The sequence below is a fragment of the Copadichromis virginalis genome, linkage group LG20 (genome assembly GCF_057382275.1).
Source record: "Copadichromis virginalis isolate Kocher_CV1m ecotype Utaka linkage group LG20, C_Virginalis_male_GT1.1, whole genome shotgun sequence".
NCBI classification, from domain to species: domain Eukaryota; kingdom Metazoa; phylum Chordata; class Actinopteri; order Cichliformes; family Cichlidae; genus Copadichromis; species Copadichromis virginalis.
The window spans coordinates 3,231,856-3,517,670 of NC_140637.1; the positions used below are offsets into that span (position 1 = coordinate 3,231,856).

At 41.4% G+C, this 285,815-nt stretch overlaps 15 protein-coding genes and 4 non-coding genes across 31 annotated transcripts; 8 read left to right on the forward strand and 11 right to left on the reverse strand.

Annotated features, from left to right (window-relative positions):
* Positions 1–16,008: 16,008 nt before the first annotated feature.
* avpr2aa (arginine vasopressin receptor 2a, duplicate a) lies at positions 16,009–35,344 on the forward strand. Of its 2 annotated transcripts, XM_085443027.1 has the most exons (8): positions 16,009–17,793; positions 18,650–18,719; positions 22,035–22,133; positions 25,063–25,442; positions 28,145–28,390; positions 28,532–28,678; positions 29,674–30,229; positions 31,267–35,344. In XM_085443027.1, exons 4-8 carry the CDS (start codon positions 25,065–25,067, stop codon positions 31,464–31,466), a joined length of 1,527 nt encoding a protein of 508 aa, XP_085299153.1. In that variant the 5' UTR covers positions 16,009–17,793; positions 18,650–18,719; positions 22,035–22,133; positions 25,063–25,064; the 3' UTR covers positions 31,467–35,344. The 2 variants fall into 2 exon arrangements, with proteins under 2 accessions (XP_085299153.1, XP_085299152.1); XM_085443026.1 differs by lacking the exon at positions 22,035–22,133 and having other exon boundaries at positions 16,010–17,793.
* Positions 26,943–27,014, reverse strand: trnac-gca (transfer RNA cysteine (anticodon GCA)). The gene has a single exon. It is a non-coding gene; the product is annotated as a tRNA-Cys (tRNA).
* Positions 35,345–41,040: 5,696 nt separating the features above from the next.
* On the reverse strand, positions 41,041–45,035 carry ssr4 (signal sequence receptor, delta). Its single transcript, XM_085442798.1, has 6 exons — positions 44,848–45,035; positions 44,522–44,640; positions 44,362–44,436; positions 42,749–42,838; positions 42,552–42,617; positions 41,041–41,683 (listed from the first exon to the last, which is right to left on the reverse strand). Exons 1-6 carry the CDS (start codon positions 44,894–44,896, stop codon positions 41,579–41,581), a joined length of 504 nt encoding a protein of 167 aa, XP_085298924.1. The 5' UTR covers positions 44,897–45,035; the 3' UTR covers positions 41,041–41,578.
* Positions 45,036–46,403: 1,368 nt separating this feature from the next.
* Positions 46,404–55,163, reverse strand: LOC146684014 (rho GTPase-activating protein 4-like). 2 transcript variants are annotated; one of them, XM_085442794.1, is made up of 23 exons: positions 54,961–55,163; positions 54,367–54,509; positions 52,452–52,541; positions 52,148–52,319; positions 51,876–52,038; positions 51,601–51,663; positions 51,389–51,517; positions 51,188–51,316; positions 50,794–51,015; positions 50,525–50,626; positions 49,987–50,148; positions 49,805–49,889; positions 49,635–49,662; positions 49,428–49,527; positions 49,268–49,328; positions 49,036–49,113; positions 48,807–48,935; positions 48,607–48,712; positions 48,175–48,402; positions 48,036–48,088; positions 47,706–47,937; positions 47,584–47,629; positions 46,404–47,078 (listed from the first exon to the last, which is right to left on the reverse strand). In XM_085442794.1, the coding sequence occupies exons 3-23, from the start codon at positions 52,516–52,518 to the stop codon at positions 46,902–46,904; spliced, it is 2,532 nt and encodes an 843-aa protein (XP_085298920.1). In that variant the 5' UTR covers positions 52,519–52,541; positions 54,367–54,509; positions 54,961–55,163; the 3' UTR covers positions 46,404–46,901. The 2 variants fall into 2 exon arrangements, with proteins under 2 accessions (XP_085298920.1, XP_085298919.1); XM_085442793.1 differs by lacking the exons at positions 54,367–54,509; positions 54,961–55,163 and adding an exon at positions 54,096–54,220.
* Positions 55,164–55,364: 201 nt separating this feature from the next.
* On the reverse strand, positions 55,365–58,646 carry naa10 (N-alpha-acetyltransferase 10, NatA catalytic subuni). Of its 2 annotated transcripts, none has more exons than XM_085442795.1 (8): positions 58,458–58,646; positions 58,229–58,327; positions 58,050–58,108; positions 57,919–57,964; positions 57,428–57,543; positions 57,233–57,277; positions 56,651–56,736; positions 55,365–56,513 (listed from the first exon to the last, which is right to left on the reverse strand). In XM_085442795.1, exons 1-8 carry the CDS (start codon positions 58,476–58,478, stop codon positions 56,311–56,313), a joined length of 675 nt encoding a protein of 224 aa, XP_085298921.1. In that variant the 5' UTR covers positions 58,479–58,646; the 3' UTR covers positions 55,365–56,310. The 2 variants fall into 2 exon arrangements, with proteins under 2 accessions (XP_085298921.1, XP_085298922.1); XM_085442796.1 differs by having other exon boundaries at positions 55,365–56,493; positions 56,652–56,736; positions 58,458–58,645.
* A 2,195-nt stretch (positions 58,647–60,841) lies between these two features.
* On the forward strand, positions 60,842–67,547 carry LOC146684016 (ceramide kinase). Its single transcript, XM_085443369.1, has 13 exons — positions 60,842–61,205; positions 62,205–62,300; positions 62,494–62,631; positions 62,783–62,911; positions 63,000–63,063; positions 63,157–63,302; positions 63,388–63,462; positions 64,329–64,481; positions 64,765–64,870; positions 65,397–65,500; positions 66,235–66,431; positions 66,511–66,827; positions 66,986–67,547. The coding sequence occupies exons 1-13, from the start codon at positions 61,082–61,084 to the stop codon at positions 67,098–67,100; spliced, it is 1,764 nt and encodes a 587-aa protein (XP_085299495.1). The 5' UTR covers positions 60,842–61,081; the 3' UTR covers positions 67,101–67,547.
* Positions 67,548–68,270: 723 nt separating this feature from the next.
* Positions 68,271–72,421, reverse strand: LOC146684017 (glucose-6-phosphate 1-dehydrogenase-like). Its single transcript, XM_085443370.1, has 12 exons — positions 72,029–72,421; positions 71,412–71,449; positions 71,164–71,272; positions 70,868–71,085; positions 70,629–70,787; positions 70,343–70,468; positions 70,160–70,253; positions 69,873–70,059; positions 69,503–69,738; positions 68,943–69,019; positions 68,664–68,756; positions 68,271–68,572 (listed from the first exon to the last, which is right to left on the reverse strand). The coding sequence occupies exons 1-12, from the start codon at positions 72,227–72,229 to the stop codon at positions 68,482–68,484; spliced, it is 1,629 nt and encodes a 542-aa protein (XP_085299496.1). The 5' UTR covers positions 72,230–72,421; the 3' UTR covers positions 68,271–68,481.
* A 432-nt stretch (positions 72,422–72,853) lies between these two features.
* galnt6 (UDP-N-acetyl-alpha-D-galactosamine:polypeptide N-acetylgalactosaminyltransferase 6 (GalNAc-T6)) lies at positions 72,854–81,393 on the reverse strand. 3 transcript variants are annotated; one of them, XM_085443904.1, is made up of 11 exons: positions 81,017–81,393; positions 79,305–79,793; positions 78,638–78,810; positions 76,685–76,834; positions 75,275–75,509; positions 75,069–75,186; positions 74,779–74,979; positions 74,496–74,627; positions 74,301–74,402; positions 74,057–74,215; positions 72,854–73,587 (listed from the first exon to the last, which is right to left on the reverse strand). In XM_085443904.1, exons 2-11 carry the CDS (start codon positions 79,781–79,783, stop codon positions 73,477–73,479), a joined length of 1,860 nt encoding a protein of 619 aa, XP_085300030.1. In that variant the 5' UTR covers positions 79,784–79,793; positions 81,017–81,393; the 3' UTR covers positions 72,854–73,476. The 3 variants fall into 3 exon arrangements, with proteins under 3 accessions (XP_085300030.1, XP_085300032.1, XP_085300031.1); XM_085443906.1 differs by lacking the exon at positions 81,017–81,393 and adding an exon at positions 79,903–80,490; XM_085443905.1 differs by lacking the exon at positions 81,017–81,393 and having other exon boundaries at positions 79,305–80,490.
* A 213-nt stretch (positions 81,394–81,606) lies between these two features.
* LOC146684019 (adenylate cyclase type 6-like) lies at positions 81,607–121,668 on the reverse strand. Of its 2 annotated transcripts, XM_085444784.1 has the most exons (23): positions 117,216–117,273; positions 114,706–115,131; positions 112,457–112,654; positions 111,450–112,356; positions 95,501–95,650; positions 94,997–95,118; positions 92,977–93,088; positions 92,578–92,705; positions 91,880–92,038; positions 91,638–91,779; positions 91,318–91,446; positions 90,136–90,164; positions 89,482–89,629; positions 89,277–89,374; positions 89,055–89,142; positions 88,808–88,924; positions 87,576–87,716; positions 86,614–86,789; positions 86,083–86,215; positions 85,464–85,727; positions 85,102–85,306; positions 84,802–84,926; positions 81,607–83,833 (listed from the first exon to the last, which is right to left on the reverse strand). In XM_085444784.1, the coding sequence occupies exons 4-23, from the start codon at positions 112,353–112,355 to the stop codon at positions 83,705–83,707; spliced, it is 3,501 nt and encodes a 1,166-aa protein (XP_085300910.1). In that variant the 5' UTR covers position 112,356; positions 112,457–112,654; positions 114,706–115,131; positions 117,216–117,273; the 3' UTR covers positions 81,607–83,704. The 2 variants fall into 2 exon arrangements, 1 of the variants encoding a protein (XP_085300910.1); XR_014917318.1 differs by lacking the exons at positions 81,607–83,833; positions 84,802–84,926; positions 85,102–85,306; ... (15 more) ...; positions 95,501–95,650; positions 111,450–112,356 and having other exon boundaries at positions 112,462–112,654; positions 117,216–121,668.
* trnac-gca (transfer RNA cysteine (anticodon GCA)) lies at positions 106,401–106,472 on the forward strand. The gene has a single exon. It is a non-coding gene; the product is annotated as a tRNA-Cys (tRNA).
* trnac-gca (transfer RNA cysteine (anticodon GCA)) lies at positions 109,970–110,041 on the forward strand. The gene has a single exon. It is a non-coding gene; the product is annotated as a tRNA-Cys (tRNA).
* A 4,432-nt stretch (positions 121,669–126,100) lies between the features above and the next one.
* Positions 126,101–126,172, reverse strand: trnac-gca (transfer RNA cysteine (anticodon GCA)). The gene has a single exon. It is a non-coding gene; the product is annotated as a tRNA-Cys (tRNA).
* Positions 126,173–127,527: 1,355 nt separating this feature from the next.
* LOC146684023 (voltage-dependent L-type calcium channel subunit beta-4-like) lies at positions 127,528–155,629 on the forward strand. 3 transcript variants are annotated; one of them, XM_085443491.1, is made up of 14 exons: positions 127,528–127,794; positions 144,799–144,918; positions 145,169–145,291; positions 145,412–145,533; positions 145,739–145,791; positions 146,353–146,372; positions 146,541–146,621; positions 148,537–148,595; positions 148,827–148,927; positions 149,100–149,251; positions 150,245–150,340; positions 150,441–150,611; positions 150,707–150,754; positions 150,828–155,629. In XM_085443491.1, the coding sequence occupies exons 1-13, from the start codon at positions 127,756–127,758 to the stop codon at positions 150,734–150,736; spliced, it is 1,167 nt and encodes a 388-aa protein (XP_085299617.1). In that variant the 5' UTR covers positions 127,528–127,755; the 3' UTR covers positions 150,737–150,754; positions 150,828–155,629. The 3 variants fall into 3 exon arrangements, with proteins under 3 accessions (XP_085299617.1, XP_085299616.1, XP_085299615.1); XM_085443490.1 differs by lacking the exon at positions 127,528–127,794 and adding an exon at positions 135,489–135,592 and having other exon boundaries at positions 150,707–150,750; XM_085443489.1 differs by lacking the exon at positions 127,528–127,794 and adding an exon at positions 135,490–135,592.
* Positions 155,630–157,572: 1,943 nt separating this feature from the next.
* rnd1b (Rho family GTPase 1b) lies at positions 157,573–167,841 on the forward strand. Its single transcript, XM_085443753.1, has 5 exons — positions 157,573–157,838; positions 158,345–158,432; positions 164,212–164,321; positions 164,445–164,579; positions 164,758–167,841. Exons 1-5 carry the CDS (start codon positions 157,719–157,721, stop codon positions 165,001–165,003), a joined length of 699 nt encoding a protein of 232 aa, XP_085299879.1. The 5' UTR covers positions 157,573–157,718; the 3' UTR covers positions 165,004–167,841.
* A 14,133-nt stretch (positions 167,842–181,974) lies between these two features.
* On the reverse strand, positions 181,975–187,132 carry dtx3 (deltex E3 ubiquitin ligase 3). Of its 2 annotated transcripts, XM_085444217.1 has the most exons (5): positions 186,661–187,132; positions 186,408–186,448; positions 185,154–185,956; positions 184,070–184,287; positions 181,975–183,923 (listed from the first exon to the last, which is right to left on the reverse strand). In XM_085444217.1, the coding sequence occupies exons 2-5, from the start codon at positions 186,418–186,420 to the stop codon at positions 183,848–183,850; spliced, it is 1,110 nt and encodes a 369-aa protein (XP_085300343.1). In that variant the 5' UTR covers positions 186,421–186,448; positions 186,661–187,132; the 3' UTR covers positions 181,975–183,847. The 2 variants fall into 2 exon arrangements, with proteins under 2 accessions (XP_085300343.1, XP_085300344.1); XM_085444218.1 differs by lacking the exon at positions 186,408–186,448.
* An 8,134-nt stretch (positions 187,133–195,266) lies between these two features.
* On the forward strand, positions 195,267–199,196 carry ptges3a (prostaglandin E synthase 3a (cytosolic)). Of its 2 annotated transcripts, none has more exons than XM_085444012.1 (8): positions 195,267–195,460; positions 196,286–196,399; positions 196,494–196,563; positions 196,653–196,751; positions 197,314–197,403; positions 197,494–197,550; positions 197,662–197,689; positions 198,242–199,196. In XM_085444012.1, coding segments are annotated over exons 1-8 (480 nt in total). In that variant the 5' UTR covers positions 195,267–195,458; the 3' UTR covers positions 198,262–199,196. The 2 variants fall into 2 exon arrangements, with proteins under 2 accessions (XP_085300138.1, XP_085300137.1); XM_085444011.1 differs by lacking the exon at positions 195,267–195,460 and adding an exon at positions 195,881–195,936.
* Positions 199,197–200,708: 1,512 nt separating this feature from the next.
* Positions 200,709–205,348, forward strand: mipa (major intrinsic protein of lens fiber a). Its single transcript, XM_085444916.1, has 4 exons — positions 200,709–202,230; positions 202,429–202,593; positions 202,713–202,793; positions 202,897–205,348. The coding sequence occupies exons 1-4, from the start codon at positions 201,871–201,873 to the stop codon at positions 203,080–203,082; spliced, it is 792 nt and encodes a 263-aa protein (XP_085301042.1). The 5' UTR covers positions 200,709–201,870; the 3' UTR covers positions 203,083–205,348.
* Positions 205,349–205,670: 322 nt separating this feature from the next.
* stat6 (signal transducer and activator of transcription 6, interleukin-4 induced) lies at positions 205,671–229,945 on the reverse strand. Of its 2 annotated transcripts, none has more exons than XM_085444914.1 (22): positions 229,597–229,945; positions 219,672–219,817; positions 219,397–219,541; positions 218,998–219,078; positions 217,802–217,970; positions 216,102–216,202; positions 215,689–215,837; positions 214,925–215,041; positions 214,643–214,810; positions 213,680–213,767; positions 213,472–213,594; positions 213,209–213,301; positions 211,573–211,776; positions 211,404–211,498; positions 211,190–211,323; positions 209,551–209,700; positions 209,394–209,457; positions 209,270–209,314; positions 208,637–208,672; positions 208,392–208,454; positions 207,790–207,876; positions 205,671–207,688 (listed from the first exon to the last, which is right to left on the reverse strand). In XM_085444914.1, the coding sequence occupies exons 2-22, from the start codon at positions 219,803–219,805 to the stop codon at positions 207,661–207,663; spliced, it is 2,274 nt and encodes a 757-aa protein (XP_085301040.1). In that variant the 5' UTR covers positions 219,806–219,817; positions 229,597–229,945; the 3' UTR covers positions 205,671–207,660. The 2 variants fall into 2 exon arrangements, with proteins under 2 accessions (XP_085301040.1, XP_085301041.1); XM_085444915.1 differs by having other exon boundaries at positions 209,394–209,454; positions 229,597–229,944.
* An 11,403-nt stretch (positions 229,946–241,348) lies between these two features.
* On the reverse strand, positions 241,349–256,347 carry fignl2 (fidgetin like 2). 2 transcript variants are annotated; one of them, XM_085444398.1, is made up of 3 exons: positions 256,258–256,347; positions 254,744–254,884; positions 241,349–245,748 (listed from the first exon to the last, which is right to left on the reverse strand). In XM_085444398.1, exons 2-3 carry the CDS (start codon positions 254,766–254,768, stop codon positions 243,707–243,709), a joined length of 2,067 nt encoding a protein of 688 aa, XP_085300524.1. In that variant the 5' UTR covers positions 254,769–254,884; positions 256,258–256,347; the 3' UTR covers positions 241,349–243,706. The 2 variants fall into 2 exon arrangements, with proteins under 2 accessions (XP_085300524.1, XP_085300525.1); XM_085444399.1 differs by lacking the exon at positions 254,744–254,884.
* Between the last annotated feature and the right edge of the window lie 29,468 nt (positions 256,348–285,815).

A 285,815-nucleotide genomic window follows, 5' to 3' on the forward strand; every position in this document is an offset into this window, starting at 1 on the left:
TGTTCTAATAACTGGGATTTGTTTTGAGTAGCTGTGTCTCATAAATGGACAACTGAGTGTACAGATATGTGCTCAAGAGGAAGCCTCATTGTTACTTTGACTCTGTGCTTCTGAAGCTTTGTGTTCTGGCCTCTTGCTGGGGATAAAGATTAGTAAGTAAGAAAAGCTCGCTGATCTTTCTGTTTGTTTTACAATTTCATGCTCCATCAACTTCTTAACCTTCAAAATTAGATGGTAGGTTGCTGTTTTACATGTTGCCACCAGGTGGCAACACAACTCTCTATAGCTGCCACTCAAAAAACTCACAGCTGCTTGGATGTGTGCTTCATTACATACACTGTCTTGACAATATGCAGAACACACAGTGTGATCTTTGTCTGCATTGCGTAAACACAGTAGGGGAATCATGGATGCAAAAATATCTGGCAGGAAGATTGTTGGATAAAAATGGGAATATTAAGATAATTCTTGTGCTTTTTTATGTAATTTCTAGGAAGCAGGTTCTTGGGCTTAGGCCACGTGTTTCTTAGAAAAATGTGAAGGATTTTGGCTTTACTATCATCACTGCCTGAAAATGTTAGAAACCAATTTATTATAGTTTCATGTGGTCGAACCAAACCCTTTGCCACTGATTGATCCAGTTATTTAAAATTCTCTGCTCACACAGCTTTGCGATACACTGTCCGGTCCTGTGAGGCAGCAGATCTAGCACAGCACCGGCCTGCTGCTTACAGAATACAAACAATCGTGGTTTAGCTCACTATCGTCAGCAAGGCCTCCAGTCATAGGCGCACATCCCAGTGTAGTGATAGTAGACAATTTATCATCTGTGCAGTTCTGTGGGAAACTTACAAGCTGTTCTCCCTGTGTGCACATTTGCATACTGAGGAGAAAAATCCTTTGTGATGAGGCACATCCTTTTTTAGATTTACTTGTCACAGGGAATCAAGATGTGTAGTGTGTGAAATGTGCTGCATGTAGTTTAACTCCTGCCAGTTGGCTCTTTAAATCTCTTGCTTCGTCTTTATTTTTGTCTGTTCCACGGACACAACTGATGGACAGACCTTTACATGTGCTCCGTTTTACTTGGATTCACTCTTAAATGTTGTAGTTTTTGTGCGAGGTTTCCTACCTTGAACTAGTTTTTTTGTTTTTGTTTTTTTGAATGGTCTTGTTCCTCTCAGGGGAACAGGCTTTTTACCTCACTACATCTCCCGTCACTCCTCATCACTGTCGATATACTAGACACTGTCCGTCTTATTACCTCTCCTGAGCTGCTCCTCTCTGCGCCTCCACTGGAGCCAAAGCCATTAAGCAAATGATCTGGTGTTGTGAGGGGTGAGAGAGATGTTGAAATAAACCACCAGACATTTGACCTTTATGGGCTACTATTCAGACCTTGTAGGAACTCTGTATAAAATCTACACTGTAGGTTTTTTTGCTGCAAACGCTGCACGTAAAAGGCTGGTGCAACCATATTACATAAAGTATCATCTTGCCATCAAAATGGTTACTTTTTAATGCCCAGATTTATGGTGATCAGTGTCTGAGGTGCGTGGAATTTAATTTTCAATAATCGCCTTTGGAAAATTCAACACAATCTTTTCTGTGCTGAAACGTTGTCTTTGGTTAGAAATAATCTACAGATCTCAAAATAGTTTCAGTGAGAACATTGAAATGAAATTATCCACTTCATGGCAACACACCTTAGTTGTTCACACAAAGCATAAAGGTAAAAAACAATATATGCAGTCTTCATTTTAGATGTCACAAAGTATTTGCGGCTCCCAGTGTTTTCTTTTGCATGGGAACCGGCTCCAAATGGCTCTTTGGTTGCCGACCCCTGGTTTAGGCTGACGTACAAATATCTCAAAACTCTGCTGGAAATATTTCTGTGTACAACCAGAAGCACATGCAAGGTAAGATTTCAATTAATTTCAAATCATTTTTCATACTTAACATGTTCCACATGTATGCTTGTGCTTGTTTATTGGTTAAAACATCTGTTTCAGTGTAACTCAAAAAAGTTTTTGTTTTTAAAACTATTTTTTAAAAGTGCTAAATTAACTTGAGGGGCATGGAGTTTCTGGTGCTTTTGAACAGCATAGCTTTGTGCAGAGCAGTGTTACTGTGAAGTGGCTCATGGTAACCTTTGTTGTAATCTAACTCGCGTTCATATCAGTTTTCCTGCTAAGCTAGGAAACGAAATGAGAGTGCACACCATCCATTTCTAGATCGCCGGCCACACTAATGCGAGAAATTTTGCTAATTTGCTAATACAGGCATGTTTAATCTTGATATCATTCACTAAACCTCCTGCTGCTGCCCGGTTAACCAACTTATAATTATCTTCGTCCTCCCCCCTCATTTCCTTTTCATCTGTGTTTGAAATCCTTGTTTAATATCTTTCATCCACCTCTCTAAGATGCATGTTAATCTGAAAATTTTAGTTAAACCATGTGATATGACGTTGGCTCTAAAACATGTGAGCTCATTAGCCTGTGGCCCATGATAGTGCCCTAGTTTGCTTCAGATCATTTCCACAGTCCTTAATGTGCCCCCATCACTGTCCACACATATACACAGCTTGCACACTGACTTACAGTAATTCTCTGGCATCTTAATTTAACCATATTAATACCTACCTAACGTATCCCATTATCTTACTTAGGTTATCGTTTCCAGAAGCAAAGGTACGGTGCAGGTGATCATAATCATTCATCTTGCCTCGGATCAGCCACTGCTGAGCACAGCTGCATCTAGTCTAGTCTGTTCTCTGTTAATGGGACTTTTTTCCCCCGCTCATCAGCTATGGCTTAGCTACATTAAGCTATGTCAGAGGTCAGCTATTCTCTGTTTCTTTGGCCTGGCTTTTTGTGTGTTTTGGTCGCTCTTGGATTTCTCGTCACAGGGACTTCCACTGTGATTTTTATTAGCCACATCTGTAATCAAAGGAAAATGAAGAATAGGTAGTTGGGGTGATGCCTGCTGGGCAGGAATACAGTTTGATAATCAGGGAGTTTGCTGGTTAATTTCATCTTTTATCTTTCAGAATGAAAGGAGCCAGATAAATCACTAGAGTCGGTCTTATCTTTTTATCAGGAGCTTAAAATTGATATATTCGTTTTGCACAGTTGGTTTTAACACCAGCAGAATGCCACCGAGTGAGCTCATATGACTCTTATCGCTGCAGCTCTGATAAGGTGTTTTCCACTGACTGTGGTTTCTCCTCCTTATCCTATTTAAGCCTACCTGATGAATTTGCATCTGTACAAAGTTTGATGACTCTTTGTTCAAGCACAATGTTGACCTCATAGTTCCCGGAGTTTTGACTATGGTGGCCACCCTGACTCCCCTTGAAACACAACAGATACTACGCTGAGCTCAAAGTCAAACCATAGTTACTTACAGTATTTGAAGAAAAGCACACATGCTTTTGTTATGAAACCGCAGGGCTTTCTAATTTGTAAGCCATAATGTTTTTTGTTTCATCCCCTGGGAGGAAATCAAGGCTCCAGGCATAGCCGTGTCCTAGTGGATGTGCATACCGATATGATCAGTATCTGATTTTATGTATGTGATTATGTGTGCACATCTGCATATGTTTTTATTACCGCTGTAACCTTTGGTCCAGCCAGAGAAAGTAATTCCACCCGTGCTACACTATCTTAGTCCTTTGCACTGCCCTTCTCTCAGTTTTGTGACCTGACCTCAGAGGCACACTGTGGTTACATTTTGCATGAAGAAGTGTCAGCATGGGGCACTTTCTGCATTGTTTCTGAATAGAATCCTGATGTCTTGAGCACTTTTCCTGTACCTCACGCATTGCTTTCCCCACTCCCACTGAGAAACTTGGCAAAACGTGAGCACAGAGAGCCTGGGAGCCATTTCTGCTTGGCTTTATGTTCATAATAAATTTGCTGGCTTATTTTCCTTGCTGTTTAAAAAAAAAAATACATTTTTTTGACAAGATTGATTTGTTGTCTTGTATCAGAGAAAAAAACAGCCAGATGAGGAGCAAGAAAGAGACGAGAAGCAGTAATTGATTGTTTACTGGTGTGCGATTTGTTCCATATGAAACATACATGGCATTCTTGCCAGCGTTTCCTGTTCGCTCCCTTTCTAGTCTCTTTCACTCTGTTGATTACTCTACTAATCTCTGATGCTATTAAATGTTTTACCGTCTGTGCCCTTGCTCAGGGTTCAGGGGGTGTTGCTAGAGTTGCATTATATCAAGGCAAGCATGCTGCATGCTTGACAACCCACATTACACTTCTCTTATGTCATTACAACTCTGCTCCCCTGAAACTGGAGCATCTTGGCACTTTGACAACTCCCCCTCCAGCTCTGTGTTCACCAGCTTATAAAAAGTCTGTTCTCCTGGTTGCCAAAACAAACCCTATTTCCCAGTGACACTCGTGTATTCTACTAAATCTCATGCATGTTCTGCAATTCAGCTTACAGTTCACACAATGACTGTTCTTCCCCCACCTGTTGCCAGATACATGCTATTAAGAATCTAAATATGTCATGCTACCCCTCTAAAACTCCCCAAAATGACAAATTTGCTATCCATTTTTCATGTTTTAAACCAAAGTTCTTTCTGCGATTATCTAGATCATACATCTGTCAAAGGAAGGGCTCATGCTTTTTGCTTGTGCCACTCCCTTTTTCTGCCTTTCATATATTTCACCATTTCTTGATTTATATATGTTTTGACCCCCTCCTTTGCCTTGAATGTCTGCTCTACTCTCTCCACTCAAGCATCTCAAAAGACTTGATGAAAGCAGATTTCTGCAAATCCACCAGAAAACCTAACTTTGATTATATTTCTGCCGTCACTGTGACTTCTCAGTGGGATTCTTGCGTCTTGCTGTTCGTAAATGAAATTTGAAGGGGCCGGCAATGCTGTTCTCTCAAAAAAACCTCAAATGCGTGGCGTCTGACTGTTCTTACGTTGAGTCAATACAAAGAAGACCTGAATATATATATATATACTGAAAAAAGTGTTTTTTAAAAAGTTAGTTTTCTCTGTCAGGAGTATTGATCCATGGTTGTAGGAGTGAATTTAGGGAAGATCTGATGCTGGCGAATCAGCTGAAAAGAAGCAGTACAGTCCTAACTAGCACCCAGAACAGATCTGGCCTCAGGAGCAGGCTAATTAGTACCATACTAGATGTGACCTGCTGCGAAACCACATGAGATGAAGTAGATATGAAAACAGTCTAGAATTGACTGCGCTTCCATCAACTCTTTTATCTTGCCACCTCTGAATAGCTCCAGTCAACCCGTCTTTGGGTAAATCCAAAGCGAATGAAGCTGTAAGCGTCTCAGACTTCACAGTTCTAAAGCCTCGTGTTGTTGATAGTTTTTATCACTCAAAGTGTTTCTTAGTTGTTCAAGCAATAATATTGAAATATCTAATAATTCTGCTTTTATTTCTAAATGTTATCCTGTGTTTGAAGGTTTGTTGTGGAACAGCTGGGAGGATCATGAAAGAATGAAGATGGAATAACAGACGAAGTCATGTATCATGACATGCAGCTTGTTTACCCTGTAATAGGTCTGCTATAAGAATGAAGAATGATACCCGTTAGGGTGAAGGTTAGACTCTTAGACTACTTTTTTCTCACATTCTCCTGCTGCTGCTTATTTGAAGTTTCTTTCAGCAGGCCTTCAAGTGCGCATACCTGCCTGGCCCCTTAATTTGCTCACTTCAAAGATTCCCCCAGCTGTCTTATCCGTGGCTTCCCATCATCCGGTTGTATAATCTTAGAAAAACAATGCGCACAGGCCAACTGTTGATGGCCTATATTCTCTACATATGGCTTCATTTTTCAGATTTTTACAGATTATGACCTCATGCTGTAATTTCGGCAAGCTGTTACTTGATAAAACACTCAGCCGAAGGCTTGAGTTCTAGCAGCTTAGTTTGTGTGTGCACCTCAGCTCTTGCACTCGCTCCAGCAATGCAAAGTCACGCTGTGTCCACGTGGTGCTCAGTGTGAGGCGTTCTGGCTCATTTCAGCTCGTACAAGAAAGCAAACACTTCTGCGCTTTGTGAACCTGCCAAAATGAAATTATTAACCATTAAACGATTACATCAAATCACGGAAAGAATCTTCTGACGAGCTATGTGTTTATGTAACTCCCCCGAATGTTTTTTTGTTTTTAAGATGGCCTCTAATAAAAATCAGGTTTTTACTATTGCTCACAAGACTATATGTTGTTTTTCTGGGCTTGAAGACATGTCGTCATGCTCAAAAACCAGTGTACCGATGAAAGTCTCAGAAATATGGTGTTTTGCAGTGTTATCCATAAACCCCCCCCAAAAACAAATCTTTTGGGACTAACGAGTCAGAGTTGGTGTTGCAAAAAAGGTCTAACTGTCACGTGTACCTGTTTCATTTCAGCTCGGTGCTACTGCTCTCAGTGTTTCACAGTGTGTGGGTCTTTGCTCCTGCTCTGCTCTGCTCCACTCAATTGTGCTGACACTTCCTCCTGTAGAAAGAGGGAGAGTGGGTCTTGCAGGTCAGGTGCACAGTGACCATGGAGATCGGCTGCAAGCAAGTGGCACAGGATTTAATAGTAATGGTAGCAAGTCGGGGCAATCAGGTTACCCTATGCACTGGCACCTTTCAGTCCCTGTCAGCTCTTCCCATCACCATCTCATGTTCCACTGAAATATAATACAGAAATCAGCTCTAGTCCCTGCACAGCAGACTCACAAAGACTGCACACTAAATATATTGCTTTCGTATACCTTTGCGTCCTTGTTCACACTCATTAACCACTATGCATGCCCACAAATGTGTAATCAAAATCTATGATGTTATTTTGACATAGGACTACACATCAGGATGTATTTAATCTTAAAGTATTTGTAGCGTTATGTCCAAATAAACAGAAACAACTTTTTGGGATTTCCTTACCTGTATGATTGTGCATGCATCAAGATGTTTGTATAAATAAGTCTAAAATCACTCAAGCTAACAGCCTGCATGATAGATAAAATGTGATCCCAGACTGTGCTGTTTATGTTACTCTAAACTATATGACCTTGTGCACCCAGGACATCTGCTACGAAGCTCGGAAGAACTGGCTCCACCCAGAGACGGTTTACTCCCTATTAAGGACCTTGTCTCGTGCCCTTATAATATATTCTAGTCTCTAAATATTCTTCAATTAAAAATTTAGTAATAAAGAAATTGTATTCACTTCTTCAAAATGCATCATCAGAGCACAGAAGAAGTGGTCGAAAGAACAGTGAACACACTGAAACGTGTTATTCATCTAATCTCACCGGTTGATGAGATAAAGTCGCCGCCCTTTTATCACCCTGTCATTACAAACACAGATACCCAAAGTAAGCAGTAATAAGAGCAAAGACACATCCTCAAACAAATTTTAATATTAGACACAGACAACACGAGTAAACAAAAAAAATGCAGCATTTAAGTAACAAAATTCCAAACCTACCTGACCCTAAGTGAAAAAGTAATTTCCCCTTAAACCTACAAAAAAAAAAGAGATCAGGAGGGGAGGAAATTTTGTTCACAGCTCTGTAGGTGTTTGCCATCAGATTAAACAAGCTGAACAGTTTGTTTCATGCAGTTACTCTGAGTTACTACTTCGAGTGCCATCTCTGTCCCAGGAGAGAAACGCCAAAAAAAACAGTACACAGAGATCTTTTTTTATGACCTGAGTGGTCAAACTGCTGCTGGGTTTCCACAGCCCGTTTTCCTCTCTTCCTGGGAACTATGGGGTCATGTGCCTAAAGGCACAGTGCCATAGAAATCACTCACACTAAAGCTTGACATTGGAACCATCGGGCCTCATTAATATGAATCCCAAGTATCTTTAGCACAAAGTCACCAAACGTGTGTGTTTAGTGTAGCTTAACACAGTTAACCTATCAGATTAGCACCACTGGCCAGGCTGACACCCCGAGGCTGATCAGGTGTTAAGACTCATTTACCACACGAGAGGGATTCATTAAATAAACAGATATATGTACGTGCACATGACTGTTGGTACATGCACATGCTCCCACACAGAGAAACACCCCCAACAGTGAAGAGGGCCTCTCCGCAAAGGGCACTAACCCGACACCTCACAAACACTATTGTGACTGACACACTTAATGTTTAATTGACTGTAACAGGAGATGAGAACAATCTTCCTACACGTCCACTCGTATATAATAATGTTTGCGTTTGTATGTAAATAGCTGCGCTTGCCTCCCACTTTGCTATAAATTCTGCTATTATAATGAAATGCTCCCCTATAAGTGAACAAATCAGGACACGCTCGGATCAGTGACTCGTGGAAGTTGTGCATAATGGAATTATGCTTATAATAACACCCTAATGCCCATGTCTCATTAAGTAGAGTGTTTGTAAGGGATGATTATACCTTACTGGTCAGGGCTGTTTGGGAAAACATGAATTAAGAGTACAGATAATCCTTTTTACTGTTGGATACAATTACAGCTTTGGTTACTGTGGCTTTATTACCTGTGGTTACTTTTATTTTCAAATAACCGCATCAGATTTTCTTCATTATCATTATCTTGTAAACTATACCTCCCATGTCATCTCTCTGGCAAAAACAGCACTGAGCCAAGCTTAGATTTACAGTTTAAGGTATTATAAATTATAGCCTATTAGCATACTTTGCCTCTTAGCATATCCCAGACGTTGCTTACAGTGTCCAAGAATTACTAAATGAAACAACACTCAGCAACATATCACTGTTTGACACTTACTGCATAATAGACATAATAACTCCATTTAATAATGGGATGGGAAAGCATAGTGTTTTAATGCAGAAACACACACGGGGGCACATGCACAGAGGTTCACAAACACATAAGCCTAATCAATCAGACTGAAGGACTACAGTGACATGTAAACATACCAAGCAGCTCCCTCTTTTTCTTTCACTGTGGACACAGGGAACTATTCACCCGTTTCCCCTTCTTTTCCCTCTTCCTCGATCTGTTGGTTGTCCTCAGTCAGACTCAGCTCTGTGGAGCCCTTGACGCCGCACTCATTCAACCCCATTCACCTTCTTTCCACCATTCCCATAATCATCTTTAAAGTTATGATGTCAGCACTTGCATGCATGCAGGACTGTGTAGACAAAGACACACCTATGCACACACTTGTGGGTTTGAATGGTGGTTTTGCACAGGGGATCACAAACATCTATAATATAAAATTATTTTTTCACATGCACGTGTGGGTTATTTTACATTTCGGCTACAATTCATCTTCCATCTTTACTTCTTGAACAGTTAGAGTGGATTTACAACCTGGGTTTACTTTGCCTTCGTAGTGTTTATGTTACATCCATTTACCATAAAAAAAACTCCCTTGGAAGGCTTGCTTTTCTTCCCCGGGCTTCCTCTTTATCTGACTTTTACTATTCACAAAGTAAAACTGATAGATCTACATTTTCACTATTTTTCCCCCAGCTGTAACTCTTCATTTGTCTTTTCCAGTTTAAATAACACTGCCTATCTGAGTCTAACTCAAATAGCTGCAGTTCATCTGGTAGTTATCTTTACTCCGTCAGTGTCATTATTCTCTTCATACTCTATTGTTCTTGATCATTAAAAGTCTGGACTGCATTAAGGCATGCAGGTAAAGATTTATTTTTTTATGTCCTGAATAGCTTGCTGCAAGCATCCTGTTAGCAAAAATTGAGCTAATGGGTTCCTTTTGACCCTCCCAACTCCTCCCACTCTCTGTGCATTGTGCATACACCCTCCCTTTTGCCTTCAAGTATCAATCAAGCACACCACTGCCTACACAATTCAGTTTAATTACATTTTGCCTGCAGCACTAGAAACTAGCTCTAACTGCATTCCTTGAACCTGCCCTCGGGCTGACAGCTGTTTCATGGTAATTTCAAGAGACAAATCATTTAGAAAAATGTACCATGTACACCTAATACAAACTTAAAAGTGTAATCTAAACAAGATTTTGAACCATGGCCCCTCTGCAGGACTTTGAGATGGGCAATCATGTGAGTTTATAGCTCAGGAGGTAGACTGGGTCGTTTAGGTCGACGGTTCGATTTCCTGCTCCTTCAGTCTGCAAGTAGAAGTGGCCTTGGGCAAGATACTGAACCCCAATTTTCTTCTGTTGCATAAATTGGAGTGTGAGTGTGTGTGTGAATGTAATACAAGGCTATTAGGCATAGAATAAAGTGCTGTATGAATGTGTGTGTGTGACTGGGTGAATGAGGCTTGTAGTAAAAAGTGCTTTATAGGTACCAGTTTGTGCATAACATACAAAATAAATTAAAAAAACACAGACATACAAGCGAGACAGTTTGACAGGTTGTAAATACTATGCAGTTATTCATTTTCAAATAAATAGTTGTGATAATGGATTAGATATCATGAGATTATACTTCTCATACATTGGAGAAAATGCACTATTTTTGCCAAATTTTGATTGAAATCACCCAATCCATGCTAAGATGATTTGCAAAACCAACAAGCAAACAAGAAATGTAAACTTTGGTGGTGACTTCAGGGTTCAAGCAAAGTTGCAATTTATCAGCTGGTAATGGATGAGCAAAGTTTTGTGGGGAAGCAAATATTCAGACATTTTAATAGGCATGGACCTGATAATGGTGCAAAGAGAGGAGTCAGAGGTATGGCAAAGTTAGGGTGACACATTCTCTTGCATCCGTTACTTGTTGCGATGATTCAGTTTCGACCAAAGTTGTGGATGGAAAGAGGTATTCACCGGGAAGTCCTGCTAAACAGAGCACAGACTTAAAAGACTATAGGATAAATAATCAAACATAACAATCAGTTCCCATTTCATTTCTATCGACAAGATCTAAAAGTTAGCCCGAGTTATAGCTGTAGCCAACCTATTGTTTTTAGCGTGGTCCCGCATGAATGCAAACCAATCAAAAGGCAGAAATCATCATAAGGGCTTTTCATTATCATTATCATTCTAGTAAACGCAGCAAACATAATGTAGCACCAAGGCCGCCTTGACCCACTGCATGCATCCACAGATCATGTCCAGATTCAGTGGGGAGTCGGCTGACATTGAGAAAGTGGAAGAAATGTGGAGAGCAAAAAAACACCTTGACACTGCCAGTTTATGCCAGAGCCCCCTGAAGAGCACAGAGTGCTATTCACCACATCTGCATCTCCATCTGCATACCCACTTCTCACACTTACGCTACTGTAAACAAACTTCCATTTGTACGGAAACATGTGCTGCACTCCTCGCTCATGTACACGCTGCGTGTACACACCAACCCACAACCATCACGTTGTGCTTACAGTCTGTTTTTTCTGGACCATCACGTCCGAGGCTCCTCTGGCACAGTTCTCCTCTGTCTTCCACTGTGATGTCACAGATCTATTCATTTTTCTAAACGCTGACAGATAGTTTCCTCTCTGCTAATTTGCCATCCTTTCCCCACTTAATCTCTCTAATTCTTTTTCCTCATGGTGTCTCTTATTTTTTGCCTAGGTTGCAGATGTCTGCCATTCCGCTGTGTTCTATCCATCTTTTATGCTTGAATTACAGTCAATCTAGTTTTTCCTGTTCCCAAACATTTGGTTTCCCACAGAGGAGATGTAGGTTTAGGCAGGATGGATAGTGTTTGCAAAGGAGAGTGGAAAGGAGGGAAGAAAATACTCGAGCCAGAGAGCTTTCAGAGTTGATTTTTGATTTTTTTTTTTCTGATTGCAGCTGAAACATCACAAATAAAACAATTTGAAAACATCTTCATGCTGTGTTATGACCACAAAAGCACTGCCCTTTGTCCTTTGCTTTGGTGATTGTCACAGGCTTCTTTTCGTTTCCTCTCTTTTGCGTCTCTTCCCTACCTGATTCTTTTCTGGTCTCTTGTCTTTTCTGTCGATATGCTTGGATGTTTATCCTTCGCTTATCTAAGCCTTTTGTGTGTTTGCTGTGCACACAGATAATCCATCAATGGCGTCGTGCAGTAGGGGGACTTGAACAGACCAATAAAGTGAGCACCCACCAGAAGAGAGAAAAAGATGAATAAAAACAAGTTTGAATTTTAGATGGAAAAATTTATATGCAGCTTCCGCTGAAGAGCTCACTTCTCAGGTCCCCTATAGGCTTACTGTAAATATTGATATTGCACACATGCTCTAATTTTGGAGCGTCCTTGTTTTTTTTGTTTTGTTTTATTTTTCCCACAAAACCTGTTACTGATATTATCCTTCACACTGTAAATTGACAGAGCAGTGCTCAAATCTATGAGTGCTGAATTATCTCTCCGTTAAGAAGATTTACATACACACATCAGGCATCAAAGCTTTCTTTCACAAGTTTCCTTTTATTAAGTGTGCTGTAATATTTTATAATATTTTTGTGGGAAGAGAGAGTGTCTGCCTGGAATTCTTGTGGCAGGAAAGTTTGGAGTGAATGATGACAGCTTCCCTCCATAAATTGCAGAAGCATGGCCATCTGTGAAATGTTGCTGGACTCAAAATATGAACAGAAAGACCTGCATTTCAATCAAAGCAGCGTTTTTGGGTTTTTTTTAGAGGAGATTTTGTCAGGTGGCATGTCCGGTCAATATGAACAGCAGATCAGGAAAAAGCTAAGTCAGCATTTATTAATCTCCTCGAAATGCCTGGACTGGGCAGACCCCGATCCTTCTGATGGCTCAGGACTCACATTCCTCATGCACACATTTAACCGGTAGATTTTTGTTCCTGTCTGTATTTTTTTTCACAGTTTCTCTTTCTTCACTTCATAACACAGCTGACAATTTACAGTGCTACTGGGTATAGGAATCAGGTACTAAAAATACTGGTTTCTGCCGTTACTTCAATTCCAGTGTTGAGAAAACAACAGTTTACAGATGAAAGACGCAAAAAGTTTTTGAAAGTGCTCTGTAACTATGTGACATAAATCGAGACAATTATAAACAGACATTAGACTATACCTGGGATATATGATTCTTACACTGTAATATAAAATAAAGGTCTGAAACGTCTGAAATGTCATGTATTTTTCACATTCTGTAAAATTATCAACGCGCTTCTGCACCTACATTTGCAGAGCAGTGAGGATCAGGAACAACAACGGCAGTGCTTGGTGAAACTTCTTGTGTGCTATCAACTTAATGACTTTGCTGTGTGCTCCATCTGTATGTGTGAGGCCAGTGGCTTAGATCTGTCTTCACAAGCTTCTATAAATATCCAGCTTGGCAGGGAGAATTGCAGGTCTGCCATTCAGCTTATTCATCTATGTCTTAGACAGATATTAGAATGTCAAAGCTCACAGATAATAGCTCTATTTCTTCCATGAAAAGTGGTTGTAACTATCATAGTGTGACCAGATGCAGAGCTCCCTACATAATGTGACAGATTAATTCACCCCTGCGTTAATGTGTTCTTTCACAGAACAGATTATGTCATGGACAGTTTTTGAAATTAATATGAACTAAACAAAACATATTAGAAATGTTTTCACTCTCTATCAGCAGGACATTTGTTTGCAGAGATTATCTTGTAGCTGAAAGACCACAAACCTGATCTCAACAGTAACATAATGTCCTGCCAGAGTGCTTCATCAATATCCTCTTTCCACACTGATCTCCTAGCTGCAGTTCCATCACTGAAGATATTTGAAGGGCTCATAGAAAAACGATTACTTTATCATTTTGTCTAGCCACCTGTGCGCTTACTTTGAAAGGGACTGAAATTACAAAAGTGCAAAGGAAGTGTTGAAATTAATTAGTTCAGTTTTATTTATATACATTACACCTTGAGACAATATCAGTCATCTTCATGTGGATTATTCAGGCTTTGCCTCGTATTTTAAGGTAACCCTATAAGCAGGTACTTGGTGACTGTGGGAAAGAAGAACTACCATTTAACAGGAAGAGACTTCAAGCAGAGCCAGGGTCAGGGAGGGGAAGAGTTAAGTTTTAAGAATTCTAAATGCAAATGCAGGGATATGAAAAATGGAATATTAATTTTAAAAAATGAAATCAGGCAAATATAAAATAAAATTATAAAAATTATAAAAACGAAACATAAGAATGCATTTTTGTTTTGTTTTGTTTTTTTATAATCCCACCACGGGATCCACTTTGATCCATTTCAGGTGCATAAATCCCCACTGAGATATTTTTTTTCCAGGTGCATGAGATATTCATATCAGATATGTCTGCGCTGCTTTACTATTTGTGAATGGAAATATACTGAACGTTAAAAAAAATCTCAAAGTTCAGTGGAACTACTCTCCCAAAGAAATGTTTTGTGGTTTAGCTAGCATCAAAGAAAAACTATTTCTGGATGGGATGTTTCCCTTGATGCTCATTTATGTAACTGCTGCAGTGAACACCACACATTGATTTCACTTCCATTGTATTGGTGTGCAGGCAGAAAGGCCAGTCAAAACAACTCATATAGTTTCTTTACCACTCGGTTTGTGAGGGGAAAAAAAAAAGTTTGTTAAATGACTTCTTTTTCACCTCTGCAGCTCTGTTAAATTAGTTATGAGGATTTCAAAGGACTGTTGTTTTCATGTTTCTGGCATTCTTCTGGAAAGGAGCTCTGAGAGCAGTAACAGCAAAGCGGCCTTTAATAGAAGTAAAACTGCACGTCGATGGCAAAGACGTCTCCCTCGGCATCTTTTCTGGTAATTTTAGACTCAGAGAAGATAAATCTCAAATTCTTCGTTTGTCTCTGTTATTTGTGGTTCATCTGACAGTTAACAATTCCCTCAGATGTTTTTTTAACTTTTCTTCGCCAACTTTGTCAAACCAGGTGTTGTTCTGTGATATGCGCTTCTTAAGCAAAGGCACGGGTGGATTCAGGCCATTCTGCAGGAAGAGAAATGGCCCTGCTGTACTTGCTGTCCTTCTGAGCAAAGATCGCTTAAGCCTCATCTCTTTGTCTTTTGAGGTTGAGGGTAGCTGTGTTTGTGGTCTGTAACAGGTGTGGGAGATAAAGCCAAACACATTGGCCAAACACCCCATTAAGCAATTGCCTCAGTGCAGAATTTTGTTATTTTCCAACACCTATGTTCAAATTAAGAGCAGCCAGAGAAGATTCACTAAAAGGTCTTTGCAGAAGAGACACTATCTCAGAGGAAAACAGCTGTCATTTTTATTTTTGGCGCAATCGTAGGAGCTGGAAATAAGCCCAAACATGTGGGAGAACATCCAGTTAAAAATGTCAGAGGAAAGGTTTGTCACACATTGAAACATTTAAAGGTCCCCACATTCCTTTTAAACTTAAGTGCTGCCCTGCGACTGGATATAATTAACTAAAGATGTTCTACCTGATGAGCTTCTACATTTCCAAATAAAATATTTCATACAGTGTAACTTTTTTTTCAAAGTTCTCTTGACATGACCTTAAAAAGAAACAAAAGTCTGAGCAAACTTACTCCCAGTCGAGCTAATTTAATTATACGGCTAATGTCCATCCTTACAATTCCCTCAGTTTTCCTGTGGCCATCCGTTGTGATGTATGGCTGTTAAAAAAAATAAAGTGGACTGTGGATTACATTTGGGACAAAATGTCCTCTAAGACCAGATTTGAGACATTCCCAGGGAGCTTAAAGTCCCACCTTGTCAGCAGCAGGATGAAATGGTTTGGCTGAGGGATGGTTCGTTTGTAAACCTGGATGCAGCACTGGGGGAAATGGCCAGGTTTTCTGACATCATGGGACAATCCAGACTCTGCTGGACAGCAATCAGTGGATTTGGGGTTGAAAGTCACTCATTAGTGCACCATGCTATCTGTGCCTAGATCTGTGTGTGTGTGTGTGTGTGTGTGTGTGTGTGCGTGTGTGTGTGTGTGTGTGTGTGCATAAGGGCCACAGAATTGGAACGATATAATATTTGCAAAATGTCAGATCACTATAGTTTGTCCTGTTAACTTCAGCTTTTGGGGGGAAAGTAAGGGGAAGCTGCAATTTACATGTCAAAATAAATTTGGGAAGATCACTTTGCCACTTTGGACTCGATTTATTTCATTTAAAGTTGCGCATTAAAGTGGCTGCCAGTATGAATTTGTGAATTCGCTCATTGTGTACACCTTGGAGTGTTTGAGTGCAGGCCAACATAATTTTCTTAGCAACACGCGTGAGAGTGTGTGAGAGCGAGAGAGCCTTGAAATCCAAATTGAAAGACGGCATTTAAGCACCTTTGTTTTGTTTTTGTGCTCCAGCCTTGTGTTTGTGTGCCAAAGGTGGGACCTGAGGTTGGCTCAGCTGAGTCAGCCATTCGGCATTCCTAGTTGGGTGGAACTTCGGCCCTTGTCCTTGAGCAACAAATCAGATTGAAGGGAAGAGGACAGGAGAGAGCTTTGAATAAAAACACCAGCAGCATGTATCAATGACTACACAAGCAATAAATCACTACAGGGCGGGGTGGTACCTCTCCATCTTAACCATCTCTCTCTCTGTATCACAAACACGCCTGAACACAGGAGTGTGTGTTTGTGTCTCTTTCTCCAGCGCTCACTTTCTCTGGTTGTGTTTTGAAACAATATTAACAAAGCTGGACGGTATGCAGTGATGCTTACATTCATGCTCTTATGCATGTTATTATATCAAATGTGTGCATGTGGTTGTGCATTTTGTGTGTTTCTTTGTCAGTGACTGTTTTTTAGAGTGTTGGATATTAATATAAATCTTGGGCCCCACGATATGTTTTGCCTCCTTGCCCTGAGAGCATTTGCGACTTCAGGTGATTAAGCTCCTTTGAATTTCTACAATTTCTTCTACACTGTCGAAGGAAGTGCGTCTCCATCTCTGCAGGCAGATGTTCTGCCGATTCATAATAACATTTTCTAGGAAACTATAACATTTGGCTATTTCAGCGCTTAGTTTTTTCTCTTTGGGAATTCAAATATGTCTCTAGCACATTGTGTTGTTTGCTATGATTTATGTTTTGACGGCAGTATTGTTGTGAGACCGGACAGAGCAAATGTGAGAGTGGGCGGTTCGTCTGAGCCTCAGCTGACATGTGGGGACTCTTGACATGGCTCAACTGTTGGGTTGGGAAGGAAATGGAGCTGAGGGTGTCTGGGAAGCTGGATTTAGAGCTATAATTAACAGCTGAATATTCTCTTTTATAATATCAGCAGGTATCTGTTCTGGACTGCTTACTTGTAATATTATATAAAGGAATTCTGCACGTAAAGACTGATGGTTGTGTCTGCCAGTGACTCACAGTGATTGAGTGGACACCATACTTCAGTGCAATGCTATGGATGACAAAACAGGTCCCTTCCCCTCTCTCTCTCTCTCTCTCTCTCTCTCTCTCTCGCGCTCCCTCTCTCTTGCACCACTCCTGGTTGCAGGCTCCACCCTCAGTCCTGGCGGACAAGCTGGTTGACCTAGGAGGAGGAGGAGATAGCTGTGGAGGGAAGAGGGGGGAGGTAGGAACGGACGGAGATCAAATTCATTTCTGCTAGTGAAGGCACAGCAGATTGCAAAAGCATAACCTGACGCAAATGGACCCAGGGCACGCATGGCTATCAAATGGATTACTTTAATAAAATGAACTACAAATGAACTACAACACCTCAAGGAGAGTACACTCAGCAGGCAAAGGACTAACAAAGAGCTCCCTAAAGAACTTTTTGTTAACACTGACCAACACCTGACTCTGATGAAGAGTGATTTTTATTCCTGTGCTGCCTAATTCATTCAGGATTCAGCTGAGGCTAAAAGGAGAGACATGGATTGAGAAGAATTAATTTGGGTAAAATTAAGCGACATATAAAAGAAATGCACCACTGAAGTAGAACAAGTAAGTACCTTATTGAGTCCATAATGACTGCTGGATTTGATGGCTAAACATATACTTATTATGTTAAATGTACAATTATTTTAATTATTTAAATCATTATTCAACATTGTCTGAAAAACTTTCCAGCAGGGCCTTAAATTTAATCTCATTGTATTCCTCCAATTTGTTTACAACCCAATCGAGGTCATGCCTTTGTGTGGCTACAGTATCTCATTTATGCTCAAAACTCAAGTATGCCATCAAAGCCCAGTGTGCAGAATTTTAATAAACAGGCTGAGCTTTATCAGTTTCTTTTATATTTGTATTTAGAATCATGTTTCCTCATTAATAATAATAATAATACAATAATCTAATAATATTACTTTCATGTTTGTAGACAGTGAAAATATATTTTATTATATTTATTTTACATATTTTATTTAACAAGAAAAGGAACAAAACACACATCTTATATTTTGGAAACAGTACAACTGTTTGAAAAAGTGCTCTGGTGACTGTAAATCAAAGTAGTAAATTATTGGGTTGATTAAACAAAATTGTTCCAAATGATGGAACGCCGCAATTAAATTAGGCTAATTTTCTAAATAACAGAAATAAAAAATGTGAATAAATCATTCTAACCTAATTGTTTCCCAGAGCTACTTTCAGGATGTCATTTCTCTTAACATAAAGCATGTATGTTATTGTGCTTGATTAGATGTAAGTCATTGCAGAGCTTAATTGAAAATGGATGTGGTCCTGTTTTTCCACAGATTACAGAAGCTCGGGGGAACTGTCACGATGTTAATGTTATCTGTTGTTGCCTGTAACGTAAATGAGCTGTAACAGTGATGGCTTTTAATGCTCTGTCCCACAGTCGCAAAGACAAGAGCAAAGCCAACAGAAAAGGACACGCGTGAGAATGCTTACCATGCACTGACAACAAGGTAAGAGACGTGCCCTGCGCATGTTTTTTTTTAAAGGAAACTCAAAGGGCTTTAGACAAACAAAAGATTTGTTTTCCCAGGCTGTGAGTGGACGGCATGCATGCGTCTGTATATTCAAGTGTCATTGATTTATTGTCTGACACAACTTATTATCACAATGGTAAATTTCCTCCTAACAGTGAAGAAATAATCAAAAATTGTGTTTAAGTTAAATCAAAAACAGATCCCATACTTAAAAATGAACAACAACAACAAAAGCCAAACTTTCTTGTCTGTCAGTTAAATCAAATAATGCTTTTTGGCAGACGTGTTTTTTGTGGAAGCTCTTTGTCTCAACCAAAGTCATTGAAAAAGGTTTTTTCCACCATAAATCGCAAAGTTTTCTTCTTTTTTCTCCCTCACACAAACTATTATGGAGGAATAATAACTTCCTTGATTGCAGCCTCCATCAGGAAAAAATCATCATCACGGTTATTTTAACAGTCAATTTACTTTGGTCTCTAACAGGGAATCATTTACTTGCGTTCATTTCATCATGTGCTGCAGCTCTGACCAAATCAACTCCAGGCCTGTTTTAGCTGATGTGGTAACACTGCAGCCCACTTTCCAATCTTTGGGGGGAATACTCTGAATATTTTATCAGCTATATGTGATGTGAAAAAAGGTCCCATTTTGAATGGTTCACTTGTTGGTGGTGTGCTAGTTAATGATACATAACAAGAAAAACAGCCAGTGGTCTAATGAACGGGGTTTATCAGTAACGATAAGAGGACTTGGACCTTCTGCATGAGTTCTGTCTACTGACCTGACCTGACCTGATCTGATCTGATCTGATACAATATGACTGTAATCTAAGCAATGACTGAATCGCTGTGTATAATGAGGTGTGGCCCTGCATAATTATCATTTATTTGGCTGTTTGGGGTTGAAGACAGTAAAAGAATAATTTGTATTATTGCTCATATGAGCTGCAGCTGGAGAGCGAACCTGAGTGACATGTACTCAAATAGAGAACCGTGAATGTGATTTTTAATGAGTACAGCAGGTTCCTCCACAAACTGAAATGCATAAATATACACAAACTATCTAGCTGTCATTGACCCGACTCATTCAGGAGGTGAATCAATGCCGCAGCGAGGGTGCAAGCGGGGATCTAATTTACAGATTTGTGGGGCTTAAAGAGAAAAACGTGGCCGTGGCTGCCTTATCATGCAGATGAAATGCCACGCAGCCCGGTCTGTGACCCCACATGATTCATTTGTGTCGTGCATGAATCACATTGAGGAAAAACAGCGGAAAACCAAAGGTAAATATATAACACGCTGTCATCTAATGCTTGCTTTATTAGTTTCAGTTGACTTGAATTCAGATTGGGCCAGACCTTTTTAATCCTGTTTCCTGCTGCCAAAGTCAATTAATGGGGACGGTGATTAAAATGAAGCAAAAACAAAAAAACATGTCACAGCCAGTTTCCTCTGCAGGAGAAGCGGCTTCCTCTTTTGTCTGTGATCACAGGTGGTGGAATGGTTAGGAGGGAATCAGAATCAGAGAAATGGAGTGGGTGGATGAAAGTGTAGCGAAAATAACAGGTAACGGATGGAAAAAGTAGAAGAGAAGGAAGACTGAGTAGAAGGAGAAATTAGCCACAGATCGTCTGGGCGGCTGGTAATGAGAACAAAGAGGTCCTCATTAATCAGACTCGGTCAACTTGGTCAAAGGAAACTAATCCAGGGGCTGACAAGACAGGCAGAGAGGTGATGGCTTTTTCATTATGTTTGGATTAAACCACCAAGTGCACAAGCACCTCCTTCAGAGTGTCTAATGGGTGAAGTCTTGCCTTAAAGGATAATAGCACCCTTTTTTTCAACTTCCTTTAAAAGCATTTTGTCACACACTGTAATACTGACATCAAAACATGGTTTTATACGACATTCGTTCCTTAACACACCTCAGAATGGTTTAAAAATACTTTGTCTCAAACATCTGGTATTTGGATCTTGGCATATGTTGAACATATCGTAGTTTGTGAAAGGGAATGACCAAAACACGTGTGAACAATTGGAAATGATGACACGGATGTTGAAAGATGTGAGTGGATGCTATCTATAATGGTTTTTATGCACTTTAACTACATGTTCCTTTCTTCCCTGAGGCTCTGTGAGCATGAACCCCGTGCCTATGACAGCAGTACAGCACGGAGAGGTTATGAAAATGGATGGTTGCATTCTGCTTTGCCTCTGGAGAGCAAAGCAAGGGAGGGATAGACTCCATCATCAATCAGAGAGAAAGCATACTTTACTAGAAGTACTGTCTACAGTCTATCAAGCACACAAAGAATAATTTGTACTTGTGTTAAGTCAGTCAGACAGATGGAAATAATGGGGTCTGCTTGGAATATATTAAACTGCACCCAGCAATGTTCTGCAGACATTATTTACCTTCATCGTGCAGCTTCAGTTTGAGAAATTTCATGATATGACAGAGAGCACTCCTGGCACAGGTTTCAGGCTATGCATGGGTCTCCTGTAGATGAGCTTGAGCAATCGGAAGACAGTTCACTGAGATTTCTTGGATACACATGCAATGCAAATGAGCATTCAGCATATTTTCTTATCCGGGAGTTTAGGTAAACAAGGGATTCAGATTTTCTCAGAACAATGTCATAAATTTGAAGATAAAAATCTGCTATGAAGAAAGAAATGCAGCACGTACTCATCAGTGGTCATCTACAGACAGATGGACCTTAACAGCTGCTCCTGCTTAGCAGTTTTCAATGCTTTTATTTGACTTTCTTGAGTACCTGGAGTAAAGCTTTAATTAAGCTTTACTCCAGGTATTGTAACAACTCCATTGCACCTTATCTGCACCGAGGCATACTTGAAAACAGACTGAACATCAAAAACGAATCACATGGAAATATATATATAATGAAATTAGGTTGGGGGTGCAGCCGCACAAAGAACCTTCTCATGAATTATACTGTAATTACAGAGAGGGGCACAAGGCTCCTCAGAACCAACAAAAAGAAGCCAAGAGAAAAAGGGCCCCGTTGTCTACACCCTTAATTAACAAAGATGAAAAAAAACAACTGTTATTGCTACGTCTGATCCTCTCCTCTACCGACCTTCCCACTAATACAACCCTTTAAATATAGAGGAATGTTAATAAAAAAAAGAAAATGATTGATTTAGTTTGGACATTTATGGCAGTCTTGTGTTTGCCTCGTGTGGCGGCAGGGATTCACTCAAATCATGAGAGCAGTTTTCTGTTTTCTGAGGAATGATCCCACTGAGATACTCTTCTTTTCACCCACAGCTGTACATTTGTGCTGGGAAGAGAAGTCAACCAGGCCAGGCCTGTCATGCATTCATCTGATTACATTCCTCTGGCAAAGCCAGCATGTAAAGCTTGACAGTATGTTCAGCCGTCCTTACACACCCAGGAGTGCGTCCACTGTTGCTAACTGGTCATTAGGTGGTAGCGTAATAGTGAGAACAACCTTGTTATGTATAGTCACATTCAATTGCTCAATATTCTCACGTTTTCCTTCTGATCAGGCAGAAATGGAAGCTCTCTTACAGTGGGGCAAAAAAGTATTTAGTCAGCCACCGATTGTGCAAGTTCCCCCACTTAAAATGATGACAGAGGTCAGTAATTTGCACCAGAGGTACACTTCAACTGTGAGAGACAGAATGTGAAAAAAAAATCCATGAATCCACATGGTAGGATTTGTAAAGAATTTATTCGTAAATCAGGGTGGAAAATAAGTATTTGGTCAATAACAAAAATACAACTCAATACTTTGTAACATAACCTTTGTTGGCAATAACAGAGGTCAAACGTTTACTATAGGTCTTTACCAGGTTTGCACACACAGTAGCTGGTATTTTGGCCCATTCCTCCATGCAGATCTTCTCGAGAGCAGTGATGTTTTGGGGCTGTCGCCGAGCAACACGGACTTTCAACTCCCGCCACAGATTTTCTATGGGGTTGAGGTCTGGAGACTGGCTAGGCCACTCCAGGACTTTCAAATGCTTCTTACGGAGCCACTCCTTTGTTGCCCGGGCGGTGTGTTTTGGATCATTGTCATGTTGGAAGACCCAGCCTCGTTTCATCTTCAAAGTTCTCACTGATGGAAGGAGGTTTTGGCTCAAAATCTCACGATACATGGCCCCATTCATTCTGTCCTTAACACGGATCAGTCGTCCTGTCCCCTTGGCAGAAAAACAGCCCCATAGCATGATGTTTCCACCCCCATGCTTCACAGTAGGTATGGTGTTCTTGGGATGCAACTCAGTATTCTTCTTCCTCCAAACACGACGAGTTGAGTTTATACCAAAAAGTTCTACTTTGGTTCCATCTGACCACATGACATTCTCCCAATCCTCTGCTGTATCATCCATGTGCTCTCTGGCAAACTTCAGACGGGCCTGGACATGCACTGGCTTCAGCAGCGGAACACGTCTGGCACTGCGGGATTTGATTCCCTGCCGTTGTAGTGTGTTACTGATGGTGACCTTTGTTACTTTGGTCCCAGCTCTCTGCAGGTCATTCACCAGGTCCCCCCGTGTGGTTCTGGGATCTTTGCTCACCGTTCTCATGATCATTTTGACCCCACGGGATGAGATCTTGCGTGGAGCCCCAGATCGAGGGAGATTATCAGTGGTCTTGTATGTCTTCCATTTTCTGATAATTGCTCCCACAGTTGATTTTTTCACACCAAGCTGCTTGCCTATTGTAGATTCACTCTTCCCAGTCTGGTGCAGGTCTACAATACTTTTCCTGGTGTCCTTCGAAAGCTCTTTGGTCTTGGCCATGGCGGAGTTTGGAGTCTGACTGTTTGAGGCTGTGGACAGGTGTCTTTTATACAGATGATGAGTTCAAACAGGTGCCATTCATACAGGTAACGAGTGGGGGACAGAAAAGCTTCTTACAGAAGACGTTACAGGTCTGTGAGAGCCAGAGATCTTCCTTGTTTGAGGTGACCAAATACTTATTTTCCACCCTGATTTACGAATAAATTCTTTACAAATCCTACCATGTGGATTCATGGATTTTTTTTTTCACATTCTGTCTCTCACAGTTGAAGTGTACCTCTGGTGCAAATTACTGACCTCTGTCATCATTTTAAGTGGGGGAACTTGCACAATCGGTGGCTGACTAAATACTTTTTTGCCCCACTGTATCACCCATTCAGTGGCACATTTAGATATACGACCACTCCACAGCATATTAGTCAAAATATTACATCAACACGGTGTCAATCATCACTCACAGCGAAATAACTAAAAGTGCACATCTCTCCTTGGAGCTATGTTTTGCCACTCCTCTAGTCTCATCCAATCGCCCTCCCTCAAAAATCAATTCTTTTACCTTTTCTGGGCAGTTTTTTTCTCCTTTCTCCTCACTGCCTGTATCGCTACTCTCCACCACCGCCCACCCCCCCTTCTCAGACGCTACTCTACATGCAGTTTATTTGACCAAGGCTGCCCTCTACATCCCATGACTCTGTTTCTTAAATTGTCATCTAATTCCTATCAACTTTCTGTTCTTTTCAGCCATTTATTTATAAGCAAAGAAAAATAAACGTAAAATTAATTTAGATTGGGAGAGAGAGAGAAGAGAAAAGAACGCCTGGATGCATGAGAGAAAATCTGGAGAGAGGGGAACAAAAACAGGGGGAAACAGGAATGTACAAGGGTAAGCATGGGATGAGAATGATTATGAGAGGGGACGTGAAGGAATAAGGGTGGTGGGATAGGAGGCAAAGCTGTCAAATCAACCTTGAGAAAGAATTAGAAAGAAAATAAACCAAACTGGACTTGCGTCAGATCGAATGGGAAGCTTTGGGAGAGGGACAAACAGACAGGAGAATTATTAAAATCTGAGACATAATTACACTTGCATGATTGGCAGAGTGTCTGGCTCTCATTACTTTGAGTTGAATGTGATGAGGTTACCCAACAGGAGCTATTTGTGGTACATGATGTGAAACTGTTACTGATGATCCAACAACAAAGAGTTCCTGTGATTTATATCTGCATCAGCTTATGTGAGAAGTCTGTGTGTGCTTTGCTTTGGATTCTCAGCAGTACTGTGAGGAACAGTGCATTTTTAGGCAACTGCAGGAAATGCAATAAGATGCACAGATGTAATAATTCAGTGCAATTTCATTGTCTGTTGATAATAATCTGGACTTGGCCAAAATCCACTAGTGGACAGTCATACAGCCCTGCAGCAGATTGACTCCTGCAGACTGTGTTTGTGCAGAGCATCATTTATACAAACTATAAACAATAGATTTTATTGGCTTTCCCAAATTAACACTTTGTTTGTCTTCCAGGAATGGAAAGCATCAGTTTGGAAACGGACTGGGATAGGTTAGGCCTCTCCGCTCTGGGCCCCACAGGAAGAAACAACTTCTCTTCCTCGTTTATTTCTGAACTGAACTCATTCAACACGTCTCACAGTGGGGGATCCTTCTTTGGCATCTTTGCCGAGAATGGCTCCAATAGCACACCTCGCACCCTTCCCCAGCCCAGGGTGAGGGATATCGGCTTGGCCCGGGCTGAGATTGCAGTGCTTGCGGTGGTGCTGGCTCTTACCACCTTGGGGAACAGCTTTGTGTTGTGGGTGCTTCTGAGGCGGAGGAAGCACAACGCGCCGATGCACATATTCATGGTCAACCTGTGTGTGGCTGACCTGGTGGTGGCTTTCTTTCAGGTCAGTACAGGGGTTTCTTTGAGGCATTATAGCAACATGAATATACATAGATCACAGCAGTGGATGAAACAAACATTTACAAAATGGTCTCAGTTTGTTAAACGCCTGTTTTGTTTTGTTTTTGCCATAAGTAAAACATGTTTATTTCTTTTTGAGTCTTTATTCAAGTCTAAATATTTCATCTTTACTAACAATTTTTGTCACACTGAAAACTTGCTCATCTTAATATTGATTTTTATCTTCCATGGGAATTTCTTTTTCACTTAACTGTGTTAAACTATGTAATTGTGAGTTATATACTGTCTGGATCTGTTACAGCTGTATACACTGTTCCACAAAAATACCTATAATATAAATACTGTGCATTTCTTTTTTACTTTGCCTCCAGACCTTCAAACTTTCCTGTAATTTTTAAAGTGGTCATGAGCAATAGTTATCCAGCATTTCTTTGGCCGTTGGAGGCTTTTTCAGTTATTTCAGTCCAGTCCTTGTACCTGACCTTTTTAAAAGGAATGTGGTAATTAAAATTTTAAAATAAAAAAAAAGACTATTTATAAGCAAATATTAGAAAAAACAGCAGAAAATAAGTTCAGATCTTTACTATGCAAATTTTATATTTTTAACCCTTTACAGTCTTGCTCTCAAAAGTAGCGTTCCACTGAGACCATGCTGTTGAAGGCCTCTGATGGAGGAATTGTTCTGTAATCATTTTTGCCTGATTTCAGTGAAGCCTTTGATACCATTGACCATAAAAATCCTGCTTTATAGGCTTCATGTTTTGGCTGGTGAATTTGGCTGTGCTTTAGACTTATTTACTTCTTACTTTTCTGATAGGAACTTCTCTGTTAGAACAAACAAGTTCACCTCTAACATTTCCTCCCTAACCTGTGGGGTTAAAAAGGGATTTTGGGTCCATTTTTTTTTCTGCATGCTTCCTCTAGCTGCCATTATTCAATTTTTTAATTACATTTTTTTTTTAATCATTTCTATGCTGATGACATTCAGCTTGATAGGTTGTCCACCCGAGTCCACAGCTTAACTCAGAAAGAATACTGACTGGCTCTCTAGTAATTACCTTGTTTTAAATGCTAACAAGACTGAGACCATAATTATAGCTCCTGCTGAATTACATTTTAAAATCAGTCAGGTTCTTGCCTCCTTCTGCCCAACTGCTCTCGCATGTGAAATCTTTGTCTCGCTCCATTTCACAGGCTGCTTGTCCGTGAAAAGTGTTTAATAAATGAACTTAAAATAAAACGTAAAAAAAATTTTAGGTCTGGAAGATAAAGATGAAACAGTAGGCCTAAAAAATAAAAACAGTCAATAGCAGATGAACAACATCTCAAAGTTGTGTCCTTAAGAAATAAGAAAAAACAAAACAGCAAAGACGACACGTGCATCTGAGCCTTCAAATGAGCCTTTTACTGTTTGTTAAAAAGATCTCAGTGGAAAGCTGGCTGTGAAGAAGCCATTTTTAAGAAAGGCTTTTTAAGCTTCCACAGGGAGTATCTGGAATTGAACCAGAGACCTCTTGAGCTGCAATCAAATGCTCTACCACTAAGCTATACCCCCACAATGATAAAGGCATCTGGCCCTTCAGTTGATTCATATACTATACTGCCAAAGCCTAATCAGAGATGGTCTCAGTGGAAATTATTCTTAAGGAAGGGAAACAGAAAGAAAAGGATGGTGTGTGCCAAACTACACAAGAACTGAACCGAAAATCAGTGGCAACAGGACGAATGAAGGACAAATCCATATTTTAAAATTTTAGTTCAAAATGTCAATATGTACTGTTGGAGGAGGTCAGGAGAGAAGCACAACAGCGAGTGTCTGCAGCCATCTGAACAACATGTCGGAGCTTTTGTGGAGATCTTGTTATAATTGATGGAATTATGAACACAGAAAAGTACCATCAGATTTTTTTCAATACCGCCATGGAAGCACACTGTCAGTGCATACGTAGGTAGAAAAACAGCCAATGAGAAACTATCCTGGAGCCTGGAGAACTATTCCTGTAGACTACTTAAAGAATTTACAAGAAAGTTTCACTAAGAGACCTCAGTCTGTGTTGAAGAATAAAGTTGGTCATACCAAATATTGACTTTCAAACTTGTAATAACTGTACAAACTGTCTGCCTTATAGTGTACTTTAATGTCTGTTTTCAGATGCTTTAAAAAACCCACTGCAGTGAGTGAGGGCTCTGTCAGGGCTTTTCACAGTAATGAAATGCATCTGTATTTCTTTCTGAAGTCTCTGCTGCTTTCCTACCCAGTTGGCTTCTCGGTGACTCAGCTGCACAAATTTCTTAAAATGGCAGTCAAATATATATATGTATATAAAAGATCAGCTTTTCCCAGTCCAGCTGTGCAATGCAATTATAAACATCATTCAAACAGGATAAATGATTTTTTTGTTTTAGAACTACTTTCGTATGTAGATGACCATATCTTTGGTGTTTTTTGAGGTAAAAACAAACAAATGGAAAAACAGGCTTGCCCAGTGCCCTTGTCATGGATAGTAAAGAACATGTCATTAAGTGCCATGGTGTGGCTTACTGATGTGCTCAAGCAGTTTTCAGATAACAGTCTCGGACAAAGTGCTAAATTGGGTTTGGGCTGCACAGGCACTTCTTATTGATACGCTGAATATATTAGAAACACTTATTTTAAAAATAACTGCTTTTTATCTGTGTGTTCAGGTTCTTCCTCAGCTAATATGGGACATTACAGAGAGGTTTCAAGGGCCGGATTTGCTATGCCGGTCCATCAAGTACTTGCAGATTGTTGGCATGTTTGCTTCCTCCTATATGATAGTTGCCATGACAGTAGACCGGCACCATGCCATCTGCTGCCCGTTGCAGGCCTACCGAGGGGGCACAGTGTCCCGCTGGAACACTCCTGTCATGGTGGCCTGGGGCCTGGCACTGATCCTCAGCATACCGCAGGTAGGAAGGGGTGAACACACAGGCAGCTTGATTTCCACAGGAGAACTCAAGATGTTTGTCTATTTTTAGCTTCAAGAGATCACTGCAGATTATCAGTGTCTGTGGGTGTGCTGACCACTTTTCCCTTGTTGTTTCTGTCAGGTGTTCATCTTCTCTCGCTCAGAAGTGGCTCCCGGTGAGTTCGAGTGCTGGGGTCACTTTGCTGAGCTGTGGGGGCTGAAAGCCTACGTCACCTGGATGACGGTAACTGTCTTCCTCCTGCCCGCCCTCATCATCACCATCTGTCAGGTAATTCTAGTTGTACTGGCTGAACTCTGCACTGTCCACAAAGGGTGTTGACTATAGGATTACATGCTCAGAGCAACATTATCCAGTAATGAGGCTTGTGGCATGAATGAAATGCTGTTTTGGTTTCAAGAGTGTATTTGGCACGCATTGTTCAATAACCTGTGGAGACTGTGGTTGGTGTTATGTCGCATCCCCAGGCAGATATGACATTCTGGGGTGCCTCCCATCAGTCCTGATCTATTTAGGGAAAGATATTTCTAGGTTCCAGCTTTTTCCCCTAATTAACACAGCACTTGGAGGTCTACTGCCGAGATGTCTGCCCAGTCTGAAAACGTCCTGCCAGGGAGAGGAATGTACCAGATCTGTGCCAAACATAGAATTCTGGACCTTTTTCCCACTATTTTGAATATCAGATTTCAAATCCAGAGGGATATTTAGAACGTTTCTGGAAGAGAGAATGATGTTATTTCTGCTGAAGGAGGTAATTTGGAAAGTTTCAAGTGTCTCGCCCGATTAAATCCCATAAACTGAATGGAAAGATGGATTAATGTGTAGCTTCAGTTGTAACAAACCTTCAGAATCAAAGTAAAAATAGTTGGAAGGATGAATCGCCTATTAGTAATGGATTTCATGTCGTTGTTTTGGTTTCTCCGGAGAATACCACAAATCATTTTGGTGCAAAAAAGTTTTATGGTAGCTATGTAACAGAGCGAAGGAATCGTGGCGTTAAATAATGTTACATAAAAATGTCTGACACTGGTTTATGGCCGATGGTTAAGGCCAACACATACTCTCTTTCTTTTACATTTCAAATTTCCGTTCAGTGTTGACCTAAACTGCAAACAGGACAGTCTGCAGCAAACACGAGCATCTGAATTTGCCACGTTCCCATGATAAAACGTAATCCTCGGGCCTTTTAGGTCGTGAATGATGGCATGTCTAGTTTTCCCTCTCACTGAGCTGTTGTAATTTCTCAAAATGTTCTTATATTTCAGATAAGAATCTTCCGCGAGATTCACAACAACATCTACCTGAAGTCAGAGAGGATGGTGATGGCTGAGATGAAGAAAAACGAAATCCTCTTCCGCTTTCACAGCTTTAGGAAGGAGGACGAGCGATCCAGAGAGAGGGGGAGACGGGCGTCTGGAGGAGGAGGCTGGGACGGAAGAGGAGGACAACTCTTAAAGGTTGCAAATAACAACCCCCACAATAACACACCCAACAGCCAAGTGGGAGAATGTTATGACTATGTACCACCTGATATTCAGTGTAACAGTTGCCACGGGGAACATGTGACAACAACAAGAACAACAGCGCATCAGCAAACAGTGAACGGCTCAGATTGCCAGGAGCCCTACACCAACTCTCCCCGCTGCTCCCTTGATTATGCTCCCCCTCACCGCCCCGCCACCCCACCTCCAAGTATCACTAAAGCCATGTCAAAGACGGTGAGGATGACCCTGGTCATTGTGCTGGTGTATACTATCTGCTGGTCACCTTTCTTCATTGTCCAGCTGTGGGCAGCCTGGGATCCAGACCCTCCAGACCAAGGTTAGTCATAAACATCTTAATGGATGCAACATCCACTTATGTTTCCAATCTACCCCATAAAAGAAATGAAAGCAACATCTGTGTGGTCAGGTGAATCATTTATGTTGTTTACCCCAGATGGATTGATTCTCCTTAGCTCATGTAATCTATTTAATCGCCCTAATGGAGCTAATTTACCTGTTTTGCACTTTAGAGAGCATAAAGCTAATTGAAAAGCTCCTATTTTTAACAGAAAACTCCAATCAATGCTTTTGAGCATCTTGGTGGGTCCAAATATTAGGCTATCTAACTCATTATTCTAAGTACAAGCTCCAGCTCTCAACAGAGAATATAATACAAGGTCACAAACAAGTTTGTTTTTTCCTGAGCTGAAACTAAAGACAAACACCAGAGGCCAGTAAATAACCTGTTTATGTCCCCCGTAGAGTCTGAAACAGAGCCAGATGCTGACATTTCATCAACAATGATCGGTGCCAGCAGCTGGCATGCATAGTTAAAATCATAAGCAACACATGGAACAAGCGCAAATACAAACGCACACACACGAGCACAGATGCATACACAAAGTGTACTCACATGCAGCTACAAGCATGATTAGCATACTCTCATGAAATAAAAGCCCCGATTGGCAGACAGCCCCACACTCAGCTGATTATTGTCAGCTTTATTCTAAAATCAGAACGGTCTCATTCATTGTTCTCAGCTGCTCTCAGTGTGTTTTGCCTAATGCACAATAGACTTGCTATTAGAAATGAAAAATATGAAGGAGGAAGTATGTGTGGAGTTGTTCCCCTGGGATATTTATAATCAAATTCTTGAAGTAGAATAAAAACAAAATAATGCACAGTGCTCTGCTGCTAAATATTTGCACATTTTTATGTTTGTTTCCTAAGGGGTGAGAGACTAATGTGACTTGCACTGTGATTTGTCCTTAGTTTGTCTTCATTTTAAGAGGAATGTTTCCTCCCAACGTAAAGGTTGTACATTTGAAAATGTATTTTTGGACTTGTCTTTTTGGCGGTGTGTGTCCTCTGCAGGAGTGGCCTTCACTATCCTGATGCTGCTGGCCAGTCTGAACTCGTGCACCAACCCATGGATCTACACGGCTTTCTCCAGCAGCGTGTCAAGAGAGCTGCAAAATCTGCTCCACTGTGGGTCAAGATCTGGACGACGGGGCTCCCTGCCTGACGACTCTACCACCACACACACCTCCACCACCAAGGACAGCCTGTACTGACAAAGACTGATGAGCTGGAGAGCGAGACACACAGAGACATGCTCGAAAGGCATGCATGGGTGCACACGCGCCCACTGCAAGGACGTACTTTTGCACACAACTCTGCTGATGTCACCGCCTCCAGCGCCGCAGCCTGAGAACGCACTGTGACGACCTCCACCAGATGTTTTCAGCATCAAAGGACAGCTGTCTTCTCACCAGGACTTCTATTTGTAATCACCTGTCTTACTCGCCCCAGCAGTAAGGACGGCTGTCACTGAAGATGTCAGCACCATTCATAACACAGTGTTTCGGTGGATCTGTGGGGTGAAATGGACTGGAAGGTGAGAACATTTTCACCTCAGTAGCTGTTGAACAGAACTGTGGACAGTCTCTTACTCTGCTCGGATACAGTAGAGCAGCAGGAATGCAAGGGGTGGATTGCTACATTAATGGCACGCCTAATGTATAAAGCAGCAGACAAAACTATGGGTGCAGAGAAAACCAAGCTGGAAGGAAGAGAAAAGAAGCACATGCAGACAGTACACAAGAATAAGACTGCAGGAGAACAGACAGGGGATGTCATGGATGTTACAGCAGTGGTCCCAGGAGGACTGTAGTTGAAATCTAATAACGTGATCAAACTTTGTTATTCCACAGAAAGAAAGAAAGGATTAGAGAAGGATGCTTGAGGCAAAGAAAGAATTCACTTCCAGGTTCCAACAATAGTGATTTGTTAGCAAGATGGGCTTAAGATTCACTCCTGAGGACGGTGCAGCAGAAGGAAAGCACCGCACAAAAAAATAAACCTGGTTTTCCTTGCTCAACTGGGACACAATTATGTGACTGTATTTTATACAAACACGCCATATGAGGCACATAAAAGAACCTTCCCGTCATGCTTTTCGGAAAGTATGAAACGAGAACACAGCACAGAAGAAACTCATGAGAAGTATTTATCAGCATTCCGTGTATCGTGATCAACGTTGTAAAGTATATTTATTGAAGAGAATGTTACATTTTGTGCTAGATAAAAGCTGAATGTTGCAATGGTCTGAGGTACAGTGTAGTTAAAAAAGAAGGAAGAAAGAAAACAAGGCGGTGTCAAACCAAAGATTGTTTTTTAAAAGCTCGACTTTAAAGTCTTATCAGTAGACATATTCCAACCTACACGTTAGCGTACATCTAGAAACAATTACTACTTAAGAAAACACTTCACATGAATATTGCAAATACTCCAAGTCCAAACCAAGTGCCTGTAATGTCAGTAGACATTTTTAGAGGGGGCCTCCCTCACTGGATTAATCTGTAAATGATGTCAGCCAAGTTATTTTTAGACAGAGCATACCTCCAGAGCAGGGATCATAGGATATGTTATATCACACCATGAGCCATGTGTTCTTTAATCTCTTTATTTATTTATTGTTGTGTAAATGAAAATGTACACACAAATATATATATATTTAATGTATACTTAGATAGTATATATGTATATTATTCCCTGTTTCTGCCTTCCAGGTACAGTTTTTATAATATTGCATTTTATTCTGTGCACAGAGTAAAGTATTATGGCCCTCAGCTGCATGACACACTTAAATATTCTAATGGTATGTTTTTACAATAGCATAATTATATAAGCTACTGTACATACAGGAAATGTGATAACATTGTGTGTATTTGATCAGTCTATCCATTAGATGCTGTTGAAAATAATCTTTTTTTTTTAATGATGTGCACTCACAGTGAGACACTTTGGTGCATCTTTCTTTTTCGTGAGAGAACAGTGTTGTTCGAGTCTGCAGGACAATACCGGCATGCTTTCAAGGTATCTCAAGAGTACTTGTCTGGGTCGAAGGAGAAGCCTCACCTTTTCCTCTGCGTGGCCGTGGTGTTTGGGTTTACAGCACGCCACTGCAAACTTGTTCCCCAGACACAGGCCTCTGCTTTGATTATCAGCCAAATGAAACTCTGCAGCAACAATGTCCCGTGTCTCACTTTGTTATATCAGGAAATAGATGAACTTCTCCCAAACCTTCAGGGTGTTCATGTATTTTTCTCTCTCCCAAGCAGGAAGTTGAGAGGTCAGAGGATGATTCTTCTCCACGCAAAGAGCCAAACCTCAGTTTCATCCAGCCTTTCAGATTGATGGGAGAGGCCGAACACTCCTCAGCTGTGCATTGTGCTTTCTGTACAGCCATTAGTGAGCATTAAAACGGCTAAATAATAAATGCACTTCAACTGACTGAGAAGCAGATAGCACGAACACCTTTAAATATCCCCTAAAAATAGACCCATCATCAGACAGAATTTCCTATAGAGTCAGTTTAGTTTCCTGAGTAGTCCTATAAAAGACTTGGCATTTCCTATTTTTCACTGAAACAGCCACCACCATCTCTCTCTTGTCAGAGCATATGATAGATGGTCTAACTGGTAGGTCACTGCTGTTTTTATAATCTTGCAGTGTGTGTGTGTGTATATTTATGCTGAATGCCCTAATGCTCACGGTTTCCATGCAGAAGCATGGGTGACGGCTAAACTCAAGGTCACTTCTTCATTACAGTTAGGGCAGCACTTCCTTCCAGCCGTGTGGCTGCAATGGGGTATAAAAGAAATAAATTATCCCTCAGGGAGCCTGTCACAAGGGCAGGAAAACAGGGCAAGTTCCGTCTTCAAATCAATTTAAATTCAGCCAAGGAGTGCAACCAGTGGCTCTGAAGAATGACTGAGACCCCCAGCCTTCACCACAGCCGGTATAAATCAGACCTGGAGCCAGGACTTTTACCATACTGAGCAATGCGTCTGCATTGCTTAACCCAAGACCCCTCTGCAGACCTAATGATGGCCGAGGCTCATTCCAAGACACCAGGTGGCCCAACTGGCCCAGATCGACTCCTGTGTCTGCGTTAGGAAAGAGCATCATACTTTATTATCAGAGGAAGCAAGAGAAACAGGCTCCCCAATTTATCTTGTCTTCTCACAAAAGGGTTTCATTTTGCTCTTTTTCTCTATCTTAACTGTTTTAACACCAAGAGGATGTTTATATGCTCTTAGCCTTAAAACAGATGGTAAACTATTTGGTGGAGTTTGTTTTGTTTTCCACATAAAATTTATCTGCATTTACTGTTTCAGCTTACAGAGAAGGGGGCAGTTAAATGCGGCTTTTTCCAAGGGCATTTTTTCTTTGTTTGCTAAATATAGCCACACTTTTATTCTATTGGCAGCAATTATGATTCCTTAGTCTGTAAGTGTTTACTGATTTAAAAGACGTTCTTTCTCCGAGAGCCAGAGGGATCAAGGTTAGCTTTTTTTTATCGCTTTCAGCCATCTTGTTTTCATTACTTTGGGCACGGTTGTGCGCACACCTCACCTGCAACATTGCTTTCTTAATAGTACAAACAGGCATGTGCATGGTGTCTGATAAAATGGCATCTACAAATATTTTACAGGAGCTTGTTCAACACGCTTCCACGACATTTATGCACTTAGATATGATTTGTTGTTATGTGTCTTCACCAATGTTCCCTCTAATTTTTCATGTTTCTGAGCGAACACACAAACTCCCTGAGCGGTCCCTTGGACCACTGTGAGCGACATCAGACGTGTGCACTGTGGTCACGCCAGCATTGAAGTTACACGGTTTATTAAAAATAATCAAATTACAGCATTTACATTTATGTTAGACTACTTTTAATTAACTGCTTTAGCCCACTTACAAATAATCTTGTTCATGACCTGTGTAGCATGTTAACACTATTGGAAGTAAAAATAACTTGAACTCCAATTTTGAAAACACAACTTTCTTTTTTCTTTTTGTATAAAGCTCTGACTTGTATTCTGAGTCTGTGGTCTGGGAGAGAGTCCTGTAACTCTGTCTGCAAAATACAGGATATAATGACCAATGTTGTGCAATTAATTATATAGTTACTTCTTCAAAAAAGTAACTGAGCTATGCAAAAAACAAAGTTTTTTGCAGCTGTTTACCTAAAAATGCAGCCAAGGTGTTTTTTAAAATAAGTATTTCAAACTATTTACAGAACAATCAGCTGTTCTGCATGAAATTTGATGCCACACAAATTATTTGTGCCACTCCAAAAAATAATTTCTGTCCACTATGAGATAAAGGAGAACAACAGCCTGATACCTGCAGGCAGTGGCGGTCCTAGCCGCCACTGCCACACTCCCTCTGTTTTTCTAAACTGAGCACCTGATGGCTTTGAACTTTTCTTGTCCATCTTCCATTGGTTTTAATTTTGCACTCCAGTATGAACACCCATCCCCCAACCCGAGGATCACCACAGCATAACCTAATAGACCTGCACCTTAGTTCACAGAATCGCTTTGTCTGGGGTTTATTTCTGGGATTTCACACAAGCCAGTATTCAAATCAAGAATATATAATTACAGCATTTTTCTGACACACACAACAAAACTATTGACTACACTACACACTAACTACACAAGATTTGCACTAAACGTTGCAAATCTCTCACATCTCAAAACACCGCCATCACTCCTAAAACTCCCCCTTTCCTAAACACTAAATGCCATGTTGCTATATCATTTTTTGATTGGTCGACATGGTACATTTTTTGACCAATAGGAAAGGGTGGGGGGTTTTGGTTTTGCTCACAGGTGGAGAGTGCTTTGGAGCGTTTTCCTTATAAAACTCAGTTTTTACCGTTTCTTCCCGCAGTAAATATAAACAACGACAGTATTCAGGAAGAAAACCAAACATTGCAGATATTTTTATCATAACTCTGGTTTTACGTGGCCGATCAACACAATTTAAAAACTGGTATGAAGTCCACACTTTTTCCGTCAATTGTTCCGTCTGTCCTGCTCACATCTCCAATGGTTGTCCAAGTTGTCATTAACGTGGCTTCACTCCACATCAGCCACGCCGCTTTGCTCGCTAAAACACCGGTGTCACAAGGACGCTGTCATAGCCTGTCAACGACGTTGATTAGCTGCGTATATACGAATGTGAATCGCGTTATTGGCTGGACTATGGGATAAGGTGGCATCGTTCTAATCCCATACGGGAGCAGCCAGTCACTGACTGACTAACACTGCAAAACAGAATTGTTAAAGTTTTAATTTTAATTTCAATTCAGGTTAGATTTTTTTTTGTGCGCAACGCAGATTTTCTGTGCGCAGAGACCGTGGCAGCAGTGCGCAATTGCGCACGCACGCAGCTTAGAGGGAACATTGGTCTTCACCCATTTAATAGTTCTGGGCCAGCTGCAAGAAGTGCATGCACACACGCAAGCCAATATGCAAACACAAACAAAAGCTGTACACCAGATATTGTCCTTTTGATGTGACATGTGGATGGGATGTTTAATATGTTGTGGAAAAGGAGTGAAAGGAATTTCCTCCCTTACATGGTTCTTTTTTTTTACTGCAAACTGCATTGTCATGCAAAGCAGATGAGAGGATGCCCAAATAGGACAAGAAGAATGAGATGCAGTGAAAATAAGTGCAGAGGTTTGGAAGCTACAGTGAGTTATGGTAACCCCAAACACTGTCAAGCTGTTTGGGCTGGAGCAACTGTGCATATAACACCCTCCTCTGTACGAACAAAACCATGAAGTAACCAGAGCATGAACTGTTATTGTAGTGAAGGAAGGGGAAGCCAGTGTAAAAAGATACAGTCTGCTCTGTGATTACTGAGTTAGCCCCACACTTTGTTGACTTTGTTCTGCTTTGCGAAAAGTGTGAGGAACGAGCAGGAAAAACGATGCCTATGGAACAGACAGAAAAGCCTGACTTCATGTGAAAATTATTTGTGCAATGCCAGTTTCCACATTGCTGAATCCCGCTAAGCCCATCGAGGTCTGTGGCCTGAGCTGGTGTGCTTTACACACCTCTGAGCGCGCGCGCGCACACACACACACACACACACACACACACACACACACACACACACACACACACACACACACACACACACAATTCCTCTGCAGTTATCCTTATTTCACAGCAAATGTTTTGTCTTGTGTAAGAATAATAAAGATAAACTTTTGATAAAAGGCTATACAGTGGGGCAAAAAAGTATTTAGTCAGCCACCGATTGTGCAAGTTCCCCCACCTAAAATGATGACAGAGGTCAGTAATTTGCACCAGAGGTACACTTCAACTGTGAGAGACAGAATGTGAAAAAAAAAAATCCATGAATCCACATGGTAGGATTTGTAAGGAATTTATTCGTAAATCAGGGTGGAAAATAAGTATTTGGTCAATAACAAAAATACAAGTCAATACTTTGTAACATAACCTTTGTTGGCAATAACAGAGGTCAAACGTTTACTATAGGTCTTTACCAGGTTTGCACACACAGTAGTTGGTATTTTGGCCCATTCCTCCATGCAGATCTTCTCGAGAGCAGTGATGTTTTGGGGCTGTCGCCGAGCAACACAGACTTTCAACTCCCGCCACAGATTTTCTATGGGGTTGAGGTCTGGAGACTGGCTAGGCCACTCCAGGACTTTCAAATGCTTCTTACGGAGCCACTCCTTTGTTGCCCGGGCGGTGTGTTTTGGATCATTGTCATGTTGGAAGACCCAGCCTCGTTTCATCTTCAAAGTTCTCACTGATGGAAGGAGGTTTTGGCTCAAAATCTCACGATACATGGCCCCATTCATTCTGTCCTTAACACGGATCAGTCGTCCTGTCCCCTTGGCAGAAAAACAGCCCCATAGCATGATGTTTCCACCCCCATGCTTCACAGTAGGTATGGTGTTCTTGGGATGCAACTCAATATTCTTCTTCCTCCAAACACGACGAGTTGAGTTTATACCAAAAAGTTCTACTTTGGTTTCATCTGACCACATGACATTCTCCCAATCCTCTGCTGTATCATCCATGTGCTCTCTGGCAAACTTCAGACGGGCCTGGACATGCACTGGCTTCAGCAGGAACACGTCTGGCACTGCGGGATTTGATTCCCTGCCGTTGTAGTGTGTTACTGATGGTGACCTTTGTTACTTTGGTCCCAGCTCTCTGCAGGTCATTCACCAGGTCCCCCCGTGTGGTTCTGGGATCTTTGCTCACCGTTCTCATGATCATTTTGACCCCACGGGATGAGATCTTGCGTGGAGCCCCAGATCGAGGGAGATTATCAGTGGTCTTGTATGTCTTCCATTTTCTGATGATTGCTCCCACAGTTGATTTTTTCACACCAAGCTGCTTGCCTATTGTAGATTCACTCTTCCCAGTCTGGTGCAGGTCTACAATACTTTTCCTGGTGTCCTTCGAAAGCTCTTTGGTCTTGGCCATGGCGGAGTTTGGAGTCTGACTGTTTGAGGCTGTGGACAGGTGTCTTTTATACAGATGATGAGTTCAAACAGGTGCCATTCATACAGGTAACGAGTGGGGGACAGAAAAGCTTCTTACAGAAGACGTTACAGGTCTGTGAGAGCCAGAGATTTTCCTTGTTTGAGGTGACCAAATACTTATTTTCCACCCTGATTTACGAATAAATTCTTTACAAATCCTACCATGTGGATTCATGGATTTTTTTTTCACATTCTGTCTCTCACAGTTGAAGTGTACCTCTGGTGCAAATTACTGACCTCTGTCATCATTTTAAGTGGGGGAACTTGCACAATCGGTGGCTGACTAAATACTTTTTTGCCCCACTGTATATGAGAGACGTTTAAGAAGAAATGATGTTTTGCACTGATAATCAAGACTAAAAGCTTGGGTTATGTAATCATATAAATAGAAATGGGACTGAATTGTTTACACAACCTTGTAAATTACTTTCTTAAATGGGGAAAAAACAAACCAAAGATATAGGACAATAATTTGCCATTGACAGAATAAACTGTGACTTCCTGTCGGATCATTCCTTCTAAAAGGACAACATTTATCTCTAAATATTTCATTCCACATCGGCAGTCATGGCCACTAGTGTGCTGGCTGGAGTTACGCACTTTGAACTCCATCACACAACAAAGAGAAGCAGGAGTTTTTGTGTTAGCATCGACTCGCTGGCCTCCATTGAGTGTTTATTTGTCCGTTCCATTTATATCTCTCCATCCAGCTGTCCGCGACTTCCCACAGTCCAATAGGTGACTCTGTGAGGCAACATCTGGATTCCTTCCAGCCCCTGTCTATTCTAAATTAACAACACTGCGATGGCTTTCTTCTCTCCTTGTCAAGGTGCCAGAAGACGAAAGCACTTAAACCACAAGTGTGAATGTGTGATGACAAAGCAGCAGAGAAGCGGTCATCTGAGAAACTCCTTGTGTTCTCTACACTGTGCAGTATTTATGTGAGCAGATCACTTTACTCGCAGTATACATCAACTCTATAGGACTAAGTGAGAGGCTGCAGTTGTGCTGTTTTTGTTGATGCTAAATTGTTTTTCTGTGGAGTGAAGAGTCTTTGCTAAACCTTATTTGGGGCACAGACAGAAATAGATAAGCTAAGTTTAAGTCTCTGTAATAAACTAGATCACATCAGCATGACTTTCCCCTGAGCACCTCTATGTCATAAACTGGATGCAGAAGGAGGGCATGGAGTTCATAAGGCAACATAATAATAACATTAGTAAACCATAACCAGTAAAAATCACATCCAATCTGCCTGTAAAGTTGAAGCTGGCATCAGCCTCGAGTCTCCATCAGCAGCACACAGCTGCCACAGTGTGCTCAACCAGTGGCAATGCACTACAGGAATTTAGAAAGGAAATGCAAGCTACCGCACTCCCTGCTCACAGAATTAACATCTGTAACAGATTTTTCTTTTTTTTGGCATGTGTGCATGTGTGTGTCCCCGTTATGAGAAAATGTGACAGGACACAAGCTGCTGACGTGCTGCCTTGTTTAATGCACTGCTCTCCGTGAATATCGAGGAATACCAGTGGGACAGCGCTGCCTCTCTTGCGCTGACAAAAATAGCCATCATGTCCACTGAGAGTTCAGCCACAGCCTCCAAGCTGAACATGTTTACAGAAAAAAAAGGAATTGTTTTTCAAGAGTTTGCAAGCTAGCACAAATGATATTTACTACGCACAAAGCCTTAAAACTTTTTTATCGTAACCGGATTTATGAACATAAATGCTTAGATTATCAAGAGAGATTTTAAGTGGACTGCAACGGCCAAGATGGTTACTGTCACAAAGGATTTACTCATCATCCAACCAAGTCTGTCTGACTACAGCAGAAAAACCACACTGACATGTGGTTTTCTTTTTTTCTGCCAACTCCACAGATATTTTGGTTTGTTAATTTTGGGTAGGTTTATCCTGCTCGTGTTCCTTGAGATAGATTTATTTTTCCCTCACCCCAAGGCCGTCTTGAATTCCTGTAGCTTTGTACGTGTTGCAAAGTAAACACGTTAACAGGCAGATTTAAATATGCTGTTTTTGGGGCTGCATGGGAGTTAGGAAAGGTGGAGACATTTTCATGCGACTTGGCCACCCATAGATGGGATACAATTCAACTACTTCAGCATGTGAAAGATAAATCTGCTTAAAGCTGGTTGTTACTTGAGTTCAGGTGACTAATTGCAGCTAGTTCTAGACTGGAAAATAAAAAGAAGCACTGTAGATGACGTGTTGCTGTGAAATAACAGACCTTCCCATCTGTCTAGAGAAAAAGGAATTTATAGATTTTCGCTTTACTACAACCAATAAAATAAAAGTCATTTATTCACTTTCCTGGAGGAGACACATCCACTCGACCTGTTCAGGCCAGTCTGCGCAGCCACATTATTGACATTTCATTTGCATGGAAGCTTTGACCTTTGCAGCACAATCTGGTCAGGATGTTCCACTGTTTAAGCGGGACCCAATACAATGCATGAGCTCTATGTGATTTCTTTATTTGTAAAGTCCAGGTTTACTGATCTGTTGTTTCCAAAAGAAGAAACCATTGTTACAAAACTCCACCCATACCGAGAGTCAATCGTGTGTCAAAATTCATCTTTAAAGACTCAAAAGCACATAAGAGACACAGTCTGAATAAAAAAATACAAAGACTGCTACTTCTGCTCCTTGCCCCAAAGCAGATCAAGTGGCAAAATCCTGTTGGTTTGTCTCAACACTGGATGATGGATAATTGGTCGAGCCCCATCAGAAATCAGTCTTTAATGATCCAGTATTTAAAAAGCTGTTTTGGGTCAGTTTATGCTTGGATGGTGCTCTTTGCGCTGAAAGCCAAGTAGTAGACCAGGATACCAATGAGGGCAGCAACCACTTCAGTAGACACCCATGGGCCATTCCATGCACCCTGTAGTGAGCAGGGGGGGGAAAGGAAACAGGTTTAAGGACAAGAGTAAATAAGGCAAATGAGGGACAGCCAATCAGAAGAAAGTTGGCTTAAATAGTAGTTTTATGGTTTTAAATGGAGAGAGTTTCAGAGTGAACGGCCTGTGGGGCTGCACAAGTGCCAATAAGAGGCAGATAAGGTTTATTTTTAAATGAGAATCACACAAAGCTAAAGGTGGAACTGGAGTTTCATGTTTACATGAGTTTGTTGTTTTGAATGAATGCAGAGATTCCAACCATAAATCAGACACTGGCCCCTTGGATGCATCCGCACAGGAAACAGCAAAGAGACCGCAGCAAGTCAGTGACATTTGGTAACGTCAAGCAACGAGGGGCAAAAAAATGCTGGCAACATGAAATTGGTGGACCCCTGAGTCAAACTTTTTGCAACTCTAAAGAGAGCAATTTAAGCCACTGCTAATGAGAGCGTAACATCCTGTTGATTGTATGACGGTATGATGCATGAGTGGGAGGTAAATAAAGTTAGAGGGTTACCTGCACACTATCATGTCAAATTTCTGGTAATCATGTGTACTTAAGTCCAAAGTTCACTTGCCATTTGCTCTTCTTTAAGCTTCACTAATTCTTAAGGAAACAATATGACTACTCTGCAAAATAGAGGCCTGTAAGAGTGTGCAGTCAGGCGATAATCTCTCTGGGTTTATTCATTCACTGGAGACCTTTCAAACATGCCAGGAAGTTACGTGATACTTGATGTAAGCTCACTAAAGCTGATACAATTTAAGGGCGTTTACTGGCTTTTAATTTACAAGATAGCAGGATCATGACTCAAGTGATGTGTTCAGTCTGAGATCCTAGAAGAAACTCACCCTGTGGTCAATGTTGACAGAGAAGAGAGGGTGAATGGCATTTACGTCTTCATTGTTTCTCTGGGCCTGGAGCAAATGAGATTAACAGATTTAATTGAAATTAAAGCATATTTGATTATAAAGACGACTCATTTCAAAACAAGTGGAGCTCAAGCAAAGGAAACCGTAAGCTGATCAACAACACATAATACACTAACCTTGCGCAGGGCACTGTAGGACTCCTCATCGAAGAATTTGACCTGATATGTTCCAGAGGTTGCCTGTTTGTGAGGAAGACTCCAGGACACCTGATGGAAGAAAGTACACATTTAATAATAGCTGATTATTTACTTTTTTTTGTTTCTTTAAGATACTTTTAGTTTAAAAATGTGTCTAAATGTAAAGCCTCGAGTCTGTACTAAAAGGCAAACGTGTATTTTAATGGCCTGCTGATGAAAGGGTTAGGGATAAATGTAAACTACTGTCTAAGCAAGTCATAAGGTACAAGTATCCTAATGACCCCGGTAGTCCTTATTTGAAAAAGACACTCACCTATAGTAAATCAACAATATTTCTTTTTTTTTTTTATAAGCTCTACATGAGATTGTTCATCTGTGAAGGGTCAATAAACCTCGGGGGAGCCACCTAATCAAAGACATCCTGTGACTATTAATTCAATAGAAATTACTTTTGACAAAGGAATTTAATATATTTTTATTGCACTGGTGTGTGTGTGTATTAGTGTGTTGGTTCACTTAATTTCTATAATTTGCTGTCCACTTTTTCCTTTTTATTGCAATTTACTGAAATTACTGCTACAAGAAGTCATGAAGTCATGACCAAACTGGCAGGAAAATCCAGTTAAAGGGCAGCATGTTTTGATATCAATATGTATGTACGAATCCATCCAGCATAGTGAAAATGTATAACAAGAGGAAGTACTTTGATATTTTCTCCCACCTTTGCTTATAAGCTTTAAGGGTGGTCTCAATTAAGAGCTGATCAGTATAGGCTAATACCAGCCAACTGACTGCTGTGAGTCTATCAGTAAATGAGATTACATTTACATATATCTGTAACTAATATTTATTAGTTGTGTAATACTGATTTGGTGCTGTCTAATCTTGGCTGAAAAAATTCAAACCGTTTCTGAAACTTTTTATAATGAGACATTATTACTGGCACAAAGCTGATAAAAACAATGAGAAATAAAGCAGTATCGGGTAAAACTGTAACCACGATCATCTGGCTCATAATAGATTTAGACAGCACTAAAATTATTGTGACTATATGTTCAACCTTCTGTAGTTCAGTACCCATAAATCTACAAAGTGCTACTACGTTTTCAGCTGCTCCCTTTATAGGGGTCATCACAGTGGATCGTTTGCCACCAGCTTCACCTGCACTCTTCCTCTTTTTCTCCTTCCTGGCTGCTTCATACTCAACATCCTTTGTCCAGTGTACATTTAGAGTTTCCTACTCTCACCTAGACTAGCCTCCTTCTCTCTCCCTGCCTCCTATCATCTTTTCCCCTTCTCCTCTTAATTTGTCTTCAGTCAGTAGTAGCACACTATCAACCAGCATCCTGTTGGCCAGCAGCACTGGAGGTGGCCATTGTTGTTAACCTGGGCCCCGATCGATCTGGTATGGAAACCTTTTCCTTGATGCCCCGCATGTTTGATTTGGCAAAGATTTTACACCAGATGCCCTTCTTGATGCAAACCTCCCCTTTCATCCAGGCTTGAGACTGATTGATTTTTTTTCACTCTGCTAACAAATCAGATTCAGTAAAAGCAAGTACCTTGACCTGTAGCCACATGTGAATCCATACCTGGTACTTTCCAACGTCCTGTCCTCTGGTTACAGGGAACTGTCTTCCATTGACATCAGCATACAGCGTTACGCTCTGCAGAGAGCAGAAATCACCATGAGTGCTCCAGTAGCATCAGTACATCATTGTGCTGCTGGCTGTGTTAGAGGTGGACAGTTACCTGTGCTCCGTTGGCGCAGGTCAGGCTGAGTTCAACGATGAAGACAGACTCTGATGAGATGACGGCGTCAGAGGTGGTGTAGGCCGACGGAGTGATGACTGGGTCCGTGCAGCTCTCTCCTATGGGCACAAAGAGCAGAGTTGAGGTCAGCTGAAATCCTGCACATGATCATCTACACAGCATCTATAGATAATACAACTTTCACCACTCTGCCCTCCTGTGGCTACGAGATTGCGGGTAGTGATTCAATGAATTAGCTACTAGCTAAAGCTGATTAGCATTACAGGCTTATTAACCCGGTATTCTCTCTTACAGAGTTGTCTTACCTGAGCAGGCGACCACCAGCAGCGCAAAGAAGGCGGCTATCCGGATCATCGTGACGTCTCGGAGGTTGTTTAAGAGGTTTCGTGTTGCTCCTGAGGTCCAGTTGCCTGAGTGCTCGGCTCCTTCCAAACAGTAAAAAGGAAGAAGTCCACCTCAGCTCACAGCGCTTCTGCACCTCTGCGTCTGCGCACCAATGACGTGGACTCTCGAAACCGCAGAGCACCCTGGGAAAGTGCCCCGTCGACACGTCATCAGAATCAAAATGGCCGGAAGTCAGTAAATGATGGATCTAAACAGCTTTAACAAACTGACCTTATTTATTTTTTTTTTTACAAATTTCTAATGAAAGCCTCCCTCATGGTCATTCACACCACAGCAAAGTAATAAAGTAATAGACAGACAATTAACAGAAAAGTTTAAACTGGACAAAAGTAAAAATAAATAAACGAGTGAAAGAAGTAAAGAAATAAATAATACACTTTCTGTGAATTACAAAAAATGTTGTTTTAGAAATAACAGCACAGTTTGGGGAATTAGATTATTATTTTTCAATTTAAGCCCAGAGTTGTGTTGATATATTTGTTTTATTTAATACTAGAGCATTTGTTTATAATATAGAATGGAGGAGACATGCGGTTGAGAGTGCACTTCTTGTTCTTATATTAAGATATCGCATGGATCAAATGTGCACTTAAACTTCTTTACAATGAAAGAAAGTGGAGGTTCACTTAGAATCAAAGTATGTGGCCCATGATTTACAATGAGTTTGACATCCTTGGGGATCTAGGGTATACAGAAATTTGTGACATTGCCTTTGAAAAATATGTAATAATTCAGTTATAATATATATAATAATAATAATTATTATCATTAATTATCTCCACCTTTATAGACAGGTTGGACAAAGATGAGTGTCCAGTTGAGGGAACTTAAGAAATCTCTTTATTAGATATTTTGTGATTCTCCTAAATTGAAAATCATTAAAAAAAATGTACTCAGGCTACTGAGACACACCTTGGTGAAAGTCAGCAGACGACCTGATTGTGGTGCTTTGTTAATAAATGATGATCCTTCCATGTTCAGGGTGATTTGCTTCCCTAAGTAAAGAAGAATGAGGCCTATTTTTTTTTAAACATACCTTTAAGTGATTTGAAGCAATATAAATCAAATTTAAATAAATTAAACAGGACAAGACACCAACAGAGATATTGGTATAGATTGAGCAGTGGTGCAGGGGTAAGGAGCTTAGATGTTTGGAGCGATTTTGGATGTTTGGAATAGCGTCCCAAGCATATTCCACTGAAGGTTTTCCCAGGGACATCCACAGGGTGGGACACCTGGGAGAAACCCAGAAAACACTGAAAAGAATACATCTCGTCTGGCCTTCAATTACTGAAGGAGGCCCCAGAGGCATCTAGCCAATGTTGCATGAGAAAGGAGCATCTCGACTACTTTTACTTAAGCCCGAATATATTATTCTATGTATAAAACCCCAGGATGAAGAAAAGAAATGCAAGTTATAGTCATGTTTTACATACACATCTAATGAAGCAGTAAGCCTAGACAAATTATTTAATCAGCATGTAGTTCAAATATACAGATAAATCATAAAGAGATAAGTAGGAATTGACGTTTACAACTATAACATTCACAGTTTTCTTGACTTTGTGCCAGCATCTCATTTTGACAGAAATTTGATTAAGAGTGTGCACTTATGCCTGTATTGACTAAAAATTATTGACTGGCAGGGCAGCTGTTTAATATAATAAGAGAAGAAGTGCAAATATCAAAAATGCCTACAAACACATTGGTGCATTTCAAGTAGTTCACAGTTTTGACATAGTACCGCAGGCCTGTGGAAATCTGCTGTACATCACACGTAAGACAGGACTGAGTCAAGGAGACCTCAGAGAAAGGACTCTCAGTCAAGGATCTCAGGTTTCTAGAAATAGATGTGCTGAAAACTACTGTCAAAGGCCTTCACGCTACACCTCAACTTCCATTAGTATCATCTCTCCCTCGCCCCGTGTGTCTTCTTGTGCCATTGCTGATCATCTCAGTCCGCTGCATCTGCTGATTTGAAGAGCCCTGTTCCTCTCCCCCTGCGCCCATCCTGCTTTCCTTTCTTCTGGGGAGTCTGGACTGAGGGGGAGGACACAGTGGGGGTGGGATCCTGATGGGTTTGTCGAATCAAAAGCTCCTTAAAGACTGAGTCCATCTGGCGACAGACTTCCTGTAATGTGAAAATAAAAAAGTACAGATGAGAGAGGAAACAGGGGGAAGTGTCCGTTTTCTCTACTTTTCGACTTCAGAACTTCTGTTTCTGCTCGCCGCTCTTGGCAATGACTAATTACTCTGTATAGTAATTTACTGAACATCACTCAGATTTTCGTAAGCAGGAAACCCAGACTGTGGGTTTCCTGCTACCGTTAACACTTAGTTCTTCTTTTTGGTTATCAAAAATGGATTTTTTTCAAAAAAAAAAAAAAAAAAAAAAGGAAGGACAGCCCAGCCACTTGCTCTTTAGCAGCAGCACATTTCCAAGTACAGTTTGGCTCATGGTCCCCTTTAGCAACCTCTGATGTTGTAACGCTTACAGCTACAGACACAGATTACTGTGAGAACCCTTTATAATGGCTTCATTTAAAGTTGGCTCATTGCACAATGATGCGGTATTTTTCTTTTTAAAGACATTTATTAGGTTATAAACAGAGAGCTATAAGAAAAACAAGACACACCTTATCTACTCGAGAGGCTATATCCTCAGATGACCGTCGCTGGTAGCTGTATGCAGAAAGATCAGTCTGAATAATTATGTTTTACTCAAGCACAGTCAGTCAGCTGTTGTTGGGTTACTTACTCTTGCCCATAACAAGGAGAGGGCATCCTCCTTGGCTTACATTGCGGCCCAACAGGAATCTGAAGTGTGCACTTTCCACCTGAACCGAAGCTGCCTCCTCCTGGTGCAGCTGTTAATTTGTGTTCTAGTGCCCCGCTGCTATTAGCTCTGGGGCGTTCTCCCCTTCTGGGTGCTGCTACTCCAGACATTGACATACTTGTGCTGTTGTCAGCCAAAAAACCCATTTCTAAATCTGCAGCAAAGCAAATGTATACATCCTTTGTTATTCTTCAAAGACATCATTATATATTTTTAATGAAGCGATGAACTGAAATAGCCACATAAACTTACCATCTTTGCTAGGGGTGTACTCAGTTTCTATATCTCCATCAACATTGGTCTCTCTGTGAAGTAAAGAGCATAATATAATCATTCCACAATACACCCCCCAACCCCCGCATGTTATGTGAACTACACTTTTTCACTGTACCCGTCATCCAGTTCTAGTGTCATGCATTTCTCATAAACTGGTCCCGGCACTTCGCTCTGAGTGGGGAAGATGCTTTCTTGCTCAATGATGATGTCCTTCACCAGGGCATTGATCTGAGGCTGCAGGGTCACGACGTCGTCATCATGAGCCCCTCTTATCAGGCTCGGGCCAAAACACACGGCCAGATTGTAAGGTTGCATCATGTTCTCGTCACTATACTCCGACACACTGAAGGCAGAGAGAGAGGAGTAAATAAAGAAACAAAGAAAAATTAAAGTTGGTTAATTTTATTGGTTGTTTTTACCTCATATAATCTTATTTAACTGCACTAACAGTGGATGTTAATGATTCTCACAGAATGATTCAGCAATGAGAAAAAACAAGGCAAAAATTCAGGTTTTCCATATTCAAGTCACAGGTAACGACACTCACTGATAAAGGAATGCAAAGAGGTATCTCATGACGATGATAGCAGGCTCGGGGAAGGAAGAAATCACAGCTTTCAGCTCAGCTGCTCGCTCTGCCTCATTCTTTATTTCTGGAAAACAAAAAGGTGATGAAATAAAAGAGAAGTTGCTGCTGAGCATCCTTAGCCACACTAATTATATCCACAGGTGCACAAGAACACTCACGGGCATGCTCCAGGAGCAGATTGGTGCTGTCAAGGGGGAAGAGTGGATTATCTAAACCCCTGAAGTAAAGCTTCAGCACTCCAGCCACCGAGTCAAGGTCATAACTCCCCTCAGCCAAAGGGTCCTCTCCTGCAGGGGAAGCCCATGGCACACTGCCCCACATTATTAATGCTCCATGGAGAGGAGCGCTATGAATAGAAGTTAATCTAACAAATACACACACCCCTACCTCGCTCAAAAGCGTCCCTGAGATTATTGACCTCCAACTGAGACCCCGGCACTCTAAATATCCCTTCATGGTGGAGTCCTGATGGGCAGACAGATTATCGCAGTGGTCTAAAATGAGTGCCTGTTTCCCTCAGTCACTTTTAAACACAAGAGGCTAGATGTATGTGTGTCTGCAGTTGTCTTTTTACAATAACATCTAATGGTTTAATGTTACTTCAGCAATGAAGACTCACCATGGAGGTTGATATAGCGAATGCAGCTTTCCACAACAATTGGAATCTGTTGTCCTGATGCCTGAATTAAAAATAAACAATAAATTTCACTGACTCATCACGAGTCAAAGGGAAAAACTAAAATGACAACGAGAGAGCTGAAAGAGGAAACCGGTGTTACCGTTATGAAGGACAGCATGTCTCCATTGAAAAGTTTTTGGCTGTGCATCAAATTGGCACTCGGGTGATTCTTTCTGACACGCATAGACTTTCCAGTGTGTCTGGAGAATGACACACAGGACCGTGGAGGCACAGTGTTAAGACTGGTAGCATGAATAAATAAAAACGATGACTCAGCGACAACTGTTAAAAATAATTATATTCATACCGAGGCTGATGGTCATTTGATACTTCAGCTGGGAAGAAAAGAAAAAGGACGTAACATATGATAAGAGCAATCCGTTTTAAAAAGGAGAAATACTCTGTGTTTGGTATTTTGTTTGTGACACAGAGTCAACAACTTGTGGTATTGTAACGTGAGAAATGCAGAAGCAATACCTTTTTCTACAGCTTCTTTAAGCAGATCATGTTTAACTTGCAGTTTAGATACAAGAGAGCTGCCAACGAGGTACTCCTTTACTTTCTGTAAAACAAATTACACCGATCAGATTAGTATTTTTTTTATCGTTACCACACCAACTGCACATCATTGCTGTTGCCCCCAAATTTTACCGACTCACAGTAAAGTAGAGGTATTCTATTTCCTGCAGGCTGGCCCGTCGTCGAGTGGCGCTGGGCTTTACAGTCAGATTTTCAGTGCTGCCCTCCTGAGATGAAGGCTCCAGATCATCGCCGATGCCCTCCAGCAGAGAAGCCTGGGCTGCTGACATGCTCTTATTAACCTATGTGAGAGCAGCAGGGTGAGAGGTGTGTTGTGTAGATACCCACATTTGAGACATTATGTCACTTTCAAGTGCCAGCAGAACTGCTGAGATTTATACTTGTCTTACACACTGAGATCATGAGAACTATTAAAAAAGGGCTAAATATAGTCAATAATGAGGTGGAAGGCGTTCTCGCCTTTTATTATAGTGCTTTTGCATCTTCATCACTTTTAAGCACTTTTACTTCCTTTCTGTACTTGAGGCTGTGATGCTTTAATAAGTTTAACTAAAATTAGAATAAGGAAACAAGAAGAAATTTTCATAGACTATTTGCAGCCTCGTTAAAATTCAAAATATGATAACGAGCAGCCCTGGTTGGTGCGATTTTCTTTACCTCCTCAGTTTCCTGGGTGACGGCTTGCAGTCGAGTTTGTATCTGTTTGAATCTGGTCTCCAGTTCGCATATCATCTCACACTCCGCACTGACCTGAGTAACCTGAAATAAGATAAGATAAGATAGAACTTTATTAATCCCTCGGGTGGGTTCCTCTGGGAAATTCGATTTCCAAAAAGCACAGCACCGACAGAATGCAAGGGAGTCTAGAGTTGTTCCACACACTTAATATATAAAGTTCCTTTACATAATTTAATCAAAATACACACCTGGTCCCCATCGTGGGGCTGATAGGGGAAGCGTAGGGGCATAGAGAAGGTGTTGTAGTTGTCCTGCAGGAGGATGTCTCTATCCCGGCTCTGGTCCAGTCTAGACACGGTCTCCTCTATTTGCTGCAGGCCTGCGCTCAGGTTATCCTGGGCCTTCCACCGTCTTGACAAGTAGGCCTGCATCACCCTGCCCAAAGTGGTGTGGTAACCTGTATCTGCACACTGGAGGAGGAAACTGAATTTAGAATCACTTCATTCATTCGGGAGCTTTCAGATCATGACAGAAGGAATGGAAACAATGAGCGCTGGGGTTCAAATGACATGAGAGATCATGACCTTGAGTGCTATGTAGGGTTTTTGTATGTTGAAAGGAAAAGGTGACTGATGTACTCACATCTATGAGAGTAGAGATGTCTTGCAGGTAGTACTTATTCATGGAGGAATTGGCTGCAGCCAGGTTTAGGAGGTACTCATTTCGGGCCTTGCTGCACTTCAGCTTTATTTCTTGGACTTTAATTTGTCTCTACAGCACATAAACATTGTCAGTAAGAGTCACATGATACGTGCATGCACGCACATGACACCAAGCATTTACCTTTTCTATCAGCCTCTCCAGTTTTTTATTTGCACTCTGCTTCTGCTTTTCCTCTTGCTTCTCTGCTTCCCTCAGCTTCCCCTCTGCACAGACATAGCCTGAGTGGTACTGGTAGTATGTTCGCCATGCCTGCACACAGGCACAAAAAGCAATGCTTTCCTCTGTGTACTTAAGAAACGGAAAACATTCTGTGTGGTTGGTTTCTCACGTACCGCCTGTAGCTCTGTGGTAACCTTGAGTAGCCCATCTTGTAGCTGAATGCAGATGTCTTTACTCTGGAAAACACAGACAAAATATCAGAGAAGTGAGATGACACGACACAGCAAGGACACAGTGACCCACGTCATACTTTAAATATCAAGATTTGGAAAAACATGAACTGGTGGTTAAAGTGAGAATGGAAAAACGATAACAGAGCAAGTATTATGTCATTTGCACTGCAGAAGTGCATGGCAGTGTGTTCGTGGGTGAGCGCTTGCAGTAGTACCTTCTTTGCAAGGCGCTGTGTGTACTCCACACAATGTGTGAGAGGTTGGGTGAGAAAGTTGTTGCAGCTTTCACTCAGTCCATTATGGTCCCTACTTTCTTGGCGGGTCTGGGACAGCAGAGTAAGCCATACTTGGGACACAGAGTTACTACTGGGCTCCTTCCTGAGCGTGGTCATGCATAAACAAGAAAAAAAATACAAAAGGACACAAACTTTGAAGATTGAAATGAACTGCTGTGTAGTTTAGCACGTTATGTGCAGTGTGCAATTACCTCTTTATCCTTGATGTGAACCTTTCTGCTAGTTTTTCCAGGGAACGAGCATACTCGCTTTCAATCTCACCCCGTCGACGCAGGTAGTCTGTCAGGTCTTGCAGCTGTTGGTTCTTTTGCTCAAGTTGCAAGTCCAATACTTTCAGTTGGTCTACAAGCTGACAGCGAACCTCTGAAAGGCCGACAAAGACACACTTACTGTGACAAGTAGGTTAGAAACTGGTTTCACTGATCAGAGTTAAGATGGTGTGAAATAAAGAGGCTGTGTTTCTCAGTGTGGCACAAACCACCACATGCCTTTTACCTTTGATTTGAATGTCGTAGTCCACCACACTGACCCGCTCCTTCCGAAGTTTGACATGGGAACTCATTGTTGATCCAGCTGGGTGGAATTCTGTATAAAGGCAGTGATTGCTTTCATTTATAAGCTAGCATGAAATATCAGCTCTGTTCTGTTAACCCTTTCTTAAAGAGGGGAGTATGCAAGCTGATCAGTATCCTTTGGTGGAGAAAACCTGTTAAACCCACTGTTACACCCTTTCTACTGAAGTCCCCTCCACCACCTCCACCCTTCCCCTTCCTCCAATAGACCCTACGCACTTCCTCTTGAGAGACTTGTAGAGCTGAAATGAGCATGTTCGTCTTACTGTAGCACATCTTTTCAACGTGGTCACACTCTGCTGCGTTTCCCTGAACAGCAGGCAACTAGAAAACCGGTTGGCATGTGTTGCTTGCTTGCACCGGGCAGACTGCAGAATTGCACAAGGTGCAAAAATAACTCTAACAGCATCTCAAGCTGCCCTAAAAATAGGACGAACCACAAGGCGCACAACTGTGCGGGGATGTTTGTGCTCAACACTACAGGTGGTTTTACAGAAGAAGAAAAAAAGAAGGAAAAAGAACTTTCACCAATAAAGGTTTAAATCCTTCTGCCTTTCACTTTACAGCATGTCTTGGCCGATTGAGAAGACTATACCCAGGTATATTCCAGTTCAGGATGAACACGACAGGACATGTTTATCGGAGAACTGGCTTTACCCTTTACAGTCAGACAAAGAAAACTACCAGGTCTTACTGATAGAGGTTTAACTGATCGTTTCTGATAGGTTTCAGTTTCTTGACACGCTTTTAACTATAATTTATGGGTGAAACTTACACCCAGGCCTATTCTCAAGAAAAAAGAAAGATGAGTGTGGCTGGAGCACGGCGGTTTTTCTTCAGCGCACGATAATCCTGAACTTTGCAAAATACTGTACATTAAAGGAAATTTATTGCAATTCAAAAAGAGGAAGATCAGAGTGTTGTCTTGCTGGATCATACCCTTTTGTACACAATCAATACGCACACATTCTCTCCATTTCTCCCCCTCAACTTCCCTTTTTTTTGAAAGCCAAACATCACTCATCAGCACTCTCTTTAGCTGAAATGTGCACTCTCCCAACAGATGACCTGCTAACATGACTGCTGTATTTCAGCATGGCCCAAACTCCCTGCAAAAAGGAGTTCAATTTTTGCAGCCTGTGTCACCCTTTTCCATTAGTCGCTTCATTCTTTCTCCATGCGATCAGCTGGTGAATCACCACATCCTATCCTCACAACCTGCCGCAGTATTTCATTAAGGCTAGTCTTAACCTTATTGCTACTATAGTTTTTCAGTTCCTGTTTTACTAAAGTAACCTTTTCTACCATTTTAGTGTTTTTTTAAACAAGCACAAACAAGTAGAGGCGTCTATAGTTATGAAACATCACTCGCCCTGGGGGGGGTTTGTCTATAGCCAACAACAACATAAAACGATCAAGCAATGCAAACCTTAACTGCATAACAGCATGCGCCTTTTTAATACAAAAACATGTTCATTAAGTGTTAAACTGACTACCAGTGCTGATTTGGTGAGACAGGAAAACAAATAAAAATCAATAAGAGTGTCATACGTGCAGAGAGTCATACCTGATCAGGAGTCTTGACTAGTCTTTCCTCCACACTAAACTGAACTAAATGATGCCAGTTAATAGCGCAGTAACTGCTTCACCTCCCCCTCACTTTGGACACGGATGGATGTGGGTGGAGTGGAAGTCATCTCTGACTGACTCTCTCTCTCTCTCTCACACACACTTACTTACTTCTGCTGTTCTCACCCTCACCCCCCCCCTCCCTCCCCGCTTCTTCTCACTCACACATTCAGTTTGAGCCATCAGTGTGTGACTGTGCATGTGAAAACCTTTTCTAGTATAGTCCTTCCTCTCTCTCTCTTTCGTGCCTCCTCTTGAACCCCACAGCAGGTTTTCAGTTCAGTCAAACAACAGCTGTTTTCACTGATTGGGCTCTCCTTGCCGGTTCCTGAGTGAAATCAGCTGCACTGAGCTGATTTCAGTTGAGGGGGAAAAAAGAAAGTTATTTTGAGTATTATTATTATTATTATGTTTTTTTAAATATATATTTTTTTATACACTGTCATGGCTACAATATGAGTGAGCGGGAGCAACCTTGACTTTAAAAAAACAAAACAGTCAGTTATGTAGATTAGGAGGGAAAAGAAAAACAGAAACAAAGACCACTGTTGCTATGAAATCATAACACAGAAAGATTTACAACAACATTGTTGACTTCTCTGTCTGAGAGGTGTTAAACAGCCTGCTGGTGTGAAGCTGAGCTTCTTGCAATTTGTCAGAGAGAGTCTAACTCTTTCAAAGATCATTAGGCATAATTTGTTCTTATCTGTCACGTACTTCTCTTTCACTCGTTTCCTTCCTCAAACAGACAAACAGACGGTGTTGCACAAACAATTAAAAAAAACAACTGGTATTTAACTTACGCATTTTGGATGACATTTGAGAAAGAAAAGTTTGATTGAAGGGAGTCTCTGTTGAGTCCCAATGCAGCAGGGAGCTGTGTCTTTCAGTTTAAACCGAGAATGACCTTTGAACCTTGCTACACCCTACATAAAAGTAAACAAAATCTTTGAGCTCAACTGTAAACAGTCATGGCCCAACTATTCAGTTCACTGCAGGAAAAGTAAACTCATCTGAATTTAGTTACACTTAACTATGTCCCATTGTGACCTGTTATAGAGACCCATGACATTCCTGGCATTGAACTCTTGCTGTAGGTATTGTGAAAAGCCATGCAGTAGTCTTTCTCCGCCAGTAGGAGTCACTAAAGTATAAATTTGACAGTAAAGGCACTTCCCCACTTATGAATAATAGGCTTAAAAATGGGCTGAGTAGATGACACTTTAATATGAACTTCAGCATTCCATTACTACATGGCATCGAACATGTTTCCACAGTGGCCGTGCTTACAAGCACTCATTTTTACAGATCAAAATCCTTCCGATTGAAGACTTGTGGCAGCTGTTCTAGTATTTACACCTACCTACACCATATAGTGAACTGGTGGCATGCTCACAAGTGATTCATGTTTATCTCCTTGTCATGTGTTCAACCAGTTACCTGAGGACAGATATCTATGATGTCCTTTCCATCTTTAATCGTATGTATTAAAAACAAACTCTTTGCAGAGGATTAGTTCAGCTTAGAAGCTACAGTACCATTTTTGGAAAAAGAAAAGGACGTAGCCCACGGAGGAAGAATGCAGACACAATGAGTTGGGTTAAATCATTAACGTGGAAGAATTTTTCTTTTTATCAGTTTATTCCATCATCAAGGTTTTTATCCTATTTTTTGGGGTCTTTAACTTTTAATCAGATCATCACTCACAATACCAAGGTGGCAGTTGAATAACTTATCCGACTCTGCTGGTTTTCGTTCAGAGATGCTCATTATTTGATGCCTTTTTTGACAAAAATGAAATACAAGAAGTATTATTTGACAGATTTATTCTGTCAAATAAAGACCAATTGAAAAGTACAGGCGGTCTTAAACCTCACACAGCTTTTACAATGACAATAATCCAATAAAAATGACCAGACCAGTAATTAATTTGTATTTAATTTAGATAACTGAGTAGATTGATGCTATTAACAAAGTCTCTGCTCATCACTGCAGGAAAAAAAAAATAACCAGAATTACCAAAAATAAAAAAGTGACGTAAATGTTGGAGCATTTTTGGTGCCGAGATAATCAGTGTGTAAGGTCAGGGGAAATGGCAAATAGATAAAAACTGGATGCAAGGGATGATTTTAAAAATGTCTAAAGCTGCAGTGTCACTGTGAATCAGAAGAGGAATCTTTAACATCTGTGCTTTCTGTTGCCTCGCTGACTTCGCTCAGCTCTTTGCTCTCTCCTCCGCTGTCTCTCTCGCTTTCTCTCTCATGGTCACCGGACCCCGACGGACTTTGGCCAGATTGTGCCTCTTGACCCGGCACGCGTGCTCCGGGTTTCCTCAGCTGTGAGATGACCAGGGGACCCAAAAAAAAAGAAAAGAAAAAAAAGTAACGCATTCAGATTTTGGTCACATGCTCGTATTAAGGGGCAATTCAGAGTGAGTGACAATCAAACTAAAGTAGCTCATATTTTTTTTAAAAAAGATGTAAAAATCAAGTACCTCATCAGCCATGTGGGCCAGGTCTCTTTTCATGGCGTAGGCATCCTCCCCATCTGCGTAGTATTTGGGCTCTACTTCACTAATCCTGTGAAGGGACAAGATAGTAGATCAGTTAAAGTTGGTGCAAAAACATTCAGCTGTTCAGCACATTTTCAAACAGAATTTTAATGGATTTTAAAAATGAGAGTTATAGTTGAAACTATCACTAATCCAACCAACATTCTTTCATCTATATACACAAAGAAACAATCATGTAGAAAATGACCCTTAAAACTATTTTTAAAGCATGGTGAGGGAAAGAAAAAAGTAGACTGAGCCTTTAGAGACTTTAAAAAACAAAACAAAACCCAGTAGTACCTGGGAATAACAATCTTATAATTATCTACCAATATAAGTAGCCATCACATTTGTGATACAGTTATCTGATTAATTATACTAAACACAGGTCAAATTATATCGACTACCAGTATTATTAAACTATTGTAGCCCAGCTGATGTAAATAAAATAAAAGTTGTAGTAGTACATGAATTACATTTAAAAAACTTAACAGTAATGTTGCTAGAGAAACAGAAATACTTACTGGAATTTAAGTGTGTTTGAGTACAGGTGCAGGGCAGCTCGGTTGCTGCAGTGGGGAGAAAACATTTCTTGAAAACAGGAGCACTTACAGATACAATTGGAGTCAGAACACATTTTGTACATAGGAATTCATACAATCATTTATGTACACAAAGAGATAAACCCTAGTTTGCAACAAGCCAAGAGTCCGCAGTACCTCTTGCGAACATGAAGTGAGACATATTTAGCATTGAAGTTTTCTATCATGGCCCGACTGGCTTGATCCATCAGCTTCTGAGCCAGTCCCAGACGTCGGTGGGACCGCTTTACTGCCTAGAAGACAGAGTGTTTTAGGTGAAGCTGGTGGTTTAAGAGCTAAAGATGTTAAGATTTGAACTTGGAGTAACCAAGAAGGATGCGATCAGAAATTAGTACATCAGAGAGACAGCTCAGGATGAGCAGTTTGGAGATAAAGAGGCAAAGGTGAGCTAGTTTGCAAATGTGCAATAGAATAATAGTGGATATATTATGGAGGTGCCAGACAGTAAGAAGTGATGAAAACCATGAAGAATGACAGAGGAAATGCTAGCGACATGATGAGATTGGAGGCAGATCCGCTGTGGTGAACCCCCTAAAGGAGCACCCAACAGAATATGAAGAAAAAGAGGCAAAGGAGTTGTCTGAGGTGTCGCAGGTGCTCCGACTCACCAGGGATGTTATGTGTCCATGAGGTACATCATCTGGGTCCTCCTCCCTATAAAGAGTTTGCAAAAGTCATAAGAATCAATGCGTTTTCTTAAAAGTGACAGCAGGATACAAATATGCTCGCTAATACTTACATCTTTGCGAGCACATATCCCACAATTTTCCCATTTTCATCCTCTGCTATATATGAGAGCTGGAACGATTTAAACGGAAGAACAATTAGAGACATAACCGTACACATTGTAATGGTATGTATGATAGGAGCAGTGCCATTAGCAGAGACAGGGAAACTGGAATCAGCACTGCTCGTTACCTGTGGCCATGACAAGCCGTGATAGAAGTAGTATTTCATCTGATAATTTTCTGGAAGACACAGCAGGTTACAGTGCTGCATGTTCATTAGGTCCTCCGGCTGAAAGAAACACATAAAAAGGGTCACACAGCTGACCGGCGATATCTGCTCAGCTAAACTGCAGCCTGTAACGTTAGCTTAGCTCTGTGCAGAAACAGCGTGGCTCTCGAGTGAATTTCTCTATACTTACCCGTGCGTTTCGTATGTTCATTTTCCAATATCAATTACTAACAAGATTATGAAAATCAAAAAAATCTATTATACTACACTGGTCAAATGATTCATAACAGTTCCCCTACGGGGTTAAAGAGCCTGTTTCGCTAGCTAACTAAATGGACGTGCTAGCAAGGAAAGCAAGAGGAAGGAGCGTGCCACAATAACGTCATACACGTCCGCTCTGCCGGGATTTCAGAATAAAAGTTGTACCTATTGTATTAATCGGATTTATTTTGAAAAAAAAGTGGCCATAAACCCTTGCTGTGGCCCGACGGTGGCTAACATAGACAGACAACTATAGGTAATTTGAGGTTATACATTTTTGTAAATTAACACGGAACTGATGCACACATTTTACTAGACAACATTCTCTGTTTAGATGAAGATTTTTAAATAATATGATACAAATGCAACACATTTTCAAACACTTCCAAACACAAAAGAGGATTTTTTAATAGACACTGGATTAAACAAACTGTTGTTGAAAAAGTTTATATTAGAGATTTTAAAAAAATGTAAGAGCAATCCCACAAAACAAAAACAAACAAAACAAAACCAAAAAAAGCCTGCTAAAATATAAAAATGTTGCTTCAGCACTAATCAATTAATAGGGGAGACCGGGGATAGTTGTAACATTTTTGACATTTCTGTCTGTAAATTGGAGCTCGTTTAAGGTAGTGGATTCAAAATGTAATGCAAAGTATTTACATGTCTCTGCTATTAAATAGTGCAGCTATTTTCTCTGCAGCACAATTACCCATTGCATGGTATGGCCTCAAACACAAAGAGTGAAATGTTACAATTAACCCCATAGTCTGGGTTAGTTGTAACATATCCCGGGGTGAAATGTAACACAATGAAATAAGGGTACTAACAAAATATTAACATGTAATCTTTGTTTATTCAACACATGAATGCACTTACATCCATTTATGTAGCTGTGTGTGTGTGTGACAGAATGCAGAAATCTAGCTTTTGAACATATTCCAACCCCCCAAAAAAGACAAATTATGGAATTTTCTGCAACTGAATATTTCATTAATTTTGATTGGTCTTCCTTGAGTTTGGCCTCATTGGCTCAGTGGGCATTATAACCTACAACTCTTGCACCAATTTTGAACATAACAATGAAGCTGAAAAAATGTAGTTGTTCACCAGCATCGCAATTCCATTACTTTTTATCATGGCTTACCTTGGTGTGGTTTGCAAAGTGCTTCAGAAAGATGAGGAAATCTGTTTCTTGCACCCATCCTGATTTATTTCCACCACCAGTACTTCCTACTGGTCCATCTCTGACACAGAGGTCTGCATAATGTATGTGTGGGAACACAAACAGTGGAGGAATTGTGTTGCCAATGGCATTAACCGCATATACAAAAGTGACCAGTGAACCTCTCTCTGCTGATGTCGTTGCCCCAACTTGTTTAATATAAGTTAAAGTAATAGTGTGGTAAGTTGTAACATCTGCATTATTGTTACAACTAACCCAGACTGTTGCTGTTACAACTGACCCAGACTCCTATAGCCATGAACTAGCTAACATTACAGCCAACGGCTAAAACATTAGCACTAAAGACCTACACAGAATATATCCCCATAGACATACAAATAACACAATTTAAGTTTGATGAGTTTAACTGCAAAGCAGATAATGCTATTAGAAATTGAAATAAAGTAGAAAAACTTACTTTTTGGCATACAAATTACTTTTTTTCGTGTTAAATTGTCTGTGTTTGACAAAATGTGCTGATTTTTCACATGTGATAGCAGAGCTGAATTGGGCATGCACAGGATGAGTCGCATCATTTGAAACTTAGCCCTGATTGGAGAAATTGGAAGTGTTACAACTGACCCACGTTACAACTATCCCCGGTCTCCCCTACTCTCAACCTTCGGATAAACTGCCTTTTATATCCTATCGTTTACTGCAAAATCTTTTTTGCAGTAAACGATAGTTTAGTTAGATAGTTATTTATTTTACTTTGCTGTCCTCCTTGCTGCATATGTCAGATTTATAGTGTGTCTCATTCTGTTATTTAAAAGTCTCATCCTTGTTAAAAAATAAATTACGGTAGACTGTAATTTTAAATACCATCTATCTTCTACTTGTCGCCCTATATTAGTCTACAACATGTATTATTAGTCTTAATATTTGATGATTTACAGAGGCTTCCACACTCAAAATATTTAGATGACGTATTTAAATGCATTTAAATTCCCCATTCTGTCAACGAAGCAATGCTTTTAGGTCAATCAAACAGCGAGAAAGCACACATTCGCGTCAGATTAGCCTACTTGGCCACATTGCTCCAGGTAAACACCTGGCATCCAATCAGCAGCGCAACATGCAAATCGAGCAGGTATCAGAAGAGCAGGGTGCAGATAGGAAATGGGTATTTGCAGAATAACGCCCGTGTATCGGGCGGTGACTTCAGCATTTTAAAGGAATAATACTCTGAGCCTGTATTCAGAAACTGAGTTCAGATCGCCGGTGTCTGCACTTCTCAGGCATGCAAACACCATGGGCATAAAGTGTGATCAGGAACGCGTTTTGGCATACGGGAAAGACTGACTCTGTGACTGAGAGCGCTTTTCCAGATGGAGACTGACCTGAGGTTGGAGTCAAGTTTGTGGATCGGAAATAAAAGATATCGGGCCGTCCTCACAGGTTGGCATTTGAAATGGACTGAGGCGGATAAAAAGAATGGTGACAAGAAAACAGGTAAGTGCTCGTGTATCTCCCTCACATCTGTATCCTAGATGTTTAATGGGGCTTTATAGAGACTGTGTTTAAATGAGAGCGCGACACAAACACTCAGAAAGTTTCACAATGCACTTCTCTCCTGTTTTACTTAACATTTAAAGAGCCAAATATAAATGTGCACACATGGACCACTTTGCAACACCACATTTAAAAGAGAAAGTCTGCTTCGTCTGCACTGTACTGACATAAACTGAACTGAACTGACAAAAAAAGACAGTGGCCTACACCACAAACACCAATTACATACTAGGCGTTAAGTTTGAACACAAGAAGGGGCACATCAATTGAATCTAAGTGCATGCAGAAAACGTGAAGAACGAGTTGAGCAGCACAAACATGACACATGACCTACAAAGGTAGTTTACTAAAAACACAGCCACAAACACACCCACCTCCTGGCATAATATTATAAGCCAACACTGAGCTTAAATTCTAGTTTGCTTTTTTTTTTTTTAAAAAAAGTGGGGGGTTTTTTCTGTCTCATCCACAAATATAGGTGAAAAAATATTTTAATACTGTCCAGTTAAAACCACTAACACATTGTGATTTATGATACACTGCCATAGTAAATTATGTAGAATTTGATCCTTTTAGGTGTGCCAGTCAGTCAGCAGACACAATAAACCTTCTCCATCTTATGTTTTTAAAGGTATCACATAAACAATAGCTCAGCTCTATTCAAGCGTCCTCGTGAGCCACCGCATCTTAATAAAGCAGCAGCATAAACGAATAGGGGCACCATGATGAAACTGAAGCAGCATGGAATTTCAGCTAGCATTATTGTATTGTTTGGGCCTGAGACCTGGCAAGGAACCAGCTGTATCATGCATTAATTTCTATGACAAGTGAAAAATGAGAAACAATCCTTTTGTAGAGTTAAAAAGTTCACTCAGTTGCAGCGACACAAAGAAACATGTTTAATAAATTTTTTCACATTGTGCGTTTGCGCGATTGAAGTTTCAGTACCTGTGGCAGAGGTGGTTGGAGTGGAGAACGGTCGGGTGGAGATCTTGCCCCAGAAGTCAGTTGAAGACACAGACAAAGATTTCACAGGTGGGTTTTAGATGACGGTGTAGTTCGAAAACTATACACCCAAGTTCACAGCTTACTTTACAATTTTGTGCAATGTGTGCCTGTAGCCCCCCCTACTATCATCATCATCACCACCACCACCACCACTTCCAACAGTTGATACTATGGTTTTACATCATGGTTTCCATTTCTTGTATCTGTCATCTGCCTTCAGTTTTCTACATCAAGCGTAGCAGGAGTAGAAGCACTTATGGGTTGTTGTGGAACCTGGGCCGGACCCAGTTCAGCTGCCCCAGTCGGGTCCTCAGAGACCAGTGGACAAATCACCTAAGGACTGCCCTCAAAACTCACAGTAGGGGTGGATAATTGGACTAGAAACACAGCTGATATTTAACCTTGTATTTCTCCTAAATAGACTATTATTTTACTTTAACAAAAAAAAAATCTGTTGCATATCTGACGTTTTGAGCTCCCATCTGTGATATTCAACATGCATCTTTCAGGTCCTTTGCGTCCACATAGACTGTTGGTGTTCATCAACCCATTTGGAGGAAAAAAGAAAGGAAGAGAGATCTACCATTCACTTGTTGCCCCTCTGTTTGAGCTGGCTGGGATCAGCTCTCATGTTATAGGTAAACTGATCGCACAGTTGATGTTTAAAGTTTAACTCTGACACACAGCCTTACAGTTTACATGTAATCATTATATAAACTTTTTCAGTGACTGAACGGGCTAACCAGGCCAGAGACCACCTCTTGAAGAAAGATCTGACAGGCTTTGATGGGTAAGCGCTATCAGCGCAGCGGTATAAATACTGTTGTGAAAGAGCACTGTGAGGTGCTTTCATAATAGAAACGATTATGTTTGTTTATTGCAGTGTGGTCTGTGTGGGTGGCGATGGCATGTTCAGTGAAGTACTTCATGGTTTGATTGGGCGGACACAACAAGAGGCAGGTCTTTGTGAGACTGATCCCGCTGTCACATTGCAGCCATGCCCACTTCATATTGGCATCATCCCTGCAGGTTGTTGTTCATAAGCAATTATAAACTGATGGCTTCAGATTTAAAGGTGTCACTCTCACTTCCTGATATGTGTTATCTATTTTAGGTTCCACAGACTGTGTGTGTTATGCCACAGTGGGGGTTATTGATCCTGTTTCTTCAGCTTTGCACATCATTATTGGTGAGGAAATATTGCATACGGTCATGTGAAAAAGAACGTTTTCACAAGACTCTCTGCAGCTGCGTGGAAACTAAGTACACCCCATGTCTCAAAGAACTATATTCGGTAGCAAAAACTTGAAATAATTATATTCGTATTACCACTCTTCTTTACAATTTTGCTTCAGTTCATTGAGGTTTGGATATTTTTGTTCATGCACAGGTCTCTTAAGGCCCTGTCTGATCTGGACTTTTACTGGGTCATTGCAACATCTCGATTCTTTTCTTTTTAAGTTATTCTGTCGTAGATTTTGTGCTTGGGGTCATTGTCCTGTTGGATGACCCCATTTGGGACAAGCATTAGCTGTCAAACAGATGGCCTCACATTTGACTCTAAAAAAACGAACCCAAATCCTCCACCACCTTACGTGACTGTGACAGTCAGTATTAGGTGTTTGTGGTGCTGTGCTTGGTTTTTAAGAAAAATAAAGCACCGTAATGTTAAGAAATGCCCTTATAAACTTTTCCAGATTGATGGTTTTGAGGTCATTGCTGGTGCCCTTCCTCCTTGGCATTGTGTTAGCAAACACCTGAATGCTCCAGATCTGCACACTGCAAAATCTTCTGCTTTTATCGAGGTGCTCACACTTATGATAATCAATAATCAAGTGCATTTGATTAGCAGTACCTGGATGCTACTTCCCCTCAAAATTCCTATGGAAGCAGTTAACAGTGTATCGATGTTTTCATAGAATCGCACAGTCTTGTGAAAACTTTTTCTCATGAATGTAAAGGGAGTGTAACCCTGATCATATATATTTTTTTCAAAATTGGAACTGTATAAATAAGTTTGTATACCCACCCCTTGATGCCCTCAATGCCTTGCAGGAGACTCTCAGCCATTAGACGTGTGTTCAGTTCACCATGCTTCCACCCTGGTACGCTACTCGGTATCTCTGGTGGGCTATGGCTTCTATGGAGACGTACTAGCTGAGAGTGAAAAACACCGCTGGATGGGACCTCTCAGATACGACTATTCAGGTCCAGACCGATGATTCTTTTAAAACAAAGCAAATGACAGTCTGCTGAAGAACATTCTGTCAGATTCTCTATATTTATTTTTATCTCAAAGTTAAAAATTCACCCTGAAACTGTAACTGTTATCAAGATGACCAAATTGAAAGTCTCTAGTGGCATCTGTGCTTCCCTTTTCAGCATTTGCTATAGTAAAACCACTGTTGTTCTATTTTAAAATCTTGCACATATACAGTATCTGGTGTTCTGTATTTTTACCCAACCTTAATTTTTTTTTTCTTCTGTATAGGTACAGTTGTGTACCTGAGCAACAGAAGCTATGCGGGCATAGTTCAGTATCTACCAGCAGACCCACTGCTCTCCAGCCCTAAGGATAAAACGCGCTGCCTCTCAGGGTAAAACGCCTACTAGAAAGAGATAAAAAGAGACTGTGCTCTTCCTCCCATTGTTAATGTAACTGCAACTTTCACTTGCAAGTCAGGCCAAAACGTGACCTTGAAGAAAATATGAAAGCCTTTAACTTTTTTTGTTACTCTGGTGGGGGTTTTAAAAAGGAAGATCATTTTTAATCTTTTAATTTGAAAGCGAGAAGGTGCCCTTGTGAGGAGCATCATTATTATTCAAGGACTAGTGAAATGGGTCAAATTCACTTTGAGATACTGTAACTGCTACCCCCTGTAGCAGGGACTCGGGTGTTGGTTGCTCGTTCCTTGAGGAGGGTAGAAGAGACATAGCAAGAGAAACTTGATCTAGTTGAAAGTTGAGACCAAGCCTCTTGTTAGTACCTTAGTTTTTGTTTGGAGCAGGTGTCTCTGGCTGTCAGCGAATGGATTATAATGCTCTTATGAATGCTGTTGCTAAGGTCAGGGAGCTTGTTAGTTCACAGACTTGAAGGAGAGTGAAACTCTTTGTTCTTTTTAGGTGCAATGTGTGCTCCAGAAGTACAGAGCGACTATTCCCACACACTTCTGATTCAGGCTCCCTGTACAGCTCCCACTTCAGCCAGTACAGCAATGACTCTGAAGGTAACGATACAAATACTCGTAAATTCTGGTACATGATAACAAGATAACATCAAGACAGCTGCTGCAGATTGGTGCACATCTCAAATGTGGACTGTTGGTTTGAGCTTGACTGTGGATGCTGTTTAAGTGCAGTGAACTCACTGTCATGTTCAAGAAACCAGTTTGGGATGATGAGAGAAGAAGCCATCCAAAGATGGGTACCCTGTGACACTGACTGACACAACCACCCTTAAGTGTTGATGCAAGGCAGGATGAATCATGTTTTTATGTTGTTTATGCCAAATTCTGACTCTACCAACAATCAAAACTGGAACAAAAGTGAACCACAAAAGATTTTTTTTCAGTGTTCTGTGGTCCAATTTCGGTGAGCCTGTGAAAATTATAGCCTCAATTTCCTGTTTTTAGCTGACAGCAGTCGCACCCAGTGTGGTCTTCTGCTGCAGCCCATCTGCTTCAAGATACAACTTTTTGTTTGTTCAGACGTGCCCTTCTCTATACCTTGGTTGTCACGACTGGTGGTTTGAGTTTTTCTTGCCTTCCTGTTGTTGTCCACAACACATATTGAAATAAGTAAAATCACACAAATGTTTTTTTTCCCCATTTCCTTACTCTATTAAAAATTGCCTTATAACCCCTGGGGCACATTGGCCAAATATTATTTTCTTTTAGAAATCATCAACATCTGCTAAAATCGTTCTAATTGTAGCTTCTCCAATCTCTTCGTCTCTCTTTAGGTGAATGGGTGAGTGTGGAGGGCAGGTTCAGGTGTGTATCGATCACTTGTATGTCCAGCTCATGTGCCAGGAGCCCATTAGGTCTCTCTCCGTCTGCTCATCTGGCAGACGGAACAGGGGATCTCATCCTAGTATGGGACACTCACCCACTGAGCTTCCTCAAGTTCCTCTACAGACACACAAGCACACAGGACCAGGTATATCACATTCAGCTGAAAACAAATGGACTGAGAAACTTTAGAAACTGCTTGACCCAATCGTTCCTGCTTCTCCTAGTTTGACCTGCCGTTTGTGGAGGTCCATCGAGTGAAGGCCGTCCGTTTCTCTCTCCCAGATGGCAGAGAAGAAGAGGTGCATGAAGGAATCGGAGAGCTGAATCGCGCAATAGGTGGCGAAGAGCGAGAATACGTGGACACTGTAAGCAGAAATGGATCTCAGCAGCAATTGGCACAGAGTGTGGTGGAGCGAGAGACGATGAATGAGCACAAAACAGTGGCTCCCATCCTGTGTGGTCTGTGCTGCAAAAAGACTCCAGCTGTGTCCGTGTGGAACTGTGATGGAGAGATTCTGCCTTTCACTGAGATCTTCTGCAGGTAAGAGCACCACCCAACATGTTGTTCTACAATTCAATTTTATTTATACAGTGCTAAATTACAACAGTTGCCTCATAGCCCTTTGTATTGTAGGGTAAAGATCCCACAATACGTTATGAAACATAAGATATATAATTAGATTTGTTCACTTCTGTCAGGATCCACGGTCAGCTGGTACGTCTGTACGCCAGGGGCATTGAGGACGGAGCAGCCATGCAGAACTGCAGCCAGGAGAGTGACAAGAATAAAAGTAGATGCATCACATACAAATAGTCTGAAGAATGGAGTGTTTGCATCGTGGGACTGATTTGTGAATTTATTAAAAAATTAAAAAGCCAGACTTGCTTTCTGTGATTGCCAAAAAGTTCCTTTTATTTCAGGTACTTCTATGGATTATCTTCATTGTAATAATGATGAAGACTATTTATTCTTAAATGTGCATGTGTGTGTTAGTTGATTACCGCTTGCTAATTTTGGGGGCTTTTTTTCTCAGTAAACTACATTAATTTATACAGTATGCGGCAAGTGAGCAGCTTGTGGTCTGAATTTTATTTATGTGCACAAGTTTTCAGAGAATAGAGTCATGGGAAATGCAAACAGAACTTGAAAGACAAAATCTTTGTGCAATGACTTTTTATTGCTTGACTTTTTATTGCTTGATTGTTCAGCAGCAGTGCAGATTGTATATCCAGCTGAATAAAAGGTGAATGATTACTGGTTCTACATTATCAGTGAACAATTTTCTAGCTTCACACAAATCTATGAAATGCATGACAATTTACAAACATATATGGCCCATTAAAATCATTACTTCAATAGGTTGTCACAAGAAACTACAAATAGTTGTTTAAAAAGATGTTTGTTCTTGCTGCACTTCAAAGTACTGGCAGGATCACTTAATGGTCTATTACTGATGTTAAAGAAACTGTGTGCATGCAGTTCCAGTTAGGCCTTGAACCTAGCAGAGACAAAGTACAAGAACCAGAATCAATCTGGTGAAAACTGCTGATAGAAAAATATAAAGCCATTTGAAAACATGTTTATGCATTGTAAGAGATTAACATGTTAGTAAGAGAGTTCTTAGTTTAGATTAGAACATACCTGAGAGTTGTTCTTACCTGACGCCAGACATTTAAATGTGTTTCCTGCATGACTGATACTAAAAGAGGCTCCTGTTGTTACGAACCAGGCCAGCAGGTCCTTCTGGTATACATGGGTCTGTTTATGACTCCCATTGGGCATTAGTGACAGTTGTAAACAAAGGCCTTACAATACAGTGAACACTCTTGAATTCTTAAGAGTTAAATGGCACAGCCAGTAAATAATTATCCTATACTAGTATCTATAAGATACCATAAAGGTTGTAGATTTTCCATGTCCACAATGTCCAAAGGTCGTAGGAATACAGATATTTGCAATGCTTTTAAAAAAAATTGCAAGTAAAAGAGTGAATGATGATTTATTTAGAAATACCAGATTTACATCAAAATCAGACTGTTACAGCTTGTTTTAATCTCTGCTGTCATAATTAGTCATGAAAAGCAGTGCTTTCTTCTGTGCATGCAGAAATCAATCAAGTGCAGCAGTGACTGCAGTAAACTTGATTGTTTGTTTACAATCTTTTCTCAAGTACTTGATTGTGAGACAGAAAGAATTAAGCGGTGTGGGGCTGCACCCACTTGTATGTTCCCTCATAGCGAAATCCCACTCTCTTCAGGAGATCGTCTGCTTCTCTTGGACCACGACTGTGGACATAACAGATAAGATGGAAAGAAGAACTGTCACTGTTAAAGTATGATATGCGTATTTCATTCTGCCTGATAAAACAGTATTTACCTTCCATATGTGTAGGGAATGGGGCGTGGCTTCTCTTTCTCTACTTGGTGGAGGAGGGGGGTGAAGATCCTCCAGGCCTCCCGTAACTCATCACTGAGACAAAGATGAAAACATTTCAACAAAAAAATAAATAAAAAGAGGGAACACTGAAAATCACTGCCTAAAAAATTAAAAAGAGCTGTTTAAACGTGGCCGGTGCACATCTCCAACTAAAAGTGTTGATAAAATATTTGGCAACAACTGTGCAGATGTGCTCATGTTTTCAATGATGGCACCTACCTGCGAACAAAATGCATTTGATTTCCACAGAAGACATCCAGTATGAGTCTTTCATAAGCATCTGGGAGCTTCACATCCTGCAGATAGACAGCAGCTGTTAAACTCCTACATGCATACTAAGTTCAAGTTTACTGGCCTACAGTATCAAGGATAAGTAACAATGGGACATCCACCATAAAAGTCTCAAAATGTATTAAATATAATATTATTTTAAAAGTGATTTATTGTGCTTTTTTCCAACTCCATCTATTGCCAAGAGAGTCTTTGAAGAACAGGTGGGTGTCACTGCTGTACTAACATCTGGAGCAATTTGTCTGAGATGACTGGATTAAGGATTTCCACACATACTGACATCATTTCAAGGTAGAACAACCCCCCCAAAAAACTGAAGCAGTCTAAGCCTAAGGTTGTGGCTCACAAGGATTGCTCATAAATAAATTGTCTTTTCCTTACAGAATATATACATTCTGTAAGGAAAAGCATAATACGTTTCCTGCAAGAGTAAGAGTTGCTTCTGAAAGCTGGATTACAATTAATATTTTGACATGAGCTTGAGGCACCTTGTATCGACTCTTGTAGGTGAGATCCAGCTCAGTCTCCTCTGGATTGAAGTAAACTCCAGGCCTCTTGGTCATCATTTTTAAGTAAATGGCTTCATCTGGCTGCACCCGCACCACCAGCTCATTCCTCTGACAGCAATCACCAAAAATGTCTCCCGGCACGTCAGTGAACTGCAGACGTACTTCTGCTTTCCGCTCATTTAGTGCTTTACCACAGCGCAGAATAAAAGGAACTCCTGATGTACATGGTGTGCATGGTGCGATGACATACATAATGGATGCAAAAGCAGAAGGAGAATTTAAGGAGGCTTGATAAAATGTAGACTAGGAGAGACAGGTGAGGAACAAAAAAGCTGGACTAAAGCCTCACCATCCCATCTCTCATTCTGGACATGCAGGACTGCTGTTGCAAAAGTTGGTGTCCAGGAGTCTTTGGGCACCGTGGGATCATCAAGGTATCCCAGTCTGGATTGACCTTCCCCTTCAGGATCTCCGACATACTGGCCAAGCACAACATCTGATACTTCAACAGGAGGTATACACTTCAACACCTTCACCTAGAGTTTGAGAAAAAAATGGGGTGGATAAAGGATGGCGAAGACTTGATAATCGTGCTATGGAAAGCAATTCCCAAATTCTTCCAATCCCTGGTTTTACCTTCTCATCCCTCACATCATCTGGACTGGTAGAAGGAGGTTTCTCCATTGCAACCAAACAGAGCATCTGGAGAAGATGGTTCTGCATGACATCTCTATATTAAGAAGAAAAGAAAGCAATGAGGGAAAGTTTACAAACTAGCTTTTTTTTAACTTACATTTATCTGAATGCAGTCTCTCTCACCGAATAATACCAAAGTCATCAAAGTATCCTCCACGGCCCTGAGTGCCAAAAGGCTCCTTGAAGGTGAGAACCACACAGGCCACACTGTTCCTGTTCCATATGGGTCCAAAAATGCGATTTCCAAACCTGGAAATGAGTGAGTAAAATATTACTAAAACAAAACAGGAGGATGGAAAAGTTGAATAGTAATGAATACTTCTGAAATTCAGCAATACTGTCTATGACAACCTGAAAGTTCATTCCTGTGATAATGTCCACCCAAAAAAGTCTGTACTGAGCTTGTTACCTGAGCACCATGAGGTTTTGGACCATCTCTTTTCCCAGGTAGTGATCTATGCGGTAGATCTGGTTCTCTGTAAACAGGGACGACAGGTGGGTTGACAGTTCCTGTGAACTCTGGAGGTCACGACCAAAGGGCTTCTCGACAATTACCCTGTTCCAACCTCTGCCACAAAAACAGTGGATTAGGAAAATGCAATCAACACTAAGTGAGATATTGACTTTAAGGACTCGTCAGGTACTAACTTGAGGCTCATGCAGTGGGTTCTGATGTTTTTGCTGACATGATGGTAGACAGTCGGTGGTAGAGCCAGGTAGAAAAGTCTATTAGCGTTGGCGCCCCCAGGGAGAGATGACAGATGTTTGCTGAGTTGGTCGAAGGAGCTGCCGTCATCATACCTGCCACTCAGGTAGGAGTTTTTACTGAAGAAGGCTGATAGGTAGTCGCTTTCTTCATCACTGACCTGAGGAAGATGTGGAACAATGATTTCTGAAAACACAAAATCTTATCTTTAATAGTCAAACACCCTTAAAGGTATTACCTTCATGTGGGGCAGACATGCTGCCTTGATGTCCTCTACAGTCAAGCTGGACCGAGCAAAACCCACAAAAAACGTGTTGTCTGGAAGAAGGCCATCTCTGAATAACCACCTGAAAAATTCAAAGGTAGCAATGCAGAAAACTTTGGCCAAAGGTCAAACTCTTCATTACACAAGGTGACCAAACAACTTTAAAGCACAGCTCTGTTATTAATGTAGCTGCTGTGTGCGTGCTGCAGTTCTTTACTCACCATAAGGTTGGATAGATCTTCTTTTTAGCAAGATCTCCCTGTTTAAATCATACAAATTTAAAAAAAACAAAACAAAAAAAAAACGTTTCTTTAGATCTATTCACAGTGAACGGACACTCAGAGTCCAAAGACTAAGTAAACTTTGGAAATAATCACTGTGGTGCAAAAGAATCTGCAGAGTAATTGAATAAGTCACATTTTCCAGCAACACACCTGATCTGCAGAACTCAGACTTGTAAGTGTGAATTAGGTTACTTTAAAAAAACATTCATGACCGATAAACATGCTACTGGTACTTTGTTCCCGGCTCAAAGCCAAAAACGGTGAAAATGTTTTCGCTGCTAAATCATCAGCTTCTATTGTTGCTCAACAAAGGAAAAAGTAGATGCAGCACATTTCAAACTGCATGCGCTCACACCTGGCTTTCATTCGGATCACCACACTGCAACAATATGTGAATTATTTTTATGCACGTTTTTTTTTTCCTCAAACCAGCCCGTGACTTCAGACACCGCGATGTGTTTAGAATACGGTGCTACTACAAGACCAGTGACCACATTAAACGAGACATTTCATCATATGCTGCATGAAAGAGCAGTTTTAAGAGCTGTACTCACAGATGCTCCCAGTATGATGAATAAGTGTGTATTGGAATGACTTGACCGCTCCTCCCCGTAAAGCTCCCTCCTGAGCTGCCCAAACACCTCAGAGCGAGTCAGACTCTCTGAGCTCATCTTCTGACCCATCTGTTCTTCGACCGTCTGCTGTGACCACTCGTTTCCCTGTGGCTGCATGACACTCGACATTTCAGCTGTCATCCTCGCCTTGCAGAAAAGTTTCCCGACTGTGTGCTGCCACCTACTGTACAAAATGGGTAATGCATCTGTGCCATTGCTTCCTCCAATGTAACCGCTGCCATTTACTCTGCTTTTCCATAAATCTCATTTGCATATGAAATCAAGAATCCTCACAGTCCATCAGCTGAAGTTTGATGAACCTGCTCAGTGGCGTTAAGTCACATTTCAGGTCTAATCACATGAATTTAATGCCATGAATGTTTCTTGCTCCTCAGCCACTCCTTAGATAAATGTTGCACAACTGCCTAACAGGTATCTCTGACAAAGCAAGTCTTAACTCTTTGTAGGAATGAGTTCTTATCAGACTACGACCCTGGACACAGTTTTCTCGGGCTGTAAAACGAATCATGAAGCGTTTCCAGGCTGACAGCTTAAGGCTACCGTAACTTTGAAGCCCAATGAGTTGATATTGCAGTATCAGTAACCAAAGAGTCTTTGTAAATTATTCCTTTACTTCTTCCTAGGAGTGGCTACATTTTGTTAATCAGTGCCAACCATTGCCCAGCTAAAAAGAAAATTAAGATTAGTGCCTTATGTAATATTTATCAAATATATATACACAAAGAAGCACAACGTACAACAGAAGATTGTTACAACTCCAATATATTTTAGTTTTTATGTATAAAACTTTCAGGAATAGTCTTGGCAATTAAAAACAAAATAAAACAAAAAAATAAAAACCCAAAAAACAAAAGACAAAACAAACAAACAAAAAACATACTGTGTACAAACAAGCCCTCATCTAAAACATAATTTTTATTTAAAAAGCAGACATCTGTTACTCCTCAGTAAGATATAAACTTATGATCACATTCAGTGTCTGACAAAAACAAAGCAAGAAGAATTTTCCAAGTTTAGGAGCAAATCCAGTCATTTAAGGTCACGTTTTCACAGCTTCGCCCTGATCAAGGTGACACTCCCAAGTGCCGCAGCCCAGACGCTGAAGATCCCCAACCACCAGCAAATGTCTTTGCAGAGTTTCTTTCATAAATAAATTTAAAATGAACTAAGACCACCCCAGGCATCTGACAGATGTGACCGTCTTTACCTTGTCCCTCCTTTAAATATTCATTCAGTATGCGCCCCAAGCTTCACAGCTTCGGTGAAGTTCTACTCGATCAATATTGATGTGGCTCCTTTGTGCCAGGTTTGAGAAAGGGGGGGAGGGTAGAAGGTATCAAAGGTCACCCGGCGGGAAGACTGGAAGGTCAGGTGAAAGTCCAGTGCTGGTGGAGTTCGGCAGCATTGCAGTCCATCAAAATCTGGCCTCCTTTCAACGCTAAACATTGTCCACTGCTTGGATTCTTCAGAAGATTTTCCTGAAGAACAGAAGGAGTTGGCAAAACTCAAATAAACATAATAATTAAAAGAAATAACTGTTGTTTGGATACAACAACAATTGGTTAAACATCTAGTTTGAGAAAAATCACAACCATCACAGGAGATGTAAAGCAAAAGATGGCCCTGCTGAAGGTAAAATCTCCCTAGCACCACCTCTAAAGTTTTCTACCTTACATATTATATATCATGCATTAAAGCAGTTCAGAGTGTACACACGGCAAGTTGAGGTTTTATAAGTTTTTCTTTGCGATGACCGTCCACTAGATTTTTCAGCAACCTCATGATGACACTCAGTAAGCTCACTCTTTTCCCCCTTTATTTCCCAGTTGCAGCTACCTGGAAGATGGCTGTAGCTTTACATGTGGTGGACAAGTATGATAGCGATTAGCTGCATTTGGCCAAATGTTAAAAAAGAAAAAGAAATGTTGGCCTCCAACTGCTCCTCACCTCTGTAAAGACCCACTCCTGTTCAGGGGCCACACTGGTACCTTTCCCCTTAAGCCGGCACAGCTCAAGCTTCACCGGGTCTGATCCCACCGCCGCATGAACACACAGCTGTTTTCCAATGTTATGACGCAGCTCCTTATGAGACGTATACTCAAAGTACTAAAGGACACAATCATCCAATTAGAACTCGAATGTTGAAAAGCATAATCAACTTGTCTTTAACATACTGCATCAGTTACTTTACCTGGTTGCCTCCCATGTTGTGACAATGATACATGATGAGAGGTTTACCCCCCTGGTTGTTCTCTCCAGCATCCAGGCACATATTAGACCCTAAGTTTTTAATCTGGACCAAACATGGACACAATAATTAAATAGTGCCACAGGTACACATCACATGTTGCGCATTAGATGTTCGCTATTCACAAAACTGACTCACAGATCCAGATTTTTCTGGATTTAAGTCTGGAATAAAGATCTCTGGGTAGACTGTATTTAGGTACCAGCTGAAGTTCTTGCAATGAAGCCTCTCTCTCAGATTCAGGCGATCAGAGATGTCTCCAAATCTATGCTGTACAGCAAAAGGGGCGTTATTTAGAAAAAAAACAAAAACAAAACAAAACACACTAATAAACTTATGAGTACAAAATCATATCAACATGAGTCTGAATTCCAGCCAAAAAGTATCAGAACAAGGGTGATAAATTATTCTTAAAACTGACCTCACTGGCCATAACTGCTGCATTTTGGTTACGCCGATAGTAGATCTTCTTGTAGTCATCCATCCAGACTTCAGCTAGGCGCACCTGGTTGCGGGTGATGACCTCAGTGCCCTTGGGGAAGGTGTGGGGGCTCTTGGTACGGAAGACGTGGCCCACCACAGAACAAGGGATGATCTCTAGCTGACCCCCACACTGCCACACCTGAATCAAAAATGACACTCAAACTCAGTAACAGGAGACTTGTGACAAAGTGGATCTGTGTAAGCAGAGATTAGATAAAGAGGTCTGACCCTGAATGACATTTCCACATTTTCACCGCCCCAAATCTCCATCTGGTCATCGTATGTTCCGATGTGTTCAAAGTACTTTTGTGAGATCGCGAAGAGACCTCCAGCAAAAGTGGGCGTTCTGAAATGTTCATAGTCAGACAGAAAACCAATCAGGTATTTTATACGATTCAGGAAGTTGAACGTGACACCAACATGACTGTTCTTACTTTACAGGGTAGGTTTCATCCTTGCGTAGCCTCTTTGCATCCTCGGGGATGGGTTCCCAGCCAAAAGACAGGCTCCAGTCAAAGTTACCTCTGTTATAGGCGCGGTTGGTGGCCACAGGCTTATGGAACTGGAAGCTGTTGAGGTCAATGCTGCTGATTTCTGGACTAACCACAGCAGTGGGTTCCTCAACAATTCGAGCCAGTAAGGGCTCGAGCCAACCATGGAAACACTCGCCTAAACGGGGAAAACAGGACAGTGATGGCTTCATATTTCTTAATATCAACTACAAAAATAATACCACATTCAGTGTAACATATAGACCAGGAATGTCAAACATAAGGCACAGGGGCCAGAATCGGCCAGCCAAAGACTCCAATCAGGACAACTGAACAGTTTTGGAAAATATGAAGGAGGCCATAGATTTTTGTGACTTAACTGTATTTTTGTGAGTTTTACAGCTTTGCTGCTGATAAAGAGCCATTCATGCTACAGCAAAGTAAGTGAATAATAAATAATTTTTTTAAAGAAATTAAAAAAAAAAAAAAATTCTGTAATTTTACACATTTATCATGAAGAAAAAACAAGATTTGCTGTTGAAATTGCACTTCTTTATCTTATTATAAGAAAGGATTAAATGTGTGGTTAAACTTTACACTGATACAAAGTGGAGTTTCGTTTGTCTGTTCCACTCAAGATCAAAGTGGGTTCCTTTTGACCCTCCGTGTAAAATGAGTTTGACCTCATATAGACAGTAATGACAGATGTTTGCTGGCATTATATTTAGCTGAATTTTTTCTTTCTTCTGTGTGAAAATATTTAAATGTTGATGGAAAACACTGTAAATGCACAGACCAAAGTAATTAAGGATCTTGTATGAAAACGCTGAACTGTATCCGACGGTGAATCAGTTAGGCAGAAAGAGTTTAACAGTTACTAAATAAAAAGAGCGTAAAACAAAAGAGATAATTTCAACAAGCTGAATTGATTACGTGTGTCAAATGCAGCAGTCACTAAAAGAAGAGGTGCAGGTTTTGACTACATCCGTTTCAATACTGCTTCATTAAAACCACTCCTTTTCTGGGGTCCTGCCCTTAAACTATGTGGTTTTAATATATTCATAAGCAGCGCATAAAACCAACACTTATTTAGTAGTACACGTAAGATGAAATAATCACGTATTACAAAATATGGACAAGTGAAAATTGTGTGGGTATGTGTGTATATGTATACGTTTACTGCTGTAGTAAACACTTGTATTAGAGTACTGGAGTATTAGATTATTTACAGTATTAGAAGCTGAAAAAGCACATACATTTAACCCTCCAACTCTGAAATGCCTCAGTAAATCACCTGGGATGATTAAAATGGAAACTTTGACTTGTGTATTGTTTGCATGTGCGTTTTCTCACAGTGTGCATCAAGGAAGGTGAGAACTTCAGCTTGCGCAATACTGGCACCAAGAAGCCTTGCTGTGATGAGGCCCTTTCTCTCTGGCTGCCTCACCACACGGACAATCTTCAGCTGACGTATATACTCCTCCAGCCTGCTCTTCAAATGCTCTGCAGGGAAGCAACATAATCATGTCAGTCCTTCCTTTACGTAAAACAAAAGTTGTCCTGAGGCAAGCTGCAACTTTGCTGCAATAAAAGTTACTTTGTAATCAATGCGGTTAATGTGACAGACATTAAACTTCAAACTAAGAGCATTTAGTGAAATGACATGAAAAAGTCAATCATCCATAAAGTTTGTACCCATGAGAGCACTGAAAAAAGAAATACCAATGAACTGTAAACACTGCTCGTAAAACTAGGTTACATTTCCTCTGCAGAAGCCTTCTTGACCACAGTGAACACCACATTTCTTACAAGTTTCAGTCTAACTGAATCCTCCAGCTTCGCACCATGAGCATTATGAAAGCGATCTGTTAGTCAAATGAGAACCTCACATACAGTAGGAAATGCATTTGAGGGTGCCAACATGATATGAGTGAAAACTGCTGCAAAAAAGGAAGAAAAAAAAAAAAGATATTTTAAGCTCATCTAATAGGCCACCAAATACCATTAATGAACAACAGGATGCTTGAGGTTTTTGATGACGTGTAGCAGTGGGCTCATTATTTTAGTGCGATTGCAATCTTTTAGCTACAACATTGTAGTAAACCTGACCTACAAATAAAAAGGCATTCCAATGACTGCACAGCTTAGATTCGAACTAGAGAGCAAACCATAACAAAGCGTCTTTCTATGAAACAAATGGCATGTCAGCAGATTTACAAAAACAAAAAAAACAGGTAAAAATGGTGAAGGTATGCTGATGCACAACATTTACCATTTCAAAAAGTGAGTAGTCAGCTTTGACAAACAGTGTAAGCAAAGTCATATCACCTGACATGCTGGATTGTATAAACACTTCCCATTTTGGAAAGCAGTGAACAGAATATTAAAAACAGGTCTCTTATCATAACTGTTCTGCCTGCTTTCACCGTGTTGGAGGTGCTCCCAGCAGGCTTTCTATCACCCTGCAGCTCATATTCACTGTAGCAAACCTTCTGGACATTTCCCTGGTAAACACAGGGTCATTCTCATATATGACAATGCAGACCATTGTTTGCCTGCTCTAAATGCAAGTCTCTTCACCTATCTGTAAAGCACTACTTGCTTGCATTTTATGAGCAAGCTGCTAAAATCCCAAGTGAACACTCTAGTTTATCTTATCAAAGCTGATAAAGCGACTGAATTATTGCCCTAAAAATCCTGAAGGTCAGTTTTATTAAGTTGAGCCTTGTCAGATTTTCAGCATTTATCCCAGTTATTGCTTGACAGCTATTCCAATATTATAATATATATACACACAAAAAAAATAACCCACATCCCAGTGATTTTCTTTCACATTAAATGAACTATTCATGATTACAGTTATATCATGTAAGAAGTATTACTTTCTACAGGTGACAAAGTGGGGCAGTGGTTAGCACCATCATGTCACAGCAAAAAGGTTCTGGGTTCAAATCTAATGATCATCTAATGGTCAAGGGCTGCCCAAGCTTCCTCTTACAATCCAAAGACATGCTGCTAGGTTAATTAGTAACCAAAAGTGGCCACAAGTATAAATGTGAGCGTCAATGATTGATTGTCAGCTAGCACTGCAACAGACTGGGAGCCTCCCCTCCTCCTATGATGGCTGGGACACAATTTTATTTACATTATTTAAAAGGAAGAAAAGGAATAACTTTATTATTTGCTTTCTAGCAATAAAACTTTACTCCAACAGTGCTGTATTGTCACACACCACTGAACTGAGGCTTCTTGTCAGAGTCCTCCACATCACATATGCTAAGACATTACATGTTTTTTAACCCTTACCTGCAGTACTGGCATCATCTACCAAAATGATCTCTTTTAGTAGGATAGCAGGAGATGTGTGCAGGACGCTGAACACCGTCCTGAGGAGGGTGGACCAAGCCTCATTGTGGAACACTATAATGACACTGGTGGTAGGCAGAGGAGGGCAGCGACGAAACTTCCTCTCTACGCACCTGTGGGTGTGTGTGAGAGTGAGAAGCTTTCATGGTGGCAGTCTTGCAAAGTGACACATAAGAGAATATTCAAGGTTTGCTCACTGATACTTTACATAGCTCAATATGCATCACCTTTAATAACCAGCTCACAATAAAAGTCACTGGGCAGATAAATCTCCGGCCTACCAGGATGTACAAATGTTACGCTACACAAACAGAGCGGATTCAACTATTTACAACAGATTGCCTTGCATTGTACTAACCAGGATACTGCATTCTGTGCATACCATATTTAAAACTGGTTACAGTAAGAGTCTTTCAACTAAGTGTTTTTTTTCCCAGGGAAAATGGGAGCACATTACGCAAACAGATGTAAATAATTCACCTCTGTGAGTATGACCCCAGCTGTGATGCAGCACATTATCTGGCCTGTGTACATATCATCATACTTGCTGGCAAAACAGAGACTTGTCCAAGCTGTGTACGTAATAAATCTGATAACATGCTCTTACTCAGGAGGCCTGGTGTCATCCCCCAGACTGCGGCTGAGCGAGATACGGTCACTGGCAAACTGGTTGAAACAATGCCGTGTCATTCCCTCCTCCTTCTCCTTCTCCTCCCCTGGGGTCATGCTGTCTTTTTGAAACGCTCTCCCATCAGCCCCTGGAGCTTGGGGGTCCTGTGGTGGTCTCTCCAAGTGAGGTTTGAGCTCAGCCTGAGTGTACAATCCACTGGGGCACTTGGTGTCTTCTGTAGGCTGCTCTTTTACTGGTGGTGGCTGTGGAGCGCCGATCTGGAAGCCAATATTGTTGACAGCTTCTCGGACCATCCCCATTACCTTGTCCCTCTTTACCACCAGATCCTGTAACCAGGGGTCCCCAGCTGAAGAGCCAACATCCCTCTGAAGAACTACCAAGATCACCATGAAGAGAGTCCCCCCAAGGAGCACCAGTTTAAGGGGGGACATCCGCCGGCGTATAAAAAAACGCATTCTCTTAACGCTGTTAAGCAAAAAAAAAAAGGAAAAGAGTAGAAGATGTAGAGTTTGTCTGTCTTGAACCCAACTTTGAAATACAATCCAGTCAACCCCCACACGCCTGTAACCCTTACCTTTTTTTTAAGCTGCTAAACAGTCACCGAGCTATTTTTACAGTAAATACAAAAATGAAAAGCATGATAACAATCCCTTAAACCGGCTTGCGCCTCTACAAGCGTCAACGGTCATTGCAGTAGGTAATCTAGCCAACCGTGCTCCTCCTCCTGTGTCTCTTTAGGAAACAGTCCCACAGGGCGGGTAGGTAGAACAGGGAAGAGGTGAGCGAGAACAAACACACCACACCTCTTTGTAAACACCTGAATTCACCTGTTCTGGCCACAATCCTCCACGAGCCACGTGGCAGCAGGTGAGCCTGACCCTGCAGGTCCCATTCCAGTAAATAGGTGACGCACAATGCATTCCCTCAAGACACCCACACCCAAAGACACCTCATCAGTAATGATTACCTGTCACTTGATTCAGGAAGTAGTTTTTTTGCTACGTGGAGCATGACAGGAGCATAACTTCACCCAGCCTTGGAGGCTGTTTTCTACTATGAGACCTGAAAAATGATATCATTGCAATCCAGGACGTCCACGTTTCCTTAGCTGACCACTGTTAAGTAAGAGACCCATCACTCATACTTGGTCATAATTAATTCACTTAACAAGCCAGCTGACTTTCAAACTGGCTCAACAGGACATCCAATATGGAGTTCCACAGGAGGAAATAAAGAACAAACCTTTCATTCATTCACTCATAACTCTCACATAAGTAAATACTGTGTAGAATTTACATCCCATTATGCCTACTCTTCCTTATCAGGAAGGCAAAACTTCAAATGAATCTATATCTTTAGGACTATCGTAGCGCATTTAGGCTGTGGTCAGCAAGATGCTGAGAGTGCAGACAACGCAGACAGCGGGCCTTCAGCGAAACGCGCTCACAGTAGAAATGAAAGAGGAAGAGTTGGTTGCATATGTCCTGGTTTAAGGTTCAAGTAGGGCCATTAAAAGCTTTAAATATAGCACGAAAAATACGCGTCCTGAGTCGTCTCAGATAAACTAGAAACGGCTCATTTTGTCCCGTGAAGCCAATCTGGCAATTAAGGTCACAGATGACACAAACGGCTCGCGACTAATAGGTGGGTATTGTAGATGTTTCTACACTTTAAATACTGCTACTTACCTCAAACCGACAAACAGCCGTCATCTGCACCTGGTCCCTCAGGCTCGATATTCCTTTATTGGTGTGTGTTCTCACACACGACGCGTTTTAGGGGATTTTTTGTTCCCTTAAAGTTTCCAAACAGGAGTTTAGCGTTAACCGGTCTCCCAGCCAGTGCTTTCACTCGAACAGGTGCCATTTGTTGAAATAATTAGTTAAAGTGAGTCCCCTGCTGGCGGCGCGAGTCTTGAACTTACACTTATTTCCGTGCGTCACATCTCACGCGCCAATTTTGACGATGGCACGAGGACCTTTCTTGAAACATACGAAATACTACAAAAATATGAGCCGCAATTTAAAGAAAAATAAAATAAAGCTGCGGCGTTTCTTTCCCCCCACAAAGAGCCTCACTTGGGCTGCCAGCAGTTGAGACAGGCCACTGTTACTCGCAGGGAATACACATTCGTGCTGTTTTTCATCAGGGATTAGGAGGAATTTATGTCACTTAATTAATGTTCAGCATAGAGTGCTGTAAGTGGCATCGCTATTACCTCAACAGAAATTCATTATTTATGTGCACGCAATTAAATACTCTCTCCTGTATCACCCTCTTGAAACCGTAGACTGATTTATTCAGAAAACGAGAAGGAAGCATCTCTCGGGTTACTGTCATAGGGAGAAATCTTGATTGCAGTCTGCTGATTGACACGATTTCTAAATTAAAGCTAACAAACAGAGCACCACTGTCTGGGCTGAAGCTGGATTGTGAAAGTAGGCCTAATTATTAAGTCTTTATTATTATTACTGTGAAAGGTGGGGAAAGTGTGCAACAGCATAGATTAAAACTGCAATCCAAATAAACACAATAAACAAATGTAAATAATAATAATAAAACCCCAAAACAGACATTTGTTGACTTCTTAACCAAGGGGAATTTAATCAGACCAATAAATGCACTAATGCAGTACTCTCAGACTGCCACTTTTTTAAAAGTAAAATGCAACATTGTTTAGTTAACCTTTCATATTGAAGCCAGAGAGGGACGAGCAAAAGTGAGGATCTTTTCTGCAGCCCATGAAGGCCGCATTTCTGGACAGAAAAGTGAGCATATCAATCAACTTTGAACCTTAAAATGTCAAAACACTCCTTGCAGTTGAATCAATCTGACCACCAGTACAGTAATCTAGCTCCTTCTGTAGTACCAAAGGCTTGGAAAAGAGTAGCTTTCTTCATTAGCTTCAGACAGAAATATTCATTGATACATACATTCATATAACTCGTTTCGGGGGTGGTGGTGGCAGGTGGGGTTACAAGCCTATGTGTGCCAAATACAAAATCAGGTCAAATACTGTTGTGTAAAGTATATACTAGTCCATGAAGAATGTGGACCTTGGAACTGCATAATCTCAAGGCAATACAGAGCAGACAGAAAATTTCTGCATACACTTAATCCTGAAGTGGTCAGGAAACCGGTTCACAATCCAAAAACATACATCATGTAGGCTTTCAGTTGGAATGAAATCAGTCAAAATCACAGTCCAGTAAAAGGCGTAGAAGACATAATTCTCTTCAAACTATCATTTTAACACACACACGCACACACACACACACACACACACACACACACACACACACACACACACACACACACACACACACACACACACACACAAATCAGGAATGGACACATAACTCCAAAGAATAATATAAAACATGCCTCGTAGCAACCAGTTTGGCAAGAAAGCATTGTCGTACAGTATCTTAAAAACCTCACAGTGAAGAGTGACAGTATGCCCACTTATAGATAAAGAACAGCATTCAGTAACATGTGGTCACACCCACACACATACAGCACATTGTCTCACACACACACACTGGTATAAAATGTTTCATAACAGTTTAACAATGTCTCTTCATTTCCGTGACAGTAATGCAATCGTGCTTCCTTCATGTCGTACTTCTTGTTTTTGGCTTGAACCAAAAAGAGAAAAAAAGAAATATTCGGAGAGCAAAGTGCTCAGAGATTTAAGGGAACCACAAACAGCCGAGATCCAGACCGTTAAAAACTACAGACTGGAGGAAACAAATAAGGCCCTGATAAGAAACACAAAAATCCAAGACAGGGTAGTTGCGTTTGTTGTCTGCATATATGTGCATACGTGCACGTTCTCCTTCATTATAAAGTTCACAACAAAATAAGGGTTCATGCCTGTCAATGACAGTGACATTACCGTGGCCTTTGCTAGCAAAAGGATGAATAAATTACTTAAGTTTACTGTACTTTTTGAGCAGATTCATTAGTGTGTGTCAAATGTCAAACACTTGTTCTTTGGTTATTTTCATCCATAGTGTTGTCCTTGCATATATTCTTTTATAAAACAGTTTTGTTTTTTCCACAAAAAAATAAATAATTACTCCAGATGAAATACTTGTACTATTGCTCATAAACACAAGCATAGTCACTTCCGTCCTAAGGCAACTGGGCTTCATTATCTCTCGGGCAGCTTGGGGAGAAAAAAACAACAACCTCCTAACACGAACAACACCCTCCATTTGTGCATCTGAGCAACATACAGTCTCGTCTCTGCTGGCCTTCTACTGTCCCCAGAGTGCTTGCACCACGCTTCGAGCTGACCACTCTCTGTCTCTCTTTGCAGTCTCTGACGTATCAGTGGAGTGGGAGTCACTCTGCGGTCAAACGGTCTCTCGTTAACTACCTGGGGGGCCACTGGTGAGGAAGTAAGTGGTCATCTCTCCCTTCCCCTTCACCTTGACGACACCTCGACATTCCAGCTGGTATCCATTGTTGGCCAACACGTGGTACAAGTCTGTAGTCACCTAAGAGATGACACGGATATTTGACACTCAGGATATTAGATATTCAACCCTTCCTAAGAGTCAGTCCTAGCTTCTCCCTAAAGCATGATGACGGAGGCATAAGTTTTTAAATATGAGGATTTAAAAAAAAAAAAAAATCTTCAGCACTTATTAGTGTCTGAAAAAAAGTAGTTCAATTGATACAAGTTAAACCAAAAAGTCTTCAAAATGTTATCTGGGAAATGAAAACAATCAGTTCACGTCAGTGCATAGCAGAGAGGGCATTTTGATATGCAGTAACACAAAGTGTGCAGCAGATGGCAGCGCTGCTGTAATGAGACTCAATCTTTCAAGGAGCTCTTTTGGCAGTACAGCTTTCGATGTTTCTCACACATTTCAAAATATCTGTTCTGCATCTATAAATAAGATTTTTTTTGTTTTCCCAAAGCTAACTTGCTGTGGCTTTCCACCACTGAAGGAGATAACACTGCGATAGCTGCATGAAGTCTACAGGGAATTTAGATTTGGCTCTCTATTCCTCCCCCAGAGGGACTTTAGAGCACAATTACTGCTAGAAAACAACACAGGACTCTTACTTCGGGAGGGCAGATGTCTGGGCCTAAAGTGAAGTAAAGTGAAGGACGGTGCACTGATTGAATGTGCAGAATGTAGTATGTGTGGAAGCATCTGTAGTATGCTTCCACACAGAGCAAAGGTCTAGGTTTAGATATTGTAAACAAGACTTTGAACTGTGTGCGAAGAGCATTTCTCAGCTAGAGCGAAGATGACTAATGTGCGGCCATTGTTTTGGGTGTAAATAAGCATTTCATGTTGGAATAACCACTGGCGACAATTTGATGACTAATTTAACGAGTAACTGGATTGGTATTCTATGTTGGCTGACTGATCCAACAATTACTAAAAGGACAAAACGTTTTCTTGTAAACATAAAATTGCAAACTGCTGGGGAGTAACTGAGTCACTGTTACCTGAATGTAGTCTGGCACGCCTGTGCTGTCCATCCTGCTGGCCACATTGACCGTGTTCCCCCAGATGTCATACTGGGGTTTCCTGGCTCCTATCACCCCTGCTACAACAGGCCCCATGTTCAACCCTAAGAAAAAACATGGCTGTGAGACATCATAACAGATAGAGGACTTTAACTAAATATTAATGCAGCGTCTGCTTGAACGCATTATTGTTGATCTCCGTTGACTGACATCACAAAAGCGCATCCAAAGAAAACTTATCGGATTTCAAGAGCAATTTTCACTCTCCTTCGTGTTTACCTATCTTCATCTGGAAGTTGTTAAAGGAGTGCTCGTTGATGTATTTCATCTGCTCTCTAAGCCTCATGGCATAATCAGCCAACGCCAGGATGTGTGAACGGCCCTCTTTATCGTAGGTGGAGTCATTGAGGCCAGAAGCTGCCATGTAGGTGGAGCCAATGGTTTTGATTTTTTCCAGCTGACGGAACCTCTCCTCACTGATAATCTAGGAGAGAACAGCAAAGGACAGAAATAAAAGCAGCATAGCAACAGGTCAGCAGCACTGGCAGATGGTTACATCTAATGACCACACCGTGTCCAATAAATGTTTCCTAAATTATTGTAACGTGCATTAATTGTTCCTTATATTTCCTTTTGCTCACCTCATCAAAGTCAGCGATGATCTCATTGAGGAGCCTGAGACACTCCACCCCCTCGTTGTTAGCCTCCAGCTCCACATAAAACTCCGAAAAGTTGCTTATGGAGGCAAACATGACAGCAACACACTCACATGACTGATAGTACAACTCGTCATTACGACGCTCCCGTGCAAGGAAGTGAGCAGCTACGTCCTTTGGCAAGATGTTATGGAGCAAGCGGCGATTGTACGCCTGCAGCTCCTCCATGTCCTCCTTCTCCTCTGTAGCCTTAAGTGGGACAGGGAGGGATACGGTTACTTAGTCACGATGTCAGGTGACTGGATTCATGATATTATTACAGCTGCTAGAATTGGCCTTTTCACAGAAGACAATTTGACACCTCATAGTAAAGATTTTGACATTACATTTAGCTCCTTCACTTTTAGTCCTGCTGCCATATATGTGGGCTCAGCAGCACAGTGGCATGGCTTAATAAGAACAGAGCCACTGTTAAAGCTAAACTAACATGATTTTCAGGCTATGACAAGTCAAACTGCCCACAGTGAAAAATGTCTTTTGCTGAGTTTAAGTATTTTTGGTTTCCCTTTTGTTTATAGTCTACACACGTAATCGTTCAGCCTACCTGCAGCTTCCAGAGGAAGTCCAGACGAGCGGTGGACTCCACCTGCTGGCCGTGCAAGTAGAGAGCCAGAACAAAAACTGTGAGGATTATAGGAGTCATGACCTTTAGGGAGACCTTGGTCACATCGTCGCAGCTGAGGAGGGAAAGATAAGCAATGAATGAGTGTCTTCAATATTAAAACTGATGCATACCACTGTTCTGCAGTTTTATTGGAACCAAATCTGGAAAACAGCCAAGAAAGAGTCATGTCTACAAACTATATGGGCCTCTTAAAGTAGATATAATCAAATATACAACTTAACATACTGCTGCAGAGAATCATTAACAGGTTTTAATTGCCTCAGGAAAAAAAAAGAGCATATTTAAAAAAAATAGAACTAAACATGAAAGTAGGTCTATTAGAATATAAATCTTATTTTAAAAAGTAGGCTAATTTTAACCTAATCCACAGTACTGTGACACAATAGAGACTTTTCAGGTTGAAAACTGGGAAAACAGTGACTGTGTTAGCATTGCCGGTAGGGGACTCACAATTTGTAGGCAATGACCAGCATGTCTGCGTTGTCGAACAGGGCCACCTGAGGCCACTCCACTAGCAGGAGGAAAGTGAGCTGGATGAACAGCATGAGAGCCAGCTTCCCTATGCTGCTGATGTGGAGGAACACAGAGCAGGCCAGCAGGGTCAGCAATACACTGTAGCTGAAATACTGCAGCACAGAGGAAACAGAGACAAAAGGAGGAGGAGGAAGAAGAGAAGTAGATTTAGGTTTAGAGTGATAAGTCAAGATTTCACCAATGAGGAAAAACAAACATGAACATGAAGAACGCACCTATGATTCAGTGTGCATGTGCAAAAGCAAATACGAAAACCCCTTTTCAAATATTGGCTATGTAAGAGCGCTGTGTTCATTAAACTGCCCAGGTGATGATACAAAGTGACGCACACAAAGAGCCACTTTGAACTTCTAACATTCCCCCCCTCGGTTTCATGAAATCTTAACCACAACTGCAAGTGTGCACGTGTGAGAACAGACATTTTTAGTATGAGCGCTACAGAGGTTCAAGCACGTAATGAACCTTTACTTCTCTCTCTCTTTGTCACTAAGAGCAGGCTCTCTCATTCTCCATGTGGGTATCCGTAACAGCAACGAGGTGCTACAGCTGCTCTCACGCCTCGCACTCAAACTGTGAAAACCCCCTCTTCTGGATTGGGAATAATGAAAATGCGTCACAGACAAATATTTTAATCTTGCTGCAAATTACAAACAAAATTCAGTGAGATAAGACACGACTTCTCCTGTGGACACTCTCCAAACAATTCTGTTTCTTAGTGAGTGCTTCATAAAATCTGCCTCCTGGCTCTTATGAAAAAGCAACCGGAGGTGCTCATTCAGACATGAAAGGGACACGTTCAGAGGCCGTCAGAAGGGAACGAATGTCTGAAAGTGGCTTTACAGACACACAGGCTTTTTAAAAAATGCTGTGGAGCTGACCTCTGGAAAAGGGCAGGGCATTGTCTGGCTGGAACACAGAGTCGAACCGTTGCTGGTCAGGTTATAAAGCAGGCAGGAAGTCATTGATGTGTTCAACTCCTTGGCCACACACTCCTTCAGGTTCTCTCTGCTGCATGTAAACTGGCAAGAGAGAAGGAAACAGTTTGTCATTAAAGAGTCAATAATTGGAATCAGCGAGGAAGAGAAGCACATGTTATGCCTTATATTGCAGCACATATGGTGCTGGTTTTAGGAGGCGGTACAACATGTTTGCTGATTATTAAATAACTTTGACCAAGAGATGTACAGCGAAGGACATTTTTGCATAGTTTCTAGTTTTCATTGCTCCTCTCAGGTAAAAATAATGACTATAGGCATGTGTAAATTAACAAAGTCCTAGTAAACAAGGGGAACCTCAAGGGCTGTAAAAATAAGCCAGGAAGCTTCTCTCTTGGCCAAATGTGTTAATCCTCATGTTAAAATGCTCAGCTACACTTTTCATAGTGTATTTACATTCTGGTACAAAAAAAGGTTTGGCCATTAAAGCCACTTTGTAGCAATAGTTGTATCCCATGTCGCTTAACCCATTTTTAGTGGACTCATCTCACAAAAAATCTGTCTTTCTATGTGTTGCAGCCCATCTGAGAAGTTTTGTTTAGTGAAATTCATCTGTTACCTATGAACAAATTAACAGCGTGTATGTGTGTCTGTGCTTTGCATCCTTACCTTTCATAAATAAAGCTTGCTAACCAAAACTTGATAGCATTAGCTGACAACATAGCACTCTGCACCGAGCACTGCGAATACGTTTTAATTCTGGACTTCAAAAATCCGACATGGCACCAACACTCAAGCTTAAAAATGTGTGGTCAGGGGGGCAATGCCCATCTTTTATATAGAGATTTTGCCTTGAGCAGTATTTATGTCAAAATGCTGTATCTGATTATACCCTATATACTAGAAGTTTTCAGTATTCATATAGTCACGCATGTATGGAGCACATATAAAACTGAATGGATCTTTATAATGATCACATGAAGAAAATATTGATTTCTACAACCTCATCCATCACAGTGATAGATTATGATTAATTGCCTCTATCCAGCAACATCCATATAGCCAGAATAGTGCTTAATTACTTTATGTTAAAGTAATGTGTAATAATATTTAAAATAATCAGGAAATAAGTATTTCATGATGCAAAAAAGCATCAAAATTAAGACAGTCCATACCATGTTAGCAAAAGAAGAGATATAGAGGAGGAGGATGGTGAAGACGGCCACCAGTGTGCTGTTTGCTCGAGATCGGACTATTTTCTTGGTCACTGTCTGCAAGGCAGCTGGAAAAAGCTTTGATACAGACAGCAGGGAGAGCATCAGATAAGGGAGAGTTAATGCCATTAGCGATGCTGAAAATATGTAATAATGTCTCTTATCTACAAGAGGAACCACATGATTGGCGAAGGCCTTTGTTTCGTACTTTGATGCAAGAGTAGATGGCACAGACGAAGAGGATGTTGGCGAGGATGACGAAGACGCTAATGTAAAGACCGAGCATAAGCGGCGTTCTGAGGAATAGATGAAAACAGAGTCATTAAGATGTACAACTCTAATGAACTCCTCATAAACGAATCAAGAGCACATTTCCTGTGCACAATTCAGTATAACTGGAAAAGGCAACTTGTCAAAGAGAACTACTTACTTTGGGAAAATAATAACTTGAATGAAGCAGATACAGCAGAAGACAAAAAGTATGCAGGCCACATATCCCCCGAAACGATCGTCAACTTTTTTAGAGTACTACAGAAAAGACAACGAATGAGAAATCAGATGAAATGAATTTACAATTTTTTTCTTTTAGGGACGTTTTGGGGTGAATTTCAATTTAATTTTTGTCAAATGTCAACCTTTTTCTCAAGTTCTTCAGTCTGAAAAGTGAGCAGAAACTTCTTGACATGATCTTTCCTCAGCTGGTCAATGCTGCGCGCATCGATGGCCCGTCCGAGAAACTCATCCACCTCATCCTCGGTGTTCAGTGCCTCCTGAGTACAGCGACTGTGAAGTACAGGGAACAATAGGTCACTGTCATTGCTGCGTGTTTGCTTCACTGTGAAAGTGTGCGTGTGTGCGTGTACATGTTTAGACATCTTTGTGAGGACAGAAAATTGGCACGTTACTACCCTAAGTGTGGAGCAATAGCCACTTATGGGGACAAAATGCCAGTCCCCACGAGGTTGAAGGCGTCGAGGCTCAAAATGTGTTTTAGTGTCAGAATTACAATTGGGTTATGGTTAGGTTTAGGCAAAGGGGAAGTATTATGTCGATTAGATGTCCTCACTAAGACATGAAACGAGTGTGTGTGTGTGTGTGTGTGTGTGTGTACATGAGGATGTTGCCCTATGCTGTGACACAGAGGATGACTCAGAGATAACATGGCATTAGTGTGTTTGATGGATCTGACTGTGCAAAACCAACAGTTTACTCTAAAGTTAAACTGCTACAGTGACAGCTGACAAATCAAACACTTGAAACTGGAGCCCACCCAAAAAAAACCCACTCACTTTTCTTTGCTGGATGCTTCATCGATGCCCTGAGAAAAACAAAAAGAGAGAGTGAAAACAAAAAGAAAAAACAGGATAGAAAAAGAAACAAAGGGAAAGAGATTATCATGTGGTCACAGTACGACTGAAAAATAGACACAGACTCAGACATCTGCACAGCTAATCCCTGTGAGCCAGACTGATGTTTTAATTAATGCTGGGAGGCTTCAAATTACACCCTCTTTGCCCCTAGGGCTGAAACCCTTTGAGATGGAGAAAAAAAAAGAGGAGGAGGGAAAAGAATGTACGAAAGAAAAGGAAATGAGACTTCAAACATAGAGAGAGAGGATGTCAGAAAAAGTGTGTGAAAAAGAAAACATATGCAGCTGCAGACTCATCATATTAGCTCGAATAGTGAACTAGGAATCCTTGAGAGCCCTACAGATCAGTACTTCTTCTCAGGTCCTCGTTGTCTTCTGTTACTGTTTGCCACTCAAATGTATTTATTTATTCACAGAACACTGTCTAATATGAAGCCAAAAGTAAGATGGGAACAAATAAGCTATGCCAGCAACTCTGTGAGGCTTTACACAGCAACATAAGGTAGGCATGCTTACGTCACGTCACCAATACTTATCTTAATACGCATGTTAGCATGCAAGTCAGGACAAGGGTAAGAATACTCTGTAACAGTAAGCTAAGATGCCATCTGTAAAAACAGTACCATAAAAATGTAGAAATACAACCCAGACAGATGACGCTACGGCTGAAGTGTCACTAACTTTAGTTCTTCCAGTCGCCACTTGAGGCCAGTTCCAAAAGCGAGTCAAATCTCGTCTTCATGTTAAAATGTCCAACATCACAAATTTAAATAAAGATGTTTGCAACCCGTTATAAAGAATGATTTTGTTCTCCCTTCATAACAATTTTAAAGTTGGAGTGGGGGAGGCGGGGGTCATTTCCTTCAACTATTTGGATTTTCTTAAGCCTTAAAAGAAGAACAGGTGACCTCACAGTAGATATGTCCATCTCTTTTATACAGTCTGTGATACCAACTCTATCCAGATGAAATGTCCACAACAGTATATGCACACATTTTTTTAAACAACCTATTGAAAGTATATTTATAATTTAACTTGAGAGAATGGAGAGGATGAGGAGGTACTGTAGAAAAGTGCATACTGTTCCCTCTGTGTAACTCACCATCTTCTGGTAGGCTTTAGGCTCCTTGTTTCTGTTGAAAGACCTGTCAGGCACCCAACGTGGCATCACTCCCTCTGCAGAATTTGCACGTGTACGCTGCATTTTAGCTATCATGGCTTTCTCTTCTTTCTGGAAGTGAAGAAACCCCAACAGGGTAAGTGCTTTGAAAAATAACGTCTTCTATTCCAGGTGACAACCCATTATATCATTTGTGTGAAATATAGCACTAGTGTGGTATTCAGATGAGGTCAAGCAGATAAGCATGTGCGTGCGTGTGTGTGTGTGTGTGTGTGTGTGTGTGTGTTTGACCATGCACTAACCCTTTTCTGGCTGCAGCCCAGCACCAAGAAGGTTTCAATGTTGTGTTCCTTCAGGTAAGCATTCCTCTCCCCTCCAAATCCTGGCTCCACTTCATAGTCCCCGTTCAGATACTGCAGTGTCGCTTTGGTGATGTGGATACGACTACACACACGCCCACACACAACATAAAGTGTGTCTTAAAACATAAATCCTATGGAAGATTAATCCAGCACGGTAACGAGGTAATTTGGGCAGGACCTACCCAGCCTTTCCCCCAGCCTCCATTTGGTTGGCAAGGGTCACGTCGTTAGACCACACATCAAACTGCCACTTGCGCAAGCCAAGCACCCCGCAGTGAACGCGCCCGCTGTGGATGCCCACCCGCATGTTCACGTTAACGCCTGTAACCTCTCTCACCAGCCTGCAGATGAACACACACACGAACACTGATGTCAAAAGGCGAGCATCACGTTCAGCTTCACAAAGTCTCCTCAAAACCCTGTGTGCCATCCACAGATAAAATATATGCAATAAACAAAGCCTCACATCAGATCCACATATACACAAATAATTAGTCAGAGTTAAAAGTAAAGGTTTGAGACTGTTCTAAAGGCTCTGGTCCAGACAGTTTTTTCCAGTCTTGGTGGATAATAATGTCAATGAGAGCATACAAGCTCTGCCTTCAAACCAAAGAAGCCATCCACCTGCTCTTCAAACCTTCTGTTTGGGAGGTGAACCCAATCACTCACAAGCTGGCTTTAAGAGAGCGTGGCTTAAAGGAAGTGGAGCAAAAGCACTAAGGCTAGGCACCTCAGTATAAGATAAAAAGGGAATATTGTGAATCATGCTAATTACTATAGTTGAGTAAAAGGACAAAAAATGGAAAACCAAGCATAATAAATCGTCTTCAACTTTCAGTGAAATATAACTGTGGCTGTCTTAAGTGTGCATTTTACTCACGAGATAGCTTCAATCATGTCTACTCCCATCTCTACACAGCAGTGGGCGTGGTCAGCACGGGGCTCAGGCAGTCCTGACACACAGTAGTAACAGTCGCCAAGGATTTTAATACGCAGGCAGTGATTCTCCTGTAAACAAAGACACAACACATAAAATGTTAGACCTTCACCTACAGCTGATTCACAGCATGTCAAATAGATTATAAACGCATAATGTGAATGATTTATAAGCCTCGGCAAAGTTCAATTAGCAGGTTACACAATGCTTAAGTATCAGTAAATGCATCATTTTCTATTCGTCATACTAACTAGGACTGAGACTACAGACTGTAAAGATGCGTATGAACCGGTGGTTCAAAGTTTCGCTATGACAGTAGTGGCAGCCAACAGCAAAGCTCACCGAAGCCAGCTTGTCAAAGCGGGCAAACAGCTCGTTCAGCGTCATGACCAGCTCCTGGGCCGTGCACTGAGATGCCAGGCTGGTGAAGCCCTCAATGTCTGCAAACAGTATGCTGCAGGAGAGATGATGGGTATGTGGGGAGGGAAACAGAGAGAGGGGAAGCAGAACAGACAGAGGGAAAGAAAGAGGAGAAAAAGGAGACACAGAATGCAATCAATCAACATGGTGTAGAAAGAGACAGCATGGTCTAGCGGCTCCCTCCTCCTGTTCAACTATCATGTGAGCAAGGGAAAGAGAGGCAGACATTTGTTCGGCTCTGGCTCGCATCATTCAGGCCAATGTAGGTCACCTCCTCCAGCCCTTCCCTCTGAGAACGCCCCCCTCCCCTCCTCTCTACCCCTTGATCCCTCTGTCTGCATGCCTTTCATTGCAAACTTTTGATAGTAATGAAAGGCGAGGATAAACAACACCCCAGACGAAAGTTAGACATGAAGGCAACAGATGGCGCTGTGACCACTGCGAGGTCATCCAACAGGGACAAACTCGCACTTAATTACAGCGGTCAAAGTCTTGTCTGCGTCTACCACTGTGGGCAAGATGAGGCGATGCCATGATGCACCACTTCATCTGTAAGGGACAGAATTAACAAATAAACAAATAAACAAACCTATAGTATTTTCTCACTGGTGGGAGCAGAGCCTAAAGTTGATGCCGGATGGACATTTTTTTTACCCATATTTTGAGATATGCGTTTTTGCTAACACCACTTTTAGTGAACCAGCTTCCTATTCTAAACAGCAGCATCATGAAAAACACATCAGGAGTAACCAGCGCAGTTTTTGGAAGAAAAAGCTCAGGGCTCAGAACTGAGTACTGAGTATGCCATATACTGTAGTTTTACTGGCAACCCAGTAAAACTAAGGTACTGAAACTTCATATACCTTAGTTTTACTGGTTTGCCAGTAAAACTCTATTATTATTCACTCCTGCAGTTACTTATACTTGGCAGGAGTGTTCTGTTTTAGGACTTCCCAGTCCTTCACACACAGAGAGCAAGGAGAAGCACTGGGAGACATGTGGCTACATGAAAAGACAGAGGCTGCGAGAGATGCAAGAATGGAGCGGCATCAACAACAATAGATATGATACGGATAAGCTCAGAAACAGCATAAAAGGGAGTCGCTCAGATGGACATGGGCTGTAAAGTGGCCTGGAGATGCACTGCGACTGTGAGCATGCTAACGTAGCTTAAAAGGACACCTTAATAACATTTGTGATTGCACAGCTCTCAAGTGAACGATCTCATGTGGGCGAGCAATGGGAAGGGATGAGCTGCTTTAATTACTGCTTTACTTAATGCTTTGCTTAATGCTAAATTTGATTTGTCTTTCTAAGTAACTTCGTACAATGCTTGACTAAATATAGTTTAAAATTACAGACCTGTTAGGGTTAAGCTAATCAAAACACTCTGAATATCTTGAGTTTAGTTGTTTTCTAAGTGTTATTGCCTTTTCAAAGCAACCCAAGTATTTTTTATTTTCTAGTCTTGTGTTGAATTTGGATAATGGATTGCTTGTGTAAGTTTATACCTTGGTAGGTCAGTGGTGCTGCAGCTGGGTCACCTATGACAGGAGATCTTTGCTTTAACCTCATTACAATCTCCACGCCACCACAACATGGACAGTGCTGGCTAAACTCTGCTGCAGTACAGCCAATAGAAAGATTCAATCACCTGTTAGTAGTCAGTCATCAGTGATGGATGAGAGTAGGAGGCAGCAAACTCTGAGATCTGTCGGAAATTATTTGCTACAGAAAGCACATCAGCGTCCTGAAGCCAATATTGTTGCTTATGCCGGTGCTGTCAGTGTCAATAACCAGCAACATGCATAATACATGCTCTAAAGGAAATAGCGGTTGGAGGGACTCTGAGGTCGAAGCTAGCTGAGCACTCCCACATTTTTTGAGCCTTATAGTATGTTCGTGCAGAAGCATGTGCGTGCATTCATCTGTCTGTGTTTACCTAACATTGTCGTGTTTTTGAATGTAGATCTTGTGGAACATCATATCTTCCTTCTTGGCACTGATATCAGCCTGCATCTCCATGGCAACGTGATGTGGCAGCACCGACAGCAGTAAGCGCTCCTGAGAGAGAGGTAGAGATGACACAAGAGAATGAGAGAACAGACAGAGAGATGAATTAAAACAGAAAGGAAGATATGACAGTGCACGATAAAGAGAGTTCATTCATTTTCAGCGTTTTCCACTGTTGGAGTGTTTACTGAGTCACCCTGGCTCGCTGGGATCTGCGTGGGAAGGTGTTAGTAAATTAGAGTGGAGCGGAGATACACGTTATACTCCAGAACATATTGTTGACCTCAAAAAGGGAGACAAACAAGTTAGACTAGAAAACTGAGACACTCATTTGTTGCTCTTCTGCATTTGTGTATATGTCTTTCTACAGGACTTGGTCTCAGCAGGTGTCTCTATGTGTGTGCCTGTGCATACCGTGTGCACATAAGTGTACCTGTTGCTGGTTTTCCCTCTGCAGGTGCAGTCTGGCCTGAATGTATCCTCTAGTCTCCTGGAAGGCCTGTCTTTGGGAGACTTCAGCGGGGTAGTGAGTACAGATCCCGATCATGTTTGTGCACAGGAAGATCAGCATATTGGCACTGATCTGAAAACACACAGACAGACACAAAGCGTGAGGTCGAAGCTGAAAAGAAAACAAAAGAGCATCAAACATGTGCAGATCTTGTCATAATAATTCAATAAACTCTGACTGACCTGGGTGAGGTCATTGAGAGAAAATGATAACATGCTATGTCATAGGAATTACTGCAAGGCGAAAGATTCCTCAAATGTCTGAGGGGCCATTAGATATGATCTGGTTAGAGACGATGAGCATGGCCTTGTGTTTGCTTTGCAAAGGATTTTTTTTACACTTGTTCTTAATGGCAGAGAGGAAGCCCAGACTTTTTAATGCTATGAATCAGTGGAGACGCGGGAGGATTGTGTCATTCCAGCTTTTTTTTCTTAAGAGCTAACAACAATATTGTATTTATTGCGCTGAATCCAATTAAAAGGCAAAAACAGGGAGATTATTCCAGCATTTCAAAAGATGACTTTTGTTAAAATCTAAAATCTCCTGGCAAATAGTACAAAGCAGAGAGACAGAACATCTTTTATGCAAGCGGTAGTCTATCTCAATGCGCAACTTCAGATAGAAGCAGACAGATCCATTACTGTAACTTCCTTGTGTGTACCCACTAAGTTTAACAATGAGGCTCTGAGAATGCTCTGCACAGTCTGTATAACATTATCTGTGGCTTGAGTAAATTAAGTTTATCGTGTGCAGTTAACTTTGTGGGGTCATTGACCTTAAAGGCATTCCTCTGTGCTACTCCACTCACTTTTTGTGTTTTCGGATGCGTGCCGTAAGCCAGCGTTTGAGTCTGTTAGTGATTTCTTTTCTCACTAGTCCACAGCCAAGACTGAAGATCAGAAATGGATGCCTTGAGCTCTGGACTTCCCCTCAGCTTAGAAACACGTGGGCATGCACGTTCACACACAAACACACGTCCCCTCCATGTTCAGAAACACACTCCAGCCTGGGAAAGTCACTTGACCTCTGACCACAGCCCAGGGTGCTTCCTCTGAAGATGATATCATCAATAATGAGAACAGGACATGCACGCACTGGACACACTAAAGCCTGAATGTTAAATCTGTCTTAAAGACAACACTCTCAGTGAACTTGAAGATTTGAAAACTTTGTGCCATGGCTGGTATGTCGCCAGACCAGTGTGTTTCTCTGTGCATGCTTGTAATGTGTCTTTATCAGACAGTTGGCGGAACAGAGCCGCTGAACTGGAGATAGGGGCTGATTATCTGTATATGTACATTCACTGCATTTTTTAAAGATGTGTCTCCGCCTTTTCAAAAAGCATCACTGCGCTAGCATCCACACTTCAACCCTCACGCTTGCAGAGTGATGGCAGATCCTCTGCCACTGTCCCCACATAAAGGTTTACAGTGTATACACAAGAGCTTACTATTTGTTGTCACGACAAGGCAGAGATAATCTAACAGCCTGTGCTTGAAATGAAACATAACACCATTACCAAAGGACAGTGGCAGGCAAATTTGGTTCATTTTGTTAAGTGGCCCTTCTAAGATACAGGACCTTCTGCAACTAACTGACCATACTTCTCAACAATGCACATGTTCCAGAGATTCGAGCTTTCCATGTGAGCAATTTTAATCCATATATTATTCCTAGAAAAGAAATTAACTGATAGTCTGGCTATGCACGCATAAAGACTCTCAGTGCAATGATGTGCTGGGATAGCGAGGATAGGCATTTATTTGCAAATAGGATGCAAATGTATGTGCAGCATTTATTGAAGCTTGCGAAAGCCTTAAAATGCAAGAGGGGACGAGGCATTCAGGACTATTAAAACCTACTGACTGCATGTAGAAGGGTAGTGCAATATAACAGCCGGATAGCTATAAATGAGTGAAAGTGAAGTGTGAAGAAACATGATGAACAAAGCTTGTATTAATGCCAACTTATATGCTTAGAGATTAGAGGCAGACACATTCACAGAGACTTTTGAATAAATCTTGTGCGTGAGCGTGTGTGTGTGTGTGTGTGTGTGAGTCCTTTTGGACTGGCAGCTCTTTGATCCTGAAGCTTGTTGTGTCTGCTGCTGCACTCATATCACCCAGAACTCCAAATCTAGCACAGACCCCAGGCTGACACTACCCTGCCTAAACAGTGAAGACAGAAAAGCAGCTTCTCTCCATTAACACTGAGCCAGTCTCTTTATAACGACTAATCTGGATTTAGAGTATATTCCACTGATGCCTCCTGACCATTTTTCCTGCAGACTTTTGGCTCTTAAAGATGAGCCTGCCTACACATCTACTTAGGCAGGCACTTTTGGCGGTGAAGTTAAAAGGAGACCAAACATTGGCTTATAAGGTGCGGTTCACAGCAAGGTGCTTTATAAAGTTAAAAAAAGAAAAAAGGATAGCATGCTAATAATCAAATGAGGGAATGGGGATGGAAAAGATCTCTGCTTGGCAAACACACACTAAATCCATTCTATCTTTAATAATATCCCACTGGACAATTCCCTCATGCTCAAGCATGCTGGAACACACATGTGCCCAGATCGAGTTATGACAACAACATCCTTATCCATTTTTTAAGAGATAAAAAGTAACAAAAAGAGATAAAAGTGAGATAAAAGTTCTTCTGATCAATAAAATAAAGTTTTGTGGCATTTGACAGCACATCTACACTGTACAGGCATTACTTTTGCTCTTTTAGCTAAGTGAAGGCAACAGTAAACCACAGAGTGGTCATATTAAATTGTAACTATAATCATGGACAATACACCGAGGGTAGCTAAAAACTAGGACCTGTCAATCACAGATACTAAAATAAGCCAGCTGGTTAAAGGCGCTTTTCTTTTGGTCGGTGCTTGGATTCATGCAGTTGTATCTAAAAAGCCTGAAAGAAAAGTTCAGATATTTCACTAACCCTGAGCAAAAAAGCTTAAACTTTAAAAGGCCAAAGTGCTACATCCCATAAGTCAACACTTGGGACACTGACTGCAGTTGACATGGGGACTAAACTCCAGCACATGACCTCTGATAGGCATCTGGAGCTTTTCAAAATGTCTTACAAAGATAAATGGCAGAGCCCAGTCACACGCTGCTGATCATAGCCTGCAAAAACACAAAACAACATGTAGTACCACTGTAGTAAAAATAGACAATACTGTCCCATTTTGTTTGCCTACACCTGATCTAATCAGCTGTCACTAAACTGTGTAATTACTCATTTAAGAAGGATGCTATTCCTTATAAAGACAGATGTTGCTGAAGGGTGGGGGTGCCTTCTTTGCCATCTTGGGCTCTTGCCATCTGGAATCTGAGCTTTGTTTTTGTCATGACTCCGGCCAAACCAAAATTGGTCTCAGGCGACCAGTGAGGCCACGGAGTAATCTTTGTGAAACGCTGAAGCAAATTCCGTGAAGCTAAATAGAGCTGGACCCAGGCCGCACATCTGCCAGATAAACAGATCCTGAATTAATACTTACATGAGGAAAATAAAACACGTGGAAAATCTCCCAGCTATCCTGGAATTACTATAACAAACTAACCGCCAGCTTAAACTACCCGCTCACTTCTTTTAATACCAACAAGTTTTTCCACAAATCAAAACACTGTGAAGCTTGTTTGTCCCTCATTTTCAATTTACTGTTAGCAGGCTGAACTACAAACTACCAGATAATATTCCTTGTTGAGTAAAACATACAGTACAAGTAGCTTGCCGTAATTACACTAATCTTCTTTTGCCACTTTATGTTATCTATGGAAGCTCAAGACAGACATGAAGAAAGTCTAAGACAGCAAGTGATATCAAGTCAGTAAAGTCATAACGATTTTAAAGAAAAAATAACAGTAAACGAGAGACACATGGATTGGTAAAGTTGGACACAAATAAGAAGTGAGTGGTTAATGAGAACATTGATGTTCCCTCAACAACGAATAGCAGACACACAACTTTTAGCAATTACTTCCTTTTTGTTAAAAAAAATTATATCATGTAACATCTCCAGTTTGGGTTTGCTCCAGGACCCTTTATTTGCCCCCCATTTCCTCTCTTCCCCAAGATTTTCTGTCTCTATAAAAGTTCAGAAGTGTTACGAGCAAGTAAATGGCCTCATCGGTGCTGGAAGTTATATTCAATTTAAAGATGCAGTCAAATTAATAAAAATTAAAGACCATAAAAAGTGGAGACTGTTCATTTCTTGGTAATTGAGCAAACTCACAAATTCAGCAGAGGATCACACAAAGCCCCCCCCTCTTTTTTGTAAACATTTTGTCAACATTACCATAATAACTGCTGTTCTCATTTACTTACTGAATTATCACTCATTACGTAAAAGAATTTTAGCTCCAAGTTGTGGTTCAAATCACACAAGCTGCTGTGTGTCTCCGTTGCTCAGAGGTCTGGGGTCAGTGTGTAGAACTAGACTCAACCCTCTCCAGCTTTCCAGCTGTGTCCTTGCTAACCCTCCACTTCCTGCCTGCTCAGACCCTCACAGGCACAGCTGCAATTAAAACACAGCAGCTGAAGGAACACAGAATCTGACAATTAGACTATCCAACCAACCAACCAACCGGCAGTTCACTTTCCTCCTCCCAAAGACTGAGCTGTGTGACAGAGGTCAGACCTTGAAGTGTGTGAGTATGAGCTGAACATCCAGGAATTCCCGCTCGAGCTTCTATTTCATCTCTGTTTGCACATAATGTAAAACATAAAGGCCATTGCATCTCTAGAGAGACCAATGTAACATTAATATCGAGGCATTGCTCAAAAGAAGGAAAATGGCTCTGTAGTGCAAATCCAGAGCACCGTGTTTGTGTAATACATGGTAAGTTTGTTATTTTTTGGGTAAGACTGTCTTTAGGCTGGAGTGAGAGAATTAAAAGGGGGAAACATTAAACAACTTTAAAATAAATGTGCACAAAGGTCAAACTAAACACGCATGAGTTCAGTTTAACTGTTCAGTTATATAAGCATGTGCTCGCCCACTGTCCCGCCCTGCTCTCGCTCAACAACATCACACACCGCTGGCTTTTACTAAGTATGCAGATCAATACTGGGACAAGAACAGGTTATAGTTTAAACAGTGAAGACTTGTCTTTTGCCACTTGCTCGGTCAAGGATGAGCTGATACTGAACTCATGCATGCATGTAAGACATTTGCCTCCTGGGCTGATTTCTGGAAATGCCATGTGGCACGTTTATGAAGCCTAAAACATGAGCATCGTTTCAGAATTTGAGAATAGATGTATAAGTAAATACAATTTTAGAGAAACGCAAAGAAATGTACAACAAGAAATGTCCTGGTCACCTCTGTCCATTTCAACAGGAAGCGACTGTTTATTCTATCTTCCATATTCACAGAAGTTATATAATAATTAAACTAGAAACGTAGCATAAAACATATATTTTCTGAGCTTTTTGCACGAACACAAGACAGAGCTCACCTTGATTTGGATTAAATCTGATGATGTGAATTATAATCATGGGCCTGGGGTATTGTTATTATATCTGATGACATTCACTTAAAATGTGAAAAAAAGCATACTCAGAGGCCCAGTCATTTAAACCTAAAAAAAATCTATACACACTGGATGACATGAGCTAAAAGATCTGCTCTGGTCAGCTGGAACACAGTATTGCACAGCACAGCGCATAAATGAGGATCTATGTAGTCTATTACATTCGACATGTGTTCTTCCTATTTTATTAGAAAGAAGGTGTTGCCTATTTGTACACTGATAGCAAACATGTTATTACAGCTTCACCCTATCAGTACCTCCTCACTCCAGCCTGACATATGTCGCCTCTGTTACAGTTTTGTAACTGTAACCAAGTTAGCCAGGATAACAGGACAGTTGGCTAGTGTAACTGTGACCTTTGACAGAGACCCATTCACCTTCCTGTCACGAACACTGGGATCGGTACTGCACTCAACAATATCCAGAGTAAAACTGCCTTTAAAAGCTTAGGGGCATACATGCCGCACAGATGCACATTTAACACCACTAATGGATTCCTAATATATATCTCTTGGCTGTCAGCCATGGCAGTTCAGCTTCAAATCCCTGTATTTACTTTTGCAGGGAGCCAAGTTGTTAGTAAACCATGAACTGTTATTAGAAGCCTGCACTTCCTCCTGCCTGACTCACACAGCTATTATTAGCCTGGCTATTATTTCCCTTATCACTCTCTGTATTTTAACAGTAATGTTTCACTTATTGTCAATCCTAATTTCTCCCACCCATGGTGATAAAAATTATCCGGGTTCGCATTGTTGCCTTTGGCTGTAATACAATAACTGGATGAGTCACAACTTCCTCACTCTCTGATAGGGTGGCGTCGGGAGTAAAGGGGGTGAGGGGTGGGCGGGTGGGGTCTTTTATTTCAGCTACTGAATTGTTTGGGAGGTGAAGTACCTGACGATGAGTTCTCACCATCTGACAGCAGCAAAGGGAGGGAGGCGCTCTGAGGCCTGCAAGTGAAGCTGATAGACAGATCGTGTATTGCACTTACTGTGGCCAATGCAGTAAGTGCAATACTATGACTGTAAAACACGTATGTAATACTGGACATGCGATTGGCTCCAAACAGCTCAGGCTGAAAATGAAGGCTTAAGTCTTTCTGGCTGCTCATTTAAGTATATGAACAGCAGCAAATAGTAGAGTGGTGTAAAAAGTGTTGGTATCCTATGCATGAACACATACTGAAGTCATGCTCACTATGTCTTTAATGAAATCTTTCACCATGTCTGATCATTTTCAAATGATGTAATCTCATTAGTTATTTACACAGGGTCATACTGCTGACATGTTTAATGTTTTAATGACTTTGGCAACAATACACATCTCTATTTGTCTCATGATCATGCGTGAATAAAAATGCAGTCTGACTGACTGAATAAAGTGGCAGAGCTATGGGGACACTGACTGACTTTACATCCATGTCTAACTTTGTTTTGGGGTTTTCTTTGTTTGTTTTGTTTTTCTGTACTTAACTTGTATTGTATTTTTAAGTGCAAATGTGTAATGTGTAATATTTTTGAACCGATGACTCAAGAACATCCGAGCATCACAGCTGGTACCATCTAAATTCAAGACGATCTCTATAATTTTCATTTAGCAGCAGAGAGCAGAGGCTGTTCCCTACATGTGAATATCAGACATAGCGCCCGTCATAATTCAAAGGGTTAAAGTAGCTGAAGTTGTAGCTGCTTTTGGATTTTCTTATGCAACACAAATGTTCTGGCATAAATGCATTATGCATGCCTCGGTCATGCTTGCAACATTTCATTGACAAATTTCACCAGTGTTAAGCTGAAGGATCAGTGTGTTTCCACCACTCCCACATTCGCCGACCCCAAAGCAATTTGGCAAAAGAAACAGGTTCTTCCTCAGGTGTCGGATCACCACACAATCAGCAGAGTGCAGACTGGTTGTGCTGATGTGTCAAGGGGTAGTGTTTTTCACAGCTTCCACTGCTCTGTGAAAGAGTTGGTATTTGTCTATGGAAATATTTGTTTGTTTCTGCAAACAAATGAAAATGTGTAGCCTCGACCCACATATAATACAATACAATCATAGATCTTGGAAACACTGATCCAATGAAACAATGGTAGAATAAGGAACATGACCTCCCATACGGAGTATGGCTATAATAATGCCAGCTGTTACTTACTTTCAACCACCAAGCAAGTGCTCAGCACTATGAGCTAAAATTATAATCTTAACTTGACTCTTTTCACTCTCTGTTTTTCTACACCAATCTGCAACTGATCATTAGTTATTATTAATCTCCGTCTCTCTTCGACAGTATGTCTTTTTGTCCTGTCTCACGGCAGATAGCTGCCCCGTCCGATCAATCAGAGGTTTGTTCCTGTTAAAAGGGAGTTTTTCCTTTCCTCTGTTGCCAAGTGCTTGCTCATAGGGGGTCGCTTGATTGTTGGGGTTTTCTTTGTATTATTATCTTTACTTTACAACATAAAGCACCTTGAGGCGGCTATTGTTGTGGTTATATAAATAAAGCTGAATTGAATTAAACCCCCAAACTTATTTGATTATTGCACAATTTTATTGAAAACTACAGTTGTGTTTCTCTCTTTTTCATGTCCACACGCTAGAGCAGGGATCTGAGATTATAATGTTAAGTATCCAGTAGCCGAGCAGAAATGTCAGAAAGGCCAATCACAACAACTAATACTGACAGGAAATGATCATTTATATTTGGCGCCAGCAGATGTGAAGACCTGGGAATGAAACAGCTTGCACAACACATAAGTTCTCATAACAGACTTTACACCAAACCCAGTTAAAGGGATGAAGCGTGGAAAAACCCAGTAAGCAGAAGATGAGGAAATAATACATTTACTCTTCAGTTGCCAAGTTAATACACGGAAGGGATTTCAACCCATCAAATATCAAAGAAGAGTTTCCAACAACTTGAGCCGAACTCAGACAGCATGTCATCCACATCAAAGCCTTTTAAAGAAAAAAGTAACTGTGAGCAATAAAAGTGAAGACAAATTAAGCCATCTGAACTGTTCTGAAGTAAAATGTATGGATGCGATACAACGTGTTATTATGAGAACAGCTTAATCACTGAGGACTAACATATATAACTTATTTGTTAACTGACAGAGAAGCTTTAGAGTTTAAGGGATACAGCTTGTTAATCTCTCACAGGCACTGGTTTAATTTGGAAATCGTCAGTTGGATAATAAATCTGATGTTCTGAGATGCTATGCTTCTTCCTCGTTCGAAAACTAATTAAAAAGGACAAAGCAATGAAATGTTAGTGATTTGTGAGAAAAAGGAAACCAATGATGTCCAAAGTGCCTTTTGAGCCACAACAAAACACAATGAACAAAGCCTAAAAATTATGCAACACATTCCTGAGAGAATGTTGCACAAATGTTGTGCAGACAGTCTTTTTAAATCTTAACAGGCAGCACTACCTGTAAGACTGACAGAAGTTCACCTGAACCCTGAATCTGCAGGGCAACGGCACAACTTGCTTCTTCCTGAAACAGTCTCACCTTTGTCTCTTTGTAGTTGTCTCAGGAGGCTCTTCACAGCAGAAGAGCACAGTGAAATGTGGAGATCTATGGATGGAAGCAATCCCCATGAGTAGGGTGAGCTCAGTCTCTGTCGGCTATGAAATAAAAGGCCACTCCATCTGAGAGGGATTTTGTAAGAATGGAATTATGACTCAGAGAAAAAAAAAGAGTGGAGAGAGAAAAAAAGAGAATAGCAGCTCATTTAAAGCATGGTGAGTCAGCCTAGTATTATTTCATGCTCTCAATCCGTGTCTGTCCCCTTGTCACCAGCGTAACCTCCGCACACCCCTCACCCCTCCTGCTTCAGAGTGGAGGTCCCTCACAAAGACCACTTTTGTCCTCGTTATCATCGGTTTCACATCTTCTCAGCTCTAATTCTGCATGAATATCTCTGCAGGAAAAATACAAACGGCTCAGGCACACAATGGGGTGGAGGTCGATAAGGTCCCAGAAGCAGAGTAACCGAGGTTTGTAAGGGCTTAGTTGTGTGATACAGACACAGTGACAGACTGAACGTTATTCCTTAATATTCATACAACTGAGAAGTACCCGAGAGCTGATTAAATGAAAGAATATGTCATTTTTTAAAGCTAAAAACAGAAATCTTGGTCATGAAATCCATATAAATTTGAGATGATAAATGCAAAAAATGAGTGTGCTACACTGTTATACAACAACAGAATTGAAGGAAAAATGTGATTTCCTCCATGTTTAGTAAAGCCAAAAAGAGATTGGAACAGTCTGATGTCCATTGATTGTTTAGAAAACTGGAACATGTTGTGTTGAGGGTCCAGACCCTCAGGCAAGGTAGCAGGACATCATCAGAAGACCAATGCAACAGCCAGGGCCAGAGCTAAACAGGACATCAAACCAACGGGCCCGTAGTCACGTTGTACACTCTGGGACATGAGCACTTAACACATACCCTCAATGTACCAGTAGAGTTATGTCAATATTGCCTTCTTCATAATGGCTGCACATTCATCTGGTTGATTAATAGTCATGACTGGTGGAGAAAGACAGTAACAGAGGGTCAGACCGCACATGTTTTTGAACTTATCTATTTTTTTAATTTTAATTTAATACATTTATATGGGAAAAGCTATTTTTAGAAATTAAAAACATAAAAAAAAATAGTCCATATCAGATCTGGAGGTGATCAGCTCATGGCACTGCTGAGGTGTTACTGAAGCCCATGCTGCTTTGATTGCTGAGCTCAGCTCTATTTCTAGTTTGGATCTTTTTAATGTTCCTCTTGACCATATTCCGTATGGAATATCAGGCAAGTTGGCTTACCAATTAAGTACAATAACGACATGGTCAGCAAACCAGCAGTAATTTTGACACTGCGGGCAGCTGCCAAGTCCTGCTGGAAAAGGAAACCAGCATCTCCATAAAACTGCTCTGAAAAGGCCTGGTAGGTGGCTGCACATGCCATGACACACAGAGCAATCATAGATCATAGATAGTGGTAACTTCATACTGGACTTTAAACACCTTGGACTTTGTTCTGCTCCACTCCTCCTGCAGTTTCTGGGACCGTGACTTCCAGCAACAGCCCACGCAAAAAAACTTGTTATGTGTTTGTTAGATGCTCAATGGGTACTAGGTGGCCCAAAGTGTGCCAAGAAAATGTTAATCACATCATTACACCACCAGGGTGGATGTCAAGAAGAAACCATTTGTGGTGGGGCATTGGTGAACAGTTTACAGATCATCTGAAGGGCCAGGTGCAACTCTTGCATAGGGGGTGTAGCTCAGTGGTAGAGCATTTGACTGCAGATCAAGTGGTCTCTGGTTCAATTCCAGATGCCCCCTATAGAGCCACCAATGGAAAAGACAACTCTGAGAACTGTGAGAGCAGTTGAGATCTGAAGGGGACCTTAGCTTTTTTTTTTTTTTTTTTGGAAGACCTTCCAAAAGTCCAAAGAACAATTGCCGAAAACAATTTCTCAACTGAAATCTCCTGAAACTGTCCCTCCCAGCTGCCTAAACACTTGATACAATAAAGAATGGCTCACTATTTTCATGACAAATTCTGGGCCTAGCAAATCATGCAGCAGAAACTCAGATTCATCAGACCAGGCAACAATTTTTAAAGTAATCTGTTGTTCAAACTTTAGAGATGGCTATGCATGAAAAATCCCAGTAGGTCAGTGGTTTGAAATATTCAGCCCACGTGGCACCATCAACCATGCCACATTCAAAGTCACTGAAATGACCTTTCTTCCTTTCTGATGCTTAGTTTTCACATCAGTGGGTCACCTTTACCATGTCTACATGCCTAAAAGCATTGAGCTGCTTCCATGTGATTGGCTGATGATAGATGTTTGCGGTAAATAAGGAGGCGAACAGGTGAACCTAAAGTTCTCTAAATACAGTTTTCAACCATTTTCTCTACTCGACTCTTGGCTGTCTAGGATATCAGCGAATAAAGATATAGGATAAAGAAGTCTTTTGACCTCTAATTATGCAGACCTATTCCAGTAGAGTCCAATAATATAAAAATACAAATTAAAGACATGTTGGTGAGATTGATTCACTACAAATCAAAAGAATTTCAAACAGCTTGCTTCTGTTTGGCAGATATAATCTAGACTCTAGACTGCATGTCAAAGTCTCCTTGGGCAGGATACCGAACCCCACCAAATCCCACCAAACCCACTAAACGCCACCGACCCGCCGAACCCCTAAGAGAAAGTGTGTGAATGTGAGATTAAATAAGCTTAGACATAGAATAAGCAGTTGTGTGAATGAGGCTTGTAGTAAAAAAGCGAGTGCTCACATAGAGTAGACAAGCACTATATAAGAACCAGTCCATTTTCCGTGTATATAAAAAACAACTAAACACACTGGCGTTGTGGAAAGTTGGCTGTGACTTTGACATCTATCAGCGTATAACATGAATTTAATGAAACGAAGGTTGTTCGGATTAATAGCTGATAAAAAAAAATGGTTTGCTGCAGGTCTGAAGGACATCCACTATTTCTGTACTGGAGGTCTACTTTGTTTACAAAACACTACGTACAGTTTAATAGTGCAGTCGGTGCACATCCACTTAATGCAAACACAGTGTAAATTGTGATAAAATCAATGAGTAACTGACAGCACATACAGAAGGAACCAACATACAAAAGTGATGAAGAAATATTTCCAGTGTGCTGGGAGCTGAAGTCATTGTAAGTGCCTAATCCTGTTTTGTTTTTCCCCACAGCTTCCAGTATGAAGAAGTAATCATTCTGTTTTCCATAAAATTCATTGCACAATCTGAGCATCCCACCCCACCCCATTTCATTTTACTACAGTACAATAGCCTCCTTGTTTTAGGGACTGGCGGCCTGGATGGCACCATGCTACATTATCATGATATTCCTCCACAGTGTAGCTAAATGGGCTCATTCAACTCAGATGACCTTCTACAAACCCCAAAAGAGCTGCTGGTAGCTGCCCTACAGCACATAATGTAAGCTCATTAAAAATCTCATTTGAAAACTGCTGAGATCTACAGTAGCATCTACTTTTAGTACATCACCTTTGACATGGAAAAGTGGTTAAGAGCCTTTAAAATGCTTTGTCCTATATTGATGGAAAGAGAAAGTAGGCCGTTTCCACTGATGAGTACAGTAACAACATTGTACTCCTTTGTGTCGTGATAATAGCGGGCCCAGACTAACACAAATCAACAAGTGTGAGATGTTTTGTCTTGTTTACTCACAAATTTTAAGAACATTCATACACAGGCAGTTACTGGGAATAATACTGGCTCAGCTTCAAAACATGGACGTGACCGTCGCTATCTTTTTGAAAACAAATCCCCAGTGGCTTCCTGTAAAAAAGAAATTGGTCCATGTAACCGTATTCCTGTTTATGCATGTATTTATAAAAAGACTTACCGTATTTCCCGGACTACAAAGCGCACCTGAATATTAGCCGCACAAGCTAAAATCAGGGGAAAATCCTGTTTTGTACATACATTAGCCGCACCTGACTAAAAGCCGCAGGTGTTTCAATGTTGACTTATCATATGTAAGAGAATATGCACAAAGGGAATTGCCAGGAAAGAGATGGCTGTTTGGAGACACACCCCTTTTATTAATATTTTGAAAAACAAGTTATGGGTACATATTTGCACATGTAGTACATAACAGTAACCTATAGCACACCAGAAAAATAGATTCGGACTACCTTTTAGGCTCAGGTGCAGTGACACAGCTTTAACAAGAAGAAAAGTCAGTCATTCACCATCTTTCTCTTCTTCCTGCGCTCTAAAACCACCAAAGTCCTCTTCTCCAATGTCGGAAACGAACAGGCTCAGGATGGCTTCGTCATCCACTCTCCGCTTCTCTCCTTCGTTGTCACTTTCAAAACCAAAGAAATCCTCGTTGTCAGTGTCAGAGTCGAACACCCTCAGAAGGGCCGTGGCGGTGTCCTCCTCTCCATCATGCAGCAGTCCAGCCCTTCAAAATCCGTTGGTGATCGTGGATGTTTTCGCACTTTTCCACGCTGTCAGAATCCACCGGTGGAGTTGGGCATAACTTGCTTTTCGCAAGTTTATCGCCGTTCGTCATCCACGCCTCCCGCTGAATGCGTAGCGCTACTTTGAAGTTTGTTTTTCGCGCTACTTCGTACGGCACTACGTTGCCTGGCGGACGGACATGTGACTAACATACCACTCTTGAACCCCGATCCTTCCGCCAGGCAACGTAGTGCCGTACAACAGCGGAACAAACAAAACAAATCGTCTTACGATATGACAAAAATCATGGAAAATCCATAGAAAAGCCGCACCTGACTAAAAGCCGCAGGGTTCAAAGCTTGTGCAAAAAGTAGCGGCTTATAGCCCGACAATTACGGTAATTGTGATGTTGAACCAAAACAAAAAACTTGGAGTTCTGCAAAATGCGTCATTACTACCATTGGATATCCAATAGGAGTAAGCCAAACAAAAAAGCTTCGGACATATTTCTTTGTTAAGGGACAAATTTAGTTTTAGGGTGAATTTTTAGGGGAATTTTGAACAAAGACACACATTTAAATTCTCTCCTAGGCTGCTAGTGTCATACTAGTAACTAGGATTCATCACGCCATAGGACCTGTTCCCACTGATATTCCAGGCCAGCTCTTGTGCAATTTGTCATACCTCAGCCTTTTCTCCTTGTTTCTTTTCCTTTCCTTTCCTTGAGACATTTCCTTGTTTCTGCCTTTTCATTAAGAATAGCTTGTTGGCAGCCACCCTTCCACTGAGATCATTTGTGATGGCGAACAGTTGAGGGATCATCTGCTAACGGTTTGGAGCCCGGTACTGCTCTCGTGTAGGGGGTATAGCTCAGTGGCAGAGCATTTGACTGCAGATCAAGAGGTCTCCGGTTCAAATCCGGATACCCCCTGTAATAGCTCAAGAGGGGGAAAAGAAAAAAATATTGGGGGGAATCGTGGCGAGCTGTTGCTCAAGACATCCTAACTGAAGAGACAGGTGCGTCTCTCGGGTCTTCAAGCTTTTTTTTTTTTTTTTAAATGTCATATTCCTGACCTACAGAGATTGTTCGTCTGCAGGAAATTCTCTAGTTTTCTCACAATTTTTATGACCACACTGAACACAATTTCAAGATATGACAAGTTTTTGGCTAATAGCTCTTTGGGAATCACCTTGTCGGTGCAAACATAATCTGTGCTATCTTTGACATTTTTCATAGATTCCATTAAAGAAATATGAAATCATTTTATGTGTTTTTGTGACAGGATAGCAATAACATAATGCCTTTAAATGGTTTTTTGTTTTTGTTAAGCCAGCCATTGTTTTTAGACATAGCACTGGTTCACCCTTTGAGTTAGGGGCCTTTTTATGCTTTACTGATTCATAGGTCAGTGTTAAGTGGCTTAACAAGCATTCCTCTGAAAGTGGTCAAGTACAAGGACTGAACTGTAAGTGAGAGAAAAAGCAGCCACGATCCAAAGATAAAACTTTCAAAGACTTTCAGAAATCCTGGAGAACTATTGCTCAAGACCACTTTTAAAAATTACTAGCATGTCTGACTCCGTGTGTAACGGACATTACATGTTGTTATAATTACACAAAATGTGTTCTAGACCACAAATTTTATTTTCCAGTTTATACCTGACTTTTAGGACCTTCAAGCCTGTAGTTATGTTCTTTATCAGTTGGAGCCCCTCCTCATTGTCCTTCTTCTTCTTTGGTGCAACCCTATAAATACAGTGTACCCCTTTGGCCTCTCCCCTTTTCTACAATTACCCTGTGGGAGAGGTTGGTGTCATTTCTTTCCAGACCCTGTACAACACACATATAATGTATATTTAGCCACCCTGATGTTTCTGATTGTGTGTCTTTAGTTTAATTATTGTCATCATTGTGCCTGTTTTTGTTAGATGCTATAAATGTGTAGTATGTGTGTGCCACAAATGTGTTTTAGGCGCCGTTAATGCTAGCATGAATATATAATTCTGGCTAGCTTGGAAGTTGTGATGGGTTGAGCTAACCCTCTCCCCCACTGTTTGTGTTTGGTTGTAGGAGCTGGAGCGAGCAAGTTATTTACTTGGAGGTCTTTCTTTCTTTTACCTTTCTTTGTCAGACACAACGCAAAAACACACCGGTCACACGTGGAAGCAAAGTAAAAAACTGAAAAAAATAATACAATATAAAACATAAATGATGTTTGAAAGTAACTCAAACTGAGTGTTTTGAAATAAATATTCTACTGAACAATTGCTCTATGGATGTTGAAATAAGATCAAATTAAATATATCTCCATCTATTCTAGAATTATTGTCATCACTTACCTGTTTAAAAAAACCGAACTTATCCTTATTGTCTTTGCTGAGATACCAGGTGACTATGTGTACGATGGACAGCACAGCTCCACTAAGCACAGCAGCTCTCATTCTGACTGGCAACAAGGTATAGATAATGTAGATGAAGAACATTGTCCACCAGATGCCCTCTGATGCACTGTGGGGGGACACGCTGACGATCCCATATACTTGCACTACAATCAGTACCCCGATCACAAGGTAGCTCACAATCCACATGTAATCTTGGTGGAAGCCGTTTCGATTGCACACCACCATCATCGCCAGGAAAACAACCATGGCCACAGACAGTACTGAGATGTAGCCAGGTCTGAGGCTTGACTCCGGTTGGAAACAGTGGAAGGTAAGCATAACAACGCACACCACCACCAGAACTCCCATTAGCATGGTCAGAGAGCTCTGGTTGAGCCTGAAGAAGTACCGCTGATAAAGACGTTCCAGCTTGGTGGACTGAAATTTCTTGGATTGAAAAACCCGCACGACCTGCATACAACAGTCTGCGGCAGTCATTGTCTTGCAGCTACCCTCAGAGAACTGTCCTAATTCCTCCTCTTTCCTACCCTTCAGCTCACCGTCTTCGAAGCCCAGATTCACAGCCTTTAGACCCAGATCTCCACCACCAACCATCCGTTTCGCATAGTGGTCTTCCTGCCAGCCACAGCGCAGGCCAAAATTGTTCCCACTGGTGCCTGCCCCACAGTGGTAATTTTGAGGGGCAGCATTAGGGGTTTCCAAGTCCTCCGGGTCCCTCAGGCAGCTCATGTAACGTGGGTTGCATAGTGACGAGCTGTCCTTCCTTTTTTTGCCATTGCGCTCTCCCCATGCTGTCTTTCGCTGGTCCACTCTGCCTGGAAAGAGGTCTCTGGCCCATGACATCCTACAAAACACAACATACAATTGGTAATGTTTCACATAAAACAGTACTGATCTTGAAGCTTTTAATCTCTTTTAATATAGAGATTTGAGAATCGTCTCACCTGTGTTGGCTTAATTGTGTTTAGCAACACTGCGCTCTTTGGCCAGGCCACTAGTTTACCCCAGCGAGCACACACCATGAGCTCAAATTGGCCAAAAGCATCAGAGGGGCGTCTGCATTTGAGTTGCTTTCTTTTGTAGAAACAGTCAGTGTGTCAACTCTATACACCACCGAGTGCCTTTAAAAACCACCTGTTCTCCTGTAAAAGCAAATGAAAAACCAAACACAAAAAACATGTGATATTGTTAAGCAAACAAAGCATGAGGGAATATCACCTGATTGCATTAACATTAATAGTATGCATTTTTCATATTACACATATGTTTGGTGTTATAGGGCCTATTTATGCCACTGAATGTGCACGTCTTTGTATGGTTTGCCCATTCCACTTCTTTTCTTTCCATGCCTCAGCCAGCCTGGGACCACACTTTCAAATGTTTTTGTTCTGCCTGCAAAATGCTGAACTGTAAAAGCAGAACCTCCTCTAATTCCTGCCTCGTGCAGCAGGTGCCGTTCATAAGTTTTATCCTGAAACCATGACAAAGAATGCAGTCCCGTTCCAACCAGCTCTACACTGATTGCCGGCTTCCACAACTGGTATCAAACACCACTTCTTGGTGGCTAGCACTCTGCCATGCTTTGCCACCGAAATCTGCCCCTAACATCTTGAGTGGGCAGGCATGGGTGTGCTCTATTTGACAACAAAGGCCTACTGAGTGGGCACCATCAGAGATCAAGAGCTCTCCAGTCCAGATTAAATTGTCCATGCTTCCCCCATTAGCTTTGATGACTCACTATAGCTGGATTGTAGCAGTACATGTCAAGGACAGCGCTAACCTCTAAACTCTAAGCAAATCTCCCAGGCTGACAGAGCTAAGACTAATGGTGGGAAGAGCAAGCATGAAGTGCACACATGTTTATAATCAACAGCAGCCTCTAACATGAAAGCTGCCAAGCTGAAAACTAAAAGGATAACTATTTAACTATATGTTAAATATAACCCACACTGGTGCAAGCTGGGAAACCATCTCTTCAGTAACTATTATTTAATTAAATTCCTTCCTACTTAATAATAGATTAATAGCTGATCACAACATTTACAAACTGGTAAAGTAATTAGCATGCTGTTTCACGTTGGGTGCATTTTTTTTTAATTTTTTTTTTGGCGTATGACCCACTCTGGCACACTGCAAGCATGTGTCCCTTCACCTTCATTTTTCCTGCAGAAACAACCTTAGTCCTCGACTCATCCTTATACATTTACGACAGGTCAGACTGCGACATGCGGCTCTTATGTAATGCAATCTATGCAGGCATACATCTGCCATAAACCACGAAACGAATCTGTACATTGCACATGTGTACATTGGAATCAGCCGTCCTGCGTGCGTTTAAAAATTAGGACGATGCGTACGAGCAAATATCTGTATTATTGTGCACATTGACACGGAGCAGCAACAGTCCTGCGGTCACCGGCGCTAACATGATTCTGATGTCCGAAAACATGTTTGGCAATTACACGTGTAGGCCCAGGCTGTGTCTGAATAAGGGGCAGTCGGCCGAAGCGCATTACATAACAGGACGCTCTAAGTAGCCACTGAGGCACTGCTCCCAGTGTTCAAATGTAGCCGCTTTAACCACAAATCTCATGGAGACGGCGTTGGACCCGGATAGTCTGGAGTCAGCCGGGAGTGTGTGGGTTGCAGAAGAAAGTGCAGGTTGCCACACATCAGCGCCTCTACTAACTTGTCGTGAGTAAAACATTCCGTTGGGCAACTTCTGCCTTGGCAGCTGATCCTCTGATATCGGATGAATGTGCTATCCAGCTCACAGGACTACTGTACAGTGATAAGGGCTGTAAAAGGGCTACACACCGGGCCTGTTCCCCCAACATAAACGCGTACGTCATTATGTTTGGACTCCAAACAGGTCACTGGGCAAGAGGACGCTGGTGAAACGCTCTGGGCAGAATCGCCAAGTGTCACTCGGCTGATTCGCCTCTTCGCGTTAAATGTCACATTACATAAATAAAGTGATGTCTGCGCCTGTGTACAGTAGTGTACAGTCCCGCTGAATAGTTCAGGCGGCTCAACGCCGCCGCAGTCATCACAGCAAAACACACTCCAGTGCAAGTCAACTGCTCCCAGTCTTTTCCACGGCTCTATCCTTTGACTGCTTTTCAGTGTCGCCGAGCTGTAGCAAATTCACATTGTTGCCCAATACAAAGCTTAAGACATGCAGTGTACTTACCAGTGGACATCCAGTAGGAGTAACCGTAACACTGCAGTGGAGCTTAGCCCTGTCTTCGGTCTTTACGCAGCCGCCGTGACACACTTCGGATGCGGGTCTGTCCTTGTGGAAAGCAAGGGAAAACTGCGAAATTGGCAGGACAGCCTTCTCTCTTCCCAGCCAAAGCTACGACCCTACATTCACAGCGCTCCTCTCTCCCTCTCTCTATCTCTCTCCCTCACACACACACAGTCACACACACACTGACAGTTCCAGTCCAACATTCCCATCCCATTCATGATCGCAGGAGTCCCCCTAGAGGTGACGTGCGTGCGTCTCCACCCGCTCGAGTGTGATCCGCTCTCCTGCCCGTCATTATGTCCATTTGTTCCTTCCTCCTCGTTTACTTCACCCTTGTTGTAACACAGCGTGCAGATTAATAGCAAGCTAGGAGAGAACAAAGAAGCTGTTGTTAAGCATTGCATGCAAATATTGTCAAAACACCACCTAGTGGCGATGATTTATCCACTAAAAACTTCCAAAAGTCTCCCGACGCGATCATGTTGACCTCTAAACTGTTTTTTATTCAGTTCTTACAATCATCACAGTTGGTCTTATATAAAGTACATCAAAACCATTTATTAAGAAACAACTGACTCGGGCTTAATGGCTGCACAGACCACCAAAAATCACTCAGTGCAAACTGTGTGAACTAGGAGCTCAACAAGTGCTCAATTTGCTGACAGGGACAATGAATATTAAATATTGGGCTTCAGTAAGCACGCAGTATGACTACATTAATGCACACAGTTGTAAGTTAGTTTACTCTGCTTTTACATGGAAGGACTGCTGCATAAATCTATGTTACAGCAACATATTTTACTAATGTGAGCCTAAATATTACTAAAATGGCTTTATATTAGCCAGGGCAACACAAGTGTGGGTGCAGAAGAAACAGAATAGAAAATGGAAAATTGCTTCTTATTTTGTTTGTTTTGGTCTTTGCTTAACTTTAAAATACTCCCGAGGCGTCCAACTGGATTTATGTCTCTAATTTAGGAGACTGGTGACAGTCTTCACTTCTCCTTTAAATGCAATTTCATGATTGCTTTGTGTGGGAAATTTATGTTTTTCAAGTGTCTTGAGACTAGAAATCATCTTTGATCTTTTATGCATTGTTGCACTTCAAAATGCATTAAACCTGCGTTCACAGAAAAATGTACAAATGTCATCTGTCCAGCATGGTTAACGCTTGTATAGATCTACCTCCAGCTGTTGTAATCCTAGCCAGGTCCACTCCAACCATGCTGGACGCCATCTGAGTCCAATAAATATATTTTGATTTCATCTGTCCAAAACTGTGCTGCCAGTTTTCATTAGCTTCTTTTAATGCTCAAAGTTCGAGTTTGAAGTTTTGTGCTGTTTTCAGACCAGATGTGTCTTTTTTTCTCCTTTTTCTTGGACACTGTGTATAGTAGGGGTTGTCCTAATGCAAAATTCTTCACAATATCTGAGCAGTCACTGAAACAGCAGTTTACCACACAGCTGTTCAAAAAACTGTAATTTATAGCTAAACTTCTATTTTTAAAAAAAGTTGTTTTAGATCAACGTTTGTCTTTTCTAGACAAGAACAAAATTTATGAGACCTTCCCGTCAGGTTTCAGGGACTTTCACAATGCTCAGTCTTCTCTTTTAAAAGTAATAAATGATACTCTACTGAATGTCTGGTGATTTCTGTACTGGTGATTGTTCCATCTTAGCTCCGCTGGGCCCGAGTGCTACCTTTTACTCAGTCAATCATGATTTACTCATTTAGCATTTGGAACATTGTGTAGGAGTCAAGGGTTTGGCTCGAAACAGGTTTCAGTCTTATATTAAATAAGGGGCTTTTTCAGTCTACATTGGAAAATACTCTTCTATGACATCTGGAGTTCCCAGAGACTCTATTTTGTGGCCTGTTCTGTTTTCTTTGTACATGCTGCCTCTGAATATGACATGTCTTTTTCATTCCAACTCAGATGATTTACAAACATATACCAGGGAATCTTGGAAATCACTCCTCTATACAAGGGCACAATCCCTGTATCCTGGCTTCAAATAATTCAATGTTTCATATTTTCCCACAGCTAAACAAGGCAAGAATGAGGTTATATTGTGTGGCCTTCCATCTTTAGTTTAGCATATATATGGAGTTATTCAGTCAGTCTTATTTATTTACAGTTAGACCAAAACCCTTTAGCTAGATTTCTGGCTGGGGCAAAAAAAGAAAAGAAAAGATCCCATTGTTCCAGTGCTGACAGCCTTGCAGTGGCTCCCTGTGCATTACAGAATTCAGTATAAAGTGTCACTGTTTGTGTTTAGCCTTAAATGGTCTAGCATCAAATCATGTGGCAGATATACAGCATTCATATGCCTCCTCAAGATCATTAAGGTCAGCATCCAGTCACTACTAACTATCTGAGGGAAGCTTTCTAACTTGATGTTATTGCATCAACACCTCACACATGCATCAAGTCTTACTGTTTTTATACCTTAGCTGATAACACCTTTATTTTATGCAAGTGTACTGCCTCTGCTATGGTTGGGCAGTCAGCTAAACTCCTTCCCCACATCAAGACTCTGACGACACGATTCCCGGTTCACAGGTTTATTGACACAGGGAAAGGTGAAACTGTAACAAACAGTACAAGGCATAATCACTGTACTTATTCACCATGTACATATATAACGATGAAAATATATTAACCCAGTTTTTTAATATGTCAACATGCAATGTTCATATGAATTACTTCCCTTTTTAAGTCAAATACAAACATCAAATTATGATTTTAACAAGTCTTACTATAATGAATGCCTCCAATTCGTTTGTCATTCCCCTTTAACTAGCTCCATAAGCGATTGCTAGCTTAAACTGCATAAGATTGGTTTTATCATTAAACTTACAGAAAAATGAACTTACTTGAAAGAAAGTGGTCTATACATGCACATAAAATATAAAACAAGTCTATACATACCCACAATGCTACCAAAGGCATAGGATGCATGTGGATGCCACTGGATTTATCTGGCTAAGGCCACCATGCTGCACATGCCTTCTCCTTAATTCACAGACTTACTTCCTGTTTACCGACGACATCATGTCCTATTACAGACTACAGGTTTTAAGGTGGCACCAGAGAGTTACAATTGCATATTTAAACATTTACCAAATCCAAGAAAACAGTCTACCTTAAAAACTTTTGATATCATAACACTCCCCGCCTGGCGTGATTAACGCCACCACACTTTGTCAATGACAGTTCAACACCTAGACATCTGAAGCCAGAAGAAGTACTATTTCTGTAATGGGTCTCACAAACAATGTTTCCCCTCCTGGCTTGATGACCTTGACCTCGACCTGGCGAACTTTACCATCTTTGCTTTGGAAGGTCTGTGTTACCAGACCAAGTGGCCACTTATTTCTTTGTACTTGACTGTCCTTGAGGAGAACAACATCCCCTGGCTTAATGTTTGGGTTAGATGACTGCCACTTCCTACGTGATTGCAATGTTGGAAGGAACTGCTTGCGCCACCTGTCCCAGAAGGTGTTGGACAGGTGCTGGACTTGTCTCCACTGATGCTTGTAGAGGTCAGCGGCTCCAAACTCTCTTGGAGGAGCAGGAACACAGTTTACCTTCTGTGTTAGAAGAGCAGCTGGTGTAAGAATGAATGAGTTGTCGGGGTCAGTTGTTACAGGAACAAGAGGCCGGGCATTAATGATGCCTCCTACTTCTGCCATGAAAGTTACCAACACTTCATGGGTCAGCTTCCCCTTGAGCTGGAGGAACATGGAGTCAAGAATCCTTCTAGCCAGACCAATCATCCTTTCCCACGTTCCACCAAAGTGGGAGGCATGTGGAGGGTTGAATGTCCAAGAGCAACCTTGGGCTGACAGATAAGACTTGACGCCATTGTGGTCGATGTTAGAGGGTATCTTCAAGGACTGACAAGCACCCGCAAAGTTAGTGCCTCTGTCTGATCGAATACTTTTGACCGGCCCTCTAACTGCTAGAAACCGCCTTAATGCGTTGATAAAGCTGGATGTGTCGAGGGATTCTATGACTTCAATATGTACGGCTCTTACGCTCATACATGTAAAAATCACGGCCCACCTTTTGCTGTGTGAGAGGCCTCCTCTAGTCCGGCGTGCAGAAACACTCCAAGGACCAAACACATCAAGGCCAACATTTGTGAAGGGAGGGTCTGTTGAGAGACGATCTGCCGGAAGGCTGGCCATTTTTTGGCAGCTTACTGGAGCTCTAAGTCTTCTGCATGTCACACATCGGTAGATGATGCTGCTCACTTTTCTCTTTCCACCAACTATCCAAAATCCAGCTGCACGGACGGCCCCTTCCGTAAAGAGACGCCCTTGATGGTGAACTTGTTCGTGGTACTGTCTAATGAGCAGGGTTGCAATATGATGATTGCCTGGAATAATCACAGGAGTCTTCTCACTCTGAGCAAGACTTGAATAGTGAAGACGACCTCCGACTCTTAGTAGGCCATGTGCATCAATAAAGGGATCGAGACTTTTCAGAGGACTACTTCTGGGAACCTCTTTGTGTATTACGATACATTTGATCTCCTCGCCATAAACCTCTTCTTGGACTGTTCGAATGATGATGTCTGAGGCTTGGGTGGATTCCTCAACACTAAATCCTGTCTTACAAAGATGCCAGCCCTTACAAGGTTTGTTTGTTGTGATCATGTTGTAACAACTGGCAATATGTTTCAGATGGGCGATTGCACGAGTCAGTGACTGCCACGAAGAAAACTTGGTGAATCGTTGGGACCCAAGTTGCTTGGATGCTGTAGCAGTGCTTAATGTGGACACAAGCGGTCGGATGTCTGGATCTGAACCTGGGTCCACAAGATCAAAGGTGATGTCAGGGATGTCTTGCTCTGGTTTGGACAGAAACCTGGGTCCACTAAGCCAGTTGGTGTCTTTTAAAGTGCCTGCAGCAACAGAACGTGTTGCATGGTCTGCAGGGTTCTGGTTTGTGGCCACGTAGCGCCACTGGCGTGGACTGGAGGATCTTCGAATGCGCAGGACCCGATTACTTACGTACACATAAAAACGCCTGGTCTCATTACAAATGTAGCCCAGAACCACCTTACTATCTGTGTAATAAGTCACAGCATTAAGCTGAAGATCAAGTTCTGCTGAGATCAGGTCTGACAACTCAACAGCCAGTACTGCTGCACAGAGCTCTAATCTCGGGATTGTGTGCTCTGGACGAGGAGCCAGCTTGGCCTTTCCCATGACAAACCCCACATGCTGGTTTCCAGCAGTGTCTGTGACTCTAAGATATGCTACTGCAGCAATAGCTTTTGTTGAAGCGTCAGAGAAAACACACAATTCTCTGTTGACAGCTGTCGATGGTGAAGTTTCAGTGTAGGGTCTGGGTATCGTCAGACTTGACAACTCTGTCAGTGAAGCTCTCCACGAGGCCCAAGCTTCCTCCTTGTCTCGAGGTAATGGCACATCCCAGTCACCATTCTCAGCAGTGAGCTCTCGCAGAATGGCCTTGCCTTGTATGACAACTGGTGCTACAAACCCAAGAGGGTCGTAGAGACTGTTAATGATAGATAAGACTCCCCGGCGAGTATAAGGTTTTGTCTCCTGGGAGACACTGAAGACAAAGCAATCTGTTTGAAGGTTCCAGTTGAGCCCGAGACTGCGCTGCATCGGTACTGTGTCTGCATCAAGGTCAAGATCTTTAAGGTCACTTGCATAGTCTCTTGAAGGAAAGGCTCTCATGATCTCCTTCTTGTTTGCTGCGATCTTATGCAGCCTCAGGTTAGACCTGGAGAGGACATCCTGTGTCTTCTTTAACAAGTTGATAGCTGCTTCGACTGTAGGCAGAGACTTCAGTCCATCATCTACATAAAAGTCTCGCATCACAAAATGCTTTACATCAGGGTCAGCATGGAACTCACTGACCTGAACGGATTGATGGAGGCCGTAAATAGCCACTGCAGGCGAGGGGCTATTCCCGAACACGTGGACTGTCATGCGGTAGTCCACGATATCTTTGGAGAGGTCATTATCACGGAACCATAGAAACCTCAAGAAGTTTCTGTCCTCTTCTCTGACCAAGAAAGAGTAGAACATTTGTTCTACGTCTGCTGAGAATGCAACAGCTTCCTTTCTAAAGCGAATCAATACACCCAGCAGTGTGTTGTTCAGATCAGGCCCCGTCAACAGCACATCGTTGAGTGACACACCATTGAATCGAGCACTGGAGTCAAAAACTATTCTGATCTTCTTTGGTTTCTTGGGATGGTACACACCGAATGTTGGTAAATACCATCGCTCTTCCTTCTCACCCAACGGAGGAGCCAACTCTGCATGACCATTTTTGAACATCTGTTCCATGAAGCTAAGGAAGTGTTCCCTCATTTCAGGCTTCCTCTCAAAGTTGTGAATGAGAGACTTGAGACGCTTCAGTGCCTGAGGCCTGTTGTTAGGAAGCTGCTGACGTGGACTCTTGAAGGGTAAAGGGGCTACCCAGCTGTTATTTGTGTCTTTCTGTAGTCCAGCCTTCATTATTTTCATGAATGAAGCGTCCTGAATTGAAGGAGCAACTTGGTTATCCTGTTTGGTCCTCTTGAACACATTGCATCCAAGATGGTCAACATCGCAGATGGACTCTTGTTCAGGACACGTTGGAAGATGGTCTGCAACCTGGATGGCGCTGTACCTTTCTTTAACACAAAACACATTAGGGCATGGGTTAAAGATAGATGGCCTTCGCAGCTCTGTGGTATTTGTATAGAAGGAGCTGATTGCTGATGGCCTATGGACACTGCCGAGACACACGTTGCCCACAACAACCCACCCCAGATCTAACTTCTGAGCATAGGGCTGGTTGTGTGAACCATTCACCTGTTTGCGGACTTTATGTACTCTGATAACGTCCCTCCCTAGGAGAAGCATGATCTGGGCATTTGGGTCCAGATCTGGGATGAGGTGTGCCAGTGACTTTAAATGTGCATGATGAATAGCGACATCAGGGGTTGGAATCTCATCCCTGTTGTTGGGAATTTCATTGCATTCTGTGAGACTGGGTAATGGAATGCGGACAGTCCCATCAAGAGATTCCACCTCATAGCCACTTGCCCTCCTACCTGATTATTCTTTTACTCCTGCACATGTTCTCAGTATGTATGGCGCACATGGGCTTTTGTCACCAAACACTTCAAAAAACTGTGAGCGAACTAACGACCTGTTACTTTGCTCATCCAAAATTGCATACAGCTTCACTGCTTTTTCTCTGTTCCCAGCTGGATATACCTTCACGAGGCATATTTTGGAACAGGATCGGTCCATCAGATCTCCCCCGCAAACCTTTGTGCATTTGGCTGTGATGTCCGATTGAGGCAAAGTTTCAACTTCCTCCCCGCCATGGTCTGGAGCAGGGTCCTTCACTTCTATCCAAGGTGCAGGCCCTGGATGTAGAGCTGTGTTGTGCCTTTCACTTTTGCACTCAGAACACTGCACTTTGACCTTGCAATCCCTAGCAAGGTGCGATGATGCTGAACAGCATTTGAAACACAAATTGTGCTCCCTCAAGAACATCTTGCGCTCATCAATCGATTTTTCTCTGAATGCACGACATTTGCGTAATGGGTGTGGTTTCCCATGAATGGGGCATACTTTATCACAATCATCAAGCTTTGATGAGAACTTACTAGAATCAGAACTAGCTCTGGAGGATACGTCCGTTTTACAGACTGAGATTCCTCTATGCTTGTTTGGCTGCCACGCTAACTTTTCAGTCCTGGAGCTGATGTCTGTCTGAGTGATGAAGTTGAAGCTTGGATCGTTGGCAATGCTAGCCTCCTGGCTAACAAACTCTACAAAAAAGGTAAAGGGCGGATACGGCACATGCTCTCGCCGCTTGTACGATGCGCCAGCTGAAGCCCACTTTTCTTGCAGACGAAAGGGGAGCTTCTGCACAATTGGATTAACACCTCTTGCTGTGTCGAGGAATGAAAGTCCAGGTAGGTCTCCTTCATCCTTAGCCGAAAGAAGTTCCATCAGAAGATCACTCAACTTTGTTAACTTAGCATAGTCTCGATTTCCTACCTTTGGAAATGTGTCAATGCGCTTGAAGAGAGAATCCTCTATTGCCTCTGTTGAGCCGTAGGTTCTATCAAGTCTTTCCCATATCATATCCAGCCCAGCTCCTGGATGATTAACTTGAATTGCTCTGATCTGCTCTGCGTGTTCTTTTGACTCCTTGCCAAGCCACTTTAAAAGAAGATCCATCTCTTCACTCGCAGTCAAATCTAAGCCACTGGTTGCAGATAGAAATGAGCGTTTCCAGGCTCTGTAGTTCTGTGGCTTGTCATTAAATTGAAGTAAGCCTGTAGACACAAGTTCACGGCGTGCAAGATATCTCACAAAATCATTTGGGTTGGGGCTGCCATAGTTGGCGTTAGGAGATATGGGATAGGCTGAGGGAAATGCACCACTAGGACTGGTAGCTCCCCTTACGATAAGGGTTCAGATCGCGCGAACAGGTGTGAAATGTGTGTGTTTAGTTAGTTTGTTTGTTTGCTTGTTTTAATTAATTTTAAATCATGCTTTTTATTTGTTTTTGTTTCTAATGTCTCTGTAAAGCACTTTGAATCACCTTGTTGTTGAATTGTGCTATACAAATAAATTTGCCTTGCCTTGCCTTGCCTTGCCTATAGTCATTTTGAGATCTGAGATTCTGGGTTGGAGTAGCAGATCTGTGTTCAAATCTTACTTGTCGTGGCTCGTGAACATCTTCTTCCTTACAGATCTGAACTCCATGTGAGCTGGGGAACGGCTGTGATTTTGTTGGCGTAACACTTTCATGCTGCTGATGCCCTGTCTCTGATACTTTGCCTTGGTCCGTTCGTGGTTCGTTGAATAGTTTCTAGAGGGTCAGAATCTAGTACAAGGTCACAACTACGTCTTTCACTATTGATATCAGCTGCAGCTTCTAGCACTTCTGCCTCCACAATGGCTGCAGCAGTTTCTTTCTTGTATTCTAGCATTTGCATTGAGGCTTCCAATTTAGCCTTTTCTAGTTTTAGGTTTATTTCCTCCTCAGCATAAGAAAGACGAGCCTTTGCTGCTTCTGCACGTGCTCGTGCCTTGGCTGCAGCAGACCCAGTTGATGATGCATAGGAGTGCACAGAAGGAGCGTGCGAATGCGTTTTTGACATGGTTGTTTCTTCTGACTTGGACTGAACAATTTCTCAGCGAATCTCTGCTTAGATGTGCTAATTGTCCATTAGTTGATTGTGATGATGGTCTCCCTACCATCTGTCGGCGTTTCCACGTTATCTTGCCCGCTAGGAAGTGTGGTTTCACTGTACTGCCTCTGCTATGGTTGGGCAGTCAGCTAAACTCCTTCCCCACATCAAGACTCTGACGACACGATTCCCGGTTCACAGGTTTATTGACACAGGGAAAGGTGAAACTGTAACAAACAGTACAAGGCATAATCACTGTACTTATTCACCATGTACATATATAACGATGAAAATATATTAACCCAGTTTTTTAATATGTCAACATGCAATGTTCATATGAATTACTTCCCTTTTTAAGTCAAATACAAACATCAAATTATGATTTTAACAAGTCTTACTATAATGAATGCCTCCAATTCGTTTGTCATTCCCCTTTAACTAGCTCCATAAGCGATTGCTAGCTTAAACTGCATAAGATTGGTTTTATCATTAAACTTACAGAAAAATGAACTTACTTGAAAGAAAGTGGTCTATACATGCACATAAAATATAAAACAAGTCTATACATACCCACAATGCTACCAAAGGCATAGGATGTATGTGGATGCCACTGGATTTATCTGGCTAAGGCCACCATGCTGCACATGCCTTCTCCTTAATTCACAGACTTACTTCCTGTTTACCGACGACATCATGTCCTATTACAGACTACAGGTTTTAAGGTGGCACCAGAGAGTTACGATTGCATATTTAAACATTTACCAAATCCAAGAAAACAGTCTACCTTAAAAACTTTTGATATCAGAACAGCAAGTGTGGACGCGTGTAGAGGAAGTCTGGGAACATTTTTGTTTTTCTTGCTCTTTTTAATTAATTAATTAATGAATTAATTAAATGTATTTATTTCTATTTATTAATTACCTACTAGGTAGAATTTGTGCCAGGTCCGAATCCCATAACACTTGTTTGGAAGGTTATACAAATATTAGACATTATTAGTCGGTAGTATACCTCATCATGCAGCTGCTCACTGAAGCCATTATTAACCTCCTAAGACCCAAACTCTTCCACGACATGCATTTTTAATTTCTCTTTGATATTTCGGCATATTGGGGCCCGATGAATGTAAAAACAAAGAATTACCAGATTTTTTTTAACCTTATTTTTGTTTTTAAAAAAATAAGAGACACATATGAGGATATTCGTTTAAAATTTTGATAGAACAGTATCAGTATAATGTCCTCGTAAGTGGATATCAGACCCATGTAGAGCAAAATTGAGTATTTTAGTCTAAATAACCCAAAATGCGATGTCCACATATGTGGACGCCAGGTCCTAGGAGGTTAAGGAAGGGAAACCGGAATAAAAGGCTTAAATGTGCAGATGACACAAGAACTGAACTGGAAATCAGTGGCTACAGGTCTTGTGAAGTGATGAATGTTTTACTGAAATTGCCAGTAATAAATGTGCCATGCATAGCCATCTCAAGTGTTTACAGAGAGTTTTTTTAAAAATCCAGTTAGTGCCGGTTCTCTGGGTGAAAATGCCTTGTTGATGCTAGAGGTCAGGGGAAAATGACCAGACTGCTTCAAGCTGACAGGAAGGCAAAAATAACTTAAAAAAAAAAACACACAGTTAAGTAACCACCAACATATGAAGAGCATCTCTGAATGGACAACAGGTCAAACCTTGAAGCAGATGGGCTACAGCAGCAGGGGACCCCACCAGAGGCCTCACCTGTCAACTAAGAACAGGAAACTGAGGCAACATTTTACACCAAAATTGAACAGTTACTGAAAAAAATGTTGCCTGGTCTGATAAATCTCATGTCAAATGCAACATGAAAACAAGGATCCTTCCCTGTATAAGTTGTTTAAGCTGCTGGTGGGAGTGTAAGGATGTGAGGGACATTGTCTTGGCATCTAATCACTGCATAACAAGCATACTTGTCGTATTTCAAAGATAGTCTTCAATGTGTCCATTTTTTCTATGGAAGCTGAACTATTTACAGCAGATAAACACTATCTGAAAACCATGAAAATATGAATCTGCCTCTTCAGCTAGGAAATGCTCTTGAGCTATAGTTTTTTTTTTAATGTTAGAGGGTCCTTCAAAAATGTTACCTGATCATTTGAGCTTCCATAGGGGGAATCTGGAATTGAACCAGAGACCTCTTGATCTGCAGTCAAATGCTCTACCACTGAGCTATACCCCCTCAGAGAAACTGCATCTGTTCACTGAAATCTAACCAGTGGATGGGATGCTGTTATGAAGCAATTTTTAAGGAAGGGAAATAGGATAATTTTTTTGATTGAAAAGGCCAGCAATAGATATGGAGGAGGTCAAAATGCATAAAACACAGTGGAGCTTGTGTCATTCTTTGAAAGCCATGACTGCAATTCAGGCAGTACTGTTCAGGATCTTCTCAAAATTGAAAAAATTATAAACACAGAAAAGCACCATCAGATTTTGATCCACCACGCAATACTATCCAAACTGTCTGATTGGGAACAGCTTCATTTTTCAGCATGTTAATGATCCCCAACGCACTGCCAGTGCAGTAAAGGCATACCTGGATAGAAAAACACACAGTGAATCAATACACACATGTATGTTTAAACTGTCTTAATAAATCACTGGACCTATTTCCTATTTTCCTACCAAAATATTAAGATTTTTTAATAGTCTTGACATAAGTGACCAAATATGAGATTTGGATTTCATTACAGTTTGCCCAGCAGAGGGTGCCAACGGTCACGGACTGTCTCACACACCCCTTATCTTTTTAAAATAAAAACAATCTGAAATTAAACGAACAAAATGAATCTTTCAGTCCACTTCAGGGGCCTCTCTGTGTATGTGTGTGCGTGACTTTCTCCCGTGTCTTTGACATTGGCTGTGTGCTGTATACAGTTTAAGCTACCTGGTTGATTGGCTCGGTGTAAATGGAAGGCGTCTGCAGGATGTGAAGTGGTGGGGGCTGGTGGGCAAAGTGCTGGATCAGTGAAAACCGAGAAGACCTTCATCCAACCCCCCCTGCCTGGACATCTTCAGATAGTGAATGCAAAACGTCTAAAACAGCATCCCAGTCAAACAAAGCTCTTTGAATCTGAACAGCAAACAGAAGTAATGGGACTTCTGGGACTGTGATAATGAAGTAAATTAATATGCTTAGTCCATGTGTAACAGCACAGATTACAGACACTTTCTCCTTCACGTGTCGCTCTAATGAGCCCATTACACCAATTTCATGCTAAGCAAGGAATCCTGCATGAACCCTGAGCTTAAGAGCTTGAGGGGCAACACTTGCTTCGTAAACATTTTTAAATAACTGGGCCAAAAACAAATTGAGCCGCATACGGAAAGGGGAACAGTTCGGTATTAGAGATAGAAACATTATTGGATGAATTTATGAGAATTACTAAAAAAAATGTTCGTCATATATTCAGAAATTCCAAAATAGAAATCCAACATGAAGGCGCAGAAATCCAAGGGGACCGGGCTGTGCGAAAAGTGCAGGTCTTGCATAATTTATTACGAAAGCTGTAATCTATCCAGCCGTGTGTCCGTGCGCGTGGCTTTGTGTACAGTCATTGATCATGCCGTGAATCCAGAAACTAGAGATTTTACAGCGCAGATGCCGTGGGAGCATCGCATCCAAATGAAGCGTTATTACAGCTGAGTTTTCTCGGGCTGTGGAAATGTTTCGACGAGGCGCGGTGCTCTGCCTTTACTTGATGCCTTGTGGCTTTTTCACCCAAGTTGGGCTGTGGTGACCGAGACTGCTGTTATCTGCGGATGTCCCTGACCAATTCGAGCGTCTTTCTGCTGAACGAGGTAGGCTTTCAGTTTTTCCCTCTTCTTTTCTTTACCTTTATGTTGTCGAGGTAACTGAGGAAAATTTGGACTGTTTTTTGTGCTGGAAGGAGTTTGAAACCAACCTGCGTGCAGTGCATTTACAGTACCATGCAGACCTGTAAGGGGGGCGAAGGTAGTAGTAGCAGGTCCTTTCTGGGATGCTGATAATTAAATTAGACACGCTGACCACGCTGGGAATCTTCCGTTTGGAGTGGAAAAGCTTTGACGTGCATGGCACTGTCTGCCAGCTGGAATTAGGGACAGATGAGCTTTGAAATGTTCGTGATAGTCATTTCACCCAAAACAACAAAACTGGTCAGCTGGCGCAACAGATGAACTGCGTGTGTGTTTATAGTCCCACTTTATGGAAAATGAGGTAATAACTGTTTTAATACTGCAGGAAAAACAAAAGCAATTTAGATCATAACCGGTGTCATGCATTTGTGAATGAGTGTGGTAATTAACGATCAGTTAAACTGTGTGGCTGTGTCTTTGCCTCCTTTAGATTCTTCATGCTTGTTTATAATGTGAGAGGACTCCAGTCATTCATCAGAGGATGTGATGTAATGCAGTGCCTAAATCAGAGTGACAACGCTAAGGCCGAATATGATGGCTATCAGTATTTTATTTACTAAGTAACGTGTTTCATGTTGAGGGAGAGAAACACAGGCGAAGTTACTTCTACAGATAATATTGCAAAGCCTGAATTAGTCACAATGTTAATAGATACGAGTGAAATGATTCTCTGTTGATAATCTAATCTGCTTTAGGTGCTTTATAGAAAACACAAAAATCAGATTTCTGCTAAATTATCAATGTAATAATGTTGCATCTGCAGCAATCTGCACTTATTTAGGTTGTTTCATTTTGTGATGTTTTATGCCTAATTTAATCAAAGTTACCACGGTGCTCTGAAAGCTCTTCTTCTCCTGGAGGTTGCATTTCACAAAGACAGATCAATATATACCTGCAGCTATAGTGAGATGATTCACCAAACAATATTAGGAAATCTCACCCAAGGGGTCTGGACTTAAAGGTGACTGAAAAGTCAGGATACATAATTTTGACCATACTGTCAGCCAGCTGGCTGGGAAAGGTCCATCATCTGCTTCATTGTGTGTCTGGAAGCAAACTACTGGAGGTCCGCTCAGTCCCTCTGCAGTACGATGAAGTGCCAAAAGTCTCTCTGTCATCATGCTGAGGACTTTTTGGCACTAATCCCAAAAACTACATTTGCTATGCAAAATGTTCAGCACTCAATGCAAAATCAGATCTTAGATATTGATTCTGTTTTTTTCTATTTGAAAAAAAAAAGAAAAAAGCAGCTTACAGCGTTTTTCAATGAATAAAATGGGGGGGGGGGGGAGTCATTTTTATACATATTTAACTATTACCTTTTCTCTTGTATAGAGAAAACTTTTATTTGGAATAAGGCCCTTTCAAATGTTCATTTGAGAGTGAAGTACTAGAGGTTACAAAAAACAAACTGTAGCTGCATGCACATCTGTGGTATCACAGTAAACTTCTGAAATCCCTCTTCTTTCTTTCTTTTTTTTAAACTTTTTTTCGTGATTATATCTGAACCACTTTGAACCAACTTCTCAGTGCACTGCTTGTTAACTTCTCAGTGAACAGCCTCACCGGAGATTATGTAAGGTACATGTGCGCAGCTCGCCACTGCAAGAAGTACACTGTCTGTGTGAAACACTGCGTGGTGACACTCTCGCTCACTTCAATAACATTCCAGTCTGTTTACCTCCTCCCTCCTCTTGGTGTGCTGGAACACATTCTGTACCTGCTTGTCTGAACCCATCAAGTACTGTATAAACCTCATGAAAGGATTTGGCAGCAAGGAGTCATCTTCCCTCCACTCAAAAATCAAAATGCAGCATCCCCAGTGCCTTAAAATAGCTCCTCATCCATAATGCACCAGCAGCAGCTCTGCCCACAGAGGCGCTTCATATGGGACAGACTGACAGACATCTGCACTCAATGCTTGGGTGCAGCTCCTAAAGCTCCTCTCTTTCTCTCCTCCTTTTCTCCCTTTGTTTAACTTCCAAACATTCATTCATTCATTCATTCATTCATTCATATTTTTATTCACAGAATGAAAATGGATGCCTCCTCTGTGTCCCTCTTCTGTTTTTTTTCCTCCTCCAGTTTCACTATTTTCTGCAACCTAGCCTATGAATTATGAATCTCAGTCTTGTTGGAGATTGTCTAGCCAACCATGGTCCTCCTTCATGTGTGAGACTACTTGGCTTTGACATATCTGCTGCTTTTTTACATAGATGCAAGGTGCAAGGTGTGGTGAGCACAAATGAATGAACCTGGTTTGTGCAGACCTCCCACATCCCATAAAACACACACACTCACCAGCCGAGCAGCTGTCAGAGTACAGCCATCCATGACGTCTGCAAAACACACTCTGCGAACCACAGGCTACACCGGGGACGCCTCCACGTGTCGAACATCGCCCCCCATATCCCTCTCATCACCATCAGACTTTCTCCCTTCTTTAAACTTTTAGCTTTTGAGATGTTGAAATCCAGAGCGGCTGAAAAATGTGACAGGACTGTAGAAATGCTTGATTTTTTTCCCCCTTGGAGGTTTTGTCTCTGTGCTCTATACAGTTAGCCCTGCAAGAAGGTTCTGCTTGTTGGGCTAATATGTGATTTTAAAGATGTCTGCTTGTGCCCTGTGATAGGTGGGATAGCTGGATAAGCAGATAAGAAAACGTACAGAAGGATGTAGTTACAACACATGGTACATATTTATGTCATCAGTTTTCATCACAACTCTACTGATACAAATTTGGCAGTGATCACCAGATATCTTGGAAGAACTTCACAACAACACTTAATTTTGGAATTACTTGCTCATCGACTATGTACAAGCGTAAATTGGTTTGCCCAAATAATTCTGGCAATGGTATTTTTGTTAAAAACTTGTGAAAATTACAAGAAAATCAGATATGGTATAATTAAATATGACTCCAGCTTTTCCCTTCGAGTGCTTCTGAAGTGTCTAGGGATCCCAGTCATGTTTACCTTGGTTGTTGCTTTAAGGCTCAGTGCCACCCGATGCTGCATCACATTGTCACCTTAAGCATCATGGTGGAGTTCTGAAAGAACCCAGCATGCGCTTTTGGTACAAAGTCCCATCGGACAGGCAAGGTAGAGATGAAGGGTAGACTAAGGAGGAGGAGAGAGGATGCTATGTGGAGCATAGAGAGCCTCACTGACGTAGAGAAGGGTTGTGTACTGAGTGGTGGAGAATAGGAGAGGAGGGGGGCTGTAAAGAAAGAGAGAGGGATAGTCTGCTTACAAGCACGCTACAGTACACTTCAGTGTTACACAAGAGAGAGAGCACACCATGACTGCCTAGCACAGAGAGAGCAAGCAAGAGAGACGGGGAGTGTTGCTCTCCTACCTCTATCTGAGTAAGTATGGCGCTATCTCTTCTACATCAAAATTCCTTGCCTCAAATTGCTCAGACCTCACAGCAGGTCTGATTTTCAGATGATAAAAGATTTTGGCTGACTTTGAAGAGAATGGAAAAATCTTTCCTCATTAAATTTTGATTGAAAGTTTGAAGAGTGGAGTTGTTTGCAGTTGTTAAAGTGGGGGAAGACTGAATTTTGATCTCCATTTGACTGCTGTGAACAGATCTGATGGATATCCAGATTCCTCACCCTCAGCACTCACATTTCACTGGAAATGTTGCACTAAAGCAGAAAATGGCATTTAGTGCAGTTGTGTGAAAGAGGAGCAATGGTGGGAAGCTGTGGGCATGCTCGCAAGCGTTTCTTTCTCTGCTGGTGGGGGGAAGGAGTGCATTTCGGACCGCTAGGCTTCCTGTGTGGGGTCAATTAAATACTGCATGAGACAGAGCACTAAAAGCCTGTCCCGCGAGGAGCCAAGTGCTTTGTGTGTGTGTGTGTGTGTGCTGGTGCATCAGTGTGCAAAGCCTTGATTAAATTTGATGAACCAGCAATGTTGAGAGGACCACAAAGGTTCCAGTTCCAGCTTCTTTAAGGTCCTCTCCAGAATCTGTGCACCGGTGTTCTCATTGTTATCTTGATAAAAGAAAAGACAATAGCCTACAATGTGCTTTCATGTATCCATAGGACTGGTTTAATCTAGAAAATCCATCTGTATCTATCTAATTCGCTTTTGTTAACTGACATCTTTCCTCGCCTACACCGTGTAGTCACTGAATAGTTTTGAGACTTAAACGTGAGCGAAAACACTTTTTTTCAATGTAAAGCTGGATTGCGTGAGTATGTAGGCCACCATTACATATTGATAAGTCTGAAATCCCCCCCAGTTAGCTCGGTGCACTAAACAAGACACACCAATTAGGCCCAACTCAAATCTAAAGCCTAAATCAGGTCATCTTTTAACAAACACATCTGACTTAATGAAGGATGCAGTTCTGTTTAATTCTGCACTGCACCGTCGGTACACAGCTTTATGTGGGTTAGCTCCAGCCTCTCTGCGCTTTGAAGCAGTTTGGTGAAGTCAGGTTGAGGGATCCCCGGGGGGATGAAAGTCTAACGATGCACAGTGTAGCCGGCAAGGCCAAGTTGTCAGCATGGATGAAAGATATTCCTGGCTACGCTCGTTGCGTCTTCTTCTACTGTATGCCAGCGTCACTGACAACCCATCCATAACTAGTCACATATTTACATCGTCAGTGTTGTATTCGCAGCACTTATCTGTGCAGCTGACAAATGCAAGGTGTATTCACTCCTTAGGTCTCCTTAAAGAGTGGAGTTGGTGTTGAGAGAACAGCTGTTTATCAGTGTGTCCTCATAGGCTGCAGGGTTTTCCAGAGGCTCATTAAAGACTGGGATAAAGTATTCTGGGGTAACATTAGAGCAGGAGGAGGGTGGAGCTGCAAAGGACAGTATGGAGTATCAATCTGTGTGCCTCTCATATTGATCCACTCTGCCCTACTCTGGTTGCATTTCTCTCTGGCTCTGAATGATCCACCTTTCCCTGTACTGCTGCCTCAGCTAACACTTCTCACAGAAAGTAAGGTGCCTTTTCATGAGTTACAAGGCCAGAAAGATGAGCGGTTGACTGCAGAGTTCCAGCATGTTAATCTCCATATTTGTCGTTAAGATCTGGAGCTGTTTTTTTAAAGCCCAGATGGCACAGGGCTTCTCACATTGTTTACAGAACAAGAGTATGGTTGGAAAAAAGAGAGACAGATAATCATAGAAAGTAACGGCGTGCGAGAGTATCAAATAAAGATCTGCTTGTGCTCAAAAACTGAGCTGGTTTAAAATCTAATATTTAACTATGGGTTTTGTTTTTTTGCCTTTTTTGGATTCAGTACTTGGATACTTGGAGGCCACTGATAAAACTACTTTCAGTGCTTCTTTATTCACAATGGGATCACCACAGCAGGTAGCTCCGCATATTTGATTACGCAGACTTTTACACTGAGTGCCCTTCCTGATAAAAGGGATCCAAAGGATTTGTGTCTCCTTCCAGGACTTAACAGAGGATCTTTTACTTGTCAGGCGAAATGTGTGGAGCGTCACACTACGCCCTCAAAGAATTTCGCTACCAAAACCATATTATTATATTTTTTGACACCTGCTTCAAGATAAACAAACCATATATACAAATATAAAATTACTTAAAAATGTACACTTTGAATTTCTGTCTTTCTCTAAATGAATTTCATTTTTTGTCTTCATTGGCTTGTGTAAAATCTGAACAAAATTGCTATTATAAGGTACAACTGCACCACAATATTAAAAATAGATACAATATAGATAAACCCACCTTTACTGCAGAGACAGCGCACATGTACATGCACAGTTATACAGATCCCTGCTCTTGTTTCCCATATTGGCTCATTCATATTCAGATTGTCTGTCTGGCTTCAGTGAATGTAGCTGAGCCATTCTCAAATCTGCTTTACTCTTTCTTTAAGGAATTCATCAAAACTCACTGAACTTTAACTTAAACAGCCCTCGGCTATCTCCCCACCGCTGCCAGGCCCAGTCACTGTTGGGAGGAGTGTGAGGAGAGGAGAGCTATATTTAGAGCACCTGAACAGCAAATTAATAACAAAAAAAGAGACATATTCTCTTAATCTTGTCTTCCTGTTCTAGTCTGACTGTGTTCTTCTCTGCCTGTTTCCTTCAAAAATCTCTGTATTTTTTCATTTCTCCCACAATTTCATGTCATCTTTTTCTCTTAATCTACCTCCACCCATTTCGCTTGAAAATATAGAGCTCTAAGAATCAACAGTAGCAAAGCAGACTAATGATTTGACATTAAAAATGTATTGAAAACTCGCATGTTTAAGTTCTCTTTCTGTTGCGATGTAGTTCATATTAGCCTTTGCTTGTTTCTAGCCCTCTTTTTCATTCCTTCTAACTCTCTCTCCCTTTATGATTGTATGGTGCCATTACTCAGAGGCTGTTTTACCCACAGCCCTAATGATGGAAATATAGCTACCATATCTTCTCTGCTGAGGGATCGGAGAGTTATTGCAATAACTTTAATAATGTGTGTGTCTCTATGTATGTGCGTGTGTGTGTGTTAATATGGTATGTGCTTCCCTGCTTGTAAAAAGCCACACAGAAATATAGCCCCAGGGCATTTTTTTCCTAAAAGCCTTGGCAGAGTGCACTTTCTTCATTCTTAAGCAGCGAAAGTTCAGTGAGGGTGAGAGAGCATGCATGCTGCCAGCACAATGGACCCCAAATCAGGGTCTTCAGTGCCTGGGGCAACGTATAGAGCAGGCATCCAGGCCTGGCTCGCCAGGAACGAGACTTTCTTCTGCAACGGAGACGTCTCTTTCTGGCTTATTAAGACATCTGATGGACTCTAGATGGCTGCTTGCTGACTCACCGATGCAATTCTGTTTTGTAGACTCATGCATCACCTTCCTGTCAGGAGGATGGTGCAGGGCAGGGCAAGCAGGCAAGCCCTACCCTACTCGCCCCATCTCGCCTTCTCTTCCTGTTTCTGCATCCACATGTTCGCCTCTCTTTCATCAACGGCTTTACATCCTCTGCATTTCTGAGTGTTATTCATTTTGCTTTTCCTGTGCAATAAGGAAAGATACCAATTGGCAGAGGAATGACAATCAGAGACTATTTTTAAGCTTTCCTTTGCTCAGCCATTGTTATTTTTACTTATCGAGGCTTACAAGCTTATCCTTTGTTCTGCTTTATTTTTAGAAGTTCTCCCTGTGCCCAGTAAAAAATTATACACTGCACAGTGAGAGTAAACACCAGTCCAGCAATGTAGTTGTTGATTTTATATAGATATATGTGTATCTTTTTCAGGATCTCTTAATACCTGAACTTACATAAGAGGGAGGTATGGAAAAACCTGAAAGGGTTGTGAATATGATGCTGGAGAGGGCTGCATGAGATTTGTGGCAGAGAAGGGCAACCCAAGGGAGAGCAAAGCTGAGCAGAGAAAAGATCTTTTTTTTTTCTTTAAATTTATTACATGAAGTCTGACTTGCAGCTAAAGCAAGAAACTATACAATACCAGCATGCGGGCGTGTACACAACAGTGCTGCAGTCAGGGCATCAATTTTGTATAGGAAATGACTGTTGAGGCAGCGCAGCAGTGGTTGTGAAGCACTTAGGCATCGCGCACCTCCCTCTCTCCCCACTGTTACCACGGGCTGAGGGGAGGAGGGTTACGCTTTTTCATTGCAATGGGGGGAAGAAAGCGCTGGCAGGAGCATCATGTCTGCCTCCGACTCGAGCGCTACAGGACTCATCTGCAACAAGGTACGCTGTTAACCCTCCCCCTTATTTAACCACTCTGCATGCGATTCCAGCCTCTTCATCTACGAGTCCTCCATCGCTCTGCTCAGAGGCGTCTTCATTCTGCTTTTTTCCCTCTTCTTCTTCTCCCCAACCCTCTCACTCTTTTCTCAGCAGAAGTCTGTTCACTTCATTCACTTTTCCAGCATAGCCCCTACTTGTCCTCTCGTCCCTCCCTCCCTCTTTTCTTCTTCACACACACTGAACTGAAAACACACAGGCTATCTCAACTCCATTACTTTGCAGCGGTGCTTTTAACTAGTAGTTCAGTGGGTGGCCTGTCTGATGAATAATATGACTCATGACCCATTTATTTATGGCTTGTCTGTTTATAAGGTCATCCATACCAATAAATAGTATACCCCAGACCCGTTTGTGGGTCTGTTTTCCCTGTTGTCTACAATAATGTTTCATGACATTATTGTAAAAATGCAGCAGCAGCTTCAACACTTCACTGTGGAATTCAAAAATAAAAGACTGAGGTATAATTTCTGGAATAAAAGACATAACAGTACTTTGATATGTACTGAACAATTAATGGAATAATGTGTATTTATACATCTGCATAAATATGTATCTTATTTTGCACAGATTGCCATAATATTGTTCATCTACTTCAGGCATGATGGCTAAGTATAAAAAGAGCAAACCATGGCTCTAACAGCTGGTTCATGAGCAAGGAAACTTGTTTTGTCATGTGCATGCTTCCCTCTGCTGGCAGGAATCTACAACTGCTGCTGTGTCATTATCACACGTTCCAGTCCGTAACATCTGGGGGATTTCTCTCGACACCCTCTTTGGCCATAACTGTCAGCTGCACTGTGAGCAGGTCTGTCTTTTTAAGGGTCCGGTCAGTCAAACAGAGTGAGGTGTGAGTTTGCACGGTACAGTAAAGCTGTTTCAACACTGAGACTGACCAGTGTGTCTGTGATTGTGTTAGATTCCACTCTTGGTCCTATTTTTGTGCAATCAGAACAAGGATTTATTTTTTTTATTTTTTTTTACAGTGAGACAGAGTTTGTCAGAGACTGGAATAAGTAGTGAAATATATTCATGATTTTTTTTTTCTGATCTTGTTTGGTTTGTTAGAAATATGGATTGAAGGATGCATAAATATGAGGGATTACAACCATGGCTGTGTCATACATTAGATCACTTAACAGTTTATTTAAAAATTAGGATCAAGATTCATTATCTGCATTTAACCTATCTAGAGTATTAGGAGCAGAAGGACTGAAATCCAGGTGTAAGTCTGTACACTGGACATTAAACTAGCATCCAGCTTTGAAGCAACAAAGCCATTATGCTGTCACATTGACACTAAAGCTTAAAATGTAAAGGTTTTTTTTTTTTTTACTCATGCCCTTTAATATGCTTACCCATACTGATGAGTTGGAATTGGTACATGCATATCAGCATCTGTTCCCATAATGGCTGGCAAAAGCTTATTTCCAAAGTTCCAGCTTTCTTATTTCTTCACTGACAGAATTGCAATAGAGGCAAAAGTCTGTGAAATTCTTCTGTGACTGGCTTTTATTGGCACTGCATCATGGGATGTATCACACTTGCCTTTGAGGCTGTGTAGACGATTCTCTACATACTAATTGGGTACGTATGAATAGTTGGAAGGCACTGAGGAAGAAAGAGAATGAGAAGTAGTTAGAAAGACAGAAGCAAAAACACCCCAGAGGCTCCCCATACTATTAAAAGATAGGTTTAATGTGAGATTCTCAACTTCTGCCATGTATATTTTTACAAGGTTTGTGTGACACAAAAGAAAATGCCTGGACAGCAGACAGCTGATATTATGTCTATGGAAAGATCTGGACAGTGACAAAGAGAAAATGACTGTTGTGGAGCCCTTCTTCAGCAAATCAAAGCAGTTAAATTAGACAACAACAGTACAGCTAGTGTGTGTGTGTGTGTGTGTGTGCACTGTGTGCTAATGAGACTCTGTCTGAACTTTAGAATAAATATCCTCCTGTTCTATCTGTAGAACTTTATGGACTTTAATTAGGTTTTGTTTCTTGCGCTGGCAGACGCTTCAGATTCTGTTCTGCTTCTGGCAGGCTTTGATATTCAAATGATATCCACAAAACTCTGTGCTGGATTCAGCTAAAATATTTTTCTGTTTGTTTTTTTCTGGGCTGGGTGAGGGGGGACAGAGGTGGAAAGAGGGATGAGGCAGGTGGGAGACAAAAGGTAAATGAAGGATGACGTTGTTCTGGAGCTATATTTAGGTGTCTTATGTGGATACTCCTGTTTGGTATGTGAGGAGTCTTCCAGCCTTACATCCAGCTGGGACTGCAGCCACCAGGGAAGAGCAGGCTTGGAGTGAAAGGATGAGTGTGGAGTTTATGGAGTGAGCATTCTGAGTTTTATTTACATCTGTATCTGTCTGTGCCGGATTTACTAATTCATTTTTAATGATTAAACTGTGGCATTTCAAGAATTGATGTTCTTGAGAAATGATTGACTGACATTTAAGCACTTTTTAAAATACATAAAAATTCCCCTATCTCCCCTGCGATCTATCCTTCAAGCTTGGGTCCTCTACTAGAGGCTTGGAAGCTTGAGGGTCCTGTACAGTTGCCGTTTGCTAGGACTGCGCTCTTCTGAACAGAGATCTCAGATGTTGTTCTTGGGATCTGCTGGAGCCACTTGCCTAGTTTGGGGGGGGGTCACTGCACAAATTGCTCCGATTACCAGTAGGACCACTGTTACCTTCACCCTCCACATCTTCTCAAGCTCTTCTCTGAGCCCTTGGTACTTCTCTAGATTCTCGTGTTTCTTCTTCCTGATGTTGATGTCATTTGGTATTGCTACGTCTATCACTATGGCTGTCTTCCACTGCTTGTTGGTTAGCCACCACCATTTTGTCCGTCTGTGTCTGGAAGTCCCACAGGATCTTAGCTCGGCCATTCTCCACAACTGTTACGTCCCTCTGATGGTGATATAAGATATAAGAGTTGCAAGGCTGCTTCTGCGGTTCCACAATGGTGCACCATTGAATAAAAAATAAAATAAAAAGGTTCTTTGAAAAACCATTAAAGGTGCCCCAAAGAACCATTTCTTGATGGTTCTGTGGGGCACCTTTAAAGGTTCTTCAATGAACCACTGAAAGAAATGGTTCTTCAAAGAACCATTGTTTGAAAGGTTCTTTGTGGCACCAAAAAAAGGTTCTTCTATGGCATCAGTCTAAAGAACCACTTTTGGTTCCAGTTGGCACCTTTATTTTTCTGAGTGTGCACGAGCTGATTAGCAGTGGACTGGTCAGCTTTTTTCTGATCTGGAAGAATGCCCACAGCTGATTCACAAACCAGTGACCCAGAGACAGAGTGAGCAGCAGCAGGCTGAGGCTGGTGAGATCCAGCGCTGGCTGCTGGTTGACTTCAGCAACTGCATTCAGAGGCACAGTTAGCAGCAGCATGGCTCGAGAGAAACCAGGACAGTGCAGGAATGTCAGCAGAACCACGCCTCTACCCAGAATCAAAACTTCATTGTGCTTTCTGGCACGCTGACCCTGTTTGCAGTTGTCCACACATCTGTGGAGTGTGTGTGGTAGAAACACCCAAAGCAAGCTGTGACTGACAGCAGGTGGTGATTCAGAATGACTTCTATTGACAGTCCTCAAAACGTTGTATAAATATTACACCCCACCTATTGTCAGGCGGGAGATGGAGCCTGATGTTTTGCAGAGCCTTCACCACATATGTGTTTTAATAAAATAATTTGTGTTGACCCACCAAAAAAAAAAAAAAAACAAAAAAAAAAAAAAACACTTATGTTACGACCCGGCTCAAAAGCCGCAACATAAAAAAAAAAGGAGATGAATAACAGAGTGTGGGTGAGAAGAAGTTTCATCCTAAAATGGAAAACCAGGTTGGCTAAAATGGCTGGTGCCACCAAGGCAAAGACTAGTGCACTGCCGGAAAGCTTGCCTCAGGTATGCTTTTATCCACACCTGACTAGGTGTGGCCAATTAGCACCAGCTGAAAACACTGAGACGATTAAAAGCTGCAGAGGGACGTAACACCTCCTCCCTTAAAAGGGTTCCTCTAGGACCCTTAAATTTATTAAAAGCCCCTCTGAAGCCTTCAGTTCCTTGACCCACAAACCTGGAATAAAAGTTAAAGCTAACAGAAGCACAGTGTTCACGTTATAGTTGGCATCTCTAAGCATGGATGGGCATGAGGATTTGAAGTTGCCACACTGAACAGACAAAAAGTAACATGTGACCAACACAAAGGAGCACAACAGTCAAACCCAAAATGATTACCTGATCTGCTACAACACAAAACCAAAAGTAGCAACAAATAATCACAACCAAGTGATCTGTTGTCTCCACCACACAAACAGTCACATACAAGTGGCCCTATACCACAACAAGTTACTTTAATCCAAAAAGTTCAGTAAATCAAGCGTACTAGTGATGATCACATCAAGGGTGGCTCAGCACCCCACAGTGTTATTGCCATCACCTGGCCAACAACACTCACAAGTGATCCAACAAAATAGCCATATTCCCCACAACACTAAAGGTCACAGCACAAAACACTCACCTCACAAGGATCTCATTAGCATCCATCCACACTGACATATGCACACACAGGGTGTGCACACAATGCCAACTTAAAAACAGCCTACCTGCCTCAGCTACAGACCATAATCATGAATGGTCTCAAACCTCCTACCAAATTTGGTGCCACTGATTTACTATGTGCAACTCCCAGCCTAAAACACTAAAAACAACAAAACCCTTACTTTTCCTACCCTAGTCTTCAGTGGTGTACCAGGCTCGAGGCAACTTTAAACGCGAACTCGAGAGCAGGCAGCAGACCAGAGATATAGTCTCCTACCAAACTCTGAAGCGTACCCCCACCCAGGATAGCCACCAAACACAATAAACTAAAACAATAAAGCAAAACAACAAACAAGTGCTTCGATGGAAGGGCAGCACAGCCACCCAGCTGAAACACACTAACTAAAGGGAGTTTGCACAATTACAGTGACCACCATCACTCACCCACTTAAAAGCAAAACAAACTGACATTCAGTCTCCACTAAAATGTCCAAATATCCCGGACGAGCCCCCACTTATGTTACGACCCGGCTCAAAAGCCGCAACATAAAAAAAAAAGGAGATGAATAACAGAGTGTGGGTGAGAAGAGGTTTCATCCTAAAATGGAAAACCAGGTTGGCTAAAATGGCTGGTGCCACCAAGGCAAAGACTAGTGCACTGCCAGAAAGCTTGCCTCAGGTATGCTTTTATCCACACCTGACTAGGTGTGGCCAATTAGCACCAGCTGAAAACACTGAGACGATTAAAAGCTGCAGAGGGACGTAACAACAACCCTAGTGGGCGTCTCCCATTTTGACCTAGGGACTTCCAGGCCATATTCGGCGCATATGTTTCTGTACACTATGTCGGCCACTTGGTTATGGTGTTCCATGTATGCCCTGCCTGCTAGCATCTTACATCCTGCTGTTATGTGCTGGATTGTCTCAGGAGGCATCTTTACACAGCCTGGTGTGATAGACCCCAGCCTCTGGATCTTGTGCTCAGAGCTTGTTCCTGTGCTGCCATCAGTGTTGGTCAAGTTACTTGAAAAAAGTAATCAGTAACTAATTACTGATTACTTCCCCCAAAAAGTAATCCCGTTACTTTACTGATTACTTATTTTCAAAAGTAATTAATTACTTAGTTACTTAGTTACTTTTTAAAAACACGATTTACAACCTGAATAGGTGATAAAGCGATAGATCTTTCAGCCCAATTCTACTTTTTCTGCATAATCCATCATACAAAATGTAATCAAATGGAAAAGTCTCTTTTTTTTAACTTGTTTTATTAGTTTTAATCTTTTAACTTTATGCATCAAGCAAAAATGTAATTATATGCAACATTCTCTGACTTGAATAAATTAGTTTAACATTTAAACCTATTTTCTGCACATTCCAGCACATAAAATAAAATATTTTTGTGTGTTTACACTCACTCTTTCAAATAGATGCAAGTAAAACACAGCAGAAAATAAATAAAGTCAAAGACTCAGCGGTCCTGTTGCTCTATTTTCACCAGGCAGGAGTGGCGTAGGCGGAGGTTTACCCTGGTGCAGGTGTGCCGCAGCGGTCAGTTGAAGAATCCGCGAGTTTCTCTGTGAGTTTCCCATTACGTCGTTGCGCACTCGGTGCTTGCTTGGAAGTTTAGGGGTTTTTTTCGCTGTAAAAAGTTTTCTTCCCACGCACAACGGACGCTAATGTTTTTGTCACTTTTTATGGAATCAAACTCAAAGTAAGGTCAGTACTTCCACGCTTTAAACGCTGCACGCTCATACTCTCTCCCACAATCGATATAGGATCCATTGTTGATCTGCACACAGCTGTTGTCACCAACGGCGCACTCGCTTACTAGGGGTGGGGGAAAAATCGATACTGTGTAGTATCGTGATATTTTGTTTGCTAATAATGTATTGATACAGGGACAGCAGAAATCGATATTTTGTTACAAAAAAGGTTTGTGTGCTCTGACTTCAGAGCATGTTGATCCTTTTTCTGAGCAAGAATCCTGACATTCCTTCACTGTCCAAATGTGTTTAACTTTTTTTTGGCAGCAATAAACATGACAGTTTACTTATTTTAATTTAAGACATGTTTTATTTTAATTAAGTTTAAAACTTTTTTATTTAATGTAAAATTATATTTTGTTTTAATTTACTTTCAAATTCTTCTGTTGCTGAAGGGGCTGCATAGTTTTCATAAATAAATAATAATAATAATAATAATAAATAAATAAATAAAATTGCAATACTATCGTATCGTGCGTTAAGTATTGTGATAATATTGTATCGTGGGATGTATGGTGATTCCCACCTCTATCGCTTACGTCACTGTCATGAGACATTCTTGCAAAAAAATCACGGTTTTAGTAACGCAGTAACGCAGCGTTCCTACGGGAAAGTAACGGTAATCTAATTACCAATTTTGCAATAGTAATCCCTTACTTTACTCGTTCCTTGAAAAAAGTAATCAGATTACAGTAACGCGTTGTTACTGCCCATCTCTGCCATGATTAGTGCTTCTGTGCTGTCTTTCAGTCCAGCTTTGTCCAGCCACTGGTAGGACTTCTGGATGTCAGTCACTTCCTTTATCTGCTGGTGGTACATACCGTGCAGGGGCCTGTCCTTCCATGATGGTTCCTCCTCTTGCTCCTCTTTGGTGCATTTCTGCTCCCTGAGATATTCACTGAGCACATCTTCCTGATGTATTTGTGGATGTTTGCTGCCTTATCCTGAACTGTGGTACTAACACTCACCAGTCCCCGGCCTCCTTCGTTCCGCTTAGCATACAGTCTCAGGGTGCTGGACTTGGGGTAAAACCCTCCATGCATGTTTAGGAGCTTTCTCGTCTTGATGTCACTGGCTTCTATTTCCTCCTTATTATAACAGCAGCAGGGTACCTGATCACAGGCAGGGCGTAGGTGTTGATAACCCAGATTTTGTTCTACCGTTCAGCTGATTCTCAGGACTTGCCTGACCCTCTGCAGATACTTAGTGGTTGCAGCTTTCTTAGCAGCCTCTTCGTGTGGGATGCCTGTGGGATGCCCAGATACTTGTAGCTGTCCTCAGTGTCTGCAATATTTCCTTCTGGTAGCTTGATCCCCTCAGTTCTGACTACCTTCCCTCTCTTTGTTACCATCCGACTACACTTCTCCAGCCTGAACGACATTCCGATGTCATTGCTGTATATCGTGGTGGTGTGGATCAGTGAATCGATGTCTCGTTCACTCTTGTCATACAGCTTGATGTCATCCATGTACAGGAGGTGGCTGACGATTTCTCCGTTCCATAGTCGTATCCGCAGCCAGTTTTGTTGATGATCTCACTGAGGGGGTTCAGGCCTATGCAGAACAGCTGTGGGGACATAGCATCTCCTTAATAGGTCCCACACTTGATGGTGACTTGTGCTATGGGCTTGAAATTGGCATCTAGTGTTGTTGGCACATCCCCATTGAGTTCCTGATGAAGGCTCTACAGGTCCTGTTGATCTTGTACAATTCTAGGCATTCCAGGATCCATGTGCGGGGCTTCGAGTCACAGGCTTTCTTGTAATCAATCCGGGCACTGCACAGGTTGGTCAGTCTGGTCTTGCAGTCTTGGGCGACTGCTTTATCTACCAAGAGCTTGCGTTTCGTTCCTCTGTTATTCTTGCCAATTCATTTCTGTGTCCCTGCTCATGTATTGACCCACGTGCCTGTTCATCTTAGCCACTATGATGCCTGACAGGAGCTTTCAAGTGGTACTAAGGCAGCTTATTGGCTGGTAGTTGGATGGGACCGCTCCCTTCTGGGGGTCCTTGGAGATCAGGACTGTCTGGCTTTCAGTTAACAATTCTGGGTGTGTTTCATCCATTAGCAGTCTGTTCATTTGTGCTGCCACTTTAGATCCAATAGCTACTGAGCATTGACATTATGGGTTCCGTCCTTCTCCCATATGCTCTTCCAGTATTGCTCCATCTCCAGGTTTGCTGGTGTGGTTCTCATATTGTTCCCCTGCCTCTGAGCGTATACCTTGGATGGTTCTGTGGAGTACAGCTGGTTTATTCTCCTGGTTTCTATTTCTGTGTTGAAAAAGCTGTGTTGTATTCAAGACTTTATACAGTACTGTCAGTATGATTTTAAATTGTAAAGCAGTACCAGTGGTAATAGTCCTATGTTGTTGTTGTTGTTTTTGTTTCATTATAAATCATATCCAGACATTGGATATAAGTCTGGATATTGCAGCATGTGTTATCAAAATGCTTGGTTGAAAATTGGACTTTTGCCAATGTATGGTGTGCCAGTCTGAGTGAATAAATAGACAGCAAGGTCGTGTTGCTTGTTAGTGTTGCAGAACTCGTGTTCATATTCCCCTGGGTGACATGCTTTGGAAAGCTGCAGAAGAAGAAACCCAGGTGCAGAAACAGGTGAATAGTAAGGAAAGAAAAGGGAAGTACGGAGGTCAATGCGTAGATGATGATCTATCTGTAGCTGAATCCGCAACATATGAGCTAAGTCTGTGTTTTCTATGCCGTGAGGAATTCTGAACAGCTGCTTCCAGGTACCTTATTGGGCTGATTTATGTCTTCTCCACCTGCTTTAAGACTTTCCTTCCTTTCCTCGTTCACTCAGGGTTCAGCCGATTCCTACACTAGTCGACCCTCTGATTCCGACCTGTCCCTGGAGGAGGACCAGGAGGCGTCTCGGCGTGAAGCCGAGCGCCAGGCTCAGCTGCAGCTGGAGAGAGCCAAGGTGAGAGCCTCAAGGTCAAAGGTCAATTATTGGCTTTAAAATCACCTCTACCTCCACAGGTACAGCAATAAAGTCCTGAGTCATGCTGAAAGCTTGCGTTCCAGTCGACCACTTTAGTCTTTATGTGTGTAAGGGTCTACAGAACTAAAACTAATCTTCAGATTCAAATTTTGCTGAATATTAAAGAAAAGGTCATTCGATATATTGCCATAGATCTTATTTGTTTTGGGGGGGGTTTTGTCGTCCACAGGCTAAATCAGTAGCATTTGCAGTGAGAACCAATGTGAGTTACTGTGGGGCCCTTGATGAAGATTGTCCAGTCCAAGGTGCTGCAATTAACTTTGAAACCAAAGACTTTCTGCACATAAAAGAGGTGAGAGCCATTACAATTCTGCATTTGTACATGGTTTACAAATAAAGTAACAATAAATATTTACTCTGATTAATGTTAACGCATCTTGCATCATGAGAGGTGTCTTTCACTGTTACACAGAAATACAACAATGACTGGTGGATTGGTCGGCTGGTGAAGGAAGGGGCAGACATCACTTTCATCCCCAGTCCAGTCAAACTTGAGGCCATGAGGATAAAGCAAGAGCAGAAAGCAGCAGCTAGGTCAGAGATTACGCAGCTCTGAGAGACCTCTCTGTTTTTCTGACGCTGTTGTCCTAATTTTAGCAGCTTCCTCTGCAGCACACTCTTTGTAAAGTTATTTTATTACTTCTGCTCATATGTTGCTGTGGTTTGGAGGTCCTTCTTTCTAAATTGCCTCCTTAGGGGATCCACGCATAATGAAGCTTTGCATTATGTTGCTCCACAGGAAAGGAGGGAACGCGTCATCCGGAGGCTGGAGGTCCACCCCTCCATCTGCAGGTGAGAGAGACTGAAGGAGTCCTGCTGTCATGTCTGTCTGTCAGGCCTTCAAGCTGCTACCGAGTCAGATTTGCGTACAGGGACTATTTCTGGGCAAAAATGTTACCTTCAGGGAAAACACGTGTTTACAAAAATCTTTTTACTATAGAGTTTTACTTTAAATCAAACTGAAGTTCAAAAGTTATTTGATCACTGCTGAATTTGGATCAGAGCTTCCTGAATAACACACAGTTAACAAAACTGTGCACTTGTGAAGAAAAACTCGAGTGAATGCAAAAAAAAAGAAGCCCAGATTGTTATTGTTCTTTTTTTTTAAAAATTGTTTTATTATTTTCAGTTTATTTCCAGAGTGGGGTTACTCATTTCTGTTTAGTCTTTATAGTTTAAAAATGTTTTACTCTTGTTAGCCCAGTTAGTAACTTGCAATTTTGCTAAGTGGAATCATAAGCCCCTCCACTCCACTTTCACAAACACTGGACACGCCCCTGCTCATCACTAATTGCAAGAACCCACTTAGCTTTTCGCCTCTTTGCTCAATGTTCATTCTGTTTGTTTTCAAAGCCAAACAGAAGCAGAAACAGGTATGTTGGGGTATTCATCTGTGTATCACTCTGCTCCGATTATTTAATTTAAATGTTTTTATTAAATTTTTATAACTTTAAAATCTATCTCTGTGATCGTGTATTACTGTAACTTCCACATATCTTAATTTTCATGACTTCCACACTGTCTGCTTGTTGCCTGTGCAGACTGAACATGTTCCCCCATATGATGTGGTCCCTTCAATGCGGCCGGTGGTCCTGGTGGGTCCTTCGTTGAAAGGCTACGAGGTGAGTCAGCCATCAGTACTGTTCTTCAGTTATTTGGGCCTGGTTCTGTTTAATCTTGTGTTTTGATGCATGTAAATTAATTTGATTTAAATATTAAATGTATTTTTAGAGATAGTTTTTTATGTATTTTTATTATGGACAACACATTTGATCACAGCTGCATTTTGGTCCAGTCAGAAAATATTGCAATAGCTATCTGACAAATTGATGCAAAGCAAAAACGACAAATTTCAGCAATAGTTTGGCCATCCTTTAACTTTGTCTCTAGTGTGAACATTTATGAAATTTGAGATTCATGCTGCTCATGATGAGTCATTGGCAGGTCAAAATCTCACTTTTTTGCTGCAAACATTATGATGTCCCACAGTAGCCTCTGCTGTAAAATGTGTATAATTAGTAAACTCGCATTGTTATTATGAGCACATTAGCATGCTGACACAAGCAGTTAGCTGAAAGTACCAGTGTGCCTAAGTGCAGCCCACAGAGCTGCAATGTACCATATCGCTTTTCCAGAAAAAGACAAATAAGCTATTCTGAGGCATTACTTAATGTTGCAGTAATCTAACTGGGAATGAAGCCTTTCATTCACTTTGCTTTTATTAACAAAGAATAAAAATTAGGAAATTAAGCAGGAAATTAAGCAATAATATTTACTGTAACTATATGTTAAACGTATTTAGATGTTTGAGTTATTTCCAGCTAGTTTCTGCTCTTTTTCTCTTCTGGATTCCCTTTCTAGCATGAGTTTAATCAGGTGTGGATTTTCTGATCCAGTAAAACTGGGGTGTTTGGCTTCCATTATCCCGTGAACGCTTTTACTAAGCCGCAGTCCCACCCTGATGAAATTAAAGGGCACACAGTAGGCATCTTAGATCCATCTGAGAGCTACAGAACTGCATGTATGCCCCTTTGCATTAGCCACACCATGTGTTATACTCCCATACTGAACAGACACGCACACACACACGCACACACACACATGCACACATCACAGATGAGACATATGAAAACCCACTGCAGTCAAAACGAAATAATGTCAGAATGCATCAATTTCGATGACTCGGTGGATGAATATGTGAGGCATGTGCTTCAACATTTTCTCCCCGCCTTGCTCTTTCCTCTGTGGCGGTGCAGGCTATGAGCCAAGCTGTTTGTTTTGTGTGTGTGTGTGTGTGTGTGTGTGTGTGTGTGTGTGTGTGTGTGTGTGTGTGTGTGTGTGTGTGTGTGTGTGTGTGTGTGTGTGTGTGTGTGTGTGTGTGTTGAAATATTTATGCGTTGCTCTGGTAATGTGCTTTGGGGATGCTCCAGTGGTGAATGCCAGGCTGCCTCTTTCTCTCATTCCCTCACATTCTCTTTCTCTGTGCTCCGTCTCTTGTGTACAAATTATTTTCGGCGACTCATCAGGGTTCTTCAGCACTGTCTCTCCTCCTTTCCACTCCTTTGCCTTCTTTCCCCATCTCTCTGTTTCAGTGTGGAAGCTTCATCCTCTACTCCAAAGGCCATTCATTTTTCAGGACTGTTTGAAAATAGACTGCTTCACTTCATCCTGGCAGTGCACAAACATCATTGTGCCACTCAGACATCCAAGTGATTTAACACTGAAAAAAGAAGGACTGTAATGCTGCTCATTTTTATCTGTGCTGACTCTTCTGTCTCTTTACAAAGCTATAACTGATTGGTCTTAAAGCTAAAAAATCCCATCACTGTCCTTCCAGCTGTTTACAGCTTCATTATAGTGTGTGACAGCTGTATTAATCCTCATTTAGTGCAGACACTTAAAGTCAGGTGTCACTAAAATCAGTGAAACATGCAAGAAATACTAAAGAGCAAGACGTGTGCATGAGTGAATGCATATTTCACAGCCCTTTCTCTCTCACAACGTCCCTCACTTATCTTCCTTGTTTCTGTTTCCTAGGTAACAGACATGATGCAGAAAGCTTTGTTTGACTTCCTAAAGCACCGATTTGATGGCAGGTGGGTAACGGCTGTCTGTGTCACTCTCTGCAGATGCAGAGCAGCGTACAGTAACGCTATGTCTGAACTGCCGAGCTGCTTGTGTGTTTCTGCATTGCACGTTTCGTGCTCGAAAGCACACACGATGACGATGATTTATTTTTAGTTGCAAGCGAGAAGGAGCACGAGCTCGTCTCCTCCTTTGAAATGGAACAGTTGTGGATGTGGTGTGATAAGATGCTTCTTGTTTAGGATCACTATTACCCGGGTGACCGCTGATCTGTCATTGGCAAAGCGCTCAGTGCTGAACAAGAAAGCCATAATGGAGAGATCCAACACACGCTCAAGTCTGGGTGAGATTTAGAAAAATTTTTTTAAAAACTTGTCTTTGATCTTTTTTTGCTCAATAAAGATGGACAGATGGATGCTAAAAATAGATGCCCTTCTGTCTTCAATGACAGGAAAACTTAAATAAGTGATGCAGCTCTGTTAAAAGTGGCTTATGCAACTCTCTGCCATTCACAGCTGAGGTCCAGAGTGAAATAGAGAGGATCTTCGAGCTGGCCAAGTCACTTCAGCTGGTCGTCCTGGACGCAGACACCATCAATCACCCAGCACAACTCCTCAAAACCTCTCTGGCTCCCATCATTGTCTACGTCAAAGTCTCATCACCTAAAGTAGAGTACAATCCTCAAAGCTGCCTTTCTGGTCATATTCTGGATTCTGAGCAAACTAGTGGTTAATTAAACCTCTGTGGCACTATTTTAATTATTTAAATATTTGCTGGTTCCCAGCATCTGAGGGATCGTACACAAAATGCCTTGTTTTAGATGGTAAATGATGTACGTGGTTACATGGTTCTCTCCAGGTACTCCAGCATCCTCCAGCAGTCCAAAGCAGTCCATGCAATTAAGAGTTAGGTTAACTGGTTATTGTAAATGACTCCTATGTGTGAATGGTTCTCTCTCTGTGTTGGCCCTGTGACAGGCTGGTGAACTGTACCCTGTCTCTCGCCCAATAGTAGCTAAGATAGGCTCCAGCCTCCCTGTAAACCTGAATAGGATGAGAGGAAGAAGATGGATGGATAAATGATAACAGAATTAGAAAGTTCAACTCGGAAGGTTTTAAAATAGTACACTCCCCGTACAGATTAACATTTGTTTGAAGGAGCTCAAAAGAGGCAAATCAATGAGGAGAAATCATTTGGAAGAATTGAAGAGGAATTGAGACTTTGATGACTCATAATGGCAGAACAGAATCCCAGCAGTGATAGGATTTAGAGCACTGAGTGACTCTGAGTGGGAGATGGGGAGGAAGTGGGTTGCACAAATGAGAGTCTGAAAGGGAGAATGAAAGAGAGCGTAGATTTAAACCACACAGAGTGGAGGCTGATTGGCTCAAATAAGGCAGGTGAGAAGATGATTGGACTCGAGTAAAGATGTCAATATTGAGACGGACAGCACGGAAAAGAGGTAGACATGGAGACAGGAAAGCAGGCAGATGAGTGATTACAGATCTTTCTTACTGAACGTACGCATGAGCGTTATTTAAACAATTTCTGTCTGTAAGGGGTGTGTCTAATGCGGTTAAAACGGATAAATTAATTGTATGATATTAAATTAAAACCATGCTCGTTCATTTTTTGTGTGTGTGTCTGAATCATCTGGCAGGTTCTTCAGAGGTTGATTAAATCTCGAGGGAAATCACAAAGCAAACACCTCAATGTCCAGATGATGGCGGGGGACAAGCTCGCTCAGTGTCCACCTGTATGTCACGTTATGTAATTAAATGATATTTTAAAAGTTTAAAAAGTTTTCATTGAAGGACTTTGTATAAGTTTTCTCTTATCATTTTCTGAATCAACAGGAGATGTTTGATGTCATCCTGGATGAGAATCAGCTGGAAGATGCATGTGACCACCTTGCAGAGTACCTGGAAATTTATTGGCGTGCTACGCACCTCCCCTGTTCTGCCCCAGTGAATCCCTTACTGGACCAAAGTGTGATAACTCCACCTTCTGCTAACTCCAGCCAACAGGTAAGAGGAAAAAGAAACTCCTCAGGTGGTGCTTGATTTACTACTTTCGGATGCATTATTAATCACATATCCTTTGCTTCCTGTGTCCACTCTAGTTTTCTGAGACTCAAGAGTTGATAGAATGAGCACTACTTCAGATGTAGGTGAGATGAAACTTACTTTTCTGGATCTGCTATCGTTACCGTCTCTTGAAATTTGCCCCTTCGACCTCTGCAGGAGCAGCTTGTGCTGTCAGCTGGGGTCAGACAGTCGTAGCGCACAGGGACCAGGGCACCACCAGGGGGCAGCAGCAGTCCTCGTCTCTCCAAACCTGGCCACCACCTTCTCCAGCCACACCTGGGCCAAAGAAAAGAGGAAAAGCAGAGTATGGTGAGAGAGAAGGAGCAGGAGGCTGGTGAGCTGGAAGGAGAGAAGACACAAAAAACAGGAAAACAAGAAGAAGGAGGAGAATGATTTGATTAATGCTGCAACAGAAGAAGGAGCCTCCACCTTACTGCTGCCCCCTCGGCAAAAGCTCCCTGCTCCCACTACCACGCGACAACTCAGGGCCAATTTCTACAGCTCCACGTGCACTGGTATTTCAGAAAAACAGTGTAGCAGTGAAGTTACAACTCACTATCTGCCCCCTTTCTCATATTTTTCTCTCACCGTGACCTTAAACCTGTACCTCACTCCCCGCTTTTACATTTGAAGTCACGTCTCCCACCTGACAAAGGTGCGCCAGCCTACGTTTGCTCACACAGGCAGATTCACCTCTCACTGTAGCTACATCACACACCTGTAAAGTTCAGAGGAAGTTAGCCTACAGTCCTGTAGCATAGCAAAGCTACCAGTGTAAAACCTATACACCCTCCCAACACAGGGTTCCAGGGGGTCTGTGTCTGATACACGCCACTTAAAGAGGGTGACAGAAAATCAGCTTTGTATGTCTTCCATCTCTGCAGCTCTCGATGAGTTGTCATTCCAAATGTTTAACCAAATGTTTTCTCTACAGCACAAATGCAATGTCAGAGGCATCATGTTGTCACTTATGTTAGAGGACTCTTACTTTCCCTTACTTGCAGCTCCTGTTTTATGTTATTCTTTCTATTGACCTTTTTACTGTAACTGTCGTTACTACTGTTTATAATTCGTAAGCTCACTCTCAGTGTCACTGATTGCATATCTGTACACAACAGTGATGCTGAACACATGTATAACAAGCACAGACATGCACAGACGGTCTATATGCATCTTTGTCACAGCTATGAATGTATAAACGCTGGTCCACTGGCTTAGGAAGGATTACTTATAATAACTGTGGTTTGCAGATGATTGGAGGCAAAACCCGAAAAGGTCTGTTATCACATCTAAATATCCTAAATGCTTACACTTTACAAAGTTTGACTGTATTTACATGATTTTCCTACCCCAAAGAAAAAATAGTTTGTAAAATTGTTTTATCCTCCCAGAAATAATTGATCACAGATAACCCATGTTTAACATGAGCTATTCCACAACTGCTCCTGACTTAGGACTAACTTCAAAATGTTCATTAAGATGGTTTGAAAGTAAAACTTTGGAACCAATGAGCCAATAATAATAATAATAATAATAATAATAACAATAATGATAATAATAATAATAATAATGGAAATATTAGAAATGAGAAAGATTAATGATTTCCAACAACATCTGTAGACAATTAACAGTTAAATATTACCTCAGTGTGTCTTCTGAACGTGGTGCTTGGTGATTGTAGCTCTAAATTACAATAAGCGCATCACCGTAAGCTACGCAGCCAGGAACATGGTCATTTATTTATTTACGTCCAATATTTTGCTGTTACTCTCTGTCAATATAGCGTCAGCATTAAGTTGCTCTGTGAATAAGAAGCTGTGGACACTCACTACACTACACCACTGAGAAGACTTCATCTCCTCTACAGGAACAAGATCTCTGAGCACATGAACTGATTGTAAAGGTTTACTTCCTAACAAGCCTGGGAAAGTATTTTATTATCACTGGACATGAGGGTGACCTCTGGTGATGTATTTACATTAGTACCAGGTCTTATAACCATTATTACTTATTCTCTGCCCACATAGCAGGATATACATTATATATATGCATAGACTTTAATCAAAAACATGTCAGATTTCATGTGCGTACAACCACCAGTGTTCTCTTTTCTGCATCCATTTCATGTCTTGCATTGCTCACAAAAATGAATGCGTCTCAGTAAGCACTTCAATAATCGCATTAATGCAACTGCTTGTGTCATTTAAAGCAACAGAATTCTGCTAACATATCATACATATAAATAATCGAATATATGTGCATGATATATTGTATTCCTGTTTCATCAGAAGGGCTTTTTCAGATCAGCGTCACATGAGCCGTTCACTCTTCAGACTAAATCTGCGCGACCTATGTAACCACTTACATATGCATTATAAAGGCTTAAATGTAAATACTGTATATTAAATATGCAGATACTATTATTATTATTAGCAGATTGCACAATAACAGCAAAAGCTGACAGGTTTTAACCAGTACACAATTCTATAATCAGCGCCTCAGAAAGCATGTGTTTATATGTAATATCCTCTTTCTTTCCTTTTTTAAAGAATGGTGCACAGCTTATATAGGACCACTATTAAGGTTGCTTCCACTAACACCCTGATTCATTTCTGAAGGGCCGGGTTTGAGATACATAACTTCTACTTGATGAAACACAGAGAGCACAGTACCTTCTTTCGATAAAACCTACTCAGCTTCTCCTGTTGCTTAATTTTTATTGCAAGAAATTTATACAAAAGTCAATTATACTTCTTTGGTTTTCCAAAGCACAATTTTTTACAATTATCATTTCCTATTGCGTTTCACTTGCCTAAATTCTGTATGCAATACAAAGTTTAGCATCAACGAGACACTAGCTGAGACTATCAAAATATCTCCTCAGTTAAGATGGAGTATAATTGCACTACTATTATTTATACTAAACGTTATGCTGTACCCACCTCCAATACAGAGGAAAAAAACTGTTTGGCCTAATGATGATGTCAACGTTTCTCATCGTTTCTGACAAGTCTGCAAGATAAATGATATCCAACAGTGTCTGATGATGATGTGTAATGGGTGCATCTTTTGTCAATAGCACATGAGAAGGAGGAGGTGAATAAAAAAAACATTTCATTAACGTTTGTGTGTGCCATGTGACTTTTCATCAGCTATTCACAAAACCACCAACAGAGGGCAGAAGTAGCATTCTAGCTATCTATGCAACAAACAAGATGCAGTTTCCCATTTTGACATCAATCAAACAAAATTGAGACAAACTGAAATTAAAGTTGTGAGTCTGTCCTCCAGCCACCCCATAGCACTGCCCAACTACACTACTGGACTAATTGCAGATGAATGTGAGGAAGAAAAATCTTGTGGAAATCTTCTACTATATAAGAAAGTTTCTTCCCTTAGTTGTACCTTGGCTGAGACACCCATGTTTAGCATAGTAAGAAGGGGTGGGAGGGGTCATAACAAATTTAACAACATATTCCGGATCTCTATAATCAACCCACACATACTTTTGCATCATTCACTGAAAAACAATCTACTAACATAATTTATATAAGTACTAATAAGCCACTTGTTTCGTTCATTATGACCTGTGTTTCCTATGTAAGCAATATATTATTGTATTATTCAATTAAGCGTCACTAGGGAGGCTGGAGCCTTTCCCAGCTAGCTGGGCGAGAGGCAGCCTACACCCTGGACAGTTCACCAGGGTTAACACAGCAGGCTAACACGGGATTAGAGTTAGAAACAAATCTGCTAACATTGTTCATATACATGTTATTTGGAACATGATCATCTTTTACCATTGGTCCAGGGCTTACAGTACCCTGGAAAGGTCTTGAGCCACCCCTCATTTCTTTCTGTTTTATTAGCAAAAACTGGGAAATAGGCTCAGTGTATGTATAAACATACATGGAAACACAGTCTATAAGGCAAAAACAGACATTTTTTTTATTCTAATGAGACTGAAAGTCAATGTTTAGTATGGACATCTTTAACATCTAACATCTATTCTTTAACACAGCTCGATCGGTCTTGTAGGCAAGTTTCCTTGTCATTTCTTGAAGACGTCTTCGGGAAAAGTCCTCCAGCCTTTGAGTCCATTCTCTTCTATAATGATTCCACACTGCATCAGTATTGAGGTCCAGACTCTGGGGAGGCCCAGACTGGACTGGAAATGTTCTATTGGATGTTTTTCTTTCCAGGTTTGCATTTAGTAAACTGGCAGTGTGTTTGGGCTTTTGCCAGTCACACTCTTTGCATGTTGACAACCTTGACCTGCTGCTGATTTTGGGCTCTGTTCTTGTGTAATTTGCCTTTTCTCTCTCATTGCCTTCCTTAAGATGAACTTCTTGACAGCCATCCTTCCACTGCAACCATTCGTTATGAGGCTTCATTAAGCAGTGTATGGATCATCAGGCCCCGTGTCATGTTCTTGCTGGATTTTTTTCTTATTTATCATGAACATGACTTTCAATTAGTGTTCATCTGCTATGGATTGTTTTTCAATGTATTTTGTACAGGTTACTAGTAACAAGGTGACTAAAAATACAATTTCAAATCGGTTCTTTTCTAAATATTTTGTTATGTTTAGACACAAGATTGGTTAATCCCTTGATTTAGGCGATCTTTATATTCAAATGATGCACAGATCACTGTTAGGTGGCTTAACAAACAAACAAGAAAAAAAAAACAGCCAGGTAAAAGGACTGGACTCAAAATAAATGAAAAAGCAAAGCAGGAAAACCTGGAGCTCTCTCTGCAGTAGCTGCTGTGTACAGTACTCTATAAAACCATATTTCACGAACTGACAGATTTATATAACTTCCATATTTGATCGAATCGATGCCTATTTACAGAGAGACTCAAAAAATGCAAAATGATGCTTAAAGTGTGTTAATTTGATGTAGCACATGTTAAATTTATGCCAGACCTCCGGGGTTACAGCTCCATCTGGTGACGATTTTGTGGCAGAAAAATAAATAAATAAAATCAGAATCTTGACTCATCTTTTGTTTGTTTTTCTGGGGCTATTTGTAGACTGCCGCCACTCTCAGTCTGTTGATTTAGCTACCAACACTGTCACCCAATACATCAAGGTGTGATAGCCTAAAGTGTCAATGCTTCCTGCAGTCAGCCTCCTCCTACCTCTCTTCCTCATCTCCCTGTACCAGCCATATTGGAAGGTGTCACTTTATGCCTGATGATTATTCACAGCCACCTGTCTCTGTCCCATCAGAGGGCATCTGTGGTGATCACACAGACGTCATGCTGCAGTTAGTTTAGAAGGGTTAGAGAGAGTTCGTAACCTGCAACTTTTCTTTTTCATACTTTCTGCATCACTGTATCTTATTTACTTTACCGATCAGTGGGGAAGTATTTTTTAACTGACCTGTAATTAAATATTTAAAATGCAATAATTATGTATATTGATATTGCTCTAGTTGTAAGTAATGAAGCTTAGAGGTTTTACATTGTTTCTACTGGAGTTGCTGTGTTGTTGGATTAGTCGAAAACACACATTTTTATCGTGGAATACAAGTTTATTACTTGCCCTCACAGTTATTCTCACCCCTGCCTTCCTTTAGCCTGATTTCATAGCTTCTCCTGTTATCTAAGCAATACAAGATTTTTAGATAGATTTTTCTTTAACCCTTCAAACTCTAAAAACACTAAAACTTCAATTTATTTGAGCAAACCTCACAAACCAAATAGAGAGTACTACCTGGTAAGATGTGATCAACGGTGGGAATGAAAGGCTAACAGCATCATAGAACATTTCCCCTGCAGTCACATCCTTTATTAACAACCTTATGTGTGATGGCAGCGAGACACGTTAGGCTGTAAAAGACAAGGCAGCTCGACGGATGAATGATATGAGCTGTTTGTGAACAAAGGCAAATTGCTTTGACCCACTGGGTCAAAACTGAAAGAGCTGTGATTGGCAACAGTAAGTAAATTAGCCAGGAGGTCGCCAGACAAAGAAGAGGGAAGTTAATTGACTTTTATCTTTTAATTTCCCCTTTCCTAACAACGAGGCGCTGTTTCCATACAGTAATAACCTCCAGGGTGTGAAAGTCAGCTTTTGCGTGTTTCCAGGGCTTTGAGAGACCAGGCCTCTGACTTGACCCTGTGGGAAGCCGATAGATGGTCACCTCAGGGGGGCCTCACACCGTCCCACCGCATGTCAACATGATGACATTACTGAGTAACCACACAGACAAAGGTCAGACCTTTGATCGGTAAACAATCATTCCAACGTTGCGCCATTCCCATCTATCAATCAGTGCTTTCAAAATGATGTTTGTACTATTACACTTCTATATAATATAATAGTGTTAAATAACAGACAGTCAAAGATTATACATAATTTGCCCCACAAATGGGGGAGAGATGATTTTTTTAATAATAATTTTTAAAAATACATTTAAAAAAAAAAAGCCGAAGGAGACGTGTTTGCTAAATAAATGTGACTTGACTGAAGTGCAAATCAAAATAAACTAATTAGCAGGGAGAGCCCCATTGTTCTCAGCCAGTGGTGCTATCGATTCAGCCAGTCGAGTCAATTTAATAAGTCAGTTTGTGACAAGACACACAGGTGACAAAACAACAGTCTGCAGGGGGTGGCTGCAGATTACATTGTTCTTTAATCTTCTATGTTAAAAAATAAAACTATGTAAACCGATGATTGCACAGGGAGATTACAATTTTTTAGTCCTACTCGTGGACAAATGCGTCTAAATCTATTACACTTTCTTTCTTGCACAATAATCTTGGAAGTATTTCGAGATATCTGCTGTCACATCCTCCCAGACAGAATAACTCGAGTGCAGTAAAGGGAGCCTGTGGAATGTTGCGCTCCTATTGGCTGCTGCTTGCCTGTATAAAGAGCCGCAGTGGCAAATTCAATCAGATCAACTGCGGGCATCCTTCGAGAGCGAGACACCGGGTTTCTCAGTCAAGCTGGGACAACAATTGCTGGGCTGTTCTGCTGTTTCTTTGTCTTTCCCTTTTTCTGCTAAATAAATCCTCTGGAGCATTGTTGGGATCATGAAGGAAAGGAGAAATACACAACCGCTGGTGGTGAGATGTAAACTGGTTCTTGTGGGAGACGTTCAATGCGGAAAAACGGCGATGTTGCAAGTCCTGGCGAAGGATTGTTATCCAGAGGTATGCAAAAATGTGACTCGTGTTGAAGTAAAATATATGAGCAGAAAAGTCTGCCCTGTGTTCTCTTGACAATCGTGGTGTTGGGTTTTCATCAAATGATTTGGAAACGGCACGGAGAAAACAGTGCGTCTGTTGCGGATAGTGACATATTGCTTGCGCATTTCCTAAAATTTCTTGCTTTTAAGTTTATTTCCTATTTACTGACCTTTATATCATCGGTAGCATTATTGTTTCATCATGTGGTCAGTGGAATTATGTTCTCTGCGCATTCTTAGCTGGTGCTTTCCTTTCACAGTGGCCTGCGTTGAATATCTCCTGCAGCTGCAGCGATTAAAGTGATTAATTGATCCGAAATTCTGTCAAATTGAGAAGAGATATAGATTTGTCTTATTGTTTTATTGGTCAGTGCGTGTGTTTTGTGTATAGCACTGATTAGTTAACTTCCATTACCTGTAGCTGCCTGACAACTCCCCACTAACGGCACCGTGTTGCTAATTGCTCCCCAGACCTACGTGCCCACGGTATTTGAAAACTACACAGCCTGTCTGGAACTGGAAGAGCAGCGAGTGGAGCTCAGTCTGTGGGACACTTCAGGTAACCGATCACCTTTTCCGTGTGCATGTGGTGTGTGATCTGCAGTCCTGCTTGCCGCACTGAAGAGGATTTGGCAATGCCGCGTGAATGTAATGAGTGTTTGTTTTTGCTGGAACACCAGTCTCTGTATTTTTTCCCAGTTATTCATTTTCGTCATGACATTTTTTTATTTTGGAGGACGAAAATGGAAACATTGTGTTGTTAAACATTGGTAAATACTTAGGGAAGGGCTTTATAGTCTATTTCCCCCCTGTTGATGCAGAGGTACATGGGATGTGTACTTGTTGAACTATATACTCTTTCAAATCTCCCATTTACTACAAATTAAATTTCCTCCGATATGAAGTGTCCCCCTTTTTGGATGTGTCTGGATGTAAAGGACTCTGCAGATCTACAAGTGCATTTTTGTGCCAAGTGTGTTGCAGTGGAAAAACTGGGCAGAAAAGACTGATTATTCCGCCTCGCTTGTTTTTAATGCTGACTCCGTGCATCATGTGTTCATTTACACTAAGCGTGAAAAAGAGGGTCAATGTGTCATTGTAGATCTCCCAGGAAATCTGCTGTTCAGACTGTTGACCTGAATACTGCGAGCACGGGTCTGCAGCACCTGTTTGATTCCCTTCATGCTCGCTGCACAATAGTTTCTCTCGCCAGGCCACATTCCTCTCCGTCCACACTCGTGCTGCAGCCTGACTAGGTCACACTGGCAGTACAAGTGTGATTATTTATTCATTTTTGTGCACACCTGTGTCTGTGTACAACAGATCCTTTATATAACAGACCCATTTGTATGAGATGATGCAGTATTTACTGTGCTCTCATATTTTTTCCCCCTCCCATTATCACAAAGCGGCAAAATGAGGAGAAAAGTGAGTGTAATTCCGTCCCCAGACCAAATCCCGTTTTTTAATCCCAGACTTTGGACCTTTGGTCTGGCCAGCAGGAGTGGGCCTGGTGCCCAGGGATGATGGGCACACAGAGCTACATTCTGTTGAGCAGGACAGTTTTTCTGGAGCAGACAGATAGGAGGGAGCTCAAAAAACTCTAGTGACCTGCATTCCCCCTCCATATGCTGCTCCAGGTCAGCCACTCAAACAGCATGATGCAAGGGATTAAGACTGTGAATGGGACTGCTGGGCAACCTCTTCTGACTGACCCAGTGAGTTTGTGGCTCTTTCTTTCTTTCACTTGAGCGTTCCCTTTGTTGCTCCCTCTTTGCTACTTTCTGGCTAATCTGCATAGATTGCCACTCCCTGCCCTTTACCAAACACCTATGGCACAATTCAATACCAAGTACAAAAGAGTACAATATGCACGTGCATAGCAGACTATTTGAAGATGGGCCAAAAAAAATAAAATCTATTTTTATTCACAATAGATTTGATTTAAAAGACCTGCCCCTCACACTCTCAGAGGAGACCGCATGTGGTCCCCTTCCCCCTCATCTTTTATAGATGACTCTTTTATCACAGGTATCTGCTGTCAGGCTCGTGGTGATGAGTGACAGGCAGAAAGGGGTATTTGTTAGCCACACCGCACAGTTTCCTCTCCTGTGCTGTAATTTGCTCTAATTGCGTGGAGTTTGTGCCACCCTGGCCCACACCACACTGAGACGGTCTCCTCATTATCCCAGCTCCCCTTCATTGATTGCACTGACCTCATCACTGGCTCCACATGGCAGGCGGCTCCTTCTCTCAGCTCCAATATGGATTTACAGTCTAAAATCAATCCACCAGTTTTAACCAGGCTTATCTGATCAGGAATGCTGGGGAAAAGGGGAAAGAAGGGAAGCTGAGCTCTGTCTGGTGTAGCGCACAGATAGTGAAAATAAATCCCATTAAGATGTTGGTGTGTAATTTATTTCAGGTTTAATGTTGCTGACGAAGCCTTGAAGTTCAAGATCGTACTGTGTGTGTGTGTGTGTGTCTATATAATCACTTATTGTATGATGTATACATAAGACTGACTTGGAATGAATCCAATGTCCATTTAAGCTGATGAAACACTCTGCTGGATTGTAAAAGGGGGCATTTTTAATATTTAATTGTCATGTTGATGACCATATGTCATGTGATTTCTCTAATAGGCACCCAGTTTGTAAAACTTAGGTGCTTTTTAGAATTGTAAGCAGGTACCGTTTAATTCCTCCATCTTTTTCCATCATTGATTCATCAGTGATCTATTTTTTTATTTTTATTTTTTTATTAGTAGTGTTTAGCTTTGCTAAATGTTTCATGGACTGTTGTCCAACAATCAGTTTACACTAGCTGAGAAAAACCGGCTATATTCTCAAATGTTTCCTTCCTTATTTTATCCAAATCAACATTTCAGGGTTTTTAAATCAAACTCTTTGATGTTGGACTTAATTTTCTTAATCCAGTGTCATCAACTATGATGATGTCAAAGTAAAGCTTGTTAGCAGATCATATAACGCTTAGGAAAAAAGCACCTCCTTCACCCTGCAGGGGGCTTCAGCACTAATTCTGACTGGCTTATGTGAATCCAGGGAACAACTGCTTGATGCAATATAATATGTTTTTTGGAGCGTGCTGTGAAGTCCGTAGTCCTGCGGCAGCACCACAGCTCCCAGTCGGCTGAGTGTGGGTGGAGGCGCAGGGCTCCTCTCGTCCCCATATCTGTGAGTCATCCCATCACTGGATCATTAATCTGTCTGACCTCCGCATTTTCGTAGTGAGAGGAGGAGTGCTAATGATGAAAACAGGCTATGTCACTCACTCGATTTTAGCACACATCCACAGACACACAGTTATACTCTCGCTCGGGCAAACACAAAGCCGATCCTCCCCTCCCCCACCTGTAGCCTTCAACACAAGGGCCTCCGTCTTCAGCCCTGTGAAGCCTACATCCACTTAGGCCCAATCCTCACCTCAAACACTCAGATCTGGGCACCGCACCATCAAGACGGATGAAGTTCAGCTCAGCCACAAGAATTTGGTTATACTCCTTTTTCTTTTCTGCCTCACTCTCCATGTTTTATGCCTCAGAAACTCTCCATCTGTTGTATAGAGGCATGCAAGGAGGAAAGCCATAATTTGGGCCATGCTTATAGGCGCTGCATGAGCACCCAAGCCATTGTGTGGTTTGCTGCAATGGAGAAAGGAAGGGAAGAGAGTGAAAGAGACAGATAGCAGTAACCTGTGATATTACACTGCAGGGGGTGAGGGATTAATGGCAGAGGAGGTCTCTTTGTGATATGGCTCAGTAGGGTATACTTTGGCTCCCGCTCTTCTTTTTCCTGTGGCTTTTTCTTGCCACAATAGTAACAGCTATTTCTTCCAAGATTAGAAACTAGGCCCTGGTGTGTAAGGAAGGTGCTGCCGAAGCTGCGCCTATGCCAAGTAACATGTTACGGGGGGTTTGAATACTAATATTGAGGTGCTGTATGTTGCTGTAAGTACAGTATGTTTACTGATTTGTGCATTGTTTGTCCAACACAACAAATAGAAGTTTTATTTATATGTGAGGACAATAGTAACCAAAAACAAAGAAAGAAAGGTGGGGGAGGCTTAGATGTCCTTTGCATCCCCCCTTCCATCTTGGCAGGCTAATTGATTTGTCAGCTTTAAAAGCATCGGCTCTCGGACCTCTGGTGTAGCCTTCCATTGATTGTTGCATTTAGATCAGTGGCCATTTAATGCAGAATCACATCTTGTTTGCTGGCTCTGTGATAACCCCTCACAGGAGATTGAAACGATTTCTGGAGCACCCGACCTCTGACTTTCCCATTATATACCTCACGTATATGGCGTGGCACCGAAACTCGTAATATTAGTGTCTCTAATCCTTCTGATTTTAACATGTGTGATTTTTAACATGTGTGACATGACATATGTCTCAAATTCTTCAAACACAAAGTTGTGTTTGTGGCTTTTCTGCTACAATTAGGTGTATGTGGTGTAAAAGCGATGGTGTTTTCTTATATGTGACATCTGTAAATAATTTAATCAAATTGTCTCTTTTTTTTTTTTTTTAACTCAAGAATAGAAAAAAGTCATTTTTATTTCTAAAGGCATGGAAATGGAGCTGTAACGCAAGCATGTTCCTTTGTTCTTTTGCAACAGTGTTTACTTTCTTCAGGACATTGAGTCCTGAGGAATTTCATCACAGCTTGTCATTATTCCACTCACGGCACCCAGCAGCTGGCAAATTCAGTTTTACCCTTTGATAATGTGGAAAATCATTAAGTATTCATAAGCACATATCCGTTTTTGTGTACACATACATGCACGCATCCGTGTTTTCATGTGCTTTTTTTTTTATGTTTTCTTCTGCTGCATTGTTTCTGCACCGTAAACCAATTAGGACGGTTGTGCAATGAGTTATTACACAGACTGCTTGTGTTATCTGTAGCTATAAAAGGAACGCTGAATCCCTTTTGGGATTCACACAGACTAAAGTAAACATGTTAATCCCATTGAGCAGCCCCTCTTCTGTTTCATCTGATAAGGGACCGGATTCACCTCTGCATGCATCCGAATTTAAAAAGTGTGCGTCTGTGTTAGCGCTTGTGGTTCCGGCGCATGTGAATCATTTTGTGTGATGGGCGTATGTCTGTGGTCCCAAACTCTGTCGCAGAGAAGAGGAATGTCCCCAGCAGTAGGTGGGTGGGCCGCTAGTGGTGTAAAATGATTGAGTGGCAGTTAAGGCGAGCCTTTACAGAGAGCCAGGAGGAATGCCTGATGTAGATGGTGGATTCCAAGGCTGTTGCTGTGGTAACAGAGGGACTGGAGGTATTGCTTGCCGAGCAGAGGATTTTTGGGGGGGTGGGTGGCTTACTTAAGGATTCTGAGCATGAGTGGGAGCGTCTGCCTGCCCCGAGCCCTGCCGTTCCACTTGCGTAATCTACTGCAAGAGAAGATCAATGAGGATTTAGTGCTCGATTGTCATCTTCACTTCTAAAATGCCAGCCAAGAATATAGGAGCAGCAAAAGTAGCAGTTTTACCAACAGCAAAGTGGAGCTCAGTGGGAAGAAGTGATGCCGCGCACACCTAACTTAAGCAGATGATTTCTCTTGCTCTTCGTCTCCTGCTCAATCTTCTTTTTTTTTTTTTTTCTTTTTTTACCAACTTCCTGTTCTCACAGCTCTTGGATCTGGCCTAAATTAAAAATGAAAAAACAAATTGCTCTAAACTTGCATGTATACACACTTTATATTACAAATGTAGCTTGAAGCATTGCACATTTAAGATGGATACTTAATTGATCCCACAAGGGAAATTATTGTGTTACAGCAGCAGGATAAAGAATAAAAATGGCACAGCCTACAATTAACAACAGATGCATATACTGTTATGTATGTATAAATTTTGTATAACAGTCATTTTTAATAAAACAATGAAAATTAAATAAACATGAGGTTACATTAAAGAAGAGAGAGAGAGATTAGTGCAAATCGCATTAACAAGTAATATGTAAAGTGTAAATCTAAGAAACATACTTTTACAGTTTTCTGTACCATCAGATGTTAAATAACCTGAACAGCAAATGTGTTCATTCACACCTAACTATGGCTATGCAGGAGTTCTCTTTTGTCACACAAACCAGCAATATGAAGTTACTATTAATTGACCTGGCATATTAAAGAAGACTAGACCTGGTTAAACAGCAGCAAAACTGGAAGTTTCCTCTTAAAAAAACATGATTAAAAATATTTCTGAGCATCCAAAAGTTCTAGGAAATGTTTTATGGAATGCAAAACTACTTTTGTCTAAATTTTCATAGTTTGTTATAACATTGCTCTCCTCTCTCTCCTGTAAGGTTCTCCGTACTATGACAATGTGAGGCCCTTGTGCTACAGTGACTCAGATGCAGTTTTGCTGTGTTTTGACATCAGCCGCCCAGATACTGTGGACAGCAGTCTGAAGAAGGTAATGACTTAAGGTCACTTTACTTCAAAGTCCTATTCTCTCTTGTAGCCTACTGTGACTCCAAAGTGTATTAACAGACTATTTGTCACCATACACCAACTGATCACCTTTTTGGGTCCACAGTGGAAAACTGAAATTCTGGACTTCTGTCCAAGCACACGTATTTTACTCATCGGCTGTAAGACCGACCTTCGCACAGATGTCTGCACACTGATGGAGCTGTCCAATCAGAAGCAGACTCCAATCACCTATGAACAGGTGAGACAAAAGAAACAAACGAAGATCCATGTGTGTGTGTGCAGATTTTTACACATATGCCTTTCCTGTAACACCCCGTCCCAAAGGACTTGTCTCCACACTATATCACAGGAAAAAATTAAACGGCACCATGGAAGAATATCATGAACAGTATCGGTTATTGCTTCATTTATTGCAGGGTTCTGCTATGGCTAAGCAGCTGGGTGCAGAGGCTTATCTCGAGTGCTCGGCGTTCACCTCGGAGAAGAGCATTCACAGCGTATTCCGCACCGCTGCGATGGCCTGCATCAACAAGCTGCAGCCTCTCCCGAAGCCCAGCCCCACCCGACGCCTCTCCAAAAGACTTCTTCACCTGCCCAGCAAGTCAGATTTGATCTCCACCACCTTCAAGAAGGAGAAGGCCAAGAGCTGCTCGGTAATGTGAGTGGAGACCTCTTGGGTTACAGTCCTCACATTAAACCCACATCCCCTGCGTCTTTGGTCTCGGGGAAGGGGGGGTGGGCACGATGGTTTTATCAGGGTTACCTGCTGAATCCTTCCCTCACCCCCCCAAGAAACCAAACACCACTCAGAAGAGGTGGACACTTCGCTGTCCACTTGCTCCTGAACCTTTTAGTGCACCTCCATCCTTTTCCACTGTTTATTTTTTGTTTGTTTGTTAGTTTGTTTTTTGCTTTCGAACAAACAATATCAGTCGAGGTTTGATCACCAAGCTACCATTTTATTTTCACCTGTGAACAGTATGCAACTACAATGGTGTTACATCTGTCTAATTTTATTATCTATAGGCACATGTTGATTTTGTCCAAAATGGAAATGTGCAACGTGTGACGTTTAATCTTGTGATGTAAATGCCTCTCGAAAAATTCAGTGGATATTTTTTTTTTCTTTAACTCAAAAAATAAATCTAGCATGAAACCATCAGGAAATAGCAAAAATCCTGTACATCCCTCTTAGTAAGGTGTGTGGGGTGTGAAATAGTGTGTCACTGGTTTCCCCATTTACTGGAAGTACATAGAATAGATGTACAGGGAGCAATGGGACAAACCGTGAGAGCTATTACATAGAGAGATGTTCTTATTGTCTCAGCAGTGATGACAGCAGGGATGAGAGCAGTGAGCACAGGCTGCTGTGCTTACAGCAGTCTAGGCTATGCCAGCCTGCACGGATTCTTGATGCATGGCTGTGTAGCTCTGGATAGTGTTGCTCTGCAAGCTTTCAGTGGAATAACTGGAAGATGCTGAAGAGGCTCCGTGTACACAAAACGACTGCAGAAATGCGGAACGGACACAAAATATAAGCAGAGGTTTAGCTGGACTTCCAGGGTGTCTTTTATCACTGCTGGAGTCTGGTGGGATAGACACATTTAATTGCTCTTGTGGTGACCAGGAGCTTAACCACAGTCGGTTCAATGTTGAGCTTAGCTTTGCTTAGCCTGTTGATTATTGAACCGTGGCTGGTTATCGATACGAGTTAAGGTGTTAGGAGGCAAATCTAAAAAGAATAAGATCACGCCTACATGGAAGTCAGACTGACCTGAAATGGTTTGTATTTTCAGACACTCTTCAGTAAAAAATCTGTAGCATTGCATTGTTGACAGTTTTTCAACAATTCTCAAATGGTATGCAGTTTTGAAAAAAATGCCTTTCATATTGAGTTCCCAGAAGTCAATGAGATTTTTGAATACTGTAATTACTGTAATATGCCTGTGGACTCCTCACATTTGCATCAATGCAATGTAGCACCCTCAACTTGATTCAATTCTTCCAAAAGGACTGATTTTTGTTTTGCACACACTTGTAAAATCTGTTCACATCCAATAAGCAGCACTTACTGTAGGTTACATTGCAAAAAAAAACAAAAACAAAGGGAAAAATCAGACGCTTTTCTGAGCTTAAATCTTAGGCTTCATGGTTATGTGTGTGTGCAGCATCGATCTCCATGCTTCTAACCATAAAGCAATAACGATTTAAGTGCTTTGTGATGCAAAAGTAACCTGCGTGGCAATAACAACGCAGCTTTGTGATTACTGTCATGCTATAAGTGCTCCATGGATCGACATGTTAGAGATTGTTTCAATCTCCGCTGTACAAAAGGCTGCTGATATAGCCCCTCCTTCCCCCTGTGTAAGTGGTGATCGGTATATAGAAAACCAAGGACGGCGTTTGCGCTATGAACTAGATCAGAGTATTCCAAACAAGAAGGAACAACATGCTATTTGAGTTGTTGCTGTCAGCTCAACATAATCATAATAAAACCACTGAGGCAGTATGCCTCAAGTGAATTGTTTATTGTTTTTTTTTTTTTCAAATTTGAACTATACATTAAAGTCTAGCAATTATTCATCAAGGGCTAGTGTGGGTGGAGGGGGGGGATAATGTGGGACTAAGGAGAACAAGTAATCAAACTGCACAGGCTGGCCCTGTCCAAAGAAAGCTATTTTTCCATTCTTTGTGTGCGCGCGTGTGCGTGTGTGTATGTTTTTATGTATTTAATGGCATGATGTGAGTCTCCGTGCTGTTTTTGAGATTTTTCTGAAATGGCTGCTCTGTCTGTACGGAGCTGTGGACTGCCCCTGGTAGTTGGAGGAACTTAAAGTGGTGATTTGCACAAAGGCTTCCAGTTCATGGTCACACACAAAATTCCTCAGCATTGCCTAGCAACAATTCAGCTCAGAAACACAGAGACTGGCTCTTGGGTTGGTTGTGTGGACAGATAGGGTTAGCTCACAAGCAGACATCCCCACATCCATTATTACTGCATCGTTTAAGCATTTACTGCGTAGCTTGTTTAAAAAATAATAATAATAAAAACAAATAAAAATTAAAAAATCTTGATATTTTTCTCTGGGTTTTTCTCTGCCAGGCCTTCTGATGATGGTTTACATGGGCGGCTCAATGACCATGTCAGTTAATATGCAGCCTTTGTGTTGTAGTCAGTGTGTGGTAAAAATGGTGCAGTCAAACTCCTAAGCATGTCCTATTAAAGTTGTACGATTGTACATACCGTCTCTTGTTTTATAGTCATTGTACAGCATCTTCGAGGGTGTCTGATGGAAGTATTGTTGCTGATGTGATTTATTTATTTGGTAGCTATTTTGCTTTTTTTTTTTTTCTTTTTTTTGTTTGTTTGTTGATTGACATGTACATTTGTTTGAAATCTTTTTTCAAAAGTTGACTGTTTTTTTTGTTTTGTTTTTTCTTCTTCTTCTTCTTTATTGCTGTGTTGAATAAAGCTTGCCCCGTTTGGCATCCTAAATTCACTGTTCTTGTTATCTATTTATTTATTTTATTTTTTTTGATCACTTGCTTATGAAACAATACACTACACTAGACATCTGCTCAGTATCTCCCCAGTCACGTCTGCAGGAAGTGAGGTGCTTATCTTTTCCACTCAAGCGAAGCTAATAATTCCTTTAACAGGCTCTGTGTCACTGCCTCATTAAGGATAGAGTAAATTTATATCAGGATGATGGCGGATTACTGTCATTTTCCATTACCACAATCCTGATCTTAGATCTTAGTTACCGTTCAGGGAATTATAGCCAGAGTGGGGAAAAAATGTAAATAACACATGTTTACCTGCATAAGTAACATGTTGGGATGAAGAAGGAAAGATTCTATCCTATTATAATTAATTGAATCAAGTTATGTGACGGTGTTTTGTTGTTGTTTTTTAAAGGCTGCTTTTATCTGCTCTCGTCCATCTTCAAATGCACCACATCTGGTTGCTGCCAGCTATGGAAGTGTCTCAGATGAGCTCAAGCAAGCCAGCCAACACATATGCCCTCACATTTTCTATTCTTATCTGTAAAATGCAATGCCATCCTCACAAAATGTTCATAAACTTTATCTGTTTGGTGTTTTACACCTATAGTGTAAAGTTCTAAAGTTGTTGTTTAATGGAAAAAAAATTCCCGGAGCATCTGTAGAGGATTGTGGTAAGAGTGGCAAGACTGAACCAAAGGAGATGTGGACTGCCAAAACAAAACAGCGGATGAAGCTCATTTAAGCATTCAGTAGAGGTGATCATAGCTGCAGTCAGGTGATGGAGTAGACATCTCTTTCATGATTCAATAATTATCAGAAAGGTGACTGGTTGTAAGCCGTAATGGGAACCTGAATACGCAGAGCAACAGGAGCACACCAAATTATGTGGTAAGGCTTTTTCTTTCTTTCTTTTTACTAATGATAAAAGACATTCTTGTGTTGGTGTTGAATTTCTAAAATGAACTCATCATAATGACTTGAAACATTTTTTAAAAATGACATGAAAATGAACCTGAGCTGTCCTGAGGTCAGCTTAGCTCTTGCGGCTTTTTTTTTTTTTTTGCTAAAAACAAAGTGAATTATGGGCTGTCACTAGGGGGATTGCTAGAACACCTGAAATAGAGGCAGACATTGTACACATGCCGACACAGACACATTGGGTGTGAGGACATGTAAATGGGCCACATACGCTGGAAGTCATAGTAAATTAGGCCAACATCTGGCTAGGCACAGAGAGTTCACTTACCCACTCAGCTGTAGTATGTACCGCGAGGGCTTGGTGAAGGAGAAGTGGCACAGTCCAGTGCATTTTTAGGATCAACCCTGGCACTTCGTTGAATGTCTGCCATCTGCAGCTACCTTGGAGGGGTTCTTTGTCTCCAGTACAAACAGTGGGTCACTTTGACCAAGGATTATTGTGTTGCCATTAACAAAAGTTGGAGAGGGAGCGCTCACACAAACCAATTTACTGGGATGTGTAACAGTGAAAATCAATCCACATTGCAATTAAATTCAAAAGAGAAGCATCATCATATCGTCCACCAGCCATGCTGCCAAACAGCTCCAAGCCACTGTGGCAAGGACTCGACATATCAGACTTCAAGATGTTAGCAGTCAGATGTTTGAAATCCTGGAGATTGTCAGTGGGGGGCTCTCTGGATTATACTTCTACTTATAATACATTCTGAGAAATGCTCATTGGAGAATGATCATCTGTGGGATGTGTTGAGAGCTTCACCTTGTGCTCTTTGTCATTCTCTGTCTTTTCAAACAGTCCTAAGTAGTTTTTGCCATACAGCAGGGTGCTTTATCATGTTGAAAGAGGCTCCTGACAGTATCATCAGGGTCATTAATCCCCTGTTATACTAGGCTGGGAAATTAAGCTAATTGCAGCTGTAGCTCAAATGTTACGGAAGTGAACTAATATAGTGAAGGTATTTCTTTCTTTGGCGTAATGATCTGAAGTAACTTGCGATTTTCCATGAACAGCATGTGCGCAATCTTAACCCTCAGAGCTGATTCTGTGCAGCTGAGGGATTTGTCTTCAGAGCCCTGTGTGTTTCTTGAACATAAGAACCAGACATTTGAGTTCAAATGAAAAGGTGGTGGAAGAGCCAAAAATCTATAAAACCATCAGTCTATCCATTTTCTTAACTGCTCAACTTGAGGGAACTAAAACCTGCTACCAGTAAAACAGAGAGATAATACAGAGAGATTAACAACCATTCATGCTTGCATCCATACATTGGCAGCGGTGGTAGCCTCACTAAGTCCATAAAACAATGAGCATTTGAAGAATAAAGGCAAACTTAGACATGGAGAGAAGAACAAAAAAAAGGGGGTACACAGAAGAACTGACAACTAAAGGACTATAAATACAAAAACACCAGAGACCGACAAGGTAAGCAACTTAAAAAAGGAAAGAACAGGAGCATCTTCTCAAATGAGAGATATAGAAATGAATGAAATGAACGACGCTATGGTGACGAACCAGCAGGTGGATAGCAATATACTCAAATTCAAAGGTAATGTGCAACCTGCAAAATAAATAGGATTAAGAACTAATATTTATAGTATATGATGATGAATCGATGTTCGTGCCGGACAGGACTTTTTCTGTAGGGGTGGATGGGGGTGGAAAGGGAAATCTGAAAGGAATTATGTGGCTCTAAGTGGACAGCCCTCAGTGCTGTTGTGTAACATTAGCATCATGTTCTGGGTCCTCGGATAACTCTCTTCAAAGACACAAGAACACATTCCAGAAGTAACCTGTCACTTTATACTTCCTGTTTGTACACAACCAGATTAAAATCTTCTACATTTTTTACATTTGTTATTATTATTGTTATTATTTTAAAAAGGAGCTCGAACACAACAGCAAAACTGTGCGTATCCATCTGTTTGTGCAGAAATGTGCAGAATCTTAGATTACTGATGAGGTGTGATGAGGTGTCGAGTCCTGCAGTGTGGGCTCTCTCTCTCTTTCCTTCCCCTCTCTTGCTCACTTACAGACACACAGACACCAGATTTTCTGCCTCTGCCGCAGTGCAGGGCAGGGCCAGAATATCCAAACCCATCAATTTCCTATAAAGCCAGTTTTGTTCAAGAAAGGAGCAGGATGTGAACACTGCCTTCCTCTTATGTGTTATCTGAACATATCTGGCAGTAAAATATGTACTTTCAAAGTAAAAGGCTTTTTTATTCATAGAAGGAAACAAAAACAATATTAAAATTAATTTGCAGGCATTAAAGAAAAAAAATCTTGCTGTTAATGAGCAGTTCCAATAATTCTCCATCAATTTTTTTTCTTACAAAATGTTTTAGATGTTCATAGCTCCCCAAACATAATGACTAATGGCTTCTAATCTTCTGAGGTTTATTCCTCCACTGTAAGCTTGTTGTTTGTGTTTCTTAACAAAATGTCTTAACAATTATTTATCATATTGCTTTGAAATTAATTTGCAAGTCTCGCTGAAGCCCAGCTCAAATCAAAACATCCAAGAGCCACAGACCCTGTGGGTAGTCTGATGACCTGTCCCGGATGTGCCCACCTCCCTGCAGCCATGACTTCATTATGAGCACATCCTTTTACATCATTATTTTACAAACATAACAGAACATCTGAACAGATGTGCACCTTCAGGTTCAGCACACAGTAAACGCTATGTCCCAGCTCTTCCACACCTGTTAGTGTGACCCCTGACTCTGAACTCTCTCTGTGACCAGAAACGTGACTCCCCTACAGCTCTCTCTTGACCCCTTACTTCCCCAGTTACACCACCAATCAGCTCAGTCAAATGTGAACAGTTGTTTAATGTTTCCTGTGGTCACACTGGGAAAGCACAACTTCTTCCACTGAAACCTGTGTGTGTGTGTGTGTGTGTGTGTGTGTGTGTGTGTGTGTGTGTGTGTGTGTGTGTGTGTGTGTGTGTGTGTGTGTGTGTGTGTGTAACCTGAATTGGATCAGTAGTTATGACAATGGATGGATGTTTATTCTTAAGTATATACATATACTAGTATGTACTGGAGATGAAGAAGTTTCAATAGATGAAATAACAATGGTGATGATTAATTTTGTGCAGTTGATTACAAATAAAATACATTTTAAAAACGGATGCATCAGTTTTATACTGAGGATTTCCCCACAAACAATCGTCACATCTAAAATATAAAACAGGCAAACACACACACACACAAACATGCTCTGTCCCCTTCTTTGTGATCACTTGGCAACCGCACACAAAGGCCAAGGCGTGCTCTGCTGCACACAATGTGACACTGCTTGTGCATGTCAGGGTGGGGAGGAGCAGTGAGCTGTACCCTTAACGATCATGCACAAACACACAGAGCGGATTTGGCTACAGGCCACATCCTGCATGTGTCTGCACAAGCCAAAATAACATGGAGACATTTGGTACAGCACCCAAAAGCACCATCCTCTCATCTGGAGAAATGAACGGCAACCGACGCTTTGTCCTTCATGCTGATTAAATGCTAGATTAGTTTGTCTGCAGCAGACTGAGTGCACAGCAGTAATAATTACTCTATAATTACACCATATTGTGTCTCTGCTGTTTTTCACCGCTGTCGTTTTACTTTTTACTCAGTGGTCACTACGACTGTAGTAGCATAAATCAAGGAACTTTCTTTGATTCCCTTTCAGTTCTGCAGCCTAAATGATGGATAATGCTCCTCTCTTAACTCAGAGAAAACATGAGCAGTCATTAAAAGGATCCATGCATTCCTCCAAAGAGAGCATATCTCCACCAGTGAGCAATGTGAATGCATCTGTGCAACTGTTATCCTTAAGGTCCCTGCAGCTATCGTAGAAGTGTTAGTGAAGGGAAGGCCGAACATACTGCAGGCAGCACTCTGCTCATTTTTGTGTGCTCCACTTAGGGAAATATAGCTACAGGCGGGAGTCTGTGCTTTTAGTGGTCTGGGGGACTGTGAGGTGTGTGTGCAGCTTATTTGAAGATGCACATGGGACCAGAGGGCTCTCCCACTGAGCATCAACTCTCCTGCTTCTGTTGGGGGTAGGGCAAAGAAAAATAAGGAGATGGGAGATGGGATCTGAAACAAGTCCAACAGCGAGGATGGGTGCAGAGGGGGTTCAGTATTTTCGCCAGATTTAGTCTCATCTCAATTTTACTTCCAAATGAAGAGGACTCTAAATAAAGAACTGCAATATAAAACCCCTGCTGAAATGGATAGGGTCACTGTAGTGTTCAAGAAGAAGGGGCGTATCCAAGAGAAGCACTGAGGAGAGCAATGACATTGATCTTTAGTGACACGGGAGCTGTAAATCACAGAGAATACACATACTAGAGAGATGTTCTTGCCTGTACTGACCCAAAGGGGCAAGTGAGGCATAGAGGCGATGTAGATTACATAAGCAGAGCAATGTGAAGAGGTCTTTGCTGCCTGGCAGCATCCAAAAGAAACTAAAACTAGCCAAGCTAGAGTCATGTTAGAAAACTCAACCTACCGGTATGAAACCTATGAAAAAAGGAAGTATACATTATGAATAGTCCTGCAAGCTAGCTCAGCCTCACGTTTCTAAGATATGCAAGTGAAAAAGTGTCACTTCACAAACTTGACCTTCTGCAGCTCGACAACAAGCACTGGGTTGGGTTTGATGTAGACGGGTTAGGGTTTAAAAAATGAAACAGTGATGATGTAGAGGTTACAAAAAATTAATGTATCAAATAAAACAGGGTTCAATCACAAATCAGATTTATAATAATATGATATAATATCCTAACATCCTGGAACAAAAACACTTTGAAACTCTACATTCTTACACGCTGAACCTTATTAAACGCAATCCGTGATGGTATAGAGAGTGGCTGAGTAAATATTCAGCCACTCTATCTGTATGTCTCTACTTTCTTGTATTGTTCTTGCTTCCCACTCTTTGTCCCTATTATGCAATCAAAATCCTGATGACCATCACAAATAGAGACTGCTTCCGTGTCTGGGTATGAATCATCACCTTTAAAAGTACTCGGAGATAAAAGAGAAGTTTTAGATCAGTGCATTGTCTAGATACTGGAATGCAGTCTGTTACTATGCAACACATCAGCTCCAAAGATATTCCCGCTGAGGATTTTCATCCGCCATCTGTCTGCGCCCTCCCCCTGAAAGCTGTTTCTTCTTTTTCCTCTGTTTCTTCTTCCTCACATATTTCTGGGTTTTTGATTCCCAGCTGCTTGAGGGGGGTGGGGGGGTGTTTGGAAAATGAATATTCGTTTCCTTCCAGACGCTGTTCTTTTAGCCTTCATCCTGACTGCGGAGGCACCTTTGTAACATGGATCAGTATGCCACACAGGCAATACTTAAACCCTCACTGTCTCCATCTTTTCCGTCTCTCTAATTACCAGCTTGGCCTCTAATGTTAAAAAAAAAAGCTCTTAGGGGGAGACAAAATATTTATAGATCATTGTGTTTAACTACTGTTGCGTGTAATTACTGTCACTTCACAAACATATTGCTTGAAATGTAAAAAAACAAATATTTTCATGCTAGTAAATCTTTCTGGTCCTTAACGTGTTTGCTTTTGGGTTACACAGTGTTAGAAGGACTTGTTAGTGAATGCCATGTTTACTAGTGAATCTTGCCACACTGTTATTTCATGGGATCGTTGGCAGTCTATAACAAGACAAGCACTGTTTGCAGTTCTATTGTGGATTTAAAAAATATGCTTGTTTTATAAGACTCAGAATGCTTCTTACATGATGTATGCATTCTAGGAACGCATGCTGTAATAGGAGCACAGCAGCACTTGCTATAATTATCTCACACGATTAATTTTTCTGTTTGCTCTGATTCAACACTTGAACTGCTGAGCGAGCTGTTTGTTGCTCTAAGAAGCAGCTGTTCGCTTTGCTAATTGTAAGAACTCCTGCCGAGCCCTCTTAATGTGTGACATCTCTACGTCAACAAACCGCAGGTGAAATAAGTTTCCTGCTTCATAACCGCAAGGATTTTCTTATATTCCCAAACTGAACCTTTGAAAACCACCAATTAGTGTCTGATAGTTCTCACCTGCTTTGGATCTCCATCAGATCTCTGCACGGATGCACACCGAGGACTTACAGTACAAGAAAGCGTTACATGACTTATTAGCAGATGAAATCATTGTGTGGCCCACAGTCGACTGGACTCAGCTGCAGCAGCCTACACTTTGGCACAATATAAATACAGTTGTGCAAGCACAGTCTTTTTTTTTTCTTGAGCAAGTCCATGTTTATATTTAGAGCGTATATATTTAATTTGTGAAGCCTGAACAGCTTGTCCATAGGATTGTGGTTAATCTCGATTCTTTTTGCAATCATCACACCGCAGTCTGGCAGTTCTCTGGAAAACAAGCTAGCTCTAATTACTTTAATTGTACTACTGCAGTCTACAAATGTAAATATATGTGATTAAATCCATACACATGTTTCGCTCTTACCCCCGGGTGCATTTTACAAACTATACTCTCCAGTCACTTTTTGAAGTTGTTGAAAGCCAAACTGAGGGTTTTTTTGTGAATTAAGATGCACGACTCCAAAGTCTGAGTGTGGGTTACATTCAGTTTAGATCCATCTGGACACAAACTCTAATTAAAATGTAATGAAACCCAAAATACCTCTGAGTCTTTTAACACCTGTGGAGACAAGATGGGGTCAGAGTCTCCACAATGGTGAATGCCAGTTTTTGTCACGAGCGGATCCAATTTTTCCATTAATGTGCCAAAAGCTCCAAACAGCTGTTGCACATGTTCAAAAGAAAGTCATGCCTTGGTTAAGATTGCTGTTTGTAAAATGATAGAAAGGTCATATTAGTTGTCATGACAGCCAAAGCTTACCAGTGTTACATGAAGCAGTCTGAGAATGAATGGCCAAGGCTGAGTATTCAGACAGGAAGGGCAACAAAAGGCTGTGATATTCCTTAATGTGCCTTGAAAGTATATATCCAAGGCTGTACTTACTTTGCTTGGCTTCAGATGAATACTTCCCATTCATTGTACAGCCAGTCATTGCAGTTTAATGAATAAGAATAGATCCTGAACAACTCCGCTTGGAGAGGTGATTACTGAGCCATGTTTAAACTTCTCTAACAGAGGGCAGATGATGGAGCTGTATTCCTGTATCTCAGTCAAACTCAGCTGTTGCTAATGAAGAACAGCTTGAGCAGTTCCTTCAATCTGTGACGTTGACGCCCAGCCAAAGACCCCAACTGGTGCCAGCGCTGCTGTTGTGTCCCGTCAGTGAAGTAAGTCAGTAAATCTGTCAGAGTTACTTTTTTAAAAGCGCAGGATCTGTTCTGCCAATACAGGCATGCAAAACGTCATGTAACCCCGACAGTAAATCAGAAAACAAAATGTAAGAATGTGTCTCGTGGTTTGTACACACACAAATGCTCGTGCATTCATGGGTGTATATCTGTTCATACTGTATGCACAGACACAGTGAAGGGCGCGCAGACAAAAGGTGCAGAAGCACAAGCACCCACACACCCACCTTCACTTTGCTGTTCTTAAGCAAAGAGCCCGAGGCACAGTGAATGAGCGTGTCAGCAGTGTGGGATGACATTCTGTCACACAAAGAGTGTGTGTGGAGACAGATGCCTCCTCAGCCTCCTCCTGTCCATTTACCTAACATACGCAAACACACTCAGATTTCATTGTTGGTGTTTTGTAATTTGAGTATAGAATTTCTGTTTTAAAAAAACCTTTACTATTTAAATCTTTATCTCTGTCAATTTTGGCACTAAAAGACAAAACTGGTAGAAGATATGAAAATATAGCTTCAAAAGGTTACATCTGGGGAAGATCCTTATTAAAGTGAAGGGGGAAGCAGAATAGGGTACTCTGCACAGGTAGCTCTGTGATTGGGTGGCTAGCACCAGAGGCTGAGAGGATGGGCAGGCAGGCAAGCAGACAGGCAGGCGATGTGCCAGGGTTCTCCCCACAGTCACAGACACTCTAATTAAGGAGCACAGTGGGGAGAAAGGGCAGAAACAACAGCTATGCATTGTCACATAGTGGTTTTCTTATCATGTCTAGTGCAAGAAAAGCTGCACATCTCTCATCTAATGGATATAAACACCTTCTAGATGCCTCCCTGAGCTGCAGTCTAGTCATGGACATGGAATCAGCAGTCTTGGTGTTACTTTCAGTGTCTTGAAGAGGCAAAAAAAATTTAAATCAAGTTGTCCTAATACAACTGTGTAGAGCTTATTTTCAGTTACCAATTCATTTTATAATAACTCTTGCCAGTCTGTATTTATATTAATGGATTTTTAGTCCATTCACAATATTGCTCTGCAAAATTACTGACACATATTTATAGCTATCATTACATTTCTGCAGCATCCCCTATTCTGTGATGCCCAGATGGACCAGATGGACTGACGGGGATGGGAAATACCTGTAGAGAGGGACAAATAATCATTCATTTTTAATATAAAACCTGCTCCAGTAACCTCACTAAAACAAAAACTGGAGGGTCTGTGGCACTTTGTTTCAGTTTAAGCAACAACACACTTTACATTTAAACAGCACAGCCTGGAGGCATTATGTCGGGAGGATGGCTTCTTATGAAATTTATTCACATGGAATACTCCACGTTAAAATGTAGGTTACATCCACTGAACTGAAAACAAACACTGCAGTAGACATGTTTGTTTTATTTTCAGTGCATATTGCTGCCTGTATAGACTAGTCATTCTCACATACAAGTTAGTTTCCCAGCTTGTATATAGTAATACCAAAAAAATGCTTGTTACTATGTAACAGGCAATGCATAGATGTAATAATAATCAATACAAAATGAAATGCACACATTTTCAGTAAGCGTGTGGAAATAAATATCTATATATATATAAACTAAAAGAATAAAATGATTAAAAGAATAATGATGGAGAAAACTGTATGGATTTCACAGATTAATTGTGGGAGAGATGAAGAGAAGTGAGGTAGGGATGGTAGGGAAGTTTGAGCAGATGGGTCCTGGTCTGCTTTGTGAGAGCAGCAGATGCCCTGAGATCCTAGGCCACAGAAATGCCCCCAGACACTTACAGCAAAGCGTTAAAGAGGCCAAGCCCAGTAATTCCACCTCATTACATCTTCCCTCTTTCTCACAGGAATAAAGGTTAATGTATTTCCTCAACTAAGTATTTCTACTGGGAAAAAGACCAGGTGAATATTTGTACTTGGTGAATGGGAGCTGGTCAGACCAGTGAAAGGCAAATCTGGACAACTGGGATTTGTATTGTGAAATTGGGATTTATTATTGATTTTGCTGATGATGTTGTCCATCCGTGTTCTTTATGGACTCTTGCTTTAGACCAAACATCCCCTGGTCAGACAACAAAAATATATATTCATATGTAAAACCTTATATTTTGCTATTTGTTTTAATTTGTTTTTGCTAATGATTGCTTGGACATTAGTTTTCCTTTTAATATGTGACAACAGATGGCACTGTAAACAAAATAGTGCGATTAAAAAGAACATCCCAGAAATGATCTCTTCTGTTTTTTGTTTGTTTGTTTGTTTTGTCTTTAACCTTTTGACAGAGCCGTGTCATCTCCTCGTGTAACTACCACCACTCAGCTTCAACAGTATTTACACTCCCACCAGAGACTGTGGGGTCAGTGTGGTCAAACACAAGGTGATATCCCCACTTTATGTCAAATGTAAAATGCCAGCTGCTGTGGGTAAAACTGCCCCCGTGCCCAGCAGAAACAGAGTTAATAAATGTAGCAGATGCTCGGCTCCACTCACTGATCTTGGGCAATGAAGCGGGTGCTGCAGGACCGTGGGCATGCTGCATACCAAGCAGACGCCATCGCTCAGCCTTCTCTGAGAAGAGTGTTACCCTCTAGTGGACCAGAGGGGTAAAAGCCAGGAAGCTATGTCTTTAAAACAGGGAAAGAATCAGCACGTTAAATGATGCCCTCTTCTGCATCTTCCTGTATTCTCTTCCCTCCAACAACACCACATACCCTCACTCCTCTCCCTCTTCCCTCATAAAATATCCAGCGGTCTCCCACTTGTTCACAAACCTGTGGAACTGCATACCTAAAGTAAGTTTCTCTCTCCTTTTTTTTAGTCTGATTAATTTGCCAAAGGAGTAAGAAAAAATACAATATATAAAATGCATAAATGCATTTAACTTACAGCATTTAGATTATTATTTCAAACTTAAAATTCCATATCACAAAAACATCAGTGTTTTACTTTTTTGGGGCGTTTATATTCTGATGGATGTTAACATGAGTAGGGCATAGGATACAGGGCTGTGAAAACATATTATCTCCCATATTTATTTTTGCATATTGGTCACACTTACAGTATTGAGATTATCGCATAACTTTTATTTTTGAATACAATTTTTAAACAATGACATCATTTATTAAGGGAAAATGCTCCTGATGTCTTTACTCAGGTTATCTTTCCTTAATATTAAAATTTGTTTGATGATCTGAAACAGATTCGTGTTACAAATATGCAAAACATAAATCAGGAAGTGGGGGGACACTTTTTTACTGCACTGTGCCTATGGCCCACTTATGCAAACATGCACAGTGACAGTGGTAAAATGCGGCAGTGTTAGAAACACCTCTGGGAGCTTTCTCTTTTCCCCCTCCACTCCTCTGCACATGCCCAAACCATCTCAGCCTCCCTTTCTCTAACTTTGTCTCTAAACTGCTCAACCCGATCTGGTCGCCCCCAATGAAAATCTTCTGCTCTGCTACCTCCAACTTGGCCTCCTGTCTTTTTTGTCAGCACCATTGTCTCCAAACCATACATCTCCCTTTCATTCTTGCTGCTATCCTTCCGTCACAAATCACCCCTGAGTGCATTTCACTGAATATAATCAGAAATCAGGAATATTTAAAAAAAAAAAAAAAAAAAGTTATCCTAGATAATATGCCTGGCAGAGTCTGGCCATGATCATTAATAATTAAAAGTTATAAATAGCATTAGAGCACATTATTAAAAACATTATTACAGTCTAATTTTGGTGGTAAATAATAAAACATTCACAGGATGTTGCTGTCATGCTTTAGTTCCTATACAACCAAGTTGTGGGCAGCTAATATAAACTCTCTGCAGTAGCTGCCACATAAGCATGCAGAAAATACACTTCCCAAAACATTCCAATGTCACCATAAAACAATGTGAGCAATTTATATTTTGTATTTTTTCACTACAGGCGATACCATACAACCCCCCACAGCATCCATTTTATCAATATTAATCCAGAGAGGCAACACTGACCTCTAGTGGACATATATTTAACATGCAGCGTATGTCGCACACTGACACACGCTATTGAACACATGTAAAAGGCAGACACTACGCATGCAAATGAAATGTGACAGTCTGGGGACCTGGGATACGAGCTTTCCGACCAGTATAAAATAATAATGCTAGGAGTTACTTCCGCCTGGATCCCATAATGCACACTGATGGGAGAGAAGTCCTCTCTCCCCCTGAATTTTTTCCATGCAAATGGCTGTTTAAAAAAAAAATTAATAATAAGTTAATAAATAATTATTTTAAGAACAAGCTGCTGGTTGTTCAATGAATTTTCCATTTTCTCCCGTATGAACGCAGATAGATTTGTGACGTAGAAATGAGGACGAATGACGAAAGTGCGTGTGCTTCGTCTCAACTGGATGATGCACGGCCATGTACTAGGAAGTGATGCAAACTCGGGACCCTGTGCTAAAGAACCTAATCATAATTTATCACTTTCACTGACATTGACACCAAAAGGCACATTTTTAATAGAATATTATCGCAGTGATGAACTTTACTGTATAAGATTAGCATAATAATATACAACTGTTCTCTGTTCTACTTTGAAGAGGCAATACTGTAGACTGCCTTTTACTCTAGCCCAGTCCTATTCTGACATACCATGGCTCACCTTTCAGTTAAAAAAAAATAAAATAAAAATTTATAAAAGATGAGTGGGGACAGTTGAGACATGTTTTTCCACCTATCTCAGTTACTCAGAGACAGTTTGGGCTACACTGATCCAATTTGGATATATTAAGCGTATATCCCTGCTCTAATTACTTAGGTCCACTGAAAGATGAATATATACCTATCAATCACAATTGTATTTTAATCTATGATATAAGATGGGGGGGGGGGGGGTCACAAGCAAAAGCATGGTGTTCTGAAAATAAGTATTGTATTGCAATGTTGAGTGCATCTAAGTGGGCTGTCTGGGGTCCTGTCATGCAACCTCACAGACATCTGGTTACATGGTAAAGCTTGTAAAATAAAAATACAAATAATGTATAGGCCTGCATCAATATACCCCAATTATCCACAATAATATTAGAAAACCACTAAACAGGAAGTCAGCTTTGGTCACATTACAATGCAGTGCTTTACTTACAAGTCTTTGGGTCTACCCATCTAAACACTGCTGCAATGCACACACCCCAGTAGCAAGTGCCTTTGTATAACTACTAGAGTGAAAGCGTGTCTGTAAAGACCGCAGGTACTTAGTTACAAAGTTATTATACAGTATTTGTAAGAATTAGTTTGAATTTACAACTTTAGTATCTGACTGTTTCATAACTGAAAGACAGGTTGCAATTCAGCTTTTTCCAAAAGCAATTCATGTTCTGCAGAAAAAAGATTCAAAATGCACTCAAACAGGTGGTGAACTCTGATTACTCATTCAGCCAAACACTAAGTTGTTGAATGACTGCTGAGCCATAAAGTTAAAATGCATACAGCTACCAGTGGGGATCCATTATGTAATTCTTCCTTTTACAAGTTGATAATACTGGTATAACCATTGTGCTTATCCTCTTGTAAACTGCGGTTCTTATTTGTGAAATTATAGGATACCTACAAGTGTTTTTCACTGAGGACTGTGTACATGTTCAACTTCACTACAGTGAAGTTCAATATTCAAACAACCGCAACTGAAAAAATAGCCAATCAAGTTGTAGAAGTGTTTTTAAAGCAGTGCCACTATTAAAGCATTAGATGGTATAAAGAGGATAGAAGTTTGGTTTCCAGGGGTTGTAAAAAATTTCTATAACAAGCATGATTAGAGGCAGTAATCTGGACTCGTGCCTAACAAATCATCACTAGCCTGAGATCAAGTTGCCTATGACGCATCTTTTTTATTTAGGGTCGACAGTGAATATCCAAACATAACTCTTTATTCAAGTATTAAAATGTAAAGCACATTATTTTGAACAAAGTACAAGAGTCAACACAATTAGAAAAGCATAACTCAAACGTTTCCTTCACAATCAATGTGTAATACATGTCACTTCTCACACTTATCGCCTCTCCTCGGGCTCCTCCTTAGTTGTGTAATGCATAGAAATGTTTGCACAGTAGCTTTAGTAAACTACAATCCTGTGTCCCAAAAATATCTCAGTTGGTCCCTTAACTAAAATAAAGGGAATGACAACAAAATGAAAGTATCTGATGAACGGATCTGACCTAAATTAACTAAAGTGGCCGCTAGCCAAGCAAGTTACTGCACTTAGCAAATCACTTTCACACATATAGACTGATCGGTTCTGAGGGGTTTTCCAGCATTTGGAGTACAAGAATGTTTATGGTGAAGCTAATAACATTATTAGCGTTAGTATACATATCTTCATGAGCTGTGTAGCATTTGCACTGAAAGCCAGATAGTATAGCTACAAACATAATGCTGCTTGCCTATTAACTAACATCAAAATAAGCCCAAACCTATGTACTATCCATCAGGAACATCATGCTTGATTTTTTTTTTTTTTAAATCAAAAAATCAATGTAAGAAAGGCACAACAAAATGAGATCAATATCCCAGCCTAAATTAGAATTATTGTTCTCGCACAATTTCTTTTTTCTCTCTCTCCACCGTGTATTTTAGAGTACTTATTTAGATAAATTAATTGAAAACAGTTACCTCATTTTAAATGAGAAGATTAGCAGGCAAACCTCCCAGTTTGACAGGAACAGAGGCATGGATATTTAAAGAGCTTTTGTGCCTACGATTTGGTTTAACTGGTCTATATGCCCTTGATATTTGACATCGTCATAAATCTGGTAATCAGAGTAGCACATTACTTACAACTGATGTAATGGGTTCAACACTTGGGAGACATCTTGAAATAACCAGCGTGACCAATGGGAAAAACCCAGTGGGAAGTCCAAATGCAAGTTAAAAAGGTGCTGCTATGAGACATCATTTAACATTCTTCCTGTTTAAGCGAAAATGAATGAAGGGTGAAGAAGACACACGAATGAAGCAATTGACATCACCTTGTAGCCACTTTGTAGGGGTTTGCCCCGAGCACTCTCAAAAGAGGAAGCAAAAACCGTTATTTCTACTTAAGTGAAAAACATACTTCCTTACCAAAGTGCCTGTGAGTGCTTTAGATTGCAACATCTTCAGAAAATTAATTCAGTTTATAGAAGCAGTGCTATCCTTGCGACATGAGCCATGTACTGACCTTATAACGTGGAATTAGTAACAACTCAACAAACATTTCTGGGGGGGAGGGGGGGCAATTCAACAAAATATGTCTGCTTATATAAGAAATAAGATGATCCCCAGAGAAGAAATACACATTAATATAACATAAACGTTAACATTAAACTTAAGATTTCCTAAACAATATTAAGTACCATGAATTCCAACAAATCACAATGCTCTTAAATATGTGCGTCACAAATCAGTCCCTGCTGCCAACAGTGGAAGCTGTAATACAAGGATGCACTGCACTCCCGAGTATTTTCTTCCACGTGTAGCACTGGGATAAACTGAAAATGAGCAAACTGAGGAAGTGAACTAGTGGAATGATATGGGCTCTGCTGCAGCATTAGACTCCTGTTTGCTGAGGTCTTTGTCTTCAGTCATCTTTTAAGAGACGGGCAGTCTCAAGAGCAAAACCTGGAGCTGAGTCATGTCCACCGCAAGGACAATCAGAAAGTCCTACAAAATCCTGGAAGAGCCTGTCGCTTTCCTGCCATCAGTCCGCTGTGATGCCCTTCTCTCTGAGCTCCTCTGTCACTCGCACCAAGTACGTGGGGTCAGGATAGCCGAAACTGTAAGAAGGAATAAAAAGCCATCACTGCGCCGGTATGAGTTCAAGCTCAAGTAATAGTGGCAACAACTGACAGCACATCTCTGTCAAGAACATGGATGAGATGCGTCACTAACTGTTCACCTCCAGCTGAAAGTGAGTACATACCAGCGTGGCCCGCCCCATATTGAGGTCTTGTGGTGAATGTCATTCCAGGTGATGACGTTTTGCATGCCCGTAGTCATGGAGGTACCGATGGTGAAGATAAGGCGCTGTTCAAAGGCCCGGCGTAGCAGGCCCAGCACACGGTTCCCCTCAGGGCTGTCAGGGAGGTAGGCCACACGGTCTGTTCCTGGGTACCGCACACCCGGGTTGGGATGTTCTGGCTATTAAGAGTTAAAGTGTGATGAGCTTATAAACGCATAAATGGCTTTAAACAATCAAATGCCTCAGTTCTGGGGCACTGCTACACATCCAGGTCTTGTATTTTTAGCCATATTTCACACAGCAGGAATGTGTTTTTTATATAATCTATTACAGCTACTTTGTAATTTTGACAGTTTCTTCAATCCAGGAGAGATTTTAGGAAACAATAAAGACAATCTTAAACCTTAATTTGATAAGAGATAAGGCACCTGTGGCACATTCTACCCCTTCTACTTGGCGTCTGTTTCCTGGGAAGGTAAACCCCACAAAAGTGCAGTTTATTTTTTCAGGGGAATTCCGACATTGACACTTGTTTAAATTTCCTACTGTGTGGAAACCAACTTTCGTTGTCAACAGATGTTTTCTCAGCTCAAGTTTGACGTTTACACAGTAAGACACAGAAAAGCTGAATGCAATCTAGCGTGACAGGCTTTGGAGAGATTATGACCCTTATTATGTAGATTATCCTGCATCCTTAGAATAACCTTTTAAGGTTAATGAACTTCCCTCTGGAAACTGTAAATTTGTGGCTACATTAAAGGTCATTAAAGTCAAACAGCGAGACATCAGTCATGACAGAAAGAGTAAATATACGCAGTCAAACTGAGGAGAGAGACTGTCATCATATGTGCAATATGGTTTCTTTTATGCCAAAGTAAGACTCTCTTACATAAATACACTCCTATTCTTAATTATTCACTGGAATTCTAATGATTAACAATGTTTAACAATCTGAATTATAAGTCCAACAAATTTCTTTACACACACACAAATGATTACTAAAACTTTTTCCCCTGAGTTGCATCTACTGTCCACATCTACTCACCGCCTGTAAGCCAGGAGGGAAGCTGTAGATGATGCAGATACACCCATAGCCTTCATGGCCAGGAAGCTCCAGATCAGGATCTCGTTCTACAATCATCGAGCCATTGGCAGGCTGATTCCCAATCAGCTGCCCATACACCAGCCGACAGACGGGACACGCTTTCTTCACTTTAAAGGCTTGATCCAGGCAACAGCGACAGAAAGAATGGCCACATTTTTCCAGGGTAGTCTTCTCCACTATGTCCCCCATGCAGATCGAGCAAGTATTACTGTCCTCGGTTTCACCGTGGGAAGCCATGCTGGAGTCCACATCTTTCCTCTGGGCAGCCTCGTGGAGCATGACGCACGCCTCCTCGTCAACAGGCTTCTTTAACCTCTGCTGCTGTCTCTGGGAGCGCCGAGGCTGGGGAGGTGGAGGCTGGAGCAGGCTCCCCTCTCCGTTCTGCTCCAGGACTCCCACACAGGGCAGCAGAGCCCTCTTCCTCTTGGATCCCCCCTCCTGTTTGCTCATTTCTTTGCGGGCACAACGGCATAAGTCAATGAAAGCTTTTCGCGTCTCGCTGGAGATGGGTCCATCCATCACACCAGCCCCGACGCTCCTCGAGCCTTCCACCGGCTGCAGCCGAACAGCACAGCAGCCCCCCCTCTCTCCTCGCCTAATGATACCAGCACTCATCCCCTGCTTGTGCTGGAAGTCAATGAGCCAGGGCCGCCCAGCTGCAGTCAGGTAATCCCACACTGCCTGTGAAACCAGCACCTCATCACTGCCCTGGCCAGCACTCACACTCATCTCATCAGAGGAAACTGCACAGAGAGGCACATGAAAGTCATCAGTGTTTGAGCAGCAGAAGCAAGTTCAAACAAAAAGTGTTGCTTTTTCATAAGCATTCATCTTTTAATGAGACATGGCCGCAGGAGTCTTTTCACCTGTGCTGTTTTGTGCTTTTCTATATAATTTAGGCGCTCAGGCACACGCACATAAAACCACCATAGCACTCGCTGTGTTTTGCCTGCAGTGTATCTGTGCATGAGAAATTAATCTACGTCTATTTGCAGCGGATTCAGAAAGAAACATAACAGCGTCGCGGCACTGCTGAAGACGTATCAGCTGTTCCCAAATTCAGACTGTAAACAAGGGAAACTTAATCCCGTCACACGCGCGACAACACGAGGGGGGGGAAAGCCCACTGACAGCGGGGGCCACACGCAACAAAAACACTTGAGAGTGACACTTGTTTTGTGGTGAAAGGGTTACCTTGTGATCCCATAAATTCCTTCAATCGCGAATAAAGCGTCCTGTTGAACAGAGAAAGAGAGGAAGAGACTGAAGCACTGGAATAAACGTAATCACAGCTGCTCGCCGATATTTACACTGAGACATTCTCCACCGCGGCGGCAGCGATATCGCAACATTAGCTTAGCCTCGCACACATTTAGCTTGAACATTTAGCTAGCCTAAGTGTCTCCACCACACCAACCCCTCCACCTCGATCACTTCGACACCTCACCCTTTGCCGTAGCTCGTCGCTGCCTGTCAGGGAGGTTTCTGGCTGGATTAAAGAGCACTGAGCTCCATCGGAGGAGGCCTGTGTTGTTGTAGTTCTTAGTTATTGTTGTTGTTAAATCTGACGTACTGCTGCAGTTAAGCTAATCTTTTTGTAGTCAAGACATGATTCACATCTCTGAAGGATTTAAAACGGACGTTCCCCAAACCCTGCGCCTCCTCTTGTCAGTCACGCCTGTGTTTGCCTTCCTCATACGTCCTTGGCGTAACACGGAGTAAATAGCATTTGTAGTTGCTCTTCTTATCTGGCTCCGAGCACACTAGCCGTGTGTCCGCCTTTTACAGTCAGATAATTTGTTTCTCCTCTTCATTCTGCCCGCTTGTGTCTGAGCTTTCTAATGTAACCGTGCCCTTTCTGTTTAGCGCGTGGCAGCAAACATTATTAAGGAAACTAGGACCTACGAGAAAATGTGACCAGGAAGCTCGTCACTAAGCTGACGTGATTGGCTGACAAATGGTGTGTGTGTGTTTAATAATGTGATTCATTCTGTAATGTCATGATTATCAGCTTTTATGATAACAGAAGAATACATGGAGCATGACAGCTTCTATGTGATAATTTATTTATTAATGTCACAGTTCAGAATGTTCTGTATACTACAAATAACAATACTGATATCTGTCTACTTATCTATCTAATCTAACTGGATATCTTATCCAGTTTAGGGTCTTGGGGGAGGATAGGGTAAGAATTCGGATGCACACTGGACAGGTTGCCAGGGCTAACACAGGGTTAGAAAAACAATGTAGTAAGCATATGCACCAGTAACAATATATTATTTGGAACATGGTTATCATTTACTATTCATCCTGTGGTTACTAAACAATGCAAAAGTCTTGAGCCATCCTTCATTTGTTTATATTTTTTTATCTACGAGAATAAATGGCAAATAGATCATATTTAATAATGTGCTTATTAGAGCAGCTATTTTATTACCAATATCAAAACATTAATTAAAAAAATCCCTTCTCTTGTGCTTATAATAAGGTTACACGTTTTTCTTTTACTTGCCTGTGTTTATAATTTTTCTGAACAATAACCAAGATCTGAGATCAGGGTTGCATTAATGGGAGATGACAGTAATCCGCCATCATCCTGTCATGAATTTACTCTGTCCTTAATGAGGCAGCAACACGGAGCCTGTTAAAGGAATTATTAGCCCTCACAGAGAGGAAAAGATAAGGCAACTCACTGCTCGCAGAGATGACTGAGGAGATACACCACATTAAACATCTGTTCATTTTCATTACAACACTTTCTTGCCAATTTATCAATTAAACAGCTATTGAGTCTATAGGCATCAATCAGTGTCTGTTCGTAGAACAGGAATAGAAAACATCAGTTTCCTATTCACTGTGATAATAAAGGTTTCCTTTAAGCCTAAATATGTCTTATAAAATACAGCTCAATATTATTAACCAATAAAAGTGAGCCCTTTGACATTTCTCTTATTCTATATAATTTTTACTTGTTTTCTTTAAGCTAATTTGTATATTAGTTCTGTTTCTTGGCGTTCTATCTTTCTGAAATAGATAGCTCCATTGACTCCATCAAACAGATCACAAGTAAACTTCTGACTTTAAAGATTTTTCCTGTGTGACAGGAATACATACGATCCTTGAGAAACTGGGACTATTGTGGAGGTCTGCACTAAAAAGCTTGTAAAGAGATCAAATTAATATTGAGCAGAACTGAATTTAGCCTTTTGGTTCAGCCCTCTGCATCAGTCTCAGTTTCTCATTAATTAATTCCCACCCCTGTTAAAAAGGAACAAGCAATGTGCTTAAGAAATGCAGTGTTTTTACAATATCACAGTCTCTATCCTTCTTCTTTTCACTTTATGTAGGTTTGTGTATGAATGAATAATGAATGAATGAATTATGATATGTGTGCTTTCAATAAAATGAAGTCACACGAGACACTAACACACGTTTACAGATCTACACATACGATACTTCACATTTTCAAATAAATGTTGATTTAAAAGTTGAAGTAAGTTTTCATCTTCCACTTAAAACAACAGTGGACGCAAGGGCATAAAGATCCTTCTCCAGACTGATGTATGGTGCACAGTTCACGAAAAAGGCTTTCAGTGAAACAAAAATTCTAATATAAGTTTAATAAAAATAAAAAATAGAAAAAACATGTCAGCTGCTTCCTTCTTTGTCTAAATTTCCACAAACTGCTTCAGGTGAATATCTGCGATAATGGCTACCCGTCCAAGGTGTACCACCATCTAAAGAGGTTGGAAGGTTTTGTTTTGTTCACTGTCCAACTGCTGCTACAGCAGCGAAACAGAGCATCATGAAGCAAAGTAATGCAAACAGTTCTTAAAACCATCGCCCTTAAACTGTACTGCGATAGTGACTGCCTTTGCTTTTTAATTTCTTTTTAAGGCAAGATGAGATTTATATGTTTAAAATATAGTCATATCTTGCTGAAGACACCATGCCTTTGAGCACAGTGACTAATGGGTCATTATTCACTGAGACTGGGGCAGCTCCAAGCTTTGTGCACCTGGCCTTTTATTTCTGCAATATTAAATCTCAAAAGGGTTTTTAGTATTACACGTGTCATTTTAATGCTTTCTTCATGAAAATTGTCTCGGAGAATGACACAGATACTTTATTGCTCTGAAGAATAATACATAAATGATAGACTACAGCAGAATTACCAAACCATTATGAAAAAGTAATCTAAGCCCTCTATAAATCCAGCCATGGGGGGCCACAAGCCAGTGCTGGTCCAAAGCCCGGATAAATGAAGAGGGTTGTGGCAGGAAGGCATCTGACATAAAAATCATTGCCAAATCAAGAATGAGATTCCCATACTGGATTGGTTGGAGCCTTGGTTAACAATGACACTGAAAACTGTGCTAATGTTGGCAAGACAAAAGAAGGAGAGAAGGGGAAGTGTGTTTGGAAGGTAGGCTATCTTGTAGAAGGAAAAGACAAAGACCACAGAAAAGATTAATGAAGGAGTGGACACAATAAGATGCTAGAGATACGGTGATTATGGAAGCAGCCAGAAGAAGAAGAATCAAAACCCTCTATGACTGTTTACATTGTTCAGAGATTTAATGTGCACCATCTTACTGTGCACAGCTTTAAAATAACGTTTTGTTTTGTTTGTTTGTTTGTTTTTACATTAATTACATCTAAAGCACATTCAACCATTTTTTGCAACATACTTGTCAGGCCATTAAAGGCGATCAGGACTATAAAAAAGAAAGAAACTGGCTTTAAAACTCACAAAAAAACAAATTATGGCTTATTATCTGGCAGAAAAACTAGAAAGATAAGCAACAAACTATTGTTAGATCATCATTTCTTTAAAAATCATTAACTCACAAAATAGCTTTAGGTAGATGAAAAAAATTGCAATATTGAATTGAAAGTGTTGATAGTGTCTACTCTATCAATCTACAAAATAAAGTACATCCTGTCCCTTACATTTCATCATCAATTTCATCATCCACTTACAGGTCTCAAAACTAGATAAATACAACTTCAGATAGACAGCAATCCATGACATATTATACTGTGCCATTATTTAACAAAACTATGCCAACATGCAGAAGCACTGTGTGAAAAACACAGATGAACTCAGTACCTTGTAGATCACGGCTGGTAGAAATGACTTGAAGTTTACTGTCAGATGTTTTTTCAGTCTCTCGCATAGTTACAGATGAATTTATGCCCTCTCGTTTTTACAATACTGCTTCAGTTCATTGAGGTTTGTGGTTTAAGCTTGCCCAAAATTGGGTCATGCAACAGAACAATGAGTCCAAGCACAGCAGCACATCTACAACATGGCTGGGAAAGAGAAAAAAAAGATAATCAAGATGCTTTAGTGGCTCTGTCAAAATCCAGACTTCAACCAAGTGAAATTCTGTAGTGCAGCTGCATGAGGCATGACTGAATTTTGGCAAGACTTTAGCCGTCAGGCGGACAGATTTGCATTTTGGTATACCATGAACTCCCCCATTGTTGCCTTAATGAGTGCAAGGTGTGCAGGTCGTGTGGTTGCAAAATAAAAGCACCTCAACAACCATGCTTGAAAGTTGGTATGAGACGTTTGTGCTAATATGCTATGTTTGGTTTTCTCCCAACGTTGTGCTTTAGGCCATTTTGGTCAAACCTCTCCACTTTGGTCTCTCCGGCCCAAAAGACATTGTTCTCGAAGTCTTGTGGTTTATTCAGGTGTAATTTTGCAAACCTCCGTATTTTTCTAATTGTACTGTCGCGAACATTTAACCTGCAAATAGAGTCTGAGTAGCACTTGGGGTTTTTGCAATTTATCTGAGCATTGCATCATATGACTTTGAGGTGAAGTTGCTGGAACTTCCTGGGAAGATTGTTAACTGTCTTGGGTGTTTTCCACTTGTGAATAATCTTTCACACTGTAGAATAATGAACTTTAGATTGTTTGAAAATGGTCTTATAACCCCTCCTAGGCTGATGGGAAGCAGCAGTTGCTTAAGATCATTGCTGACACCTTGCATCCTTAGAATTGTGTAAACAAACACGTGAATGCTCCACACCAGAAAAATGCCCAAACCTCTGCTTTTACAGAGGCGCTCACATTTAAAGGTGATCAATTTGTCAAGTGCATTTATTAGCAGCACCAAGCTGCTACTTACACTTTTAATTCTTATGGAAACAGTAATAGTGTGCTTACTTTTTCACACACTACCTTAACCTTTGTTAAATAAATAATGACATAGTGTAATATGATATATTTTGTTGTTTATATGACAATGTTTTTACCCAATTTTAAGACCTGCTAAGAACCAGATTACTTTTGTTAAAGCCTAATACAAAAAAACTGACAAATGAGTGTACATTCAGTAAAAACTTCATACAGCAATCCCTCCTTCTTTGCACTGCCTCCTATTAGATCCATGGAATCAGCTGTTCATAGTCTACCACACCTTAATAAGCTGGAGTGAATGAAGGACTGTACTGTCACCAGTAACCTATACCCTTCAGCAGAATACATGAGGCATGCAAAATGCGCCATTACTGTCTGATTCACATAGCTCCCCTTTCAAATATTAACTACCTAACTTCACTGCTTCTATCCCACGCATTCAGAAGCTGCAGGCATTGTTATTCTACCCGTTATCATCAGTGTCATCTGTGGCTCCGTCCTCAGTGAACACTCATATGACTGTGTTGTCCTCTTCTTTCCATCCACTGGCTTTTGTTCTATTTGTGTTTTTTCTGGCAGCTGCCAAGCCTCATACTGGCAATACTGCCTCTCTCCTCTCCTGTTCAAGTACAACTGCTTGAAGCAGCTCCCAAAGTGACATCAGCTAGCCACTGATTACATCCCCCGATGGCCTTCTGTCAGTTTTCATGTGATTTTCTGTGAGCTTAAGTGCTTTAGTTTACAAAGAAAGCCACTAGAAGAAAAACACAGAAGTAGCAGGTGCATATGACACCCTCTATTCCCATGGGCCTAAAAAGTTGTGCTTCACTATGATTCATAGCCAAGGACAATGCTAGAAAGTCATCTATCGAGCAAGCTGTGAAGCTAGATGCTTTGGTTTCCACCACTGTATCTCGGCCATTTCTTGTCTGTTTTGTAGTAAGATAGGCGTCACTACATTCACTCCTTCAAAAAAAAATTTTTGCTCATATTTTAACTTTGTGTATGAGTCTTTTGTGTGTATTGTAGCATGACGGGAGGAGTACTTTGTGTGAAGACTCCATTTCTATCCAACGTTTGCAAACATGAGCAAAGCATTTGCAGTGAACCTCTCCTGAGAGGTGGTTTGCGTCCCGTTAATCGCACTGTACCAAAATTGGCTGCAAATTGATGGCACTCAAACAATCATTCTTAATGAAGCAAGCAGGTGAAATTAAGTGGGGGCTGCATTAGGAAGATCATCCAGCATAAAAAATAATCTACCAAATCAAACATGCCTAGTGACACCTTGTGAATAAGGGAGTAGCTTTTATTCCCTTATTCACTTTTATGTTTTTGTTTTTTTACTGAGAGGTCAATTTTGCCTGTAGAACACTTTCTACTTTAAGGATTTACAGCTATATGCTATAGAACATCATCGCTTGATGAAGGCATATAAAATAAGAATGAAGCTTTCCAGTCTAAAACCCTGCATTATTTGTAATGACCAGCAGGAGGGAGAATCCACTGCATGGAAGCTTGTTTACACCAGTGAGGGAAAAAGAAACATTTTGATTGGCAGAGCTAAGTTTAACTTTAATGTTATCTCAAAATGTTGAGATAACTCAAAATTTTAGGTTATATTCTCACAATTCTGAGTTAGTAAGTCGATATTTTGAGGTAGTATCCCAAATTTTTGACTTATCCATGGCAATTGTTTTTCAGTTGAACAAACAAGCTTCTATAGGTCACATATGAAGGGACCCGAGATTTATTTTACTAGACTGCTATACAGTTTCTATATAGTTTCAAGTTATTTTTTACTCACTAACTCAAACTTGTAAGAAAATAACTTGAAATTTAAAAAAAAAACTCAAATAACTGCCGCCAATATACCCAGTGCATTGGTTGCTTCGTGCATGGCCGGTAACATTATCACAGAGTCACTTCTATTTATGCCGTTACAGCACAGGTAACCAAAGTACTCTCCTGAATGATACATGTAGCCACTCAGACAATACCTCCACATCAGCACTGATATAGGAGCAGAAGAAGTCAAAACCAGAAGCAAAGAAAATTGCAGTTCAAGTTTTTGTTCAACCTTGAGACATTTGGGGGGGGATGGGAGTATACATATATTTACAAAAAACTTGAATTTTACAGTGTTTATTTATCAGATAAAATAAGTTAAATGTCAGTGTTATTATTGTCCGGCGGACACGCCCTTCGCGGTCTAAGTGAGCAACTGTGAAATGGGTCGGTCTAGCCTTCAGAGTTACGTCATGAGCTCTCTTGGTGGAGTGAAACTCTGCCGTCTGCTCCTTGCTATCTAAAATATAACCAGACGCTGGCGTAAATTCTCGACCATTTCACACTTCTGTTTAATCCGTTTTCTGTTTTATTCAGCTGTGTGAAAAGCCCCGGAGGAACCCTCCTGAGGGATTAATAAAGTTTTATTTAATCTAATCTAATCTAATAACTTTAATCTCAGACAAACCGATTTACTCACGAACAATTAAAACACTGACAAAAGCTAAACAATAACATGTTTAAGTTATTTAAGTGACTTATATATCATGTTTAACCTGAGTTAAACATGATATAACTGCGAAAGACCCGATGTGCCGGGAGTTCGCTGTTCTCGCCGGCTCAGATATTTGAAGTTTACACAGCCACATTCTCGCCAGAAAATATGTTAAAAGTTTATTTGCGACCCAGAAAGAGTAATAAGAGTAATATTAAAACTAAGTAGCTGCAGTAGTAGTAGCCATTGTTGGAAACTGGAATTGGCTGGGCCAATCTGGGATATGGTTTTTCAATTTTGTTGTCCAGGTGGAAAATCGGGAGAAAATCGGGAGAATGGTGGCTACGGGAGATTTTCGGGAGGGGTACTGAAATTCCAGTAAATCAGGAGGGTTGGCATGTATGGCAGTGACAGCAGTACAGCCTACCATGTAAAAAAAAAACAAAAAAAAAAAAACGGCGCATGACCTACAGAAATGGCAGCTACCGACAGCAGACGTGACACCATGCAGCAGACTGTGACAGCACTGAGCAGCTCCTTCAGTGGGAGACTGCGGCACCCACGGTGTGGGACGGAGAGATTTCGCAGGTCTTTCCTCCCCACTGCTGTCAGACTCCACAACAAAGACTTTAACTGATCAAGCACACACATCCATACATATGCAATAATACTAAGTGCAATAATCCTTTCTGTCATCGTTGTATTTTTACTCAGTTGTATATAGTATTTGTATTCTATTTTTATCTTATTGTATATTTATTTTATTTTATTCTACTGTATATAGTATTTTATTTTATTCTATTCTGTACAGTTGTGTACTGTATTTATTCTTATTGTATTCTAATTTTTGCCACATAACTTTTGCACTGTCCACTTCCTGCTGTGACAAAACAAATTTCCCACGTGTGGGACTAATAAAGGTTATCTTATCTTATAAAGGTTATCTTAACTTAAATGTCACCTCTGTTGTCCAGTGCCAGCAGCACCACACAGAGGGTGTAAAATGGCCCTTAAATAAACAATGGGCCATGTCCATCTTTTATATACAGTTTATGGTTGTGCCAGAAATGGTCAGCTACTACTACGACGTGTGAACTCAAAGCAGTAATTGCTGTAAAGTTTAAAGTGACAGTGAAAGCACTGGTTTGCACCTTGAGCAGCTCGCCCAGTTACAACAATCAATTAGTTTTCATAGTGACCCAGTTATCCTATTACTGTAGAACTCAAGGAAGCCTGCTTTCATCGAGTTGTAAAACTCATAAAAGTATGAAGTGTCCTCGCTCGCCATCAGGTAGGACGACATTATTCAGGTGGTGGAGCTCTTTCACTGCTCTGGTTCCATGAGCAGTTTCTAGAATAATCTCCGGCGGCTTCGATCTGCCGAACACCGTGCTCACGTTCCAAATACCGGACGTCACGAGAGAACGTGAAAAACACGCGATATTTCCAGAGACACCAGTGCATATGTTGTAAACCCGAGTTAACTGTTTAGTTGTCAGTAGTCATTTTTGCCGGGCACTACTGCCAGACAACAGTGTGAATACCGTGGTTCTTCGAGGGAGCTTAAATTGCTAAAACAGTGAATATGTAAGTCTTGATTTACCGTGTTTACCTGGTAACCAACTAGCTACTTGTTAGTGCGGATCACCCACCTCATACTAGCTAAGTGAGCTAGCACACGAGTTAGCCTCAGCAGTTCAGCCGTACTTAACACTGTTGCCGAGACAAAAAGGCGCAACTCTTCGTTAACGCCACAGGCTACAACTTTCCATCAATCTACTGTATTTTTGCACAATCCTGTCTCAAACTCCTAAACGTGATCTTGCATTGTTTATGGACCTGACAACAGCTCAGTCATCGTTAGCTAGCATGCTAATGTCAATGAACATGACAAGGGTAATGCTAAGAGTGGAAAAGCATGATGTCACGCTCCGGGGTATTCACTTTAAGCTAACGTAAGCTAACACGCACTTTCACTTTAAATGTGATTGCAAGACATTCTTCTCTTAACCCTGTGAAACAATGGCCTCAGTGTGGTTCACATCTAGCAATGGCGGATTATGGTAGTATTACCCGAAACCTTTCAAGTGCGATAATCTAATTGTACCTCCGATATAGATATATATCTCAACAAGTGCATAGTTTGGCTTAAAAGATATTGTAAACTTTTTATTGGACAACAAGTATTAGTATAGGACGGATAAAGAGGGCGTTTGGGAGGCCTATGTGCTAATCTCAATGAATGAGTTACGCCTTTCTCAATTCCACAGTGTGTGGGTACTGCACTCTATACACGTGGGCCATGATCTTATAATGCCCACACTAGGCAGTGGAAATATGAGATCAGAGAGATGCATTGGTTGTTTTGGATTGTCTTAATGTTCATTTTTCATTTTTGTTCTTGGTGTATAGGCAGCCTGCAGCAGCCAAGTGGTATGACAGACGAGAGTCTGTCTTTATAGAGTTTTGCATGGAGGACAGTAAAGATGTGCAAGTAATCTTTGACAAGTCCAAATTCACTTTCAGGTAATTTGCATTGTTAGCATATTAAATGATGACATTGTTAAAACCCTGTTTGCTAAAAGTGTCTTTAAAAAAAGTCTTTCATTTCATCTTACAGCTGTGTCAGTGGAACAGATGATATCAAACACCAGAATACAGTGGAGCTTTTTGGGGAGATTGACCCTAAAGTAAGTTTTTAACTTGTGCAGACAGTTCAGGTTGGACCCTGCGTACCATTGTTAGGAAACCTTCACCAGTTTCTCCTTCTGATATACAGGAATCCAAACACAGACGCACTGACAGGTCTGTGTTGTGTTGTTTACGAAAAGCAGAGCCTGGGAAGTCATGGCCAAGACTTACCAAAGACAAGGCAAAGGTAACTCTCAGCAGTATAACATTTACAAAAACTCAGAATACATCAAAATCTCATAGTATACATCATTACCTTGTTGTTAACATTGTCAGTTACATTGACCCTCAAAGAGGTAAGATCAGGGTTTAAGTTGAAAGGTGGAGCATGTAATGCATATGTAATTTTTTTTTTTTTTTTTTTTTTAATGGAAGTAGGTTTAAGAGTGAATGACATTTTTGGGAGAATCAGGTTGTTCATCTTTCATTCAATAAAAAGAATTAAGAAAAAGGAAGTAGATAGGGGTTTGTCTCCATCAGGTTGCACTTTTATTAAGTATTTTACAACTTGCAACTTACTGTTTAAAAATAAAATAAAATAAAATGACTCCACAGTTTCATCTGCTCCGCTATGAAGGACTGTATTATAAACAGTAAGCTCTCTGTTGCACAAACAGTTTGAAACCATTTCCACATTACCCCGAGCATTGTTCTGTTTTAAAAAAAATACCTAAGTAAATATCAAAATTATAAAGTGACTGAATTTTAAACTTTGCCTAACCAAAACATTTTAATCTACTTGCTTTTAGTGCAACTGGCTAAGTGTGGATTTCAATAATTGGAAAGACTGGGAAGATGACTCAGATGAGGACTTGTCAAGTTTTGATAAATTCTCAGAGGTAAGTGTGTCAAACATGCACAGTCTGCTCATTGTTTGACTATGTTCAGCTAAACTGACATGTTGATTTGTGTCCTGCACCTTCCTCCAGATGATGAATAGCATGGGTGGGGATGATCTACCAGATTTAGATGGAGCAGATGAGGAGGTATAATATTTGTTTGTTTTATATAGCTATAGTACAACTGTAATTTGGCATTTAAATTTTATATAACAGGTGTTACACATAATTTTAATTGTTTTTTCCTTTTTTTTGCAGCATGAGTCTGCAGACAGCGATGATGAAAGTACGTAGCGATCTGAAAGGGCTCTGTTGTGATTTATAATCTGTAGTCACTAGATCACACGAGTCCCAAAACTCTGATAATGCCTGGCAGTGCGAAAAAGTGTCAAAACAGATGATTAATTATGGAATAATTTGAGTAAGAAATTACACGTGTGGGGAAAAAGTCACAAGTTATGAGATTTTATTTAATAGAATAAATTTTTATTTATTCAATGTTTTTGTTTTTATACATGTTAAGATTGCTGCGTTTAAACAAAATGCAACTAATGCAATGTACATAAGACTTTCAGCCACAGCTAATTTGCAGATCTTGTCCCTGGTTACGCTTTTTTCAGACAGTTAGAAAACAGCAATAATAAGAGAATTAACAGCAACCATGATAAAGAAATCCCATAATTCATAGCACTAACACACATTTGGTATATCAGAAATTGTTTATTAGTTTCTTTAACAATCCACTTTATCCAAAAAGCCCATAGACTTTTTTTGTAATGACCATAGCCATAAAAATTAAATTTCATACTTAGATCATGTTTTTAACTTTCTCTTTCAGAAATGCCTGATCTTGAGTAGTTGAATATGGATGCCACCTCAGTAGTTAACAAAGTGAGTTCTAAGTTTGTTGAAGAGGGAGACTAGGCATGAGTTGGCATCCACGTTGAAGAAGAACCTAATCTCGACGCAGTTTCCAAAGCGACACCCCTGAAGGGAGTGGCAGGGAGTGACTGTTGGATGGAGACATGCACAGAAATCCATAGCAACATACAGTGCTGTGCTTTGCTGTTTTGTTTTGCATGGACAATTCTGTTCAAATGAAAATGTTATTGTTCATTGACTTAAATGATGATGTTATGGGATGTACTGATGTCTTACAACTTCTCTCCGTCTCTTTTTTTTTCCTTTTTTTTTGCCGATGTCAGGTTATGTATTAAACGTTGTGATTTCTAATGAAAAGAAAAAAAACCTCAAAAATGCCTATTTTCCAAAAAAGTAGATTTTTTAATAACAGATTTTCCCCTTTAATGTTTGTATTGTAAATTGCACATATTTTCTTTGTTAATTTAAGAGGCAGGAGTTCTGCTTGTAATGGGTTTTTCAAATGTATGCCAACATCTACAAATATTTAACAATAACTTTTTTTAAAAATATGTTTCAGCACTTAAAATAAACATGCTTGTGCAACTTAACAGCTTGTGTTGAGGTTATGGTAGTGGAGTGCTGCTGTTGTTCCACGTAGTCATGCCTTTGCAAAGATGAGTTTCTTTATGCTGTTATATGAATCATCAAAATTAATTTTCTTACAGATATTCCGAGGTGACGGCAGAGATCCTGTGTAGTTAACAAAGTCACACAAATGGTTTAATCCCGTATAGATTATAAATGTTTATCATATACAACAGAACTATGATTGGAGGTTTGTTTGATTCAACATGTGTTGAATTCTTTCTTTGTCTTATATTGTGGGAGTTTGGCTATTAATTTCTAATAAACTTTACTGGTCACTGTAATTGTTCTCTTGCCCATAGTGGCCATAGTCTTGCCTTCCTACAAGTTCCATTGTAAATGATGGAAGACTGCACTAATATATGCAAGTTCAGCTTGATTAATATTGAGACTTTTGCCGTGTGAGTCAGCATGTTATAAAGCTTTCCTTTTAAGAACAAAGTTCTCAATAGGTTTTGTTTTTGCTGGAGCGATGGCAAAGCTCAAAGAATTGTATTAAGTTACTCCACTTTGCTCTTCAAAAGTATTTTCACGCAGAACAAGGACTGCAAACGTACCATAGTTCTTAAATTGAGCTTCATAAGGAAGGGGTCTTTTAAGGGTCAGTGCTAAGAGATTTGCAGCAATTAAAAGTCCATCTGTAAGTACTGCATTAAAAAGAACTCTGAAAAATCTTTATATCCCATGATCCAAGTTCTATGAAATGTGAAATAATGGATTAATCACGTCATAGTGTCAGGCTTTTCACAGAACTGCACTCAACTTTTCTCTAGCCTTTAAAAGGGAAATTCAGGGGCTTTCCATCTTCTTTGTTTACTAGAAGGAACTACCCAAAGGTCACAAGTACTGTAGTTCACCTCAGTGAAGTTCGTGGGCTAGATAAACTATTGCTATAAGATTATAGTTTGTTGATGAAAGATGTCAGTGATGATCCCAACTTCTCATAACAAAAGCCTGTTTTTATTTATATATATATATATATATATAAACATAACTTCAAGGAAGTTGGCCCATTTTTTATATGAGCAGCTTCAAAAGTTTATGTTGTGTGCAGTTACCCGATCCGTGTCCTGTATTCTGCAGTTCACATTTTCACCACTGTGTGGTGAGTATATTCCAGAGCTTCTAATCTAATGTGAGATGTTTAGGTGCTGCATGTTAGGTATGCGTCAGCAGTCTGGACCCAGAGAACAGGAAAACACAATGCAAGCACCTTTTCAACACCCTCCCCAGTAAAACTGAACTGTGGGCTTAAACCCACAATAGGTGGCTTAGGGAGTCACGAAAAGGCCATAATACTACTCTCAATAGAGATGCCCGACTGGACCAAAGTCATAAAGTGTCAGAATTTTTTTAAAAAAGAAGAAGATAAACACTATTTAACACAAAGTTGTTTTATTTAAAAGTTGTTTGTTCCATCATATTAAACAGGCAACTTCAAAGGTGACCTGCTGTAGAAAATTAATATTTCTACCAATTATATTTGTATATAACCTTTACAGTGAGCAAAAACAACCCTGGAACAAACATATAGTCACTCTGGGCTGTGGAAACGTGAACTCAGATTCAACATCGAGGTTAATGCAAACAGATCATAGAAACTAGCAGAAACTGTTACTGCCAGCGTTTTGTTTAAATGGCTGAAAGGAGAAAATCAGTGAGCTCAGCATAATCCTTTCAAAGCACTGCAGCCGTCCCTTTGGCTGTCCTGGTCAGCATGATGCTCCAGTGCAGATGCTCAATGCCAGGCCTGCTCTCCCCTCTTCCTCTCCAACCGTGGATTTTCCACCGCTTTATCTGACCTGAGCCTCCAAACTATTCCAGCCCACACAATGTAAAACTCTGCCTAATCAGTTCTGTTGCCATCAGCCCAATTTGTACCAATCCAGAGAACAAATGGAGAAATTGAGAAATTCCTCGTGCTTTATAGATCACACCTCTGATTAGTCAATGTGAACTGCTGATGCTACTTTAACTAGATGAAATAAAAAGAAAATAGTTTAAAATCATTTAAAAAAAATTCACACAGTATTAATATTATCTTCAGTGCTTGGAGAAATATCTGGATTGCTGGAAAATCAAACAAGTTAGTGCAGTTAGTTCACTGCACTAACAGGTTCTTCCCACCACTTGCTCACTGCTCTTGTTTTTGAGGTTCAAGACCACTGCAGTTTCTCAGGGGGGGTTCAGAGTCAGCGATGGGCTACTGATTGGTGTTTTATTGCCAGCTTTTTTGGTTGAATGCTTCAGCCAGGCTGTTGGAGGTACATAGGTGCTCTCATTCTCCTGCAATGAACCCAGAGTTGTAGCTGAAGCCCTAAAAAGATGGAAAACCACATGGAAATGTAAGAAGTCCAAACTGTAAATGCTTGCCAACCATGATTTTTGTTCTCTGGCCCACTTTGATTAGTTCATGGCCTTTTATGTTTATGTTTTTCTTTTACAATAAGCTGAGGGTAATCAAGGCAAGAAAAGGGTTAAATTGCTTTGTTTTGATTTGCGGTATTGTGCAGTGACCCCTCCCCTGGACTGTGTGGCACTGCCTTGGACCTGGGGTGTTATAAAAAGGCCCCCAAGCTCCCCCTGCTCTGGTAAAGAGGCTGAATGTCTGCAGGACATGCTTACCGTTTGTCTATCCATGTTCTTCTACTAACAACCAGCGGGGTTGGCATATAGATGCGCAGAGACTGGCGTACTGCTCCACTCAGGAGCTCTCTATGACAGAAAGCAGAACAGCAGATTATTTGCAGTTGCACGAGAGTTGCAAGTTAGTAAGGTGTAAATTTTGTCGCTATTAGATTGAGAGAGGTCTTTTTTCGGTTTAAGAGCAAATTTTGCTCTTTGTTTTTTAGTGTCAAACTCAGTCAATCCTGTGGAGAAACATCTTCTCCTTTTAGTTGATTAGTTGTTGACTTTTCATCCCTCCACTCAGAAGTTGCTTTTTGACCTTTCGCCACCATGTGGGAGTTCAGGTCCATGTCTTTCTGGCGGGCGGTGTTTGCTGAGTTCTATGGCACAATGTTCTTCGTGTTCTTCGGGCTGGGGGCGGCCCTCCGCTGGACCACCGGGCCCCATAATGTTCTTCATGTTGCCTTTTGCTTTGGTTTGGCGGCCGCCACCTTCATCCAGTCTATTGGCCACATCAGTGGAGGACACATCAACCCAGCCGTTACCTTTGCCTACCTGATTGGCTCTCAGATGTCCCTGTTCCGTGCTTTCTTCTACATCATTGCCCAGTGTCTCGGAGCGCTGGCTGGTGCTGCTGTGCTCTATGGGGTCACACCCAACAACATGCGGGGAAACTTGGCACTGAACACGGTAAGATTGCCGTCACCTGCTGTTACCTATCATTTTCCCATACTCGGAAAGGAACTATAAATTAAAATACTTTACAACTAGGTGCACTCTTTCTTGAGACTGGATGGATGTATTGAAAGCTAAATGTCTGTTTCAATTTCAAACAGTGTTTGTCTTGACTTCTCAGTTCAATCCATCCCTCTGTCTTTCCCTCTGCAGCTGCAGCCAGGCATCAGCTTGGGCATGGCCACCACAATTGAGATTTTCCTCACCCTCCAGCTTGTCGTCTGCATCTTTGCTGTGACAGATGAGAGACGCAACGGACGCCTGGGCTCTGCTGCTTTGGCCATTGGCTTCTCTGTGCTCATGGGGCATCTTCTTGGGGTAAAAACCAACCCGGGGTCTATAAACTTGAAAATACACTCCGGGTTCATACAACGATATCCTAACAAGCTAAACAAGCACCTTTACAGTCCTAATCCCGACTTCTTTCTCTTACCTAGATGTACTACACTGGCGCCGGAATGAACCCTGCAAGGTCCTTTGCTCCAGCTGTTCTGGTCAGGAATTTTGTCAACCATTGGGTAAGATAACTGTATCTGCAAAATGACTTCACACCATAGCATGAACATGACATCCTCAGACTAAACAACACTGTCTGCTCTCTGTCATATCTGTAAACAACAGGTGTACTGGGTGGGTCCTATGATTGGTGGTGCCATGGGTGCCTTGCTGTATGACTTCATGCTGTTCCCTCGTTTCCGTGGCCTCTCCGAGAGGCTCGCCACACTGAAGGGCGCCCAATCCCCAGAGGCCGACGGCCAGCAGGAGACCAGGGGGGAGCCCATCGAGCTCAAGACACAGGCCCTATAAGCCCGGAGTTAGAAGATTGGCTTTTCTGAACCCCCTCCTCCCGCCCACCTCATCCCTCACCTGTCATGCCTCCCTCTGCACCCTCAGTTCCTGGTCCATCCTCAGCCCACACACTATTTTTGCACACATACCTCCTCCCTGTCTCAACACATGCTACTATAGATCCCAAACGTTTTGTTTTCCTTTTTTTGAATCTAGAACTGGACCTCCTGATTTACAGTAAAGGGGCACCCACAGCCCTGGTCATCCTTTCTGATTTTACCACTACCCATCCTACATTTTCTTCTTCTCCCCTTGGATCACAGGACAAAGATGGAGGGTTGGAAGAAGACTTGCCACTGACAGAAGCACCCTGTGCCCTGTGGTGTGGGGAGTCAGTCACTCCTGGCTGACCAGGTGGCTATATACTGCTCAGGACAGGGGCTGCTATTGCTGTCTTTCCTTTGCTTCCCTTTCTCTTTCTTTTCTATTTTTTCCCTCCTTCCTATTTTGTAGTCTGCTAGGAGTGACGCTACAATAGAGCAGTGGACTTCTGAATGCTTTTTTCCCCCGTTTTGATCCAGTGTGATCTCGCCCTTTGTTTGTTTTGTTCCATGAACTTTGGGTAAATTACATGTAGTTATTGTACTTCACTAGTATTTATTTGGCTTATGTGCAAGTGCATGCGTGATGAGGAGTGAGAGAAAGACAGTGTGCTTGCGTGTCTGTGTGCATGTGTATGCTTGTGTGTTTGTTTTAACTGATCATTCCTTTGTTTGTGTTTTGAGTTTTCTTTTCATCTATTTTGCCAGCTTTTTTAGAGAAAGACGCTCCCTTTTTATTGCGCTCGCTAAAACCACAAAAGTCCAATACACCAATTCAATCAATTCCATGTTTAGAGTGGTCCTATTGTTTTTTAATAGCAGTTGAAGATCATCAATGCATTTGAATCCAGTCAGATTCAGGCAGTTCCAGGTTTGTGTCTCATCTAGTGAAGCACACGCACTCACATTCATATTTGTATTAAAATAAACAACAAAAACACCCAGTGAAATTATTTGAACTTTCAGAAATTCAGTGAAGTTATAATTGCAAATCCCTAAATTGTATTATTGCACCCATATATGCTAACCATTGTTTGTTTGTTTTAATGATTTCATTTCAGTGGGAAATCCGCTGGTTTACATAACCTCCACCATATCCCAAAACAGCTTCCTGAGAATTTGTTTTGGATGGTGACTTCCCGAGTTCATTTTTTTCTCCAAGCTTTAAAGCAGCGCTTACCAGATATTCATGTACAAGTGTGTAAAACTGGTTTGCTTTTACCTTCACGTGCCTGCCATGGTAAAACAAAGAGAGCAAACCTGACAGGAACAAGCATTTTCTCTTTGGACTGTGCTGTTTGACATGACTGAAGGGTCGTTCTACATCAGCTTGAGGTTAGAAATGAAAGAGTGCATGAGGTGTGACGGCTTCTTGCTGGTGTTAGCAAACACCTGGTGACTTCTCTTTTCTTAACTGTGCTGGGTGGCTCTCAAAGAGTGAGATCACTTCACTGGACAAGGCCCTCGGATATTTTGGGGGAAGAGACTGAACTCTTTAGTGTGCTTGTACAGGGCGGTGGATGTACACCTTTATTTTCATACAGTCTACACATGAGAGAATGAACTTTGAAGTTGAATTGGCCTGATGTCCCCTCTCTCTTCCATCCCTCCTTCACTCACCCTACCTCCTCCCTTTGTTCACCAGGCAGCCACTCTGTTCCTCTGTCATGAGGGAACATCTTCAGCTGCTGGGATGGAGGGAAGGGGACAAGGTACCGAGATAAGTTAGCATTTTACAAATTACACCAGAGCAGTCACTGAACCAGATATGTAAGCTGATTCTCTTTCTGCTTCCTCTACATAATCTTTGTGTGTGTGTGTGTGTGTGTGTGATTTCCCTGGCAGTGGTTGAGTAGAAATTACATTTTAATGGCCTGTTGAAACTAGAACTTGTTTTCTAATGGGGGGAAAAAGCTTTGTGATGTACAGTGTATAGTGTTCTTCTTTTTTAATTTCATGACTGTTGAAACTGGACAGACAGGAAATATAATACGCTAGCTATGCAATGTCTCCCATTTGGCTAATGGATTATGGAAGCGACGCTGGTTATGTTATACAGCAATATGGTTTAATTCAATAGACAGCCTTTGTGGTAACAGGCATACCTTCCCAATCAAAATGCCATTGCTTATTTTTATATTTAAAAGAAAATCTGAAAATTATTAAGTTTCCAACTCCTGTTTTGTCTCCTTTCTTTTAGAGTAAGTGTAATAAAAAGAAATACAGGATTTAGATATATGCTTTCAGTCAGCATAGACCAATAAAGCAATTCTTATATTTATACAGCAATCGTCATATAGTTAATAACACACTTCTCACTCCCAAACGAATCATTTCCATAAACAAATCAGATGAGATTGTGTACCTCGAAAGCTGTAAATCATCTGTCCGCAGCTGCTTGTACTGAAGAATATTTTCCACTGTGCAGTGATAACTCATGGATCTTGACTTAAGGGAGAAATGACCAATTTCTTGTAAATAAATTCAAACAAATGTTTTTGACTATTTACAGAAAAAGTGAAATTTTATTTGTCTCCACAGTGAAAGACTATAAGGATTGTAGTAGTATCCCCAGGGTGATATAAACAAAAGTCACTCCACAAGATATGAAAGGTTAAGTATACATATAACATCTGTTCTCAACATCCAACACACACTGTTATGTGATAACATGCACAGCACTGGCAGTGACGATAGGTAGTGCTAAACTTGTTGTAAAAACATCTTTTATGGGAATGACTGGTTTGGGTTAACATTCAATGCATATAAAAACAGCCATAATAAAATTAAAAAAAAAAAATTAAAGCTCGGACAAGTGAGAAAACACTATAATGTGTCAGAATTACCGTTAGGTCCATGGGCGTTTGTACAACAGCACAATGTTTGTAGTTTTGCATCTGTACTCCACCCCAGGGGTTTCTAAACCTGACAATCAACATGTGATTGAAGTGCAGATTTTCAGCTTTAATTCAAAGACTTTATCAAAAGTATTGCATTAAATGATCAGGAATTACAGACTTTTATAGAATATTACATGGCAAACCCTCTGCTCTCATCTAAAATGCTGCAAAACAGTTTAAAATAGTGTTTCACATTGCAAAGGGACCCAAAGCAAACTGCTAAAGCAACCCAAGAGTTTGTAAAGGCAAAGAAAATAGGCTATACTTCAATGGCCAAGTCAACCACCTGATGTCAGCCCAGTACAGCACGATTTTCCTTCCTGTTAAGTGCAGAAATTTTAGTTTATCTAGTTATTTTTAAGCCTCTAAATGTCAGTACTTTCCCAAACTGTTAATGCAATATTTTTGTTACACCCCTCCATTTGAAGCTACAAGTCTGCACTTCAATCACAACTTGAATATGTGATTTAAAAATCCCCCATGGTGGTGTACAGAGGCAAAACTACAAAGATTCTATTATTGTCCAAACGTCTATGGATTTAACTGTCTGTTTTCCTGAACTGCTTACTTAATAACATTATTGTTGTGCTTGAAAATAAAGGGAAATAAGGGGAAATCGGTTTGAAAATATATTTTTACTTTGACTCTTCTTTGGTATTTTTTTTAGTATGCTTGGGCCTTAAAAAAAACTTAAAAAAACACGCACAGTGGCACAAAGTTCGTTGAAAACAATAAAACTAGAACTACTAAGTATCAGCTGACATTAAACAAGAAATTGTTTGATAGAACAGAAAACACAAAATTGAATGTTTAATTGACATACAGTAGATCTAATATAAACTTTGCCCATCACCCTTCATAACTTCTGACATTTTGCGCAGTCTGTCAGTGTTGTGACAGTCTCACAGTCACCACTGCCAGAAAAGGTGTTTATTCCTTAATGAGTATTTACCATGCGCTATATGCAGAGACTAAATGAATAATATACTGTGAGAAAAGTGAAAACACAAAGGGTTACATACAATGTATGACTAAAATAGACCAACATGCAATATACTCCAAACACTAATAAAACAAAATCCCCTGGTGTCTTAAAGTCCACTGGCCAGCAATGTCATGTGCCCTTGCCCTTTTTATACCCGCTGTCACACTTATAGCCACTGTTGGAAAAATGCTATAGTCTGTACAGTAATCCAAATCTTTTCCTAAATACAAGCAAAGAAACACACACACACACACACACAACAGAAGAGAAAAGAAAAGCAAAAAGAAAAGACATTAACAGACCTGCCACTAGGCAAGTTCTTGTTGACATGCACACAAAGGCACAGATGGCTGCAAAAAAAGCATTTTTGTTCTGGTTTGTTCTCAGTTTTACTTTGGATTTAAACTGATTTTCTCCTCTTTCTTAACATGTTGAGCCCCAGACAAATCAAGTTTGTCTCAAAATCTTCACTGGTCGTAGTCCAAACTTTAGATGTTGAGAGTCAAGGAAGAGAATCTGCTCAAATGGTGGCACGTTTGTTACATGACACAAGTCTGGCTTCAATCTCTAGCCGGCTTCTTCTTTGCACAGCCCACAGGAAGACTCTAGATTAATCGTAAAAGTTCAAATCTGGTAGCCTAGAAAAAGAGAGCGCAAGCGTAAGATGTTACTGTCTAATAATCAGTCACCATTGCAATGGATGTCTTACAGAAATTAACCCAAAAAAAAAAAAACGTACATGGGTTCCAGGCCAGGAGCTGTTGTTGCACCATCTATTATTTCATCAGAGAACTCTGATGAGTTGAACGGTGACGGGAACTGTTGCCTGAAAGAAGAAGCAATAGTTAAAAACCACAAAAATAATAAAAATAATAAAAATACGTATAGACCGCAGAAATCCACGATATAGATTCACAGATAAATGTGCGATGTAGTGAGTCCATGAAAGATGAACCGCGATGTGAAGCAGGAATACACGCACATGTATAGATGTTTATTTCCGTGGCACCGTTTAATGTAAATAAAATGTTTTCACATTTTATTTACATTACACAGACTGTCAAGTAGCATCGTAAATGTGGTACACAACAGTGTGTTTCCTGTAGATATGCTGTTTTCAAGACGCAATAAAGAATATTCAAACAAAGTTGTTCACATTTCAATATTTTTTGTGCCCAGAATCTGAATATCTGATCATTTCTGATAATTTATAGATATTTATGTTGAAACAGGGAGTGCGTGGTACGGAAGTGAAATATATAGAGTTATCACATTATCACTGGTTAATATGAACAGATTGCTCTAAATGAGATTAAAAAAATGTGTAGGCTTGATACTTACATAGAGAAGCTACTCTGTGAGGTTTCAGGCCCTTGTAGTATAGGTGCTGGGGCTATAGGCTCCCTGCAAATGTATGTAAAATGAAAGGTAAGAACACAATGTGAAGCAAAAGGAAAGTCCAGATCAGTAGAAAAAAAAAACAGTGGGTCAATCAGTTATTTAAAAGAAAAACACTGAAAGATTTAAATTAAGTAATTGGTGTGGATGTTGAGTATAAAAGAGAAATACATAAAAGCAACACTTACACATTGAAGCTAGAGTGAAGCGAGGGCATGGTATCCCTGGACATACAAAATAAAAGCACATAATATGAAGTCCAAGATAGCGAAACAAAAAAGGCAAACAGTCCAACAGCACAGCTACTGCAACATTATCTTTTCTAACTATTAACAACAAAAACAAAATGAGACATGAAATGAAACATGATCTGTCATAACTGAAGTATATTTTCTAGATTTGAAGCTTCAGTGCATTATGGCATTAAGCATAAATCAGGATGTTTAATTACACCACCTAATGTGATATTTATGCCACACCTACCTTAAATTAACAGTATTGTTCATTACCATTAATGTTAAAATATAATTATTGTTGTTATCGATGAACCTTCAAATGCACTGTTTTATAAAAAAACATATCTATCTATCTAAAACTTCAATAACTTTTAGCTTTAAACACTAAAATGTTTGTGTTTTCTTATTTTCATGACAGATGACCTCATAGATTTCATTGTAAGTATAATTGTGACTATAAATGGGTAGCATTGGCAGCAATTACACCTTTCATGTAATTGCTGCCTGTGCTAAACGACTCTTCCTTAAATAGGAGAGCTGGTGGTATGGAAATACTGTACCAAAGACTGTACAAGTGACACTCACATGTTGAAGGAAGATGGTGTACTGGAAGTTGGGCGTTGGGCATCCCTGCACACATAAAAAGATACACACACATACACATGACACGTTCCCTATATGTATTATTTTGTTATGAATAGATCCTTACATGCCGACTTTAAGTTGGAGAGACACAGGGATGTAACCCTCGTTGGTGGACGACGTAGGCTCTGCTTCAAACCACAAAAAAGAGGTTAGTTTTTTACTTTCACTTTCTTTTCCTAAACTGAGAACATATGACTGTCTTTGTACAGGACAACCATTACCTGTGTAGAATTTTCTGAAAACGTCATGTTTAGGAAATTCAGGATACAGATACGTTATGTGGTCAATGTCGCGGATGCGGTCCCCGAGGCCACGGATCTCAAGATCTCTCTTGGTGAAAGGCTGGATGTTTTGGATTTTCTGTCCCCCATCTGGAAAAAAAAGTTTGATCTGTCACGTCATGTTTATAACCGCCAATTGCAAAACGAGTCGAAATGCAGTGTAAAATGCAAATATTTTACTCAAAAGTACTGGCTGCCAACAGTGCTACCCCTCAGCCTCCTAGTAGATGCACCTTTGGTACAAATTTGAAAACTGTAGGTGATTTTCTTGAGGTCAAGGTCACTGAGATTCAAGCTTGTCAAAGATTTTTAGCAGGTGCACATAAGGAGCTTGGAAAGAAAGTGACTGACTTCTTTAAGTTTCTTGAATACGTTTCACCTCTTATCACCTCTTATGTTCTACAACCAAAAGGTGGAGAATCTCAGGTATTTCAACCCTAGTTGGGGTTATCTCTTACGAAGGTCACTGACCCACTTTTAAATCCCATCACAAGGTAAAAGCGTGGGTCATTACTGACAGAGATTTTGGGTGAAACCCCTGTGAGATAATGCCTCACCCTATCATGTGACCTTTTGAGGTCACCTGAATGCAAGATGTTCTTCTTGCACTTGCACTTTGGGAGGAACACCCTTCAGTATGAAAGGGAATCAGGAAAACTAGTGGACCACCTCTTGCTTTGACATGAGAGGCAGACAGGCTCAACATAGAAGAGCAGGTGAAACCACTGTGAGAACTTGCATTATGCTATCACGTGAACTATTGAGGTCACCTGAAAGCAACATATCAGTGAAGCTTGAGACTGCATAGTAGGTGGCAGAGAGTTGGTGTCTTAAGCCACCTGCTCTGTTTGATGGTTGTTCACAGAGAACACAGATGCCCCTGTTTCACTCCTCTTTCAAACCATCTGTCTTCTCTGTCCAAAATTTGAAAACTGGCATCCTCGGAAGAGTGGCCTTTATCCTTTAGGTCAGTGTTCATTTTGACAGCAGATTTTGCTTTCGTTTTATTCATAATCTTTTGACTAAAATGTCATTTAGTTTTAGTCATAATTTAAACATCTAAATTGTTTTCAGTCTGGTTCTCGTAGACTAAATATCATGGAGTTATCCTAGACTAAATCTGATTTCTGTGTCTTATTTTCCCTGACATTAAATGTGAAATGTGGTCACATGTCTGCTATTCTCTTATAACATTTTGATACATTTTCGTGAGAAACAGGGAGCACCTGTTTCTTGGCAGCAGATCAGACGTGTGCATCTAACCTGACTCCACAAGGATTTAACGATTCAATCACTTCCAAACTTGTCCCGCCTATGTACACAACTTAATTAGTTCTGATTGGATCCCATGACTCAGGAACATTTTCATCGTGTTTTTATTCATCGACAAAAGTGTCATCATAGTTTTTGTCGTCGTGCATTAGTTTTTATTTAGTTATCGTCTTATTTTTGTTAGGAAAAAAAAAACAAGTTGTTGACGAAAACTATGATGGAAATTATTAGTCAAAGAGATTAACATTGCTTTAGGTGCTGAGATAACATTGAACTGAACATTAACCAGTGGTCTGTCAACACTTACTTTCAGTAGCAGACACATAAGCGATGGTGATGCCTCCAATTTCCGAGTCACTAAATCGAAGCAGGAATGTTCCATTGGGCCTGTCTTTGAGAATCAGGTGGAGATGCTGCTTCCCAATAAAACCAAATATCAGCCTGTTGGAGCAAAACACTGTAAGCTTTTTTATCACAGGCTATTGACATTCACTGGTGAAACAGCAGCAGAATCTTCCTACCCTTCGCTCCAGTAGGTCTTCAGGTGTTTCTTGGTCAGCTCCATTACTCCCTCAAACCACTGCCAGAAGGTAAACGGTCGACCTGGGAGAACCTCCTGTAATGTTGAAAGGCACCGTAAGATTTGTGGGTCAAAGTGACCTGTGCCAGCAAATATAAGCACATGCGAACCTTATTAAACTGGGCCCAGGAAACCATCATGTTGCTGAAATCCTCATTAAAGTCGGGCTTATCAAAGACCTTCTGTGCCAAGAAGTGTTGGTTGTACTGGTCCAGGTTGTGCTGCGTCCCAACCTCAGATGTAAATTTGCTGTTGAGAGTGTTGTACATCATCCTCCACGGCACGCGGTCCGGCACCACAAAGGGTACTCTGTCCTGATGGCAGTGACATAAAGGCTGATAAAGCGAAAACACTGATACACATATTTTTTTTTAAAATTTGTGAGGGGACGAGTAAAACCAAATTTAAAATGGAAAGAGAAAAAGGAAAATATATAAACGCACTATTATGGATGTTAAATGCAGACTTTAGAATTTTGGTGAACTGCGTTTATTCCCTCATGATAAATGTCTGCTATTTATTTATGTTCTATTTTTATGACATTTCCACTTTCCCACACACGGGCTCTAGGGACACTCAACTCTTGCCAAGTTCAGGACATTGGGTCAAGTGTGTCACTGCACTCATATTTTTTCCACATGACTGCTGCCACACCTCTTATTTAATTGGGCAGCACGGTGGCACGGTGGTTAGCACTGTTGCCGCACAGCAAGAAGGTCCTGAGTTCAATTCCACCATCAGGCCGGGGTCTTTCTGTGTGGAGTTTGCATGTTCTCCCCGTGTTTGCGTGGGTTCCCTCCGGGTACTCCGGCTTCCTCCCACCGTCCAAAGACATGCAGCTTGTGGGGATAGGTTAATCGGATAATCCAAATTGCCACTAGGTGTGAATGTGCGAGTGAATGTGAGCGCGAATGGTTGTCTGCCCCTGTGTGTTGGCCCTGTGACAGACTGGCGACCTGTCCAGGGTGTACCCTGCCTCTCGCCCTATGACAGCTGGGATAGGCTCCAGCGCCCCCCGCGACCCTGAAAAGGATAAGCGTATGGATGGATGAAAGTTCAATTTTTATTTGCCACATGCAGTGGCAGGTTGCCCTGCAGTGGAATGAACCCCGCCCCTGACCTTACACACACAACACAGACATCACATGGGGATGCAAGTCAGAGAACGGTTGCATTACAGGAAAAAACACTGAAATATACACTACAATGGGAAAGTACAAGAGGAAAAAAAGAGACCTCTACTCATGCTGGGCTGTAGGAGGCAGCATGAGAACAGGAAACAAAAAAACTCCTCTGCACAGAAAGCACAGAAATGTCCACAGTACAACATTATAGAGCATGTGACCAGCAACAGGGTTGGGTAGGGGATGAGGAGTAATCCCAGGCAACACAGCAGCCATCCTGCCACTGCGCCGACTCTCCAGCGCGGGCCCAGACCCGCCTCGTGTTCCCAGGAGCCAACAAGCATCGAAGGCATAAAGGATATGCTGTTAGCTGCTGCTTCTGCATTTGTGCATTTTATAAGCAACAGTCACCTCCTAACAGCTGCCTCTGTGTTTCTTCCACCGCAAGGGGAAGTTGATATAATGCCTCGCCAGTCCCTGCTGAATTCCAGTTCAGGGGTCAAGTCGAGAGTATGAAGCACATATTGTATGTTGTAGCTTTCAAACACTTGTAACAGCAGAAAAGACAAGCTGCAATACTAAATGTAAAAAGGAAAAATCAAAAGAAGAACTTCACACTTACTCGCTCAGAAAATGCACAGTCCCATATGATGGTGGCCACAGCATTGTTGTCTTGACTGCCGTGAACAATAACAACCACTGGCTGAGAGATCACCTGTAATCAGACATGTTACGTTACCCGACCCCTTTAAAGTCACCATAACTACACCGTATGTGTGCTCAGCATGCATTCAACAAAACAGATCATAAGTTAGCAAAACAACTCAAGTCAACTGTGTAATGTGAACAGTTAAACAACAGTCAGAATGCCGGATAGGGTCAAACCTGTATCCTGTACGGAGTCTCACAGCCTGTGATGTTGATCTCTGAGGAGAACAGGAGGGCAAATTTCTCCTCTGTCACAGACTCTGATCCTTTTCTGTCTGCTCTCTTGATTTTCTTGATGGACTGTTAAATCAAAAACAAAGTTTGCATTTCCCAACGATGCTGAACGTCAATCAAATATGAGCTGTAAATGTAGACCCGCACATACCATGTTTCTGAAGTTGGAGCATGTGCTCTTGGTGGCTGCGTTGTGTTCTAGGACGGCCGAATTGTTGATGAGTTCACCAACATTATCACTGCAGGTAACATCATTTTATTGTCAGTTATTTCCTCATACAAATACTGGATAGTCAGTACCTTGATATTAACCACTTAAAGTTTTAACCTCTGTAGTTAATTTGATTTAATTATGTGCTAATCTACAAGATGCTAAAAAAACAAACAAGATCGTGACATACATCCTGCACAGCCTCAGATCAAATTTACACAGCAGAAATGCTTGTTGACAATATGAGGTGTTCAGTGTTAACTAATAAATCTAACCAAACAGCTGACTCTGTTGTTAATGTTACTGTAGATAAACGCTACAATTGTATAGTTAGGCTTACTCACACCTTTGCCTTTCAAGTAAATAATAAATGGTTGCAGCTGATTTCTGTTATGTATCTACATTATTGTGTTAAAATAATGTGGGAAATAATTATTTTAAGAATTTTGGTGATTTTAATTTAACTGTGAACACAACATTTAAACTTTAATAACAACACAGCAAATAACAGGAGCTTTAGAAGAGCTTTGAAAGTTAGGTGTGAATGTTTCCTGCCAATTGTGCTATAAAGAATAAGAAAACATGCCCATAGTTTCCACACTTCCGATGTGGGGAAGATTGCAACATCAAGTACATGTTAGATCTTGTCCCATGCTCTGTTTGCTCTGCACAATTTTCTGCAGGTTCTTTGTGGCCTATTTGCTCTGTGTGGCACCTTTGGGGAAGCAGACACGCAGACCTACGCCTCTTATGCATCCATGACAGAGACAGAGAGCAGAGGAGAGACCCAGCGATGGAGCTTGATCACAGTTTTTATTTCTTCCCTCACAATTTGCCACAGTGAGGATATTCTGTCAAAGTGTGAGGGGATTTCAGATTCCAGCCCAGAAACACACGACTCACCCATGTACATTTGCCAGGTTCCTGGCCTGTATTTCATTAATGATCTGCGCCTTCACCAACACAGGCTTCCCAGGAGCTACCTTCTCTCCCAGCAGATATCGCACAGTTGTGGAGAACTTTGACTGTGTCTTTATCACCTGTGGGGGCTGCTTGTCCACTATAAGAGAGCTGAAAGGGTTACAGAGTTAGACAACTGTCTTCTTCTTTTTAAAAAAGGTAATAAAGTGATTCCTTTACACTGCTGTTTGTGAGACAAGAAAGGAAACAATGGGACTGTGCTACCTTTCAATCAAAACCTGCACAAGTTGTGACAGCCCTTCCTGGAGCTCCGAGGTCAGTTCCCCAGTCAGCATCAGCTCTTGTCTCAGGTTTCCATTCATCCCAAGAAGCTGCTCAGCCCTAACAGAGAAAGTATAGAAAGAAAGCAAAAACACAAACACCCAAGCTGGTAAAAAATGCAAAATATTTGTTTAATAACTGACCAATTTATACATTTATAATTCATACAGTCATTCTCCATCAGAGATTTTTTGTCTGTGTTAAATAAGCTGAAATCTGATGGAGTCATTGGAGTGTCCAGTAAGTGGTGGTAAGAATTGGTAAGTATTCAAGAAAGTGATTACAGTTGATCCTGAGGAGGGATATAAAAAAGGACTTGACTCTAATGGTAGATTGGAGATCACCAAATTCATCCAACTGCAATCCATCCAAAAGTTCTAATAATTCATATTTGAGCAAAATGAAGACTGAAACAACAGATCAAACCAACTGCCAGGCCGACTTTGCTACATCTGGATACTGATCAATAAAGTTTTCAAATAAATCCAAAAATCACTGAAAATATGCAGACTTCAAAAATCCATCTCTTAAACGAGAGTGCGGTATGTTACTGGATTGTGTGCATAAAGGTGCCCTCTTTTTAGTGTTAAACTTGGAACATAAAAACAAGTGTGTCAAAGACACTGAATCATGGGTTTTAACCAGGACGGCATAAACCAATACCACAAAGGCTGTGAGTACAAACAGTGGAGTGGTGTGCAGCTCACCAGGTCTGCAGGGGGCTGAGGTTGTCATCAAAAGGAAATCCTATGGCTGCTTTGCGCTGCTCCCACCTCCACTCGTTCAGCCTGTTAAGAAATCGGTTCTGGCAGATGCCCAGCAGCTCCATAGACTCCTTCAGCAGCTGTGAACGTTTCTACAAAAACCAGAATCCAAACACATTGCAATTTGATTATTAACTGAAAACAAGTAATCAAGTAATAACTGTTTATCTATTAACTACCAGTATATTTAAATGAGCTGAGGAACATCAAAAAATCAAACAGGTTTAATTAAACGGGATGAAGATCTCGTCTTGTTCTTTGGTGTTAATAACCTGAAAATTTCTAAAGACATTTAGTTTAACTTCTCTCGAGGATGCCAGTAATGTTGATGATGGTAACATAAGCCCTTGGCTCACCGTGGCCATTGCTTGTATATTGTACTCCAGCTGTTGGATGTGAGTCTGAAGTTTCTTGATTTCTGCATTTGCAGAATCAAGTCCATTCTGCTGGAACGACCCTGTTAAAACAAGAAGCAACATGACATGTCGAGTCTTTCCTGCATTGTTGGGAAATGCTGCTTTGCTTTAAGTTAAATAATAAAATGGAATTCCTGTGCTGTACGTAGAAAACGTTTTTTTTCCCCTCAGAAACAAGCTTTCTGGCAAAGAAAAGATTGCACAACCTAAAGGTGAGTTTCTTTTGACAGACTGACTTTTATGTTGGAGACCTAAAAAAGGGTCACAGAGGGTTGGAGCCTATCGTAACTATCACATTGCAAAAAGTGGGGCGCACCTAATGTCTAATGTTTGAATTATGCCTAAGTGAAAAAGCCACATTGTAACCCCACTCAACACCCCACTTATTCAAGTTTGGATGTACGCGTTTGAAAAAAACGTTTGCATAATGCTTTCTTTAAAAAGTGTAATTTCAGTACGGCACATGAGTACAATCAAAGGGTTTAACTGCATATGTGTGTTCATTCATTCTGAAAAACTCTTGTTTTTTCTCTTTTGAATGTTTATTATCAGTCATTATTAAGACAAAAGTATTTTTATCCAGTTACTTGAATAATAAAATGAATAATTGATAGATTACTCTATTACCAAAGTAACTATTACTAAAATAGCATGCAGCCTGTTTCATTTGCTCCAACTTTTTCTTACTTTTTTCTTTGTCCTTTACTTCGTACTCTAGACTGTTCAGCTGTTTTAATAGCTTTCTTATCAGAAATATAGAACAGATCATTTCCTTAGGGATTAGTATTCTGATTCTGATTAATCAGTAGCTGCAGCCCTACAAACAAAACAACCTTGTGGTTCCAACAGCTTCACTGCTTGAACAATTAAATGCATAATAAAAAATGATATCTAATCATACTTCTTTGAGAACATCATGCAAGTACTGTTTATGATGAGGGTCAAATGACCAACATTAAACAAAAAGCACCACCTAGAAATCCTTTGGTAGTGGGCAGCACCTCCTCTATTGATCATTCAGTTTTATTGGGTCTTCAAAAAGTGAGTGAGTGCTTCACATTTGATCTTACTACATTAAGTCTTGTATATAATTAGACAAAGCTTGACCTCAAAAACGGTTTGACACATCAAATCAGATAAAGATAAAAATAAATATCACTAGCAACATCCCCAGACAATGGGGTTAAGGTATCTAAAAAAAACAAAAAAAACGCCAACATCCACGTAACTGTGCCATCTCTACTTATTCTGCTTTGAAAAATGATAACATCTGCCACTTCCTACTGAGCAGACCAGCTAGCGCTCCATTCGCAGCACCTGGATTTTTTTAATTCATGTCGCCGCCAGAGAATGATCTTCTAAATAAAGTTTTTATGAAAACTCTTTCTTTTTCAAGCATTTAAAAACAAATCCTCCAAAAAAATTAACAAGTGGAATTAAAATAGCTGAACAGACTCAGAAGAAAAGGAAGCAGACAATAAAAAGAGATTATGATTTAACCTTGAAAAACAGGAACTCTGTTGATGTAAGCTGTATTTTTGCCGTTGAAGTCTTTTGGCAGTTATTACTGCGCTCTGACTGCTTACGGTATCTAAGGCATGTAATCATTCATGTACTGCTAAAGGAAAACATGCGTTTACCCTGTGAGTGTGCACTCTCAAAGTTTTGCCTCTCCCAGTTAAGCTCCTCTTGTATCTGGTGCATCTTTTTTCGGATGTCCTGGACTTCGAGCACCTTCAGGACCAGTTGGTCCACGTCCTGCTTGGACATATCGTTCGTCGGGTACGCTGGGTACTGTGCAGGGGAGGTCTATAAACAGAAAAAACATTAAATGGACTTGCAAAGCACCACAGCTTGACCTTTTTTGCTTTTGTGGGTTTTTTTACACAATAGTTTACACAATTAAACATAAACTGTATCTGGTAAACACATCAGCTTCACCTGGTTCCCCCTGAGATATAACCTCGTGGCTTGTGACTGCCAGCTATCACCAGTGTATTTTTATAAGGGTAGAAGTAAACTCGAAACAATGATGTCTTGTGGGGATTTCTAAGAAGAGCTAAGCTGTTTTATGTTGCAATATGACATATTTGGAAATGCAAGTTAGATTTGATCAAAAACACAAGTATCAGGTCAGCATGAATTATGACTCATGACTCATTTTCTTTTATATAAAGAAAATAATGTTGTTTTTTAAATAACTACACAAATTTTATTGCCACTCATTGCATAAAACCAACGCCTCTTCTGGTAGATAATTCCTCTACCTAACAGATATGAAGTTCATTAAGGAAGATCTGTAATCAGACACCTATCTGCTTTCGTGGGTGTTAGGCTGTTTTTCTGTTCTTAAAACCGCTCGCTCTCACTACCACTTTCCCACACTGTCAATCTCAATAATGAAATAGTTACTCTAGTTCAATCAGAGCCAATCAGCCTCCACTTAAATCTGTGCTCTCTGCTTCCTCCCCCCATTTCCACCTCACCAACTTGCCACACCTGCAATAACACTGTTCCTATTGACAGACTCAAAGATGCTTTAATATCAAGGATTTGAACTGTTGCTACTACTGGGGATTTACGTTTCAGCAGGAAATCTATGCAGTGGGTACGTTGTAATCAAAAACCCCTATGAAACCCTAAAATGTAACCACCCTGGAAATATAACAACACGTCTGAATAATAAGGAATAATAATCACAGTATCAACATAAGGACGAAAACGAGAGATCGCCAAAATAGGCAGAATTGAGGTGAGGACGTGGAAAAACTTGAGGGATAAATACGTTTGCCTTTGGAAAAAAACTTTAGTTAGACTTAACATAAAAGGGACTTACTCCATTTATCAGAGCCCTCTCCTGCCTGAGGAGGTCTCTGACCATCAGTGCAAACTTCAGTGGCTGCTGGTGAAACAGTTCCTGTAAAATAAGCAAATAATACCACTAATTATAAGTATGCAATGCAATAATGAATGCAAATGATATCAAAGACAATGCATTCCTAACATGTATGTTGTAGCAGCTTTAAGGAAGTTTCTAAAGTTGTCATAAAGTCTACCAAGGTTTTTGCATTCTTCAGAAGTTTGAAGTCCAAGCAACAAATGCTGCAGAAGGTTGAAAAATCTAAACAGGAATTTCTGCAAAGGTGAAATTTTATGGGTGATGGTAAAGCCCATAAACTCAAATAAAATGTCACTTTCTTTTTTAAAAAACTGATAGTTTCTTTGGCTTTATTACCATGTGCCTGCTCATCTGCATCAGCTTCATCTTCTCGACAACATTGGCATTCTGCTGAGCAACGGATTGCATCATGCTGATACCCTGGTCCAACAGAATTTGAGCTTGACTCTCTTGCTCTACCTTTTCCTGTGAAAAGTCCTCCCTGTGAGAACACACACACACACAGTCCCTTATGAATAAACACATGCAATATTTATTAAGAATAAACATGCATAATGTGTATATATAAACTATACAAGCATGTACATGTACAGTATGTGTGTGCATCATACCATCGTTGGTTCTCTATCCATTCAGATATGTAATGCCTGACTTCAATCGGGAAGGTGTTTGGTGGATAGAGGCTGCTGACTGTCTCATAAGGCAGATGCTGCAATATCTGGGTCATGTGGATCCACTGGGCCATGATCACGCAGGGCTAGGGAGTAAAAAGAAATTACATGTTTCTAACCTTTCCCATGACTTTTTTTTTTTTAAACACAGTGGAACTAAACAGCGCATCTTTCTGATTTAACAGCATATCAACATTGAGGTGCTCCTTCATTCACCAGGAGACGCTACAGTCTGTAGTGTTTGATTTGATTTTTTACTCTAGATGTCCATCCTGACACAACCAAGGGAGCTGTGCCTCCTCTGGGATCAGACTAGAGAGCTTTTCCTTGTTAGGCTAATGTGTTAACCACTGCTTTATGGGTCCAGAGGGAGAAAGAGAATACAGATCAAAATTATCTGAATGTTTGTCAAAGAGACAAGAGCTGGAATTTTTAGGTCAGCGTCACTCTTTATGGAGAAAAGGTTAGGTTTTTTTAATTTATCACCCAATATGATTTTCATCTCTATACATACATACACATGCAGTATGTAACACTGTTCGTGTTTTTATAAACAAGCCAGCCATTGCTGTGATACCCCTTTAGCCCTAACAACCATCTGTTCAGCCAACTCTGCAACATGTGCTGAAAGCAGGCCTGAGCACATTTAAACAATGAGAAAAAAAACTCTGAGCTGCTCTGTTGACACCATATTTTATTTCCTACCTATCACTAGTCGCCCTTCGCTGCATACCAGACAGCACATAAGCAAAACAACAGTAACTGTGAATCTCTGTGATAGGCCAGTATTGGTTGGTCATACTAAGGATCCACTGAATAGCATAACAAAGCAACAAATTGATTATTTTTAATTAATTTGTAATATCTGCAACAGATATCAGAGCTCAACTGCGCCAGTAGCAAACATGCACATACGCTGTTCATAAACAGTTTGCACAGCTGCGGAGATACAAATGTTTTTAAATGATCCTGCTGGGATCAACCAACTACAGTCTAACCGCACGCTTGTTTTTCTAAAGCTAACATGAAAGTCAGACAGTTGACCATAAGTTAAACTTTCCGACTGGCATGTTGATGAGCCGTTTGATTTTCACTGTAATACAAAGCCTTGCATATCTTTTGACAGTAATACTGTAATTATGTAAGTTGAAAAGGATTTCCTAATTCATTATTAATGTAAGTTGGTGGAAACATGAGTCACCTGTTGTAGGACCTCTCCAACAGAAATGATACGCTTTTTAAGGCGGTGTGACACAAGCAAGAAAACTGCCATTCCCGAGTCACGATTTCTGTTTTGTAACATTGAGCAACTTTTTTTTAAACTTTTGTATCTTAACTGACAAAACAAAGCATTGCGTAACAGCGTTTCCACCGAGCGAGCCAGAATTCCTCAAATCCAGCAACTATCACTCCACAGCTGCAGAGATTAGTGAGTGTGCACGTGTGTATTGAATTGCGTTTGCAGTGTTACATATTCACATGTATGTTTTTGCATTTTAAATAGCAAACTTTTGACAAAGTGCACTGCTTCAAGAGCCTCTTTAATATAAAAAAAACCCATCAATTTTTATTATGTTGTAGTCTCACATTTATCTTTTACTGAAAATGTAAAAAATGCATCATCTCAGTGTCATGGTCCTGGGCCATGTGGGCCCAGTATTCTTAGTTCCTTGTATTTTTGTATTTCGTTCCTTATTTAGGCCATGTTTTCTGAGTTGCCCTGTTGTGTTGTTCCCTAAGTGTTTTCCCTTCATGGCTTTTACCCCCTGTGTGCCCCTCTGTGTATCTGTGAGCCCTCGTCTCTCCTTATGTTTTATTCCATGTTTCCCCAGCCCGTTATGTCTGTTTTCCCCGTGCTCTCTCTCCTCCTGTCTGAACCTCTGTGCCTGTACATGTCATGTTCAGTTCACCCCGCCCTGTCTCGTTATGATTATCAGTATCACCTGTGTTCCCCGTGTGTGCCCACTTTCCTCGTTTACCCTCTGTGTATTTCTGTCTGAGTCTCCCTCTGTTCGGCGTCGCGTTCTCCCTCATGCCGTGTGTGGTTCTCCCCGTGTCTTCCGGTATATGTTACTTTAGCTTTTCCCAGTTTAGTGTAGTTTTGCATTGCTTTTGTATCATCGTTATTGTTTATCACCTGTCAGCAATAAAGCTGCATTTTGAGTTTATCCCCCGTGTCTGTGAGTTTGCAATTTGGGTCCTCATCCTGCCTGCCACACGGCCGAATCATGACACTCAGTGTTGTGGCACTTTTCACCATGCTATCAAAAGCTTTGTCAAATATAAACAGCTTTTCAGATCGTTATCTTTAAAAATGCCAGCATGTTAAAAACAGTAACTGGCACAATCACAAAGGCAAATGTAGAAGTCTGTCTGTGTGCAGACATTTTGTAAACACAAAAACACAGCAATGTAGCAAAACACAGTAATAAAACCCAGTTTAAACATGGTTGTAATCTAAAAGCTTATCCGTAAAACTAACAGAATTGACTTGTTACCTGTTCCAGGAATCTAATTCTTCCAAGTCCCGGCATTCTTGTGGACGTTACGTTAATATGAAACACCCACGTAAACATTGCTGTAAATCTGACAAACCCCATAAAACCCACTCCTTCCCTATAAGGACAACACACACCACTAAGGATGAGTCATAAACAGCCAAAGGAACACAACAAGAGATTCAAAGCTGTTGATCTGATACAGACCAAATAAGATCCAGCAGTAAAAGTCTATTCCACAAAAGTGCCACTCCTCAGGTCACAGAATCCCAACATACTTAGGTGCCATGCATCATTACACAACAATGCAGCCAGTTTTAATGTTCAGAAGAAACTTATCATGTTAAGAGTTTTAGTAGAGAGCAGCTCACTCTAACCCGACACGATCATTTAGTGACCAGTCTTTATATGCTTATGAAGACTGCAACTACAGATATGATGTTTGATTTCCCCACTTCACTCATGGTCGGAAAATGTATGGTAAATGTAATGTTGGATCCTGTTAATGCTGACACCAAGAAACCATCTATGAAGAGACGTTTATAACAGTAAAGGACTTTATAACTTTGACATAGTCCTACATGAATATGATTGAATATTACTAGTCAGATGATAGCAAATCGGTTGATGAATAAATGCACAAAGAAGCCGACACAATGTACATGTTTAATTTGAATTTTTACTATAAAATAGAAACAGCATAACAGAAATAACTTCAATGTACATGTGATTTTGTGTTCCTAGTCCCTCTGGTTGTGCTGTAACATTAGATTTGGGCAACACAGAACCCAAAACAGCTCAGAGGGAAAAACCCTACAGGCTGTAATACAGGGCTTTCTGCTCTTGTTTCTTGTGTTTTGACTGAACTGGTTCTAGAGCTATAATTATGTAGGTGTATGCAGGAGTATGAAAAAGACAATGGAATTATTTGAGTCTTTTCCTCTTGCGTTGGCCCTGTGTTTATATACTGGGTTAGGGCTTTTGTAACGTGGCTCTTTGTTGTAGCCAAAAGGCTGATTTGTTCGACAGTTTTCACTGTCAAGCAGCAGTTTATAACAAAGTTCTTATTCTCTCAGTTATCTAGAACCTTGCCGTGCTATACTTGCTATACTGGTTGGGTTAAAGATTAGACCCTAATAATGACTTTGTTTGAGTTTAAGTGTATAATCCATCACTATCTTAGCCTTTTCCTCTTTAAGCTGCTTAACAAACATAACTGAATTACTGCCAAGTCAGAGGGTTGCAAAATACAACACCGATGTTTAAGAAACAACTGTCGCAGTCAATCAAAGAATAGCATCATAGCATATTTGTCAGATTACCAATTCAGGCTTTTAGTGGTCTCTGCAAGTTCCTGCCCCTTATGTCACTAGTTTGTAGATAGACGTGGAAACTCGTGCCTGCCTGCCAATTCCTTGCTTTCTGTGCCTACATTTTCTGTCATTTATTTAACATTTTTCCATTAAAGAACACTAATCGGTTTGTTTTTTTCAAGACTGTGCATGTTTGTATTGTGTGATTACACAATATTATTATACTAGCGTTATCTCAACATCAGGAGCCTGCTGCACGTACATCCCTCTGATGTGCTGAACAGCTTTCCAGCATTTATCCCCTGAGAGTAACTCAGAATGATTAAGTTTCTCCTGTCACTATTTGGCCTCACAAGTTGACGTAGATGACAAAACTGCAACAGGTCCGGCTGAAATCGTTTGCCAGGCCAAATATTTACTTCCTATTTCTATGATAATGTCTAATATAGGCTAGATGTGAGTGGACGTGTCATATCATGGGAGTTTCCCCAGTTGGGAGGCGGGGGGATCTACAGTGTGGAACAAAGTTAAAGAAAGAGATCCCTTAAAATTGTCTTCTAACATGTAAACTTGCTCATATTATTCAATTCTACACAGATTATTTTATGGGAGTTTGCTTTTTCAAGCAAATCTTTATCACGTGGCTACAGTATTATTGTCTTTTCTGGTTGCATTTTCATAAAGTTACCCAAAATGTGCAGCATAGAGAAATCCCCCTTAAACGGGAGCACTGCATGATCAGCAAATGAAAACAGTAGTATTTATCTGACTGGCACGTTTGCTGTGAAATGTAACAATTTAAACGAGAATCCATCAGGACATGTTTTGTACTTTATCACTTTGTATTACTTTTCCATATTCATTATTATTATCAGTTAATGCATTATTCAAAAACCTTGGCCAGTGAAGGCTTGCAGTGTTTCAGAGACTACGCTGTCTGCAGACTGCCCTGGTGAATTCAGTCAAAATACGAAGGATGACAGACGCACTGCTACACAGACACTGAGAGAAAAAGCATTTCTGCAGAAGCTCATTCGCATCTTGTTGCTGTTGTGTTGTTGGCCAAATGTGTCACCAGGTCAAGGTACGCTGTCATAAACAAACAGTGCCATAAAAAAAACCTTTTATTTTCACAGCTCAACGCTTTAAATTGTGTAATAAAAACAAATATTCAGCTTTTCACCAGGGATACAATATATCTATTTTTTCTGAATAAACATTACTGGGTGAAATAGGGAAAAACCCAGACCTACCTGAAGACCTTCTGTTCATATCATTATATATGATAAAATCTGTTACGGGGTAGTCAAACCATAACTGGTCATTTTCCACTGGCATTCTCAGAAACCAATGTGGGGAAATTTGCTTTTCTTATGCGACTGTTTTGAACTCGAATCGAATTATATGACTAGAGAAAATCCTATAATTTGGCTCATGGGAAGAAGAATGACTCCTTTAAGCCTTTTCGTTAACTTCACTTTCTAAATACACACCCTTCCTAACACAATCTCCTACCACTGAGAGTAAATAAAGATTACTTCTAATTATTTCATCATTTCAATTCTAAATCATCCATTCAATTATTCTGTAAAATGGTAGAAAAAAACAAAACATCCCATAGAAGGTTAAAAATCTTTGGAAAATTTGTTTTGGTGATGAATTCAATTTAAGTCTGAAACAGCAGAGCGACTCATCAGTGATCCAAAGTACCTCCATATTTCAAAAACGTGTTGCTACTTTTTGTCTTAAACAATAGCAAATATAATATAATATAATATAATATAATATAATATAATATAATATAATATAATATAATATAATATAATATAATACTGCAGAAAACACACTCAACCTTTACTTTTGGTGACTCATACATATCAAAAAAATTCTGACTAATAGTATGAGTAACTGATGAATAAAATCAATTGATTACTTGATGAGTTCAAATCAACATTCAATTCTTGAAAAGCAAAAGTGAAATTGCTGCTGAGTGATATTTTTTATTACAGTTTCCAGAAGATTCCTACGGATCTACAGTTATAACTATAACCATTCAGAAACAAATCCTATAAAACATCAAGATCGAGTCTAAATTTTGTTTGGCCAATGTTGAGAGCATTGCCAGAACTCGAGCTGCTCCGCAAGTCAAACTAGATGATTTCCTAACATTGTGCTTTATAACTGGTCATGCCATAGTAGAGTCATACACAAATGGATCCACGCATATCTAAAAGAGACAGAGAATCCCCTTGAAGCCTCGACATGTTCGCCATTTAATCTCTTAAGTGAACTAGTGAGTAAATATACAAAAAAACATAACAAGTAATGATTGATACTTATTTAAAAACATGGCGGGATATGAACAAATACACTGAAAGTAATCCTATACTGAGTTACCTAACACCTTTTATAAATTATCAGCACTTTACACCTGGAATGACAAGTGCAGTATTTCAGAGATAGTTTGGCGCAGGAATACGTGTGGTTGGTGATTTGTTTAATGGGAATGATTGTATTTCTTTTGAGCAGGTCCAAAAGAAATATGGAATACATCAAATGGATTTTTTTGCATTTTTACAGGCCCGTCACTTAATTACTTCAAGTTTTGATACTTTACACAATACAATGCAACTAGGACCCATGGAAAAGTTCTTTTTACATTTAAATGCAGATAAAAGTACTATAAGACAGTTTTATAATACAGTGTGACAGTGGCAGAGAAAAGGACACTAAAAAAACTGCTGGACATTATGAACAATGCTGGGCATCCTCTGCACACGGCCATTAACAACCAGAAGAGTCTGTTCAGTGACAGGTTGCTTCTCCCAAAGACAAGAACTAACAGACTTAAAAACTCCTTTGTCCCACACGCCATCAAACTGTTTAACTCCTCTCTGGAGGGGAGAGGGAGGGGAAACAGGAGGACAAAGGAGGGGGGGACAACTAAGCTGTAGTGCCTCTTCACCTCACTGTACAATACCTTGTGCAATACTTTTGTAAATAGTCAACAGTGCAATAGACTCAATACTTGAAATGTGCAATTCACTTGTATTTTTATTCCTATTTATTCTATTTATCCCCTTCGTATATTTTATTTATATTTGTCTCTGTATTTATATGTGTGTGTGTGTGTGTGTGTGTGTGTGTGTGTGTGTGTGTGTGTGTGTGTGTGTGTGTGTGTGTGTGTGTATATATAATATTCTGTAACTGTAACTTCTGTCGGTGCTGTGCTTTTGGAAACCGAATTTCCCAGAGGAACCCACCCAAGGGATTAATAAAGTTCTATCTTATCTTATCTAATATTGGAAAACTTATCAGGAGTTGGGAGGGAGACCTCCAGTGTCATTGTGATGATCATGCCTGGAGCGAGTGCATACAGTCTGTGCATTCTTTATTCCTTAATAATAGATTTAAAGAAACACAATATAAAATTTTACATAGATAGTATAGAACGCCTACTTTTCTGAATAAAATTGATCCGAGTAGGTCAGCACAATGTACTAAATGTAAATCTGCGGCGGGGACCTACTTGCACTGTCTTTGGACTTGCTCAAAAATTTCAAAATTCTGGCTCTGTGTAACAAAAGAATTAAAGGGTATACTTAAAAGCAGAAAACAAAAAGATCCAGCTCAGTATTTATTGGGGCTGCCAACTCTGAACAAATTTCCAGATAAAAACAAATATAAACTACTATGTAAATTATTGTTCTTGGCAAGAAAATGTATTGTTTTCAATCGGATCAACTGATCAACTAATTGAAAAACCACCAACAATAACTCAGTGGTATAAAGAAATCTTTAGAGTCCTACAAATGGAAAGACTGAGTGCAAAACTAAGCGGTAATGACAATATCTTTTTGGATATATGGCGCCCTTTAATGATGGATTGGATTTATATAGCGCTTTTCAAGGCACCCAAAGCGCTTTACAATTCCACTATTCATTCACTCTCACACACTGGTGGAGGGAAGCTACAGTTGTAGCCACAGCTGCCCTGGGGCAGACTGACAGAAGCGAGGCTGCCATATGGCCTCTAGCCAACACCAGTAGGTGAAGTGTCTTGCCCAAGGACACAACGACCAGGACAGAGAGCACAGGGATCGAACCAGTGACCGTCTGGTTACAGATGCGCTTCCCAACCCCCTGAGCCACGGTCGCCTTACCTGACGATCTGAGTGAAATTATACAAACCCAACCTGCCATCGGCAGCCCCACTCCGATGGCAGGTTGGGTTTGTCAGGGTTTGTGACACAAAAACAAAACAAAAACAAACAAATAAACAAAAACCCAAAACAAAAAAACAACAACACAAAAAGCAAACCCAACCTGCCATCGGAGTGGAGCTGCCGATGGCAGGTTGGGTTTGTCAGGACAAATGTGTAAATGGGTGGTAGACCCAATTATTTACTATCTACCATACGGTATTAGTTTTATATGTCTCAGACTGCTTTTTGTGTTGTTGTTTTTTTGTTTTGGGTTTTTTGTTTGTTTGTTTTTGTTTTTGTTGTTTTTGTGTATCAAAAAAAATCAAATAAAGAGATATTTAAAAAAAACAAAAAACTAGATGATGGCAAATTACTTTCAAGATTTGTTTCTACATTACGTTCTGAAAAAGAAAAGTTCCAGTATACATACCAGCCTGGCAGACCAATATCAGCTGGCCAATACATCAGTTAGACTCTACTAAGGAGAATCAAAACTAGTTTTAAATACTGAATGTGGCATTTCTTGTTTCTCAGCCTGACAGCTAACTTCACAACGAACTCAACCAGGACATCACAACGAAAGCATTTGCTTCCCCTACTGACCAAGCAAACCGTATCTTTTGAAGCTAAACGCCAAATCATCCTTTTTCTGATAAGTAAGGCTAAAGTTTCCTGTGCTTTAAGTGAGATCACCAAAAATTACTTCCCCAGCAACTGAAAAAATTGTGCACAAAGCTGAAGTATAACATGTAGAGTGAGCAAGGCCCTCGCTTTTGACACAAATAAGGAGAGATTTCTCCTCCAAGGCCAACACAGATTATGTTGTGTACAGCTCAGACAGACGCAAACATAAAAGCCAAGAAAATGCAGAAGAATGTAGGGAACAACCACTTTTCCATGTGCAAAAGCAGCTCCCTCTTTGCAGCTTATGCTTGGACTCTTTTGTGTGAGTGCAATAAAATAAAGGTTGTAGAGTCACACACAACAGTCACACAAATCAAACTATTTGATTTGAAAGAGAAACCAAGAGACTTCCGCTTGTTTCTTTCGTGTACTGTGGGAAGTAGTGGGGAGGACTCTCATGTTTCTAGGACTGCTAACTGATGGCGAGTTTATAGTGTGAATCATTTTCATGATTGTGCCCATCTGCCTGCCAGGAGCGCTGCCTTATCTCTGAACATTTGCAGGACATATCCTTGTCAGCTACAAGGTGTGTGTTGTTTTCACAGCGGTGCCAGGCTGAACACTGGATCCCTGCCAGAGTAACTATCTTTAGTTATTCTAAAGTTATTTTAAAGACTTAAAGTGCACACTTGCACGCAATGGAAATGCTGTTTTACTAGAACTATAATATTTGTGAGATGTCATAAGATTACTGCACTAGATGATATGAACTTGATGCCTATAATTATTTCTGGTTCCATCCAGTATAAGTGTTGGTGCCACAAAAACGGCACACATTTTGGAGTAATGAGGGTACAGGATGAAACAGTTGGACAGCAAGGCATGAAGGGAGGGACTAAGGTGGCAACATTCATGCTGCCTTGATAATTACATAACTCCCTTCCACGTTTCGTAAAAGACAAGTATTTACCAAATACTTATTTATAAGATAAAAATATATTTTAAAAAATCATAATCACTATTTTGGTGTTCAAAGAAATAAAACGTGACAAAACTGCGACGTAAGGCTGTGTTTAAGGCCAACGGACGTCCATCCTGCCTGTTGTTACACAAGCAAAACATGACAAACACTCACATCCATTACGCGCGATTCTAGGAACTGACACGGTTTCGTGGTGAGCGGAGATAACACCAGCAGAATGAAACAAGGCACATTGACGCTTACCTTCGGCTAAGTAGAGAACTCAAAACATTGAAAAAAAAACAATAGCTGCAGCTCGTCGCCTCTTCCCCCTCTGCTGGGCTTACGAGTCCACCGAACAGTCCTACAGAACGTGCCCTTCTTCCATCACTCAGTGTCTCGATGTAATGCTGAAGCTGAATTCGGAAAGCTGAGCAATACGCGTCGATAAAACAGAAGAAAACGGAACTTTCGGTGCCAGCCGTTCGCAGCAACTTTTAACAACGTAGAAACTAGGTTAGACTCACTTCCCTGTTACGCACGAACAGAGGAGCGCGCTTTATTTCCTGCCTTCAAGTTCGCACATGACCTGTGTGTACTGTGTGTTTGCAGATGGACAGCTACCAGGGCTGCTGTATGATTCACAGTGAAGTGTTCCCAAACAGGAAAACTGCTCTTTTTTTCTCTTCTGTTTTTTTTAGTCTGGGACTCATGTCTGTCTCGTCATTGCCGTGGAATTTAGGCTACGTGAATTTTGCACTGTGTCTGTGGAAGACCGCGATAGGGGGGTATACTGCTGCCTCGGTATTTATCATTGCGCTGAAACAGAAACTGTAAGTGAGTGCAGTGGGCATGGTGAACTTCCAGAGAAGGAGTCGTAGGCGGAGTAATGTTGAGTCATTTTGCAACATAATGCAGTCTGACTTCCAGTAAGGAGACACATGATACCATATCTGCAAATGGCAGTGCCTTCAAGAGGGATAACTTCCCAACGGTAAAGCAGAGGGAAACTTATCAGACTCGCACTATTCGTCAACATGAAGGATTGAACTTTCTTTGAGCTCCGTGTTCGTGGTAAAGTCACCCTTCGGTGGCTTGAAGTTTACCCCGTCAGGCTAATAAGAGCTCATTAAGATTGTCGTTTTCCTGTTGAGCTTGGTGCAGTCGCATTCAGATATCTTCTGTGACTAACGTATGACTCAACAATGATGTTGACATGCAGTTAATAAACATGTCTTCAAATAGCTTACGCAACTTCAGTAAGCAGATATCGGCCTCTCTGTTTTGTTTGGCAGCTAAAGATAAATTAAGTAAGGATTTTGCTCATAAAACGTCACAGCTTAACTACTTGCTTCAGTTCACTGTTTTAATACTGATGAACAAAGCCGGCAGTGGCGCTGTTAAGTAGTTAAAACTGGTTTAACTTTGCAGGGAAACATTCAAATGCAGAATAAACACAAAGGCATAATAACAATAATAAACAGTTAATGTAATATAATCAGGTATTTGACACCTTCTAACTTCATTTTCACCAAGTGTTATTGGCCAGTTATTACAAAAGCAAATAAAAATAAAATCAGAACACGAAGATTAAACGCACACTTGCTCAATCCAACAATGCAGATTAAGTAGCAACATTAACAAACTACAAAAACTTCTTTGAGTGATAAATGACAGATCACAGAAATAAAAGTTCACCACATCTAAAAAAAAAAACAAACAAAAAAATATTTGGTTTTTTGAAAGAAAACCATATTTTTTTAATCTAATATAACATAAAAACAGAGCATAATTATAAATTCTTAGGTAACACACTATGCTATTGGAACACCGAAGTGGTGGTTATAAGCTCTGTGTTTCTATCCATTAAAAATCATAAATTATGTATGATTAATGATCCCATTAAACATTAAATGGACATTGTGCATCATCACTCATCAGTTCATGTTTCATAAGATTAAAAAGAAAGTTGTTCACTTTTGAAAATAAGGACATTATAGCACTCTCAAATGTTTTTCTTTGATATGTGCTTTTCTTTAATGGCTGTTTAAACTTCTACACCTTATGTAGAAAGTGCCGTAGGGCCAAACTCCAGCTAATCTATACATACAGTACTGTGAAATATTTGATTTCCTTTTTTTTTGTATTTGTCACACTTACACGTATCATATTATCAAACACATTTTAATATTAGACAAAGATAACCACATAAATACAAAATGTTTTAAATGATGATTTAATTTATTAAGGGAAAAGGTACCCAAACCACTGCCCATTCTTCTGTCCAAAATTAGAATTTTAATGCAGACACATTTGGATGGTTTTTAAGCAAGAACGACCTTGTTAAGCTCAGGCCAAAACATCTCAATTAGATTCAAGTCTGTTCAAAACCTTCATTATGCTGTTTTAGTCATCCAGACGTGGACTTGCTGGTGTGTCCTGCTGCATATCCTAACTGAGATTGAGCTTCAGTGCATGAACTAATGGCCGTTGATTCTCTTTCATGATTTTCTGGCAGAGAGCAGAATTCATGTTTCCATCAATGACAGCAAGTCATCCTGAAGCAGCAAAGCAGCCCCAGACCGTCACACTGCCACCACCATGTTTGACTGCTCTCTTTATGAAATGCTAACATGACTCAAACTCCCATGGATGCCCAGTCTCTTTCTTATTATTGAATCATGAACTGAGGTAAGTGAGGCCAGGGTTCCTTTGTGATCTCCTGCATAAGTTCTGGATGTGCTCTTTGAGTAATTTTGTTGAGCTGGCCACTCCCGGGAAGGTTCAGTATAGTTCCCTGTTTTTTTCCATTAGTGGATAATGGCTCTCACTGTGGTTCACTGGAGTCCCAAAGCCTTACTAATGGTTTTGTAACCCTTTCCAGACCGATAGATATCAGTGACTTTGTTTCTCTGCTGTTTCTTTAGCTCGTGGCATGACGTGTTGCTTTTTTAGATCTTTTAGTCTACTTCATTTCACACAAGTTTGGGCACGGCTAGTGACACTGAACTCCCCTTTCCAAAAATGTGGTTAATCACAGTGAATACTCTTACTTTTTCACACATGACTAGTTTGGTTTGGATAGCTAAATTGAATCTTTATTTAAAAACTGCATTCTGTATTTACCCAGGTTGTCTATATATATATATACATATATATATGTATATGTATATATATATATAGTTCACTCTATCAGCTGGATAGCGTAGTGGTTAAACTACACGCCTTTGGAACAGAGGATCGCAAGTTCGATTCCTGCCTGGGGCGTCTGTATCCAGTAAGGGTCCTAAGGCTAGACCCCCTATGCTAAGCAAGCCTACCGCAGACATGAGCGAGACAGATAAATATGAAGGCATGCCGGCTCGGACGTCGCCCGGATCAACAAGGTCCGCGTCAGGTGTTGAGGAACCAGGGCACCCTGACGAAAAGTGGGCTACTGGAACAAGAAGGCATCGGTGGGCAAGGGACGAAAACAGGGCGTTGTTGGAATGCTACTACGCAAGTAACCCCGGCGGAAGGGGCTACATGAATAGGATGAGGGACCTATGGATTCTTCGATACCCAACATCCACAATGACGGCGAAACAACTAGTAGCTCAGTGTTCCAACATTCGAAAGAAGGGACTGCTCTCACAGCTAGAGATTGACGAGGTACAACACAAATGCTACGGCAAGGAGGAGTCAGGACGCCAGGTCAGGGGGGAGATATCATCACCCCCACCCGAGATTGGGTACATAGCCCCAAGTGCGATAGGAGAAGGATCGTTGAGTGCCAGAGGAACTGACCTGAAAAATAGGATCATGGCCAAGCTTGAAACCTGGATCCCCCGTAGCCGGTTACCAAGATTACGTGAAGTACCCTCAGAAGGTCTGCTAGATGATGTTAATGCAGCACTACGGGCAATACCTACAACCACGATTACCGACACTAACAAGCTGATCTACAATACGGCAGCAGTGATCAGTGAGATGCTTGGCTACAAGTTGAACAGCCACAAGGGGCAGTACCCTCCATGGAGAAGGAGGCTAGAGGGCAAGATCAAAGTAGCACGGAGGGAGGTTAGCCAACTAACGGAGTTGCAGAAAGGTGCGACAAATAGGGTGCCTAAGAAATACAGCAAGTTGTCCATACCTGAGGCCTTGGAAACTGCCAAGCAAAGACTCACAGCCTTGGCCAGCCGCTTGAGGAGGTACACCAGAGAGATAGAAGGCAGGAGAATAAACCAGCTGTTCTCCACAGAACCAGCAAAGGTGTACTCTCAGTGGCAAGGGAACAATAAGAGAACAGCACCACCAAGGCTGGAGACGGAGCAATACTGGAAGAGCATATGGGAGAAGGATGCAACCCATAACGGCAATGCTCAGTGGCTAGAGGATCTGAGGGCAGACCACAGCGACCTCCCTGAACAGGGTCCAGTAACCATCACAGTGGCAGATATCCAAGAAAGGGTCTCCAGTATGAAGAGTTGGACAGCACCAGGGCCCGACATGGTTCACGCCTACTGGCTGAAGAAGCTGACTGCACTCCACGAGCGTCTGGCAGCACAAATGAACCAGCTGCTAGTTAACGAGAGACACCCGGAATGGCTAACTGAAGGCCGGACGGTCCTGATCCCCAAGGACCCCAAGAAGGGACCGGTCCCCTCCAACTACCGACCAATAACCTGCCTCAGTACTACATGGAAGCTCCTGTCAGGCATCATATCGGCTAAGATGAACAGGCACATGGGTCAATACATGAGCGGGACACAGAAAGGAATTGGCAAGAATACCAGAGGTGCAAAACACCAGCTACTGGTAGACAGAACAATCAGCCGAGACTGCAAGACCAGACTGACCAACCTGTGCACTGCCTGGATTGATTACAAGAAGGCCTATGACTCAATGCCCCACAGCTGGATACTGGAATGCCTAGAATTGTACAAGATCAATGGGACCCTAAGAGCCTTCATCAGGAACTCAATGGGGATGTGGCGTACAACACTAGAGGCCAACTCCAAGCCCATAGCACAAGTTACCATCAAGTGCGGGATCTACCAAGGAGATGCTCTGTCCCCACTGCTGTTCTGCATAGGCCTGAACCCCCTCAGTGAGATCATTAACAAGACTGGCTACGGATACCGACTACGGAACGGAGCAGTTGTCAGCCACCTCCTGTACATGGATGACATCAAGCTGTATGCCAAGAGTGAACGAGACATCGATTCACTGATCCACACTACCAGGCTATACAGCAATGACATTGGAATGTCGTTCGGACTGGAGAAGTGTAGTCGGATGGTAACAAAGAGAGGGAAGGTAGTCAGAACTGAGGGGATTGAACTACCAGAAGGCAACATTGCAGACATAGAGGACAGTTACAAGTACCTGGGGATCCCGCAGGCAAATGGGAACCATGAAGAGGCCGCTAGAAAGGCTGCAACCACCAAGTACCTGCAGAGGGTCAGGCAAGTCCTGAGGAGTCAGCTGAATGGTAAGAACAAGATCCGGGCCATCAACACATACGCCCTGCCCGTGATCAGGTACCCTGCTGGGGTAATAAGCTGGCCAAAGGAGGAGATAGAAGCCACTGACATAAAGACAAGAAAGCTCCTGACCATGCATGGAGGGTTTCACCCCAAGTCCAGCACCCTGAGGCTGTACGCTAAGCGGAAGGAAGGGGGCCGGGGACTGGTGAGTGTCAGCACCACAGTCCAGGATGAGACAAGGAACATCCAAGAATACATTGGGAAGATGGCCCCAACTGACCGAGTGCTCAGTGAATACCTCAGGCAGCAGAAACCCAAGAAAGAGGAGGGAGACGAGGAACCATCATGGAAGGACAGGCCCCTGCACGGTATGTACCACCGGCAGATAGAGGAGGTGGCTGATATCCAGAAATCCTACCAGTGGCTGGACAAAGCTGGACTGAAAGACAGCACAGAGGCACTAATCATGGCAGCACAAGAACAAGCTCTGAGTACAAGATCCATAGAGGCTGGGGTCTATCACACCAGGCAAGACCCCAGGTGCAGGCTGTGTAAAGATGCCCCAGAGACTATCCAGCACATAACAGCAGGGTGCAAGATGCTAGCAGGCAAGGCATACATGGAACGCCATAACCAAGTGGCCGGCATAGTGTACAGGAACATCTGTGCCGAGTATAACCTAGAAGTCCCGAGGTCAAAATGGGAGATTCCCCCAAGGGTGGTGGAGAATGACCGAGCTAAGATCCTGTGGGACTTCCAGATACAGACGGACAAAATGGTGGTGGCTAACCAACCGGACATAGTGGTGGTAGACAAACAGAAGAAGACGGCCGTAGTGATCGATGTAGCGGTTCCCAATGACAGCAATATCAGGAAGAAGGAACACGAGAAGCTGGAGAAATACCAAGGGCTCAGAGAAGAGCTCGAGAGGATGTGGAGGGTGAAGGTAACGGTGGTCCCCGTGGTAATCGGAGCACTAGGTGCGGTAACTCCCAAGCTAGGCGAGTGGCTCCAGCAGATCCCGGGAAAAACATCGGAGATCTCTGTCCAGAAGAGCGCAGTCCTGGGAACAGCTAAGATACTGCGCAGGACCCTCAAGCTCCCAGGCCTCTGGTAGAGGACCCGAGCTTGAAGGATAAACCGCCCGCAGGGGCGTGCTGGGTGTTTTATATATATATATATATATATATATATATACACACACATTAGGAAGGAGTCAAATTTTTTTGTTGTGAGCTTGGTCGAGCGACCAAGTAGGCAAAACAAGGTAGTCATAACAACAGGAGTCTGAAATGTAAAGCATATTTATTTTCCCAACAAAAACAACACAAAACCGCATTTCTGGCTAACAACAACACAAACAGCAGAAGTTTTGGCAGTTTGCTGGTCTGCAGCAAGTGTTTGTAAATACAGTGTAGCAAACACTTCAATCTTTGGAGTGGACATACCACCAAAATAAGACCAAGGTCTGCCCTACGGTGCTCAGAGAAACTACACAAAATCCAATAGCTACACCCCAGACTCTGCAGGCCTCAGCATTTTAAAGGTTAAAGTTGAAGACTGAAGAAGTGCAGCTTGTTTAGACAGGCTGCCAGGAGATAACTGCTTCAGTTTCTCTAGAAACCACAACACTCCTAGAACAATGTCCTTTCAAAAGACAAAACCAAAGGTGTGTAGATTTTTGGACATAATACGCAAACACTTCATGCTAACGCTTCAATTTAACAAATGTAATAGTTATCACCTTCTTCTAATTCAGGAGAATAATGCAAAGTTAAACTACATAATAATTTCACAATCTTTAATCAGGGGTATAACATGGCATAAGATAATATTATAATCCCACAGTAGCAAGACAGTGATTCCTTTTTAATTTGTTTTGCAAACACAGCACCTGGTCTCCTTGCAGTCCTGGTCTCCTTGCAGTCCTGGTCTCCTTGCAGTCCTCCAGTTGTTCTTTTGCAGCAAATCTACAACAGAACTACTGAAAAACAAAAGAAGTGTTGCAATGGACGAGTCAAAGCCCAGACCTCAGGTCACTGAAATGCTGTGGTTGCAGTCCAGAGCCACAAACCTCAAAGAACCCAAGCAAATTCACAAAGAAGAGTGGGACAAAATTCTTCTAACGACGTGAGAGACTCAATAGTTATTGAGTTATTGCTGCTAGAGGTGGTGCTGCAAGCTGCTGCTGCATGTGGTGTACCAAGGATTTACAGCACTGCATAGTCAAATGAAAAAGAAACCTTTGTTAGATTATAATATTATTTTATGCCATGTTATACCCCTAATTAAAGATTGTGAATTATTATGTAGTTTTAGTTTGCATTATTCTCCTGAATTAGAAGAAGCTGATAACTATTGCATTAGTTAAACTGATTTGCATTACATTAAACTGCTGACTTGTTGTGAATGAATGATATTGTTTTATGATGCATTATACTGCTGAGTTATAAGAAATCTAATTTGTCTGAGTAGAAGAGAACAGAGTGTGCTGGAGTTTTCTGCCCTATTTCAGCAGGAGCAGATAAACAGGGAGCCAAGGTCGTAGCTTAGGCGCTGTGTGAGAGAAAGCATGTGAATGTTTAGGCTTTGTATGATAAGGTGGAGGCACCAGAGGCTATAAAAGTTTGAGCAATGCTCCACCATTTTGAGATTTTGAGGCTGTCTGCATCAGTGTCCATCTCCCACGTGTGTGATCATTAAATCATCGTTTGACTCAACCCGACCGGACCAGTGTTGTTATTGTGGTTTTTCTCTTGTCTCCATCCCCAATATTTTGAACCTTAACACCTTCCATATGTGTGCATGCATTCATAGAAATCTTGTGCATGCAGCAATATGCACTTGTAAATCTATCTAAGTATTACTATTCTATGCACATTCACATTTTGTAAATATGGGCACTGATTCATTACTGTCTTAGTTCAGAATGTAAATCCATTTTACTATAATTCTGCTTTAACAATTTATATTTTATTAACATCCCTAACATTTTTACCTCATGATGATGGCATTAATAGTTATAGCCTTTATCTTATGTACTGTACTTACAAGTAAATGCAATAACGATACAGATTATACAGTGTTTATACAGACCCTGTATACAGAAACATGCACAAGCCATTCTAGCTATTATCTGTATGACAAAAATATGTAAATATATACATATGCCTTCAGGATCTGATGCATCTGCACACTAGAAATCGTTAACATGAATGTAACAGTTCACTCTTGCATCACATGTTTATTACATACTGTAGATTAAAATTTTTACATATTTTTAAAATAGCTGTATGAATTATTCCAGCATCATTATAAGGTTGAGTCCTTTCTAATGTAATTTGTATTGATGGCTTTTAAGCACACGCGTGAAAGTCTTGCCAAGTGAAGCCAGCAGGGGTCGTCGATGTGTTGAAAAAGCTCAGCTTCTGTTTTGCTTTTTCTGGTTTTGAATTTGCAGTAATTGAAAGTCATTATGGTTTTTTGACAGCGTCGGTGTTTCACATCCTATTTTATTATCACGGTTGGTGATTTCAAAACAACTCGAGATTGAATGTAGTGTAATTATAATTTAATAATCCGAGAAAGAGAGAGAAGTTTGCATGAATGTATATGTTGATGGGAATTTGCACAAGAATAAAACAAAAACTCTGCAAAAATTCAGTTCAGGGGAATCAAGAGTGGATTCCTTACATAATTTTGTCACTTGTGGCTCTGCGGTTTCACGGATTAGCCACAGGGGGGGAGTAGTGACATACATACAATCTGCCACATGTTCAGGGATATGAAATGTAGCGCCGCACAGGAGCATCTGCAGGCTACCCAGCATCAAGCAAATCTAACCTAGTAGAATATCTAATGTTAACCCTTTGATCCCCTTCTATAAGTATCCCTGTCTAATGCTCTTCTCTCACTGATATATATTTTTCGTTGTTCTTAAACACACAGTCTGTTTTTTCTCCTGTATATCTATTTACTATTTATTTATTCAGTGATCACACTTTGGTCATGTGAGCGGGGGGCAGAGGCCAAAGTATTTTAGCAGGACATTCCACCTGTCAGATCTAATTTCCTCAGAGCTTTGATTGACCAACACAGAAACAATGCTGCGGCAAAGGCTTGAGCTTTTCCTTTAAAAGAACCTGAGCAGTTTCTTTTGTGTCCTTTGTTTTTTCTTGCTCAGTGCGGATTTTCCATTACGTATGTGGCTTGAAGGTGCAAACTTTACATAATAATTGTGTTGATGATTATTCTTTCGTTTCCCCGGTGTTGTCTCCTTAGCCCTTGTCTCTCTTTTCGGAAATGGCAAAATATTTAAAGCCTAAAAGATTAGATTCAGGTATTTGTGGTAACAGCTATGCCTGTTATTAAAGAGAGAGCCTATATCTAATGTTAAATGACAAAGAGCTTATTCTCTAGGAGGGCTGCACACTGCCACAATGTGATTTCTCTGTCACCAGTGTGGCAGGCACTGGAGCATATTCTTTAGATTTCTGCACTAAGCTCTGTGCTTCTCTGACGCTGTTTCGGGGTGCTCTTAGGTAAAGGACGCTCAGTGCAAGTTTGCAACATCTGGAACCAATACAGATGTGCTAGCTATCTGTGGGACCGGGGGGCTCGGAGGTTGTAGGCTGATTTGAGTGGGTTGGGGAGTGAGGGGCTGGGCTAGTTGCTACTTTGGCCCTGGGGGTCTGTGTGTCCCTGACTTCAAAATAGACTTGATTGCTAACAGCTGGCAGTCCTAACTCACCCCGTGTCAGAGCTGCCCTCTGATGTCAACCTTGTCAGTATCAAGGCCTGTACAATGGAAGGCCGGCAGCACGTATAGGTAGGGAGGAGATCTGTGTCGGGGTGAAGTGAGATTCAGAGAATGACCCTTTTTTTAATGATAGTTGTTACCATAAATAACATTCGGGTTTTGGGACCTTCAAATCGGGAGCATTCAATGACGATGAACATCATCGTCATTAGTTATGAAGTCTGAGCGCACGCTGGAAAATATTCAGTCTTATGCTGCCTGATCTGAGAGCACAACATCAAATGTACAAGCAGATATTAAAAACACGTATTATCAGTCCATGTCTTGGTTAGATTCATTTGAGAACATCTTGTTAATCTTACATGACCACAACTTCATATTAAACCCACCCAAATAAAGAAATTAGTCTGGCAATGAATAAATATAAATTTTATATTATTCTGAATCTTTGCTTCTGTGTGCCGCCGTCAGGGAAATGTGGCTGCGCTGTGTCCTGCTATTCACTACCACTTTATCAGTAAATAGGACAGCGACTCATTAGCATCTTTTATTATCCAGTTAGAAACTCTGCTCGCCTAATTACCTCCAATCAGCAGGGGGACAAAAATGATTGACTTCCTGGAGGACAGAACCCACTGTAGGACAAAAAGGACAAATTGCTTTTCAGGCTCTTCCTGGATGGACGTCAGGATATAAAAGTATTAAATGCAGAAGGTAACCATATGGGGTTTTTTTTTTAAGTACCCTCATTTGGTCAAATAATTGCAAACCCCCTCACTGCAGTGTCATCAAGTAGTGAGGGCAGCACTTTATAGCTTTATATGCGTCTGCTGCTTGCAGAAAAACGCGTTGGCTTCAGACCACAGTTGGTAAAATATTAGTAGCATATTTATTCATCATTGTACTCTGAAAACTCTCCCACAGCCACTGCGTGATCCGTCTACCTTTACAAGGTTATGTTGTTCTGCAGATAATGTTATCGGGATTGTGACAGCAAAAGATATTAAATAATTTTTAAACAGCTGCGGAGACAATTATCCTTCACCAGAGGATGAAGGGCAGCTGCTGCACAAGGTTGTGCTTATAACAGAGCTATGTATCATTATTAGGCAATTAATTACTCTTGTCATTAACGCCAGCAGCACCACGCTTCCACCGGGATTCATTCAGATGTTTCAAAACGCCCTTTAACAACCTGTAACCGAGGAGTGACGGATTCTGTTTTCAGACTTAAGCTAAACTTTTACTTATTTGCATGGAGTTGCTCAAATTTACTTTTTAGTTTTGAGTGTTTGAAAGATGTCAGGAAAAGGCCAGAAATAGCGCAGGCTAGGCCGCTGGGACGAGCTGTTGTTTACAGACAGTGACAGGGATGAAGGACCTCTGTGCTCTGGTGTTGGGCCTTAAGCCTCAGGGGTGTGTTCGCACTGCTTCTGGATGCTACAGCAGACACACACACACACACACACACACACACACACACACACACACACACGCTTGCAGACTGGCAAAATTATGTGCACAGTATCCTCGGTTGCCTTATCTTCATTACTCACATTTACAGGAGTCTTTTCTGTCTTTAACAGCACCTAATATGCTGACTGTGCAACCAACTGTGTTAATTCAGTCCAAGCTAAAAAGATCCAAAGCCCTATGATTTAACTTTGTGCGTAAAACAACACACCGTCTATGTAAGCAACTGACCTCGATGCTGGGATCAACCATAGCTATTACTGTTACGTCAACCAGTGAAAAACTGCAACGAAATAAGTACAAAGTAATATTGACAAATTCTGTTTAATATTGTATGATACTCTTATCTTAAAATACAGTCTTTTCTGAGGTAGACTATTACAGTTCAAGAACATAATCATTTGTTTTTGTTTTTTTAAACAGACATCAAAAAAGACATGAAATAAATACTTTCATGTACAATATGCCGCAAAAATGAGGTAGAAATGGTTACAGAAAATGTACAATAACCAAGAACAAAGTTACTGTGATAACAGATCCAAATGTACACAATAAAAGCTTGTTTTGTTGGACAAACTGTGAGAAGTACAGGGGACAGGCAATCAAAAGGTTTTTTAAATTTATGTAATTACCAAATGAATTATCGCTTGCAGTTCCAGCACAACGCTGATGGGCCAGGGGTTGTTCTGCTAGTTGGAAAAAGTGTTTCTTTGAATTTCCAAGAGGGCAATCAGTTTAGTCAGTGGGGGCTGTATGGCATGACTGAAGCTACCAACTGGAAATGGAGGTCTGCACTGTGCTATAGGGTTGCTGGACATCAATCAGACCCCTTCCACTCCAGAGGAATCGGTATAAGGAGAGGGGAAGGGGGTGGGGAGAAGATGCAACGCCACATGGCCACTGGGTTTTGTGGCCAGGGGGCAATCCAATCTAATGAGATTGCATCGGGGAGTGAGAAAACCAGAAAAAAAAGAAAAAGAGTGATGAGGGCGGGAGAGGCGGAGAGAGGAGAAGGACGGTAGGAAATATTACATCATTCTGTTTATACCTCCTCAGGACCATGGCAACAGTCTAATGCACACAACCTCTGCTGCTGCAGACAAAAGACGGGTTTTTCCCACTTATTAAAACAACCACAGAGCTGCTGGGAAAGGGGAGATTGCTTTGGATTGTCTACATATGTAATATGTACACATCAGTTGTGAATTTTCATACTTTGGGATTTGTTAAAAGCTACACATACTTCTCAAAACTCGTCTTTTTGGATGGCATCTTGTGCTTCGTCGTAGGTGATTGTGTGTGTTTATTGTATTTACAGTTTCAAGTGATGTTACGCAGCAGTGAAATCATAAAGCAGACATGCATATGCAGGATGTGTAAACACTAGATATCACAGATTTTTGCAAGCAGTTTGTCCAACAAAAAAGGAATATTTTCTGTATTCTACATAGCATTTCTTCAACACAATCGTCACTTCACCATAAACTACAATAAAAATAAAGGTTATAAGAACAGGGAAAAAAAATGTATATATTCATATATAATAATACATGGATTTATGGCATCAAAAATCCTTTGAAATACCTGAATTACATTCAATGTTACTCTTTGTAGCAGATTCAAGTTTCTCTCCCGAGGTAAAAGCCTCGTTGAAGTGGGTACTACAAGACCGTCAGGTTTCCCCTCGCACCTTTATCTCACGCTCCGCCACTCTCTACTAAGACCCTACGATTACATACATTCTTTATTTCATATTTCTGAGGTAAAATTCTTCCTGAGCATTTCAAACATGACTACATACTACAAAAAAAAAAAAGCAGTAAGTGAAATCAAAAAAACAGACATGCTGAAGGAGAAGCTGGATGTGCAGGTGGATTAATGTGGCTCTAATTGAAGATTTCGAGGGAAACTGGACTTAAGGCGGAATGTGAATAATACAAAATTAAGTATGTGATCTTTAACATGACAGGAAATAAAAGATGCAGAATAGTAAGGAGAAGCTGCTGTTTCGTGATTTGGTAACAAGCTGTCAACATCAATACACCGATGTGAAGAACCAGCCCATTTGGAGAAATTTGAGACTACTGCTGCTTTTGTATTTGGTTTAACAAGTTTTTTTGGTCAAAACTGGTTTGCTGAAATGTTGCAGATCCCAAGCCCTTTGCACTGAATGATTAGTGGCAATTCAATGAGTAAATCAACATTTGGAAAGCATGGAAGTGGACTGGTAATAAATAGGATCCTGAGAGTAGCAGCCAAGGGGGAGGGGGGAGGGATTTTCCAAACCCTGATTATCCATAAGCTTGGACCGCTTCACCTTGCAACAAATAATTGATTTTGTCCTGGACCCAGGCTAATCAGGATCTCTGAGTCATAAAACAGCTATCTGATTTTCCCATTGGCCAAACTACTAATACACTTAAACAAGCCCCATCCTTATTTTCTTTGGGAAAAACAAAATATTGCGGGTATTTACAGCAAAACAAAAACAGCACATCATTGCATGCTTCTGCCAGTGAAACAACCTTGTCATCTCTCCCATGTTTGTGAGCTTCTCTGGCTCTTTTGGCTGAATAATCTGTAATTACAAAAAACAAAAACATTCCAAAGGCTTTCTATGCCGATGCAGAGACAGGGTCATAATGCAGTCCGAGTACTGGGACTGGCTGCTTTCTCAGTGGCTATACATCTTGCTCCACTCTACACAAGTGTCCAGTTCCTTTGCGGTGGTGTGTGGCCGCACCTTGCAGAAGGCATTCTCGAAGTCTGTAAAGTCGGGGGGTTTGCTGGACGTGGTGAGGCCGTGCATGGCTCCATTTGAGGAGGATGCTGACGAGAGCACCTGCTGGCTGAGCTGCAGCAGCTCCCGCACAGTGAAGCCCTCCGTGCGCTGCAGCACACCGTTCAGCTCCCTCTCGCTCAGGCTGAAGCCCTGGGGCGACAGAGCCTGCAGCAGCACCTCTCTGCGCAGAGCCACATCTGGTAGGCCGACGTGGTATCGCTTAGCAAAGCTCCGATGGACAGCATCTTGCAGCAGATCTGGCCTTCCAGTGGCGCATACGAGAATCACCAGACCTGTGGTCCCCACCTGAGCTTTCTCCAGGGTGCTCAGCAGTACCTGCCTAAGGCCCTCCTCTTCCATGGCTTCCACCTGACTAAGTAGCACAACTGAGGGTTGCCGTGCCCCCGCCACCTGCAACAGAGACCCCAGAATGTGTTCTGCCTCAGGCTTCCCTTTAGAGGCCAGCATGGTTCCACTCAAACGGTAGAAGGAGGCCCCTAACTGCGAAGCCAGTGAGCGAGTCAATGTCGTCTTACCCCCTCCTCTGGGGCCGAACAGCAGGACGGCTCTTGGTGGCTGCACCACTGGACTTGGCCTCAACACGGGCCACATCAGGTCCTCCTCCAGGGCAGCTTTGACATGTGTGAGTCCAGCCAGCTCACCCCAGCCCAATGCGGGGATGCAGTCCAATAACTCCCCATTGATGAGGTCTAACAGCCGCGGGTCTGGACTCTTCATAGCCTCAGCAGTTGGAGCACATAATGGAGGGTGTTTGACAGCCTGGGAATGCTGCTGCTGCTGCTGGGTGAATCCCTGTTCTGTCATGCCATTCTCCCCCGTCATGCCTGTTGGAGGGCTGTACTGCCCTGCCGCCCCAAACTGAGGAGACACCAAGGGCTGAGAGGAGGGCTTACTGGGCTTGAAGGTCTGAGGGTCTGTGCTGCCTGAACTACTGAAGCCATTTCCATGGCAATCCGTTTTATCATTCACACTGTAGGGTGAGCTTCCCCCAGCCTTCACAGGGTCATAGCTGTATTTCCTGTACCGCGACCGGTCCCCACTCTCATCATCTTCAACACCCATCTCAAAGGCTTTTCTTTTCAATGTCCCTCCAGATTCAGATGTCCCAAGGCTTGTGCTCTGGTAACTATAGCTGCCTCCTACCACAGTGGGCCTTGAAGGAACAGGGGTAGGGGCCGGTAGACCTGAGGGGAGGTAAGTCGAAGAAGGGTGGCTGTAGCCAGGAGCAAGGCTGGTCTGAGGAGGGTATGTGCTGGGGGGGTAGTTGTAGACTGGCGTGGCAGGGCTATAGCTGGGCACAAGAGTGGGAGTCGATTGGAGAGTGTGGAGAGAGGCAGGGGGAAGTGCTGCGTTGGGTTGCGGACAAAAACCTGAGGAAAGATAGGTGCCATTGTAGCGAGAGGGGTACTCAGTGGACCCACTGCAGGAGCTGCTACCACTGTAACCTGAGTCTGAAAGGTTACTGTTCAATACTGACACGCTGCCAATCCCCGGAGGGCCCGTGGACGTGGCTGCAGTCTTGGGCCCCGAATGGCTGTCATGGCCTCCAGGAGGCCCCAGGGGATAGGCTTCAGTGCTGTGCGTCAGTGGCCAAGGCTCCAGCTCAGTCTTTTGGTTATTTAGGCTCCCAAAGGCCCCAGACTCTGGATAGGTGCCCACAGCAGAAGGCCGGTCATATGGCGAGTCCAGCACGCCGGCATACTTCTCAGCATAGCGCTTCAACAAGTTGGAGGCTGTAAGGGCAGAGATGTCGTCATTGGCCCAGGCGTAGTTGTAGGAGCTGCGGCTACGGCCAGAGTAAAATTCTGACTTGTGGGCCGGAGAGGAGGTGGTGGAGGAGACGTCCAGGTGCTGCTCAGGCCACTGGCTGAGGGACTGGGCATGCTCTGGGTTCCAGTGCATCTTTAACAGGCCTGATAGAAACAAAACAAAAAAAACAGTAAATAAAAGTTATATTTTTCTTCTAAGTAGACTTGCATCAGAAAAATCATTACACTTTAAATTTAGACAGGAAAGCCTGAAGTTTATTGGTCATCATATAAGTTCATCTATGGCCATGTTTTTCTCCACAGTAGGCGTTTACATGGGCATCTGGGTGCAGTAACAGCAAGACTTTCCATGATCTTAACCATGGTTTTATTTATTTATTTATATTTAAAACACACAAAGAAAGTGTCAGAATGCCTAAAATTCAGTTTTTCATTTTAATTTTTAATTTGTGGGCAAACCGGGGGGGAACTGATCAGTGGGTTGGATGTGTTGTTTCGCACTTTCCCAGCTTATGTTGGCGTAGCGATAAGATCCCACTACTATTGCCTGTACTGCTAGCATCTGCAGATCTCCCAGAGGAGCTATTGTTATCTCCCTGTGCATGTTGCTCTGAATGCCTGCTCTCTTCGCCCTGCCCCCCCACGTACCACCCACCAATCCACCCACCCACCGTACACCAGAGCTCCAAAGGCCCAGTGGCCGGCTGGACACGGGGAGGGGAGAAATGAACAAGGGTGTGTGTGTGTGTGTGTGTGGACAGTGGTGTGGAGAGAGTGAGAAAGAAAGCAAGAAAGAAAGGGGGGTGGGTGGGTTTGGAAATGCAGCATAGTGTGCTATTCATCAGCACAGTCTCCTATGGAACATTGGGAAAGTGGAATGCCTGTTCCTCTGGCTGACTTCAGCAGTGGTCTAATTGATCATCGCTGAGTTAACAGGACAGAGATGAGCAAGAAAAATCTGTTTTTCATGTTTCCCCTCATGCAACGGATGTAATTAACAATGTTTAAAAGCTGGTTTAAAAAAAACAAAATCACAATCTTATAATTATAGGATTGTTCATTTCATGAAGAGTGCTGCATCTTGCTGAGGCACTAGCTTGACATTCCACACATAGCTTGGCATTACTGAACTGTCATGATTTACCCCAAGGTGAGGACTACGTCAGTCACAAACCGGGAGGTAAAAGGGAATATGGCGAAAGTCATCATTGCTGCCGTCTCTGCCTTTCCTTCAGCGGACGCCTGATGATTCATTATTCATGGCTGTCTGTGTGTGTGGAGCCAGGACTCTTATTGCCATTTAAATCAAAGCTCAATATCCACAGTCCAAGATTAGAAGCTGCTGCTCTCTTGGTCTCTAGCTCACTCCCAAACTTTGGCCTCCCTCCTTACCCAATTTCCAAACCTCCGCGTGTGTGTTTTCAGATTACGCCTGTTTATTCAGTCAGATGAGACCGGCAGACCAGATGGCCATTGGATTATCATGTCCTTCATATTCAAATGCACTGCCTTAAGTTCTCAATGGCCAAACCAGTTCAAGCGCTTCCCTAAGCTTCACCCAACCCACAGAGCCTCACACCCACGGCCACAAGATGTACAAGAACAGTCTTGCACTGTGTTCACTTCTATTTTTAAAAACATGCTGAAGACATTGGCTTGTCCACACCCAGATGACCACTTTTTTTTTTTTTTGGTCTGACTTGCAGGTCTTTGTCCAGGCTGCAGAAACCATATACATGTCCTGCAGGCCCTTCCCATCTGCAGCCCAACCAGTTTGTGAGCAGCCCCAATAATGGGGCCTGTGTGTGACAGAGATGGATGAGAGCCCAGGGGAGCTCATAAAACCTGCAGTGGGAGGGAGGGATGGTAAAGGCAGGGATGGAGGCAGGGAGGGGAAAGAGTGGACAGCAGGCACTTCGTCCTTTCTAAGCAGACTTGCGCAGACATTAGAGGACTCAGTGAGGCGGGCTAACTGCTGTCCTCTCCATCATTAGAGTAGTTCTAATACAGGATGGTACACTACCCCGCTGACCGGAGTAATGACCAGCTGCCCGTAACTGAAAAACCAATTCACTGTTAAATCTGAGCGTTATTATAATTCTTCCACAGAGCGATGCGAGTGATCATTCACCCCTGATGAAAACAGCGGGGTTGCTGAGCAGTTTAGCGTCCCATGCAATTAGATCTTTCCCAGTGCTGGACTGTGGTTTTAGTAGTAGGAGTAGTAGCACTCCACAATGAACTGAGCGAGCGCTAATCTACACTTCTGCTTAAATCAGAGCCATCGCGCAGATTAATTCACTGGAGGGACGGGAAGAAACCTAAGATTAGAAGTAGGAAATCAGGACAATGTGGACATACTGTGGATAGCAGTGCAATCATTAGATTAACTTCAATACATGCTTTAATGCGATGCTGGGTTGTGACATAGAAGCATTAGCGCTGCTAATGCAATCACTAAATGTTGTAATCCATTTGCAAGTAACACTGATGAGCTGATATTTTTATTTATGCGCCACCATCCCCTGAACTCCGTCTCATATAAAAGACGACTTTTATGATTTGAATATTGTTTACAAATATGAATCCAATACAAATGAAGCTTTTCTTCATGCTAACAATACAAAGTAAAGCTCCTCTGTGATCTAAATATAAAGTGTGTAATGTTTTCTCTTTCATCACTTACGCTGTTAAATTTAAAGTGAATAAAAATCACTTGCAGTGACCAAGTTCAATATACACAGATAATGACATGGCTCTTCTGTTGACCGAGTGCGACTGAGTGTGGGGAGGTTGATAAGAACCTTCTGTGTATGCATATAAAACTTCCCACTGTTTGTGTGTGTTCTTGGCCCCAGGAGAGACAGATGTTCTGACCGCCTTACTGTCTGTGCGGCCATTGTGGCGGACGACCATCCAGCAGACGTGCACGGATCGGACAATCCAGTTGGCCCTGAGACAAAGCCTAAAGGATCCTATTGTCAGGGCCCTGTCTAATTATGGAAATCTTATTAATCTATTCAGCAGCAGTCTACTGACAGCTTTTGTGTCAGCCTGGGATTTATTGAGGAACTTGTGTGAGCTGCATCCCATTGTAGGAGTGTGTGTGATGAAGACAGTGGCACAGCTCACTTCAGCAGAGACCAGCTTTCCTTTGAGGAGGCCCTAAAATTAAAATTAGACTACTTATGCCAAACGGGGGAGCGTGTGGGGAGTGCTGTGATTTCTGCCCTCAAATGCTCAGATCTGCCACCTGCAAAGTCACAGAGTCTCCTGTTGACTGGCTGAAACTGAAGTAGCTCGTGGCCCATAAAGGCTTTTATCGCTCTCGACTGCGTTGTGGTTTCCTATAAAATAAGTATCAGTGAGTGAGGTGAAACCTTATCTTGGCTGGAAGCCCCGAGACGGAGGGCTCCAGTGCCATTTCACAGCTCCCCTGAGGTTGCTGCTCCCCCCCTCTTCTCCATTCCCGGCACTTTTGTTTTCCCGGCCTCGAGGAACAAAACGGACACGGATGCAACAAGCCTTCTGGGACTGTGGGCCGCTTGTAAACAAGAGAGCTTTGGATCAATTTAATCTGGGATATATTCAGAGTTCAGCTCCGCCCCATCCACAGACCAGAAAATAAATACATCTACACAACACCAAAGTTAATGCATTTGTTACATTGTTTCTAATATTTTATTTATTAACAAGAAAAGCTAAGCTGATAGAAATGATTGCTTAAATAAACTTAAAATTTGCAGTCTTGGTAATATAAAGAGTTACCCTCCAAGTCTGGCCAGCTATTCTACCTGAAAGTAAACATGAAAAAGTAGACTTGATGCCTAAAACAAAATTCTTTCAATACCTATGAACAAAAAGTTGCAGAGAGCACAGTGTCAAATTGTTCTGAGAATGCTGCTCCGGCTGTTGTGGCAGTGTGTCAGGAATTCAATTGAGACAACTTCTCAGAAAACAGCCACTTCAAAAAGGGAGAAGAAAAAAAAGCTTAAAAGGGGCGCAGTCACACAAAGCACCGCACACCGATATTGCAAAAGGGGAATGAAAGTGGAGAAGGGCAAAGTGTGACGGGCGTTGTGTTTGTGCTGATAAATCACAAAGTTGATGTTCCAATGACCGCATCAGTCGGGACGTGTTCAGCGAGCACAACCTGATCGATGAGTTATTGGACAAAACTCACGCTTGGCACTTATACATATGTAAGACAGACTTTTTCCCTTTTTCGTCTGAACTCTTTAAACACAACTGCTCGTTTTCAAAACCCAACACATTGCTTTGAATAGGAAATCTCCCAAATGATCATCAGTTTAGCACGCAAACCACGAAGCAACTGAAAATCTCTTGTGTATGTATGTTATCTTGATTTGCTGTTTCAAGCCCTTGAAGTCCTCTGCTCTCAAGTTCACTATGATTTATGATACTAATATCAAGCAGGGCATTCTTTCTAGGCTGTATGCTGCTGCATGCTACCGGTGTGTCGTAAAAACACCAATCGGAGACACCGGCCACATTTCACAGCCTAGCTGGTGGACAGAGTAGAAAATTGTCTCTGGACGTTGGTATGAAATACACATTTTATCAGCCCCTTGCACAGTTCAGACCTGAAGACGGTGATAAAGATAATAAATTCCTGCCATAAATTTTGGATTATTTCGTACGACACTCGCGTTACACCGTGTCGAGTCACCCTGTGCATTATTACCCCACAGTCGCAGAGGAGCCTCTGTGATTGTGTGGGGTATTGCCAAAACGCCGTTAGAGGTCGGCTCTTCGGACCCTCGTCGACCCACGTTAAAACGGGGATAATGCGCACCCGACCAGCGGGGATCATCATATATCAGGCATGCATAATTGGAGATTGCTGAGGAAAATTATTATAAATCTAATTCTCAGTCGCAGGCCTGCTATCACTCAAATGAAACACAATCCCGCGCTAGGCCTCTCGCTGCATCTGGCTCATCTGCTCCCTCTTCATGTCCCTAAAAAGATGTAATAACAGAAGAGTGCGGGAGCTCTGTTGGGGAGTTTTCACACCTGCTGCCCAGAGCGCGAGCAGACGCAGCTCTTTTCAAAGACGCCTCACCAGTACACTCCCAGGAGGACAGAGCCCATCTCCTGCAGTGGCATTGAGGGATGTCCTCTGTGAGTTTTTTGTGTGTATGTGTGTCTCTATCTCTATACTTTCATCTTTCTGTGGATAGAGCTATCTGCACTCCAATGACAGTTTGACTTACTCCTTTTTTGTTTCACCCTCCTCTGGGATTGTTCCAGGCCAGCTGTCAGAAGAGTTTTTGTCAGCGTGTGAAGCTAATATTACTTCATGAGAGGATAAGGACAAAATGACCAAAGTGTGTGCGGCTTTTTAGACTTAATGATACAATTTTAATACCTTTGTAATGCCATGTAACTAGGATAAGTGAAAAAAATAAATATCGATTCAAAATAAAACAAAAGGGTAAATTAGAGGCAGATTAATGTTCTGTGGCATTAAAAGTTGCTATTTTAAGCAGAGTGGATGGAGGTGGAGCAGCGGCCAAACTACCTGATGGCATTTTGCTAAACATTGATTAATTGACAAACGTGTTTAGAATTGCTAATGAGAGTGCAGCAAAATGCAAAGTCCTGCCTGAGAGCGAGCACGCTCATTTTGCGCTGCTTTTCTCAGCACTCTCCAAAACGAGAAAGCCTCCAGAATAATTGCTGGATGCGTCACTTCATGCTCGTAATTTTAGAAACAACTCCCCCATCCCCCGTGCCTGCTAATGCACGTCCACAAATGGCAGCGGTCCGTCGACCCCCCACCCGCCTTCCCTTCAAGAAGGAAAAAAACAAAAAACAAAACAAAAACAAAAAACAAAAAAAACAGGGTCCCTATTTTCTGTGACTACAGGCTGGCTTTAGGTCATTGTGTCCACTAATATATCAAAGAACAGCTGTCCTAAGGCTCTGTGATGACCAATCACCCCTTCCATCTGTCTCACCCACCCAATCTCTCTCTCGCTCCATCTCCTCCTCTTCAGCTCTGTCTTTTCCCTCCAATCTCCTATCTGTGTTTCTCCGCTTCTCCACCTCCCTTATTCCCCCACATTCCCACTGAGCATCTTGCATCCCCCCCTCTTTTCTATCCAAATCCCTTGGTCCCTCTGTGCTCTGAGCTTATACTCGCGGCACATGGACAGCTTTGGGATTTGTTGTTTTCTGTTGGTACACACACACAAATTAGAGAAAGCTCGAGTGACATTCCACAGCCTCTCTTCTTTCTGGCAGAGCGTTTTCTGGACATTAGACTACAAACACCTACAAACACTCGAGACACGACAATTAAAGTATGTTATTTCTCAAGTGTAGTAATTTACTAATTAGCTCTGCTGGTGTGGAAGACGTGTCACATTGTCGAGCTCTGAATTCTGCTGCCTCAGGAATCCAGTTCAGCGCTGCCACCCGAATGAGCCTCACCACCCTGCTTCTTAATTGGACCCTTAATGGGAGCGGAGGTCTCCTTAATGAGCTGATAAACCCGTAGAGAGACAATCCACAGAGCCCGTGAACTCACAGGGCCTGGGTTCCTAACCTTCTTTTCTTGTGGACGTAGACGCAAACGCACACAAACACGCACGCACACACTCTGGTGGCTAATTGGAACACATTCACACCCAAACTAATGATCCTAGCACTTATTCGCACACACTTTAGGCTGTGTGTTTACTCAAGGGCCTCACAGACCTCCTTCTACTGCACCACTCATACCACTCTGCCTACAATAGAGATACGCGCTGGCACGGCCCTCCAACCTCCTCCTTCAGGAGCCGGGATGAGATCTAGTCTTTTTTCCTCCATACAAAAACGCTCCATGACTTGCCGGAGTCATTCACAAAGACACTCACACAAAACACAAAAACAGAGCAAGAGAGAGAAAGGAGAGGGGTCAGTCAGAGGAGAGAGCTATAAAAACTGGCAGATCTGGGCTCTTGTGTGTAGTCGCTCTGGGAGTGTGTGTTTGTATATATGTGTGTGCGCATGCATTCTGTTTTAAAAGAAAAGGTACTGCTACACCAGCAGGGGCCCCCAGCAACAAGAGTTAGGGCACTCTTGGGTTGGCGGCCTGGGACTGATTTAAGAGTGTGTTTGAAGTGCAGATTACAGATTCTTTGCACCAAATCCCTCCAGGAGTATCCATGGCCCCTGGAATCTCTCTCAGGTTTCTCCGCAGGTCCGGCCATAGCTGCTCACCCCAGCTTGAAGTATTCTGGACTGGCCGGAGACGGGGACAAGGGCTGAACAGGCTAATATAGAATCAGACACTCAGACACCGAATAATTATGACATCTTATTCATTAAGTCGAAGTGGTTCTGATTCCCCCCCCCCCCCCCCCCCCCTTTAAACTCTGTGTCGGTGTACCTGTCCTAAGCACATGTCACCTTGTTTGTGTTCATACAAGTGGACTTGACTCAGAACAGAAATGCCAACAGCAGGAGTCAGAAGTAGCACTGGGAAGCAGGAATGCTCCACATTCCCACAAAGGGGATTCCAACATGGAAGTGAGAGTCTTCACATGCACTGCACATACTCAGCGTCCTTATCTAAAAGACAGTACGCCGAGACATCACAATCAAGCACAGGGGCATATTTGTGTGTCACGCTTGGTCTGAGAATAAACGGCAAAGCCTACCGAACACTGCTGCACATGCTCATACAATCCCCTGTGTGAACTTTGCATGCACAAATACTAGCAGGCCGCTCTGAAATGAGCTCGCCGCTGCAGAAACACTGCAGAACAGAAATGCACCACACATGAAAACCCATCAAGCTGTTGATCTGAGAAGATGAAAAGAAGCACTGTGTGTCCTGATCACAACAGCAAGCCACACACAGAGGCCCACAAAGCCTAAAACATAATGTACCGGAAGAGTCCTATGAAGGACCAACAGTGTGTCATCTCCGAAGGCATGCTTACTATTCCACCATCACTTTGTGACATTCTTAGACTCGCTGTCCATTTCAGCAGCGCCGAGTATAACTAGTGAGTGTGGACCCGCAGGTTGCAGGGAACTAAAGGAGTAACCTGCGAAACAGGCCTTTCAAATGCACGGCCAAACTCGGTCTAATTAGGGTCTGAACTATAAACAGCGTTTAATCAAAAAAATTAAAAAAATTCTGGGAGCTGGCAATATTTCAACCACGAGCCACTTGTGAACGGACCGGTTTCAAAACAAAAACGAGAGGTCAGCTACTTATTTGGGCATTTAGAGGGTGAAATCCACCAAAAGCAAACAAACAGCCATGGTTACTGTCAAACATCTGCTCGTGATGCTTTAATCAAACTCTGTTTTCCAGTTTGAATTCACACGCCCACGCGCTCGCCTACACTGCGACCGAAGCCACATTTAAAAACACAATCAAAAGTTCCTACAAACCATTTTTAAGTAATACTTTTTAAATTGACCTTTCCATGTGATTTCTCCTCCTTTTCTTGTAACTGTCAAGCCAATAATGTTCCTTTGAGGCCATTTAAAGAGATGGGAAAAAGGCGCTCGAGGCCGAGGCCACGGAGGCAGCCCCATGCTGGCCGGCAAACAATGCCGTTTCGGAGAGCCGGAGCACTGGACTCTGACTCAAATGAAACCTGGTGGGAGGGTGCAAAGGGGGAGACGAACACTGGACATGTTAGTTATTAGATCAGCATTGAAGGGAGAATAGAGAGAGGGGAGGAGGAAAAAGCAGAGAAGGCAGGAGGCCGTGTGTGCATGTGTGTGTGTGTGTGTGTAAGTAAAATGACACTTTGAGGACTGAAGGGTTTCTGTAGCTTAAACCATCAGCCCTCCAACCTCTTCCTCTCCCCATCTGTGTCTTCCGTCTGCTGATGAAACATTCACACAGGGCCAGTGCCCGGGGTTTAGCATTTCCACAACGCACGTCAAGCAGGAAAGGGAAAAAAAGAAAAGGAAAAAAAGCCCAACACGTTTCTGATTGCACAATCAACTGTCAATTCTTCCTCTGTTTGCAAACTACACAAACACGATGTTCGCTCCTGTGTATTTTTGGAACGGAGACTCATTGATTAAGGCAAAGTCCAAGTGAGGGAATGAGGCCGTTTGGTGTGCAGAGCAGATAGAGAGAAGGGTATAGTGTACTCACTATAAGGGACAATAGGACTCAGCATTCTGTGGAGCTGGTCTCAATAAGGAGGAAGGCTGTTTTGTGAATGCCAGCTAAGGTTAGTGCCCGTCCGGCTGTAGTCCATCACTGGCATGAGGTTGCACTGACAACAGAACAGCCCTGAGAGAGCGAGAGAGAGAGAAAAAGAGGTGAGGGAGTTACTGGCTGCTGCACTGTGTGGACACTCAAACGTCAACCAATGCTTGCAAGGCGAGCTCACAAGCCAACACGCATCCAAACACAAGATTGAACCGGAATTTGATGGAATTATTGACCAACCCAAGAGCCCGATCAGCGTAACAAGAACAGAATTCAAACTGATATAAACACAAACACACACACGCACTCAGTCTACCAAACTGAGGCGCACAAGGGCGTTCATTATAGGCAGGCATTAAGCTGATTGTGAGGCTGCATCCAGCCTCTAAAGAGGGCTTTCTAAATCTGCCTCACAAAAAGACTCATGCATACCATTGCTCTGTGCACTGGGGCAATAAAGACTGCATTCTTAGGACACAGAGCACTTTTGGAGCCGTACTAACAAAATGCAGGGGAAAGATATAGCCAAAGTTCCAGCTGTCCAGCTGTCCAAACACATCAGCTTCAGCTGTAAAATGATTTAAAATGTATTTTTAATGTGGAAATCTAAATATAACCAGCTATTGTTTTTGTCTACTTTCAAAGATAAAGCACATTAAATTACACCAAGTCTCTATTTAGGTTGAAAAGTCAAGTTGTGAAATAAATTTTGATCACGCACCAACTCAAATCAGCTTAACCTTCTAGTTTTTATTATGCTTTTCTCATCTGGAGCACCTCTCTGAAAAAGCCGTGCAAATAAAATATTTCCATGAAAGTTTTTTCATTGAGCCTTTGGGGTCATTAATGCTTTCTGTGAAAACCACATCTGTAGAATCTACAGTTCATTTATAAGTCAAATATTAAAAGTCATAAATTACATAATCTCAGATATGTAAACCAAGTCTTAAACAACCGTTTTATTTAATGCTCTGTTAATACTTTTGGCAGCAGTCTGTTCGCTTTAAAACAAACCTATTAAATACAGATTTATATTCATAAATGTACTGTTCACATAGAAGAGAAATTACGCAATGACCACAAGGCTATCTGTGGACACCAACAGGCAACAACACAGTATCAGACTACAAACCCACTCTGCTCCGACTGACAGTCAACTTTTACCACTCAGCCCAGAATAACATGCACACTACAGCGGCAAACCACAGTTCCCACTTAAAGCAAACACTGCCCTGCATCAGCACAGGTCAGAGCGAGGCTGAAGGGAGAAGGCAGAGAAAGCTGAGTTTTCTCAAGGAAATGTCTCATGGTCCTTGGCCAAACAGGAGAGCTGTTTCAACACGCTCAGTTCCCGTCTTCCTCCAACTTCAGCCCGGCCAAGTCAAACAGCAGGGATAGCAGCGGGCTATGACAGCAGATAAACACATAGATGCAGAGAAGACAAGCAGTCTTACCTATTCATGCCTGCATGTCCTCCATCAGATCTGAAAGCGCTAGGATAATCCCTGGAGCAGACCAGACCTGCATGTGCACTGCTATGCTTTTTTCCCCACATATGGGACACAATTCGTCTCTCTCTCTCCCTCCCTCTCTCTCTCTCTCTCCCCCCCTCCCTCTCTCTCCCCCCCCCCCCCCTCCCTCCCTCTTTCTCTCCCTCGTCAGTGACAGAGCGAGCGCTCAGCTCCCCTCCCCCATGGATCTCCCATCCCCCTCCCCTCCTTCTCACTCTTTATGCTAAAAGTATTTAAGTAGGAAGAGAGATAGAGAATAAGGGGAGTGCAGCAGGGAGGGTGGGGGACTGACCAATCATCCTCTGAAGGAGGGCGAGCGTGAAGGTGCTCGCTCATAATGAAACCTGGACACGGAGGACAGCGGAGAGTTTTTATTTGGAGGGAAATGCCCAGGGTAAGTTTGGTTTGACATAGGAGGATTAGGAAAGCTCAACAGCGGTCAAATTGCAGTGAAAACACACCGAGGAGCGAGCTCTTATTTCTTCACTGGCTGACTGAAACAGACACTTGACAACTGATCCTTGAAAAATGATATTCATCGCTTATTACTAATTAAGAAAGTATTTCTCAAAAGCAGAATAATGCATCTTAGCCTGGTATGAGTGTATTATTATTATTTTCTATTTTTCAGCCAAGCTCCGAAAAAACAAAAACAAAAAAAGCAAAAATGCCTTCCAAAAATTCCTAAGCTGCCACACCCACACAACATCTTGTATGTAACACGAGGAAGACAATGTGGTTCAGCAAGCAGCCAGCTTGGAGGTATTTACTGATCAACTGCCACATTAGCCATACACCCACATCGCAGAAGACTTGTCTCCACAAAGCCCTGATGCACGACCATCACACCATACTTCACCATTCAGCACAGATAAGGTGACCTCGTGAACAAAGGTTCAGCTGAGTAGAGCCAGAAACAGAAATAGCTCAATAAACTTTGACCTTAGTATAACAGATTGGATTTATTATGGACAAATTAATGCAAGACTACAGCTGGAAACATCTGTCGAGCAACAGTCGCCACCGATACAAGCAATAAAAGCAATAAGCAGATCTCTACACATCTCCTGCACTGTTGTAGTTTATTTCTTTTATGTTTGCGTTGCTTAAAGGTCTTTAATTTATAAATGCAGGTTACATGGTTGATTGATAGATGTGCATCTTAAATGGAGGTTTAGCGTTTGTGAGAAAGAGCCAAAAGGAAGAACTAATTTATTAGCTCGCCACCGATTTTAAGGTTTGTGCCACAGCTGCACTAAATTAACAGTACTGGTAAATTACCAGACTCATTTTAAATGTTCCAGTAATTGTTAATCCACCAGTACATACAAGCTAAGGTAAATATAGTTACTGTTGTTAGCATGAATTTTCAGATTCACTGTTTAAAATAAATAAATAAATAAAAAATACAGTAAAGCACATTTTTTGATTAAGATACCAATTTAAATGTATTGCATATATTGCATTACTGCAGTTTAGCTAAAATTTGAGTATGAAAACATACATTCAGTTTGTTATTTGCCTAATAAACAAAATAATTTGTGGTTTAAACAAGTTTTCTAAAGATTTCTAAAATGTGTTTTTTTATGACAGGTGGCCCAATACATTTTTTATATGCACATCAGAAGATATATGTGGGGTTTTCTTGTTTTTGTTTGGGGTTTTTTCCCTTCTTAAATTATATTATATAAATTGGTTTAAAGGTTTAAAAAGTTAAAGAACTGAATCAAATAGAAAGAAGGCATTACTGACTGAAAAGGTGTAGGCTGAAGATTAGAGCAGAACTTTTACAGCTAATTTTCTAAATGCTTTTTTTTAAACCATTTTAATTAATAGATTTAAACAAAACAAAGACCAAATAAATGAAAACTAAAACAATTAACAAAAACTAATCTTTCAAATATAGATCAATAATCATACTTCAGTCTTATATTCACCACTAATTTTTAAACCTTTTCAACATTTGAATAGTGAACTACAGTCTTAGAATAGAATAGAATAGAATAGAATAGAATAGAATAGAATAATCCTTTAATTATCCCTCAAGGGGAAATTTGGTTGTAACAGCAGCCAAAAAGACAAATATACAAACAAACAGTACACAGGACACAGAACAGAAACATACACAATTTTTCTTACATATTTACATTAAGGACAATGGTTACTATAAACAGAGAGTACTGTACAGTTATTAAATTAAATAAAAATAATTACAGGTAAGAGGCAAACCAGGTTGTAGTGCGAATTGGTTAATTAACTAACTTGTAAACATCTATGTTTGTTGGGAGCAGTTCAGAGTCTGACAGCTGCAGGGAGGAAGGACCTGCGGAAACCCTCCTTCATGCATCGAGGATGCAGCAGTCTGTCACTGAAGGAGCTCTGCAGTTCAGCAACATCTACATGCATGGGGTGGGAGACTCTGTCCATCAGAGATGTTATTTTGGCCAGAGTCCTTCTGTCTCCCACCACCTGTACTGGGTCCAGGGTGCATCCCAGAACAGAGCTGGCCTTCCTAATGAGTTTATCCAACCTCTTCCTCTCAGCTGCCGATAAACTGCTGCTCCAACATACCACACTGTAAAAAATGACAGATGCCACCAGAGTCATAGAATTAATTGTCCCTTTATAACAATTGAAATGTCTGATTAACAAAGACTACTGAGAAATACAATTAAGTGCAATATTACTTCCAAAAAAAACATTGGGCCATAACAATTCAGTGTTCTGCTGGAAAAAGTTACATCCTAGCCTTCTGACACATATACTAACCAGACAATTTACAGATCTAAGGATCCCGATAAAGAACCCAATGCCTTAACCCTTCATCAGACCCCTCCCAGATTCCAGTCCGCCAACCATGCAACCCACTGGACATGCCACAATAGGTCAGGTCTGCTTTGATGACGATAAGGCAGGTGGGATTTATGTCGTGGTAGACATGAAAAATATGTTCCACTAATGATGGTTTCAAAAGCACATTCTGCTAATGAGCAGACACGATAAACAGTTTAGATACCCAGTCGCTTCATCTTATTTGTAATCAAACATTATTGCAGTTGGACCACATCTGAGGGGAAGTTGTAAAAAGCATAATCCACTACAATAAAGACAGCAAAGGTCAACACAAAAACTGCAAGAAAAGAGTAGCTCAGCCTCCTAACTCCCAAATCAGCCCAGCATCTGGGGGCAAGATGCACCAGAAGAAGTGGCCCAATACACAGAAGTCCTACTTGGCACAGGACCTAAAAATCAGTTGCCATTGTCCTGGTTCCAGACACCAGAGTAAACCGCAGAGGTCTTTTGTGTACACCCCAATGTAGTGAAACCTGTGTAAAAGTAGGCAGATGGTTTTCATGTTGTGGCTGAGAAGTGAATATTCCAGTCACTTGTAGCAGAACCAGATGGACTGCTTATAAGTAGCATCAAGGGAGCTACTAAGTAAGTAAAGTTGCACAGGTTGGTCTTAAGCTTCAGTGTCCACAACCTCAAAAGCACAATCCACTTCTGTCCTTATCCTGGACCAAGATACATCCAACAAACACTGATCAGCTCACTTCAAATGCATAGCAGACCTGTCACATCATGAAGAGCTCTGAAAGACATCACCAAAATCTTAAACTGAATACGAAGTATCACAGAGAGCCAATGAAAACAGGACAGAACTGGTGTCACATGGAGTCTTTTAGCGGGCCGGGTGAAAAGCCTCGCAGTAGCACTCTGGACAGCTTTTAAGCAATCAAGGAACAACAAAATGTTACAATCGAGCCACGTCAAAAATAAATAATGATAATTCCCATTTCAGAACAAGATGATAAAAGCATTATAAGACAACGAACATGTTTATCGAAGGTGAACTGATCCAAATCAATGCCCAGATTTCTGACCGTTCGCAGAACTGAAGATGAAACAGGGCCGAGAAAAGGACTGGTGTGACAATAATGACCGTTTTAAGATTTCTGATGCGTGTTTGATTAGTTATCTGTTACTCCAATGTTTCGTTTTTTTTGCTCATGGTCAGGTGGCGTTTCATTTACTCACCTCTCAGACACACACACACACACACACACACACACACACAGCTGCTGGGCTGTTTTTAGCACCACACTGAGGGCCACATGGCCCAGTCATCTCCTCTTGTTACATGCAGCCACCGCTCCACTCAAGCTTCAGCACTACACATGTTACAGCATGCCACTCTCACACACACAGCGCGCACCAAAAATATTCATATAGAAATTAGCAGACACAGTCGGTGGGCAGGCTGAAAATAGAGAGGGACACTGCGATCACGTTAGGCGTGCATGGACTTTATCATACGACGGCATTAGAGAAAGTGTTTGCCCAGAGGAGGGTGGGTGTAATAATTTATACTGTACTGATCCTATTATAGCTCATTATGTTGTCAAGTGATATAACCGTTTATTACTGGTGAATAATTGCAGTTGATAAAAAATATTCTGATGTTCCCATTTTGCTCCCCGAGTTTAATATTTAAAGCTTAGACAAAAAGAAATATGAGAAAACCCACATATCAATAAATCCCTCATTGTTAATAAAAACATTAGAGAGAGAAAAAAACCTCCATTATTAACTTTTACAAACTTTTTGGTTAACGTTGACATTTTTCCCCCTCAGCCCATCTGGTCATTTGTGCTGCCATGTTCCTCGTTAGGCCGCCTTCTATTAAAATCATCACGTTGTCAGGGCCTCAGAGTCGTTTTATTGTGTACGGTGTTAAAACCGTACTGGCCTCATTTGAACCATGTGGTTTGAGCTTTTTTAGGAGATGCTCCAGTGGTCAGTGACATGACTTAAATTGGAATGCAGTGCAATAAACCCATAGGAGGAAACACAGCAACTCATTAGAGGGGTTACAAAACTTACCACACCCAGGGAGACCCAGTTCAGAACCACAATTAGACTCCTTGATTTTTTCCCTAATATGGGATCCTTAAAAGATCTGGTAATGGTGTCTTTGTGGGGGAGGGCATTAGGTAAGGGTACGGTTGAGTAGGGACGTTGAAAGCAGACAACTGGCGCTCCCTCTATCATACTATTGCCTTATTAGTGCTGAGGCAGCAGTGTGTGGACACAGGCAGCATGCTGAGTCCAGCACTACCACAGCACAAAGACTTCAGGGCCCCAGGACTTGAAGCAAGCCAAAAAACTCAAACACCGACAGAGTAACAATGAAACAGAGCAGGCATTATCCGCACAGACCACTTCCCCTGGCACAGAAGAGTTTGGCAGGTGCCTCTCTGCCACAAACATGCGTTGATACACGACAACACACCTGTGACCGTGTTGGCTCGCCAAATTTCTCTGAAGACTTTCTGCACAGGAGACAGTAAAGAACATGGGTTACTGTCGGGGCTCGGAGGACTCGTCGAAGCCCAGTGGTTGAAGGTTAATGGAAAGATATGAGAGGAAGACAAAAGAGCTGTGGCGGATGAAATTACTCCTGAATGGACAAAGGGTACAGGTCAACACGCTAGTGTTTGACCTCATACGCCAGCTCAACACCTCCATTCAGCAGGTTGTTCACCCCGATGATGAACTGTGGGAGCAGGTCAGCCTTTTTACATTGAGCCAAACCGTTGAATCAGGCTTATATTTAATTTGGTTAAATGAAAATCTGCATGCAGAGCAGCCCCGCAGGGTGATTAGCTAAGCAACATGTCACACTTATCAGCTGCATGGACAGAAATCAGCATTTGACACAAAGTCAGTCAAAGTTGCAGTTTCACTGCGAGCATGCAGCAGGTGAGACATCCATCACTCCTTCACACCTAACGCCTCAAAGCCGACATGATCAACAAATTATGTGGAATGAGTACTTTCAGCCACTCACCTTACATTACCCAAAAATATAATTAAACAATGTAAAAAAAACAAACAAACAAACATGCTGGTGTTAATATCAGTGACAGTTACAGGTGACGTCTTTCTTTTTCTGGCTATTCCTGACCCAAACATGACAGGCAGCTTCAACATGTCAGTAATTACTCGTTGAATAACCTCTTTAAGAATTGCATCACTCAACTTGATTCTTAAAACATGTTTTTCTGCTGTTATTGAGAAAATTCAACAAATTTCAGATAAAGCTGAATTCATAGTTCTTCACCATTTCAAAGACCTACCTACACTGACCCCCATGAAGATCACACCAATATTACGTTTTCAATGCGCTGAGGTATTCAAAAAATCTGACATATTGTCAGTTGGCAATTACTTTCCCACTAGCGTTAATACATAGTCTATAAATGACATTACTAACACTGCAAACAAGCACTAAAGTAAAAGCTAAAGACGAGCGTGCCTCAGGTGGGTGTGAAAACATTTCAAAAATCCCCTGTGAGCCAAAAGTTTAACTTTTTTTTTCTCTGGATGATGTCATTGTCATTAGAGCCAGGATATCTCTAACATAGCACAAAGACCCCACCCACCTACACTCTGAGCCATCTGTTTGCAAGGGGGAGCCAATCAAAAGAAAGCTGACTTAAAGGGCTGGTGGCCTTAAAGCCTTAAAAAGAACCAAACCTGCTTTTTTTTCCAGACACAGAATGAACCGAGCAGCTGCAAAACAAAGCAGTGTAAAAGATAAACTAGGATTACTTTTGAACTGTGAATCTCATAAAACTACTCCGAGAAATGATCACATCCTTTTTTCAGGGAACTGAACAAACAAAGAAAACACATACTAGAGTATTCTCTTCCCCGTTTCTATTTTAAAGCATATATTATCATCATTTCCTGTATTCTTCTTCCTGTGGCAGAATTTTAAAGCTGAGAGAGGCTTGTTTGTTTGAGGAAACCAACAAGAGTTTTTCCAGATACTTTGCAAACGTACATACATATCCTGAGGAGTGTGTATGACAAATGTAGGTGCTTTAAGTATCTACAAATCATCCAAATGTGCATGCGTTTGTGTAGCGATAATCACTTCCAGGCTTACAAAGCTGGCCAATATCATTTCATTAGGGCAGAGGAGCGAGTGCTGAGGCTTTGGCTGAGATTAGGGTGGACAGAGAAACTCTACCCCGACCCCAGTTGTCCTGAAGACGGGGGTGGCGGGGTGAGTCAGTGGGATTATTAGTGGGAGGTTCAGCTGTTTATTATTCCAATTCTATCTCTAACAGCTGAAAATTGGAGAATTAGGCACCAGCCCCGAGCAACCCAGGGATCAATGCAGCGGGGTTAAACCCTGTGGCATTGCTGCACACACCGACAGCGCTTTCAGATACTGACGCAGCACATACACACACACACCCCACACCGCAGGGGTCATTCACAAAACTTAACAGACGCATCAGATTTACCGCTCCGAAGTGATAAGACACTCATGGACTTCACAGGTCGATGAAAAGCTTCGCACTTCAGTCGTGGAAGAGCCTTTGAAAAGCATGAGGATATAGTAGATGGTTAAAGCTTTAGATTTTGGTGAAATCGTATGTTTCTTTTCAAGTGAGAGCACAGCATCTGCAAAGCCTCAAACACAAACTAAAGTCCTTTGATTCTCTATCTGAAGCCTATAAAAGAACACACGTACGACTCTGTACACCTTATCTCTTCTGACCAAAGGGTAACTACAAAGAAGGCAGTGAACAATGTCTTTAAACATTTATTTTTTAAAAATAAAAATCACACAGTTTGACCGTCTCTAAATACATCCTGTGACTTTCTCTGCGATCGACATAAACCTGTAGTGTCAGAGGGTCTGTAGTCACGTTCATGCATGTTAATCTGGATAGGGTCATGTGACACTGGGAACCTGAACTTTCCACACCATGCAGGCATGCAGTCTGATGGCATGGAAACAGAGCTCTGGACATATGGAGGTCAGGGAGTTGAATTTGGATTTTAAATTGGTTTCAGGTTCAGATTTGGGCTGTTTAGGTTGGTTATTGTAATGAAGGAGGACAGAAGACTCCAAGTAGACAAAATAGAGAGAAAATAGAGCTCTGAGCTGAAATTAAATACAATGAGAGAATCCGCTGGTTGCAGGACCCAGCTCCAGTTACTGTCAATAAAAGTGTTTTTTCCTGGCTCAGAATGAGCCTTTGGGCGTCGTTGACATGGACTCGTTACATTTACTTTCCACTAAACAATGAGGTTCATGGTTGTGTGGAAAGTAAATGTAATGAGTCCATGTCAACAAATGTACTTTTTCCAATTTTCCAGTTATTTCTGACTGTTAATCGATAGATCAAACACAGATTCTGCGTGATAGCAACTGACAAGAAAAATACAAATTTGGAAGATGGGAAGAGGCAGCAAATATGGTTATATGGAAGAAAAATCTGCATGTGATTGAATCTCAGCAACTACACAGTGCAGCTCCAACTCCACCCATTATGTGTATGCATGCACTCCTGTGATATGTAGTAACTTCCATCATTTGAATCTGAGGCGTACTTTAAATAAAGAAAAAGAGGCACGGCATGTCTTTGTCCTACAAATGAGGGCAGCTTCATCAGTAATGACAACTGTGCTTACTGAGGCAGATTGTAACTTGATGCTACAAGTCACTGACATTAATTTGCAAAAATGCTTACTTAATGAAGATGATTTCCTTAAATAATGGCATGCATTTATTCACTGTGAATAGGTCAGCTTTAAATTGCATGAATGCATTCATTATTTCAAATTTCTTCCAATAATTTCAGTATTTTGGCAAATGGCTGGACAATGACTCACAACGTGCATTTTCAGCCTACTCAGCTGGTAGAAACAAACTTTATGCAAGTAGCTGAGTCACGATCGCATGATCGAACGTTAAAGAGTTAACCGAGACAAACTCGGAGCTTCTTTCTACAAAAATAATTCAAAGGACGCTGATCAGATCATCTCTACCTGGCAACTAGCGTGGTACAGCTATGTTTGGATAAAATCTCACTTAATGACTCAGCTGTACCAGCAGGTTTTTATAAATTTGTTTGTGATAGAAAAGACTGAGAACATCGACTGAAATTGATTTTACTTTGAGAGGCCATTTCATAAATGCAGTGCAGGTATGAGAAAAATCAATGTTTGCCATCTGCTTGCAACCTTAACAGTGTGATTGTATCCAGCATGACATCACAGCGAGAAAACACAGGAAATGCGTTTAACAAATAAGATGGTAAGAAAGAGGATCTTTGCTTGCATATGTATATGGAGTGAAATAAAGAATGGGGTACGGCGAATACACAAAGACACGAGACAAGGCAACTAAGGAGACACACGCGCGCACACACCAAGCCAGAACTTCTTTAGATATTGGCCGATGAAGATGACCGAGAGAATGTAAATTACATCAAGTCGACCTATTACGCTTTTACAGATTTATTGTCAATATATACTGAGACCCAGCTTAAACCTGTCCAAATTTTCAAATAATGAGGTCTGTTTATGTACATTTAAGCTGTGTGAGCCAATTACTCAGGCTTCAGATTGTTCTAAATGATCCATTTCCAGAAGTTTCTCCCTCTCTTGGATCTCTATGTCAACGAGAGGGAATATCCTTAATATGGTGATGTGAGGTATGCATAGAGCTCTGGCTATGAGCACAGCAGCCCCCCAATGAGGACCGATCTGACCTGTGAATTAGGCCACTAATTAAATAACAGGTTAAAAACACTGTTGCAAACAAGTGACCGATTAGTGTTCTGCACCCACTAGTAGTTTCTTTGCTGTTGACTACTTTCAGACAATATGATAACTGTGCACAGCTGAAGTTAGTTGCTGGGATAATTTTTGCACTAATATATCAGATCTAACCACTAATTTTCCAAACTCTAGGTAATTACATTTTGTAATGACTGTGGCAGCGTTTTCTGCTCTGAACTGGTGGACAGGCTTCACCCTCAGGAAAAGGGAATTAGTTTCCTCTGTGATGTGATTGTCACAGGCTCCAATAGTTCATGTTGGTCTATTGGTCCCTCCATTTTCTCCTCCATCAACAGAGGCTGGTAGGGAGCTAATGGCTATTCTCCACTCCTTATTAAACCTTTTCTCCAGGGGCTAACCCGTGCCCAGTGTTCAGGGAAACAGGGGCAACAGAGCGGGGCATGGCTCACCGGGGTGTCTTTTCTAAACTGTCCAGCCTGTTGGAAAAAGACCTGGATAAAGCAGGAGCCCGGTGAAAGCTGCCTGTTGTCCACCTAATCCTGGCTATGGCCTCGTCTCCATTGACAACGCAAACCTGAACAATGCTCTCTTTCAAAAGTAGCTCTCTTCACTGACACACTGACATACCAACAAGAGAAGAAGACACTTGAGAAATGGGAAGAAAAAAAAAACTCGTAAAACTCGTCCATGTGTTTTCCAAAGATACAGGATGAAGCAAGTGGAAATGGCTTTTAAAATGTATCAAGATTCCTTTAACAAAAACTACCAAGAGCAGAAGTGTAAATCCACAGACGTTCATACCTTCACTGATGAATAAAATAACCAGAAGCTTAGGATAGGCAGCTTGCACCAAGCCAAGGGGTGAAATATGCTTCACTGTGTGGTCTGCTATGAAATGATTTCTCTTCTTTGAGATCAGCTTGCCTCACCTTGCTTTTCCTTTCCATTGAACACATTTGCTGACCAACAGAAAAGGAAGATGAATGCTTCCATTTCAGATGCTGAGCCTCCCCCCCCCTCCTCCACCACTCTCATCTTCTGCCATCCAGATTTCACATTAAACTTGTAATAGCATACGACCCTGCAAGGCACGATTCTCATTCAGGTAGGCCATGTTATATGAATGAGATTTGGTGAAATGCCAATATTTATGCACATACATTCGCATTCTGAGCCTCTCTCATCATTGCGTCTGCTTCGGTGTTAAAGGAAGAGCAGCTGTCACTTGATACATGAAATTACACTGAGGAATGCACAAACGCACGTGTGCGCTACAAATCACAGCCGCGACAGGTACTACCACACCGCGGCGTCCAGATCCAGGTTAGTGTGAAATAAGCTTCGCACTACTGCTCACCACAGCGCTATCCAGCCAGCTAGCTGCGCAACCAAAGCTACAGTTGTTGTGAAGGTCAACTGTCAGAGTATGAACTAGGATGTGGCCATCTGCCATCCCAAGAAAGAGAGAGGAAAAAAGAAGCATCTCTGAAGGACACTTTCCCTCCTCTCCTGTGCTCTAATTCAATAGTTCTGACAGGGTAGTGGTGTCCCAGTGTCTGCCAGCCCAGTAATCTCTGTGTAATTGAGTTCCCAATTGGCCATCTATCAATAATGCATCTGGTTCCATGAGGGAAGAGACGACCACACTGCTCCAGCCCTCTGCATGGAGGAAGGAGACAGGCTTCTGCTAAGACAGGCCAGGGGTATCCATTACTTCCTGGAGTTCACTCCTGGCTTTGTATCACTCCCAAAGATTATAAGCTCCCTCAGAAACCAGTGTGTTACATCTGACAGTACGTTGGTGGAGGCTGGTTAAGATTGAAAAGTAATCGGCCCACATATAGAAATGATTCAGCCTGCTCGATAATGTGTCGTGCAGAGTTATAATGGGAAAAAAAAAATCAATGTCAAGAGATACTGAAGCACTTCTACAAAGGGCTACTTTTTTTTTTTTTTTTTTAAATGGTGTTCGATAAAGCTTTATTCAAACAGCACATCCATGAAGACTCACACCTGTTCAACGTCTACCCATCTACTCCTCTCACTTCAACTGCTGTGCATCCCAACCCATCAGTTAGTGACCAAGACATGGTCCAAGGTTAAAACGTACAGCTGTCTGAATGATTTTCAATTATACAGCCAGGAAGCCCCGACAGCACACTGGCTCAGACCTCTCTCTGGTCTCACTGGATCATTTATAATACCCAGTGTCTTAAACAGATAAACTGTAAATCATCACTTTGTTTCCCCCTTCCTGCACAACGTTATCTCCATTCCTGATTTCTAATCTTAGAGCACCTGGTGTCTCCTTTTAAAGCTTTTCCTCTGGCATTATGTGTGATGAATAAAGTGCTTTTGATTGAACATGCTGGGGGAAAAAAAAAAAGTTGTTCCCTGTATTTACTGTACATGTTATTAAACTTTTGTAGTGCTGTTTAAGTTTACACTGTACTATTTAAAGAATGAAATGAATACAATTCTGAGAAAATTAAGGCAATACTTGATCATTGCAGCGTAACATCAACTCCAGGGAGAATCTGTCCAGTCAAGAAACAAGTGATTGTGAATCCACTTCACCTACTTTGGTGCAAATTTGTGCTCACAGCCCAGCACCATGCAGACTGACTAGCATTCACCTGAGAACACCAGAACTTGCAGATCTCTTCATCGACAACAGCTTCACACTGAGCACATACGACAGACATCAAGGAGTCAGGACATGCCACTGCGAAGGTTGTCATCATCCAGCATGTCCAATTTTGCAGTGGGCCAGCGATGGCCTAGGAAGGCATATGCTTAAAGTGTCACACACAGACTCGTGTGTTAGTCTGTCGTATGCTGCTCCTGGTGCAGGACGATGCACGGCATCATGTAGCCAGAGTGTGTAGGCAGTTTCTGGTTGATGAAGGCATTGACACCTCTGACTCATCCTCACATTCTCAAAAGCTGAACTCAATGGAGAACCTCTGAAAAATCATGTATCAGCTGATGTGATGCAACCAAACACCACCACAGACTGATGCTCAAATATGGGAGGAGATCCCCAATGACACCAGGCAGCACCATACACAATACTGAGTCACAAATATGACACAAGAAGGATGAGTAAATGATTTAAGTCCTCAAACAGTAGATGAATTTGCTCATGTATCACATCAATCTCAGGGAGGATTTGCAACTTGAATATTTCATTAAATGTGTGATGTGCTGTATACTTCATGCAATTTACATTTCACCCTTGGGTCTGCAAGATTAATGGCTCATTTAAGTCCCCCTCACATTACGTTATTCTATTCCAGCCAGGCCATACAACACACATTCAGAGAACATATTACATGATGAAAATATGATCAATCTCAATAAATCTCTGGATAAAATCAGTTTGATGTTAAACACTGTGACAAAAAGGAAATTAAAGCAAATTACTGTCACTGACAGAGAGAGACTGACTCTAATAGCTCCAAATCTATCAGCTTATCATATCAATGCGTCTAAAAAGCTCAGGCAGAGAGACTATTTGTATGTGTGCTCAGTTTTTTCTCTTTTCCCCCAGAGCACTGCATTTCACTATTCAGTGGCTGATTTCTATAGTTGGCTGGCTGGGCCAAAAGTCACAGAACGCCACAAAACAGCACTGCTTGCCCAAGCATTTTAGAAAACAGACTGTGCTATATAATAGTGTGACAGTGTAAGTTCTCGGAAAAATCTCAGAATCGCACTCATGAAAAAGGTATACGAGCAGTTCAAAACACACACACACACACTCTCTCCCAGCTGGAGGTTAATTCAATCCCAGCGTGTTTCATTTTGAGGCTGCTGTCAGGCTCTGGTCTGCAGTGTGACATTGTGAGCTAGAGGTAATTACATTTTGGTCCAGTTCGGCGACTCAGCGTCTATTCAGAGGGTACAGACAGTGCCCTCCTCCTACAGACCACAACCACCAGAGGAATGTCCAGTGCTGGTCACAATGCCTTAAACAAACAGCTGCGCTGACTTCACCACTACACTTCATGAGCAACAGTGAAATTTAATGTTTAATCTGAAAATACTCAGATTTCTTTAAATGGGTTAAGTCTTGCATTAAAAACAAATAAATGCTGCTTTATGATTAATAAGTAGAAAACTAAAGAAACAATAACCACGGTGCAATTTGTTGAGTTTTTGTTTTTTTTGAAGAGCGACAACACTGAAAGAGCACCCAGTGAAGGGGACCAATAGAAAGAAAAATAAGTGACACATCCACAGGATGTGGGCTTTCAGGTAGGAATAAATACACTTTAAAAAAAAAGAAGAAGAAGAAAAAAACACCCCACCCAGCTGTTTTTATGGTTTCTATGTGGTTGCTATGTGCACCTAAGCACAAAACTTTGTGACAGATTTATAGCTTTGCTGAGGCTCTCAGTTCACGTGTGGGCATGTTGTACTTGTCCATTGTGTACTATTGATCAGGCTCTGGTGAAACTTGTGACTAAAGCTTAGCCCTATCCCAGCAGAATAAATCACAGTATTGACCCCGTGGTTATCAATAAAGGTAATGACAAACATCTGGCCCCACCTTTAATGGAATCGACAGAGTCTTCCTGGCAGCAGCCCAGCGCCGGCCACACATAGATTACCTTGATCTTTTCAGTGGGAACCCACTCTTAGTATGCAAATGAGCAGGGAGAAAAGCAATCACCATCCAAAGCAAAGCAAGGCTGCTATTGAACTATGAGCTGAAAATCTACATAAACACCAAAGAGGGGTGGAAGAAAAAAAAAGAAAGAAAAAAACAAACTTAAAATGTCTGCTGACAGTGGGCCTGTTTAGACAGACTTAGATTTATCTCGCCAAGGAGCCGTGACACAGTGCATCTGTGTCAATCGAGGAATGAGCGAGGAGATCAAATCAATGGTCGCTCCACTGAGGTCCAGAGGTGCTGAGCTGGACTTCTGGCTGCAAAGGAGACATTCTGTCCTGTGTGAGTCCTGTCAGGCCTGGATCTACTCGAGTTACAATAATAACAACAACAACAACGATAATATTATACGGGCTTCCATTACAATATACTTTAAGCTTACAGAACTATATCCTATATTAATTTGTGTAGCAGAGCAAAACTGTCCTAAATCAAATTAATGATTAGACTTGTTTTTTGTGGGTAAATAAATAAGAAGTGGGGAATACACAGAAATGTATCATACTGAAGGAAAACACACTATAGGTAGATACCCTGCAGCCCACTTAGTGTTTTACTGCAAATGACATTCAAAAGGCAGCACGCTCAACTAATAGTAAATGACAAAGAATGCAGCAATCTGTTGACAGTATTGAAGGCACTGCGACAGCAAGCAATTACAGCTCTCCACCACATACATGGAATAACATCATTTTTGCTCTAATGGAAATGTTAGAAGTGACATTTTCTTTCACAAAAAGAATGACAAGGAAATGATGCTGGGGTTGGGGTGGTGGTGGGAGGGGGTCCACATAAGGAAAGCAATGTTATGTGTGTGATGTTGGATTTGCACAAAATGGTGAAGTACACTGAGTTTAGACAAGTAAATATTTAATTACGTAAAAAGAATGAAGACGGGTTTGACGTCTCGAAACGAAGTGGGAGCACACGAAGCAATAACATCTTCAGTTGTAACTTTCCTGATGTTATGAGACAAGAGCTAGTGAAATTTTATCAGCACATCATAAAATTCAGCCATGCGTCTCCAGGTTTCCATGATTTCTTTTGGGTTTTCACCTCATTTAGTAGATGAGGTGAATCCCAGTGGGTCAGTGACTCATAAAGAAGTGCTAGCACCACGACAAGCAGGCAGAAAACAGATTCACTAGAACAATTTCATTATGAGACTAAAGGCTTCTGGGTCTGCCAACACCTCACTCAAATCTGAAGCTGCACACCAAAAAAGGACACGTGCAGGTTTATAAGCCCCCCCCCCCAAACAGTTAATCCACCACAGAAGCACACTCGACCCGACAGCTGAAATTTGGCTAAAGTATAAAATGAAGATGACAATAGTGTTTGCAAACTGCTTTCAATATTGGTACCACATTGGATTGCACTTCACCTGGTCGTAATGCTAAATCTGCAAATTATTTTTTTTCCAAAAAAGTGTTCCAAAGTTTCTCCGTTTTGGAGAGATTTGTTGGATTATATGGACCAACTGTTGAAATGCAATTTGCCAAGGTCACCAAGACTGTCTTGTTTGGGGACAGGGGTGTCCTATCACAGCTGAATAAGTATGTAATGGGAGTTTTGATGGTAGGTTTAGTGATTTGTGTGAGACGGATTCTTAGGTTTTGGAAAGAATCTTAAACTTATTATACAAACTGCATTATACACCTCACTCTGTCTTTGAACTGCTTTGTTCCATTTTGCCGTTTCATCTATAATTCATTGCAAATTTCAATTTTTAGAAAAGTAAAATATTTTCTAAAGCTACTGATGGATAGTGGTAACACTTCTCCCCCCCCCACCCCCAAAAAAATACTTATTTAAAAAAGTCACCGATGTATTTCCTTTTACTAGTGAAGCCTAATTTTTTAGCTGACTAACTGTATAGTAACAAACACGAACTCTTGTGACTCCCCCCGCCTCATATTTACGGTAAGGTGAGGCAGCGCTGAAACCTTCCAGTTTCCTCCCAATCCTGTTACCGACAGGATTTGTTCTGCTGTCCCTATAAAAGATTAGTCCTCGAGGAGAAAGAATTGACTTGATTAGCTAGACAGCAATTTAATGGGATTGTCAGAGAGCCTACTATAAATCAGCTTTTGTGATTAAATGGGATCTCCAGTAAAAGTTAGATGTCTCCAAATCAATAACTATTGAATGTTTTCCCTTTGTTCCAGGCAAAGATAAAATAAAGGAAAAGGATTGGAAAAATGAAAAAAAAACTAAATTTCCTGTGGTCTAATGACCCCACAGCCAGTGGTGGGAAGCAGCTTACATGTTCAGTGGGAAGTGGAGAAAAAGTGCAAGGAGCCATTCAGCCTGGAGAGAGAAAGAGAGGGACAGAGTGATTTGTATTTGGAGTAAAGAACAAAGCATCAGGGAATTGTTTGGGCATTAAGTAAAAGCAAATGGACTTAAGCAGAAGCGGATGTATAGCCATAATTGGACCGATGCTGTAAAAGCTTTGGGCATCTCTGTAATAGCTAAACACAGACAGCGCTGTACTACCTTCCCTGTCTGTCTCCGTCCATGAGCGCACAGGGATATGAGCGTATCCACGGAGATACACTCCATGTGCATCTCTCTGGTTGTGATTGAGCACAGGAAGAGCTGGGCTTTGTCTATTAGTGAAAAGCAAAACGGTGTGGAGGCACAAAGTCTCCAGCCAGCTCGTGACCCCACGCAAGGATGGAGAGTTGTCCCAGTCAATTAAACGGCACAGCTCCGACTCCTCACTACATTCCCAATAAACAGAATTAAGCAGTTTTAAGATTCCAGTTTTAAAGTGAGGCACAGCTGACCAGGCAGGCAATTTAGGTCAATGTACCTATATAAAAAAAAGAATCGTAGTTCATCAGTTTATGAATTACAATGAATCAAATACTATTATGCATCAACTAAAATTTGAGTTCCAGCTTCATTAATCCGGTGACTGCCACCTTATTTTTAAATTGAAGTCAGAAATAAATTAAAATTAAAAGAATAAAAAAAATTTAAAATCGGCAGAGAAACGTGTAGTAGTTGGCTTAGCCTTCCGGACTTAGTGATTTAAGTTCATAAATTAAATCCCAACATTCTTATCCCTTCAACTTTTGAAGCTTTAATTTTCTGATAAAATCTTATAATGGTTCAAATCTTTTCAAATTAGAAACGCTGTGCCTTCATTAATAATGAAAAACCAGCTTTTCTAGCTTCTAAAGCTGGTGATCCACAGGGATCTGCCGTAGCCCACTCCTTTGTAGTTTATATAGAAATGAATAAATGCCACAGTGATGCTCTTGAGCAGAGTTTCATATGTATGCTGATTACACAGTGATGTATGCATCAGATGGGGGGAGGGGGTCAATTATCTTGACCTTATATTAGATCCCAATCTAAAGTCTGAGAAACATTTTAAAAGTTGCAAAAATAAGCTGTTACAGCTTATAAGACTGTTCACCATTTCATGCACATTATGATTTTCTGTCATTTAAATTGTACAGCATCCACGACTCTCAGGCTCTTTCTTTCCTTCTTTCTTTTGGATTATCCTCATACGACCTGGTGTCCACATATTTGGACATCACGTTTTTTGGGTTGTTTAGACCAAAATACTACATTTTGCTCTACAAGGGCCTGATATCCACTTACGAGGACATTATACTGTCACTGTTCTATCGAAATTTAAAACAAATGTCCTCATATGTGGATCTCATTTTTGTCAAAAAAAAAAAAAATCAGGTCCCAATCAGCCCAAAGAGCAAAGAGAAATTAAAAATGCAGGCTATGAAAGAGTTCGGGTCCTCGGAGGTTAAAAAGAAAACCATAATCAGAATACTTTGATAATCCCCAAACAAATTATGTAGAGCTACATCATTGCAATGTGCTTAAACTAAACATGTGATTTTATCATATTCACTAAGCTAAAGTTACCGTATAAATGTTTACATAATCAGGTGCTCAGTGACCTCATGGTTCCTCTTAGAGTTGGAGGCTTAGTAACGTGTTTATCACGAAATTGGAAATTGTGAGGTGCCTCTGGAAATGTTCATTTGGGCAAATGGCAGTTTGTTATTTTATTGACTGTAGGTTGCCTTTTCTGGCTAAATAGATATGGGATCTGAATTTTGTAAGAGGCACCAAGGGGTTAAAAGATTTACTGACATTCCAAGGTATTCGGTGCTTTGTGAAAGCACACGAAAGACGACGCTCAAAGTGCATCATATGCTCAAGCAACAAAAACATCAACGTAGCAAAACACTGATTACTGTACTCCTAAAGTAACATTTAAACACTGGTTTAACAAGCAGGTCTGGTAAGCAGCTGTATGTCTAGGTCCCTGCTTTGTATCTCAGCTGCTGTATGCAGCGCTAAGCTCTAACTCACCCCTCCACTTCACACATCACATCAGATCTGAGGTTTAGGAGAGCGTTCCAGGTCTTACCAGCCCGTTCGACATTCCTGCTGCTTTGATACTGAGGTGTGGGGGGGGTGGTCTCCCCCATGTCTGTCCATCATCATCGGCTCCCCTCTCCTCCACCTAAAAACCTCTCTAATCCTCCCAACACACACACAACTCTCTGCCCATCCTCCCCCAGCTCAGAAGAATTCTCCCACTCTCTGGACAATGTTTCATTTCTTTACAGGCCACATCTTTGATAGCTTAATGGCCCCACCAAAGAGAAAAGAACATGCACAGGGGAGGTACAGGGAGTCTAGCCCAGATTCAACACCGTTTTGTTGGCTTTCTAGCCACAATGAAACAATATGGGATAGCAAATTCTGCTCGCGGAGGGATGAAAGGAGTACGTTGGCACCATTTCCATATGAGCTTGTATTATACAGTACGCTTAAATCGATGCAGCTTTCACAGGCTGCAGCTCAGAACACAAGGGCAGTGTACATAAAGAGGATAGCCTTGAGCATTGTCCAGCAGTGAGTGAAAACATTTTACACAATCAAGCCATGTGTATGAGACGGACTGAATTCCATCTCCCTATTCACAGCCGATTTTCAATGAGCCATGGCAGCTCTGCTCTTTGTCAGCAGCATTTCATTTTGACATCATCACAAGTGTGCAAGCTGTCTATGTAGCCCTCTGCACTCTGAAGGTCTGTTTATTTTCTAAGATGAAGGCGCAGCATACAGAGAGCGGCAATACACGAACTGATCTCTTTAGAAGAATTAAACTCTTTTTACCAAGACATTTCAAAGCGTCTAGATCTAAAGCTGTGTTTGAAAAGATCAAAACATTGATTTTTTTTCCTTCTTCTAGTGCTCATGGAACAACTCAAGAATTTTAAAGTAAGACATCTCAGACATATCACTCTTTACCTTAAGCAATTTAACCATTTTTGAGACAGAGTGCTCAGACACACTGTTCTGAAATTACAATAACTAATGATCTACATCATTACCCAGGAGGCAGCACGGCAGAGGAGCAGAGCTATCATTTTCCTTGGCAATATCCTGCCATCCTTTAAAATAGATTGTTTGCTTCTGGACTAACTAGTAGGAGTTGTACCACCTCCGTGTTGAGGGCGTCTTGCTGGATGCACATCCACTGAATAATTCTGAATTGGCATATTCAGGGTGGATCTGCCACTACCTTGACCAAATACACAAAGGCTTGAAATGCAAATAGAATTCAAAAGAACCGGTGCAACAAGGTATTCAGCGAGTAGGAAGACTGGATCACATTCCTAGTTGAAAGCTTGTGAACTCCAAAGATAAAACCAGTTAGTCAAAGAGCAGGAGCACTGCTGATTATCGTCTGTCTGAAGTCCTTGAACTCCTGTCGATAGCTCCACCTTAAAATTCTACATATTATCGTAACTGGCATCAGTTAACAAAAACTGAAGTTCACCTGGGGGGGGTTCATTAAACATGTCTCTGATTGGTTAAATCACAGATGGAGAGTCGTGTCCGACTGCTGACCTTCAGGTCCGTGATGCTTCTTTTACAACAGACCCCATCACTCTGCCTCTGTCTGTATTAACAGGGCTTATAGTCAATTTAAGCTATTGGACATTTTATGACAGCCGTAGTTATTATTGGAGACCAGGCCACTGGCAGCAGCAGGCTGAATTTATACAACAAGGTGAAGGCTGACCATGAACCAGCCCACACACTCAACCCCGCAAAAAACCGAGAACTGGTAGACAGGCGGGATTATGGCAGAAGAGGGTGGATTAATCTCATGTGTTTTGAGAAGGTTTTAATACAGATGGTCAGTGAGGATGTGATATGAGATAATTGCTTCTGGGGTTGTCACAGATGGTGCTGGTTGATTGGTTAACTATGGCCGGGCCAGAGCTCAGTCAAGGACATTTTTACTGCTCTGATTTTCTTATCTCACCTTCACAATGTCAGTCAGTACTAGTGCTGCAGAGGGATGACTTTGTGTCGTTCATTGTGTTCTGCGTTTTTTTTCTTCTTTTGTTTAGCAGTTAAAGGATATTTGCAGCTCATATCAAATCTCTCTAATAAAACTGAATGTATTAAAAAGAAAAACCTTACGTATAACTTATTGTTCCGTTATTGCCACAATAGGGCATTTTTTTTCCAGATGAAATCACAATGTGCAAAAAGACAAACCAACAGCATGCACTGTAACAAAGAAATAAAGCGAGAGTGACAGTGAGCAGCAGGAGAATGAGAGAAATCTGTGCTCGACTCACATCAGAGATATTTCAAGAGGCCACCCTGTCAGAACACGCCCCAGATGAAGTCTCACTAGGTGGAGAGTGAGCTGTCATAGCAGGACGCCCGGAGGGCCGTTCGATCAGCTAAACAGCACTGAGAGGTGTTAGACACACACAGGTCCTACCAGCATGTGAGTGGTCCTGGTTATAGCCAGAGAGCACAGCCATGCAGACAGAAAACAATCATTCAGAGGCCTTTATCTCGCTCTCTGACTTATCCCCTCTTCTCTTGTTTTTCTCTTTCCTCTGAGGATGGAAGTGAGGGAGCGCTGCTGACAGCTTCACTTAAATATTTATGCTGACAGGGAAAAGACAAGAATGTTATCTCCAACAACTGACTCAGCCATTCACATGAAATATTTGCTTTCTAAAACCCTTCCTCCTCCTTTAAGAGATAGTTAAAAAAAGGTATGCACAGAGACTGAAAACCCACATCAGATGGTCCCAAATATATGAAGTCGCTGTCAAAAGGTTTGGCAAATATTAATGCAATCTAAAATGACTGCAAATGTGTCAAGTCAGGAATTGTGACAATAATAAAATTTCACCCCCTAGGCTTTCGCTCCAACTACGTGAAATGACCTGCACCACCTTCACCCTACTCCCCGCTCACACTGCCCTGATATTCACTCTCAGAGTTAATTTCGCTGTCCGGTTGAAACAACTCAAGGTCTAGCGTTACAAAAACGTGCTGGACCCAGGGGACGTGTGCGAGAAAGAGGCAGCACTGTACACAGATGCCAGATCTCATGTGATGCATATCCTATTAAAGGAGGGTGGACAGCTTCTCCAATCAACAAGATCACCTTTTCAAACAGGCCTTTGTTCCCTCAACCCACGGGCAGCTGGCAGCAATTATCTGCCAGGACAGGACACAGCAGTCCAGCTAGCCAGTGACTCCATTATGGTGCAGGGCCGAGTGAAACAAGTGACTGCAAGCCCGGGAAGTTATAAACAACAGACGTGAGTACACCCCTGTGCAATATCACATGCTTGCCTAATCTCTCCCAATAATTGCATTAAAACCACAATTAAGTAAGAAAAAAAATGTAATATTTGAAAAATTTAAGGACATTTGTTACTTCTAACCAACCAAACTGCGTGAACGTGCTCATAAAATAATGTGATCATCGTGATTTTCTCAGTTTTTGATCATCTGCAACTGACTGTACGTGGGAAATGACTGCTAAAGGAGTCAAAAAACCTGATTGTGACAGTCAACAAAAGAAAAAGGATATCTGAAGATCAATGACCAGCAGTAACAAGGATGCACAGTACAATAGTTGACAGAATGCTGTCAGACCACCAATCAGTGCTGCAGTAGCCTTTCTTCCTGAAACAATGCACAGTGAACAATCTAGTCTTGAAAAACAGAGACAAGTTCTTCAGACTTGGATGTCTGCTGATAACCCCTTTGCTGATCTTCAATGACAGTTAGGATATTGCCTAACACCGAACTCCACAGTCACCATCCAGGGGGAAAAGAAAAAACTTCACAAAGATAAGATCACACAAAAGGTGTTTAAGAGAAAGATTTAAAGATGGGATAATAGATTCCTGTGAAGAAGCCAAAATATTGACTAAAAACTTGGCTTCCAGGGTCTTGCAGCTTTATTTGAGAGCATTACTTCAGCAACTTAACAATAAACAGGAAACATGAGCAAAAATCAGCTACATCCTGTCCAAGAATGTTACTTGGCTGGAATCCAAAACAAAACCTTTAGCGTAAAAGAAAAGCCAAGCGACTGGGGCGCATCCAGTCTGGAATCAAAAAGGTGGGAAAGAAGGAGTCTAAAAAAAGTTAAAGAATTAAATCCCAGTGAAAGGGGAACTAAGTTTTGTTCCAACAACTTCATTCCACCACATCCCAAAGACGCTCTGCTAGATTGAGATCTGGTGATTGTGGAGGCCGTTTAAGTACATCAAGTACCGCTGGCTGCTGCCACCAGGCGATGGGTACACTGGTCATGTTAGCGCAGAAATTGAGGTCCATCAGATTGCTGCTGTAGCCCATCTGCTTCAAGGTTCAGCATGGTGTGCATTCAGAGATGCTCTTCTGCTTTCTTAGATGTAACAAATCCCTAATTTTCTTACTTTAGCCTTCCCATCAGCTCAAAGCATTTTTCCCCAGAGAGCTGGTGCTCACTAGACATTTTCTCTTTTTGGGGCCGCTCTCTATGAACCCTAGAGAAGGTTGTGTGAGAAAAATCCCAGTAGATCAGCAGTTTCTGAAACACTCAGACCAGCCTGTCTGGCACCAACAACCAAGGAGCTACTCAGTGCATCTGGGAATGTAGACATGACTTTATATTTGTCAAGTTGGCACAACAGAAGTGATGAGCCCAGATTACTCAGACTGCCAAGTTTCCCCTTGAAAAGTCTTGTTGCTGACAGCAATAATAAATTGCAATCTGACCAATCAATTATAGACCAGCAAGAACCCTTTAAGTCCTTAAGAATGAGAGGCTTGGGGAAAAAAATCAATTTGCAATTTACATCAGGCTGATGAGTGTTGAAAACACTGAGAAACAGACAGCTTTGAGCATAATTACATTGAAGCCAGTGCAGAGCTGTGGCCCTAACATCATCATGGGTTTAATAATCAATCAGAAATCACACAGGAAAGTGATTTGCGTCACATCAACGGGCAGTAAGTGTGTGATGACAGCCTCTTGGCGTCCTGGCTACCTGGATGTAACACAATGAAGTTAGTTAGAAGGGGACAGCAGTGAGGTTACAGCACATAGAGCCGGTACAGTGCCTGCAGTGCCAGAGGACTGCAGAAGACAATAGGCTCACATTTGGTGCTAAGTGAGTGCTGGACTTTGAGGCTTTCATTTCATTCCTATTTGTAGACCATCATTTCCATCCTCTGCCAATTTCCCACTTGCTTTCAAAGAGGGTTTTGACACACTCATGCAAAGCGCATAGCGCACTGCCAGAGACAGAGCTAAAAAGTCATAATGACATACAGAAGCAGAGGGAGGTAAATGAATAGTCGCGGTTTCAAATAAGTTTTGTTTTCTAGCGGAGACAGAAAGAAGGGGCCGAAAAAGGAGCAGCTTCGAGGGGTTAAATGTTGGCAAAAAGCGGGGAGGGGACAAAAGGCCCATTGTAAGGGACAGAAGTGTCCCCGGAAAGGAGGGGAGAGAAATGAAAGACAGCACTGGCTGGTCCCCCGGACCTATTGTAAGCAAAGGGGAGTGCAGCCACGCATGACAGATGTCCCTGGCCATTGTTACCCCAGCAGCCTCCGCTCGGCCTCCTGCTCCGGCTCTGGAATTCCATGAGATGGCCTCCGCCTGGGAGAGTTGTTCAACACATCTCGTTGCACGTTCCCCACTGCTGTGCCGAGGTAGTGGGTGCATGTGGCGACTCTCGAGGTGGGGATAGGGCTGTGCTCAAGAGGGTTTTGTAACGGGGTCCTGTGGGCCTTTAACATGTGGTACTGCACACAGATGGTCTTTATGTTGTATAAATATAAACATATACTTATTACTAGAGACAAACAAGCTTTACGCATGCCAAAAAGGGAAGAATACCAGTATAACATATCAAGAACATGACCTAAAATGTTACATTACCACCTTAGAAATCAATGAATACACAGGCACACATTTCATTTCAGGCTCGGAGCTTTGAAGCAAATGCAATTACCAAACTAAGTGTTAAGTGAAGCGCAGGTGAAGAGAAAGAGTCGAGGTAAGCCGTTTTTAGAAAACAGTGACGTTTTGCATTCCCCATTCATCGGCCCACCATGTGGCAGACCTACAGAGGCGGCTTGTTGGGCTGTCAGTCAGGGCAGCAGTGCGCCAGCGGGAAGTGAGCGCAACAATGGTCGCGTCTGGTTAATGGGTGAGAGAAATAGCAGACAATCCTTCATTTCTATGTCTTACTACCACACTGTCTGTTCTCTGACCCATTCTTCACTTAGTCTCAACCACATTCTGCCAACACTCGTTCACTCAGACTCCAGTTTCCCCACCCCCACCCGCCTGTTAACTTTCAATTCACACACACACACACACACACACCAATGCATAAGCATGAGCGACAGAGGGAGAGATCTCTGAACAAAGTGGAAAATCTTTTTGAAAGCAACGAATGTTTACCAGGTGGATCAATGGAAAGCTGTTAAATCATTTAGTGAATTATAACAGTGCTGAGACGTAGCTGCTGCTGTAACACCCGGGAACTCTTTGGCACACCGTCTTAAACTCTGCCGCGCTGACCTCAAAGAAATCACTGCATCAGCACAACACAGACAACTTTCCTACCAGGCTACCAGACACCCTCTCTACCTTTAAGAGTTTAAGAGAATGGATCAAACTCTGAATCCTGCCTTAGTTACGGTGCAATACTCATAGGCTGCTGGGGGCCTTTCATGATGCCCTGAGTATTTTTTCTTTACTCAGCTCTTTTCTCTCTCCATGTGTTTATACACCACTCTACATTTCCACAGTGTTTTTTGTCCTGTCCTCCACCTGCAACCAGTCACAGCACATAGCTCTCCCTCCCTGAGCCTACCTGAACCTGCTGGAGGTTTCTTCCTGTGAAAAGGGAGTTTTTCCTTCCCACTGTCGCCAAGAACTATACTACAAGTCACACACACACACACACACACTCTACCTGTTTTTATGTTAAATCTATTTGGGAACACTAAAATTGTATCTATATGTGAACTAAATAGCACAGAGGCATTTATTACTGTTGTGTTATCCTCAAGAAGGTATTCTGATTCATTTTGCTTGCAACTTTATATTAACAAGAAAATGTTTGATTAAAGTATTCTTATTAATGAAAACACCGCTCTCAGATTCCACACTTTTCTGTAACAAACATACCTCCAATCGGCCAGAACCGGCACATCAAAAGGATCCAATCGGACCTTTTGACTTCAAAAGGGGGAGGAGTTGTCACAGGAAGCATGTCAGAATGAGAATGGATTGTGAATTTGTGTTTAATGTTTTATATGCAAGCTAAATATCAGTAAAATCATCTAATGGTTCTTCACAGCCTCCCTTTCTATCCCCCCCCCTCCAAAGGAAAAAAAATGCTGTTTCCTGTCACTTCTGTTCTCTTTTTCAAGCTCGCTGTTATTTTGGCTCCAGTGTGACTGAACATATTGTACTGTCACGTCTGTCAGGTTACTATCATCAGACAAGAAACATGACTAACATACATGCTCCGCAACCCACCACGAACTAAGGATCCACCCACAAAGAGCATTTGTGTTTCCTAACCAGCCTCCTAAACCTGGTGGTCTGACCTTCAGTCCGGTGGTGTTAAAAAAAATTTTTTTTAAAAGGACAACATATGGCTGAGACTGCCGGAGCACCCTGGACTGGGGCCAGTGGACCCTTGTGTAAAATCAAATGAATGCATGTAAACATTTAGCCGCCTCCACACTACACAGTGATCCCCGCATAGACTTAGGCGACCCCAGTGAACATCAATCAGATAGAATAAAATAAGAAGAGGAACACAGGGGGAGAAAAACACCAAACCAAAACAAAAAACAGGGTCAAACACACTTTTAATAAGCATACACGGTTGGCATTGTGCAAGCAGATCGGTCCTGTTCTCTTCACCATGGGCAAGGTGGGCACTCCTGCCTTATAAACCACAAGCGGCAATTATGAGGAGCCCTCGAAGCACGAGCTTTAGAGATGAGTAGATAATCTACTCGGGTGGATTTGAGACCAATCTGCCATTTCTGCTCTCCAAACCAAATCACAATGGCATATATAAGGGCTTATGCACTGATATAATGATTTCAAATGAGAATGACAGAGATTCACAGAATGACCAGAGGACATTTGGCAGGAATATGATATAACAACAAAATGGATTTCTTTCTTCTTCTTTTTTTTTGTTTAGATAGCTCAAAAAGTTCATTACCTATGACATGATTATAGTTCAAAATTGTGCTCTGGCAGCCAATATCCTTTTTCTTAAAGCTTAGTTACAGCACTATCACCCAGGAACATGCATCACGCAAGCGGACAGAGAATGGGCGTTTGGACAGCCGCAGTGGCAAGCATTACCCTGCCTTCAGAGATAACAACTATCAGCAGAGGAGGAAATAGAAGAGCTGGTCACGCCTTCACTGCTATGACATGCTACAGTTATGTTGTCATCCTGAGGTTTCTGTCTGTCACCACAAACCCACAGAGCTAATAACAGTTAGCAAACACTAACTCAGAGGATCCTGTCAGGCCGTCAGACTGTCAGCAGGAGCAGCGAGGCTCTGAAAGCACCATTTCTGCACGGGCGCAAGCGCATGTTATTATACGCAAACATTCCCACGTGTGTGAAAAAACACACACTACCTAATGCACATCAACTCATGCGGCTGTCAGTGAACACTTCTCGTTCTGAGAGTGCTGGTCCTTCATTTCATTACCTCTCCCTACTGCCGGACACTTACAATCCCATTACCCTCTACACGTCAGCGCTGGCCGAGCCACAGCTTCTCTACGCAGACAAACACCCTCATCCAAAAATCAGAGGCAGCACAGAGCAAGGGCACATGTAGGTCCCATATTCACAGCCACACGGTCAGCAAGGAAAGAAGTGCCAAAGTCTTCGATGCACTCCAATTTTTGTCACCAGATTACGAGAGGATTTTACTCGAGAGTAAGGGCTTTCAACATTTTGAAAAGATTACCGCTATATTTTGGTGCAATAGGACGTGTGAACAATTTCTTAACTAAATCTCTGGCTGCTCTCGTGGCAGGTCAACAGTTTTGAGATTTCCAATTTTAAAAAAAGGAAAGAAATAAAAACTAAAAACGACTAAACCAACAAATTACACTCCTTTTAAATTCATTGAAAACCTTATAAATGTAAACATCCAAAGTGCTCTGAAGCAATCCTCTCCCTTCACCCCAGGGAAATTGCACAAGGCTATGAAAGGCAACAAGGCAATCACTTGGTGGCTGAGGTTTAAGACCACAGTTGTCCACAAGCATCCTGCAAAATAGAAAATAGACTTCCTCAGCTGCTCCGCAAGCACATTCACCAAATCTGACGCTACACCACCCCATCTCCTATTACCACTGTGCAGGAAAAGGCTGCAGAGCACTGTTGGCTTTTTAAGATTTCTTCCCCCCACATATGAAGAAAATATTTTCCCCATTTCTATTAGGAGTAAAACAAAAAAGGGGAAAGGGAGGAAGACAGGAAACAGAGACAGCACTTTATATTGATTTTGCGCATGGAAGCAAATACTCCAGCGTGGGGAAATTAACAACCAGTGGCTGCGTTTTGCAGGCTTCCTTTTGTTTCTCCCTCTCCCCCATCTACGGACTACGGCCAAGCATCCATGCCCCGAGTGCGCTCACTGGAGCACAAGGCCCTGCAAGAATGAAGCCTATTCAAACAGCCTGCCTCCAGATGCTCGCCAAAACAGTCCTCCAGGCTACAGCGGGGAGCAGGAGAGGGGAGGGAGAGCAGGAAAGGGAGATAGGAATCCGATAGCCTGTCATTAACAGGCCAAATAAATTGAAGACAAAAAAAAAATCTCAGGCAGAATCACTGCTCTCATGTGTGATGTTTATAGGTGTAAGCCTTACTGTTTGGTCTCCTGCAGTGTTTCAAAGACTTGTCATGCCTCGCCAGGGAAGGCGTTTGTTGTTTTAGATAAATAGTCTAATATGAAATGTCCACTGTGACATACACACAGACTTCAAGTGAGATGAAATCTATATAGGAGCACTGTGTGGGAGATTTTCTTCAGTGTAATTCAATCTTATACATTAGGGCTGCCACAAACGATTATTTTGATAGTCGACTAGTCACCGATTATTTTTGCGATTAGTCGACTAATCAGATCATCATCCATTGGACGTAAAACTACAGCTTATTGCACCAGCAGCATCTGCTCTTATATAACTATCATTAGCTTACAGCTTTAAGTGTTTAAGGTCTGTGCTAACTAAAAATAAAGACAAGATGAGAGTTTATTAAATTTTAATGAAATTTGCAGATTGTTTCAGTGAAGTTTAATAAACTCCTTGCTATCTAAAATATAACAGGACACCGGAGTATATTCTCCAGCATCTCATACTTCTGATAATCAGCTGTCTGCTTGACGTTTATTCAGCTGTGTAAAAACTATAATTTTAATTTCAGCCAAACCGATTTACTCAGGAACAAATAAAATACAAAAAAAAAGCCAAACGATAACATTTTTGAGTTATCTAAGTGACTCATATATATTTAACCTGAGTAACGAAAGACGGCAGTGGGTTTGAAAACGATTTGCTGGGAGTCCGGTGTTCTCACCGGCTCTAGTGAGCCTTGCCCCCGGCTAGCTATCGACCTAGTGGGTAACAGACGTCTCCGAAAACGTGGAGCGCTTTTGAAAATATGTGGTGTCTTGATAAACTGAGCAAATATTTGAGGTTTACACAGCTACATTCTCGCCTGAAAATATGTTAAACGTTTCTTTTGTGACCCAGAAAGAATAATAAGAGTAATATTAAAACTAACTAGCTGCCGCCATATGTTTGGAGCGTTTTTGAAAGAAAAGAAAA

Bases quoted from the DNA above. Each gene is read 5' to 3' on its own strand.
- avpr2aa (XM_085443027.1), top strand. From the start codon at position 25,065: ATGGAAAGCATCAGTTTGGAAACGGACTGGGATAGGTTAGGCCTCTCC. The intron at 25,443-28,144 runs GTCAGTACAGGG...CTGTGTGTTCAG, and splicing joins TGGTGGTGGCTTTCTTTCAG to GTTCTTCCTCAGCTAATATG. The intron at 28,679-29,673 runs GTAATTCTAGTT...CTTATATTTCAG, and splicing joins TCATCATCACCATCTGTCAG to ATAAGAATCTTCCGCGAGAT.
- ssr4 (XM_085442798.1), bottom strand. From the start codon at position 44,896: ATGATCCGGATAGCCGCCTTCTTTGCGCTGCTGGTGGTCGCCTGCTCA. The intron at 44,437-44,521 runs GTAACTGTCCAC...TGCTCTCTGCAG, and splicing joins CCTGCGCCAACGGAGCACAG to AGCGTAACGCTGTATGCTGA. The intron at 42,618-42,748 runs GTTAGTGTATTA...CATTTGCTCCAG, and splicing joins CCTACAGTGCCCTGCGCAAG to GCCCAGAGAAACAATGAAGA.
- LOC146684014 (XM_085442794.1), bottom strand. From the start codon at position 52,518: ATGAGTTCCCATGTCAAACTTCGGAAGGAGCGGGTCAGTGTGGTGGAC. The intron at 52,039-52,147 runs GTAATTGCACAC...GACCACGCTCAG, and splicing joins TTCACATCAAGGATAAAGAG to GAAGGAGCCCAGTAGTAACT. The intron at 48,403-48,606 runs GTGAGTGTCGTT...CTCTGCCTTCAG, and splicing joins CTCTTTGCATTCCTTTATCA to TGTGTCGGAGTATAGTGACG.
- naa10 (XM_085442795.1), bottom strand. From the start codon at position 58,478: ATGAACATACGAAACGCACGG. The intron at 58,328-58,457 runs GTAAGTATAGAG...TGTTTCTTTCAG, and splicing joins TGAACATACGAAACGCACGG to CCGGAGGACCTAATGAACAT. The intron at 58,109-58,228 runs GTAACGAGCAGT...AAATCGTTCCAG, and splicing joins ACGGCTTGTCATGGCCACAG to CTCTCATATATAGCAGAGGA.
- LOC146684016 (XM_085443369.1), top strand. From the start codon at position 61,082: ATGGAGACTGACCTGAGGTTGGAGTCAAGTTTGTGGATCGGAAATAAA. The intron at 62,632-62,782 runs GTAGGGGTGGAT...TGCATCTTTCAG, and splicing joins GACTGCCCTCAAAACTCACA to GTCCTTTGCGTCCACATAGA. The intron at 65,501-66,234 runs GTAACGATACAA...GTCTCTCTTTAG, and splicing joins GTACAGCAATGACTCTGAAG to GTGAATGGGTGAGTGTGGAG.
- LOC146684017 (XM_085443370.1), bottom strand. From the start codon at position 72,229: ATGACAGCTGAAATGTCGAGTGTCATGCAGCCACAGGGAAACGAGTGG. The intron at 70,469-70,628 runs GTAACAAGCTCA...ACTCATTTCCAG, and splicing joins CAAAACCTCATGGTGCTCAG to GTTTGGAAATCGCATTTTTG. The intron at 70,254-70,342 runs GTGAGAGAGACT...TTCTTAATATAG, and splicing joins GATGACTTTGGTATTATTCG to AGATGTCATGCAGAACCATC.
- galnt6 (XM_085443904.1), bottom strand. From the start codon at position 79,783: ATGCGTTTTTTTATACGCCGGCGGATGTCCCCCCTTAAACTGGTGCTC. The intron at 76,835-78,637 runs GTAAGGGTTAAA...GCTTCCCTGCAG, and splicing joins AGATGATGCCAGTACTGCAG to AGCATTTGAAGAGCAGGCTG. The intron at 74,980-75,068 runs GTCAGACCTCTT...TTTTTGATTCAG, and splicing joins ATGTGGAAATGTCATTCAGG to GTGTGGCAGTGTGGGGGTCA.
- LOC146684019 (XM_085444784.1), bottom strand. From the start codon at position 112,355: ATGTCATGGGCCAGAGACCTCTTTCCAGGCAGAGTGGACCAGCGAAAG. The intron at 86,790-87,575 runs GTCAGCTCCACA...TCTGTGCTGCAG, and splicing joins TGCCCTGCCCTTTTCCAGAG to TATTTCAGCTACAGTGTATT. The intron at 83,834-84,801 runs GTAACAGTGACT...GTCATCTCTTAG, and splicing joins GCGTGCCAGACTACATTCAG to GTGACTACAGACTTGTACCA.
- LOC146684023 (XM_085443490.1), top strand. From the start codon at position 135,548: ATGTCTGCCTCCGACTCGAGCGCTACAGGACTCATCTGCAACAAG. The intron at 144,919-145,168 runs GTGAGAGCCTCA...TGTCGTCCACAG, and splicing joins TGCAGCTGGAGAGAGCCAAG to GCTAAATCAGTAGCATTTGC. The intron at 148,596-148,826 runs GTGGGTAACGGC...CTTCTTGTTTAG, and splicing joins AAGCACCGATTTGATGGCAG to GATCACTATTACCCGGGTGA.
- rnd1b (XM_085443753.1), top strand. From the start codon at position 157,719: ATGAAGGAAAGGAGAAATACACAACCGCTGGTGGTGAGATGTAAACTG. The intron at 158,433-164,211 runs GTAACCGATCAC...CTCTCCTGTAAG, and splicing joins CAGTCTGTGGGACACTTCAG to GTTCTCCGTACTATGACAAT. The intron at 164,580-164,757 runs GTGAGACAAAAG...CATTTATTGCAG, and splicing joins CTCCAATCACCTATGAACAG to GGTTCTGCTATGGCTAAGCA.
- dtx3 (XM_085444217.1), bottom strand. The intron at 184,288-185,153 runs GTGAGTAGATGT...AACTCTTAATAG, and splicing joins TCCCTCCTGGCTTACAGGCG to CCAGAACATCCCAACCCGGG. The intron at 183,924-184,069 runs GTATGTACTCAC...TCCTTCTTACAG, and splicing joins ATATGGGGCGGGCCACGCTG to TTTCGGCTATCCTGACCCCA.
- ptges3a (XM_085444011.1), top strand. From the start codon at position 195,896: ATGGCCTCAGTGTGGTTCACATCTAGCAATGGCGGATTATG. The intron at 197,551-197,661 runs GTATAATATTTG...TTTTTTTTGCAG, and splicing joins TAGATGGAGCAGATGAGGAG to CATGAGTCTGCAGACAGCGA. The intron at 197,690-198,241 runs GTACGTAGCGAT...TTTCTCTTTCAG, and splicing joins TGCAGACAGCGATGATGAAA to AAATGCCTGATCTTGAGTAG.
- mipa (XM_085444916.1), top strand. From the start codon at position 201,871: ATGTGGGAGTTCAGGTCCATGTCTTTCTGGCGGGCGGTGTTTGCTGAG. The intron at 202,231-202,428 runs GTAAGATTGCCG...TTCCCTCTGCAG, and splicing joins GAAACTTGGCACTGAACACG to CTGCAGCCAGGCATCAGCTT. The intron at 202,794-202,896 runs GTAAGATAACTG...TGTAAACAACAG, and splicing joins GGAATTTTGTCAACCATTGG to GTGTACTGGGTGGGTCCTAT.
- stat6 (XM_085444914.1), bottom strand. From the start codon at position 219,805: ATGGCCCAGTGGATCCACATGACCCAGATATTGCAGCATCTGCCTTAT. The intron at 213,768-214,642 runs GTGAGTCGTGTG...TGTTACCTGCAG, and splicing joins AACCTGGCAAATGTACATGG to TGATAATGTTGGTGAACTCA. The intron at 208,455-208,636 runs GTAAGTGTTGCT...ATACATTTGCAG, and splicing joins CTTCACTCTAGCTTCAATGT to GGAGCCTATAGCCCCAGCAC.
- fignl2 (XM_085444398.1), bottom strand. From the start codon at position 254,768: ATGCTGAGTCCTATTGTCCCTTATA. The intron at 245,749-254,743 runs GTGAGTACACTA...TGTTTCTATCAG, and splicing joins GAGTCCTATTGTCCCTTATA to GCCTGTTAAAGATGCACTGG.